Source organism: Macrotis lagotis, chromosome 5 (assembly GCF_037893015.1).
Source record: "Macrotis lagotis isolate mMagLag1 chromosome 5, bilby.v1.9.chrom.fasta, whole genome shotgun sequence".
NCBI lineage: Eukaryota > Metazoa > Chordata > Mammalia > Peramelemorphia > Peramelidae > Macrotis > Macrotis lagotis.
In genome coordinates, this window is record NC_133662.1 from 168,645,282 (window position 1) to 168,933,639 (window position 288,358).

Consider the following 288,358-nt stretch of genomic DNA (forward strand, 5'->3'; position numbering starts at 1 on the left):
AGGAGATTTATTTTAAAATGCCAAACAGAACAAAGCAGATATTTCAAAGGGACAGGAAGAAAGATTTTCCAAGACTTGAAAAAACAAATGTATTGTGCTTTGAAGCCTAGGGGACAAAACGTTGCAAGGTTAGATAGGGAAGAATCTTTCTTTTTCATGACACCAAAGATTAAAGGTATTATTTTCCAAGATCCCTAGACAGAAGCCCTAAAGTGAAGCAGGAAATTATAAATTACTTGAATGTTGGAAGCCTAGAAGAATGAAAACTGAATGAATGAAAAGAGAAGCGAGGGAAGAAAGAAACAAGAGAATGTATTTAATGCCTACCATGTGTCAGACATTGTGCTAAGTGCTTTATAAGTATTGTCTCAATTCTCACAACAAACAAAAAAGTAGTTGTTATTGTTTTCCTCATTTTACAGAGGGGAAATTAATATTGAAGTTAAGTGACTGGCCCATGGTTATATTGCTAGTATGGATCTGAGGTCATATTTTTTTTTTTTATTTTTTAAGTTTTTGCAAGTCAAATGGGGTTAAGTGGCTTGCCCAAGGCCACACAGCTAGGTAATTATTAAGTGTCTGAGATCTGTATTTGAACCCAGGTACTCCTGACTCCAAGGCCCTGTGCTTTATCCACTACACCACCTAGCCACCCCCTGAGGTCATATTTAAATTCAGGTCTTTATAATTCCATGGGCTGCTTGGTGCTGTAGTAGATAGAATATTTGTGTTATTGTCAGGAAATCTAGAATTCAAATCCAACCTCATTTACTAGCTGTGTGACCCTGGGCAATCCCTTAACCTTATTTGCATCAGTTTCCTTATCAAAAAAATGAGCTGCAGAAGAAAATGTTATGAAGAGTCAGACAAGACTGAAATGACTGAATACCAACCACAAATTCCTGACTCCAGGACAGCACTCTATTCAATATGTTGGCTAAATGCCTTATTACTATGGGATTTTTTGTTAATAATAATAAATTTTTTTTTCAAGATTGATATCCAATTTTAAAGACAATTATTTCCCTGGGAAAGGAAACTATAGGACATGTACCCTGCTAACTTGATTAGTTGGTTGTTGTCCTTCATTCTTAAAAAGGACCAAAATGACATCACCATGTTGAAGTCAAAGTTGAAGCCATTCCTACCTGCTAGGAGTTTATCGCCTAACAGGGCAAGACAATACATGTATAAAAGTTCTGGCTATGGAAGAGAATATTTGGGTAGTCACAAGGATGATGACTTACCCAATGGGCTACTGAAATAGCCTTTGCAACAAACAATAGTAATAATGTTTTGATTGCGATTATCAGAGGAAGAGGTAGAAATGGTGTTGGGTATATGAAGGATGTAATGAATCTTTGCAGCAGCAGGACAAGCTAAAATGATCAGGATGGTTGACTGAGTGGGATGTAAAGTTCAAGAAAGGACATATTTTAGTCAGGGAAAGAAGTGATGATAAGGAAGTGATCTGTATACCTAAGTATGACCTTGCAGAAGTAGAACTAGAAATAAAAGCATCATTTTTGCCAAACTGAATCAAGCAAGGAGAACCCTTGAACTGATATCCCACTTGGCTCAGACAAGAGCAGGGAAAAGATTGATGTGAAAGGTCTCAGTCAGGAAGGAAGCTGCAGCTAAGAGACAGGTTTAGTTGTCTGTAGTTATATTGTAAAATAAGTGTTAATGTATAAATTCCTGTAATTTGTTTCTTTTTTGGCTTCCATATAATGTATTGTTTTTAAAACTCTACTGCCTTCAAACAAGCATACTGTGAATCATAAGCTTGACTTATATTGTTTCTGGTGAACAGAGTCAAAGTCAAAAAAAAGTTTAACAATAACCACCACAAAAGTAACAGCAACAAAGAGCAAGCATACATAGTCAATCCATATTTTAAGGAAGGTTATTTCAGGGAGCAGTGAGCCCAAAGCATCATGATATGATAAATCTATGTTCTGGGAGGCAGCTAAAAATCTGGAATCAAATCAGGAACCTCTTTTAGAATATAAGTTCATTTATTAAAACCCTATACCTTCTTAACGCTAGTTTCTTGAACTCCAACACATGCCATTTATTCAGATGTTCCATGATTCTAATAGACTATCATTTTATTCTTCCTAAATTAGAAGGAAGGAACCAATGAAAATGCAACTTCTTGAGACTGGAATTATGACAGCAGTTAGAAATGATCAAGGAACTATAAACAGCAAAATTAAAAAGAGCAGCAAGTCAGTCATTCAGTTAAAAGTCAAATAAATTTTCACACCTTTCTGAACCCTGAGTCCACTGTATTTTATTATTTATACTACATTATAGGACAAGATAATTTATAGTGCTGACTCTGAGTAATAACATTTTTTTTAGGTTTTTGTAAGGCAATGGGGTTAAGTGGCTTGCCCAAGGCTACATGGCTAGGTAATTATTAAGTGTCTGAGACTGGATTTGAACTCAGGTACTCCTGACTCCAGGGCTGGTACTTTTATCCACTGCACCACCTAGCCGCACCAAGTAATAACATTTTTAAAGAGTAAATAATTCATAATTTTTCCTATTTGAGAAGACAGAGAAGCCAAAATACCTTTCTAGAAAAATTCTTATTCCAAATAGTCAAAAAAGAGAGGTTTCTTTGCTTAATAGTTTTAGTTAGCAGGCTAGTTCATTTATAAGGAACTCTTCATTCACTTGTGATTGCTAAAGAAGTTAGGTGCTTACTCTTTTATAGTAAAGGGAGAAAAATTATAAATCCCAACTTGACTTCCAACTGTGTTTATCTTGATAAGGAAACAAAAAGTCTTTGTTACGTCTTTTCCCAAGAATTTGCTGCTAGACTAGCCACCAACTGAATACTTCCTCCTAGCTACACTTGCAAATATAATGGATTTTAAAACAGCAAGTTATTTGTATTTGAATTAATAAGATAAAATAAAACTTCTTTCCCCCCTGTAATTGGAATTAAAATGAAAAAGAGAAAACGATGTTGTTTCTCTCATTGCAATTCCATGACTTTGTCATTTGATTATCTTAAAATATTTATTTTATATCTTCTCTACTGTGGCAAAATATAATCTTTCACAATGAATGTTTATAAATTTATATTCACTGATAATCAAACTTTGAATTGGAACAGCAACACATTTGGAAGGAAATACTTATTTTTATTCATGTCAATTTCTATGGTATAATTTCCGTATTGGGCATGTGCTCTGGGAATATTTTTTCTAAAGAAGAAAGATATGTATCTATGAATGCATATGAGAATATGCAAGTTTGATTATATATTTCTATGAATGTGTACATGTGTTTATGTATGTATATGAATGTCTGTATTTGTATAAATATATATATATAATATAAAAGTATTATGTGTGTTTGCATATATATATATGTATATGAATATATTCATGCTTAATTGTGGTCTTCTGGGAGGGAAGAAGGGGAAAAATAAGGTTAAAAAGTACACCAAAGAAAACAAAGAAAACTGGATAAGAAATCAAGAAATGATGAATAATTGTGAATAAAATGTGTATTATTTTTATATAGCTTTTCTAGAAATGGACCCTTATCACTTTATATTTTGTTTTTTATTATGGTGGGCACATGAAAAATTTTTTTCCCTTTTCTTAATTTGTATTTAAATTTAAAATAAAAAAGAACAATCAAATAAAAAAAGACCCCATAGATCCCCAAATATATATAATATCTTCTTTTATGTGACCAAAACAAAACAAGACAAAAACCTAGAAACAAAGTTAGAACTCATTTTGGGGGGACTGGTGGAGCAAATCGAATGTAATGAAACTGATTAATATGAGGTTCAATGAAACATGACATGATTTATCATGACTCAGCTCCAGCAGTTTCCTTGACTCCTCATTGACTTTGGGAAAAATAATAAAATTTTCTGTTTAACACTTAAACCCCCATTGTGATCTGGGATCAACTTCTCTGATCAGTCTAATTACAAATTTGTTCCCCTTGAGTTCTATGGTCAAAATTGTCTGCTTAATTTTTTTTTCCTGGACAACACATTCTCTCTCTTTTCTCTATACTCTTGTATGCCCCATGCTTAGAATCCTCTCTTCATGTTAACCTCTTATCACTTCTAGTTCTTTTCAAAATTCTGCTCCAATGTAATCACTTTCAATAGACCTTTCCTGATTAGCCAGGTTAACATTTTGTTCATCTAGTTCATCTTATCAAATATCTACATCAAATATAGATATTTGGTATCTATCTTTTTTAAAATTTTATTTTAGGCAATGGAGTTAAGTGACTTGTGCAAGATCACACAGTTAGGTAATTATTAAGTACCTGGGACTGGAGTTGAACTCAGGTCCTCCTGACTCCAGGACAGGTACTATATCCATTGTACCTCCTAGTTGCCCCTGGTATCTATTATATTTACTTGTTTGTATTCATGTGAGGTCACTAGAGAAATAGAAACTGTTTGAGGACAGGGTGTATTTTTTGTCTTGTATTCATAGTGCTTAGGCAAACTGCCTGGTACAAACATTAATTTATGTAATTCATATGAGATGTTGCATAGAGAAGGGAAAAACAGCATAAAATAGACTACAGGATTATACATGGAAAAATCAAAAGATAGATAAATTATTGCTATTATAATAATGATCTGTCTCTGTCCTGAATACCACATGGTAGAACATACTACCCTGTTCTAGGAACAGAAATGGGAGGTCAAGCAACATTTTCTAAACACTGTCAGATCTGAATATTATGTGGCTCATATATCTTTGTCACAAGGGAGGTTTTAAAAGAAGGAGAAATTCACATCAGGAAAGACTTGTAGTACAAAATAAATTAACATAACCTACAAAAATTTCCCTGAAACCATATGTAAAACTCCTTTATTAAACCTAAATACTTACCCATGAAAGATGGGTAACTTAATCAGTTCTGGAAGTGCATTCAAAAGATGTGGGGAGCAGTATAATAATACTTCTATGAAATTTTCAGTTAACCTTGATGCTTTGAGTAAATCTGTCATTTTGTTGTGAGTAGCCTTTACATTTGATGGATACTACAACCCAGAATAATAAAAAGAAGACATGGATTTATTGTCAAAGAAATTTAATCATAGTCTTGCTCTCCCATTTGCAAGATGTAATTGGGTCAATCACTTTATCTTTCTCAGTAACAATGAAAACTGATTGCAATAATACTCATATAATAATATAATAAGATCTAACCAAGTTGTTAAAAATCAAGTACTTTGTAAACTAAAATGAGTCATATTTTTATCCTAGTAAATTCTTGTGCCACAGGTCATCTAGAAAGGAACTGCCAGTAAGTGGAGGGTTTAATGGATAAAACTCTGAACATGAAATCAGAAGCATATGATTTCAAATTCTGCCTCAGAACTTAAACAACTACATTACTCTGAGCAAGTTATTAAATTTTCGGAAGATTTCCTCATACCTAAATAAGATATCCCATTAGAATCTAACTCACAGGATTGTCCTAAGAATCAAGTAAGATAACATGGAGAGTTTTGCAAAATGAAAAACACTCAAATTTCTGCTAAAGATTTCTCATGTTCTTTGAATATCTTGGCAAGTTTTTTTTTTAATATATTATATAGTGCAATCCATCTAATAATTAGTGACAGTCTTCTAAGAGGTTGAAAAACTCATGCCTTATATTTATCTATTTGAATTCAATCTAATGAACTTCTTGAAATTTAACTTGGCTAGTTCAGTTGGACAAAATGCAGGCAATCATTTGCCAAGAGTGAATCTCTCTACTTCGGTAGAATGATTCCAGGGCTAATGTGCCCCTGAAATAACCTTAGAAAACACAGATTTTTGTTCATGTATGATCTCTTTTCCATGATAAAGGATAAGTAGAACTTGAGTGATTACTATAGGATCACAAATATTAATGAGATGGAATTTTGTGATAGTGAGTAATCTGTAGTCATTCAAAGTACTGCACCATGTTTCCATGATAATAAAGTCTGACTTGTTCTATCTAATTCTAGATTCAGTTCATTATCCATTTGTGGTATGTGACTATGCTAATTTGATTAGCTTTATGACAGGCTCTATGTCTGATTCTGGGAATGTGTTCCCTTCCTTCTATCTCTTTCTCTTTCTAATATGATCATTTAGATGTGCACATTTATAAAATAAAGGTTGGAAGATTGAATCTCATGGTAACCTGGTGTGATGTAGTGTATTAGGTAATATTTTTCCATCAATCTTTCTCCAATTATTCTGGATTTCAGAGAAGACTCTTCATTGTCATAGGAATGTGGTATTATAGATTTAGATCTAGAGACATCAGAGGAGTAGAGATGTAGAGCTGATCCACCCTAGTTGTTTTATAGATGAGACAGCTGAGAGCAAGTGTGACAGTGCCTTGCTGAAGTCATGTACCTATTAAATAATGGAAATAGCATATGAACCCAGGTCCTTTGACTCTAACTACAATGTTCCTTTTATTTCTCTATAATCTAGGTAATTAGTGTGATGTAATATACTAATTAGGAATACTTAGTAGGAAATAACTATTTATTTGAATATTACACGAAACAACTTATATGATACATATACAAAAATACATATGTAAACAAATGATAATATTTACATACATACATACATACAACATTCTGTTTGTATATTACACATGTATTTAAAGGTATATGCATTAATGTATGTGTATTTGTATATAAAATGTGCATAATGAGAGAAATTTATATGTAGATATTTAGCAGATAGATTAGAGAAAGAGACAGACAGACAGTAAGGTTAGCATTGCACATACATATTTTTAATAAACATGCTTACAGATGAATTATTTTTGGTATGAGAAATTAGGATGAAGGAAAGTGATATATAAGACATAATTTTTATGAAGTATTCATCATATTTTGAATGGTTCGAATTTGTGTGTGTGTGTGTGTGTATGTTTTGTTTTGTTTTCCTTCCTCTGGAAGGGGATAACATAGTCCATGGCCAATCTCATACAGTTGTCCTAGCTCTCTGAGCTACTAAGATGAGCTGCTTCCATCAAGGTTGTTCATCTTACAATGTTGTTGTTAATGTGTACATAGTTCTTTTTGTGTACATTTTTCTCATGGTTCTACACCCTTCACTCAGCATCAGATCCTGTAAGTCATTCCATGCTTCTCTAGACTCTGACCATTCATGGTTTCTTATAGAATAGTATTCCATACTATTCATGTACTTAACTTGCTTAGCCATTCCCCAATTGTTGGGTATTCCCTCAATTTCCAATTATTTGCCACTACAAAAAAGAACTGCTATGAATATTATGGAATATATAGGAGTTTTCCCTTTCTTATAATTTCTTCTGGATATAGATATAAAATTGGAATTGCTGGGTGAAAGAGTATGAACAGTTTTATTGCTCTTTGGACATAATTCCATATTGCTCTCTAGAAAGATTGGACCTGTTCACAAGTCCACCAAAAATGCATCGATGTCCTAAGCCTTGCACAACTTCTCCAACATCGATCATTTTCCCTTTTTCTCATCTTGACTGATCTGATAGGTATGAGGTGATACTTCATTTTTGTTTAAATTTGCCTTTCTCTAATCAATGATGAATTAGAGAAGGTTTTCACATGATTACATATAGTTTTAATTTCTTTATTTAAAAACTGTCAGTTCATATCCTTTGACTATTTATCAATTGGAGAATGATTTGTGACCTTATAAATTTGATGCAATTCTCTATATATTTTAGAAATGAGCCCTTTATCAGAACTCCTGGTTGTGAAGATTTTTTTCCCAAGCTTTCTTCTTTCCATCTAATTTTGGCAGCATTGATTTTATTAGTACAAAACCTTTTAAATTTAATATAAGAAAAATAATTCATTTTGCAGTTAATAATATATTCTATTTCTTCTTTGGTCATCAATTTATCTCTTTTCCATAGATCTGATAGAATATTTCTTGGTCTATTGATTAGTCTATGGTATGACCATTTATGTCTAAATCCGGGACCCATTTTGACCTTATTTTGGTATAGGGTTTGAGTTGTGTATCTATGCCTAGATTTTGACATACTATTTTCTAGTTTTTCCCAACTGTTTTTGTCAAATAGAGATTTCTTGTTCCAGAAGCTGATGTCTTTGGGTTTGTCAATTAGGAGATTGCTGTAGTCATTTATTGTGTTTTTCTTTGAACCTAGTCTAATCCACTGATCCATTACACTATTTCTTAACCAGAACTAGGCAGTTTTAATGACTACTGCTTTATAGTATAATTTTAGATCTGGTAGAGCTAGGCCACCATACTTTAGATTTTTCTTATCAGTTCCTTTGCTATTCTTGCACTTTTGTTGCTCCAGATGATTTTGTTATTATTGTTTCTATCTAGTTATTTGACAGTTTGTTTGGTATGGCACTGACTAACTAATTGAATTTAGGTAGAATTGCTATTTTATTTTATTAGTTCTACGTAACCATGAAGATTTGATATTTTTCCAATAACTTAGATCTTACTTTATTTGGGTGAGAAGTGCTTTAGAATTGTATTCATACAATTTATGGGTTTGTCTTAGGAGATGGATTCCCAAATATTTAATGTTGTCTATAGTTATTTTAAATGGAATTTCTCTTTCTATCTCTTGTTCTTGGGCTTTGTTGTTCATATATAAAAATGCCAATAATTTATGTGGGCTTATTTTATATCCTGTTACTTTGTCGAATTTGTTAATTGGTTCAAGGAGTTTTTTTAGATTGATTTTCTTGAGTTTTCTAGATATACCATCATATCAACTGCAAAGAATGAAAGTTTTGTTTTCTCATTGCCAATTCTGATTTCTTCAATTTCTTTTGCTTCTCTTATTGCAAGAATTAGCATTTTTAATATCATGTTGAATAGTGATAGTGATAATGGACATCCTTGTTTCAACTTTGATTTTCTTGAAAATTCTCTGAGTTTATTAACATTTTATTATATATATATATATATATATATATATATATATATATATATATATATATATATATATGGTTTTAGATAGATACTCTTTATTTTTTATGGAAAACTCCATTTATTCCTAAACTTTTTAGTGTTTTAATAGGGATGGATGTTGCATTTTATCAATGCGCATCTATTAAGATAATCATGATTTCTGTTGGTTTTTACTACTGATATGTTTAATTATGTTGAGTATTTTTCTCATGTTGAACCATCTCTTAGTACTTGATATAAATTCTACCTGATAATGGTTTATTATCCTAATAATATCTTACTGAAGTTTCATTGCTAAAATTTTACTTAAGATTTTTGCATCAATATTAATTAGAAAGATTGGTCTGTAATTTTCTTTGTCTGTTTTGGTTCTTACTAGTTTAGGTACCAGCACCATGTTTGTGTCACAAATAGAGTTTGGTAGAACTCTTTCTTCTCCTTTTTTTAAAATAGTTTATGTAGAATAGAATTAATTGTTCCATAAAAGTTTGGTTGAATTCACTTGTAAATCCATCTGGACCGGAGACTTTTTCTTAGGGAGTTTATTGGAGTTTCTTCAATTTCTCTTTCTGAAATGGAATTAAGTAATTTATTTCCTCTTTTGATAATCTGGGAAGTATGTATTTTTGTAAATATGCATCCAATTTATCTTATTTATTAGTATTCAGTTTGGCAAAGTAACTCCAAATTATCTCTTTAATTATTTCTTCAGTGGTGGTTAGGTCACTCTTTTCATTTACGATACTGGTAATTTGGTTGTCTTCTTTCTTTTTTTTAATCAGATTAACGAAATATTTGTTTATTTTATTGACTTTTTCATAAAACCAACTCTTTTATTTATAACTTCAATGACTTTCTTGCTTTCAATTTTATTAATCACTCCCTTGATTTTCAGAATTTCTAATTCAGTATTTCATTGGGGATCTTTAAGTTGTTTTTTTCTAGCCTTTTAAGTTGAATATCCAACTCATTGATATCTCTTTCTATTTTATTCATATAGGCATTTAGAGATATAAATTTCCCTCCAACTCTTTTCCCCTCAAGACTGCCTTTCCATACCATTTTGGTATGATGTCTCATTATTATCATTTTCTTGGATATGATTTCTATTATTTGCTGTTTGATCCACACATTATTTTAGATAAAGTTATTTAATTTCCAATTAGTTCTTGGTTTATCTTTCCCTGATCCTTTATCTTATGTAATTTTTATTGCATCATGGTCTGAAAATTGTGTATTATTATTTCTGCCTTACTGCATTTGATTATAAGGTTTTTGTGCCCTGCTCCTATACTTTTTAGCATGATATTTTCAGCCATGTTATCAGATGCCTTCAATGAGGATGAACATGGCCTCAAGGTCACCTATTGTACTGACGGCAAATTCTTTAGCCCGAAAAAGCTACAAGCCAAGACCAAAGTAGAGGGAGTGTTGGTGCGTGATCTTCTATTTGCAGATCATTGTGCACTCAATGCAGCCTCCAAAGCTGAGATGCAACAAAGTATGGATTGATTCTCTGCTGCTTGTGATAATTTTGGTCTGTTAATACCAAGAAAACCCAGGTGCTCCATCAGCCAGCACCCCAACATCAATTGCAGCAAATGGAGACTTTTTGAGTACCATAGACTAGACAAGTTCACTTACCTTGACTGTGTCCTTTCCAAGGTGGTACACATTGACAGTGAGATTGACACATGCATTGCCAGAGCTGGTATTGTATTTGAGAGGCTTTGAATGAAAGTTTGGGAGAGAAGAGGTAGACTGACTCCCAGACTGAGGATCTACAGAGCTTTTGTGCTGACTTTATTGAGGTATACCTGTGAAACCCGGACAGTCTAACAGTGCCTGTGTTAGGAAACTGGATTTCTTCCATTCAAATTTTCTTAGGAAGATTCTGGAGATTACCTGGCAGAAGAAGATACCAGACACTGAGGTCCTTTCTTGATCTAAACTGTCTAGTATTCCAACATTACTAGGATGCCTGATTACATTTGTCAAAAAGACTATTTTATGGAGAACTCACACAGGGCAAGGACTCACAAGAGACTCAGGAGCAATATTGAGACATCCTTAAAGTCTCATTGAAGAATTTTAGAATTGGTTGTACAACACTGGTACAAGACCGCCTAGCATGGCATGCCCTCATCAGTGAGGATGCTGTATTCTATGAGGAAGGCAGAATGGAAGCAACTCAAAGGAAACATGACATACTTAAATTTAGAGTACCCACCCCAGGTGTCCACATGGACTATTTGTCCCTAGCCTGTGGTAGAGGATTCTGAGTTTATATTGGTCTGATCAGCCACAGTTGGACACATTGCAGTTTAAACATAATGATGTCATTTTTGGCCTCTTCAATAATGAAGGACAAGAACCAGCATAATGTTCCTGAGATCCTTATTGGCCCTTTGGTAATGTTTTAAGGCAATTATTGTGAAATTGCCATAGTTCCAAGCACTTGCTTAGGAAAATAACATCAAGACTGTTGTTGAGATCTCTGTCCTAAATTAAAGGGAAAACTAAACAAAACAAAATGAAGATCATTTTACAGTATCAGATGCTTGAGAGATACTAGGAGGAGAAACTAGGGAAGGGCAGGCTTTTTAAGAAAACTTCCCCTAGTCCTCTGAGAGTAGAGTAAAACTGATTGCTTCATTATGATTCTTCTGTTCTAAGATAGTTACGGAGTTCAATGGAACATCTCAGTTTCTCTCTTCTGTGACTTCTTTCAGTTTCTCTTTTTGGTTCCCCTTGCCTTTTTGTTTCCCCTTTCAATTGCTTCCCTTTTGCCTTTGATTCACTCCAGCTGGTCTCATTTTCTCTTGGATGGAGATGGCAAAATCTTTCCACTGATGCTTCTGCTGCCTATCTTTTATAATCCATAGTTCTCAATTTGTCTGAATGTACATCCTTGAAGAACTCTGGGTCATGATTCAAATCTCTTTTGATTTCAAAAGTGCTATTATTACAAAAGACTTTCAGGGCTGAAATTGTAAAGTACAATGCAGGTAATAGATTATTTTTCAGATATTCTTCTGGATGCTTTTCATCAACCTAGTTTTTCTTTTGTGGATTATCAGGCAAGCCACTTTGATTATTTGCTATTCTCTATAAAGAAGCTCTGCAGTATGCTAGGGCTTGAGCTTTTAATGACCCCAAACTTCTTTATTAGTACAGTACTGGACATGAGCCTAATAGTGGCATTGCTAGGGTTAAATTCTATAAGAAATATAAAAGCATAGTTTATTGACTTATTGTGGCATACTTATTTTTTAATGATTTATACATTTATTTTCATATTACTCCAGGAATCTTGTTGTGAAAGTAAAAATACACCCTATCCCCCCAAAATATAGAGAAATCTCAAGAGAAATAAAAAACGTGCTTCAGTCTGTTTTCAGATACCACGCAGTTCTTTCCAACCCTGGTCCTGGTGGTATATTTCAAAATCATCTTCCAGAATTGCTAGAAAAATTCCTAACTCCAAACAATAATAAATTAGTAGGTCTGTACTCCCATACAACCAACAATTATTATTTTCTTTTAATTTTTTTTCTTATATAATGGATGTGAGATAGAACCTTGGCTATTTTAATTTGCATTTCTCTACTATTGGGTATTTTGAACATTATTCATATAGTTGCTGTTAGCTTGTTTATATTGAATTGGGAACTTCTTGTTTATATTTTAGCTATTTATCTAATCAGAAATGCTATTTGCTAATATATATATTTTAATTAGTTTCTAAATATCTTCAATATGAAACCTTTGCCAGAGAAACTTGCTACAGATATTTTTCCCAGTTAGCTCTCCATCTTCTGATTTTAATGTCATTGATTTTCATTTTTCAAATATTATATAATTTTAAAAATCCATTTTATCTTTATCTACTTTTTTAACTCAAAAGTGTTTACCTTAATCAAAATCATCATGACATAGTGGATAAGACAGTGGATTTGGCGTCATGAAGGTCAGAACTGAATATTCCACTATAAAATAAAGATTTTGAATGATTCTAAAAAAGTTATTTTGCAGGTTTAAATCTATGAAAAAAATTCAATACTTTCTCTACATAGGACTAATAAGAAAGATCTCACTCATCCTTTTGTAATTTGGTAGTTTGAATCTTGGAATATGTTTATCATTATTAAATTTCATCTTGATAACTTAATGTTTCTTTTTTTCCACTTCTGTGAAAGTTGACCTCCTTCCCTGTAGTTTATGATATAACTTTGCATATGCAGGGCACTTCCTCTTGGAGCATATTTTGGTACAACATTTGAAGTGTTGTTTTAAAGGTTAGATATAAGCCTAATTATTTGTAGACTCCTTTCCAATTTTCCTAGAAGTTTTTGTAGGTTATAGATGTTAACAAGTAGTTGGTATTTTTGGCTTTGTTGAATGGTAGTACTATGTTTCTTTAATTCTATATACTACCTAAGCTACTCCACTGTCAGTTTCACTTCATAGTCTCTCTGATCATTTCTGTTCTTGGTCCTGAGAATTTCTAGTGCTTTGAAGTAGAAATGCTCTCTATGGTCAATAAAACAGATACTTCTCAAAGCATAGCTTCTTTATTAAGTCATATTATACTCTCCACCCACTTCTCATCATTTATTTATTCTTTTCATAATTGAGATCTTAGGGAGCAACTATTCTCTTTATCATGTATGAATGAAGTTGAATAATTATAATCAACTACCACCAATCAAACAATAAACATGCATTTATATATAAGCTTATTTATCAAGCATTCTGTTTGAGCCTACAAGAAGGATCAGTAACATCAATAATATTGTTTTTTTTGAGAAGTTTATAAGGTTTCTTATAAGGTTTATGGTATCATAGTATTGCTAAGAAAGCCTTCTCTAATGAAATAAAAAGGAAAACCATTTTAAATCTTTTATTTAAAGAAAGATTATATTTAAATTTATTTTTACAATATCCCCCCCATTCTTGCTTCCCTTCCCCATCCCCCACAGAATGCACTCTTTTAGTGTTTACATTCGTTCCATATTATACATTGAGCATAGTTGAATGCAATGATAGAGAAATCATATCCTTAAGGAATAAAAATAAAATATGAGATAATAAAATTACATAATAATATCATGCTTTTTATTCTAATTTGATGGTAATAGTCTTTGGTCTTTACTCAAAGTCCATAATGCTTTCTCTGTAAGCATATGGGATTCTCCATTGCAGATAGCCCCAAATTGTCCATGGTTACACTGAAGGGATAAGCAAGTACATAATGGTTGATCATCACCCCCATGTTGCTGTTAAGGTGTACAATGGTTTTCTGGTTCTGCTCATCTCGCTCAGCATCAGTTCATGCAAATCTTTCCAGACTTACCTGAATTCCCATCCCTCCTGGCTTCTAATAGAATAGTGTTCCATGACATACATATACCACAATTTGTTAAGCCATTCCGCATTTGAAGGACTTTCCAATTCTTTGCCACCACAAACAGGGCTGCTATAAATATTTTTGTACAAGTGATGTTTTTACCCTTTTGTATCATCTCTTCAGGATATAGACTCATTAGTGGTATTGCTGGGTCAAAGGGTATGCACTTTTTGTTGCCCTTTGGGCATAATCCCAAATTGCTCTTCAGAAAGTTTGGATGAATTCACAGCTCCACCAACAATGCATTAGTGTCCCAGATTTCCCAAATCCCAACCAACATTGATCATTGTCCTCTCTTGTCATATCGACCAGTCTGAGAAGTGTGAGGTAGTACCTCAGAGATGCTTTAATTTGCATTTCTCTGATAAGTAATGATTTGGAGCAATTTTTCATATGACTGTGGATTGCTTTGATTTCCTCAGCTGTAAATTGCCTTTGTATAGCCTTTGACCATTTGTCAATTGGGGAATGGCTTATTTTTTTGAAAATTTAACTCAGTGCTCTGTATATTTTAGAAATGAGTCCTTTGTCAGAAATAATAGTTGTAAAAATTGTTTCCTATTTTACTACATTTCTTCTGATGTTGGTTATAGTGGGTTTTATCTCTGCAAAAGCTTTTTAATTTAATGTAGTCAGAATTATATAGTTTATCTGGAATGATGTTCTCTGTCTCTTCCTTGATCATAAACTCTTTCCCTTTCCATAGTTCTGACAGGTAAACTACTCCTTGATCTTCTAGTTTGCTCATAATATTGTTTTTTATGTCTAAATCCTGTATCCATTTGGATCTTATCTTGATTTATGGTGTGAGGTGTAGGTCTAATCTAAGTTTCTTCCATACTAAATTCAAATTTTCCCAACAGTTTTTATTGAAAAGAGAGAGTTTTTATACCAATAGCTGAATGCTTTGGGTTTATCAAACTGCAGATTGCTATAATCATTTCCTGCTATTGCACCTAGCCTATTCCTCTGATCCACGACTCTATTTCTTAGCCAATACCAGAGAGTTTTGAGGACTGATGCTTTATATTGTAATTTTAGATCTTTTAAGGCTAAGCCACCTTCTTTTGCACTTTTCTTAAATTGAATCCCTGCAAATTCTTGACCTTTTATTTCTCCATATAAATTTACTTACAACTTTTTATAATTTATTAAAGTAATTTTTTGGAATTTTGATTGGTAGGGCACTGAACAAGTAGTTTAATTTTGGTAGAATTGTCACTTTTATTGTATTAGCTCGATGTATCCATAAACAGTTGATGTTTGCCCAGGTATTTAAATCTGATTTTATTTGCATGAGAAGAGTTTTGAAATTGTTTTCAAAGAGTTTTTGAGTCTGCCTTGGCAGGTAGACTCCCAGGTATTTTATTTTGTCTGAGGTTACTTTGAATGGGATTTCTCTTTCTAGCACTTTCTGCTGTATCTTGCTAGTTATATGCAGAAATGTTGAGGATTTATGAGAGGTTATTTTATATCCTGCTACTTTGGTAAAGTTGCTAATTATTTCTAGTAGTTTTTTAGATGACTTTTTGGGATTCTCTAGGTATACCATCATGTCTGCAAAGAATGAGAGTTTTGTCTCCTCCTTCCCTATTTTAATTCTTTGAATTGCTTTTTCTTCTCTTATTGCTGAAGCTAACATTTCTAATAACATATTGAATCATAGTGGTGATAATGGGCATCCTTGTTTCACCCCTGATTTTATTGAGAATGCCTCAAGCCTGTCCCCATTGCATTTAATGCTTGTTGATGGTTTCAGATAGATATTGCTTATTATTCTAATGAACAAGCCATTTATTCCTACACTCTCTAGTGTTTCTAATTAGGAATGGGTGCTGTATTTCATCAAAAGCTTTTTCAGCATTTATTGATATGATCATATGATTTCTGAAAGGTATATTATTGATATAAATAATTATACTAACAGTTTTCCTAATATTGAACCAACCCTGCATTCCTGGAATAAATCCTACTTGATCCTAATGTATTATCCTAGTGATAACTTGTAATTGTTTTGCTAAGATTTTATTTAAGATTTTTTGCATCTATATTCATCTAGGAGATAGGTCTATAATTTTCTTTCTCTGTTTTAACTGTTCCTGGTTAGGTATTAGCACCGTATTGGTGTTATAGTAAGAATTGGGCAGAGTTCTGTCTTACCCTATTTTTCCAAAGAGTTTATATAGGATTGGAACCAATTGTTCCTTAAATGTTTGATAGAATTCACTTGTGAATCCCTCTGGCCCTTGAGATTTTTTTCTTAGGGAATTAAATAATCCCTTGTTGAATTTCTTTTTCTGAGATAGAGTTATTTAAGTTTTTAATTTCATCTTCATTTACTCTGGGCAACTTATATTTTTGTTAATATTCATTCATTTGCATTGGATTGTCAAATTTATTGGCATAGATTTGGGCAAAATAATTCCAAATTCTTACTTTAATTTCTTCCTCTTTGGTGGTGAGTTCACCTTTTTCATTTGTGATAGTAGCAATTTGAATTTCTTCTTTCTCTTTTTAATCAAATTGACCAGAGGTCTGTCAATATTATTTTTTTTATAGAGGCAGCTCTTGGTTTATTAATTCAATAGTTTTCTTGCTTTCAATTTTATTAATTTCTCCTTTAATTTTTAGAATTTCTAATTAAGTATTAAATTGGGGGGTTTAATTTGTTTTTCCTATAATTTTTAGTTGCATATTTAGTTCACTGATTTCTTCTTTCTCTAATTTATTCATGTAAGCATTTAAAGATATAACATATCCCCTGACAGCTGCCTCGAGTGTATCCCATAGATTTTGGTATGTTGCATCATTATTGTCATTATCTAGGATGAAACAATTCCTTCTATAATTTGTTTCTTGATCTACTCATTCTTTACAACAAGGTTATTTAGTTTCCAGTTAGTTCTGGGTCTTTATCTCCATGGCCCATTACTGAATATGTTTATTGCATTGTGATCTGAGAAAGATGTATTAATTTTTCTGCCTTTCTGCAATTGATCATTAGGTTTTTATGTCCTAGTACATGGTCAATTTTTGTGTAAGTGCCATGTACTGCAGGAAAAAAAAAAGTATATTCCTTTCTATCCCCATTCAATTTCCTCCATCGGTCTATCATATCTAGGTTTTCTAACAATGTATTTACCTCCTTAACTTCCTTCTTGTTTATTTTATGATTTGATTTATCTAAATCTGAAAGTGGGAGGTTGTGGTCTCCCACTAGTAGAGTTTTCCTGTCTATGTTTCCATAGGTCTTTCAACTTCTCTAAGAATTTGCATGCTCTCCCATTGGGTGCATAGATATTTAGTATTGAAATTACTTCATTGTCTATGGTACCTTTTAGGAGGATATAGTTTCCTTCCTTATCTCTTTTAATACTATCTTTTTATATTTATTTCTTTATTTTAACACTATTCTTGCAGCTGCTTTGTCTGAGATAAGGATTGCTACCCCTGCTTTTTTCACATCAGCTGAAGCAAAATATATTTTGCTCTAACCTTTTAGCTTTTCTCAATATATATCTCTCTGCTTCAAATGGGTTTCTTGTAAGCAGCATATTGTAGGACTTGGTTTTTAATTCACTCTGCTATCCCACTTATATTTTAAGGGAGAGTTCATCTCATTCACATTCAAAGTTACAATTACTAACTCTTTATTGCCCTCCATGCTATCTTCCTTCTGTTTGTATTTTTCCCTTTTTATCTTTGTACATATTCTACAGTGTTTTGTTTCTGAATACCACTACCTTCAGTGTGTTTGCCCTCTTAAATCAAACCCCTCCCCTTTTTTCCCCTTTCCCTTTTTGTCTTCTTCCCTTCCTTCTGTTAGTTCCCCTTTTTCTCCCCCTCCCCTCCCTCTCCCCCCTCCCCTTTTCCCCTTTTAATGCTTTGAAAGGTAAGGTAAGTTTCTTAACTTGATAAAGTGTGTCTAAGTTAACTTTAAAACAAGTCAAATGGGATGAAGATCCAGGTGGTTCTCCCTCCTCTCTTCTTCCCCTCAATTATAGCAGGTCCTTTGTACCTCTTGATGTAATGAAATTTATCCCATTCAGTCTCCCTCCAACCCCTCCAACTTCCCTTGTCCTTACTGCTCCCTTTTTGAAGGAGGTATTGTTTATAAATCATTCTGTGTCACAGAAAAGTTATGAGTGTCCATCACATCTGGCTCTGTATATATTCTCTCTAATAGAGTTACAATTCTCAAGAGTAATGAGACTCTTTATTCCAAGTGGGTATATAGCCAGTTTCATCTTCTTGAATAGCAGTTTTCTTTTTTTATGATTATTATCTTTTCTTATGCTTCTTGAGACTCTTGTTTGATGTCCAAATTTTCTATTTATCTCTGGTCTTTGCTTCATGAAATCTTAGAAGTCTCCCATTTCATTAAACATCCATCTTTTTCCCCTTGAAAAGAAGGCTCAGCTTTGCCAGGTAGTGGATTCTTGGCTGCATTCCAAGCTCCCTTGCTCTTCAGAATATCTCATTCTGGGCCCTTCAGTCGCTTAATGTTGCTATAGTCAGGTCCTGAATAATACTTACTAATGTTCCTTGGTATTTAATTTTTTTTTCCTTTTTCTTTCTGGATGTTTGCAGGATTTTTTTTTTCTTTTATCTGATAGTCCTGGAATTTGGCTTACAATATTCCTTGGTATTTTCATTTTAGGATCTCTTTCCAGAGGAGAGTTGTCTATTCTTTCAATAGCTATTTTGCCCTCTGGTTACATGATATCAGGGCAATTTTATATCACTAAATCCCTGTAATATTAAATCCAGTCTTTTTTCCTCTTCAATGTTCTCAGGAAGGTCAATAATTTTCAGATTCGCCCTTCTCAATCAGTTCTCAACATCAGTGGTTTTCCTGATGAGGTATTTTACATTTTTTTTTCTATTTTTTTCAATCTTTTGGTTTTTGTTTGGCACAACCTTGTTTCATGAAATCATTAGTTTTTTCCAATTCCATTCTTTTTTTTTAAGAGAAGATTTTTCTTCATTTATCTTTTGCAACTCCTTTTTTTCCAGTTGGCCCATTCTATTTTTGAAGGACTTTTCTATTTGCCAAATGTAGTTTTGAGAGAATCATTTTCTTTTTCCTTTTGCACAATTGAAGATCTGAGTTTTTATTTTATATTTGTCAATTGTATTTTCCAAGGATTTGTGTTCTTGTTGCATGATCCTGTTAATTTTCTCTTGAGTTTCTATTCCCAATTTTTCCAATTGATTTTTAAGCTCCTTCCTGATTTCTTCAAGGAAGTCCTTCTGGGCTGGAGACCAATTCGTATTCTCCTCAGCAGTCTGAGATCTCTCTGGGTCAGAATCTGTCTCTTCTATGTATTTCTCCATGGTCCCCCCTTTTCTCTGGTCTTTTTTCATCTTTTGTTGAGGGTGGGGAGCTGGCTCTCTGTGCTTTGCTTTTGAGGATCCTAGAGGCTTTGTTCACCTGGCTAAGTAATTCCAAGGGCCAGCCAGTAGGGGGTGCTGATTGCTTTCTCTGGAGTGAGGTCCTCAGCAGCAGGGTCTGAGTTGACCTTGAAAACTGGGCTGGGCCCTGGGGGAGGGAGTTAATCTCTTTTTGTTGAGTGAGCTCTGCTGCCCCTAGGGGGTGGGGGGTGAGGTTATTTATTGTTAGTTCTGGGCAAAGGCCTCTGCTGAAATTATGGAGTTCAGGTACTTTACCCAGCTGGTTTCTCCAGGCCTGCTCTGAGATTCTGTGCCGGAACTCACATTCCAGTAACTCTTCTTCCTCTGACCAAAGATTCCCACCATTAAAGTCTACATGGCTGAGGCTGACCCTCTGGTCTACCCCAGGTGCTGTCGCCAGGGATGATCCTCTGCTCTCATCTCCTGGTTCACTCATGGGAGATGGAACTTCTTTGTAGGTGTTCTTCTTCTAGCTTTTCTTTCTGGGTTTTGTTGATCAAATTTCTTTTAAATGTTTGCTCTCATGTTATTTCTGAGAGGAAAGAGAGATCCCTATCACAGTGTCTGTCTTCCCTCTGCCATCTTTGCTGGACAAACTATTTTATATCTTCACTGTTGGTTTTTATACCTTTTTTTCTGTAAATTAAAGTTACATTTAGCATTTCTTTCATTTTTTCCATGTGTGGGATGCTGTTGAAAGACATTAACTGTAAATCATTTACAAAATATAAAATACTTACAAATTTAGTCTTGTAAGAAAAGATTGGTTCACTGGTTCATTCTATAATTGGTTCATTGGTTCATCGGTTCATCAGAAAACTTTGACCTGAGGACCTCATTCTTGGCAAGAATCCCCCAGCCAACCCTAATGTATAAATTTAAATGCTTAGATAATGAACGTATTATCCCAAAAGTGCTGTTAATATCCAACAGTGAATCAAACACCTCATGAGCTCCTTAAAATTATGGCATCTTTTAATTAATTTTTAATTTTTAAAATTTATTTATTTATTTTCATCCATATAAACATGCATATTTCCCAGTTACAAAATTTCACTTCACCCTCCCTTTCCACCCTTTCACCTCAATAGGGAACAGTCAGGTTAGCATTTTACATAAATATTTTGTAAACATGCATACAAATTAGTAATTTTGACATGAGGAATTAGGATTAAGGGAAAGAGATACACAAGAGATAATTTTTACTAAGTGTTCAGCTATGGAAGAGGTGTTTTTTTTTTTTTTCCTGTGTGTTTTGTTGTTTTGTTTTTCTTCCTCTGGTTGGGGATAATGTAGTCCATAACCAGTCAAATATGGTTGTCCTAACTCTCTGGACTGTTGAGAGGAGGTGCTTCCATCAGGGTTGTTCATCTTATAATGTTGTTGATATGTACATTGTTCTCTTGGTTCTACTTCCTTCATTCAGCATCAGAACCTGTAAGTCATTCTATGCTTTTCTAGAGTCTGACCCTTTTTGTTTTTTAATAGGAAAAAATAGTATTCCATAGTATTCATGGACCACAACTTGTTTAGCCATTCTCCAAATGATGGGCATGTCCTCAGTTTCCAATTCTTTGCCACTATATGGCATCTTTTTAAAGATGCCAGATCTCTTGAACTATAGGAGTGGTAAGTAATAGTTAGGAAATAGCCCTTCCTGCTTTTTTTCTCTGCTAGTCTGCTTTTTTCCTCTGAGGCTGCCTTCAGGAAGCAGATAAAATATAGAGAAGTCAGATCTCTGAGAAGGCATTAATTAAAATGGCCCTCATTGCTGTTGCATCATCATTTTTCTTTTAAGTGAGAACAATGTGACAGGTAGCATTTGTTTTTTTTTTTTTTAATGCCTGACTTACCTCTGGCAGTGTGTGTGTGTGTGTGTGTGTGTGTGTGTGTGTGTGTGTGTATGGCAGGGGGGGGGCATTCTGTAGTATTGCATAGGCCCCTGTGTAAGAGCTGAAGTAACCACTGGGAAAAAAGGACTGAACTGATAAATGGAATAACCTGGAATGTCACCTGCATCCAGGAGTAAAGGCAAGGAATTGTAGTCTACTTACCTAGAGTTATTGTTTTTCTTGTTCTTCTTTTAGATTTTTCATGGCAATGGGGTTAAGTGGCTTTCCCAAGGCTACATGGCTAGGTAATTATTAAGTGTCGGAGGTCGGATTTGAACCCCTGACTCCAGGGCCGGTGTTTTATCCACTGCACCACCTATCCACCCCCGAGTTATTATTTTTCTTAAGCACAGGTCTGATCATTTCTTTTTCTTAATAAATAAGCTCTAATGGTTTCCACTTGCTTTTATGATAAATTACAAACTGTCCTTTAAAGCGCTTTGCTATCAGATTCCAACCTGCTCTTCCAGTCTTTTGTTCCATTTTATTTTTTCCCATATCTCAGTCTACTGTATAACGTGACCCAAACTCTTCCTGGCTATATTACTTTATTTTTCATCTCTATGCCTTTGTAATGGCTGTTTCCAGTGCTTTAACCTCATCTTAACCAAAAGAACTCCTATATCCTTAAGAATCAGCTTAGGCACTTTCTGTTTCATAAAGCTTTACTAAACTGTTAGTTTTCTCCATCCCTAAAGCTTGATTTCATTTTTACTCTCTCTATATATACTTAGGCATGTATATGATGCCTCCCAAGGTAGAATGTAAAATTTCTTGAGAGCTAGAACTGTTCTATTACAGTATTAGTTTCCCTAAGATGTAGCACAGACTTTAAAGTTACTCACTTAATTGGGAAGGGAATTAGGATGAAAGAGGAAGAGGAATATATAAATTAAAACAAATAGACTACATAAATTCCAATAAAGTGCTGAATGGTAGTCTGAAGGTTAAAAAAGTAAATAGATAATATATTTTGCTAGCATCAAATACATACTATAATAAGTTCCAAATAAATACTAGCCTAATAAATACTAGCCTAAAATATAAAAAATTGTATCATAAATAAGTCATAAAATTAGAGAATAATGCAAATATAACAAATATGGTTCAGGAAAAACCTTAACAAAACAAAGGGTAGAGAAGATCACAAGAAAGTTGAAAGATGATTTTAACTATACAAATCTGAAAATGCATTTGCATGAAAAAAAATCAATGTATCAGCAGAGAGATGGACAGACAGGAGAAAGAGGAAGAAGAGGAGGAAGAAAAGGAGTGGTATGAAGAGGAGGAGGAGGAGAGAGGAGAGTGAGACAAAAGAAGGTTGAGGAGATACAAGATTTGGAATTATGTGAATCAAGTCACAAAATAATCCATATCCTTCAATCTGGAAATACCACTGCTAGAATATCCCCCAAAGACATTGCAAACAGGGAAAATGTCTAAGACATTCATAACAGAATGATTTATGTTAAGAAATAACTGGAAACAGTATTTCATCACTTGGGGGAATGACTGAACTAATTATGCTATTATCAATGTGCTGGAATAATACAGGATTGTAACAAATAATGAACATGAAGAATTCGGTAAAGTTTAGAGTCACAAAAACAGATTCATAATTAACTAAGTAGAAACAAAGGCATCAGATATGTATAATTTTATAACAATATAATCAGAACAAACAAATTAATGTTGCATAATCAAAAAGAAAAAAAATGACATTGGAAAAGAGTTAAGAAAATTCTTTTTTCCTCCTTTTTTTGCAGAAGTGGGAGACTGTAGAGTGTGTAATATTTCACCTGCTGTCTAGATATAGTCGCTCACTGTTAGGAGGTTTTGCTGAGCTATTTTTTTATTTTATTTTTAGTGTCAATCAGTCAACAAGTCTTATAGGGAACAAAGAAAGTGTAAAAAAAAACATAGTACTGGGACTTAGAAAGTCCACATTCACATGATGGAGGCAACATGCACATGATTAAATACTTATATAATTTATATATATATATATATATATTATATATATATATATATATATATATATATATATGCCACATAATTAGACAGTTATCTCAAATGGAAAGCATTAACAGAGATGAAAGAAGAAGGGTGTACTGGAAAAGGTTTCTTGCAGAAAAAAGGATTTGAATTTATTCTTGAAAGAATAGAGGGAAACTCAGAGGCAGAATTAAGGATAAATGGCAAAAGTCAGTGCCAATGAATGGAATCAGAAGAATGTTGGCTGTCAAGAAAATAACTAAGCCAGAGTAAGTGGATTTTAGAGTGTTTACAAGTGAGTAAATCATATCAATACTGGATAAGTGAGAAAGAGACAAGTTTTAAAGCAGTAAAGAGAGGATTTTATGTAATGAGGATTGTCTGAACCTGCCTGGATTCAATAATATTTCGATCCTCTTACCATGTTGGATGAGTATAGTAGCCTCCTTTGTTTGGCTACATAGCAGGAGAGCTTGTGGAAATGATACATCTTTCAATCTGGTCAGATAGAAATAGTAACCTCTTCCTAGGACAAATTTTACAGAATAGAATAAAAACACTCCCAAACTCATTGCTTGGAACTTGAATGAAAAGGAAGGGGAAGGAATTACTTTCACCTGATGCCAGAACTGGGGGTGGGAAGTAAACAGTAATCTTCAGCCGCTGGATATAATAGGGTAGAATTGCAGGGCAGGAAAAGGCAGTTATTTCAACCTGCCCAGTTTTAATTTAACCTGCCTGGTTATGCAATCAAGCAAAGGAGGTTTTATTGGGGTTCAGTAGTTTTGCAGTCATGTCTGACTGTGATCCCATTGGGGGTATCCTGGCCAAGGATGCCGGAGCAGTTTGTCATTTCCTTCTCCACTCATTTTACAACTGAGGAAACTGAAGACAATATGTTTGACTTGTCTAGGGACAAATAACTATTATGTGTACAAGGACAAGTTTGAACTCAGGTCCTCTGATTCCATTTATCCACTGTGTCACTTAGCTGTTACTTAGCAGCTTATTCCCATTCATATGGTAGAGAATTTTGAACATCTCCTTGCTAAGTGATATGAGCTTAGACAAAATTCATTATATTTACATTTAATCCTAGAGGTTATAAAGTGACCTGAAGTATTCTAGGAAAGTTAGGGGAAAAGGTAAGTTTTTAGGGAAAAGATAATTTCTGCATTACACATATTTGTTACAACAAAAGTTCACTGAATAAAGGGAGATATCAAATTAAAACTATGAATAAAATGGGGGAAAATCTGAAAAGGGAAAAATAGGGAGGAAATGATCCATATAAGTCTTTGTAATCCATGTCCATAGAATGGCAGATAAAATATGAAAAAAATACAATAGAAAATATCAATAGTAGGGCAGCTAGGTGGCATAGTGGATAAAGCACTGGCCCTGGAGTCAGGAGTACCTGGGTTCAAATCTGGTCTCAGACTCTTAATAATTACCTAGCTGTGTGGCCTTGGGCAAGCCACTTAACGCTGTTTGCCTTGCAAAAACCTAAAAAAAAAGAATGTACCAATAGTGCCTATGAAACTATGTGAGAAGAGAGAAAAACTGAAAGTATATGGTATTAATTGCACAATGAACAAAATATGGATAGTAAAAAAAGGGAAATTATAAATTCAAATATAAGACAGCAAATATAACCTCATGGGTAGTAATTTGACTTGGTGGGATATATCTTCTGAAAGAAAATGACTCTGCACAGATGTGTCTTGTTTAAATGGAAATAAATAGATAAAAGGAAATTAATAGAAAAGTTGTACCGTTGTAAATTAAGGACATACAGTCAAGTGAGAAAATCCAGACATCTAAATTTACTGGAGAGCAATATGGAGCTATGCTCAAAGTGCAATAAAGCTGTTTATACCATTTGAGCCAGCCATTCCAATTCTAGGTCTATATCCAGAAGAAATTATAAAAAAGGGAAATGTATTACATGTTCCAAAATATTCATAGCAGCTCTTTTTGTAGTGGCAAAGAATTGGAAATTGAGGAGATGCCTATCAATTGGTGTTATGGTACATGAATACTATGGAATATTATTATAAGAATCACCATTAATGGTCAGACTCTAGGGAAGCATGAATTGATTTACATGATCTGATGCTGACTGAAGGGAGTAGAACCAAAAGCACAATATACATATTAATAACAACATTGTGAGATGAACAACTTTGATGAAAGCAGGTCATCTCAGCAGTTCAGAGAGCTAGGACAACTGAATTAGTTTGGCTATGGACAATGTATCCCCACCCAGAGGAAGAAAAACAAAACAAAACAACACACACATAGGGGTGGCTAGGTGGCACAGGGGATAGAGCACTGGCCCTGGAGTGAGGAGTACCTGGGTTCAAATCCGGCCTCAGACACTTAATAATTACCTAGCTGTGTGGCCTTTGGCAAGCCACTTAACCCCATTGCCTTGCAAAAACCTAAACATACACACACACACACACACACACACACACATGTACACAGACAAACAAACATACACACACCCCTTCAGAATCTTATGAACACATTATAAAAATTATCTCTTATGTATTTCCTTCCTTAATCCTAATTTCTCATACCAAAAAATAACTAATACTGATCTGTAAACATTTATCAAACTATATATGTGTAATATTAACATGACTGCCACTGAGGGGAGGGGGTGGGAAAGGGAGGATGGAAGGAAAATTTGTAACTTGGAAATATGCATGTGCAAATGAATAAAAATGAATAATTTTTTTAAAAATTTAAAAAGAATAGAGAACCATGGTGTTAGTGTCAACAAAAAGAATCATCATTAGATAGAAGAGATCAAAGAAAGATTTTTTGAAACAAATACTACATCTAGTTCAGAGGCATGTTATTCCAATAGCAGAGGTTTTAAACTCTCTTTTCATCTATTCTGATGCTTTCAAGAAAAGTAGGATAACTAAAAATTAATGACTTGCCTTAATAAAAATTAATTTATTTTTCCAAAAAATGAAATAAATGACAAGGGAACTTTCTTTTTACTAGGCATGATTCTTACCAACAAAAAATACCTGGTTGCTGCTGAAGAGAAGAAAGGCAATTTGGGGCTAGTTCAATGTTTCCTTCTTAAAGTTCATGAAAGAGCAGTGGGAATGTGGTATAATGACATGTACCCTACATTTGGGGAAGTTATTTCCTAGGACAAATTTTGCAGAACAGAAACATTCCAAAGCCCATTTCTTGGAACTTGGTTGAAAAGGGGGAGGAAGGAAATAAAAGATAAGTAGAATCCAGTGGATTAAAATTATATAGAAAAGATGACTCAAAAAGTAAAATAAACACTCAGTAATCAAATTCAAAAAAAAAAGTGAGAAAAATTCTGATGACAAAAATTGGAAGATTATATGCCTATGTAATTGAATACTTTTAAAAATGATTTGTGAAGAATATAGAAGAATAGTCTGCTGTATTTAGATTCAGAAGAATTATTAACTTCATAGTCTGATTTTTGCTTATTACTGATATGATTTTAGGAGTGTCACAATTGAAATTGTAAAGTCCATTAAATCTCTAAGTCAATGATTCATCATTATATGGCAGATTGCTCTAAGGACAAGTAATTAAAGATGGACTCACAAGTGTAGCATGATCCTGTAAGGTCAGAATTGCTAGCAGCTAAATGGGCAAATAATAATTAATTTAAAATAATGCTAACAATAATGATATAATTGTGTGATACTGAACATATCAATTACAAAACAAAGAAAAATTAAATGATTATTTCAATAGATGTTGAAAAAGCCTTTTACAAAATGCATTTATTTTTATTAAAAACACTAGAAAATATAGGAGTAAATGGAATTTTCTTTAAATAATAAGCATAACTTTAATCAGCAAACATTATATATATATATATATATATATATATATATATATATATATAATAGGCTAAACTAAGTGAAAGTTTCAATAAGATCAGGGCTGAAACAAGGATGCCCATTAGCAACACTACTATTCAACATAGTATTAGAAAGTTAGCTTTAGCAATAAGAGAAGAAAAAGAAATTGAAGGAATTAGAACTGGCAATGGGTAATTAGAACTTTCATTCTTTGAAGAGGATATGCTGTATACTTAAAGAACTCTAGAAAATCAACTAAAAACTATTTAAAACAATTAACAGCTTCAGCAAAGTAGTAAAATTAAAGCAAAATTAATCATTAGCATTTCTATATTTGAACAACAAAGCAGATGGACAGAGAAATTGCATTTTAAGTAACTGTAAACAACATGAAATATTTGAGAACCTCCTAACACAAACCTAGAAACTGTATGAACACAATTACAAAATACTTTTAAACTTCATATCTAAGTAACTGGAAAAACATCAATTGCTCATAGTTAGGTTGAACTAATAAAATAAAAATGAGAGTTCTACCCAAATTGTACTACTTATTCAGTGCCATACCAATCAAACTACCAAAAAGCTATTTTATAGAGGTAGGAAAAATAGTAACAAAATTCATCTGGAGCAACAGAAGGTCAAGAACATCAAGGGAACTGATGAAAAAATGCAAAATAAAATGATCTAATTATACCAGCTCTAAAACTATATTATAAAGCGGCAATCATCAAAAATTTTTGGTACTGGTTCAGTGGATTACAATAGGTAGTCATTTACTACTTGATAAACCCAAAGACTTAGCTTCTGGGATAAGAACTCACTTTTGACAGAAACTGCTGGAAAACCTTGAAAATAATGTAGTAAAAGTTGGCATAGAGCTGTGGCTCTCACCTCTACCAAAGTAACATCAAAATGGATTCAGGAGTTAGGCATAAAGGATGATACCATAGACCAATTAAGAGATCAAGAAAGACTTTATCTGCTGAATCTTTGGAAAGAGAAGAAATATATGATGAAGCAAGAAATAGAGAACAAAATGGATCATTTTGACTATATTAAATTAAAAATCTTTTGCAGTAATCAAACCAATGCAGCCAAGATTAGAAGGAAAAACAGAAATCTGAAAAACAATTTTCACAGCTATATTTCTTATAAAAGTCACATCTCTAAAATATACAGAGAATTGAAACAAATTTATAAGATTACAAGTCATTCACCAATTGATAAATGATAAAAAGTATATAAACAGGCAGTTTTCAGATGAAGAAATTAGAGCTATAATAATCATCATATGAAAAATGCTCCAAATTGCTATTTTTAGAGAAATGCAGCTTAAAACAACTATGAGGTACCACCTCAAAGATTGACTAAGATGGTTAAAAAAGAAAATGATCAATATTGGAGAGGATGTGGAATAATTGGGATATTAAAACATTGGCGAGCAATATGGAACTATGCCCAAAGTGCAATAAAACCGATCATATCCTTTGATCCAGAAATACCAATACTGGGTCTATATTCAAAAGAAATCATAAGAAATGGGAGAAGTCTCATATGTTTATAAGTATTTACAGCTGCTTGTTTTTTAGTAGCAAATAAGTGGAAATTGAGGGGATGGCTGGACAACTATACGATTGTTACAGAATAATACTTTTTTAATAAGAAAACATGGTTATATTAAGTGTCTGACAGACAGTACTGGTTCTTTCCTCACAATCTCCATAAAAGGGCTCCTTTGGAGCCGGACACTACTGCTTTGGGGGGGGGGGTCTGGTTTTTACTTTTTCAATGTAAGTCTAAGTCTTTGTAATTATTGAACTGTTGAGAACATTTTTGAACAATTGTCAATAAAGCAGAAGAGGAGGTTTTAAAAAAAATTAGAAAAAAGAAAAAAAGAAAACATGGTTATTCAGACTCTAGCCAACATAGAAGGAATTATACGAACCGATGCATAGTAAAGGAAGCATATTGTATATATTAACAACAATATTGTGAATTAATCAAATATGATGACTGCAGATCCTCTCAGCAATTCAGTGATCAAGGACAACCCTGGTAGACCTGTTATGAAAAATGCCATCCACATCCAAAGGAAAAAACCCCACAGAATCTGAGTGTATACTATGGGCACTTTGTTTTAATCTTCTCTTATGATTTTCCTTCTTATCTCATGTTTTTATTGCTCCTTAATCTTAATTCCTCTTATACAAAATGAATAATATAGAAATGTTGAACAAAAATATACATGTACAACTTTTACCAAATTGTTTGTCACCAAGTGGAGGGAGGAAAGAAGAGAAAGTGGTAGAAAAATTTGTCTTATGATTTTGCAAATCTATGAATATTGAAAAACTACCATAGCATGTGATTGGAAAGTAAAATTTCAATTAAAATAGTAAAAATAATGATATTATTGTATGGTTTGGGGCCTAACAAATTGGAATTGAAGTTAGGAAAGCAAGTTCAAATCTCACATCATACATATAATGCTGTATCTCCTGGACAACTTGCTTCTCTAATTCTCTGTTTATGTGGGGACAGAGTCATTGTGACTTTTAAGACCAATTCCAATTCTGACTCTATAATTCTGTGACATTTGTATACAGAAAAAAATTATTAACTAAGTTGAAAATGAATATAAGTGAGGTAGTAAGAAAACACCAACTTACCCCAAATCATAAGAATTGAATACACTAAAAGCTAGGTTATAATCATTATTTGGTTTGGGGAAATGGTAGAATAACTGGATATAAAGATTAGTCATGAATGGGTCAATATAAACTTGTAGAAATTTCTCCAGTAGAATTCCTCATCAAGAAGTAGAAGTAGGAAACTACCCTTGAAGCCAGAAAGATCTAAGTTCAAAATCTATCTGTGGCATATACTTTGTGACATTGGACAAATTATTTAACCTTCCTGCCCTCTAAGCATTTCTTTAAAGCTATAATTTGCACTGAAGACTCTGGTCTGCATTGATAATTTCCTCACAAAGGAATTTACTTATGCCAATGAAATCACAGGCCCTGTCCCTGTCTCTATTCATTACTGATATCTCTCTGAACTTTTTCCCTCCTTAGTTTTGATATTAGTCAAATTTGTTTTAAAAAATACACTTGGAGATTACTTATTTTCCATTATTGAAAAATTTTTTGAAAGATAAGTATTAATTGCTCTTCAAGTATGTAAGAGAATGCACCCATAAATTCATGTGTATCAGGTTTTTTTAACTTCTGAAATTCCTTTGAAACTTATTCATTTATGGGGTAGCTACCTGGAGTCGGGAGGACCTGAGTTCAAATCCGGCCACAGACACTTAATAATTGCCTAGTTGTGTGACCTTTGGGCAAGTCACGTAATCCCATTTCCTTAAATAAATTTTTAAAAAATTAATCAAAGTTTATTCATTTTCCAAATATGGGAATTTTGGAAGATTTCCAATTTTTGTTTCATTACTTTAGGTATAAGTTTTGGTTACTATTCATCAATTTCTGTAAAATTATCAAATTGGTTATGAAATTATGCAATTTATACCTTGCTTTTTTCTTTTTTTATTCATTGTGAATCCACCTTGTTATTTTTTTATTTTTGTTTGATTTTCCTTGATTTTATTAGTCAGGTTATTAAAAGTTTATCCACTTTTTGCAGCCTTTTAAAAGGCTTTTCATTTTATAACTTTCCTAGCCTTTTCTGTTTCTCATTTTATCTACCTTTTTTCCAGCTTCTAGAATTTTTTCTTTTGTTATTTTTCCAGGTTCATTAATTTATTCATTTCCTAGGTTTTAACTGCAAGTTTAGTTCATTAATCCTTTTTTTCTTCCATTGTTATGATATTTTTTCCATAGTTAAAATTTACTCTCCAAGGACTGAGTCAGTTGCAAATAAAAAATTCTTATATAATGCCTCATTGTCAATCTCTTAAATAAGTATTTATTTATAATTTATAATTATTTATAATTATTTCTGCAGTTCATTTTTGGACATATTTGTTTTTCACAATGCCATTGTATTTCAGTTTAGATTGAGACCTTCTGTTAAACTTTATAAAGAAGTATTTTTGAAGAAACTTATGAATTTTCATTTCTCTATAATTTTTCTATGCCATAATGCTGGTTCTATTTCAGTAAAAGCAGGATATGACACTAAGTACACTCTCACTCTTTGCTTGTCAGGAGACTAGAGAAAGTACTATTCCTTTACAATCCATGTTGGATAGGTGGGAAGTCCATCTCTGTTCTGTTCTTTGTCTTGCAGTTTCCTTTCTTTATTAGAATATTGTTCTACCTCTGTGGAAATATAGATTTTTACTATATAGCATCTAATTAAATTATCTCTGGGGTTTTTTTTTGGATGCATTCAGTTCACCCTAAATATTTTACCTTTTGGATAATTTTTTCCCAGGATGATACCTCTTTGTCCATATTTTAATCTTCCTTTGCATCTCTTTTTTCTTTTTAGGTTTTTGCAAGGCAATGGTGTTGAGTGCCTTGCCCAAGGCCACAAAGATAAGTAATTACTAAGTGTCTGAGGCCAGATTTGAACTCAGGTACTCCTGACTCCAGGGTCAGTGATCCATCCACTGTACCACCTAGCCACCCCTGTATCTTTTTTGTAAAGAACCTTTTTAGCTTAAAAAACAACTACTCACAAAGAAATCACTCATGCCAATGTAATCACAGGTTCAGTGGGAAAACAATTAAAGGTTAAATTGTTGTCTGAGACCACAAATTTTAAATAATTGCCTATAAGGCAGGAAACAGTCAAAAATCTTACTTAGCAGGTGAAACTTAAATATCCAAAGGATGATCCTGAAAAGCCTCATTTCGCAAGTAATGACAAAGATAAGTTTATTAATAGTAATGGAATATCTTGAAAAGTGACACATCCCAAGAAAAATAAAGATAAAATAATACATTGAGATAGATAGAGAATACTATTATTACATTATCAGAGGATACTAGCAGCCATGAAAGACAGAAGGTTTGAACTCTGGGTTGCTAGCACATATATCCTCATAAGTTCCTGAGTCATATGTGTTCCATAGATTGCTAAATTTGTTTGTGTTTCCTTGTTAGACATGTTCTTTGTATCTGTAATATTATCCTCTTCGAGAAGTTTGGTACTTAATCTGTGCAGGGGTGGGGTATGTTCATGTTACATTTACAATGCTGTTTGATTATCTTTTAATTTTTACTGTTGTGTTCACTGTTAGTTTGATAAAATTAATCACATAAAAGGAGACTCATGAGCTATAGTTTGGAGTGGTTCATCATTCATAAAATTCCTTGAAGTTGGGATAACTTTTCTGGGGACTTGTGTAAGTGGGGTGTACCAGGTGTCACACAAAATAGATTAGTTTCAATTTTTATACAATGTCTATTGTGTACAGTTAAATCAAATCCAATAGTGTATTATAGTCTGCTCCAAAGGACAGGAGAACAAATACAGCTGATTATTTCAAGTATTTGTAATCCTCATCAAATAATCTCTTTAAAGTTTTATTTGGCATATTTTCTCTCTCTACCGTCAAAAGACTGTAGAGATGAAGGATCTTTCAGAAAAATCATTCAGTTCTGAGAATTAATTTTTTTCTCATTTCACGCAAAGATAGTTTTCCACATTTTTTGTAAGACTTTGAGTCCCCAATATTTTGTAAGTAAGTGTTGAAGCATGCTTTTATGTGTAACTGGGGTAAAAAAAATTAAAAATAAAATAAACAATAAAAAAGAAAGAATAATGCATACAATGACCAACTGGGATACCAGAAGGTCAGTGATGAAGGAGCTCTTTGACAAAAGGGGAAGGACCCTAGATGGAGAATGAGATAGATATTTTCAGACATGGATGATGTAGGGATTTGTTTTACTTCATTTCATAGATTTTATGGATTCTTTACTTTTTCATTGGTGGTTGAAAATGGAAGGAAGAGGAAGCCTTGCACCAGAGCTGCCAAGAAAAAAATTAAAGGAAAAGAAAGGAAAGAGTGTCATGGAAGCAATTAAAAAAACAAATATGCATATAATAATGAAAGGAAAGTCAGAGGGAAATATGGATAAGTAGGATTGATTTGAAAAATTACACATTGAATTTATTATATGCTTCATAATGTTATATACTTAGCAAAATCATGATATATATATATATACATATATATATATATAATAAAGCTTTGCAATTTCATGTGAAAAAAAATTTTGAGTTTCACATATTCTTCTCTCCCTTTCTTTCCTCCCACTTTCCCTTGACAGCAAGTAATCTGATATAGGTTTTACATAGTTATGCATAACTGAACAATGATTCAGTGATTGTTTAAATTTCATTTAAATTTACTTATATAAATTTATTTATTTATTATTCCAATTACATACAATGATTATTTTAACATGAACATTTTTGTAAGATTTTGAGGTCCACATTTTTGTCCCTCTGCTCTTCTCCCCTTCCCCTTGATACTGAGTTATATGATATAGGTTTTTACAAGTATAACTATGTTAAACATATTTCCATATTAGTCATGTGAAAGATGAATGGGAACAAAAGGGATAAAACATAAAACATAAAATATTTTTTTTTTTGCTAGGCAATGGGGTTAAGTGGCTACTGACTCCATGACTGGTGCTCTATCCACTGCGCAACCTAGCTGCCCCTAAAACAAATTTTTAAATTAAAAATAATTTGGTTTATTCTGCACACAAACTCCAAAATTCTTTCTCTGAGTGTGCTTGACATTTTCCATAGTGTCTCTCAGGATTGTCCTTGATCACTGAATTGCTAACAGAAACTGCTTCCATCATACTTGATCATCTCACAAGGTTGTTAATGTGTAAAATGTTCTCCCAGTTCTCTTCACTTCAATCAACATCAGTGCATGTAATTCTTTCCAGGATTTTCTGTAGTTCAATCACTCATGATTTCTTATAGAATAATAGTACTCTATAACAATTGTATTCTTCAACTTGTTCAGTCATTCTCCAATTATTGGATATCCCCGCAATTTCCAATTCTTTGCCACTACCAAAAGTGCTTCTATAATTAACTTTTTACATGTGTATCTTTTCCCATTTTTTTATGATCTCTTTGGGATATAGATCTAGTAGTGGTATTACTGAATAGTGGTAATTTGGATTTGATCTTTCTTTTCTTTAATCAAAGTAACCAGATCTTTAACTATTTTATTGACTTTTTTATAAAACCAACTTTCAGTTTTATTTATTAAAGAGTTTTCTTACTACACATTATATTATTCTCTCCTCTGATTATCAGAATGTCTATTTTGCTATTTAATTGAGGAATTGTAATTTGTTCTTTTCCCTAGCTTTTTTAATTGCATGCATTAATCATTGATCTCTTCCTCTATTTTGTTCATGGACATACTTAGAGATATGAAATTTCCCCTAATAGTTGCTTTGGCTACATTTCATAAGTTTGGGTATATTATCTTATTATTGAAGTTATCATGTATGAAATTATTGATTATTTCCATAATGTGATGCTTGATTCATTCATTTTTTAAAATTAGATTATTTAGTTTCTAAGTTATTCTTATTCGATCTTTTGATGGCATTCTATTATGCATAATTTTTGTTGCATCATGATATGAAAGGGATTTATTTAAAATTTCCGCTTTTCTGTACTTGATTTTGAGCTTTTTTATACCTTAATACATGGTCAAAGTTTGTTGTAGGTGCCATGAAAGTCAGAGAAAAAAGTATTACTTTCTATCTCCATTCAATTTTCTATAGAGATCTATCATATCTTTCTTTTCTAAATTGCCAGACATCTCCTTAAATTTCTTCTTATTTATTTTGTGGTTAGATTTATCTAATTCTGAGGGAGTCTGAGGTCTCCCACTAGTAAAGTTTTGCTGTCTATATCTTCCTTTAATTCACTTAACTTCTCCTTTAAGAATTAGGATGCTAAACTATTTGGTATTTAGTACTTCTTTGATTATGGTAACTTTTTTTTAGGTTTTTGGAAGGCAAATGGAGCTAAGTGGCTTTCCCAAGGCCACACAGCTAGGTAATTATTAAGTGTCTGAGACGGGATTTGAACCCAGGTACTCCTGACTCCAGGGCTGGTGCTTTAGCCACTGTGCCACCTAGCCACCCCGATTATGCTAACTGTTAAGAAATTGTAATTTCCTTCCTTATTCCTTTTAAAGAGAAATATTTTTGCAGTTGTTTTGGTTGAGATAGGAATTGCTATCCCTACTTTTTTTTTTTTTTTTTTTTTTTTTACTTCAGCTGAAGCATAATATATCCTGATTCGGACTTCTACCCTTACTTTGTGTATCTCTCTCTCTGCTTTAAATGTCTTTCTTGTAGACTCTATATTGTAGGATTCTTGTTTTTAATCCATTCTGCCATTTTCTTCTATGGGGAAGTTCATCCCATTTACATTCACAATTATGATTCCTAATTCTGTATTACTCTTCATTCTATCTTCCTTCCATTTGTACATTTCTCTTTCCTTTCACCATATCTCTAAACCAATATTTTGCTTCTGAGTTCCACCTCCCTCAATATGCTCTCCCTTCTAATGACTCCTTTTATTTTCTCTTTCCTACTCTTCTACTTCCCCCCCCCCACTTCTGCTCTACATTTTATCAGTTCCTCCTTCCCTCCTTCCCTTTTCTCCTCCTAATTTCCTGTAGGGTAAGATAAATTTCTAAATCCAAATGAATTTATATGTTATTCACTCTTTGAACCAAATGCTTTGAAAGCAAATTGCAAGAATTTCTCTTCCCTTCCCTGTTTTCGCTCTTCTTTAATAGATACTTTGAACCTCTGCATATGAGATAATTTACTCCATTCCACCTCCCCCTTCCTCCCTCCCAAGTACAATTCTTTTTTTTAAAGTCTTATTTTTTATATTAACTTTCAAAATCAACTTATGTCCATACCTTTTCTCTGAGTTTACTCCCTCTATTAGAGATATAGTTCTCAAGAGTTCTAAGTTTAACTGCCCATGTAGGGATGTAAACCATTTAATCTAATTGAATAGCATTTTTCTTAGCCTTCCATTACTTTTTTAATGTATCTATTGAGTCTCATGTTTGAAAATCATATTTTCTGTTCAGTTCTGGTGTTTTTAATTATTAAAATTTGAAAGTCTCATATTTGTTGAATCTTTTCCAGTGAAAGAATAGGATTTATTTTGTTAGTTGATTCTTGGTTTTAATTCAAGTTCCTTTGCCTCTGAACTATGACATGCCAGATTTTTTTGATCCTTTAATGTTGATGCTGCCAAGTCCTTTCTATTCCTTGAGATTTGCATTACTTCTTTCTGGTTGCATGCAGTAATTTGTTCCTGACCTGATAATTCTGGAATTTGGTTATAAGATTCCTTAGTGTTTTATTTTGGGACCCCTTTCAAGAGATGATTGTCAGATTCTTTCAATGACTAGTTTACCCTATGCTTCTAGTATACATTAGTGCAGTATTTCTTGATGATTTCTTGAAGATATTGTCTAGGTTCCTTTTTTGTTCATAACTTTGAAGCAGTCCAATAATTCTTAAATTTCAGGACAGTTGGTTTTCCAAAAAGGTCTTTTTTATTTTCTTCTATTTCTTCATTATTTCTTTCTTGACTTATTCTTGATGTCTCTGAGAGTCATTAATACTTCTACTTGGCCAATTGTAATTTTCAAGGAATTTTTCCCCCAGTTTTGCATCTCCTTTCCCATGTGTCTAATTGTATTTTTAAAAGGGATTATTTTCTTCAGTCAGTTTTTGTGCTTCTTTTTGCAAGATGTTGAATTTCTTTTCTCAGTTTTTCTATTTCATTTTTGAAATCCTTTTTCAGTTCTTCCAAGAGTTGGGTTTTTTTTTTTTTGTTTTGTTTTTGGTACTGAAGACCAATTTGTATTCGTGTCTGACTTCACATGTAATACTTTTTCCTGTAGTCCTCTTCTGAGTTGGTGTTGTGATCGTTCTTATCTCGATAGTAACTTTCTATCAACATTACTTTTCTCTGAGATTTATTTTGAACTGTGCTCCTGAATCACAGGGGCATTATCCCAAGGTTCCTGTGCTGGGGGAGAGTCTTGCTTGCAGACTTTTCATGTTGAGACAATTAATGGCTTGCTCACTGTACTGGGGTTGTCCTGTCTAGTTATGTCTGCTGGGAAGGGGATCTGGGGGTTCTCAATTTGCCCTACACACCTGTGTGGCAGCTGCTACACCATTAGGCTGCTGAACTGGCACCATGGGACCTTGGTTGCTGGTTTCTGCTGGGATTGAGAGTCTCCTACAGGTTTTTCTCTCTTCTTTGCACTGGTCTCTGCTCCCTGGTCTAGAATAATCTCCCATTCTACTTGAATGAAACAGACCTTTTCTGAAGTTTTTCCCTGATGTCTTAAACTGGAAAAAGCTACCTCCTGTTCTTTTTTTGGGTTCTCTCACTCCAGAATCCATTTAGATGCTTGATTAACATTGTTTCTGAGGAAGTCAGGGAGAACTTAGGGAAATTTTTGGCTTCTCTCTACCCACCAAGGTCCACCCCTTTAGTCAACTATTTTGAAGTTAATTTTACTAAAATGCATAGTAGAATATACTCAGCTTATTAAATCACCCCAAACTTTTCTGTAGATATGTACAAATAATTTAGTGGGACTATGGTTCTGGATCTGGGAGATCTTCAGTGAAGGTAGTTTACTCTATAGGAATTCTCCTCCCAGATGCTGATTGGCATCTCACTCATAATTTATAACCTTAGAAAAAATGGTGAGGATGTTGAAAAACTAATTGGCATGGTTACATAATTAGTATGTGCCAGAGGCAGGATGTGAGTTTAGGTCTTCTAGACACAGAGGTCAGTTTTCTATCCATCATGCCACACTGGTTCTCTAGCAAAATATATCCTCTTAAGATCTAGAAACAAACAAATTCATTAAAATCATGGTTAGCCAACTTAGAGTATACTTCCAGCTCTGAAAACTTAGGCATGCTTCCAATTCTAGTGAAGCAATGATTGTTTTTTAAACTTTGCCCCTTAAATTTAGCTTTGATATCATCTGTGTCCTTGTACCTTATGTGACTTGATTGCTCTTAGCACTGTTATTGTATCTATCCTTAATGCAAAACAAACTTGTTGAAAGTCTTTGAAACTTAATCAGAATGAGGGAAATGAAAGTAGGTCAGTAAAAGTATTAGAAGTGAAAGAAAACCATAGCAATGGTCCTTTACCATGGTAAACATTATCATTAAAAATCATTCAATTAACAGCTATAAAAAGGATATCAAGTGAGAAGTTTCCATTAACCTAGATTTATCTTGCTTAGTACTTAAATACCAGGACTGGGATCAACAATTAGACTATATAAATGAAAGATATGATAAGATATTGTAACTACATGTACATTGAAAGAGAATATAAACAATCTAAAATGACTCATTGAATGGCTTAATAGATTTTAATACTGAATGTTTTATATTAAAAAAAAACAGCTATATGTTTTCTTCTTCCAAGGACATAGAGTCAAGAGCCAGTATTAATAAGTAATCTTCATCTTCTGATGTACACAATTACTCATCAGTAAAGCAATGAAAATAATTTTTAAAAAGTGAGCAGTTTTAGACTAAAGGACTTGAAAAGAATTTTACTGTACTTACTAAAAAATTATAGATGTTTTGGAACCTCAATTAAACTCCCTGCTTGATTTTTTTTCTTATCCCATCTATTTTTTTTTCATTTTTTAAGAAACTTAGATTTTTTTAATGGATAATTTTCTCTTTTAGAATTATTTTCTAGGATATGTGTAGTCCTTCCATCCATTTTCTGGCATCTCTGTCACCTTTTTAGAGATATTTCCTTAATTGCAGATTAAATTAGGTAGTGGGGAAAAAGTAAAACATGTGAAATTTGGAGTTGGTTGGGTCCTTAGAAATCTACGTTGGTGATCTAAGAGAAAAGGAAAGAGGTTAAAAATCCAATCAAGATAGAGGAGGAAGAAGGCATAAAATATAGTTCTATATATTTATCTTCCTCATTTGCCACTAACTTCTCTCCTTGGTTTCAACTCCATCACCATCTTCTTAATGTCTTATCCAGGTTAAATTACAACCCCAGGGAAACTTCCCATCACGTTTTGCTTCTGATTTTCTACTCATGTATTAACAGTACCTATGGTTGGCTCTGATTCTCTGTTTGGAGAGTTGGAAAGTAGAGGAAAAAAAACTCCTCCCATATCTGCTCTTTTTAGAGGGTTCACAAAGAGATTCATACCTTTATTTGCCACCAACTTCTCAGCTCAGCTTTGACTCTTATCATCTTTGTCATGCCCCTGTTCTGAATATCTTATGATACTTAACTAAGAATTTTCTAGAAGTGCATAGCAGAATGAATTGAAAATCAAACCACTGCAATATATTGTTTACAAGAAATATATTTGAAACAGAGAGATATACACTGAGTAAATGTAAAAGACTAGAACAAAATGTATTATGCTTCAGATGAAGTAAAAAAAAATCAGTGGTAGTGATCTTGATCTCATGCAAAGTAAAAGCAAAAATAGATCTCATTAAAAGGGATAAGGAAGGAAATTACATTTTCACTATAGGCAGTCAATCTACATCAATAAATATATGCGTATCTACTGGTCTAGTGTCCACATTCTTATAGGGAAAACAATAAATTACAAGGAGACATAGACAGTAAAACTTTAATAATGGGGAACCTCGATCTCAAAACTAGATAAATGTAACCACAAAGTGAGCAAGAAGAAACTTAAGAAGGTGAACAAATCTTAGAAAATTTAGGTATGATTGACCTCTGGAGAAAAGTGAATGAGGATAGAAAAGAATATAACATTTTCTCTTCAGTACATGGCATCTAAACAAAAATTGACCATGTTCCTGGGCAAAAAAAAAACAACAAAACAAAACAAAACAAAAACAAAAACAAAAACAAAAACAAAAACAAAAACAAAAACAAAGCAAAACTTACAATCAAATGTAGAAAGGCAGAAAAAATAAAAGCAAACTTCTCAGATCATTCTGAACAACAATTATATGTAATAAAGGGTTATGGAAAGTTAAACAAAATATTTGCAAATTAAATAACAATTTTAAAGAATGAGTGGTTCTAACAACAAATAATAGACATAACCAAGCATTCATCCAAGAAAATGATAACAATGAGACATCAAACCAAAATTTATGGGATGCAGTCAATGCAGTTTTTACGGAAATTCTTTCTCTAAATGTTTATATGAATCAAATAGAGCAAGAAGAACTCAGTGAATTGGGTATGCAAACACAAAAGCTAGAAAAAGAGGGGGCAGCTAGGTGATGCAGTGGATAGAGCACCAGCCCTGGAGTCAGGAGTACCTGAGTTCAAATCTGGCCTAAGGCACTTAATAATTATTAGCTGTATGATCTTGGGCAAGTCATTTAACCCCATTGCCTTGCAAAAACCTAAAAACAGCTAGAAAAAGAACAAATTAAATGTCACCAAATGTTAAACCAAATTAGAGTTCATGAAATTCAAGGGAGAGATTAGTAAAACTGAAAGCAAGGAAACCATTAACCTAATAAATAAAACTGAGTTGATTTTATGGGAAAAAAATCCAATAACTTAAGGCAAAATTTTGGTTAATCTGATTATAAAAAGAAAGAAGAAAACCAAAAGTGAAAAGGCAAGCCCATCACCAATGAAGTGGAAATTAAAGAGATAATTTGGAGTTATTTTATCCAACTGTATGTCAAAAATTTGATAACCTGAAACAAATTGATGAATATTTGCAAAAATACAAGCATCTTTGATTAACAAAAAAGGAAATAAAATACTTGAATAACCCCATTTCAGAAAAAAAGAAATTAAAGAAACCATCAATAAACATCCTTATGAAAAAAATCTCTAGACCCAGTTGAATTTAAAAATTCTACTAACCATTTAAAGAACAATTAATTCTAATTCTATTCAGACTCTGTTAAATGGTGTTCTGCTACACTCCTTTTATGACATCAATATGGTACTAATGCCTTAAACAGAAAGAACCAAATCAGACAAATCTACCCAATGAATGTTTATGCAAAAATCTTAAGTAAAATTTTAGTAGGGAAATTACAGCAAGTTATTGCTAGAATAAAAAGCAATGATCAAATAGGATTTATACCAAGGTAGTGGAGATGGTTCAATATTAGGAAAACTACCAGAAGAAGTACCTATATCAATAACAAACCTAACAGAAGTCATATAATTATCTAATAGATGCTCAAAAAGCCTTTCACAAAATACAGCATCCATTCCTATTAAAAATGTTAGAGTAGGGGAATAAATGGATTTTTCCTTAAAATAATAAGTTGTAGCTATCCAAAATGATCAAAAAATATTATATGTAATAGGGTTAAACTAGAAGCATCTTCAATAAGATGAGGGGTGAAACAATGATGCCCATTATCACTATTACTATTCAGTAAAGTATTAGAAATACTATATTTAGCAATAAAAGAAGAAAAAGAAATTGAAGGAATTAGAATTGACAGGGAAGCATCACAACTTTCTCTTTTTTTGCCTATGAAACTAAGAATTTTATTACATATAGCTTAGGTTATTTTTAAAAATTGTAATTTACATTTTTATGTATTTATACATTACTAAAATAGTCTAGTTGTAAGAGTAAATATAATCTACCCCCCCCAAATGAAAAACCTCATGAGAAATAAAATGAAAAGAAGAGGAAAAAATGTGCTTCAGTGTATGTTCAGATACCATCAGTTCTGTGTCTGGTATGGATAACTTTCTTTATCATAAGTCCATCAGAGAAAGTTACTTCCATATTTTTCCAGTTGCTGTTGCTGATTGTAATTCCCTCCATCCATTCATCCCCACTACTGTTTGTGATATTTTCTCTCTTCTTTCATTCTGTCCCTATTCAAAAGTGTGCTGTGGGGCAACCAAGTGTTGCAGCAGACAGAGCACTGGCCCTGTGACCAGGAGACCCCAAGTCTACATCTCACACCAGAGACCCATAAACCACCCAGCCCATGGTCTCAGACAGGCCACCCAATCCCACCACTTGACAAAAAAAGTAAAAAAGAAATTGGGCCGTATCTCCTATGCACTACCCTCTCCTCTATCACCTACATCCCTCCTCCCCTCCTCCCCTCCCCTGCCTACCATCCCTTCCTCTCCTTTTTCCTCCAGATTTTGATACCATAGTTAAGTATATATGTTTTTCCCTCTCTGAGCCATTTCCAATGAGAATGAAGGCTCCCTCATTCTTCCTCACCTTTCCCCCATCCACCCCATTGCAAAAGCTTTTTCTTGACACTTTTAGGTGAAATATCTTAGTTTTCTACCTCTCCATTTTTTTTGCAGTACATTTTCTTTTCACCCATTGACCACACTTTTACAATATATTATACCTTCAAATTCAACTCCCTCCTGTGCCTTGTCTATATATGTTCCATCTAACTGCTCTAAAAAATGAGAAGGTTTATATGAGTATTATCAGTATCATCTTCTGATGCAAGAATACATGCAGTTTATCATCATGAAATCCCACATAATTTACCCTTTGCATCCACCCTCTCTATGCTTCACCTAAGTCCTGTACTTGAATGATCAAACTTTCTTTTCAATTCTAGCCATTTCAACATGAACATTTGAAATTCCCCTGTTCCATTTAAAGTCCATCTTTTCCCCTGGAAGAGGATGTTCAGTTTTGCTGGGTAGTTGATTCTAGGTAGTTGATTCCAAACTCTTTTGCCTTCTGGAATATTATGTTCCAAGTCCTACGAGCCCTTAATGTAGAAGCTACTAAGTCCTGTGTAAAGCTGACTGCAGTACCATGATATTTGAATTGTTTCTTTCTGGCTTCTTGTAACATTTTCTCTTTGGTTTGGGAGTTCTGGAATTTGGCCATAATATTCTTGGGAGGTTTTTTTTTTTAGGTTTTTTTTTTGCAAGTCAAATGGGGTTAAGTGGCTTGCCCAAGGTCACACAGGTAGGTAATTATTAAGTATCTGAGACCAGATTTGAACCCAGGTACTCCTGACTCCAGGGCTTGTGCTTTATCCACTGCACCACCTAGCCGCCCCATTGGGAGGTTTTTGTAATGGATCTCTTTCAGGAAGTGATTGGTAGGTTCCTTCAATTTCTCTTTTACCCTCTGTTTCTAGGATATCAGGGCAATTTCCCCTCTAGAAATTCTTTAAAAATGAAGTCAAAACTCTTTTTTGCCTGATCATGACTTTCAAATCACCCAAAACTTTGGGCTACTGTTTGCCAGGTCAGTGGTTTTTCTCAATGAAATATTTCATGTTTTCTTCTAGTTTTTCCTTCTTTTGATATTGTTTTATTGTTTCTTGGTTCCTCACAAAGTCATCAGTTTCCATTAGCTCCATTCTACATTTGAAGTAGTTGTTTTCTTCAGAGAAATTTCTTATTTCCTTTTCCATCTGGCCAGTTCTACTTTTTAAGGCATTCTTCTCCTCATTAACTTTGTGAACTGCTTTTTCCATTTGGCCTAAAATGGTTTTTAATGCTGTTTTTTCGATAATTTTTGGATCTCCTTGTCTACACTGCTCACTTGGTTTTCAAGTTTTTTTCCTGTAGCTCTCCCATTCTTCTTCCCAAATTTTCCTCTACTTCCCTTACTTGATTTTCAAAATCTTTTTTGAACTCTGCTATATTCTGTTACCGACTCCTATTTTTCTTGGAGACTTTAGATGCAGAAACTTGGACTTTGTCATCTTCTGAGAGTGTATTTTGATCCTCCATGGTGCCAAAGTAATTTTTTATGATCAGGTTCCTTTTTTTCTGTTTATTCATTTCCCCAGCCTGTACCCTGGTTTTGGGATGCTTCCCCAGATTTTAAGTATTATTGGGACACTTGCAAAAGGACTTCAGCTCCTTCAAGGTCTTATGAGATGCTCTGGCTGCTCTCCTGGCCTGTGCTTTGGTCTGTGGATGAACACAATCCCACCCTTCTACCCTGGAGCTGTGAGGAGCGTTCATGCTCTGTTATGGTAGTACTGAAGCCCAGACTGTGACCAGAGTATGAATATGGACAAAGTATCAGAATTCTGTTCATAGAAGAGAGACCTTGGCAGTCTCCCCCCCCCTTTACTTTCTGTGAGCTGAGTGTTCTGGGAGCAGCTGCCAGGTGACTGCCTGCTCAAGGGCTCTATGGACTTGCTTCTGCTTTCTGGGATCTGGGGTGTGCTGGGGACCAAGTTGGCCTGGACTCCATGCTTACTCTGGCAGAAGTTTCCCAGCTGATTTTCCAAGTTATCTTTGGTGTTACCTGGGTTGGCAGGTCAGGAAATTGCATTTGCTCCCAGAGTCAGCACTCCCAGGGACCCTGGAGACCTGTGGGTTGCTCTGGGAAAGATGGACCTCTTTTATCCAGCATGGTGACCCTGACAGAGCTGTTGCCCTCCTCCAACCCTGTGGAACAAGGACTTCCCATGATCTTCCAAATTGCCATGAGCTGGAGAATTGCATCACTAGATCTTTCTGATTCAGTCTCTTGAAAATTTAGAGACATAATTTTAAGGTTTTTAAAAATATTATGGAGAGAGCTCCTGAGAAAGTCTGTTTTTATACTGCTATCTTAGCACCACCCTTGCACATCAAAATTTTTCCCCTTTGCAGCTGATCCCAAGAAAATCATCTAAAATATCATTTGAAACAATGAAAAAATTCAGCAAAATAGCAGTATATAAAATAAATACACAAACATACACACACACACACACACACACACACACACACATATATATGTGTGTATGTGTTTGTGTGTGTATACAATGAAGTTCAAGAGCAAGAGTAATAAGAGAAATTCTACTTAAAGTAACTGCAAACAACTTTAAAAACTTGGGAATCTACCTCCCAAGACAAACCAAGAAACTGTATGAACACAATTTCATAGTATTTTTCACACAAATAAAAGACATATAAAAAATTGGAAAAATGTCAATTGATCATGGTTACCTCAAGCTAATATAATAAAAATGACAATATTTAGAAAAAAGTAATAAAATTCATATGTTCAACAAAAGGTCAAGAATATTAAGGGAACTGATGGAAAATGTGAAGGAAAATCTAAAACTATGCTTTAAATTGGCAGTCATCAAAACTGTTTGGTACTGGTTGAGAAATAGAGTGATGGATAATGATCCTTTAAACAGTAGTATATGATTACAGTAATCTACTGTTTGACACACCCAAAGATGTTAGTTTCTTGGATAAGAACTCAGTATTTGACAAAATTTCTTGGGAAAACTGAAAAATAGTATGAAAAGATCTAGGTATTATACATCTCACACCCTATAGCAAAATAAGGTCAAAATAGGTATAGCAATATCATAGACCAATACTCTGTCACATCTAAGGAAGGGGGAAAAATTTTATGATTAAGCAAGAAACAGAATATATTATAAATTGCAAAATGGATTATTTTAACTATTAAATTAAAAAAAGTTTTGCAGTAACAAAATTATTGTTGACAAGATTAGAAGGGAAACAGAAAGATTGGAAACATTTTCAAAGCTAGGGACTCTGACAAAGATGTCATTTCTAAAATACATAATTTTTATCAAATTTTCAGATTGCATGCCATCCTCAATTGATAAATGGTCAAAGATTATGAATAGACAGTTTTCAAATGAAAAAAATTAAAGCTATTTATAATCATATGAAAAAATGCTTTAAATCATTACAAGTTAGAGAAATGCAAATTAAAACAAGTATGAGGTTCCACCACACCCCTATCAGATTACCTATGATGACAAAAAGGAAAAATGATCAATATTGGAGAAATTATGAGAGGAATGGTATATTAATGCACTGCTGGTGGAGTTGTGAACTGATGCAACCATTCTGAAGAGCAATAAGGAACTATGCCCAAAGAGCAATAAAACTGCTCATATCCATTGAACCTGCAATACCTTTATCTGTTTTTCAGAAGAAATTATAAAAAAATGGGAAAAGTCCAACATGTTCCCAAATATTCATATTAGCATTTTTGTAGTGTCAAAGAATTTAACAATACAGGGCATGCCTATCATTTTTGGAATGACTGATCAAGTTATGGTATATGAATGTTATGGAGCACTATTGTTTTATAAGAAACCAAGAATGGTCAGATTCTAGAGAAGCATAGTATGAATTAAAGGAACTGATGTTATATCAAGGGAGCAGAACCAAGAGAACATGCACAATTAATAAACACATTGTGAATTGATCAATCTTGATGGATGCAGCTTCTCTCAACAGTTCAGAGAGCTAGGACAACACCAGGAATCATGCTATAGAAAATGCTATCTACATCCAGAGGAAGAAAAAAAAAAGCTAAAATACCCTTCAGAAGGTGATTGAACACTATATTCACTTTTTAAAAATTTTCCTTACATTTTACTTTCTTATCTCCTCATGGTTTTCTTTCTTTTCCCTTAGTCCTAATTCCTCTTACAGAAAATGACATCTGCAAACATCTTAAAAACAAACATTTATGTACAATATCCACCAGATTATTCATTGCTGAGGGGAGGTGGAGTGGGAAGGGAGGGTGGTAGGAAATTATTTAACTTAAAAATATGTATATGCATGTGGACGAATGTTGAAAAACTTCCACAATATGTAATTAGAAAGGTAAAATTAAATATCATTTGAGGAAAAAAGCATTTCCTAGAGCCAGGAGAGATGAAAGGATTTGTCTATTAATACACATCAAGCTTTTCATAGATGAATTTAAGTCTTTTTCTCTCTAAGGCTACCCCTATATTCCACCATTTCCTCTTTAATATGTAAAAAAATATATTTACTCAAAATTTTGTCAGTAATTAAAGTCAATGTCAGTGATGTAAAATCTCCATAGTTCATTTTCTTCTGTTTTTGAAAATTTAAATTTCCTTTTCCCTTCTTCAGTGCTTCAGTACCTCTCACATTGGCTATAATATTTCAAAAAGCTTTGACAGATGTTCATCAATTACATCTACCAGTTCTTGTAATAACTAAATGTTCTTTTAGACCAGGGTCTTTGAAATGCTCAGAGGTGGATAGGTAAGTATTTTCTTATTAACGCTTTACTTGTCATCATTATCAATTTACTATAGGCCATTTTTAAAATTTATCATTATTAATCCAAAGGCAATTTTTCTTTACTGAGAAAAGTGAAGCCAAACATGGATTGGGAATATTTGATACTCTCTGTGTCACTACTTATCATCTTCCTCTCTAACTCAAATATTAGTATCTCTTTTTTGATTGCCCCACCATAAGTTTATACATACCAAAAAATTTTGCCTCTAATTTCTTTATAGTTTTTAAAATTCTTCAGTCCTTGTAGAGACTCATCTCACTGAGGTTCCATGCCACTTCTCACACCAGGTTTTCCTTTTCTTTTTTTCTGGCCATTCTTCTTTGTTGGGTCATCATCCTTTATCCATTCAATTTTAAATTATTGTACTCAGTCTAGAACCCTGAACTCTCTACATTAATGATCATATTAGGGCCATTGGATTTAACTGTAACGTTTTTTCTCCCTGGCTCACTGAAAAAGACTTTATTTCACAATAAAAATGCAAACAAGAATAAACACAACCTTTTATAACCCAAAGGTTACAAACTACTTTAAAGTATTACTGAGCTTCATCTTGAGAAGGAAAAGGTTATAAAATTTTTAACAAATATGCAGCTTTGAATCTGTTTGCATTGCAAATAAAAATAATTTGGCAAACAGCTTTTTAAATACACATATTAATTTATATTATAAACAAAAGCTTTTACCTCATTTTTTATTCTCAATTATTTTAATTTATAAAAAGTCAATGTTTCAGATGTAATGGAAAATCTCCAGACCACATAGTCTAATATTCCCATTTACTGAAATCTTTAAAAAGAATAGAACATTTGTATTTTCAATTTTAAATGAATTCTACCTATATTTCATATATATATGACTTTCTATGCCATGGTATTTGTGTTACCACATCTTTGTACTGTTTGTGAGTCAGTTAAATACAAAATTAAATCAAATTAGTAAGTTCTTTTTTTAAAATATTCTATAAGTTTTTGTGATTGTTTATAACACTTAACATTGGGCAACTTATCTTAAGTTACATTAAATTTTCCCTTTTTCGGCAGTACTTCATCAAACTCATTAAGAATTTTTAGTCAACAGTTTTGCATATATTCATGTAGTAGATTTGGAATTCTTAAACCTTCAGTCTATACATTTCTCCTGGTTAAAAGAGAAGATTGTAATTACCTAGGTGTGGCCTTGGGGAAGCCACTTAACCCCATTGCCTTGCAAAAACTAAAAAAAGAGAGAGAGAGAAGATCGGTGACATTAAAGCTATGAGTTCTAAATATTTAAAAGGAAAAAGGAAGAACTAATAAAAACAAATTACCTTGAAAGCAAGGCACAAATAAACAATCATTAAAAGGAAAATAAATTTCCAATGTAATTATGTTTTCTTTCAAAAAGGAGTTCAATTTGCATTCACTAAGCAAAGACTCAGTTTTCTTAAGGTGATAAAGCCATAAACTTCAGAACCTCTTGATGGTCCTGATCTATCCTATAGTCAAGTCTTAAAAAGCAGAGCTCTAAGTACTTATGTGTTTACTCAGGGAACATATCTCCCTCATAGACTGTACTTCCTACACATATTTCTTCTATCCTGGCTTCTATTCCTTCTGCTATATTTGAATCTGCTGTAGAACCTTCAGTACCAAGGTCAGGGCTTAAATTTCTTTAAAGAGGATTATAATCTTTGTAAGAGGGTGTTCTAAAAAGTATTTCTTTTCTTTTCTTCATTTTTATCCTCTTTACTTGCATTTATTCCTTGTATGTTTGCTCCTAACCCTTTTATATCAATATTTTGTTATTGAATATTGGCAAGTTTGTGAGAGGGAGCATACTTGAACATTTTAGTACAGCTTTCACTTGTAATATAATCAAGTTTCTCACTTCTTTGCAGTGAGCTTCTTCAATTACATTTTCATTCACACCAGTTTCCAGGGAGATGGCAAGATGGCAGTCTGAACCTAACATACTCCTGGAGCTTTTCCCTACACAATGTTAAGTGAGGCCTCTACACATACATTAAAGATGCAGATTACAACAAAAAAAGACAAGATTGAAACAAGTTTTCAACTGTGTACATCATGGAGTATCTTCAGTCTGTCTCTACTGGGGAAAAGGGGAAATGAAGTCCAGATAGGCAAGAGAGTGGGAAAGCCAGATGGAGGTTTTAAGACACAGTGCTTCCCAAGTCTGGACAGGCAAACAACAGCAAAGGAACCAGTAGCTGGATAGCAAACCTGCAGGGAAGGTCCCACCCAGGAGGGTCCCACTCCAAAGTCTAGGACACTGAGGCAAAAGACAGGACTGGGTTGAGAACAAACCACTGAATAGACACTGGACATGAAAGAGAAAACAAACACCATCTTCATCAATGATAAGTAGGGGATCAGACCTCGGTCCCAATATAAAAATCTTGTTCTATACTCCATATACCCCACAAAGGTCAAACAATCAAAATGAGTAAAAAAGAAAAATAAAAGAGGACTAACCATAAAAAGCCAGTGTATTGATAGAAATGATAAAAAATTCCACCTCAGAACAAGAAAGCAGGCAAAAAATAACTACATGGGATGGCTCAAAGGAGTCTATGAATTGGACTCAAATTTAAAAACTCTTAAAAACCTTAAAAAAGAATTTCAAAACCAAGGGAGAGAGGAAGAAGAAAATGGGGAAAAATGAGAGCCATTCAGGAAAATTATGAAAAATTGACTAAAGAAATCACTTCCTTTAAAAGAAAAAATAAACATCTAGAAAAAGTATGCAACACTTCAAATAATAAAATTGACCAACTGGAAAAATAATAAATCTCATGTAAAACTCATTTCAACCAATTGAAAAGGTCATGCAGTTCAGCAAAAAGTAAAATTAACCAACTGAAAAAGGAAACAATGTTTACTGAGGAAAATAAAATTAGAATTGGACAAATAGGAAACCAATGAATATATGAGACACCAAGATTCGATCAAACAAAGTTAAAAGGCTGAAAATATTGAAGAAAACTTAAAGTCCCTTTCAGGAAAAGCAAATGATCCAGGAAATAGATCCAGAAGAGATAATTTAAAAATTGTTCAAATTTGCTAGATCAAGAAGAGGAAATAGCATTGAAAAGACACACAGATCTTCTCCACAAAAAGGCTCCAGGAAAAAAAAAAAAAAACATCAAGGACTTTTAGAGCCCAATGCTACAATTCTCAACTAAAGCAGAAAGTACTGTAGGCAAACAAAAAGAAGCAATTTATAATTCAGAGGGCAAAGGACCTTGGATTACAGCCAAGAATTTACTTCCTTGCAAAATTCAAATAATCTGTCAGGGGAAAAGGTGAATGTTCAATAAAACAGAAAGCATCCAAAATTCTGTGATAAAAAGACCAGAACTGAACAAGAATTCAATCTTCAAATACAAGACTCAAGAGATACATAACATAGAAATGGAAATGGGAAAATAAACCAAACAAATGTTAGTCAAGAACATTGAATTGTATTCAACTCTACAAGGGAAGATTACACTTGTCACTCCTAAGAATTTTATTTCTCTTAGGATCGTTAAAGAGTTGAATGTAGTTGAAGAGATTGTACTTAGAGATTATGGGAATGGCTATGGTTTTCATCCTTCTATTGAAGAACAAATGACATCACTGTTTTGAGATAAATTACAGGCTTTTCAACTGTGGCTGATCAGTCCAATTTGAGCTCCGAAAACTACTAGAGATCACACAAAAGTAGCCCAGTTGAAATACTGGAGTGTTTACTCTAAACTTATGTGTCTCATGCTTCCTTTGACTTACTTTAAATTAATTTTGCTCATGGAGCTTAACACTTTCTGTGATGAGGGCATCCTATACTGTGCCAGTGTCTCCTATACATTACAATCAATTGTAAAGTTCTTGTAAGAGACCTTCAGATTGTCCCAGTACTTAAAGTACTGAGGAGACTTTATATTTAATTAAATCAGAAGTAACATTAATTTGCTCGAACCTTAGAGTATTACCATAGGGGTAGAAGGTGGGAACCTACTTAGAAGACTTAGATATAAAGAGATTGGGAAGTGATCTTATCTTACCCCTTACTTTAGTTAAGGGGGGTTTAAGTACTATGGTTGAGTAGCTAAAGGGTGGAATGTGGGAGAGTGTATACTTGAGGGGTATCCAAATGGTTCATGAAATCATATGACTTTGCATGATGCTTTGGCTCATGAGGATTGTGTGACCATGAAGGTTATTTGAAAAGGCGTTAAGGTGAAAAGTGATTATAATTTGATGTCTTGAGAAGTGTATTTCTTATGAGACAGAAGAGGGAGAGTACTTAGTGACTATCAGGCAATGCTGTCTATCAATCAGTCAAACAATTAACCTTTGTTTGATTATCCTTTGATTGATAGTAATTTGAAAATAATAAAAACCTAAAAAGGAGAAGGTGAGGTATTAGTTGATAACACCAGTTGAAGAGGCACAAAGCCTTATTATAGTAGAGTCAAAGAAGGGAGAATATCAACACTGAGTAAATAGATTTGACCCAAGGAAGGAATAAAATACATTCTCAATTGGATTTTAAAATCTATCCTACTCTACAGGGCAGTAGGTAGGGGAAGGGGACTTTGTCCTTCCTCTCTCAGAACTAGAAAATAAAATGATAAAATAAACAAGAAGGAAGTTTCAAAAGTATATGAAATCTTAGAAAACTTAGGTATGATAGGCCTCTGGAACAAAATTAATGAGGATGGAAAGAACATACCTTTTTCTCTGAAGTACATGACCCCTGTACCAAAATTGACCATGTACTTAGAATCAAATGCAGAAAGACAGAAATAATAAATGCATACCTTTAGATCATGATGCAATACAATTTACATATACTAAATAGCCATGGAAATATAAATCAAAAATGAATTGGAAGCTAAATAACAATTTTAAAGAATGAGTGGATCATAAAAATAATAGAAATATTTAATCATTTCATCCAAAAATAACTATGAGATATCATATGAAAATTTAAGGGATGTGGCCAAAGCAGTTTTAGAGGAAATTTTATATCTCTAAATAATTATATGAATAAAATAGAGAAAGAGGAACTCAATTAATTGAGGATGCAACTAAAAAAGCTAGGAAAAAAAGAAAGAATTAAAGATCCTCAATTAAATACTAAATTAGAAATTCTGAAAGTCAAGGGAGAGATTAATAAAATTGAAAGCCAGGAAGCCATTGATTTAATAATTAAAATTAAGACTTGGTTTTATGGGAAAAAATAAAATACACTATTGGTTAATTTGATTAAAAAATAAGTAAACCAAATTACCAATATCAAAAATGAAAAGACTGAGATCACCACCAAGGAGGAGGAAATTAAAAGATAATTCAGAGCTATTTTACCCAACCATATTCCAATAAATTTGATAATCTGTGTGAAATAGATTAATATTTGCAAAAATACAAATTGTTGAGATTTAAACAAAATAAAATAAAATGCTTTAATAACCCCATTTTAGGAAAAAGACATTGATGAGACCACCAGTAAACTCTCTATGAAAAAGTCACCAGGTCAAAATTAATTTAAAAGTGAATTCTAACAAATATTTAAGGAACAATTAATTCCAATTCCACATAAACTCTTTTAAAAATAGGAAAAGGAGGTCTGCCAAATACCTTTTATGCCGCCATTCTGGTACTGATACCTAGAACAGGAAGATGTAAAACATACAGAGAGAATTATAGATCAATCTCCCTAAGGTATATTGGTGCAAAAATCTTTAGTAAAAGTTTAGTAAAAAGATTTACAATAAGTTATTACTAGAATAATAGGCCATGATCACATAGAATTTTTACCAGATGGGCAGGGTCAATTCAATATTAAGAATACACTCAACGTAAGTGAACATAATGAAAACAAAACTTACAGAAATCATATGTGATTATCTCAATAGATGCTGACAAAGCATTTGACAAAATACAACATACATTTCTATGAACATACCAGAAAGGACTTTTGGCCAAGATGGCAGAGAGAAGCCAGGCACTGTTTAAAGCTCTCCTGAACAGTTTTGGATCAATAGAACCCAGAGAAGAACCGAGGAGAAAATCTACCAACAAAATCTGTCACAGGGGAACATGGGTGTGTTAGGGGTAGAGAGCAGAGCCCAAGTACAAGGGAAGCAGGCTGAAGCCAAGGGACAGACCTGAGAGCAGCTATGGAAGTGTTTGCTCTGTGTATGGTGAACAGAAAGAGCTCCAGCATGGCTCCCAGACATCTACCTGACTAACTCACCCAGTCTGGAAGATGCAGGTGGTGAGCTCTCCTCCCACCCCCACAACACCATTCCTGTGGGAGGGTCTGACTTTCTCCAGAACAACCAGAATCAGCCCCAAGTAATTGCATGGTGTCCCAAGGTCCAGATTGGGTGAGGACAGGTTTAGGGAGTGACCCACAGACATAACACAGACACTCCAGAGAAAGCTTCTGGCATCCCTTCCTGACCAGGCCACTGAATAACACCTTGACACCCCTAAGCCCAGGGATCAAGGATCAAGCTCTAGGAATCTCAACAATGAATAATTCCTGGGAACCAGCCCCTCTCCCAACATAAAATATTAGGCAAAGGGCCAAAAATGAAGAAAGGCCAGCACAAGACATGTTACCTTGAAGACAAGAATATCATCTCAGAGAGAGAGGTGGAGCCTCAGAGGAGCATATGAATTGGTCTACAGGTGAGAAAGACTTCTTAGAAGAGATCAGAAAGGAGTTTAAACATCAAATCGGAAAATTGGGAAAAGAAATACAAGAGAAAATTAACATCTTACAACAAGAAAAGAAATTTGAAAACACAATTGGACAAGTGGAAAAAGATAAAAAATCCTTCAGAAATAAAGTCGACCAATTGGAAGAAGAGATGCAATAGATAAAAAGAAGAAAATTCTTTTCTAAAAAAAGCCTGAAACATTTGGAAACTAATGACTTCTTAAGATACCAAGAATCTGTTAAACAAAATGAAAGAAACAAACAAAAAAAAAGAAATTGTAAAAGACCTCATTGGAAAAATAATTGACCTGGAAAATAGACCAGGAAAGAAAATTTACAAATCATAGGAATTCCTGAAAACTTTGAAGGGAAAAAAAAACTGGACTTCATACTTAAGGATGTAGTGAAATCGAACTGCCTTGATATCAAGGAACCAAAGAACTAAATAATTATTGGTAAAATACATTGATGTACTCCTGAAAAGGATCCAAAAGTCAAGACACCAAGGAATATTATGACCAAACTCAAGAACTATCAGATCAAAGAGAAAATTCTACAAATGACCAGAAGGAAACAATTCAAATACCAAGAAGCCACTGTCAGGAATGCACAGGGACTGTCTGCATCATCTTTAAGGGACTGAAGGTCCTGACATGGGAGTGCTTGTAATACAGCCAAGAATTCACTTTTCATCATAACTGAGCCTTCCCTTTCTTGGGAAAAGATGGACATTTAATGAAATAGGAGACTTTCAACTTTTCCTAATGAAAAGACCAGAGCTAAACAGAAAATTTGGTCTTCAAACATGATATTCAATAAATACATGAAAAAATAAACAGGGAGAAAGAAAAAAACTGTTATCTAATAAGATTAAACTGACTATATCCTTACCTAGGAAGATTCTTATAACTCTTGGGAATTGTAATTCTATAGAGAGAATATACTTAAGCAGAAGTAATGGACATTCATGACATGTGTATGACTGATAGAATAATTTAAAAATAACCTCATTAAAAAAGGTGGGACAGTAAAGAGATATGAGGAAGGGGGAGATAGAATGGGTTAAATTGCATCACATGAAGAAGTACAAAGGATCTATTGCAATAGAAGGGAATAAGGGAGGAGGTGAGAAATACCTTAATCTTACTCTCATTATATTTGGCACAAAGAGGGATTAATACACACACTCATTGAGTTTGGAAACTTTCAAGTATTAAGAGGGGCAGGGGGAGGAAAATAGGGACTGAGAAGGAAGGGAAGGAAGAAGGGGTAAAGGGAAAGGGGAAGGAAAAGGGAGGGGGTTGGATAGAAGGGAGTAAACAAACTAAAGGAGGTTGTATTCAGAAGCAAACTACTGGGGAATAGGGATAAGCAAAATACTGGGGAATAGGGAAAATATATATACAGAGGGAAAATAGCATAGAGGACAATAAAGAGTTACCAATAATAACTTTGATATGAATGGGATGAATTCTCCCATAAAATGGAAGTGAATAGTAGAGTGGATTATAACCAGAATCCTACAATATGCTGTTTAAAAGAATTACATTTCCAGAAAAGAGATATATACAGGCCAATTTAAAAGACTGGAGCAGAGTTTATTATGCTTCAGGTGAAGTCAAAAAGGCAAGAATAGCGAACCTTATCTCAGACAAAACAGCTGCAAAAAATATTTCTCATTAAAAGAGAGAAGGAAGGAAAACATATCCTCCAAGTTGTACAATAGATAATAAAGTAGTTTCAATACTGCATATGTAAGCACCAAGCGGTATATCATTCAAATTCTTAGAAGGGAAGCTGAATGCAGGAAAACATAGAGAACAAAACTCTACTCCTCAACCTCCCTCTCTCAAACTTAGGTAAATCTAACCACAAAATAAAGAAGAAGGTAGTTAAGGAGGTAAATAGAATGCTAGGAAACTTAGATATGATAGACCCTTGGAAAACATTAAATGGGGATAGAAAGGAATATACTTTTTTTCTGCAATACATGGCACCTACACAAAAATTGACCATATGTCAGGATGTAAAAACTTCATAATCAAATGCAGAAAGACAGAAATATTGAATGCATCCTTTTTCTAACCATGATGCCATAAACATCATATTCAGTAAAGGGCCTTGGCAAGATAGACTTTGAACTAATTAGGAAGTAAATAACTTCATTTTAAAACTCCACTTTAAATGAGTGGATCAAATGACAAATCATTGCAACCAAGACAATGACAATAATGAGACAACATGCCAAAACTTATGGGATACAGCAGTTATTAGGGGATATATTATATCTCCAAATGCTTATATGAATCAAATAAAGAAAGAGGAAATTAGTGAACTGAGATTGAAACTAACAGTTAGCAAAAGAACAAATTAAAAACCCCAATTAAATACCAAATTAGAAATTCTGAAAATTAAAGGAGAAATTGATAAAATTGAAAGGAAGAAAATGATTTAGCTAAGAAATAAAATAGGAACTTCTACACAAGAGGGTGGGGAGAAGCCAGACACTATCCTAAGCTTTCTTGGATTTCCCTCAGAACTAATATAAATCAAGACGCTTAACAAAATTTATATCCACAAAACTCAGAGAAGAATAAAGGAGAATATCTACCAACAAGGTCTGTCTCACGGAAGCATGGGTGATACAGGGGCAGAGAGTCAGCCCAGGGCAGGAGTGGTGAGACCTGGGGGCCTACTGAGAGGAGTTGTGGAAACTTAAGCTGTGTGAGCAGTGGGCAGGAGACCTCTAGAGAGCCTGGAGGGAGATCACCAGTTCAGTGGATAGACATCAGTCTGGTCAGCTCAGTTAGTCTGGAAGACCAGGGACTCCAGCCCTGTATTTTCTGTTGAGACCTTCTGTTCCACATGAGTCCCCTCCCCCTCCCCCATCCCTGTGGGAGAAAGTGACTCTTCCCAGAACACAGTAACAACAGTCCCCACCCTCCAGGATCAGAAGTGGACAGTGGATCTCTTTCTGTACTGATTGAAGAATTAGGAGATTAACTATATAGCCCAAAGTACCTAGCCCACATTGTTGGAGGATAATTCAGAACCTGCTGCCCTACCACCACCCCAGGTTTAGGGAGTAGACCTCAAATCAAGCTCACAGTCACTCCAGAGAATGTAACCAGCACACTCTACTGACTAGCCCACTTGAATTTACTAAGCCCAGTGAACAATGCCTCTAGGGATTTCAATAGCAAACGTCTGTGAACCAGCCCTTCCTCCAACGTAAGATCCTAGGAAAATGAAGAAAAGCCAGAAGAAATGTAGATGCCATGGAAGATACCTTGAAGACACAGATCCTAACACAGGGAGATCAAGAACTTCTGAGGAGAATATGAATTGGTCTCCAGTCCAGAAATATTTCTAAGATAAGATCAAGAAGGAGTTTAAAAATCAATTAGAAAAAATTGGGAAAAGTAATGCCAGAGAAAATTGACAGTTTGCAAGAGAAATTAACATTTTGCAACAAGAAAACAATTTCTTTGAAAATACAATTGCACAAGTGAAAAAAGAAAATAATTCCCTCAAAATCACAATTAGACAAATGGAAAACTCCTTCAAAAATAGAATTGACCAATTGGAAATGGAATTGCAAAAAAAAAGGAAATGAAGAAACTTTTTCTCCAAAAAAGGAATGGAATCTGTGGAAAATAATTATTTCAAGAGGAAACAAGAATCTGTTACACAACACAAAGTACTTGAAAAAATAGAAGAAAACATAAAATACCTCATCAACAAAACTGACGGACATAGATCCAGAACAGATGACTTAAGAATCATTGTGCTTCCTGAAAACACTGAGGTTTTAAAAAAGTATGGATTGATATTTCAGGATTTAATGATAGAAAATTACCCTGATATCATGGAACCAGAAGGCAAAATAGTTATTTAAAGAATTTATCAGGCAGCTAGGTGGTGCAGTGGGTAGAGCACCTGGTGTCAGAAGTACCTGAGTTCAAATATAGTCTCAGACACTTAATAATTATCTAGCTGTGTGGCCTTAGGTAAGCCACTTAACTCCATTGCCTTGCAAAAATCTAAAAAAAAAATACATCAATCCCCTCCTGAAAGGGATCCCAAAACGAAAACACCAAGGAATATTGTGGTCAAATTCCAGAACTATCAGATAAAAGAGAAAATTCTGCAAGCAACCAGAAAGAACCAATTCAAATACCAAAGAGCCATAGTAAGGATTACACAGGAGCTGGATGATTGATAGGCCTGGAATATGATATTCTGAAGAACAAGAGAGTTTGGAATGCAGCCAAGAATTCACTATCTGGCAAAGCTAAGCCTTCCTTTCCAGGGGAAAAGATGGACATTTAAAAAAAATAGGAAACTTCTAACGTTTCCTGATGAAAACACAAGAGCTAAGGAGATAATTTGAGCTTCAAAGAGGAGACAAAAGAGACACATTAAAATGAAATGTAAAAGAACTGCTATCCAATATGATGAAACTGGCTATATCCCCATCTGGGAGAAAGATTCTCATAACTATTGAGAATTGTAACTATTAGAGAGAATATACTTAGGCAGAAGTCTTGCCTGTGACTGATAAAATGATTTAAAAACAACATTGCCTTTAAAAGGTGAGGACAGTAAAGAGATAGAAAGATGGAGGAGATTCACTGGGGTAAATCAAAATTTCATTAATAGATATGAAGTACCTATTGCAATAGAGGGGAAGAAGGGAGGAGGTGAGAAATGTCTGAATCTTACTCTCATTAGAATTGGCTCAAAGAAGGATTAACATTAACACACTTGCCTAAATTAAGAACTTTTCAAGTATTAAGAGGGGAAAATGAGGGAGGGGAGAAAAGAGGAATAAGCAGAAGGAAGTGAAGGAAGAAGGGGAAAAGGGAAAGGGAAAGGAGAGGGTAGGAAGTTTGAGTTTAAGGAGAAACACACTGAAGGAGGTGGTATTCATAAGCAAAATACTGGGTAACATGGATAAGGTTAGAAAGGATGGAAATAAAAACAGAGAAACGATAGTATGGAGTGCAATGAAGAATTAGTAATTATAACTTTGAATGTGAATTGAATGAACTCTCCCATAACACATAAGTGAATAGCAGATTGGATTAAAAATTTTTTTTTGAAGCAGAAAGATACATATAGAATACAGGTAAAAGTTTGGTGCAGAATATATTATACTTCATCTGAAGTGCAAAAGGCACGGAGCAATCCTTATCTCAAACAAATCAGTTGCAAAAATAATCTCATTAAAAGAGACAAGGAAGGAAACTATATCCGCCTAAAGGTATCATAGACACTGAAGCAATTTCAATACTGAATATGTATGCATCAAGTGGTATAGTGTAAGAGACTGTTGCGACATTGTATGGCAGAACTAGCCTGAGGGAGTAAACACCTGCTTGATTATAAGGGACTGTTGATTAGCAAGATTGTATGTGAGTACTAGTCTGAGAGAGTAAACACCTGTTTGATTGGCTACTTAAAGAGATGAGGGAAAAGCAGGGACAAGGAGAGGTATTTAAGCACTTGTTTTCTGTGAAATAAGAGAGAATTTGCAATTTTTGTCTCTTGGCTCTCCAGTGTTCACCTGAATAAAATAATAGGTAAGGAATACAGAATAATTTAGCCAGCAGGCACTTAAAATATGGCACTCAAGCATGGGCACAAAGGCATGAAATAAACATGTTTGGGACCATCTGATCAGAGTCCAGTAGAAGGCCCAAGCAGAACCATGCATCAAAGGACTGAGACTTTGGGCTCTTAAGGAAAAAGCTTCAAAGGATTGAAACTTTGAGCTGTCATACAAGTGAGGAAAAAGCTTCTAGGCAACATCCCAGAGCTGAAGACTTCGGGGAACAAAACAGGGTAATTGTCATCATGGGGCAGATATTAATGATATTTGAAAGGGAGTGGGAGTAAGAAAGTATGGAGGAAACAGAAAGTACCGAGGAAAAATAAATAAATAAATATTATCAAGAAAGGCTTAGGATTATTCTTACAGCACCTTCTAGCAGAGAAACTTCAGCATTACAAAAAAGCCATTGAAAGGGCCAGAAATGAGAGTGAGAGTTTGGGAGACATAGGAGCTGAATTTCAGTCATATCCTGTTATTGAGGAGCAAGATCCTTTTAATCCAGGAGACCTTAGGCAAGCACATAAACCAGTAGCCATAAAGGCAGTCAGAGATTTAAAAAAGGCAGTAGGGGGAATACAGGGCAAGATCACTCTTTGTTCAGTTATAATTAAATACTCTTGCATACTCCATATTAACACCTAATGATTGGAAGCAGATAGTTAGGGCATGTTTATCACCCAGTCAATCTGTTTTTTGAATGGCAGAGTTTGCAGAACAGTATAGACAGATGCCTTTGACGCATGCACAAGGTCCCAAAGCTGCCATATATTATGAACAATTAAGTGGCACAGGTCAACTTCACAACAATGCAGACCAAATAAATTATGGGTTAGAAACATATGAAAGAATTGCTACCTGTGTAAAGAATGCTTGAGGACATATTCCAATACAAAATGAAAAGAAAGAAGCATTTGCACTTATCCAACAAAGAAATGATGAGGCTTTTGTAGATTTCCTGGCCTGATTGCAGAAGGCTTAGGAGGAACCTTAGGAGATGTAGCAGGAATAGATGTATTAATAAAACAATTAATATGAACTAATGCAAATGCTGATTGTCAGAAAGCAATGATTGACTTAAGAAGGATTGCAACCATTGAGGAAATGATTTAAAGATGTGACAGAGTAGGGTCTCAGGTGTATCATGTAGAATTGATGACAAAAGCATTTACTAATATGCGAATGGGAAATGAAGAGAAATGGACTTGCTTTGTTTGTGGAAAACCTGGACATTTAAAGAAAGATTGTTGGAGTGTCCTAAGAGCTAAACCCAGAAAGGTCAGGACACATTGTCCTAAAACTCTAAGCCCAAAGTGTATAAAAAGCAGGACACTGGACATCAGAATGTTGAAGAGAAAATTTAAAATGGGGAAAGGAGGCCCTCTCCCAGGGGACCCTCAAAAACAATCCTGGGACATGAAGTTTCAGGAGGAGCAGGGGGATGGAATGGAAGAACCAGTATGCAGCTTTGGCAACAAACCGACCCATACAAAATCATTGATGATTAAAAGTGCTGGAAAAAAAATTTTAAAAAGTGCTGGGAAATTTAGGGTATCTCCACATGCTTCTACTGAAGTGCCTATTTATCTTTTATGATTAATGAATAAGGAATTTGCAATCATTTTGGTTCCACGAAATCCAGAATATACTCACATCATACCTGTAGTAAGGCATCTGAGTGGGGAAATTTTCTCTATTGTAATAATGAATGCTAATGATGATGATAGTTACATAAATGAGAACCAATGTACATGTCAGTTACTTGTTTTTTTCAGGATCTTGTGTAAATTTTAAGGAAAAGGAGCTGCTAAAGGGGCAAAAACTGAGACACAGTAATGAAACCATGTCCACTACTACAATTTCTTTAGAAAAACCTCTTTGTGTTATCCAAGTAGAGGGAATTGCTTTTCTAGGTTTGATTGAAACTGAGGCAGATTGGACTGTGTTCTCCATACAGAACTAGCTATAGGCTTGGCCTAAACAAGCTGCCTATACTAACCTAGTACACATTGGACAGGAAACAGAAATTTCTTGTCAACCCTTGAAATGAAGAAAAGAAGATTAAGCAGGGAATGTCACTCCTTTCATATTTGAAGGACTCCCTACAATATTATGGGGAAGAGATGTTGTGTCAATTAGGGGAAAAATTAGCATGGATATTTTGATTGGAGCTTCTGTTGAGTTGGAAAGGATTAATGCACCAATTGTTCAATTGGAATGGAAGAATCTGCAACCTATATGAATGGAACAGTGGCCCCTTACAGAAGATATTTTTTTTTAGCCTTAAAATCAAAGACACCAATAACCAGAGTATTAATCAATTATTTCAGGAATTGCAAGTTTTGCTTAGAAGATGCACTTGTCCTCTATTCTGCTTACATATTAGATCTCATACTGATGCTCCAGTTCCTATTAACCTTTCCTATTTTTGAAGCTATGACGGCTCATGATAAATTAAATCTGTTGCCACTATCATTACGAGGTTTGTATGGGATTACCAAAGAACAAGCTAGAAAAATTGTGCTACGATGTACTCACTGTGAGCCTTTTCTCCCCAAATCATCAAGGGATTCCATGAATCCAAAGAGGATGGGTCTGAATTCTCTTTGACAGATGGATGTCCTCATGTATCTGAGTTTGGCAGAATGAAGTATATTCATGTCTGAGTTGATACCTATCCAAGCTTCGTCTGGGTGACTACACAAAATGGGGAGGCTTTTAAAATATGTTAGAACTCATTTATTGAGTTGCTTTTCTCTTAGTGGACTTCCCAAGAATTTGAAGACTGATAATGGTGTGGCCTACCTGGCTCAATTGTTTAAAAAACTTTTGTGCATAATTTGTTATCACACATATTACAGGAATTTCTTACAATCCACAGGGGCAAGGGATGGTTGAAAGAATGAACCAGATGATTAAAATGGTGATTTAGAAACAAAAGGGGAATATCTTATAAACCCACCAAATTATGCAATTTATACTATAAACTTTTTGAAATTTGATTCCAATTGGCTTACTCCAGCTATGAAATTTTGGGAAACTGAACAATGCAAACAAAAAAAGTGGGTACTTCAAGAGGGTCAGTACAAATAACCTATGCAAGAAAAAGTAATGTGGAAAAATAGGGAAGGAAAGTGGAAAGGACCTGACCAGGCAACAATTCTAGGACCAGGATATATTTCTATTTCCACAGGAAATGAAAGAATCTGGGTTCCTGAAAGAAATGTTCACATTATCACTAAAGGAGAAAATCAACATCATGAGGAAGAAAAATATCTCTGTAATAGAATAGCTAACTTTGAATTTTGTGATGTTGCTTAAGAATGCATTCAGTTTTTTTGATTGGCAATTTCAAAAAATCTTAAGAGGTTCCTCAAGAAATCCTGATTGATTACAAAAGTTATTTTTCTTGACTGATTAAAATATAAATATTTGTGTGTATATGTGTGCACATGTGTATTTCATCATCTATGGGACATTTGACATCTCTCTACTGGTCTGGAGAGGTGGGAAAATGTTTCTCTATTCTGAGATCTGCTACTGGCCAGGGTATCCAGTAATCTCACCTTGGTAAATTTGAAAGCTGATACGAAAGAGTTGTATCTGTGACTAAACTCCTGTGTCTTTGTGTGTGTGTAATTCAGATCTGATGTAGTTACAGTTATCTGAGTTAATATTGTTCCTTTTATTTTGGGTTTGGAATTTAATTGCTTAAAAAGGTCATATTTAAAATTAAATAATTAATGAAGTTGGGATATGAATCTATTAGCTTATACCATGTAAAGGTTTGTAAGTGGCAATGTTTGAAATGATTCAGCTGTGAGCTAGGGTTTGTTGGCCTGGTGGTGATTAAGGGCTGTCTTCAACTGAGGTTAATTGAGAGATTTTAGTTTAGCAAAGGTTTAGTAAATATTGTATTAAATATTGTAAGCTGATTTGTTTTAATGTTTAATCAATATTGATAACTGTCAAAATATGACAAGGTCTCTTTTTGGTAAAGGAAGAATGTTTACAATCTTTATCTCATCATGTATCATATGTTTATGGAAGGGAATATATATGTATTTATCAGCTATGTGTTCTGTTGTACCTTTAAAGAAATACTAATAGTGTTTGGGTCTCTTGTCAACATGTAAGCTATTTGAATACTGTAAATGTCAAAACATAGAAATGAACATGTAATTGCTTTGAAGGGGTGGTACAGGAAATCATAAATTGTGGCTCCCTTCTGGGGTGAATCTGTGGATTCATGCATAATATAATGGAAATACTATTGTAAAATTTAGTAACTCATGTTCATTGACTTGAATGCCTAGTTTGTTTTCTACTATTGTTTTATTGCATTGGAATTAGTAACACATATTAGAAATTTAAGGTTACCTAAGATGTTCTAATTGTTTTTTTTAAACTCTGAAAGTAATAACTTGGTTGTATTTTAAAACATGGTTATTAGTTATAAGTTTATGTATAGATATTTATAGCCAATTTTTACGCGAGAAGTATGGTGATAATGGGCAACCTCCTAGCCAGGAGATGTTTAGTTATTTTAAACAGTTAACAACTAAATGGATTCTGTCCTTAGCTATGTGAGCAACAAATTGAATTTTGATTTTTTTCCCTGGATCACTTAATGCCAAATTGCAGCCTGGCACACTCTTGGTTCTCCTTAGTGCTCAAGCCACCTGAAGCTCTGGTTATATCATTGCTATATTATAACACGTTGATCTGCCTGACATCAGGTATAATAAAAGGACAATATGCCAATGAAGCCATTTAGCCCTCTGGGGTTTGATGTTCAGACGCTTGAAAAAATGACCCTAGTCTCAATTTGGGTTGTATTCTTTTAAAATTTCCTTCACCTGGCCCATTGAAGCTCTGTAATAGCATATTGCCATGATCATTCCAAATGCATCATAATTAGTGAGTCAAGATGGATCAAGATAATGCCTATTGGCATATTTGATGACTTTAAAGGGGAGATCCATTCTTCTACTGGAATTTTTGGTCATTATGTTGCAAATTACTTTTTGGCAGTTTTAAGATTTCTTTTTCAGTCAGGATCATAAAGTATACTTCTTGCCCCTTATAGACCTTCCAGTTTTTTTCTAATTATTGGACCTTTGTTAAATAGCCTCTGTTACAATGGCTCTGGGTTTTTGCTTACTCAATTTTCCCCTTGAGTTTTGCTTTTCTTATCTGTATAGTTCCAAGACCAGCTTCTGCAGGATGCCAACCAACTGACAGTCAATCATTCCGTGGACCCAGCCTCAATGACACCCTCTCTGTAACACATTCTTCTTAAACCCCAGAATAATCTGGTCCTGGATAATTTGAAGGGGAAGAATTCTCCTCAAAAAACTGAAAAAAGGGGGATTTGCAACATTGTGTGGCAGTACCAACGTGAGGGAGTAAACACCTGCTTGATTATAAGAGAATTTGATTAGCAACATTGTATGGGAGTACCAGCCTGAGAAAGTAAACACCTGCTTGATTGGCTATTTAAAGAGTTGGAAGAAAACCAGGGACAAGGAGGCATATTTAAGTACTTGTTTTCTGTGAAATAGAGACCTTGCCATTTTTGTCCCTCTGCTCTTCAGTGTTTTCCTGAATAATATAATAGGTAAGGAATAAACTATAATTTAGCCATCAGGCACCTAACAGTAAAATTCATAGAGAAGAAGCTTAATGAATTAGAGGCAGACATAGAGAGAAGATCTCTACTGGTGGGAGACCCTAACCTCCTGCTCTCACCATAAAATAAATTAGAAGGAAGTTAAGGAGATAAATACAATGTTAGAAAAACTTAGATATTATAGACTTTTGGAGGAAGTTAAATGGGGATATAAAGGAATACATTTTTGTTCCTAGAGTACATGACACCTAAACAAAACTTTACCATGTCCTAGGGCATAAAAAAATCATAATCAAATGCAGAAATGCAGAAATAGTGGATTATTCCTTCTCAGACCATAATGCAATAAAAATTATATGCAATAATGAACCATAGAGAGATAGATCTAAAACTAATGAGAAAATAAATAATCTCATTTTAAAGTAGTGTATTAAACAGCAAATTATAGAGAAAATTAATGATTTCATTCTAGACAATGACAATAATGAAACAACATACCAAAACTTATGGGATAGAGCCAAGACAGTTATTTGGGGATATTTTATATCTTTGACTGATTACATGAATAAAATACAGAAAAAGGAATTCAATGGACTAATTATGCAACCAAAAAATAGAGAAAGGATGAATTAAAAACCGTACTTACATACAAAATTAGAAATTCTAAAAATTAAAGAACTTATTAAAATTGAAAGCAAGAAAATTATTGAAATAATAAATAAAACAAAATAGATAAAACTTTGGTCAATTTGATTTAAGAAAAGAAGAAAAAAGTCATTAGTTAGTATTGCAGAAACCTGGATTAGACTAATATCTCACACCCTATACCAAGATAAGATCTAAATGGATAGAGGATTTAGACATAAAAGACAATATTTTAAGCAAACTAGGAGAACAAGGAATAGTTTACTTGTCAGATCTATGGAAAGGGAAGCAAGCACATCATTAAAAACAAACTGTATATTGATTACATTAAATTAAAAAGCTTTTGCACAAACAAAACCACTGTAAACAAGATTGAAAGAAATGTAGCAAATTGGGAAGCAATTTTTACAACTAAATTTTGTGACAAAGTTCTCATTTTTAAATTATATAGAGTACTGAGACAAATTTATTGAAAAAAAAAAGCCATTCCCCAATTGACAAATATTCAAAGCATATGCACAGGCAAATTTGAAGATGAGGAAATCAAAGCCATCCATAGTCATATGAAAAATTGTTCTAAATCATTACTGATTAGAGAAATGAAAATTAAAGCTTCTCTAAGCTACCACCTCATACCTCTCACATTGACCAATATGAACAGAAAGGACAATGATCAGTATTGGAATGGATATGTGAAATCTGGGACACTAATACATCGTTGGGGGAACTGTGAACTGATTCAGCCTTTCTGGAGAGCAATTTCGAACTATGCCAAAAGGGCAATAAAAATATGCACACCCGTTGAACTAGCAATACCTATACTGAGTCTATATCATGAGGAGATCATAAAAAAGGGTAAAAACTCCAGTTGTACAAAAGTATTCATAGCAGCTCTGTTTGTGGTGGCAAAGAATTGAAAATTAAGGAGATTTTCATCAATTTGGAAATGGTTGAATTGTAGTATATGTACATTGTGGAACACTATTGTTCTGTTAGAAGCCAGTAGATATGGGATTTCAGAGAAGCCTTGAAAGACTTGTATGAATTGATGTTGACAGAGATAAACAGAACCAGAAGAACATTGTACATCCTAACAGCAACATGGGGATGATGATTACCTTAATGGACTTGCTCATTTCTTCAGTGCACTAAAAGGGACAATTTTGGGTATCTGCAATGGAGAATACCATCTCTATCCAGTGAAAAACTGGGAATTTAAACAAAGACCAAAGACTATTATCTTCATTTTTTTAAAGGTGTTTCATGTTCTCCATAATTTTGCTATCTCTAATATTTTATTTTTTCCTCAAAGATATTTTTTTCTTTCAACACACTCACTTTAATCAATACATATCATGGAAACCATATAAAGATTATCAGATTGCCTTCTGTGGCGGGGTGGAGGGAAGGGAGAGTATGGGAAAGATGTGTAAAATTCAAAACCTTATCAAAAAATGATAACCAGATCCAGCTATTGTATAAAATTGGAAAACAAATAAAGCTTTTATACAATTTTTTAAAAATAAAAAATAGATAAAAGTGTGGTTAATATAATTTAAAAAAGGAAGAAGAAAACCAAATTGCTGGTATCAAAAATGAAAAAGTTGAATTCACCACCAATAAGGTAGAAAATTAAAGTAATAATTCAAAGCCATTTTGACCAATTATAAGCCAATAAATTTAATATTCTTAGTGAAATGGATGACTATTTCCAAAAATATAAATTGCCCAAGTTAAAAGGATTTTAAATACCTAAGTAAACCTATCTCAGAAAAAGAAATTCAAAGATCCATCAATAAAACCCCTAAAAAAAATCTCTGGAGTCAGATGGATTCACAAATGAATCCTATCAAATCTTCAAGGAACAAGTGGTTTCAAATCTATATAAACTATTAGAAAAATAGGTGAAGATGGAATTCTGTCTAATTACTTCTATGAGATCAATGTCATGCTGCTACCTAAACCAGGAAGAGTAAAAATACAGAAAGAAAATTAGATCCTAGGTAGGGGAGTGGAGAGAGAGAGAGAGACTTTCAAGGTCTGTCCTCTGGAACAGGACCGTGGGGCTCTGACCATATTCAGATCCTGATCACAGTTTAGGCCCCCCATAGAACATCAGGGCCCCCACCACTTCAGCCCCGTGACAGAGTGGTGCACTTGTGGTCATTCACAGTCCAGGAGAGAAGACAGAGCCTCACACACAGAGATTCTTGTGGAGAGGGGTGTCCCAATAATACTCAAAAGCTCAAGGAAGCTCCGCAAAACCACGTGGAGGATGGGGAAATGAGTAAACAGAGAATAAAGTGGAACACAATTGAGAAAAGCATTGTCTATAATACCAAAAAGAATCAAAACACTCAATCTGAACATGAGGAAGTACAAGCTACTGAATCTAAAAACTGCAAGAAAAACAGAAATTGGGTTCAAGCTATCACAGAGCTCAAAAAAGATTTTGAAAATCAAGTAAGGGAGATAGAAGAAAAATTGGGAAAAGAAATGAGAGAGAGAGAGAGAGAGAGAGAGAGAGAGAGAGAGAGAGAGAGAGAGAGAGAGAGATGCAGGAAAAACATGAAAAAAATCAGCAGCTTAGTCAAGATCAAAAAGAATGCTGAAGAAAATAACATGTTAAAACCAGCATTAGGTCAAATGGATAAAACAATTCAAAAGTTGTTGAGGAGAAGAATGTTTTAAAAAGCAGAATTGGTCAGATGGAAATAGAAATAAGAAAGTTTTCTGAGGAAAACAAATACTTCAGAAGTAGAATGGAACTAAAGGAAGCTGTTGACTTTCTGAGAAGTCGAGACACAATACTTCAAAACCAAAATAATGAAAAATTAGAAGAAAATGTAAAACATTTCATTGAAAAAACAACTGATCTGGAAAACAGATTCAGAAAAGATAATTTAAAAATTATTGGGATACCCTAAAGTCATGATCAGGAAAATAGCCTTGACATAATTTTAAAAGAATTCCTACAGGAAAATTGCCCAGATATCCTAGAAACAGAGGGCAAAATAGAAATTGAGAGAATCCACTGATCTCCCCCAGAAAGAGATCCAAGAAAGACAACCCTCAGGAATATTATAGCCAAGTTCTAGAACTCCCAAAATAAAGAGAAAATATTACAAGCAGGCAGAAAGACACAATTCAAATATCGTGGAGCTGCAGTCAGGATCACACAGGACTTAGAAGCAACTACATTAATGCCTTGTAGGACTTGGAATATAAAATTCTGGAAGGCAAAAGAGCTTGGAGTGCTCCAAAGAAGCAACTACCCAGCAAAACTGAATGTCCTCTTCCAGGGAAAAAAGATGGACTTTCAATGAACCAGGGGAATTTCAAATGTTCCTGTTAAAATGGCCAGAGCTGAACAAAAAAGTTTGATCTTCAAATATAGGACTCAGGTGAAGCATAAAGAGTGGAGGAGAAAGGTAAAATATGAGGGACATAATGATGATGAACTACGTGTATTCCTACATAGAAAAATGATACTGATAATACCCATAAGAAACTTATTTAATAGAGCAGGTAGAAAGAGCTTTTATAGATGAAGCACAGGAGAGAGCTGAATTTGAAGATATACTATATTGTAAAAATGGAGTCAATGGTTAAAATGGAAAAGTAATGGGAATAAGAGAAAGGCAAGGTGGAATAGGCTAAGATATTTCATATAATAAGATTTTTTTATTACAATGAGCTATTTCAATGATATGGAAGAGGAAAAGGCGAGGGGGAATGACGGAACCTTTGCTCTCATCAGAAGTGGCTCAGAAAGGAAACGGCATATCTACCCAATGGGGCATAAACATCTAGAGTAAAAAGGAGAGAAGGGGGACAGGGGGATGGGGTGGTTGTGAGTGATGGAGGAGAGGGTGGTCCCTGAGGGAGAGTGGTCAGATATAACATTTTTTTTTTTAGTTTTTGCAAGGGGCTGGGATTAGATGGCCTGTCTGGGACCATAGCGCTGGGTGGTTGTGGCCTTAGGGGTGGTATGTGGGCTCGGGGCTTCTTGTCCTCAGGGTCAGTGATCAGTCTTCTGTGCCACTCAGCTACCCTACAGCACAGGGACAGAGTGAAAGGAGAGAGAAAATATACTGTATGGTAGTGGGGAACTATGAATGGAGGGAGTTACGATCAGCAATGGCAACAGTAGAAAAATATGGAAGTTGCTTTTGTGAAGGACTTATCCTAAAGAATGTGATCCACCCATGACACAGACTCAAGCATTATTATTATTATTATTATTATTATTATTATTATTATTATTATTATTATTAGGGGGGGAGGGGGTTTGTGGGGCAGAAGGGGTTGGGTGACTTGTCCAGGGCTGCACAGCTGAGTGATTGTTGGGTGTCTGAGCCCAGGTTTGAACCCAAGTTCTCCTGACTCCAGGACTAGGGCTCTGTCTACTGTGCCACCTAGATGCCCCCATTGTAATAATAATAATGATAATAATAATACTATTTACAATATTAATAATAATAATTGTTGTTATTATTTTATTTTATTTTGGGTTTTTTTTTTGCAGTGCAATGGGGTTCGGTTGGCTTGCCTAGGGTCTTACAGTGGGGTGATTGTTGGGTGCCTGGGACTGGATTTAGTCTTGGGTACTCCTGACTCCAGGGCCAGTGCTCTGTCTACTATGCCACCTACTTGCCCCTATTATTATTTTTTTCTTTTAATTTTAATTTTGTCCTCTTTATTGCTCATGAGGGTCTATATTTTTTTGGGGCGGGGGTATTATGTTTACTCTTAAACAAGAATATTTTAGTAATTTATAAAACAAAACTTCATTTGTAAAAAAATAAAATAAATATAATTAAAAAAGAAAATTATAGACCAATTTCCCTAATGAATATGGTTGCAAAAATTTTAAATAAATATTAGTAAAGCAAGAACAAGAAGCTATTACTAGGATAATGCACTATGATCAAGTAGGATTTATTTCTGCAACACAAAGTTGTTTGATATAAGGAAAACTGTCAGCATAAGTAACTACATCAAAAGCAAAGCTAAGATAATTCTTGTGATTATTTTAATAGATGTTGAAAAAGTCTTTGACAAAATATAGCACACATTCCTACTAAAATCACTAGAGAATTGGAGAATGAATGGACTGTTTCATAAAATCATAAGCAGTATCTAGCTTAAACCATCAGCGAGCATTGCATGCAATGGGGATAAACTAAAAGCCTTACCAATAAGATCAGGGATGAAACAAGGATGCCTCTTACCACCACTATTATTCAATATTGAATTAGTAATGCTAGCTTTAGCAATAAGAGGAGAAGAAAAAGAAATTGAAGGAATTAGAACTGGAAATGAAACAAAACTTTCATTCTTTGCAGATGATATGATGGTATACCTTCAGAACCCTAAAAAATCAACTAAAAACTACTAGAAACAATTAGCAACTTTAGCAAAGTTGCAGGATATCAAATAAGACCACAGAAGCCATCATCATTTCTATATATTCCTAACAAGAGCCAACTGCAACAGATAGAAAGAGAAATTCCATTTAAAATAACTTTAGACAAAATAAAATACTTGGGAGTCTACCTACCAAGGAAGACTCAGAAACTCTGTTAAAACAACTGTAAAACGCTTTTCACACAAAAAATATAGTCAGATATAGTCAAATATCAACTTCTCCTGTATAAGTCAAACTAATATAATAAAAAATGTAGATTTTTACCTTAAAAAATCTTACCTAAAATAGATTTTTACCTAAAAATATTTATCTAAAAATTACCTAAAAATTGGTTAGAATAAAAATGTCTACCTAAATTTTTCTACTAATTTATTGCCTTAACAATCAAATGTCAAAAAAATTACTATAATGAGCTAGAATAAATTGTAACTAAATTCATATGGAGAAACAAAAAGTCAAGAATATTCAAGGACTTAATGAAAAAAAGTTCAGAAGTAGGTGGCTTAGCCTGAAAGATAATATGGCAGAAACGAGGATTAGATCAACATCTCACACCCTATATCGAAGTAAGATCAAAATAGGTGCATGATTTAGACATAAAAGACAATATTGTAAGCAAATTAAGAGAACCTATTACATCTATGGAAAGAGAAGAAGTTTGGGACAAAAGAGATAAAAACATTATAAAAACTAGATATTTTTGATTAAAGTAATTTAAAAAGTTTTTGTCCAAACAAATCCACTATAACCAAGGTCAAAAGAAATGTAATAATTTGGAAAACAGTTTTATAAGAAATGTTTCTTACAAAGGACTCATTTCTAAAATATATTGAGAATTGAGTCAGAATTATAAAACACATAATTCCCCAAATGACATATAGTCAAAGGATATGCAAAGACAATTCTCAGATGAAGAAATCAAAAGAATCTATAGTCATATGAAAATTGCTCTAAATCATTGTTGTTTAGAGAAATGGAAATTAAAGCATCTCTTAGGTACCATCTCACACCTCTCAGAATGTCCAATATGACCAGAAAGAATAATGATCAATATTGAAGGCGATTTGGGAAACTTGGGACACTAATGCATTGTTGATGGATTTGTGAACTGATTTAACCTTTTTGGAGAGCAGTTTGGAATTATGTCCAAAGGACAATAAAAACGTGCATGACCTTTGATCCAACAACACCACTACTGGGTATCCTGAAAAGTTAATGGAAAAAATGGTAAAAACTCCACATGTACCAAAAATATTTATAGCAAATGTTTGTAGTGACAAGGAACTAGAAATAAAGGAGATGCAAACAGAATAACTGAACAAACTGTGGTATGTTTATGTAATGGAACACTATTGGATGTATGCATAACTTGCAAACATGCTTTCTGTTGTGGAGACTGGGGAGGGAAAGGAGGGAGGAGAAAAAACTTTGCAAAATTCAAAACCTTGCAAAAATTTGATTGTAGAAACTACTGATATATAGGTATTGGAAAATAAATAAAATATTTATGTAGTTAGAAACACTAGAGGACTAGAGAATAAATTGATTTTCCTTAAAATAATAAGCAGAGTCTACTTAAAAAAACAAATAAATATTGTATGTAATGGGGATAAACTAGGAGAATTTTCAGTAATATTGCTTGTAAAATAAGGATACCTGTTATCACTATTTCTTTTCAATATAGTGTAAGAAATGTTAGTTTTAGCAATAAGAAAAAAAAGAAATAGAAGGAATTAGAATTGGCAATGGGGAAGCAAAACTTTCCCTCTTTTCAGTTGATATGATGGTATACTTAGATGACCTGAGAAAATCATCAAAAAAACTATCTGAAGCAATTATCAAATTCAGTAAAGTAGCAGGATATAAAATAAATCCTAATAAAGCATCAGCATTTCTCTACATAAACAACAAAGTCCAAGAGATAGAAATGCTTAGAGAAATTCCATTTAAATTAACTGCAGACTACATTAAATACTTTGGAATCTGCTTCCAAAGACAAACAAATATTATATGAACACAATTGCAAAATACTTTTCTTACTAACAAACAACTGGAAAAATGTAAATTGATCAAGGGTAGGTTGGGATAATATAATAAAAATCACAATTCTACCCAAATTAAATTAAATTAAATTAGTTATTCAGTGCCACCAAGTACTATTTTACTGACCTAGAAAAATAGTAACAAAATTCATATGGGGCAACAAATGATCTAGAATATTAAGGGAATTGGTGGAAAAAATATAAATGAAGATAGCCAAGCTCCATCAGATCTAAACTTATACTATAAAATTGTAATCTTCAAAACTACTGGTTGAGAAATAGACTAATAGATCAGTGCATTAGGATAGGTTCAAAAGAAACAGTAGTAAATGACTAGAGTAATCTACTGTGTGACAAACCCAAAGACAGTGATTTCTAGGATAAGAGCTCAGTATTTGAGAAAAAGTGTTGGGAAAAGTGAAAAATAGTATGGTAAAAACTAGGCATAGACCTGCATCTCACACCCTATACCAAAAGGAGGTCAAAATGGGTACAAGATGTAGACATAAAAGACAATGTCTTAGATCAATTAATAGAACAAGAAATTGTATGGAAAAGAGAGAAATGTATGACCAAACAAGAATTAGAGTACATTATAAATTGCAAAATCATTGATTTCGACCTTTTTAAATTTAAATTTTTTACACTAATAAATTCAATAGCCAAAATTAGAAGGAAAACAAAAAGCTGGTAAATAATTTTCACAGATTGGGTATCTGATATAGGTCTCATTTCTAAACTACATAGAGAATTGCATTAAATTTATAAGATTACAAATCAATTAATAAATGATCAAATGATATGAACAGGCAGTTTTCAAATAAAGACACCAAAACTATATATAATCATATGGGAAAATGCTCCGAATCATTATTGATTAGAGAAATGCAATGTAACACAATTATGAGGTACCACCTCACACATCAGACTGACTTTGGTAACAAAAAGGGAAAACAATCAATGTTGGAGAGCTTGGTACAGTATTTCAGTGTTGTTGGAATTGTGAACTGATCCAACCATTCTGGAGAACAATATGGAACTATGCCCAAAGTGCAACAAAACTGTTCATACCCTTTTACCCAGCAATTTGAATTCCATGATTATATCCAGAAGAATCATAAAAATGGGAAAAGCTTCACATGTTCCTAAATATTCATAGCAGTTCTTTTTTGTACTGGCAAAGAATTGGAAATTGCAGGGATGTACATCAATTGAGGAATGGCTGAACATGCTTTGATACATGAATGTTATGGAATACTATTGTTTTATAAGAAACCAAAAATGGTTGGATTCTAGTGAAGCATGGTATAAATTAAAGGAAATGATGCTGAGTGAAGAGATAAGAAGCAAGAAGACATTGTACATATTAACAAGATTGTGAGCTGATCATCCTTGTTGGATGCAGCTCCTCTCAGCAATTCAGATGCTTGGATAACCCTGGAAGATCTGCTATGAATTTTACTATCCACATTCAGAGGAAACAAAATCAAAACAAAGAAAAATCTACATTATCTGACTGAAAACTAAATTAACATTTTAAAAAAGTTCTCCTTTTTTCTTTTCTATCTCATGTTTTCTTTCTTTCCCCTTAATCCTTATTCCTCATACAGAAAATGACTCATTTGTAAACATATTAAACATAAATCTATATGTAAAGTGTTCACCAGACAATTCATTGTCAAGGGGAAGGGGGTAGGAAGTGTGGAAAGAAGGAATTCATGTAACTTATAAATATACATATACATGTGGATAAATGTTGAAAAACTTTCATAACATGCAACTGGTAAAATAAAATAAAATATCATTTTTATTATAGACTACTGCTTTGATATCCAAAATGTCATTTGAATTAAAATCAATCTCCTAATTTGGTACTATTTCTCTTTAACAGATCTCTGTTAACTGACCTTTGAGGGTTTGCAAAGAGGTAGAAGGAACATGACTTGAACATATTGAATGTAAAATATCTTTACAAGGCAAATTTGGCAAAAGAGATGACACTGCTTTTTCCTTGTTCTGCTATGTCTCATTTAATTATTTAGATCCTTATCATTCCTTGGAAACCCCAGAGCTGGCTCTTTTTCATCTTCTGCTCATTTTTGTGCGACTTCCTGAAGTTGTCCTCTCCTCAAGTTGTTGAAGGCAGATTTTTTTTTTTCTTCTCTCAGGTCATGCTCTAGTGATTTTACTGACTTTGCTCTACTTAGCAGTTCTGCAGTTTATTTTATTGACTGAACATTTCTTTGAGCCAACAATAATTTTCTCTCCTCTAGTTTTATTTACTTTTGTGATATTTTTCTGCCCTTCTGCTAATATCTTCTCTAATTTTTTTTCTGATTGTGAAGGGATTTGCTGTCTTTTTATTTATGTTCTCTCTTATGTAGCTTCTCATCTCATTTTCTTTCTCATTCCAACTCCTCATTGATTTTAACATTACAGTCCTAGATGTGCCTATATAGGTAATGGAAATATAACTTTCCTCTTCTTGCCTTCTTCAACTTCTTTACACATTTTTGATTTTCTCTTTACTATTCAAGTTCTTAAAGTTTCTATCTTTTAAATTATCATTTTTTGAGATGTTGCAAAGGTGTTGAACTGAACAAAAAATCTTTATATTGTATACTATTGCTTTGACATAGTCAACTTTACATGTTAATTTATATGTACATTAGATTCAAACAACAGAAGGCATTCATAACTGATAAAGTCAACATACTCTTTCTGCAGAACATAAGCTTCAAATATCAAAATTAAATTTTTGCCAATCATTTCTTCTTTATATCGTTAAATATTGGGGAGTCTTCATTTTGTATTTCTCATAATTACCTTAATGTGGATGTCATTTAGTTTTTCTGTGTCAGTTTTTTTTCCAATGTAAATCATTTACAAGGTAGTCCTTAATTGTGTCGGTTTCTTCCTGGGCAGTCTTTTCCATATTTGTTTGCATGATGGAAAAAGTATTCCCTTCCATGCTGAGTTGAGAAAACCATTTTAAACTCAGCAGTCCAAACTTTTAAGTTTGAGAGATCACTAAGCTTTATTGGTTAGTGATCAAGACATACAAGACTTAAGCAAACTTTCAAGTTCAATTTCTGCTTCAAATTAGATGAAATCCACAGTATTTTTTAGAAATTTGAAGAGTGGAAACATGATGACTCATACCATTGTTTTAAATCTTTCCATCATTTTCCAATTAGGAATGAATTTTCTGGGTTGCTTCAATTTTGGAAGTGCTACCCTTATAGTCATTTTCATAATTGACTTGTAGATTAATACATATAAACCACAAAATTCAATTGCTTCAGGTATATCATGAACTGTTGTAGTAGCTGCCATAGCCTAAAGTTAGACCTTCTTTAGAAATCTCCAGCAGTCAGAAGCTTGCTCCCAGGCTCCCCTTAGCCCTCCATCCTTTCCCTAGAAACCAGGAATGCCTCCAATCTCCAAAATCAGTATTCTGTCTACTGCACTACCTAGCTGCTACCCCCAAAGCCAACATTCTTATGCTAAAGGTTTTCGTTGTTTTCTTTTTTTGTTTTATTGTTTGTTTGTTGTTAGGGACTGCTGTCCATGGGAATATTGTAAATTATCATCACCTGGTGTCATTGAGTACCAGAACCTTATTTTACTAAGTGCAATAGGAGTGGGAGTGGATTAGGGTTTGTAGAGGATATTTAAGCACTTGTATTCTGGTGAATAAATGGAGCACTTAGATATCTTGATGGAGTACTTGTCTCCCTTGTTATCCTTGTCTCCTGTTCCTTCAACATTCACCTGGGGAAGACTGAGGGAGTCCAGAAAAAGGACTCAACATTTTGTTTTAAGTAATGATTTGAACTGTGAGTCAGCCAAGTTCACAAGTCTCCATGATCAGGATGTCCAAAATTACCAAGAATATTTCAATGCAAAAGTGGAATGCTGAGAGTCAGACATGACTTTTATGAATGGAGGTTTATTGAAATGTCCTTGGAAGTTCTCAACTTTGTACATTTGCACAAAGTGCAAAAAAAAGACCTCCTTACTTCATTATCTTTCATTCAACACCGTGGACAAAAGAAAAGAGTACAACAATATATTGAGTAGCAGAAGGAACTGAGGCAAGTGACACATAGCAGAAGTCTACTTAGGCCTTTGGAATGTCTCAGCAAAGAGTCAATCATTCACTAGATGATTTATAGATTAGGAGTAATTTCAGAATGTCTGCTATATTGCAAATTGTTTTCAAGATATTTCCCTAACATTCCTGGAAGCAAGTTTCTCCCTTGTTCCACATGGAGAAATATTGTCTCAGGTATTCTGTGCATGACTCCAGTTATAAAGTGAAAATATTTTAATTTCACTTAGTATCCATGCCACTCTGAAAATTCAGAGGAAAACAGATATGTACCAATTATGCATATTGATCCAACATTTTGTAATCCACTGGCCCCAAACTCTTTATCCACTTCTTCCAACCATCCAACCAGACACTAATGAGAGCAGAGACATTCTGTCATCTCCCCTTGTTGTTTATGTACCCTTACTTTTCCACTCCTTTCTGTGGAAGTAATAACGAAATAAATACTACCAATGTCATTGAGTACATGTTAACCATCTTCCCTAGGATTTCACCCACATTTCCTATAATTCTCTAAATGACAAAAAAAACATTTTCTTGGATACTACTCCCTTTGAAACAATATGGACTTTGAGAATAATAGTATAGGCATTTTGATACCTATTACCTAATACAGTAGCTACCACATAATAAGCAAAATTTGTATCTGTAATTACTCTTCTACCATCTTCCTTCCCTTTTCTTTTGTTCCCTTTCCTATTCACTTTTTAAAATCCCCTTTCTTTCTTCTCTCCTTCCCTTACCACAGTACCTAGATGGCACAGTGCATTGCATGTTAGCAATGTAGTCAGGAAGATTGGAGTTCTTATCTGGCCTTGCTCATTTAAGAGCTATGTGGGCAAGTTATTTAACTAAGATCAGCTGCCAGGGTTCTGTTAGACTATATTAAACAATATTTGTAAAATACTTCACAAAAGTTAAAACAATATAAAATACTAGTTATTATTTTTGTGTTTTTTCTTCAGGAAATGAATTCTAGTCATAGATCATTTGATTTTTTTTTGGTTTCCTTCCCCATTGATATTTTATTTTTCCAATTACATGCTATGAAAGTTTTTGAACATCCATTCACATGCTTATGAATATTTATAAGGGATATAATTTCCTTCCATCCTCCCTTTCTATGCATCCTCCCCTCAACAGCAAGCAGTTGGTGAATATTTTACATATACATTTGTGTTTAATGTGTCATTTTCTGTAGGAGGCATTAGGACTAAGGACAAAAGAAAGGAAACGATGAGATAAGAAAGAAAAACATAAGATAAAATTTCTAAAAAAGTGAATGTAGCTTCATTTAGATTCTATAGGGATTTTTTGTTTTGTTTTGTTTTGTTTTTCTTCCTCTAGACATGGATAGACTTGCCAATAACAGGTTTTTCAGAATTGTTCTACTTCTTTGAAATGCTGAGAGGAGCTGCTTCAATCAAAGTTCATCAATTCATAATGTTGTTACTGTGTACAGTGTTTTCTTGGTTCTGCTCCCTTCACTCAGCATCAGTTCTTGTTATTCAATCCATGCATGTTTCTCTAGAGTGTGAATACTCATGATTTCTTTTAGAACATTTATATTCCATGACATTCATATATCAAAATTTGTTCAGCCATTACTCAATTGATGGGCATACACTCAATTTCCAATTATTTGCCATTACAAAACAAAGTGCTCTTATTAATATCTTGGAACATCTGGGCCTTTTTCCATTTTTTGGAATATAGGCCTAGAATTGGTATGGCTGGGTCAAAGGATATGATTAGCTTTATTTCTCTTTGTGCATAGTTCTATATTGCTCTCCAGAATGGTTGGATCAGTTCACAATTCCATCAACAATGCATTAGTAACCCAATCCTCCCACAACCTCTCCAACATTGATGGTTTTCCCTTTTTGTCACCTTAATCAATTTGATAGGTGTGAGGTGGTACTTTATAGGTGTTTTCATTTGCATTTATCAAATCATTAATGATTTAGAGCATTTTTCTCATATGAATATATATATATATATATATATATATATATATACATATATATATATATATTTGATTTCTTTAAAACTGCCTGTTCATATCCTTTGACCATTTATCAATTGGGAAATGACTTATAACGTTATAAATTTCATTCAATTCTCTAAATATTTTAGAAAGGAGACATTTACAGTACGCCTAACTGAAAATTTTTTTTTAATCTTGGCAACATTGGATTTATTAGTGCAAAGCCATTTTCAAATTAATACAGTCAAAATCATTCATTTTTCAATTCATATTGTCTTCTATTTCTTGTTTAATCTTAAATTTCTCACCTTTCCATAGATCTGACAGAGTATTTCTTGATCTATTTATTAGTTCATAGTATCACCCTTTATGTGCAAATTCTGTACCCATTTTAACTTTATTTTGGTATAGGGTGTGAAATACGGGTCTATATCTAATTTTTGCCATACTATTTTCATTTCTTCCAACAATTTTTATCAATAATGAGTTCTTACTGCAGAAATTAATGTCTTTGGGTTTGTCAAATAGTAGTTTACTGTAGTCATTTACTACTGTTTCTTTTAAACCTGTCTTAACCCACTGATTCATTACTCTGTTTCTTAACCAGTACCAGGCAGTTTTGATGACTGTCACTTTGTAGACCTGGTAGAGCAAGGCCACCTTCCATTACATTTTTTTCATCAGTTTCCTTGCTATTCTTGACCTTTTGTTTCTCTATATAAATTTTATTATTTTTGTTTCTAGCTCAATCAAAAAGTTATTTGGTGGTTTCATTGATATGGCACTAAGAATTTAATTTGGATAGAATTGCCATTTTTTTAATATTAGCTCAATATATAACATGATTAATTGACATTTTCCTAATTGTTTAGATAGGATTTTATTAGTATGAAAAGTGTTTTGCAATTATGTTCTTAACAGTTTCTGGGTTTGTCTTTGGAGGTAGATTGCTTAGTATTTAATGTACTTTGCAGTTATTTTAAATGGAATTTATTTTTCTATCTCTTGCTCTTGGGCTTTCCTGTTCATATATATATATATATATATATATATATATATATATATATATATATATATGCTAGTGATTTTTGTGGATTTATTTTATATCCTGCTATGTTGCTGAAATACTTCATAATTGTTTCAATTTTTAGTTGATTTTCCCAGGTCCTCTAAGTATACCATAATATCACTGCATAGAATGAAAACTTTGCTTTCTCATTGCCAATTATAATTCCTTCAATTTCTTTTCTTCTTTTACTACTAAAGCTAGTATTTCTAATACTACATTGAAAAGTAAGGAAGATAATGGGAATTCTTATTTTACCTCTGATATTAGTGGAAATGTTCCTAGTTTATCCGCATTTCATATATTTTTTAAAGGTTTTAGGTAGATGCTCCTTATTACTTTAAGGAAAAGTCCATTTATTCACATAATAGGTTAATTTGGTATAATTGAATTTTTATTTTTATTAGCTCGACCTATCGATGAGCAGGTGATATTTGCCCAGTTATTTAAATCTGATTTTATTTATGTGATAAGTGTTTTATAGTTGTTTTCAAAAAGTTTCTGAGTCTACCTTAGCAGGTAGCCTCCCATGGATTTTATATTATCTGAGGTTCCTTTTAATGGGATTTTTCTTTCTAGCTCTTCCTGCTGTACCTACTAGTCATATATAAAAATGTTGAGGATTTATGAGGGTTTATTTTCTATCCTACTACTTTTTTAAAGTTGCTAATTATTTTTGGTAGTTTCTAGATGATTTTTGGTATTATCTATGTATGCCATCATGTCATCTGCAAGGAGTGAGAGTTCTGTCTCTTCCTTCCCAATTCTAATTACTTCAATTTATTTTTCTTCTCTTATCGTTGAAGCTAACATTTCTAATACAATATTGAATAGCAGTGGTGATAATGGGCATCCTTGTTTCATTCGCTTATCTTATTGGGAATACCTTTGATGCTTTCAGATAGATACTGCTTATTATTGTAAGGAAAAAACCATTTATTTCTCTTTAATGTTTTTAGTAGAAATGGGTGCTGTATTTTGTCAAAAGCTTTTTCAGCATCTAATGATATAATCATATGTTTTCTGATAGGTTTGTTAGGAAATCAACAGTTTTTATAATATTGAACCAACCTTGCATTCCTGGGATAAATCCTACTTGATCATAATGTATTATCCTAGTGATAACTTGCTGCAATCATTATGCTAAGATTATCTTTAAGACTTTTGCATCTATATTCATCGGGGGATAGGTCTGTAATTTCCTTTCTCTGAGGTGTCAGCATCATATTGGTTTCATAGAGTTAGGCAGAGTTCTATCTTCACCTATTTTCAAATGAGTTTATATATAATGAGAACCAATTGTTCCTTAAATGTCTGATAGAATTCACTTGTGTATCCATCTGGCCCTAGAGATTTTTTCCTTAGGGAGTCCAATAATGGCTTATTGAATTTATTTTTCTGAGATTGGGTTATTTATATATTTAATTTCTATTTCAATTAACACATGCCACTTATATTTTTGTAAATATTCGTCCATTTTACTTATATTGTCAAATTTATTGACACACATGTGGGCACAATAATTCAGTATTATTACTTTAATTTCCTTCTCATTGGTGGTGAATTCACCTTTTTCATTTATGATATTAACAATATTTTCTGCCTTTTCATCAAATTAACCAGAGATTTTTCAAATTTAGCATTTTTTTTTCATAAAAATCAACTCTTGGTTTAATTTATTAGCCAAATAGTTTTCTTGCTGTTGATTTTTATTATTTTTCCTTCAATTTTTAGGGTTTCAAATTTGGTATTTAACTGGGGGGGTTTAATTTTTCCTTTGTCCAATTTTGTTTTCGTTACATATTTAGTTTATTGATTTCCTCTTTCTTTAATTTATTCATGAAAACATTTGAAGATATAATATATACTTTAACAGGCACTTTGAGTGAATCCCAAAAGTTTTGGCATGTTGTTTCATTATTGTCATTACGTAGGATGAAATAATTAATTCTTTCTCTCATTTGTTGTTTGATACTCATTCTTTAAAAATGAGGTTATTTAGTTTCCAACTAGTTTTGGGTCTATATCTCCTGGGCCCAATGTTGCATATGATTTTTATCCCATTATGATCTGATAAGGAAGTATTCACTGTTTCTTCCTTTCTGCATTTAATTATTAAGTTTTTATGCCCACGTACATGGTCAATTTTTGTGTAAGTTCCATGTACTGCAGAAATTAAGTATATTCCTTTCTATCCCCATTCAATTTCCCCCATAAGTCTATCAGATCTAGGTTTTCTAACAATCTATTTACCTCCTTAACTTCCTGTTTGTTTATTTTTTGATTCTATTTTTCTAAATCTGAGAGCAAGAGGTTGAGGTCTCCCACTTAGAAGAGTTTTGCTATCTATTTCTTCCTGTAACTCCTTCTGCTTCTCCTCTAAGAATCTGGTTGGTATACCATTGAATGCATACATATTTAAGATTAAAATTAGTTTATTGTCTATGGTATATTTTAGGAGGATATAATTTCTTTCCTTATCTCTTTTGATGAGATCTATTTTTGAAGCTTCTTTGTCTGAGATAAGGATTTCTACCCCTGCTTTTTTCACTTCAGCTAAATCAAAATAAATTTTGCTTCAACCTTTTACCTTTACTCTATATGTATCTCTCTGCTTCAAATGAGTTTCTTGTAAGCAGCATATTGTAGACTCCTGTTTGTAACCCATTCTGCTATTTGCTTACTTTTTTCTATATTTTATTTTGAATTATTTTACAATTTTCGCCTAATCTTGCTTTCCTCCCCCCCCCCCCCCCGAGAAGGCAGTCTGTTAGCCTTCACATTGTTTCCATGGAATACATTGATCTAAGTTGAATTTGATGAGAGAGAAATCATATTCCCTAAGGAAGAAAAATTAAGTATTGTGCCTGAATGTTGCACTGATGGAATGAGCAAGTCCATCAAGTTTGGTCAGCACCCCTATGTTGTTGCTGCAGTGCACAATGTTTTTCTGGTTCTGCTCATTTTAGCTCAGCATCATTCCAAGCAAATTTTTCCAGGATTCCCTGAATTCCCATCCTTTCTGGCTTCTAATAGAACAATAGTGTTCCATCACATACATATATCACATTTTGATAAGCCATTCCTTAATTGAAAGACATTTACATTAATTTCCAATTCTTTGCCACCACAAACAGAGCTGCTATGAATATTTTTGTACAAGAGATTTTTTTATACGTTACTAAATTGTTCTTGTTTAAGAGTAAACATAATACATCCCCCCCCAAAATATAGACCCTCATGAGATATAAATAAAAGAAAGAGAAAAAATGTGTTTTAGTCTGTGTTCTGATACCATCAGCTCTGTATCAGGTGGATCATATTCTTTTTTTTCAGGTTTTTACAAGGCAAATGGGGTTAAGTAGCTTACCCAAGGCCACACAGCTAGGTAATTATTAAGTGTCTGAGACTGGATTTGAACCCAGGTACTCCTGACTCCAGGGTGGATCATATTCTTTATGATAAGTCCATCATAAAAATTTACTTCCAGAGTTTTGCACTGTTGCTGTTGCTGATTGTAAGTCTTTCCATCCATTTGTCTCCACTACCATATCTTATATTTTCTCTATCTTTTCCCTCTGTACTTCTAAAATGTGCTGTAGGGTAGCTGAGTAGCACAGAAGACCCTAACTCCTTAAGTTCCTTCTTGTTTATTTTATGATTAGATTTATTTAAATCTGAGAGTGGGAGCTTGAGGTTTAACACTATTAGAGTTTTGCTGTCTGTGTCTTCCTGTAGCTCTTTCAACTTCTCCTCTAAGAATTTGGTTACTATAGTATTGGGTGCATCAATATTTAGTATTGAAATTATTTATTGTCTATGGTACCATTTTGGGCAATATAGTTTTGTTCCTAATATCTTTTAATGCTATCTATTTTTGCAGCTGCTTTGTCTGATACAAGGGTTGCTACCCCTGCTTTTCTCACTTCAGGTGAAGCAAAATATATTTTGCTCCAGCCTTTTACCTTTATCTTTACCTCTCTGTTTCAAATGAATTTTTTGTAAGCAGCATATTGTAGGATTCTGGTCTTTAATCCACTCTGCTATTTGCTTCTGTTTAAGGGAGAGTTCATCCCATTCATATACTAAGTTATAATTGCTAACTCTTTACTGCCCTCCATGCTGTCTTCTCTATGTTTTTATTTTCTCCCCTTTCCCCTTTTACCATATTCCCCAGTATTTGGTTTCTGAATACCACCACCTTCAGTGTGTTTGGCCTCCTAATCAACCCTTTTCCCTTTTCTTTATCCCTTTCTCTTTTTCCCTTCCTCCTTCCTTCCCTTCCTTCTGTTTGTTCCCCTTTTCCTTCCCCTTACAGACCCCCCCTTCCCTTTTCCCCTTTTAATACTTGAAAGCTAAGTTAAGTTTCTTACCTTAACTGAGTGTGTGTGTAAGTTAACTTTAAGCCAAATCTGATGAGAAGAAGATTCAGGTGGATCTAACCTCCTCCTTTCTGCCCCTCTACTGCAATAGGTCTTTTTTACCTCTTAAAGTATTGAGATTTACCTCATTCAGTCTTCTCCATCCTCCCATCTCCTTATTGTCCCCCCTTTTATAGAGGTATTGTTTTTAAATCATTCTATCTGAGTCACAGAAAAGTTGTTAATGTCATTCACTTCTTAGTATTCTCTCTAATGGTGTTACAATTCTCGAGTTATCAGAGTCTTTCTCCCAGGTAGGGATATAGCCAATTTCATTTTTATTGGATGGTAATTTTTTTCCTTTACCTTTTTTTTCAGCTTTTCATGTGTCTCTTCTGCCTCCTGTTTGATGTCCAAATGTTCTAATTAGCCCTGGTCTTTCAATCAGGAAATGTTGCAAGTCTCCCATTTCATTAAATGCCCATCTTTTCCCCAGAAGAGAAGGCTCAGCTTTGTCAGATAGTGGATTCTTGACTGCATTCCAAGCTCTATTCCTTTTCAGAATATCTCATTCCAGGCTCTTCAATCTTTTGTTGTTGACACAGCCAGGTCCTGCATAATCCTTGGCATTTAAATTGTTACTTTTTGGTTCTTTGCAGGATTTTCTCTTTTATCTGATAGTTTTGGAATTTGGCCACAACATTTCTTGGTATTTTCATTTTAGGATCTCTTTCTGGAGGGGATTGATGTATTCCTTCAATAACTATTTTGATATCCATGTAGTTTTCCATCCTAAATTTTCTAATATTAAGTCTATGCTTTTTTTTCTCTTTAATAAGTTTTCAGTAAGACCAATAATCCTTAGGCTGTCTCTCCTTGATCGATTCTCTAGGTCAGTGGTTTTGCTGAAGATGCATTTTATACTTTCTTCTATTTTTTGATCTTTTGGTTTTGTGTAACAAAATCTTGTTGTCTCATGAAATCATTAGTTTCTACAAATTCCATTGTTTTTTTTTTTTTGAATTTTCTTCATTTACCTTCTGCAACTCCTTTTTCATTTGGCCAATTCTATTTTTGAAGGAGTTTTCCATTTGCCCAAATGTAGTTTTGAGAGAATTATTTTCTTTTTTTCATATGTCCAGTTGAAGATCTGAGAGAATTATTGACATTTTTTATTTGTCCAATTACATTTTCCCAAGGATTTTTTTTCTTGTTGTGAGAGCTTAACTTTCTCTTGAAATGTGTTAATTTTTTCTTGAGTACATTTTCCCACTTTTTCCAATTGATTTTTAAAATCCTTCCTGATTTCTTCAAAGAAGTCTTTATGGACTGGAGACCAATTCATATTCTTCTCAGCAGTGCTAAATTTCTCTGGGTTAGGATCTGTTATTTCTAAATATTTCTCCATGTGTCCCCCTTTCTACTGGCCTTTCTTCATTTTGTTAGGACATTGTGTTGGAGGAGGGGCTGGCTCTCAGAGGTTTGCTTTTGAATACGAGGCTTTTTTTCCATTGCTTTGTGAGCTCCAAGTGGCCTGGCCAGTAGAAGGAGCTGCTTGTTTTCTCTGGATTGTATGAGGCGCTCAGTGGTGAGGTCTGAATTGTCCTTGACCAATGGATTATGCCCTGAGGTAGGTAGTTAATCTCCCTTTCAATTGAGGGAGCTCTGCTGCCCACAACTGAGCCTGAGGGGCTGGGGAGTGGGTGAGGTCAGTTACCTTGTGTTCTGGCTCGAGGTCTCCACTAAAAGTATGAAGCTCAGGCCCTCAGTCCTGGGTTGATGTCCAGTCATGCTCTGCAACACTCTGTGTTGGAACTTGCCCTCCAGTCTGCCTGGGATTCATCAGACCACCACTCCCCCCAGCCAAAGGTTCCACACCTGAAGTTGGTCCTTGGACCTGCCACTCAACAAAGCCTTTGTGGCTAAGGCTGACCCTCTTGCTTCACTCTGCTGCCACTGCCTCTTTGCTGGCTGGCTGCTTTCTGCTCCTGGTTCATCCATAGTCCCTTGAGACAGAACTTAATATATATGTTCTTCTCCTAGCTTATTTTTCTGGATTTTCTTGATTGAATTTCTGTTAAGAGGTTTCTTTCATGTTATTTTTAAGGGGAATGATGGAGACCTTAGCATGGTGTCTGTTTTCTGTCTGCCATCTTGGCCAGAAATCATTATTTTTGCTTTTAATTGTGTTGATTCCTTTGGTCTACTTGTCATAATTTTCCTGCATGACTATTACTTCTTTCTTCCATTTCTCTTCTGCCTCACTTCTTTGGCTTTTAAATTATTTTAAACTATTCAATGAACTTTTGTATTTAGTCAAATTTATAGACTATTTTGATACTTCTCCTTTGAGTGATTTTTCACAACTTTCTTCTTCAGATATGGCATTGCTGTCATCTTTATCTGTGAAGTTATTTTTCTATAGTGAGTATTCCTTTATCTTTTGTTGTTCAGTTTTTGTTGTTGTTGTTGTAGTTCTGCTCCTGGGGTATATGGAGTATAGATGCAAGGTTTTATTTTGCTGGGGCTGGAATCTGATCCCTGATGAGTTATTGACTGAGATGTTGCCTATGCAGTCCAGGCATTGTGGAGGTTTGTTTCCTCCTTTATGTTCAGGTTCTGATTTAACAGAGCTTTGTTCCCAACCAGTCCTGTCTTTTCCCTAGTGCTCTTAGGGTTCAACTTGGTTTGGGGTTGGGATCCTCCCTGCTGGCTTACTATCCAGATGCTGGGACCTCTGTTATTTTTAAATTGTCAAGACCTAGATTGCACTGCAGCTAAAAATCTCCTGCTGACTTTCCCCACTCTCCCACCTCCTGGATTTTGTTTCCCTTTCAACCCCCACAAAGAGACAGACCTTCACTGAAGATCCTCTGAGATGTCTACAGTTGAAAACTGCTTTGGATCTTCTCTTTTTTCTTGGTGCGATCTGCAGCATAAATGTCAGAGTAGAGACTTCATTTATCTTTGGCAGGGAAAGGCTCCAGGGAGCAGGTAAGCTTTCAAACACCATCTTGGCTTCATCCCATAAGTCTTGTATATTCTTTCAATTGGTATTTCATTTTGAGCTATAAATTTGGAGAGTTTTCCCTTTTAATTTCCTGAAATATACTTTCAATATCTTTTTTTTTTTTATCTAAGCTTTCTGGTAGACCAATAATTCAAAAATTATCTCTCCGGGCTGTATTTTCCAAGTCTGTTGTTTTTCCTAAGAGTATGCTTGGTTTTCTTCAGTATTTTCAACTTGTTTACTTTGGATGATGCAATCTTGGTGTCTCAGAGATTCTTTGGTTTCTATTGTTCCTATTCTAATCTTTAGGATTTTATTTTCTTCAGTTAGTTTTTGTGTTTCCTTTTCCAACTGGTTACTTTTATTTTTTACTGTAGAGAATTCCTTCACCACTTGATTGTTTTTATTTTCTGAAGTTACATTCCTTTTTCCTTTTTTTACTTTAATGGTGTTGATTTCTTGAGTCAATTTCTCATAATTTTTCTGCAAGGCTCTCATTTCTTTTTCTTTTTCTTCCTCCTCTCTTCTTCGGTTTTTAAATTCTTTTTAAAGCTCTTCTATGAAATTTTGGATTTTAGTCCAATTCATAGTCTTCTTTGAAACTTCCTATTTAGGTAATTTTTCACTGCTTTCTTCTTCTGAGGTGACATTTTAAATCATCTCTATCTTCATAGTAGCTTTCTAGGGTTTGCACTCTTTTTGTTTATTTTTTGTTCAGTTGATTGTTTGAGCTCTGCTCCTGGGCTATAGGGAGTAGACCCAAGGTTTTTGTGTTGGTACTAGGTTCTGATCGTTTCTTATCACTGTCCAAGATGTTGCCTATGTCGCCCAGATATTGCCTATGCAGAGGTTTATTTTGTCCTTTTTGTCCAGCCTCTGCCTAAGCAGTAGTTTGTTCCTAACCCAGTCCTGTCTTTTGCCCCAGTGTTCCCAAGGATCAGACTTTGTTTGGGGTTGCAACCCTCCTGGATGACTTGCTATCTAGCTGCTAGAATCTATGCCATTGTCTCACTATCGGGAATTGGACTACACTGTAGCTAAAAACTCCAGCTGGCTTTTCTGCTGTCTTGTCTAGTGGGACTTTGTTTCCCCTTCCCCCCCCCAAAGAGACAGATCTTCACTGAAGATTCTCCATAATGTCTGAAGCTGAAAATGTGTTTAGATGTCTTTTTGTGGTGGGATCTGGAGTTTTAATGCATGTGTAATGATTTGATTTAGTATTGTTTAGGGAAAAGCTTCAGGAGCATGCTAGCTTAATACCACCATCTTGGCTCCATCCTGGAAACCCTTTCCATCTTTAATCTTCTGTGGTTTCACGATCCCAGTTGTAGTTATATTGAATGGGCAAAGATGCTTTCTACTGGTCATTGTTGTTGCTTGCATGCCCACAACTTCATTCACATGATGTGAGGCTTACATACTTCATAGTGCTACATCTCTTACTATGAACTCTATGCCTCTCAGACATCCCTTTGAAAAATGTTTTAGAAAACATAGAATTAGCTCCTATCAAAATGTTTGTTCCCCATTTACACTAAAAGGAGGTATCAGGAGGGTTCAGAGAGAATAAATGAAAGAGAAAACCATCAGCAAAATAATAGTTTGAACAGGAATAGGAGCTAGAAATATCAAATGTGAAGGGGGAACTAAAGCATTCAGACTTTGTAAAGTGAAGAATGAATCAGAGAGAATTACATGATAGTTCCTTTTCTGAAAAAAGGAGTTCAGGAAGAGTTTTATCAATTTTTAAAAGGCTACAGGGAATTATGTGGGATTTGACTTCTTTCTTTCAAGGATCATCTGTACCAATACTTTTAGAAAAGCTATTTGAAACAAAGCTTTTTAGTTGTCAACAGGCAATATTTAGGTATCTTGCTTTCCAAGCACCATTTCAAGGCTTTAAGGTACTTTTAGGGTACTTCAGAGTGAATTGAGAAGGATGGTTTTTCTTTGCTTGTAATTCACATGTAGTATTAACTTTTTCTATTACCATTCCCATAGTATACTGTTAGCAAGAGTGGCCTGGCAGGCACAAGTGGTGGTTTTTTGTTTAGATCAGTCTCTTTTGCCATCCTTGACTGGCCCTATCTATAGATGAGCTGTTGCCAAATAAATGATGCAATTTAATGATGACTTGTTTAGTAATAATAGCTCATAATTATATATTGTTTGTTGTTTATATTTTGATACCACTAAAATACTCAGAAAATTACAATTTCTAGAAGAGTCATGTTTGGAACATTCCTGGGTTAAATGTCATTTTAATGATAGTGCTTGAAAAAAGTTACTGTGACTTCAAGTATATAGGAAACTTGTAAATGAGGAAGCAACCAATGCCAATTAGCACATTTTCTGAAATCCTGAAATTTGGTCTTTAGTCTCATTGGTAGAAATCTGATATTTAATAGTTGGATCATCATTTCTTTCAGTACTATTAAAGGAGATGGATATTATAGGATCTTTAAAATCTGATGAAGATAATTCGCACTGCCCTGTGATCAGAAAATCTTTTCATAAGACTATCTTTCCTATCTTTCAAGGAATTTGAAGTGATATAAATGTTTGGGTAGAAAACATTTTGCAGAAAAGCAGACTTTAAAGGGGGAATATTTGTCTTTTAGATGAAGTATATAAAACAATCCACTGACAATGAGTACAGTAGGATCTATCTTATAATTGTTAATGAGTCATTCAATGGTCAAGAATAAGCAGTAGAAAATACCATAGATTTGTCCACTCCCCAGAAAAAGTATCTTAAAGCTATGGGATTTAGTGACTTTCCCAGCTAGGCAATTATAAAGTGTGTCTGAGGTAGGATTTGATAGTGATTACTATTGTTTGAAAGTACTTACAAAACATAGTTTTGATTTAAAAATTTATATATTTTTTCAAGAATCAAACTCAAACTTGACTGTAAATTTGGAAGAATATTTCATTTGCTTTTGATATATGGAACTACATTTTCTTATCTTCTTTCTTGTGATGTCAGCCCCCTTTTATTTATATTTTTAAGTTCTCTGACAGTACCTCAATTATATCTGCTAGTTATTTCATAATATGTTCTGATATTTCAGCATCTTTCTCATTTCTATTCCTCAAATGTTGTGAATCACAAATTATTTATTCATTTTTCACCATAATCCTTTTCCATATGTCCTTATTTTATTTCTCATAGACAATGAACCCAATATACTGGAGGTTCCCCTCCAAGCATTTTATTACTTTTTGAGTATCACAGTTGCTTTTGGACTGCTTTTTTCTTCTTCCTTGCTCTGAATGTGAATGATACTATATTTCTGATTACACATTTTCAGACTTTCTACTTTTCTCCTTGTTAATCATTGCCAATCTAATTGGTATAAAGTAGAACTTCATCTTATACTAGAGTATTATTTTTCATTTCTCTGTTAGTTTTGAGAGTATTTTTACGTGACTTTTATTGCTTTAATTTGGGAGGGAGTTGAAAATTGCCTGTTCATATCCTTTGAAAGCATCTATTGGGAAAGGTTCTTTTTTATTTTCTTTTGTATCTTTAGCCTTAGATATTTATCAGGAAATTTGTTATGACCATTTATTGTCTGTTTCCCTTCTAATTCTAACAAAATTTATTTTGCTTGTGCAGAAACTTTTCAATTTCATATAACTGAAATTATACAAATTATATATTTTCATCCTCTCTATCTTTTGTTTAGGTAATAATTCCCCCACTATGGATTATGAAAGTCAACTCTTTTTCTTGATTTTTTAAAAAATTACATAACCTTTAGATTTAAGCTATCTATATAATAGACTATTAACATAAATATTATTCATTTATTAAGATAAATATATTATATTATATAATTATAATCTATGATAAATAAATTACAAATTATAATTTATAAATAAATAAAATTAAGATAAATAAATATTATGAGATGCCAAAAATGGCAATGTGAGGACAAGAATTCCTAGAAACTCATCCTCCACAAAAACTCCAAAATCTATCAAATTGTGACTCTAGCCAATATTTAGAGGGGTAGAACCCACAGAAAGACTGAGTGATATAATTTCCCAGTCCAACTTAGGAGATCAGTAGGAGAGGTCTGTTTCATCAGGACTGGGGATTGGAAAGAGTCACAACCCAATAAGACTGGAGCAAACCAATCCAGCCTTCCAATAACATCCTGTGGGGCTCCAAGATCCCTGGATGGAGCCTGACTCTGTGGAAGAGAGGATGGCAGAGTCTTGGTCCAGGGATCATAGGAGACAACTTGAAGAAGTACTAAGAGAACTTTAATGCACTAGCGTGAGCACAGGACCCTGGCCATTGCTGACCTCAGAGTAGCCCTGCAGTGAGAAATTGCAGCGGGAATTGCCAGAGTCACCCAGCACTTCCAGAGAACATATCCTACAGATGGTAAGGAGGCAGAGAAACTGCAGAGGTCTCTCTGCTTTTCTGCTTTTCCTGGGGCAGGTCTCAGCTTCCAGGTCATGCTCCGGTACTCCTACTTTCAGAAGAAAGGGACCCCACTCCAGCGGAGGGGGGGGGGGAGGGCTGTGGTCATCCATAGACTAGGTCATTGACTAGGAGAGCAGTCAGAGCCTCTCAGAAGACCTTGGAAGGAATAACGTATCTGTGAGGTATCCACCCAAAAGCCCAAACCCTGGAAGTGCAGCAAATTGGTCATAGGCTGAGGAAATGAGCAAAAAACAGAAAAAGAAGAATCTGACCATAGAAAATTACTTTGGACCCATGGAGGATCAAAATATGCACTCAGAAGATGACAAAGTCAAAGCTCCCATATCCAAATTCTCCAAGAGAAATAGGAAGTGGAATATGGATATTGATGAGCTCAGAAAAGAGTTTAAAAAAGAAAAAGGGTTCTAGAAGAATACCTGAGAAGAGAAATGAGAGTGATGCAGGGAAATCATGAAAACCAAGTCAACAGCTTAGTGAAATAAATTCAAAAAAATACTAAATAAAATGACATGTTTAAAATAAGGTTAGGCCAAATGGAAAAAGCAACCCAGAAGGCAAATGAAGAGAAGAATGCCTTAAAAAAAGAAGAATTGGTCAGCTGGAAAAGGAGATAAAAAGCTCTCAAGAAAATAACTCTTTCAAATGTAGAATGGAGCTAAAGGAAGCCGATGACTTTGTGAGCATTCAAGAAACAATAAAACAATACTAAAAGAATGGGGGGGTGGCTAGGTGGTGCAGTGAATAGAGCACCGGTCCTGGAGTCAGGATTACCTGAGTTCAAATCTGGCCTCGGACACTTAATAATTCCCTAGCTTTGTGGCCTTGCCAAGCCAATTAACCCCATTGCCTTGCAAAAACGTAAAAAAATCAAAAACAAAACAAAACAAAAAAATACTAAAGGAATGAAAAATTAGAAGAAAATATTAAATATCTCCTTGGAAAAACAACTGAGCTCAAAAATAGATCCAGAATAGCTCATTTAAAATTTGGGGGGCTACCTGAAATTCATGATCAGGAAAAGAGCCTTGGCTTCATTTTTCAAGAAATATTACAGCAAAAATGCCCTGAGATCCTAGAAGCAGAGGGTAAAATAGAAATTGAGGAAATCCATCAATCACTTTTGGAAAGAGATCCCAAAACAAAACCTTCCAGGAATAGTATATTCCAAATTCCAATACTCTCAAGTCAAAGAAAAAATACTACAAATCTCCAGAAACAAATGATTCAACTACCATGGCACTACAGTTAAGATTATACAGGATTTTTTAGATTTCATATTAAATGTTTTAGACCTTGGAATATGATATTGGGGAAGGCAAAAGAGCTTGTTTTACAACTAAGAATCAATTACCCAGCAAAACTGAACATCCTCTTTAAGGGGAAAAGATGCACATTCACTGAACCAGGGGATGTTCAGACTTTCCTGTTGAAACGACCAGAGATGAACAGAAAGTTTGATCTCCAAGGACTCTGGTGAAGCATAAAGAGGATGGATTAGAAGGACTAATTATAAGGAACTTAATGATGCTGTACTATGTGTATTCCTGTATGGGAAGAAGATACTAAACACTTATATGAACCTTCTCATCTATAAGACCAATTATAAGGAGCATAAATTGACAAGCCATAGGAAGGAATTGAATATGACATAATATGGTATAAAAATAGAAATTACTGGAAGAAAGGGAAAGGAGAGGTAAAATGGACTAAGATATCTCGCATAAAAGAGTCAAGTAAAAAAATTTTGCAATGTAGTGGAAGGAGAGAAAATGAAGGGAAATGAATGAGCTTTCATTCTCATCAGAAATAGCTCAGCGAAGGAATAAAATACACAGAATCAACTACCCAACAAAACTGAACACCTTTTAAGGGGAAAAGATGGGCATTCAATGAAACAGGGGATGTACAGATTTTCCTGTTGAAATGACCAGAGATGAACAGAAAGTTTGATCTTCAGGGACTCAAATGAAGCAAAAAAGAGGGTGGATAAGAAGGATGAATAATAAGGAACTTAACGATGTTGAACTATGTTTATTCCTGTATGGGAAGAAGATACTGAACACTCATATAAATCTTCTCATCTATAAGAGCAATTATAAGGAGCATATATTGACAAGGCATAAGAAGGAATTGAATATAACATAATATAGTATAAAAAACAAATTACTGGAGGAAAGGGAAAAGAGAGGTACAATGGGCTAAGATATCTTACATAAAAGAGTCAAGAAAAAACTTTTTCAATTTAGTGGAAGGAGAGAAGATGAGGGGGGGAATGAGTGAGCCTTCATTCTCATCAGAAATAGCGCAGTGAAGGAATAACATACACAATTAAAAATTCTGTCTTACCCTAGAGAGAAATGTGAGAAAAGGGATGGGATAAGAGGGACAGGGAGGTGCTGGAGGGAGTAGGTGATAGGAGAGAGAAGATTGTGGGAAATGGTATTCAGATACAACACACTTATGAGGAAGAACAGGGTGAAAGAAGGAGAAAATAGAATAAATGGGAGTGGAGAAGTATCTATCCCAAGCATGTGAACTCTTCCTCTGGTGGAATGTGTGAAGGAGAACAATTCTTTCCAATTGCCATGAAGCCAGTTAGAGCAATTTCTGTGGAGCACTTAGAGGTTGTTTAGGCAATAGCAGTTGACTTGAATCTGACTTGCTATTCTGAATCTTGATGACATTGGAAGAGAGAGTGAGGGAGTTGATTATTTGCAGCTCTACCTTACTTAAACCCAATTTATGCATGCAACAAAAGATATCACTCATCACCATTCTTCAAAGTCCTGAGACAACAGGCAAGAGATGAAGTAGTAGGTGAGGATACACTAAGAGTGTAGTCACAACCCTGCACACAGGCAGTCTAGGCCATAGGTTCATTTCTCCACAAAAAGCAGCTGTGAGATTTGGCAGTCTCTGGGTGACTGAGCAGTCCTTTTAAGGATAACACTGCTTACCTCCTGATGCAAGGAAAGGGACAGAAAACATGTCCTAAAAATTATCTGATTATCCAATGCTGGCCTGATTACCGCAACAGGTGGGAGGTCAAGACACAAAAAAATCTACAAAAACTTCTTCAAAGAAGATTCCACTTGTCATTGGTGCATGGAATGTCTGTACATTCGTAGATAACACAAGATCCAATAGACTTGAAAGACAAACAGATCTTGTTGCAAGAGAACTTAGCAGGTATGGTATCCAAATAGCAGCCCTGAGTGAAATAAGACTGGTAAATGAAGGTGAGCTTACTGAAGTCAGAGCTGGATTTACATTTTTCTGGAGTGGTCTCAGTGAAGGAAAACACTGTGAAGATGGGGTAGGTTTTTCAATCAAAACTAATCTAGGCATCATTCTTGAATGCCTACAAAAACAGTGAATGACAGGGGTTTATGACAATGGGATTACTACTTCTAGGAAAATGTCATGCCACCATCATCACTTCCTATGTTTCTACCATCCTGAATACTAATGAAGTTAAAGAAAAAAAAATTGTGAAGACCTGGAGAATCTTATCATCGACGTACCAAAAGAGGACAAGCTTATTATTCTGAGTTACTTTAATGGTAGAGTAGGCTCATATTACCAGACATGACAGGGAATCCTTGGGACAGCAATGGTCACCTTCTACTGAAGACTTGTACATCTCATGAGTTATCACAAATATTGTCTTCTGTTTACCTAATCACAATGAAACTGCCTGGATGCACTCCCATTGCAAATATTGGCATCTATTAGACTATGTGATTATAAGAAGAAGACACAGACAGGATGTGAGAGTGACAAAGGCAATGAATAGTGCAGAGTGCTGGACTGATCACAGATTCATCCTCTCTAAACTAAATATTCATATTCAGGTGTCAAGAGATTAGAGTGTCTCTCTAAATGGGAACAGTTTGCTGCTAACTTGTAGGGAAAACTGAGCCAATAGAGTTTGTAACAGTATAGCAGCAAAGGAATAGGCAGCTTTGAGGGATCTGTTGTACAGCATTACATTTGCTCATTTGGGCCAGAACACTCACAAAAATACCAAGACTGGTTTGATGAAAATGATGGGGAATTTCAGAAGCTTCTAAATGAAAAACAAGAACCCCACAAGGTTTACCAGAAGAATAGTTTATCCATTTCTAAGAAGGCAGCATTTAATTTCATCAAAACTAAATCCAAGCAAAACATAGAGAGATGCAGGACTCTAGACACAGTAAGAAAGTTGATGAAATTCAATTTTATGTAGTCAGTAACAAACCAAAAGGCTTTTATGATGCCCTGTAAGCTATATGGTGCAACTCAGCTACTCAGGGCTGATGGAGTCACAGTGATTAATGATAAGGACTTGATCCTAGAGAGATGGGGCTGAACCCTTCTATAATCTTCTTAACAGACCATCCTCAATAAATGATGACCTATCTTAAATTGAAGTCAATCAGAACTGAAGTTCCAAGTGAAGAAGATATTTTGAATGACATCAGGCTCCTTTCAATTGGCAAAGCTTCTGGTGCTGATTCTATTGAAACTGAGATCTACAAGGTGGAAGGTCCATTGCTCACCCCAAAATTGGTTGAAATTTCCCAGGTTACAAGGCATGAAGAGGTTATCTCCCAAGAATTCAAGGATACCTCCATTATCCATCTCTATAAAGGTAAAGGGAATAGATTGTCCTGTGAAAAATCACAGGGGTATTTCTCTTTTAGTCATTGCTGGTAAGATTCTTGCCAGAGTCATTCTCAATAGACCGATCCTTCACCTGGAAGTTGGTCACCTTCCTGAGAGCCAGTGTGACATAAGGAACAGTCAATATGGTGTTTACTGCTTGACAACACCAGGAAAATGCCAGGAACAGAACAGAGGTCTGCATACAGTCTTTGTAGATCTGACCAAGGCCTTTGATACCATCGGTCACCAGGTTTATGGAAAATAATGTCAAGATTTGGTTGTCTTGCAGAAGTTCATCAGTATTGCACATCTATTTCATGCCAGGGTTCTGTATAGTCAACAATGCTCTTGAGATTTTCCAACCACCAATGGGATAAAATAAGGATATGTCTTTGCTGCCATATTTTTTAGCATGATGTTTTCAGTCAAGTTATCATAAGCCTTCAATGGCCTCTAGGTCCGCTACTGTACTGTTGACAAATTCTTTAACTTATAAAGACCAAAATGGAGGCAGTATTGGTGCATGAGCTTCTGTTTGTAGATGATTATGCACTCAATGCAGCCTCTGAAGTTGAAATGCAACAAAGTATGGATCAATTCACTATTGCTTGAGCTAATTTTGGTTTAATAATTAATACCAAGGTAGTTTAACAATTAACACCACTGGTGGTATTACTTTGAGTATTATAGACAAGTTCACTTACCTCAGCAGTATCCTTTCCAATGAGGAACACAATGACAAGAGCTTGACATTGCCATTGCCAGAGCTAGCTCAGTATTTGGGAGACTCCGAAAGAAAGTGTGGGAGACAAGAGGTATTAGACTGACTACCGAACTGAAGGTCTCTAGAGCCATTGGGTCGACCTCATTGCTATATGCTTGAGAAACTTGGACAGTCTCTCAGTGCCATGTCAAGAAACTGAATCCTTTCCATTTAAATTGTCTTAGGAAGATTCTGAAGATCACCTGGCTGGGAAAGGTGCCAGACACTAAGGTCTTTTCTTAGTTAAACTGCCTAGAATTTCAACATTATTACAGAAAGTTCAACTTCAATGTATTGGACAGGTTGTTAAAGTGCCATTTGTAACACTTAACAAAAAAACTATTTTATGGAGAACTCACATAGGGCAATTGCTCACAAGGGGATCATAAGAAGCGATACTGAGACAACATGAAGGTCTCATTGAAGAACTTTGGAATTGATTGTATAACTTATGAGACATTGGCAGAGGACAACTCAGCATGGCATGCCCTCAATTAGTGAGGGTGCTGCACTCTATGAGGAAGGCAGAATTGAAGCAGCTGAAAAGAAATGTGACATATGTAAGTTTAGAATACCCACCCTTGGATGGTCACATCAACAATTTGTGCCCAGCCTGTAGTAGATCATTATGCGCTCATATTGGTCTGATCAGGCATAGTCAGATACACTGTAATTTGTCTCAAACATGGTGATATCATTTTGGTCTTCTTCAATAACAGAGGACAAGTACCATCCAACCACCCAATCAATATTAAGTGCCTGTTCTGTGTCACTATAATAAATGTGGAGTTTATACAAATGACAAAAGGCAGTCCTTGCAGGGCGGCTAGGTGGCGCAGTGGATAAATCACCAGCCCTGGAATCAGGAGTACCTGGGTTCAAATCCGGTCTCAGACACTTCATAATTACTTGGCTGTGTAGCCTGGGCAAGCCACTTAACCCCATTGCCTTGCAAAAACCTAAAAAAAAGGCAGTCCTTGCTCTCAATAAACTTGCAAGCTTTATCTAAGTGGGAAGTGGTCTGCAAATTTATCCAGATGCCAAATGGAATTCTGAACTGAAAATATTTAATTAAGAGTGCTCTTCAGATGACAAATTCTGTTAGTTGATTGAAAAATAAGAATAACAGCATCAGCAAAATATACTTTAAACAGGTTGTATTTTATTCAATCTTTGACAAATAACTTCAATTCTTAGAATATGGTATGAAAATTGAAATGAGGGTAATCTTGTAATAAAATACTGTTAGGTCATGCTATAAATGAGTTTACCAAAGGGGGAAATAAAGAAATCACTTTGTGCGAGTATAACAAATCTCATTCTCCCAAGTAGTAAAAGCTAAGGAAAATTTAAAGTGCATTATCTTTATTTTCTTTTTAACATTGCAAATATAAAAGCTATAATAGCACATTCTGTAAGTGAGAAGTATTGTGCCTGAGGTAAATGAACCAAAACATTGCAATGATCCTTTAAAGGAATGAATTCAAAATATAAATTCATTTATAGAGGTTGATAAACTGTTAAAGAAAAAGTACTCAATCATCTTTCAGTATTGTTTGGTAATATCTCTTTTGTATTTTTTAAAAGTTTTCTAAATAATTTCATATATTCTACTTTGTAAACAACACTATGAAGTAAATAGGACAGCTTTTTATTCACCTCTTCATAAAAGTAGGTTGTTTTTTCATCTCAAATGACTGACTAGTGGTAGAGACAAGACTAGAAACTTAATATGTCTTCTAGTTCAGTGATATTCCTTTGTTGTTGTTCAGGCATTTCATTTACATCTGACTCTTCCTCATCCCATTTGGTATTTCCATGAAATAGATACTGAAGTGTTTTGTCATTTTCTTCTCCAATTCATTTTACATATGAGAAGCAAGGTTAAGTGAATTGTCCAAGGTCATATAGGCATTGTATATGAGGCTGGGTTTGAACTCAGATCTTAATTCCAGGTCTGGCATTGTAGCCACTGTGCCATTTAGAGGTCCATGTTTTTTCTTAGTACAGGCTGAATTTTTCTTTATATTTAGGTGGTCTTTTTATGCTTGACTGCATATATATCATTAAGATCAACCTAGGTAATTTGAATTGATGTCAATGTATATTTTATCTTTGCATAGAAAGTAAGTTTCTTGAGATGAGGAACCCTATCATTTTTCCATCCCAAGTACATAAGACAATAGTAAGTGCCTAATAAAAGTTTGTAAATTGAATATTTTCACATATGTCTTGGTATGAATTACTCCTTCACTGCCAAAGTTCCTTACTTCTCACTGCAGAAAGGAAGGTCACATAAGTCAATCACCAATATACAGGAAACCTATAAAATCATGTTAGAAACAGAATCCTGTTTGTGAAACAGAAATCATATTATTTGGTAATTGTTGTTCTTGGAAATGTTGTATGTCAGAGAACCTTCAACTGAATTCTTTTGTTTTAAATATAAAAAAAATTAACAAAATGTATCCCCCCATACACTTGAAATTTAGATACTTTAATATTTAAATACTTTGGTATTTTCTATTACAGGGAACCCTTGGAGTAGAGTTCATTGAAAATATCATATATGTGGCAAAATCTGTTTTTGTTTATGTAGTCTTGAGAGATATTTGCAACCAAATCTAGAAGACAAATAAATCAGAATAACATTACTGTCTATCAATCAATATACAATTATTAAACACTTATAGTACTGTGCTAGGAACTATTGACATATGGTAAAATATAGTTCCTACCTTCAAGGAACTTACTAACTAATGGATAACCATTACTAGGACAATAATTTATGTTGCCTCTTTTGCACCAGCAAAAGGGAGAATTAAAATGTTGAACAATGAGAGTATCAATGTTATAGTGTACCCTGGAGTTTTAACAAAGGATAGAATTAGAACTCATATGACATTGAGACTTATTATCTTCTATTATTTCTATTTCAGCAATCTGATATTACCTAATATGTTAAAATTTTTTATTCTTAAGAATTGAAACATAATTACAATTTGACTCTGATAAAAATGATGTGGTAGATGAGTATTCAGTCTTTCTGTCCCTTTATGTTTTCTGGGTAATGCTCAAACTGGTCTCTTTGCTTCTGCTCTAACTCAAATTTTCAGGTTTCGAGACCATACTATGCCTATTGTTGGAAATGTACACATTCCTTATATTAAAACCTCAAGTTTCCTTCAAAATTTAATTCAGATGTTGCCTCTTATGATATTAATCTGTACATTTTATTCAAATAGTGTCAAGCTTAGGCCAAGAGGACTCATCTTCTTGCCTTCAAATTGGACCTCAAATCCTTAATAGCTAACCCTAGTCAATTCCTTCACCATCTATGCCTTAGTTTCCTCATCTGTAAAATGAGCTAGAGAAGAAAATGACAAACCACTCCAGTATCTTTGCCAAGAAAATGCACATTGGGGTCATGAAGAGTTGTACATTGAAATGATTAAATAACAATACAATAACTTATGTAGGACTTTATGGATATATTATCTCATATATGCATATTTTATCTCATTCTTTCTTCATAATAGCTCTGGGAGGTGGGTGATATTTTTATTCCCATTTTATAGATGACAAAAATGAGACAGGAAGAGATCAAGTGAATTGCCCAGGATCACACATCTGGTAAGTATTTGAGACAAAATTCAAACTCTTGACTCCAGTGCTGACTCTATCCATTGCAGCACTTACCTACTCATTTTCTTCCAGTGGATTGTAAATTCTCTAAAGAAAGTTTTATTTTCCCAACAGCTTTCTCATTTCCAACATCTGATACAGTGTTTTGCACTTAGTAGAGCTTTGATAAATTATTTCAGAATTAAATTTAATTACACCCAATTCCCCCTCCAAAAATTGTTTCTCTAAGCAGGGGTCAAATTGTAATTTTATTTTAATACTTACAGGATAAAAGAAAATATTTCTTCCAACATAGTAGGCAATGTTGAAATAGAAGGAACAGAAGATTAAAAGTTACAATGCTTAAATATAAGTTCAAACTCTATCCTTTGTTAAAGCTCCTGGGTTCTCTAAAAATTGAAGCTCTCCTTGTTCAGCAGTACATAGAGTACAGGCTGGGGTTATGAGTAATACTAATCTTTGACACGTTCTATAGTGCCTAACTAAATGTTACACATGAAATAAAAAATGAATTCATGTCTATTAAATAAGTGGATCACCAGAAATGTGACCCCCAAATTTCTTTCAATTCTAACAGGGTCCCTAAGCAGCTCTCTGCTCCATTTATTATAATCTTGAGTTAGCTGTGGGTTGATAACTATGACTGCAGCAGCTTAAGATGATTGATTCTATTTTCTGAACTTGGAATAAACAAACAAAATCCTGGGAAAAATATTAAAGTGTTTCACCTACCTAACTCCAAATACACATACACAGCTCTGACAACCACACTGTTATATATGAAAGTCAGAAGCAGCCAGGTAATACTGACTTGATAATGTCTTGATTTAGAAAATCCTTACTTGATTTGATGATCTACCATCTGAGGAATCTGGAGAGAGTTGATGGAAAGAGGTTAATTTGTTCCTTATGGATAAAAAATTGGAAAGTAGTAGTTATTAGACCCAGGTATATTAAGTTGCTTTACTTAATAGGCAATTAGTTGATGCATGTGTTGTAAATAGTTTATTGGACATTTCCACTCATTCATTCAGTTTGGGACAGATCTCTGAAGGTTACCAAGCAGCAAACATCATTCTACTCCTGAAGGAATAGCTAGAGGGATACAATAGGTAATTTTGCTCTCTGCAAATCTTTAAATTATGTTACAGCTAGAAAATTAGTTTCAAGAAATGAAATGGAGAAGCTCTAAGAAAAGTATACCTTTAAGATGACTGTCAATAATTTAGAGAACAGGAGATCCTTTCTGGAATCATTTTCAGGATCATTATAGAATCATATAGAATTGAAGATTCTGGAAACATTTGATTTGGTTCCAATCTGTGGTTAGGAAAGAAGGTAAGAAAGAAGGAAGGAAATAAGCAAACTATATGTGTGAGTTTGTGTGTGTGTGTATTTGTGTACATATATATGAAGGCAAGAAAGAAGGAAATAAGCAATATATATGTGTGTTTCTGTGTATATATATATATATGTATATACATATACATATATATATATATATATATACACATATACATATATGTAATACTAACACCTGGGCATTATTATCAACCACATTTTACAGTTGAGTAAACAGAAGCTAACAGAGATTAATGACTTGCCCAGGAAGGATCATATATCTAGTGCCTGAGGTTATATTCAAACTCAGGTTTTCTTGCCCTCAGGCTCAGTGATTTAATTCTCTGTGCCACCTAATTGTCTTGAAAATGAAATTGTTTTAAGCTTTGCTAAAGATCATAGCAAATGGACTGGTCATTATATAGGAATCAAGGCAATGACCTCTTTACATCAGCATCAGTGTTGATTGCAGGTCAATTAAAGAATTTTATTTGTCATGCAACCTTAACAGAGAACCAGGCACTTTTCTACACTCAATTTCTGTCAATGATTGTTAAAGATGTTTGGGAAAAGGAATAAAAAAATAAAATTGCCAACAAATATAATATGGTATATGAAAATGTAGGCATGTATATGAATTATTATCCTACTCAGAGACATAGTATAATGCAACTACAAAATTACAAGCCAGGTTTCTTTGAAGGTGCTCTGGTTTCAGACATCTGTTCACAGTGCTTTCAGTTTGATGATAACAGATCATAAAATGCAGCGAGATAAAACATGAAATTGATCTATAGCCTACTATTCCAAAATTTCTTCATAATATTTGTGTCATTCAAGGTATGTTTTCTCTCGAGAAATATGAAATTGAAAACATTAATAATCACCAGACTGAAAATAGAAAAAACCAACACACACACACACAGTATTTAATTTACTAATAAGTTTTGACCCATGATATGTACAATAATTAATGTTATGGATTGTTCTTTGACACCTTGAAAACTTTTACTTTCTTGGATACTGAAACAGGTTAATGGGGAAATAAATAAACCATTGTGGAACCATGTGCTGTGAAAGATGCTTCCTCAGTAGCTCAGTTCATATCTTTCTGTATTCATTGATTTCTTTTAATTCATATTCATGCATTGAAGAGTGTTTATTTTATAGAATAGTGTATGCCTCTGAACCACTTGAGGATTTTGAAATACTTGAAAGACTGTTACCCAAGTTAAAATGACAGACTCTTATCAGCTTCACAATATATTTCTTATAATTTTGAGAATGGAGAATAGATCGCTGAATTCCATGACAGAATCACCTCTTTGTTATTTATTTGTCAAGCTATACTTGAACGTATTCATACTCTCCATAATATTGCAAAAGCTACAACCATGGCAAAAGTTAGACTTACTTTCCTCACATTCTGCTCCCCTCTGGATGGAGTGCAGAGAACCATGCTCCTCCCAATTTGTTCCACAAACTGTATTCTTAGCTCATTCCATTTTGCATCTGCTGTCCTACTGGCTTTCAATTCACTGGAGCAAGCCCCATGCTGTGCACTCTACTGACCCTCTTCTGCTTTCCTTCCTACTTTTGTCTGTTGTCTCCTGTTTTAGACAGTAAACTCAATGAGAACAGGGACCATCTTTCTATTAATTGTATCTTCAGTGCTAACACAGTGCCTAGCATATAAGTGGGTGTTAAATAAATATTTATTAGATTGAATTGATTGGAATATAAAATGGTTTTATATTCAATATCATTAACAAGATGGTCCAAAAGATTCATTATTCTCAGTTGATTCATGGTTCCTGGTTTATAAAAATATTCCTAAAGATTTCTATCTCAGCTCAAGTTAATCAATCCTGAAGCAACTTGGTCACAAAGTGCCTAGAGGAAGGTCTGAGTTCAAATCAAACCATGAATGCTTCTTAGCTCTATGACCCTGAACAATTTACTCAATATAGGTTTAGTTTTCCCATCTACAAAATAGACATAATAGTAGTATCTCTCAGAGCTGTTGTAAGTATAACAAGATAACATTTATGAAGTGCCTTGTAAACATTAAAGTACTACATAAATGCTAGTTATTGTTAACAAATCCGAAAGCTGAATAGAGGAATCTGCCCTAATTGTAAAAAACAGAAATATCCTTTAAATCTCATTCTTTTGATTTTTTGGAAATTCAAAGCAGATTTTTCCCCTCATTAAACACAAAGAATTTGAATATATAATAATCTATATTTTGCAACTATTATACCATTCTTAAACTTAATGAATGTAATAATGGTATTTCTTATCTGAAATGAAGTCTGTGTCTCAGAAAGAAGCAGAATGTTTAATTGGTTTGGTTTCCTTCATTCCCCTTTGACCAGATGTAGCAACTGACTTGAAGAGAACACTTAGAAATGTTGCCCCCCTCTTACCTACGTCCTCTTCTGCCATAACCCAGAGTTACTAATCAGAAATTTCTATTGGCATGCAATTTTGCAGTCTTCAGGGCCAAAACAAAAGCTGACACTGAAAATGGATGTTGAGGGGGTTATTTTGTGTGTGTGATGGTGGGGAATACAAATAAATGGAAGAAAAAAGATAAGAATTTTAAAAAGAGAAATGTGAAGATTGTGGGAGATTGAAGAGTGAGAGTAAAATTCACAGAGGAAAGGACAGAATGGATATTGACTATAAATTCTTTCACTACCAGTACTTTACAGTATAACCCTGTACACCTCACTTTTTTTTTTCAAGGCAGTGGGATTAAGTGACTTGCCCAAAGTCACAAAGTTAATTATTTAGTATCTAAGACTGTATTTGAATTTGGGACCCCCTGACTCCAGGGCCAGTGCTCTATCCACTGCACCACCTATCTGCCCCTTAAAACCTCATTTACTTGTCATAAAATAAGTATGATAATAATTGTACTATTTATGAAGCAAATCAAAATCTTCAAAACAGTATTTATATGTAAATATAAGATATCGTGAATGACCAATCCATTAAATTTTTCTAACAGAACACATATCTTGGATAGGCAGTACAGTTATATAATGAATTGGGTTTAGAACTGGATAAGAGAACTGACTGCATATTTGAAAAATTAGTGTTTTATTAATAATTTCTATTTGTTCCCTGCTTTAAAGTCCCATCATTGTATAAGTTGAATGACTTAATGAAAAAGAAAATGAATAAAAATCATTTTTGGTGGAACTGTGTTTCAATCATTCTGCATGATCCTGTGGCCACTTGGTACTTGAATTCTATCTTTTGGGCTATCTGCAATATTTTTTTTAACCTAGAAGGTTTTTGAGCCTGATTTTCCTGAGAGTTTTTATTTGAGAATTTTTTTCAGAAGCTAACTGATAACTGATTCCCTCCCCACCCCCACCCACACCCCCACCCTGAAATTTTTACTTTCCCTTTTGATTCTTAGTACACTTCGGAGTTTTCTTTTAAGATTTCTGGAAGTAGGATATCGTGTTCTCATCTTAGTCAGGCTTCATATGGTACAATGAATATTAACTTTTTTCTTCTTGGTTTTTTTTTCCAGATCATTTAAATCGATATGATATATTTTATAGTTTTCTCTATTTTTTTGGTCTTCTGAATTTGGTTGAATACTTCTTGTTGTGCTATGGAGTTATTGACTTCTATTTGGTCAATTTTAATTCTCAGAGAATGTTGCTTGTGTCAAGTTATTAATTCTCTTTCCAAATCTCATTTATTTTTCAATTTTCCCTCAAATGATCTCATATTTATATCAAAAACATTTTAAGGTAGAGTCAAAATGGTGTCATACAGACTGGATTCTAGTTGAACTCTGTCAGTATTCCCCTCAATACAACTTAAATTGTTTCTCCAATCAAATTTTGGAGTAGCCAAACCAACAAAAGGTGAAAGGGAGAAATTTTTCCAGTTTAAGATAGTTTAATACATTTGCACATTTCCACAACATGGAGTGGACACTGTCCCAGAACACAGCCAGATCACTAGAGTTGGGTCTTGGAGGTGACAGCATCCAAAGCAGAAGTGCAGCAACAACTTCAGGAACACTCAGTCTAGAGATGGTAAGGGTAGTTGGTCAGAAAGCTGACCAGAAAAAAAAAAATTACTGAGGATGTTTTGCATTTGAACTTGGAAAGTCTAATGTCTATAAAAAGTTCTAAGTTACAGTTTGAGGACAAAGAGAAGACTGCCTGTGCTTGGTTACAAAGGAGCAGGAGACATAAGCAGAATTCAAAGGCTAGGAGGAGCATTAGAATTTGTAGCTGCTAGGAAGAAGGTTCCCTGATAGAGAAATGACCAGAGTACAGATCAGGAAAGCAGTGTTCACACCTGTCCTATAATAATGTTTGTCCTTCATTTTCGAAGAAGACAATGCCATCAGGGAGGTGATGCCATAACAACAAAAGAATTTGATTTGATTGAAGGTATGCTGTGCTAAGTCACCAACTTCACTTTCTTCCCCAGAACCATCTGGATCCAGGGGCCAGATAAGAATCAGAATGACTGGAGACAGACCTGGATGTGAGACAGTCAGGGTTAAATGACTTGCCCAGGGTCACACAGTTAGTAAGACTCAAGGGTTGTAGGCAGGATTCCAACTCTTGCCTGATCCAATGCTCTATCTGCTGCAGCCTATCACTTTGGAAGCACAAAAACCCTGCAGGCTCCTAGAACTAGCTGTGCAAACATTGGCATGAGGCACAGAGCCAAAATAGTAGAGAAAAGATAGGGACTTGCCTAAAATCTCCTTAATTTCCCCTTCAAAAACCTTTAAATAACACCTTAAAATGAAATCTAGAGTGGTAAAGCCCACAAAACGATGAGAAAAAGTTTTCCAGTCCAAGACACATGAGAAAGTCAGCTGGACAGGTTGGTTGCACCTGAGTGAAAGAGGAGCTCAGTCCAGTCCAAGTCAAGCCAGTGGAGATCTGACCCAAACAATTCAGCATCAAGTCTTGCTTCCATACCTTTCCAGGTCCTAAGGAGGTCTGACCAATGTTTAGGAGTAGATTGTGGGAGTCCTTTTGCTGGTACTACATGTAGGACTGTGTTGCCTTGACCGTCTGCAGATATGGATTGCAGTCCTAGATCATAATCCCAGGTAAGAGTGAGGAGGCACACTTACATATCAGAGCTTGAAGCTGTTACAAGAGAATGGGGATACTGATCACAGCTCCAAGGTGAAAAAGAGTGTTTGTGCTCACTCACAGACTAAAACACAACCAAGTAAATTAGTGACTGTCTTTCCATGGATCAAATTACAGTGAAAGAATTTAAAACCTATAGATCCTTAAATTAGCTCTGAGAAACTTGCAAATGCAATCTCCCATATATTTTATTACCCCCTTAAGCTTTATGCTTTTATGTGTTTTACTCTTTTGGTATTCTATAGAAACCTATGGATCTTTTCTTAGAATAATATTTTGCTGCCTGCAACCACAACTGAAAGGAAATGTTCAATTGGAGCTAGAGTTAATAAATTTTTTTCTTATACAAATCTACAGATCCCCTAAAATTAGGAGTCACTGGACCATAGTTTTAAGAACCCATATCCTATTAGAAAACAGGCTTGTTTCAAGAACAATGATTTGTCTTGCTTTTCTCTTTGTAGTGTTTTGCATGCTTATTTAATCATGCAATTTAATCAAAATAATTATTAGAAAAGTTGGCAGTCTGCTCAGTGAGAGTGAAAAATAACAAATGTACACAAAATTATATAATGCAATTACTTATTTTTAAATTTTTAAAAGAAAATCCTAAACTGATCTTGAAGAAAGACTCTTGCATATTGCATAGATCTTTGAATTATAGATTTAATATTGGAAAGAGAGCTTAGAAATTTTTAAGTCCAAAATACTCAGTTTATATAGGTTTTGATTTAAGCCAGTGGTTGGAGTGCTCATGTGGATAAATTCACAATTACAGAGTAATATCATGGTGTCATAGCAAATGATGGTCAAAACTTTTTATGTTGGCATCTTCAGTGACCTTCTTTTAGCAAAGTCATTATTTCTTTGTACCACTAGATGGCAGTCACAAGCACAGCTACTTAAAGTAGAAAAAGATTATTTGTCCATTATGCAATATGCTTAACTTTTTCAAGATGATAATATATTTTGACCAAGTGTGTGTGTGTGTGTGTGTGTGTGTGTGTGTGTGTGTGTGTGTGTGTATTTTTTGCCCTATTTTTACTACCTCACATATGGCTCTTTATGAGTGCAGTTCAGGAATGTACTTGTAAGCAAATGTATAACTAAAGTTGAAGTAGAGGATTTTAAAATCCTGCATTTGAAAATGAAGAAGGAAATTGGTAAATTATACTTAACTTATGGCAACTTGTTACCCTGTCATGTCTTTAATATTCAGTGACCTTCTCTTAATGGACAAGTCATCTCACTCTTATCTCATTTAAATGAAGCGATAAAAATAAATTAAATACAACTCTCTTTTAGCAAGAAAAGAATGAAAGTTTATGACAGGGGAATAGAAAGATTGCTGCTAGGATGTGAAGTCAACTTCTGGTACCATTTTTCCTTTATTTATTTATTTATTGATGCAGCCTTCAGAAAAGGCCAAGAAGATGCTTTGCCATATCAATTCAAAGTTGGCCCATCAGTCAGTTTCCTTACCTGGTGCTTTGAATGTCAATAAAGGAATATGCAGAATCAACAATCTGTGTATTGAATACATCAATTTACAAGGTATGACATTTCTTCTGTTCTTGATATCTTTATTGTCTATCCCTGGGAGTTATTTTAAAAGAAGTACAGTCAAGTTAGGGACAGAAGAGTTTCACTAAGAAAGGACTTATTACATCATGAGTTTGATTAGAAGATGCCATTCCCACCCCACCTATAGACTGATGAGAGAATCATCAGGCAAAATAGAGAATTAAACCAATTGTTCTGAGAGCTAAAAGGACAGGAATTTCATTAGCTATTCAAGAGCACCCCCTCTGGTGTTGCATGCACATCACATTAGCACAAAATAAAGAAGGAATATCAGTGATTATTGAAGTGAGGACAACCTCCATTATCTGAAATAATTTGAGAAAGAAATTCATCTGGTAAAAAGAGAGAAACTTTAAAAATGAGATGCTTTACATTTTAATCTTGATACAAACCAAATTATTTAGACTAATGTTATTTATGGAACTGGAATTATCAGATTTTGGATAGAGATTTTTTTAAATCAATATTGCTTGATTATTTTAAAAGAAGGGCCTAGTTAATATTTTAACTAATTTTACTGATTTTTACATTTTAACTAATCCTGCTTCAAATGGTTTATTTAGAAACAAACTTGCAAAACACTGTTTGAGTCTTTTTTAAGTTTGTAATTCAGAGAAATATGTGTCAAAGGAGCAAAGTTCATTGCTTTGGACATAGTTAATATCTCAGTAAATGTTTCTATAATGGATAAATGAATAGAATAGGAAGAAATTTCACAATACTAAACTATACTGCTCCAGTATATTTTAGACATTAAAATAATTTGTACTTCTTTTATGACTGTGGTTCCAGCTTTTTAGTATTGCTATTATTCTGATGGGAAAAAGGAAAGCTGGATAAAAGAAATAAACAAAAAGTTTATTGGAATGTAGGAATCATTTTTTCTCAAGAAAAGATACAGATAATTTTAAATCTTCTTTCAAATTATTTATAATATTTAAACTATCATTTCCCAGAATGCATATTTTACTGCTTTGGATAGATGATACATAAGCCTTTCATATGCTATACCAACTACTTATTGCACATTTTACAAGTGGAGTGGTAAGAGAGATGCATTTAGAGATGGGAGATCTGGCTCCAATTCTAAACTCTGGCTCCAACTCCAGCTTTGTGACCATTAACTCCCAAAGTTAAGCATGTTGTTTAACCTCATTAAGTCTCTTTGTTCATCTTTAAAATGAGTATAATGACCATTATGGTATTCATTCCCATGTTTTGAGTTAATCTGGTTGTATGCCTTGAAGTAACATATATATGTGGGTTATTAAAGTAACTAACTACAATCATTCAAGGTAAAATTTCATTGGTTTTGCCTCTACTAAAATTGTCTTTCAGTTGATAAGTTTCATGAATTAGTGAGGATGAACAAAAAAAGAAACACATCACTTATAACCTATCTGTCATAATTCTTATAATTGTATGGAAACATATTTACTCTACTACCTCATATTCTGTGGACACCTATTTACTCACTCACTGGGCTGATTCATTCACTCCAAACTGCTTTCTTATCGGCATTTCTAAATTTCCAGGTATGGAGTAGTACCACACAATTTTCACTAAAATTTTACCTGGGTTCTAGAGATAACTCTGATGTGAGAACATACTTTCTAAATAGCCACACTAATATTTCAGCCCCTTGTTGATGCATTTCTATTTACAAAATGAGTAGCTTAAAATAATTTTTTTTAGTTCTTAAATTTAGCCACATACTTAGCAATAAGATGATGATATGCTAGGTATTTGTATTTTAAATTAAATGCAAGGAAAATAGATATATCATAATTCACAGATAAGTCTAGCTTATATTACCACTAAATATCTGTCAGAGAAAGGAGGCATATAATTGCAAAAACCCACTAAAGACATATTTGAATAAGGTAAACTCATATACTTAGGATGAATTCACAGGAATTCACTGAAATTTTAAACTTCGATCCCCTTTTTCAGTGTCAGGAACTCTCCATAAAATTCCTTGATGGATGAAGGTTCTGTGTTGAATAGATGCTTCCATTGTTAAACCAGGTTGTTCTATAATGTGCTTAATTATCTCCTCACTGAACACCATGACTCAGGCAATCTAATTGATCCGGTGACTCTCCTGAGTGATTATTCTGTTTCCAATAAATTTCTAAATTCTGTTGGAATTACTTAACAGCATAGTATTCATCACTTAAAGCTTACAAGTTAGCTGATGAAGTTCTGAAATCTGTCTTTTCATTTCTCTCTTCTTTATCTCATTTCAGACTTTAGAACTTCTATTTGAATATCCTTACCTTATTTTACGTTTATCAATCAAATTCTCAAGTTCTGTCTATAATTAGATGAACTATATTTGTTCCAAAATCACATTACAGTTCTAGTATTTAAAACTTCCCAGTTTATTGTAGTTTGTCATATTCAAAAAAGAAGGTATTGTCCTAGAACTCTGAGTCACAGTAACTTTTTCAATAACTAATTAACTTAGAATTCTGAGCAAAACATAAAGGACACATATGACAAATGCATGGCATATCTACAGATAGAGGAATAGATAGAAAGACAGAATAGATATTATGTGCATATCACCCTTTATTTACCATAAGGAACTATTTTACTTTTGACTTTATATTTCCAATTATTAGTATAGTACACACACACATTCAAAAAACCCTTAATGATTAATTGAATAATTAATATAAATAATAGGAAATTATATTTTAGAGTTAATAAATACCTCCACAAAATAGGTATACTTATAATGAATGGATTAAAATTAATCATAAATCAAAAATGAATCATAATTATAAATTTGCCAGATCAGAAATTAGCAAGATACCAATCTAGATGCATTTATATTAGATGTCCAGGGTTGTCATTTGGCCTATTTATTTTCAGAACTTGCTTGACTGAAAGTTTGAAGAAATTGCTCCAAAGCAGGACTTCTTAACTATGTACCATTTGTCAGAATACTGTTTTTACATATATAGAGTAAAATATCAAGTTAGATTATATTGACACAGGTTATATTTAAATGTAACTATCAAAGCAAATGAATGGATTTTAGGCAATGAATTAACACACTAAGAACATTGTCTTAGTCTTTAGTACTGTAACAGAGAAATGAGAGTTTTGATTAATATAGTTAGCCTTAACCTTGCCTTTATTTGCATATCAGAATGCATACATCAAATAAAAATAAATAAACATATGAATAGCAAGTGGAAGTGCAAAAAAATGTAAATTATGGTTCAAGAACCTTTGGAAGTTTTAGGGTTTTTTTCTCTCCCTTAACAGGTAACAAATAATAATTTCTGATAGATAGTGGTTATTTTAGAAAAGTTAAAGTTAGTTAAATAGTTAAAGAAAAGAAAGATTAAGAAACAGAAAACTCTTGTTCTATCCTTATAACCCAAAGAAAGGAAATAGAGTGTACCTGTCATTCACTTTGAGTATCTAATTAGCAGATATTGCTTTTCTAGTTTATATTTTGATAATGAAGGGGACAGAAAATTGATTTCTCCTATTTGCTATGATCTGCTTTTTCAGCTAGATTAATATGAGAGAATGTCAACTTTGAAATTTCCATATTTTGAAGACATCTTCTTTTTGGATTGATAGATCAGAGGAACATAGCATAATAGATTTTGACATGGAATGGCACTTTAGAAAACATTTAGTTTAATATCTTCATTTTATAGATGAAGAATCTAAAGTCCTGAGAGATTAAACTTTTCCCAAAACTTGTCAGATTATTTTTGAAAATTATTTAAGGGTTTAGATAGTATTGTTATTGAAAACTTGGCAAAATGAGAGATCTCAAATTGTATTGATTTTGTTTTCTTGCAAATATTTTCCTGAAAAAAGTCATATTGTTCCATTCTTCTCTTGAAAATGGTTTATATCTTGTGCTCTGTTCTAATTTCTAAAATACTTTTTTATAAAGGACTTCCTAGGATGTATTTTTTTGCTAGTGGTTTCTTCATTTGGACAATTGGTAGTGTTTAGTAAATCTTAGAAGTTTGCATTTTAAGGTAATTTCAGATAATATTTAAATGTTCTGAGACCTCAGCTAAGCTTCTCCAGACTCCAAAATGAAATTGGAAATAATTTAAAAAAATATGTTTTCTTATGATGTCACTACAATTGGATCAGTGGTCTAAAGAATAAACTAAAGTATGTTATATGAATCCTTCCTTCTGGTTCAATTATCAGTTCATAAGCAAGAAGAAAAAAAAACAATATTTAAGAACATTTCAAATAGACAAAAATAGTGCTCCAGGTAGAACTATGCAATCATATGAATTAAGAAAGTTAGGTAGCACAATGAATGAAGCAACAGCCCTGGAGTCAAGAGGCCATGAGTTCAAATATGCCCTCAGTTATTTAATAATTACCTAGCTGTGTGACTTTGGGCAAGTTGCTTGATCCCATTGCCTTGTAAAAGAGCAAACAAGCAACACAAAAAAAAAGCAATTGGAACAAGATTTTGCATAGCTAGGTGGTATAGTGGACAGAGCACTGACCCTAGAGTCAGGAGGACCTAAATCTGGACCTCACACACTTAATAATTACCTAGTTGTGTGGCCTTGGACAAATCACTTAATCGATTACTTTGCAACCTATCCCCCCCAAAAAATGAAAATTGAAGGGATCTTGTTTTCAAATATTTGAAATTGTCTATCCATTATATAGATACCACATTATTAACTTTCAAATGATGAAAATAAGTTTCATTGAGAACATTGATATGTTTTTTTGAAAAAAAGCGATTTTCCCGTAATCTGCATTTTCATTTTCTTTCTTTTTAAATTATTTTTAATTTTGGTCTATTTGCAGTACTGATAAGAAACTCTGGCAGTGTTACATAAAATGTATTTTGCTAATAGACAAACTCTCTCCTTTCCATGCTAGAGAGAGAGAGAGAGAGAGAGAGAGAGAGAGAGAGAGAGAGAATCAAATTTGAGCAATATTATTTGAGGATTGATTTAACCAGAAGGGATTAGCTCTCTCCAGGCAGAAACACCAATTCATTCAAGCAATGCAGTCTTAGCTCTCATGAAAGAAAAAAATATTATTTTTGTTCCGGGAAATAATGAGATTTCTAAGAAAAGTGATCTGCCAAAATACCTTTTTTTGCCAGTACAAACATCAGAACAAATGTAAAATATGGATTATTTAGTCTGTACCTCAACTTATGGAATAGCTTGTTATCTAACATGTATTTTACACTTTGAGGTTTATAGATCATGTTAAAAAATATTACCTCATTTGATCCTCACAGCAACTTAGTGAGGTAAGAGCATTATTATCCCATTTGAAAAAGTGAGGAATCTGAGACTGAGAGGTTATATTACTAGTACAAGGTCAAGTATCCGAGAGAATTTAAATTCCTGATAACAAGTCCACTGTTCTATTCTTTATATTTGTAAAAACTGCCTATACACATAAAGACACACACACACACACACACACATACACACACATATATATATATATGTGTGTGTATTTATATATGTATATATATATATATATGTATATGTATATATTGAGAGAAAGAGAGTATTTTTTAAAAATTTTATTTATTTAAGGCAATGTGGTTAAGTGACCTGCCTGCCCAAGGTCACACAGCAAAGCAATTATTAGGTATCTGAGGCTGGATTTGAACTCAGGTCCTTGGGACTCCAGGGCCATTGAGTCACCTATCTACCCCATAAATAATTTTTGGAAACTGAACCATGTTTTCCCATTTACTTCTCCGAGCAAAGTACTGATGCTCTCTTCTAGAGGGAAAAATCAACCTCAAGATATAAAATAAACCTTGACTGAGGATACAATTTATATTTTAAAATCTGTCAAATTATTTTTTCTACCAAAATGCACACGTTTATTTAATAAAATATTGTTCTCATTTCTGTTTCTTTGGTACAAAGGATAGAAATGTAATCATTTTGGTAATCAATCTATAAATCAGTAAGATTTTGTTAAACAACTATTTTGTGCCAGTTACTATCTTAGATATAGAAGTTTCACATAAAATAGATGTAGCAAACCTTATTTGAAATGAGTATGCATTCTATCAGGGGAGCCAATAAGGACATATATAAGAGTTCCTGAAAGTAGATTTTGTGAGAATGTAGCTGATTCCCTTCTGTCCTGTTTGTATTACTTTTTTGTCTTTCTGTGATGCTTCTTTGACATATCTTGAATTTTCATTTAACATATCCTTTTCCACTAATAACCTGAAGACTACAACATAAAACTTAGAGATCTCAGTAGTTCAAGGAATACTTCATCTTTAAAAAAAATTTTAAAAAATTAGATTTCAACATTCATCCTTTTGCAAATTTTGAGTTCCACATTTTTCTATCACTTTCCCTTCCTTCTCCCCCCTCATGGCAGAAAGCAACCTTGTAAATGTTGTATATGTACAATCATGTTTAATATATTTCCATATTTGTCATGCTGTGAAAGAAAAATTATCACTAAGGGGGAAACCTCCCAGGCTTCTGCTTTCTTTTTAATCCATTATAATCAAGCAGTCCCTTAACTAATGTATAATGACTTCTTGATAAAAATATATATATACTTTTCCTTGATCTAGGGAAATGGCTTTACTGACAAGGAGACATTGTTTCTTTTTTTTTTGTTTTTAACAATTCAACTTTTGTATTTCAGTTTTAATAAGTGGAAATTAATGTTTTATAACTGATCTTACCAAAACTGATTTGTAAGAATTACATTTTTTCTTTTGTTACTCTCTCTCTCTCTCTCTCTCTCTCTCTCTCTCTCTCTCTCTCTCTCTGTCATATATTAACTATATTGAACTACTTTTGGCTTTTGAACAAACCCTGAACCTCTACACTTCTCTGCCTTGGTTCATCTTATTACCTGTTTGGCAAAGATAAATGAGAATTTTGGATTTGTATACTGATTTGCTGTATGATGATATACAAGTTATTATTGAAGGAAGAGAATCTATATGTTTTACTCTCTCTTAAACTAGGAAGATCCTATGTTTATAATGTCTTCCCTTACCTTCAACACCTACATAAATCTTTTCTCATTCTTTAAGGTTAATTCAAATGCTGCCTTCTCCACAGTCTTCTCTGTATACTCAGTGAGTAATGACTTTTCATCTCAGGACAGAAATAGCACTGTTTTTCAATTCTCTAATGTTCTTAGAATGATAGAATTGGATTGAAAGAGAAGGCCATTGAGTATGCAACTCTGCTATTGCATGTTGAGAAACTGAGACTCAGGGAAATTAAGTGACTTGTTTAAGGCCACATATCTAATAAGTGACAGCAGAGGAATTTGAAAAGATGCCCTCTAATTTTAGAGCCACTAGTATGTAGATACTATCTCATTATCAAACTAAAAGTTTTAGGATGGCAGGCATCAAATCTTATTCAAATATTTGGTGTGCCCTACTAACCACAATAGAACCTTAATGTATATTTCTGAATGAATGAATGAATTATTAATAAATGAATGTAAAGGAGCTTTTGATGTGTCGCTCTATGTCCAATATTATTAAGGAGAGATCAATAATTCAGGAGACATTTCTATTTAAACTTGGACCCAAAGTAACCCAAAACAAAGGTTTCCTACTAATCCTATGATAGGACAAGGCTTAGGAAGAAAGAGGGAAACTATAGGACTTTAATCTCTTAGGTATGCAAGTAGGGAATAAGATGTAACTATAGTAGGAAACTCTTCAAACCTAAAACAGAAGAACAACGGTCTTAACAAACTTCAGAAAAGAGATAAGACAAGATATTACCTCAGCTTCTGGGTCTCATTTAGCCAGTGGCTATATGAACAATCCTGGGCAAGACACAGTTACCTCAAGATCATGGAAGGAAGCCAGAATTTCCCTTAATTCTTCCCTCAAAACAATATTAAATTATATCTGTAAACATGTTCTGGAGCAACAAAACCCAGACAAAAGAAAGAATGGAGAAATTTCTCGACTTAAGATATCTTGGAAGACTTCAGGAAAGTGAAGTATTTGGTGAAGAAGGAGTGAACCCCAGCATAGGTAAAGTGCAGGGAAGTCAGATCACCACAAAGGTCAGGAACTGAGACCCCTCAGTCCTGGCTCAGCAGGCTAATGGTGTAGTCCTGGGACAGAATGCAAAGTGTAGACTCTGGCACCCCTGAACAGCTGGTACTACCAGACCAGCAACCCCACCTCATTAGACAAGCTGTTAGAACCTGAGGTCCAGGAGAGTAAGTCAGTGAGTAGACCAAGAAGTTTGGGACAGTGCCCACTCTGCTCCAGAAGCAGAACTCAATTTCAAAAGTAGCAAACTAGGGTGAAAATGAATAAGAAAGAGTAAAAAATCCCATGGCAACAAGAAAGATCAAGACACAGCTCAGAGATCATTGGAAAAAGAACTACATGTGATGTCCCAAAGTAGAATATGAACTGGTCTCAGGCCCAAAGAGTCCTCTTGTACAAACTCAAAAAGAAATTTAAAAATCAAGTAAGAGAGAGACATAGAAGAAAAGCTGGTTAAAGAAATTAAGGTAGGCAAGAGAGAGTCAATATATTAGAACAATGGACAATGGTAATCCCAGCTGGAGAAAAAAACAATCAAATCAAAACAAAACAAAGCACACACACACACACACACACACACACACACACACACACACATACACAGACAAACATACAGACAAACACATACACACACACACAGAAAAAACATAACCCTTTAGAATCTGATGAATACTTTTTAAAAATCAGCTTTTATGTATCTCTTTCGCATAATCCTAATTCCTCATACTGAAAATAACTAATCTTTAATCATGTTTAACATAAATATATAAGTACAATGCTAACCTGACTTTACACTCAGGGGAGGAGGATGAGAAGGGAGGGTGGAAGGAAATTTTGTAACTTAAAAATATGCATGTGTTTATGGATGAAATTATATTTAAAAAGGGAAAAAAAGTTAACAACCTGGAAAATAAAGCACGGAAATTGACCAAAAAAGATAATTTCTTTTAAAAAATGGACAAAGGCAGGTAGGTGGCATAGTGGGTAGAGCACCCTCAGTAGAGTCAGGAGGACCTGAGTTGAAATGTGACTTCAGAAACTTAATAATTGCCTAGTTGTGTGACCTTGGGCAAGTCACTTAATCCCATTGCCTTAAATGAAAATTTGAAAAAAAATATTAAACAAATGAAAAAGCAGAACAACTCTTTAAAAATAGAAGCAGTCAAATGGACAAAAACAATTTACTAAAGAAAATAACTCCTTTAAAAAATACAGTTGGTTAAATGGAAAAGGAAATATAAAAATCCAAGTGAAGAAAAGAATTTTTAAAAATTAGAATTGTGCAAGTGCAGTCTAATGGCTCCTTGAAACATTAAGAATGAGACAAACAAAGATTTTTAAAAGAAAAAAATAGGAGGAAAATGTAAAATATTTGAACTGGAAAATAGATCCAGGTGAGATAATTTAAGAATTATCATCAAAAAACAAAATTTGAACATCTTTCAAAAAATTATCAAGGAAAACAGACTTAATATTCTATAACTAGAGAGTAAAATAGCTACTGAAAGACTCTATCAATTGCACACTAATAAAATCCTAAAATGAAAATTCAAAGGAAAATTGTAGACAATTTTTTTGACAGAACAAGGAGAAAATACTACCGACAGATAGAAAGAAACAAATACCAACACAAAGAAGCCACGGTCAGGATTAGACCAGACTTAGAAGCTTCAGCATCAAAGGATCAGAGTGTCTGAAATATGATATTCAGGGAGGAAAAGGAGTTTTGATTACAACCAAGAATCAATTATCCAGCAAAACTGAACATACTCTCACTTTTCTTAACCTTTAAATTTATTTATTTATTTTGAATTTTACAATTTTCCTCCTAACTTTGCTTCCCTCCTCCATCCCCCACAGAAGACAGTCTGTTAGTCTTTATATTGTTTCCATGCTGTACACTGGTCTAAGTTGAATGTGATGAGAGAGAAATGATATCCTTCAGGAAAAAATAATAAAATATTAGAGACAACAAAATTACATAATAAGATAACGGTCTTTTTTAAAAATTAAAGGTAATAGTCTTTGGACTTTGTTCAAACTCCACAATTCTTTGTCTGGATCCAGATGTTATTCTCTATCACAGATACCCCCAAAATTGTGCCTAATTGTTGCACTGATGGAATGATCAATTCCATTAAGGTTGATCATCACCCCCATGTCGTTGTTAGGGTGTATAGTGTTCTTTTGATTCTGCTCATCTTGCTAAGCATCATGAACATACTATTTCAAGAACAGATGAGTTTCAAGATTTCTGGATGAAAAGACCAGAGTTGAACAGGAAATTCAATCTTCAAATATGACTCAAAAGATGGAAAAAAAAGGGTGAGCCGGAATTTTTCAAAGAAGTTTTTTAAGATTAAACTATTTAAACTCCTACACAGAAAAATTATACTTGTAACTCATGAGAACTGTATCTCTATTGGAATCTCTATTAGAATATGTTGGTGTATGTTGATATTGATGCTTTGGTAAAATAATAAAATTATCACATAAAAAAGGATTGTAATAAGAAAAGAGGGAAGGAAGAGGCACAATAGCATAATCACATCACATGAAGAGACACAGAGGACCCCTTATAGTAGGGGAAAAAGAATGAAGGGCATGAGAATTACTTGACTCTTACCCTCATTGGATTTGGTTCAAACAGTGAATAACATGTAAACTCAGTTGGACTTAGAAATTCATCTTACCCTACAGGGAAATAGAAGGGGAAAAAGAAAAGAAAAGAGCAACCAATCAATTAATCAATCTGTGATAGATGATCCCTGATTAATAGTACTTGGAGATAAATAACACCAGGTAAACTGCACAAAGATTTAGAAATTTAGAGGGAAAGAAGGGAGGGCATGGACACTGAGTAAATTCTATTCAATAGATTTGACACAAAGAGGGAATAAGATACATTCAAAATTGAGCTTAAGAATCCTATCTAACTCTAAAGGGAAGGAGGAATAAGGAGAAGGGAAAAAATAAGGGGAAAAGGGATTGATAAAAGAGAAGTCAAATATATAAGTGAAAATAAATATCAAAAATGAAAATGGTGAACTAACCACCAGTGAGAGGAAATCAAAGAGGTAATTTGAAGCTACATGGCTGAACTTTATTCCAATAAATTTAATAACCTGAATGAAATGGATGAATATTTATAAAAACACAAACTGCCCAGATTAACAGAAGAGTAAATGATATACTTAAATAATCTCATTTCAGAAAAAAAGTAATTGAAGAAACTATCAATAAATTCCCTAAGAAAAAGTCTCCAGATCCAGATGGATTTACAAGTGAATTCTACCAAACATGTAATGAACAATTAATTCCTAATCTACATAAGCTATTTTTTTAAAATAGAAGAAGGAGAATACACCATAATCAAGCAGGATTTATACCAGGTAGACAGGAATGGTTCAATATTGAGAAAACACTCAAGATAATCGAACATTTCAATAGCAAAACCAAGAGAAACCATTATGATTATCTCAATAGATGCTGAAAAAGGTTTTAAGAAAATATAACATCCATTTCTATGAAAAAAAACTAGAATGTTTAGGAATAAATGAAGTTTTCTTTAAAATAATTTGTATCTATTTTAATTCATCAACAAATAATACATATATATATAATATATATATTATATATATATATATGTAATGGGGATAAACTTATAGCATTTCCAATAAGATCAGGAGTGAAACAAGAATATTCATTATCATTATTGCCATACAAAATAGCATTAGAAATGCTAGCTTTAGCAAGAAGAGAAGAAAAATAATTAAAGCATCAGGATTGGCAGTAATATGCATGTGATATGATGGTATACTTAGAGAAATTGAGAAAATATTCTAACAAATCTGAAGCAATTAACAACTTTATCAGAATAGCAAGATATAAACTAAATCCACACAAATCATCAGTATTTCTATATATGAACAGCAAAGGCCCAAGAGCTAGAGATAGAGAAATTCCATTTAACATAACTGTAAACAACATTATATACCTGAAAATCTACCTGCCAAGATAAAACCAGAAACTGTATGAACATAATTATAAAGCACTTCTCACTCAAATAAAGTCAGACCTAAATAATTGGAAAAATATCAGTTGCTTATGCTTAGATTGAGCTAATATAATAAAAATGACAATTCTACACAAATTAAATTACTTATTCAGTGCCATAACAATCCAACTACAAATTACTTTGACAAGCAAAAAAAAAATACAAACAAAATTCATCTGGAGCAAAAAAGGGGCAAGAATAGCAAGGAAACTGATGAAAAAAATTTAAAGAAGAGTGGCCTAGCTCTTCAAGTTCTAAAATTATACTATAAAGTGTCAGTCATCAAAACTGCCTGTTACTGGTTAAGAAATAAAGTAATGAATCAGTGGATTAGGATAGGTTCAAAGGAAACCACAATAAATGACTACAGCAATCTATTATTTGACAAATCCAAAGGTATTAGTTTCTGGGATAAGTACACACTATTTTACAAAAATTGTTGGGAAAACTAGAAAATAGTATAGCAAAAACTAGGCATAAAAACTAGACATAAAGACTGACATCATATATAAATTAATAGACTAAGAAATATTCTATCAGACCTATGGAAAGGGGATGAATTTATAACCAAACAAGAAATAGAGTACATTATAAACTTCAAAATAAATGATGTCGACTATATTAAAGTAAAAAGTTTTTTTGCACTAATGAGGTCAATGTTGACAAAATTAGATGGAAAGCAGAAAGCTGGACAATAATTACAACAGAGTAAGGAGTTCTGACAAAGGTTTCATTTCATTTATAGAGAACTGCATCACATTTATAAGGTTACAAGGCATTTCCCAATTAATAAATGGTCCAAGGATATGAATAGACAGTTTTAAAATAAAGAAATTAAAGACATATATAATCATATGAAAGAATTCTCCAAATCATTATTGATTAGAGAAATGCACCTCACACCTATCAGATTGACTAAGATGAGAAAAAGGGGAAATGATCAATGTTGGAGAAGTTGTGGGAGGATTGGGACAGTAATGGAGTTGTGAAGTGATCCAACAATTCTGGAGAGTAATCATTACAAATGAGAAAAATGCCATATATTCCAAAATATTCATAGCAGCTCTTTTTATAATAGCAAAGAATTGGAAATTGAGGGGATGCCTATCAATTGGGGAATGGTTAAACAAATTATGGTACATGAATATTATGAAATACTATTATTCTATAAGAAGCCATAAATGGTTAGACTCTAGAGAGGCATGGAAGGAGTTACAGGATCTGATGCTGAGCAAAGAGAGCTGAATCAGGAGAACATTGTATACATTAGCAACATTGTGAGATGATCAACCCTGATGAATGTAGCTGTTCTCAACAGTTCAGTGGGCTAGGTCAACCCCATAAGACCAACTATGGACAATGCTATCCCTATAAGTAGGAAGAAAAACAAAAAGAAACAAACCAGAAAACCCTTTAGAATTGGTGAGCACTACATTTACTTTTTAAAAAAAAATACCTCTCATTTCTTTCCCTTTATCCTAATTCCTCACAGCAAAAATGACTAATCTGTAAACATGTTCAATGCAAATACGTATGTAAAATATTAACCTGACTGTTAGCTGTGGGGGAAATGGGGTGGGAAGGGAGGGTGGAAGGAAATTTTGTAACAAAAATTTTCAAATGCATATGAATAAATTTTGAAAAACTTTCATAACATTCATCTGGAAAAATAAAATATAAATAAAAATAATAAAAAAGAAGGAAAAGAGAAGAAAGGTTTGATAGAAGGATTGATTCAACCTTATAAATGCTAACAACTTTTCGTGATAATCAACTATGGTAGACTTAGCTCTTCTCCACATACAGGGATCAAATACAATTCCACATGATTCATGATAGAAAATGCCATTAATATCTAGAGAAATAATAGAAAAAGTCAATGCAGAACAAAGCATGCTCTTTTCCCTTTAAATTTCTTTTTGCTTTGTTCTTTCTCATTTTTTCCATTTTGTTCTGATTCTTCTTTCACAGCATGACAAATATGGCAGTATGCTTAACATTGTTGTACATATATACTCTCTATCAGATTACTTGCTGCCTTAGGTGGGAGTGTGGGAAGTCAAAGGTGGAGAAAAAGAAAGAATTGAAAATCTTATGAAAAAAATGTTGAAAACTATCTTTACATGTAATTGAAAAAAATAAAATAAATATTTACCTCTTTGATAGATGGTTTGAGGAACATATTGTACTCTAAAAATGATGAAAGTGATGGTTACAGATAAACTTGAGAGGGCTTAAATTAACTAATTCAGGATGAAATGAGCAGAACCAGGATAATTTATATTATGTCAATGGAGTAAAACCACTTTTTAAAGATATAAGAAGTGTTTGTCACAAAGATTAGCCATGATTCCAGAGGACAGATGGAGAATATTACTCACTTCCTGACTGAGACTATAAACTGAGACACGTTTTTGGAATTCTTAAACGTGGCAATATATTTGATTCCCTATATTTGTTACAAATGTCTGTTTTACTTTATTTCTTTTTTCCCAGTTGGTAGACAGAAGTAAGATGGTAGATAGAAAAAGAAAGCTTAATGATTGAAAAAAATTAAGGAAAACAAAATGAATCATGTTGAATTAAAAGATCTCTCAGAAAGGATTTCATTTTTCCTTAGGTTTTTGCAAGGCAGTGGAGTTAAGTGGCTTGCCCAAGACCACACAGCTAGGAAATTATTAAGTGTCTGAGACTGGGTTTGAACTCAGGATCTCCTAACTCCAGGGATGGTGCTCTATCCACTGCGCCACTTAGCTGCCCCAAGAAAGGATTTCTTAAACTGGGATTTAATATTTTTTTGAATTATGACTTTATATATTCTAGTACATACAGTGAATAATACAATTCTGAGGAGCTCATTGGCTTTCCCAGATTGCCAAAGGTATCTGTGTAAGAGTGTTATGAGAATTAAATGAGATAATGAATGAAAACCACTTTGCAAATCTTAAATCTCCATGTAAAAGTCAGTTGCCATTGATGAATAGTCACTCGGCTTGCTATGTAGTTATGACTTTGTTCTCAATCTTCTACTGCACTCCTGCTGAATTGGTGCAATGTTTATATAACAATATATGGATCTACTGCCAACTATTTAACAACCAAGATTCCCAGGGGAAATGTAGATGCACTTTGAAAAAAAAAGAATTTTTATTGATGTCTTTTTCATATCACACTTTTCCTCAGCATCTATCTTCCTCTCCCAGAGAGCCATGATGTATAACATATAATATTTTTAAAGAAAAGGAAAAAATATCAGTATAACTGTTTAGTACATTGAAAAAGTACAATTCATGAACAGTGTGAAATACATATGAACCTATCTCCCTAAAGGTTTGAGCTGGGAACATCATCTTATATCTATTCTTAGAACCATGCTTATTCTTGTTAAATTTCTAATATTCATTTTTTCTTTTTATCTTTATGTGCTTGTTCCTTACATTTACATTTCTGAAGTCATTTTAAATGCTATTTTCTTGACTATTTTACTTCACTATCCATTAGTTCATTTAGATCTAACTTTTTTCTATTATCACATTAATCATCTCTTACATCACATTAATATTGTACTGTATTCCTATGTCATAATGTGATTAAACATTCCTTCATTGATGGACATTTACTTCGTTTCCATTTTTTTAACTAACAAAAAATTACAGCTATGAGTATTTTGGAGAATATGGAAACTCTCCTTTTTTGATGGTTTCCTTGGAGTATCAGCCTAGTATGTGGAATCTTTCAAAGAGTTTAAAAATTTTGGTCATGTTATTTGCATAATTTCAAATAGCTTTTTAAAATAGTTGTACTATTTCACAGATCCACAACAATATATTATTGTGCCTATCATACTACAATTCCTTCAACATTGACTATTACAGTATTTTGTCACAGTTGTCATTGTGCCGAATGTGAGACACAACCTCATAGTTGTCTTGATTTAAATCCCTCTAATTATTAATAATTTTGAATTATTTCATGTGATTAGCTCTTTGTAATTCTTTCAAGAACTATTTGTTTATAAGTTTTGACAATGAATCTGTTGGGGAATAGCAGTAAGAGGGAGAGAGAGAGAGAGAGAGAGAGAGAGAGAGAGAGAGAGAGAGAAAGTTCTATTAACTTTTATGAATCTCGGATATTCAAACTTTATTATATATTTAATACAAAAGATTTTTTTTCCATTTCAACCACTTGCCTTCTTAATCTAGGTGGTAAAACAAAATACTACTGGAATAAAGAGAGGGCCTTGCAAAACAAACGACTTACAAATTAAAGAACAAGAAGTAGCTTACCTGAGAAGGTCTTCTAAAGTCAGAGCCAAATAAGTCCATGGTCAGGGGGAAAATGATAAAGGGAAAATATTGGAGTGAGTTTTGGGAAGGAATTAGATATTTACATATCATTACCCCATTTTGGTGGGACAGACCTTAGGGTGAGTTTGACAAAGGAATTGAGATATATATATATATATCTCAGCTCTCATTTTGGGGTATAGTTCTCCGATGGTCTACAATAGGAACTATTTATCTAGATAACAATGGAATGGAAATCACATATTCATAGGATATGCAAGTCCAGAACAGAAAAAAAATTATATTATCATAACTTTTCTTCTGTCTACTATTTTCTCTACTTCATTTTGACCTGAGGGTTTTTTTAGTGTACATTTATTTTCTGGTTATTGAACATTGAGTTATTGAGTTCTATGTTTTCTTAATCTCCTTTGCTTAGTACTTTCCCTTAATCTACCTAGGGGCAGTTTACCTAAGGAATCTGGCTTCAGATACTCTATGCTTTCTCACTGTGTGACCTTGGACATGTCACTTAATCTTGATTGCCTTGTATCAAAGACCATCTCCAGTTGTCTTGATTCATATCTGGCTACTAGATCCAGATGACTCTGGAGGAAAAAGTGAGGCTGATGATGTAGCACAGCACCCCTTCACTCAAATTCAAGTCACTTGCTTGGCAAGACATCACCTCCCCTGATGTCTTGGTCTTCTTTGAGAACCTAGCTTTAAATATTAGGTGATTTTAATAACTACTACTACTTTATAATTGAGACCTACAAATGATATTCTCCATCAGTCTGACTTCTTTCTATGATTTTCCTCAATATTATAAATGATTTGCTTTTTAAAATGACTTTTAATTTATTTTCTCATGTTCTATAAATCACCCTATTGATAATTTTATTGGTATAACATTTACAGTGTAAATTAACATTGGCAGAATTGCTATTATTATTATATTGCGACTAACTAGCCTTGAGCTTTGAGTTTTCCTCTGGCTATTTAGACTGTTTCTTATTTCTTTAAGAAGCACTTTGTATTGAATCTATATAAATCTTTTGTGCGCACTAGTAAATTAATTCCTGGATGCTTTATTTACTTTGTAGTTGTTTAGAGTGGTATTTCCTTTCTATTATTGCTTCTTGGATTTTGTAATTATTGTTATTATATAGAATTGTAGCTATTTTTGAGGGATGATTGTGAATACTATTACTTTGCTAAAATTATTATTTTTATTACTGTCTTTATTTCCCTAGGGTTTTTCCAATCGTAATATTGCTAAATAAGCATGACAAACTCTTTCTTACATATTTAATGCCTTTTAATTTTTGTATTTTTTATCTCTACCATTTTCTATCTTTTATGCTAAGCTATTAATTTTCCTTCCAAGTCTTTCCTTTGTAACTTTCATTTTCCCCTTTTATCATTGTCATTTGTATAATTTTAGCAATTTTTAAATTCTGGAAAAATTTCTTTCAATCATTCTAATTGATCTTGAGTACAAGATGTTTATTTTTTTTTGAAGCCCTGATTGTAAGAGTTTTGGAATTTTCTTCTTTTTGTATGATTGTTTCTTGGGCATTCTATGATTCTAGGTAACATAATAACTCTGTATCTTTTTTTTTTCTTCATCACCCTCAACTCTGTGTTCTGGACAATGCAGTATTCTTGCCCTTACTGAATTCTAGGAGCTAGAACTGGGACCCTGACCCCTCTCAGTGGTCCCCCTGCTGATATTCTGGACAGGAAGGTAAGTTAGAGATGTTTTAGGTGGCCCCATACTGCTAGTCCTTGTAGGGGCTCTGCATTCTTTACTCCTCTTGGAGACCCGTATCCTACTGGACCAGCTTGTGACTATGCTGAGTTTATGTTCCTGACTGACCAATGAACAGAACTATGATCCACAGTACCTGCCCTCATCATTTATCTGTAGATTGAATTTGTGATTTCCAACTCAAAATAACCCTTTACAATTTCTTCTTCATTTTCTTTCTCAATATTTTCTTATGTCAAGTTTTTCAGGGACTACTATTTTGACTTCCTGTTTCCCCCTGTCTTTAATATTTCTTTATATTTCAAATATTCTAATATAATATTCAAATATAATATAAATAAGAACTGAAGTGCAACTTTAATTTTCTTTTTCTTAGGTAGTGTAACTTCATATGATTTGACTCCATTAAGACATTCAAGAAAATAAAGAGCATATAGAATTTGTTTTCTTCTCATTAAGTTTAATATTCCCATCTTTAAGTTCCATTAGAAACACACATTTTGCTCTGCATATGAAAAGGTATTAACTCCTTACCAAATAATGGCATTTTTTCCTAAGCTAGAAAATTGAAGAGTTGAAGGGTTGTCTCACCCTCAAGGCTTTTTCCCTCTCTATCCTATCTTGTCATAAAATTATATAAATGAATACCATTATTTTCTGCTATAGAAAGAAACCACTCTGTATTTTTAGGGGGAAAATGAAAGGCAATTTTTCTTAGTATCACAGCTGCAAGTGTAGGTCTGAATTCAGATATGAAATTCACATGTAATTGCCTGATACTTCCCTAATCTAGGACATTTTCCAAGAATTTTTAAAGGCAATATTTCAACAGAAAATGTGATTATCAAGTTAAAAAAATCTTCTTGATCACTTTATCTTAGATGATTAAGATGAAGATATTAGAAAAAATTAAAAATTATCTATATCAAACTTTGAAAATTAGATTGGAACTCATCCAATTCCTTTTTAAGTGAAAAAATTAAGACTTGTAGTATTATTTTCTTTTAGATTTAATTTCTCATTTGATGGCTTATGTTTTTGCCAAAGGGTATTTGTGAGACTTATGGTTGATATGAGGTGGCTGTTTCTGGCAGAGGATTAAGTGCTGGATTTGAAGTCCAGAACACTCATTTTTCTGATTTCAGATCTGACCTCAGATATTTGTTACCTTAGTGCAAGTCACTTAATCCTACTTGCCCCAGTTCCTCATCTGTAAAATGAACTGAAGAAGGAAATGGCAAACCCCTCCTGTGTCATTGTCAAGAAAACTCCAAATGGGGTAATATTGAATTAGACACAGCTCAATAACACAACAATAATGTGTTTTAAGGTTTTCAAGGTACTTTGCAAATATTGTTTTATTTTATCTTCATAGCAATTCAGGGAGTTAGGTACTGTTATATCTTTTTTACAAATGTGGAAAGTGAGGCAGATAATGGATAAGTGATTTTCTAAGTCACTAAGCTAATTCTAAGCTAATTATCTTGGGTTAGATTTGAATTTAGGTCTACCTAGCTTAAAGTACAATAAAGATTTCAAAAAAGAAATGCATGAATGAAATAAAAGAGAGCCTGCTATATAAAGATAGTAAGGGATAAACAGTATATAGTAAACATGCTCTTTTTGTATCTCCTCTGTGTCAAAAGAATTCAGAAAATGTCTCCAGAATGTTGAGTCAATTCTCTGTGGCTAACTCTATGAGAGGATGTGCCAGGCATGAAACTGTTAAAATCTGCATCACTGGAAGAAATGTATCACATCAATTAGAAGCTATATTGATGCAGGCATTGGGAAATTTATAACTCATACCTATTATTTTACTCTGATGAACTAAAGCAAGCTTAGAGATCAAAATGATGAGAGAAATTATGTGATCCCACTACCCAAGACCTACATTTTCTTTCCTATGGAAGGAGAGGGACTCATGATCTCTCAAATCTCTTCCAGGTCCCTAATTCTATCACAAAAATATGATTAAGGAATATGGCCCTAATATTATGATGCCTCCTTGCCCTGTCTGCCTTGGGTCTGTTATCTTAGCTCCTGGCTGCTGCTCAAAGGATGTGTCATCTGCCTCTTAATATCCAAGATACAATTTTTCTTCATCAATTCTTTTAAAAATTATTCATTCTTTCATTTATTTATTCATTGATATTATTATTATTTCTTTAATATTTCCATTTTATTCTTTCCTTTTTATTATCTTGTTCCTTCCTCTTTTTTCTCTTTTTCCTTACTGCTTCCAATCACTCCTATCTCCCTATTCCTCCCTCCTTCCTTCTTTCCTTTTTTTCTTTCCAAAAATCTCAAAAAAATGATGAAAAGAAAAGGCAGTGTAACAGTATCAGATCTTAAACTATAAACTACAAAGCAATCATTATTTCAATAATTTGGTACTTGCTTAAAAAGTAGAAAGATCTATCAGTAGAATAGATATGAAATATAGCATAATTGCTGGTGAAGGAGACAAGTAGCTTAGTTCTCAGGTCAGTCTCATTGGTTTTTCTTTCTGATGGTGTAGTCAGGGAAATGTCAAGTGTTAGCTAAGAAGGAAACATTGTAAATCAGAAAAGGCAGAATCAGAAAAAAATCAGAAGAAGCAGAAAGCATTGAAAGGTTTAGAAAATGTCTAAAGAAGAAAGTAATAGACCATAGGGCATGTACTGTATCTAGAGCAGAAATAAGGGAGCATGTGGGACTTTTCCAGATGTTTTTTTTCTCCTTCAGATTACCTTGTATTTACTCTACAAATGTTATCCCCATAATAAATATTTAAGAATATCAGTATCTTGAGGATGATCATACATAACTATCACAATGCCTTAATAATAAAAGTTTGTTTACTTGAATTTAATTACTTCTGAAATTATTTCATCACATGGATTATATACACAATACATACAAACACATATCATACACACATTCACATTAAATATTATACATACATGTAAATACATTCATAGTATATACATATAACAATACATTATTTACACCCATACACATACATAAATCAATGTATACTTTACATACATATATTGTATATCCATCCCTACATGCATACACACATATTATGTATAAATAAGTATATCATATGTACACATGTACACATACACATATTATGCAATGTAATATATTAGGCACATACATACAAATGCATGCATCACACATGCATATGTTTACATATAGTACTATAGGTATATATGTTGATACCATATACACATGTAAACATAACATATGATATACATATACATACTCGCACATAGTCACATACATGTATGTGTATTATATATGTATCTGTATTTTAGATATGCACTCATGTTTATTATATGCATAGTCATAATACATATTTGCATATATATGTAAAATGAGCCAGAGGAGGAAATTCATCCTCTTTATTATCTTGTCAATCAAACCTCAAATGGAGTTACAAAGAGTCAGACCTGACTGAAATAAAGACTATTTTTCTCTAAATGGTACATAATCTATGGTAATTGACAGCAAAATATAGGAAGGACATGACCTTTTTTTAATTATTCTTCTGCATAATGGTAAAAGGATTTTTATGCTATTTCTGACATTAATAGCTTATATTTATGTGGTTTTGGAGTTTATAGTATTTAAAATATATAAAATTATAATTTTATTTTCCTTATGAAAACTCTTTGTGGCAAGTAGAAGAGCTATTATTTAAAATTTACATAGTAGGACAATCAGTTTAAAAGAGTTTACTTTGCCAAAGTCAGAATTCAAATGCAGTTCACTGTCTACAAACCTAGGATTTTTTCTACTCCACAAAATTCTCTTATCTTGAACAAGATGATCATTAGTAATAAGGAAACTACTTATTTTTAAAATCTGAAAAGCAAAAGAAGTCAAAATAAAAACAAGACAATACTTTAAAAAGTATCCATACATATTTCTGCTACATTTTAGGCTATTATGTTATATTCGAACTTAAGCTACATATAGAAAACAAAATGGATGACTGATAATTCAAGAACTAAAACTCTTTCTTCTAATATATAGTAATAGCTTGAATGATGTAACACTTGCAAATTCTGGGAAAACAAGTGCAAAAGAGAAGTAGTCCCTGCCCATAAAATGTTCTAATATTTCATCACATTCTAACAGGCAGGGATAACACATATGGAGGAGTCATGGTCAATAAATGGTGAAGAAACAAGTTTGGTGATTGCAGTCAGAATTTCCCCTTTCTAGAAGTAATAATGGAATTGATGGATTACTCTTTCCAGAAGTTGTATTAAGCAGAGAGAGACAATAGAGGGAGTACATGTACCAAAACAGAGTGGGAAGATGGTCTTGATTAAACTGCTACTTAATCATTGCTGCCTAAGCATGAGAGACATATATTTGGAAATGCTTGGCAGTAGATCCAGGTGGAGTGATAGGTGTAACTAAAACTAGCACTCTCAGCTCAGACTCAATTTGGGGACAAAATAGATACACTAAGGAGTCACTGAAGATTCATCAAAAGAAGAGGACCTACTTCACCTGAAAGAATAAGTAATAAGGATATAATGTCACCTAGCTTCTCTGAGGGCCCTCAAGCCCATCTTGAGTTGGGTCAGTAAGTCATCATAGTTTGGTAATACATTAAATTTAATAGGCACAAAAACCAAATGGACTGGACATTTTACTGACTCTAGTCAACCAAGTTCTCTGAGGGAGATAACTTCACTAGGGTTAGCTACTAGGAAAGATGGCACCATAGAAAGAGTTTTGTGTGTGTGTGTGTGTGTGTGTGTGTGTGTGTGTGTGTCTGTGTGTGTGTGTTTGTGTGTCTGTGTGTGTGTGTGTGGAGGAGGGGGGAAGAGGGACAGAAAAAAGAGAAAGAGAGAGAGAGAGAGAGAGAGAGAGAGAGAGAGAGAGAGAGAGAGAGAGAGAGATGAAGAGGGTTTTGATGGAGAGGAAACTATCAGGTTAAGAAAAGCTATATTAGGAAATAGCTATCCCATTTTTTCATATAATGTTTAGGAAATTAAAGGGCCATTCTTGAAGTCAGAGTACCTAGGTTCAAATCTACATTCTAACAGTTATTACCTTTTTTTTCATGGAGAACTAATTTAGCATCTGATCTTTAGTCTCCTTATCTGCACAATGAATTGATAATTACATGAGGTACACAGAACCTACCCCATAGAATTGAAAAGAAAGCACTTTTCAATATTCAGATGCCAAATAAATAAAATATATATTACAAATTTCTAGGTATAAATACTGTTATTATAATGACAATGAGGTGAGGTGAGGAATGAAGAGTTATTGCCCCTTAGGAAACAAACAAATGAAGAGAGCATAAAATTAGAAGAAAACCTTCAGAGTTGTGTGTGGTTTGCTTCCTTTCCCAACTTTCCAAATTCTTATTTTTTCATCAAGCTAAATTATTGATGATGTTGCTTTTAGCTGCAAACTCCAAAAATTCTAAGTCACAAAGAACTTCCTACTGTTTCATGACAGTAATTTATTTTTCTGTAGAAATAGATAGTTAGGCAATGCACAGTGATCTTGTTCAGGCCCTGAAGTCAGAAAGACTTGAGTACAAATTTAGACTCAGTTTGGTAGTTTTGTGATCCTCAGTCACTAAACTTCTCCTTGCCTTGGTATTGACTTCTTGAGATTATCATGAGGATCAAATGAGATAATATTCGTAAAGGTCTTGGCAGTTCCTAATATTTAATAGTTGCTTAACACATGCTTATTTTCTTCTCCTTTATGAGAATTTGTGAGTTTTAAGGAACTTTTCTGCTAATTTGAACTCTGTTACTTATGATCTGTGTCACTTCAGACAAATTGCTTAGTTTGAATTAAGTCTCTGGGTCTTGGGTTTCTTAAATGATGAGAACTGACAAGACTACCCCAAAGGAACTTCCAGCCCTAGGTCTTTGACTCTCAGACTCTAGCACTTTTTTCTATCCTTTGCTATTTGGGAAGAGATAGGAAGGATGTATCTTTACCCAGCTACAGTAATATCCAATTGGCAGAATATATAATGGCACATTTGGGGGACTGGTAAAACATGTTAGGGTTGGGGGATATGGAGATATATGTTCTTCCTTTTATAAATGGAAGGATAAGTTCTTCTTCTGATATCACTCTTAGGTTTAATAGATACCACTATTTTCTAATATTGAAAGTACATAATATTCAACTATATAATCTTTTTGGTTTTCAAAGTCCTTCATAACCTATTCCCTTCCTTCCTTTCAAGTTTTCTTATATTTTACTCACCTTTACATACTTGGTGATTTAATTACACTGCTCTTTCACATTTTACTCCATTTCCTGACTAAGTCTTTCCCTTGGCAATTCTTGTCTAGATTTTCTCCATACATGTCTCTCTATGCTTCCTAGTTTCCTTATCCTCCAAGCTCGCCTTAATCTTAAAGCCTTCCCTTTGAGATTGCCTAAATTTATCTTGTATATATCTTTTTTGTTCATAGTTGTTTACATATTATCTCCCCCAGTAGACTATTATCAATTTGTGCTGAAAATTGTACAGAGTCCTAAAGAACATAAAACCTTTTTTTCCCCCAAACAATTAATATTAAGGAGAATAGTCAGTAACAATACCACATTTTGAAAATAACTTTATTTTCTCTCTGTGGGAATTGGAGAGTTGGATCATAGTGACAGAATACAAGTAATCAGTTTGACTAAATCTCTAACATTTTAGAAAGTTGTTTGGAATCATCTAGACAAAGACAGTTTCCAGATTGTTGTATTTTTTTCTGCAAGATATCTTTTGTTTTGAAATTACAGATTTGAAATCTGTGTTAGGAAGAAATCAGACAGTCAATAAACCAGTCATTTAACTATTGATAGGTACCTACTATGTGCCAGACACTTTATTAAGCACTGGAGATTAAAGGAAAGACAAAAACAGACTCTGATCTCAAAGAGCTCACAATGTAATGGAGAGACAATATGTAAAGAACTATTATAAAGAAGATAAATACTGTATAAATTTAAGATAGGCAATAAAGGGAAGTCATTAGCAATGAAAAGAAATCAGGAAATTTTATTTTTTTAAATAATAGGAGGATTTTCAGTTGGGATTTGAAGGAAGTCGGGACATAGGGATGAGGAGGAAATAATTTCAGGCAAGGGTGAGGGAACACCCAGTGAAAATGCCAAGTCAGGAGATGGAGCATGATATTAAAGAATAACAAGCATTACATCAATAGGTTTTCAGAGTATGTAGTGAAAAGGTAATGTGTTAGAACGCTGGAAAGGTAGGAGGGGGCCAGATTCTAGAGAATTTTTCAACAAACTCGTCTGGAATGAGACTGCTTATTGAGGAAAAGCATGCTGACATTTTTCCTTTTTTCTTTAGAGATATTTTGATGCTAGACAAGAAAATCAATTTAAATGCATATTTTAGAATTTCTTTAAATTCTTTCAACATTTAATACTAATATTATGCCCAAAGGGAAGTAAAAATGCACATACCCTTTCATCCAGCAATACTTCTACTGGGTCTATACCCTGAAGAGGTCATGAAAATGGGTAAAAATATCACTTGTACAAAAGTATTCATAGCAACTCTGTGGTGACAAAGAATTAAAAATCAAGTGAATGCCCATCAGTTGGGGAATTCTGAACAAGTTGTGGTATATGTACATTATGGAACACTATTGCTCTATTAGAATCTAGGAGGAATGGGATTTCAAAAAAACCTGGAAAGACTTGCATGAACTGATGCTAAGCAAGATGAGCAGGACCAGAAGAAATTTGTATATCCTAGCAGTAATATGGGGGTGATGATCAAACTTAATGGACTTGCTCATTCCATCAGTGCAATAATCAGGGACAATTTTAGGGTATTTGGGTTGGAGAATAATATCTGTATCCAGAGAAAGAATTCTGGGGTTTAAACAAAGACCAAAGACTATTACCTTCAATTAAAAAAACAAGTTGTCTTATGTACTACATAATTTTTCTATTTCTCTAATATTTCATTTTTCTTACTCAAGGATATGATTTCTCTCTCAAAGACATGCAATTTTGATCAATGTATAGCATGGAAACAATATAAAGATTATAAGACTGCCCTCTGTGGGGGAAGGAGAGAAGGGTTAGGGTAAAATTCAAAACCTTACCCCAAATGATAGGTAGAAACTACTATCATATATAATAGGAAAACAAAATATTTATATAAAAACATATAGTAATAATAGTAATAACACTAATAATAGCAACAGCTGAAAATTATTTAACTATTTCAGGCACTGTGCTAAAGGTTTTACAATTATTATTTTATTTGATCCTCCCATTAACCATGAGAAGTAGATATTAACATTTTCTTAATTTTACAGAAGGGGAATGGTTAGGTACACAGATGTTAATAAGAGTTTATAGTAGTTAATTATACTTCATAAGTCTTCAACTGCTCAATAAATTACTTTTGAGCATATACTTGTTTTTCAGTCATTTTTCAGTTCTGTATAATTCTTTCTGACCCAACTTGAAGTTTTTCTTGGCAAATATCCTGTAGTGAATTTCCATTTCCTTCCTCCTCCAACTCATTTTATAAGATGGGGAAGCTTAGATAAATTGGGTTAAATGACTTGCTTAGGGTCCCAGGGCTAGTGCATATCTGAGAATTGAGTTCAAGAAGATAAGTCTTCATGACTCCAAGTCCATCATTCTATCTACTGTACTACCTAACTTCCTGGAGTATGATGCAGATGAAAACTAGTTCAGATTCAGATTAAATTTGATAGCCTGTGAATTCCCTTAAAATAGTGGGATATCTTTATACTCATGATATAAACTTAACCAGATTAGAGTTATTTTTTGCTTTTTTGGTACATAGGTAGCCTGTGCATGTTTTTGCCTCTAATCATCTAAAGGAATTGTGAGTGTGTGTGTGTGTTTCTGTGTTCATGCACATGTGTGGTGTACTTAAAATCTGCTTATCTGAATATCACCATTCATTTGACGAGCTTTATTTACTCAATGTTTCAAATTATGTATATAACGATGGATAATAGACTAGTTCATTCATGACAGAAGTTATTATCTCTCAAATCAAGATCATGGGATTTACAGTTAGAAGTCAACTCTCTCAATTTACAGACAGGGATGCAAAAACTCAGATTTATCAAATCTTCTAAAAATACAAACTGAAATCTTCTGCCTTTAAAACTAACATTTTTTTTTCTTCTTCACAATGAGACCTCTTTTACCATACTTTTTTTTTAGGTTTTTGCAAGGCAAACGGGGTTAAATGGCTTGCCCAAGACCACAGAGCTAGGTAATTGTTAAGTGTCTGAGACCGGATTTGAACCCAGGTACTCCTGACTCCAGGGCCGGTGCTTTATCCACTGCACCACCTAACCACTCTGAGACCTCTTTTGACTCACTGTCCGCCATGGTTTCAATTCTATCATGCTAATGCCTCTCCATCTATGAAATCAATGCAACCAACTACTTATACACTGTTATAGAGTAAGTTAGGTCATCATATGATGAATCAAGTTTGGTTAAAGGCAAGGAAATAAAAATAAATTCAAACAACTGATTATCTTTAAAGATGTTTGTACATAGTTTGATGCTTTAAATGATATGAACTGAGAAAGCTCACAGATATAAGGAAAAGACATAAATAAATATTTTCAAAAAACTATGTTCAAAGAATTATTTTTCAATATTTGTATTTCTGGTAAGAATACAAATAGATTTATAAAGTAAAGAGTTGGGGTGGCTAGGTGGTGCAGTGGAGCATTGGCCTTGGAGTCAGGAGTACCTGAGTTCAAATCCAACCTCAGACACTTAACAATTACCTAGCTGTGTGGCCTTGGGCAAGCCACTTAACCCCGTTTGCCTTGCAAAAACCTAAAAAAAAATAAAGAGTTAATCAATTTAACAAGTATGATTCAAAAAGTATTTATTGAATCTCTTGTGCAATGGATATAGATAATAGGTACAAAATCTTAACTGTAAAATGCCCACTATTATTTAATGAATATTTGGATATCAAAGTCATTTAGAACTGACTTTAGTTGGCTGATTAATCTATATTGGTATCCTTCTTTGACACAAGTTTACAAAAGTGGAATATTTGGGAATATATCATGAAGCAGGTTATGTAGGAGTTGGTAATACTGATGGGTTTAATTACTCAAAATAAAATGAAATAATGCATTATATATATTACTTCAAAATTTTACAATGATAACAATTTATTACAATGGTTTTGTGTTGAATTGGATGAAAGAATGTATATATACACACACTTGGAAAGCCCAGACAATTTTAAATCTTAGTTTTGAGAACTAATCTAATTAATACTCTTTCTCTCAGTCAGATTTCTTTTTTTACAGACAACCACTGTTCTTAAAAGTAAAGGAAGAAGATAAAAACAGTTGGCTTTAATCAAACTGTAGAGGAAAGGTATGTTCATTATCTAAAAGTATTTGAAGGCAAAAATATTAAACTAGGAGAAATTTTATTTTAAATACAGTAACTAAAAATAGTAGGGTAAAATTTAAATACTTGATATGCTGGTACCCAAACACAAAATGTTATCATTTGTTATTCTTCAAAACATTCATCTTGGTAAAGCATTATGTTTATTATATTAGCTAATTACACAAATATAAAAATTAAAATGTAAAAATTAGTTTATATTTACAGTTATGGTATTTAACTGATGAGTGCTAGCAATGCATAAAACTTGTCTCTCATGTTTGTTTAAGTCTAGGAAATTGAGCTTTGATTTTATTGATAAAAAGAAATTATCTCATGACATGCTACTCTATCAATGACTACTACCACCTCTATAAATGCTTAATCTTATAGAATTAACTAGGCTTTTAATCAAGTGATTTGACCTGAGTCATGTTGTCAGTATGTGTTCAATTCCAATTCAGTTCAATTCAATTGAATATGGGTTTTCCTGATTATGAGACTGGTATTCTAATTACTATATCATTTTACATCCCATTCAATTTTTAGTCAATCAAGTGTAATTTCTAGAAAACCAACTAACTTTTATCTGAGGTATTGCTAGAAGAGCACATAGTCTATCATGTATTCTAATTACTTTAAGAGTTTGTTCTTAGACTTGCACCTTCATATAAGCATCATCTATATTTCTAAGACACAGTCTGACACCACACATGTCTCACTCAGCTTATCCTCAGTTTCTCTACTTGTAAAATTTGAATCAATAAATCAATTATTAAATACCTTCTATGTGCCAGTCAGCATATAAATGCTGGAGATACAAAAAGAGGCAAAAAATAATCCCTCAAGGAGTTTACAATACAATGGAAGAAGGATCATATATAATATACCCAAAGTAAACCATATACAAGATAAATACAAAGTACCTAAGAGAGGAAAGACACTAAAATTATGAGAGATTGCCAAAAGCTTCCTGAAGAATGTAGGATTTTATTTGATACTGAAAGAAAGCAAAGGAGGTCAGTAATCAAATGAAGATGGGAGAATGGTCTAGCCATAGTGTATGTCCAGAAAAAAATGCCCAAGAAATATGGGGTCTTTAAAAAAAAAAAAACAGGAAGCCAGTGGTACTAGTTTAAAGCATATATAAGGCAATAGACATTTACAGGAATTTTTTGAACAAGGAGTGGCGCATTAGACCTACACTTAGTAATAACTTTAGCAAATAAATGAAGGAAGTATCCAAGTGGGGAGGAACCTGAGGCTTGTTGATCAACTATAAGGTTGTTACAGTAATCCAAGCTTGAGGTAATGAGGGCCTGAACTGGAGTGGTGACAGTGCCAAAGGAGAGATGGGGACATATTTGAAATAATATAAATAAATTGAATAAATAAAATAAATTGAAAGACCCTACAAATGAATTGAATATGGGGTATGAGTGATAATGAGGAATCCAGGATGACTCATAGGTTGTGACCCTGAAGGACTAAAAGGATAACATTGCCTTCTAAAATACTAGAGAAGGTAAAACAGTAAAAAATTTAGGGAAAAGTAAGTTCTGTTTGGATATATTGAGTTAAAATGTCAGTTGGATATCCAGGTCAAGATGTCTGAAGGGAGTTGGATGTATAAGATGGGAGATCAGCAGAGACGTTAGGATAGAATAGAGAAGATTTGAAAATCATCAGCAAGGAGATGGTAATTAGATTCAGGAGACCTATTGAGATCCACAAGTGAAGCAGCATAAAAAGAGAAGAGAAGAGGATCCAGTACAAAACTCTGAGGGACACATATAGTTAGAAGGTATTATCTAAAGGGGAATGTTGCTAAGGAGACAGAAAATAGAATAATCAGACAAGTAGGAGGAGAACCAGCAAAAATAGTGCCCCCAAAACTTGAAAAGATTATAAGAGAAGACAGGGTATTTAAAAAGGTCAAAAGCTTCAGAGGACAGGGACACTGAAGATTGCAAAAAGAGACCTTTGTATGTGACTGCTAAGAGATCATTAGCAGCTTTATGGAGAGCACTTTTGATGGAATGATTAAAGTTGGAAACTAGGGTTGTTAGAAGGCAAGAAAGCAGAGACATCTATTGTACATGACCTCTTTGAGGAGTTTAACTAAAAAGGACAGAAGACATACAGTAATATCACTTCTCAAGGTGTTATATTAGTCAAATAAGAACATATCCAAAGCATTTTTCCAATATTAGAATAGTATATAAATTTTGCTATTATGATTATATCATTATCACCTGTAGTTTATAAGATTACAGATGTCCTCTAAAATTTTATTAGTTATTTTTTACGTTAAAAAAATGTCTTTATATAACTTTTAAGATCCCTTTCAATCCTACATGCTTTCAGTTTCTTAAGAAGATGAATGTGGAATAAACTACTTTATTTTCAGAACATTTTCAGAATAGTAATAATTTGTGCATTATACCCATCCACTGCTCCCCTCCAAAAAATTCCAAGAATCTTGTATCTCAAACTTGGTTTCATTTATTTCCTCAAAATTAGTTTTTTAAGATTCTCAAAATTCCTGATCTTAGAAAAAAAGATATTAAGTAAGATTGCATGAATAAATGATAAATAAGGAACAAGTTAAATTAAGAGTCACAAAGGAGGAATGACTTCTAAAGTTCCTCCTTACTGTGATTATTTCCCTTCTAAATAAAAGTCAATACCATAGAGACAACTATATGTAGTATAAAGAATTTTGGGGCTGGACTTGAAACTAATTTCTCTAGTTAACTCTGGTAACTACTTTGGCTAAATGCTGTGGAAAGAATTTTTCAATTACAAAACTGAATTTGGAGTTGTTGGATCTGAAATTAAATGTCAATTCTGTTATGTGCTAGTGATGTGATCTTGGACAAGTTACTTTGATTCATTTAACCATTTCAGAAGAAGTGACCTGGAGTATTACCTAAAGCCTCTTCTAGTTCTAGATTCTTTTACAATTGAACATTGGAAGAAAGTGATATTACTATGCAAATACATATTTATCCTTTAAAACAATAAGCATTCCTTAAAGTAGCTCCACAACACTCCTCCACAAGTCTCTCCCATAAAAAAGTGAAAAAGAAAAAATTAGTAAAGAGTTTTATAGGATTTTTTTATGTTAACAAGAGTGGCCCATAATAGGGCAATTTCTATATTCTTGACCATTTCCTGAAATAACTAAAGAGATAAGACAAAATATTAGAAGGAAAGCAGAAATCTGGGTGGGGAGGGATTCACAGCCAGTTTTTTTGAGAAAGACCTCATCTCTCAAATATGTAGAGAATCAAGTCAAATTATAAAAATATGAATCAGTGTCCATTTGACAAATTTTCAAAGGCTAGGAATAGGCGATTTTCAAATGAAGAAACCAAAGATTTCTGTAGTCATAACAATGCCGTAGATTACTAATTATCAGAGAAATACAAATTAAGAGATACTACCACATATTTATCATCTTAAATAATATGACAGAAAAATTAATATGATAAATATTGGCAAGAATGTGGGAAAATTTGGACACTAATATAATGGTGGGACACAATACAATCTTCAATTCAAAATACAAAACAATACAATTTACAATATAAACTTCAATCAGTTATGAAATGATCAAACTGTTTTGGAGAACAATATGGAAGTGTACTCAAAGGCTAATTAAACCATGACTTGGTCAGTATTCCAAAGGAAATTCCAAAGGTAAAAAGGAAAAGAACCCATATATACCCAAATATTTGTAGTAGAAGATGACAGAAACATACCAGGAATTTCCCAAACTCTTACCATCTTCTCTCAAAAACAATTTTAATCAAGACTCTGAATGACTACTGGAATGATAGAATACACAAAAAGCCAGTGGACCATTTCATAAGCTTGAGATATCTTGGAATCTTCAGGAAAAATCTGTCTCACTCTGGATAAGGGGAAGTATCTCCCCGCTAAGCAATTGCAGAAGAAGACAGAGGAAGGTCTCAGCTGCAGTGCTGATGCAAATGAGTTTCCTCAGTGACAACTCAGTAGGCTAGTGGCACCATAGGTCAACTGAAAGTCCTCTAGGTCTAGTGTAGAAGGCAAACTGAGTGCCTCAGAAGACCAGCACAGCTGGGACTAGAAGGTCTGGCAACCGCAGTACAGGCAGAAGCCACCAGGCCTCTGACCGCTAGTCCAAGTAGCTTGGAACAGAGAGCCCCTGAGACCCAGAAGGAGAGTTCAAATTTAAATCAACAAACTAGGCTAAACATGATTTAGAATGGAAAACGTTCTAACCAAAAAAAAAAAGTTACTTGATAATAAGGAAGATCAAAATATCATCTCAGAAGAGGGCATTAGATAAAGGCCTAAATGTGAAGTCCTAGAGGGAAATATGAATTGATCTCAAGTCCAAAAAGTGCTCTTGGAAGAGCTGAAAAAGGATTTTAAAAATCAAGTAGAAAAGTTGAGTAAGGAAATTTAGAGGTAGTCAACATAGTGTTAACAGCTTGGAAAAGTAATCACAACAATTAACTGAAGAAAACAAATAGAATTGGGCAAATGGAAAAAAGAAAACAACTCCTTTAAAATATAATTGGACAAATGGAAAAGGAGATGCCAAACATACCTGATGAAAATAATTGCTTAGAATTAGGCAAATGGAAGCTAATAACTTTATAAGACATGTTTTTTTTAAAAAAAAAAGGAAAAAAAAAATCAGCAACTATGCCCAAAAATCAAAAAAGTGATCATACCCTTTGACCCAGTGATGCTAATAGTAGGCCTATATTCAAAAGAAATCATAAAAATTTGAAAAATCTCAGAAGTTCAAAATTATTTAAAGCAGCTCTTTTTTACGTGGCAAAGAATTGGAAATTTGGGGAATGGTCATCGATTGAGGAACTGAACAAGTTGTGGTATATGAATGTTATGGATTATTATTTTTCTATAAGAAACCATGAGTTGGATTTTAGAGAAGCATGAAAAGAATTACCTGAACTTATCTAAGTAAAGGGAGCAGAGCCAAGGGAACTGTCCACACAATAGCAACATCATGAATTGATCAGCTATGATGGATGCAGTTCCTCTCAGCAGTTCAGAGATCATGGAAAACCCTGGCAAGCCTGTTATGGACATTACCATGCACTTCCAGAGGAAAAGGGAAAAAACCTCACATAATTTGAATATATACTATGTTCACATTTTTGAAATTTCTCTTATGTTTTTCCTTGTTATCTAATGATTTTCTTTCTTTTTTTCCTAGTTCTAATTCATCTTAACAAAAAAGACTGATATGTAAATACCTTAACACAAACATGCATTTAAATTTTTTACCAGATTGTTGCCAAAGGGCATGGGGAGGGAACAGAGGATGGTAGAAAAATGTACATCTTATAAATTAAAAATAGATGAATGTTGAAAAACTACCATGTACCAATTACATAATTGGAAAAAATAAAATATCAATTAAAAAATTCTCAATAAACAAATAAATACATAAATAAATAAAATGATAAAGAAAAAAGGAAAAATAGAAGAAAGTATTAAAATACCTCATTAGAAAAACAATTAACCTGGAAATTAGATCCAAGAGAATATTTAATTATTGATGAACTGCCTGAAATACAGAATCAAAAAGAGCCTGAACAACATCTATCAATAATTTATCAAAGAATATTTCCCTGATACCCTGGAGTCAGAAAGTAAGATTGGCATTGAAATAATCCACTAATCACTTCCTGAAATACATTTCAAAATGAAAATTCCAAGGAATGTTGTAACCAAATTCCAGAATTATCAGCTCAAGGAAAATTTACTATAAGCAGCCAGAAAAAAAAAATCAACTATGGAGAAGACCTAGTCAAGATTATGCAGGACTTGGGAGATTCAACATCAATGGATCATAGGTCTTAGCATATGATATTCCAGAGAGCAAAAGAACTTGAATCAAAATTAGGAAACAGCTACCCTGCAAAACTGAGGGGCGGGGGGAGATGGACATTCAAGAATATAGGTGACTATCAAACGTTACTGATGAAAACCCAGAGTTGGACAGAAAATTTAATCTTAAAGTACTGGACTCAAGAGATACAGAAAAAGTAAAGAGGAAAGTTAAAAATAATATATATAATAAGAGCAAACTGTTTACATCCCTATGTGGAAAATTGATATTTGTACATCTTGAGAAGAATAACTCTATTAGAAGGAATATATTCAGACAAGGGCTGGGGCCATTGATTTTTATGTGATGATAATGAAAAAATAATTAAGGAATGAAAAAAGGATTATACTGGGAAAAGAGGAGAGGGAAAGGCAGAATAGGACAAATTATACCACGCAAAAAGGAACAAATCACCTATTAGAGCAGAGAAAAGAAAGGAGAAGGCAAGAATTCTTTGAATTTTACTCTTTCACATTTGGTTTAGTTAGATTTAGCAATTATTTTCTCCTACAGGTAAATAGTAGGCAAAAGAGGAAAGAAAAGAGAGGGAAGGGCTAATGGAACAGAGGGCAGAAGAAAGGACAAAAGGACTGGAACTTTAGAAAAGTTAGTTATGATAGACCTCTGGGAAAATTGAATGGGAATAGAAAGTAATATACCTTTTTTACAGTGTTTCATTGCACCAACAGAAAAAATGGTTGTATTAGGGCATAAAAACCTCATAACCAAATGCCAAAATGCAGAAATATTAGATGCATCTTTATCGAATCATGTTGCAATATAAATTACATGCAATGAAGGGTCATAAGTATAATAAAATTAATAATAGAATAACATTAATTAAAATGAAATAATAAAAATTGAAAATGAATTAATTTTAAAGAATGAGTGGATTAAACAACAAATCATGGAAATAATCAATTATTTCTTCCACAATGAAACAATATACCAAACTTTGGGTAATGTAGTCAATGTAGTCATTAGGAGAATTTTTTAAATCTCTAAATGCATACATTAATAACATAGATAAATAGATCAAAGAACTGCATATGCAAATAAAAACCTAAAAAGGAGCAAATTAAAAATCCCCAGTTAAAACCAAATTAAAGATTCTAAAAATGAAAGGGAAGAGGAATAAAATTGAAAGAAAACTTTGAACTAATAATTAAATCTAGGAGTATATTTTTATTAAAAAACAGCAAATAGATGATTTTGGTTAACTTGATTAAAAAAGAAGTAATGCAAATTACCAGTATCCAAAATGAAGAGCATGGATTTACCATCAAAAGGAGGAAATTGAAGCAATAATTTGGAGCTATTTTGTCTAATGGACAATCTAAGTGAAAAGAATAACTATCTAAAAAATATAATTTACCCAGATTAACAGAAGAGGAAATAAAATACTCAAGCAACTCTATTTCAGGCAAAGAAATTGAACAAATCACCAATGAACTTTCTAAGGAAAAAAAATCCTAGGATCAGATGCCTTCATAAGCAAATTCTTTCTAACCTTTAAAGAATAATTAATTCCAATTCTATATAAACTATTTGGAAAAAATAGGCAAAATAGGAATTCTACCAAAGTCCTTCTATTACATAATTATGGCGCTGAATGGTACAATTTCTTATGAAGACCTCTCAGGTTTAAAACAATATTTATATCAGGAAAAACCTAACATTCCAAGGGACTCAGGACAAAATGTTATTGCATTAAGACTGTTTTGCTGACTAAAGCACAGGCTAACCATGAGAATCCTACTCTTTCTAGTCAATGTATTATGATTGTTGTTAAGATCTATGAACTAGCAGGGTATGTAACAGGTATGTAACCATCTAGTAAGATTCATATTTTGAAAATAATTTTTTATTTTACTTTGTGCTTGTAACTGGGGTGAATTTCCATGAATAGATTGTACCACCTAAAACCTAGTCTACGGGAAAGAGGGTTAGGGTGGGAGAATTGCAATTAGGATCTAAATAAACCAAACTTGCTATGCATTAAGTGCAGTCTCTGACTTCCCCATCTCTCCTGAGAAAGAGAGTAAATAAAGACTTTCTTTTGCTCAGATTCAGTCTCTCAGAATTTTCTTTAGGGTAAAATTAGCCCATACAGTTTCTGGAGGCTCATGTGAGATTTGAACTCCCTCCTAAAGACTTCTGGACAGGGCCACAAGTAGGTGCTGAGTAATGCCAAGTAATATAGGCAGCACATAATTCAGGGCCTGGGAAGATCCCTTGGGAAGTGGAGAAGGAATTCAGAGGAGGGATTACCTTGATCTTTGGAATATCTCATTCTAGGCCCTTTGATCCCTTAATGTTGATGCATCCAGGTCCTGTGTAATCCTTACTGTGGCTCCTTGATATTTGAATTCTTTCTTTCTGGCTGCTTGCAGTATTTTCTCTTTATCTAATAACTCTGTAATTTGACCTAAACTTTCTTTGTTGTTTTCATTTTAGGATGTCTTTCAGGAGGAGATTCATGTATTCTTTCACTGATTATTTTGCCCTCTGGTTCCATGATATCAGGGCAATTTTCCATCACTAAATTCTGTAATTTTCAATCCAGGCTTTTTTTCTCTGCAATGTTTTCAGAAAGGCCTATAATTCTCAGGTTGTCCCTTCTCAGTCTATTCCCACAGTCATTGGTTTTGCTGATGAAGTATTTTACATTTTCTTCTACTTTTTTATTTTTTTGGTTTTTAACAGAATTTTGTCTCATGAAGTCATTTTCTTAATTTACCTTTTCTACCTCCTTTTCTAGTAGGTCAATTCTATTTTCATTTGCCCAAATGTAGTTTTGAGAGAATTATTTTCTGTTTGCATTTGCCTGATTGAGGTTTTGAGAGAATTATTTTCTTTTTGCATTTGCCCAATTGAGAATCTGAGAGAATTAGTCTCATTTTTATTTGTCTAATTGAATTTCCAACGATTTGTTTTCTTGTTCTGAGATGTTAATTTTCTCTTTCATTGTGTTAATTTTTTCTTGAGTTTCTTTTCCCAAGTTTTCCAATTGATTTTAAAACTCCTTTCTGATTTCTTCCAAGAAGTCTTTCTGGGCTGGAGACCAAGTCATATTCTCCTCAGCAGTGCTAGATCTCTCTGGGTTAGAATCTATTTCTTCTAAGTATTTCTACATGGGTTCCCCTTAACTTTGGTCTTTCATCATCTTCCTAGGATCTTGTTTTGGGTGGAGGGGGCTGGCTTTCAGAGGTTTGCTCTTGAAAATCCTAGAGGTTTTGTTCACTTGGCTTTGTAATTCTAAGAACCAACCAGTAAAGGGTCACTGGATGCTTCTCTTGAGTATTTGAGACCTTCAGCTGCATGATCTGAGTTGGCTTGAACAATGGATATACATGATTTTTGGGGGACCTTGAACAATGGACTGGGCCCTGGGGGAGGGATTTAATCTCCCTTTCAGTTGAGTGAACTCTGTTGCCCACACCTGAGCCTGAAGGGGTGGGAGTGGAGGCCTTACTATTCCTTCTGGGAAGAGTGCACTGCTGAAAGTATGGATCTCAGGTCCCTTGCCCAGCTGGTCATTTTCCAGGCATGCTCTGTAACTCTCTGTGCTGGAACTCACCATTCAGTAGACTGGGGTTCACCAGAGCTCCTCACCCCAGGTCAAAGATTCAGTCTCTAACGTTGGTTCTTGGACTCAACACTCACCAAAGCCTCTGAAGCTGAGGCCAATCCTCTGTATTCCCCCTGCTACTGTCCCTGTGCTGGCCCTCTGGTCTCTACTCCCATTCGCCCTTGGTCCTTGAAATAGACTTTCTTGGTAGATCTTCTTCTCCTAGCTTCTCTTTCTGGGTTTTATTGATCGAATTTCTGTTAAGAGGTTTCTTTCACATTATTTTTGAGAGGAACTAGGAGCACTTTAGACAGTGCCTGTCTTCTCTCCACCATCTTGCCCAGAAGCTAAAAATGCAAAGTGAGGTTAATAGAAGCAGGAGAAGATCAAATAGAATCATAGCAAAAATGTGCAGTAATCAACTGTGAATGAAAAATTCTTTTCAGCTAGGCAAAAAAATGCAAATCTGACAAGCTAAGATAAAAAAAATTCAAGAAAGGATGCTGATTGAATGCCAATTGAAGCACATTTTTTTTTTACTTTTCTTTCTTTTTTTTTGGTATGTTCCCTTTAACAGCATGACTAATATGGAAATATGTTTTGCATGACCATCAGATTGATTGTTTTCTCAATGATGGGAGAGTGATGCAGTGAAAGAAAAGAATTTGCAATTAAAAATTATGAAACATAAAGATTAAAATTTGCTATTACATGTAATTGAACAAATATAATATTTAAAAAATAAAATGATTTGAGGGGTCTAGGTGGTGCACTCCTGGAGTCAGGAGGATTTGAGTTCAATTCTGACCTTAGACAATACTTTCTTAGCTGTGTGACCTTGGGTAAGTCAGTTAACCTCATTGCCTTACAAAAAAAAGAAGAAAAGAAGATACGACAAAGCTCTATATACACTGTATGTGATAAGCATGGAAAGTAAATAGAAAAGTCAGAGCGGAATAAGATTTGAGATGTATATTGGGGAAACTAAGGTGAGAAAAGAAATCAGAAAAATTTCTGTGGAGAGAAGGGTGGGTATGGAGTTTGGTCAAGTCACTTAAGCTCAATTTTTCATCCACGAAATGGTAATGATAACAGCATCTAACTTACAGGGATGTTGTGAGGAATGAATGAGATCATATTTATAATGCATTGAGTAATAACTGACTCTATATAAATTATATAAATTATCACTATTTTCATTATTACCCCTTAGCAAATTTTCCCTCACCCTTTCCCTATCTATTGCATTGAGTTTCTTGACCTTGAATAGAATGGAGAATGAGATAATGGAGGGAACAATAAAAAAGGAAGCAGAGGGAAAGAAGGAGGGGAATGGGAAAAATATATATATATATTCCTTATCACTTGTCATTGTTTACAATTGGGGACATTTTAAAACAGAAAGAACCAAAGTACTCTTCCTTACCACTTTATAATGAAGGCAAAGGAACAATTGACTTTTTTCCTAGACTCTGCTTCTTAATACCTATGTAATTTTGATTGAGACATTTAAATCATCTGAATTCCTGTTTTCTGCATAACCTCTAAAACTCCTAAAAGTCTGCTGGCATATTGCAACAATTACTAAAATGAAAGGAGACATATATTCAAATCCCAGTTCTTCTGAATAGATGAATAACTACTGAAATACTCTGTTTTCTGATTAGGCAAATGAGTGACTCAGACTTCTGAAGTGCAAATGGAATTACACTGAATTACTCTTACAGGAAGAAAAGATTTTCAAAAAGTAATGAAAATAGCAGAGAAATGAAAGTAATGTTGAGATTGAAATTTAAAAAAAAAAATAGATGTCCCCAAGTAAATTCTTTGAACTAAGACTCACTTTCCTCACTTTTTAGAGGGAGGAACACTGAGGAGGGAAAATAAATCAAAGGGTCTGAATTTTTTGCCCCAAGCTCTTGCTCTCTGTGGATAGAATGAATAGAGCATATGGCTCAGAAGATTTCTGAGTGTATGATGATAAGATTTATCCTACCAAGACATCAAAGAATTTAAAGAGGGCGGCTTTCTAGTAATTGTAATATTAGTTAAAATGACTCATATAAATATTTTATTGGCTTGGCTATTAAGTACTTAACTCAAATCCTTTATATTTCTGAAGAACAATTGTCTTTTCTTCAATATGTACAATTTTCTGTTTACTTATAAGTATCACATAATAGATGATTAATGATCCTTTCTTTCTTTGCTCTCAAAAAATATACTTGGAGTTCAACTAATCTATCATTTTCAGTTGTCTCAGATGGAGGCAGGTGTGTCTCACAAGAAAACACTGCTCTGTGTTAGAGCAAATTTATCATCATTATTTAAGAAATCATCCTATATTTATTTCATGGTCAATAAATTATTGTGCATTAATATGACCATTGGTTCAAGACAATATTCCTAGATTTTCACTAATTTGTTTGAATGGTTATTTATTTATTTGTTTGTTTGTTTGTTTGTTTTAGGTTTTTGCAAGGCAAATGGGCTTAAGTGGCTTGCCTAAGGCCATGCAGCAGGGTAATTATTAAGTGGTCTGAGGCTGGATTTGAACTCAGGTACTCCTGACTCCAAGGCCAGTGCTCTATCCACAGGGACACCTAGCCGCCCCTTGAATGGTTATTTAAAAAGTAGTTCAAATGTTTTCTCCTTCTTTTTTCTTTTATTTAAGGATTAATTACCAAATCACTTGTAGATAAATATCCACAAAAGGATTCTGCCTGAATTCATAAATATTTTTGTCTGTCTTTTGTCTACTTTCATGAATAGATCCTAAAGAATTTAAAGTCATGACATATAATGCACATAACAATAGATATGGAGTTTATGGACCTTAATTCAAATCCCTATCTGTAATTTACTATGTTTGTGACCTTCTACGTGTCACTTAGCTTCTCTGAGCCTCAATTTCTTCATTAATTAAATGAATGGGTTGGACTAGATTAGGTAAACTTTTTTGTGTCACTGATACCAGTGGCAGTCTTGAGAAGTCTTAAGGACTTCTTTTCAGAATAATGCTTTTAAATAAATTAAATAGAAAATATAAGATTATAAAGCCAGTCAACCATGTAGGAAATATAGTAATAAAAATATTTTTAAAAATATCTTCCCAGGCTCTAAGTTAAGAATACTTAGACTTAGATGATCTCAAATTTCCTTGATGATGTTTTTACGAGAGTACCAATAATAACATGGGATGATAACTTGACTCCTGCATAAATTGGATTTAGAGAGAGTGTCACAAATTGGGATCAAAGACCAGTGGCAAGACAAAATTCTGTATGACTGGCAAGACCTGGAAATCATTATATGAATTTAGCATCTTCAGTGTCTGATCAAACCCTAAGTGTACCAGAGTACCTGTTTTAGTCACCTTCATGGCCATTGGAATGATTCTCTTTTACCAATGGTCATATAATGCACATTGATATGAATGAAACAAAGACAGGATGATTTCTAAATATGATGACAAATTTGGTCAAATACAAAGCAATGTCTTGACCTTCATCTGAGACACCATAAACCTATTCTGCTGGGTCTGTCTTCACATACTTTGGGAAGACACCCCTCTTACTCCCCTTCTTGGTACTCTTATAGGTTATGATTCCCATGGATTATTCTCAACCTGGTTTAGCCCATCTGCTGAGATGGTTCCCTGGGGTAAATTGTGCATGCTATAGCTTCCTTAATTCAGAAGTGGGAGTTGAATCCCAAGTAGACAGCAAAGTTGAATATTGTTGTTGAGTTATGTTAGGCTTTTCTGATTCTTCATGACCCCATTTGGGGTTTTCCTGAAAATAATTGACTTGCCATTTCCTTCTCTAATTTTACAGATGAGGAAACTGAGGCAAATAGAGTTAAGAGACTTGCCTAGGGAAAGTATTTGAGCCTGTATTTGAATTCAGTTCCTCCCAACTCTAGTACTTGCACTATATTAAGGATGGACAGGTCTGGAAAGGACATGGTAAGGTCCTTGACACCAGAGGGTCTGGTCCTTCCCAAATGAAACCTATTGATTGGGGAGTCCCAATTGATAAGTCCCCTCTACAACATTCAGATCTGCTTTGAGAGTCCTTACCAGTTCCTTTATTAGAACTTCTAATTCTAGCTGTGACTGAATTGCAGACTCCGCTGACCCTGACTGTCCAGTATTGCTCTGCTGCCTCTGCTTCTGCTCAAGGCCTTTTAGTCTTCTGGTTGCCTTTTATCAGTGTCTACTGCTCTAGGTCTGCTTAGGGTTATTTGTCCTTTATTTTGTTAGGCAATGCAAATGAGGATGCCTAGAGAATTGCTTATTATAAACAGCTTGGGATCTTCTTTGACATTCAAAAGTCCTCCCTAACACATTATCACAATTATAAGTTCTAACTGTGCATTAGCAACATCAATTTAAGATATCCAGATTTTACCCTGATAGATTTAGTCACCTACAGAGAATGTTTTTTCTACTTCCCTTTGCTCTCACCTATATAAATGATTATGTGTCAAAATACTCTTTTCTAGAGAATCTCCCAACTCTCAGCCCATTGTGCCCTCATAAATGTTCAATGATCTAGGAGAGAGCCCAAGTGTCATGAAGTCTTTCTCAGGCATCCTACACTGAGCCACAACATTTTTGGAACACTACAATACAATGAAACAAAATTTCTTTTCTTTTGATTTATTTATTTTCACATTACTATAATAATCTTGTGAAAGTAACCATGATCCCTCCTCACACCAAAATGATAAAGAAAAAAGTGTATTTTAGTGTGTGTTGAGATACCATCGACTCTGTCTCTGGGTTGTGTTACAATCTTTATCATAAGTCCATTAGAGAGGTTTCTTCAATATTTTCCTCACAGTTTCTATTGTTAACTATATTCCCCTCCATCCTATTCATCACCACTCCCATTTATTCTATACTTTCTTTCTTTCCTTTCATCCTGTCCCTCCTCAAAATTGTGTTGTATCTGTTGTATCTGCCATGATCTTTCTCCTCTTCTATCACCTGCAACTCCTCCCTGCCCCCTGCCCCCTTTCTTCCATCTCTTTCTATCCTTTTTTCCTCTAGGGTAAGATAGATTTCTATACCCTATTGGGAGGGCATATTATTTCCTCTCTGAGCTACTTCTGATGAGAATGAAGGCTTACTCATACCCCTCACCTCCTCCCTTCCAGTCCATTGCAAAAGTTTTTTCTTGACTCTGTTATGTGGAATATCTTAGCCCATTCTACTTCTCCCTTCAATTTCTCCCTTTACATTCCTTTTTTTATCCACTGATTCCCTCTTCAGCTCCCTCCTCTGCCTTATTAATGTATGCTCCTTCTAACTGCCCTAATAAATAAGAAAGTTCCTATAAGTTATCAGTATCTTCTTCCCATGCAGGAATACACACAGTTCAGCATCATTAAGTTCCTCATAATTAACCCTTGCCATCCACCCTCTCAATGCTTTACCTGAGTCCTGTACTTGGAGAGCAAACTTTCTGTTCATCTCTGGTCATTTCAACAGGAAAGTTTGAGAGTCCCCTTTTTCACTGAAAATCCATCTTTTCACCTGAAAGAGGATGTTCAAGTTTTCTGGGTTTCAGTTTTGCCTTCTGGACTATCATATTCCAGGTCCTACAAGCCCTCAACGTAGAGCTGCTAAATCCTGACTGTAGTGCCATAATAATTGAATTGTAGTTTTTTCTGGCAGTTTGTAGTATTTTCTCTTTGACTTGGGATTTCTGGAATTTGGCTATAGAATTCCTGGAATGTTTTAATTTTGGAATCTGTTTCAGGAGATGATTGGTGGATCCCCTCAATTTCTATTTTACTTTCTAGGGCAGCTAGATGTAATGATGTAAAGAATCCTGGCCTTGGATTCAGGAGAATTCAGCCTTAGATACCTGTCACTAATTGTGTGACCTTGGACAAATCACTTACCCTCAGGGCCATCTCTAGTCATCCTGATTCACATCTGGCCATTGCATCCAGATGGCTCTGAAGGAGAAAATGAAACTGGTGACTTATCACAGACCCCTCATTCAAATCCAATTCACTTGCTTGTCATGGCATCACCTCCCTGATATCATGATCTTTGTTCAAAATGAAAGACAAACATTTTACTCTATGCTTCTAGGATATCAGGACAATTTTGTTGGATTATTTGTTGAAAAATAAAGTCTAGGTTTTTTTCCCTGGTCATTAATTTCCTGCCCCAATAATTTTTAAATTATCTCTCCTGCATCTTTTTTCTAGGTGGGTTGTTTTTCCAATGAGATATTACATATTTTCTTCTAGTTTTTCATTATGTTTATTTTGTTTTATTGTTTCTTGATTTCTCCAAATTCCTCAGCCTCCCTTAGCTCCATGCTGTATTTGAAGGGCTTATTTTCTTCAGATAGCTTTCTTATCTCCTTTTTCATCCTGCCAATTCTGCTTTTTAAGGCATTCTTCTGGATTTTGGATTGCTTTTTTCCATTTGACCTAAACTGCTTTTAGAATGTTATTTTATTCAGTAGTTTGTTTTTGCATCTCCTTCACCAAGCTGTTGACTTGGTTTTCATCATTGTCCTGCATTATTCTCATTTCTCTTTTATTCTACCTCTGTTACTTGCTTTTTAAAGCCTTTTTTTGAACTCTTCCATAGCCTGAGACCAATTCTTATTTTTCTTGGAGGCTTTAGATACAGAAGCTTTGACTATATCATCTTCTGAGTGTATATTTTTATCCTCTATGGAACCAAACTAATTTTCTATGGTCAGATTCCTCTTTTATATGCATTTCCCCAGTGTGTATTCATATTTTAAAATATTTCCAAAATTTGGGTTTTTTTTGATATACCCCACCAGGGACATTAAATTCTCCAAGGTCTTATGAGAGGCTCTGACTCTGTCCTGTGCTCTGGTCTGTGGATGACCACAAGCACTCCCCTCTGCCCTGGAGATGTGAGGAGGTTCCCTTTCTGCTATGGTGGTTTGGAGACTCAGACTGGAACTTCAATTTGAATATGGGCAAAGCAACAATGTAGACAGATATATAGATATGTATGTCTACTAGGAAAGTGTTGTGTAAATATGATAACTAAACTCAAGGTGTAGGAATATAAAACACGAAATTTAAAAATGGTTTTAGGGTGGTCTAGTTTGGGGTTCAAATGTGATGAATTTACCAAGGGACCAACTCTGATCCAGAAATATTTAGGTTCAAAAAGGTTTATTTAAATGTGGTTAGCAGGGGTGGCTAGGTGACACAGTGGACAGAGTACTGGCCCTGGAGTCAGGAGTACCTGAGCTCAAATCCGGCCTCAGGCACTTAATAATTACCTAGCTGTGTGGCCTTGGGCAAACCACTTTTCCCCATTTCCTTGCAAAAAACTCCCCAAACTAAAAAAAAAAAATTATTAAATGTGGTTAGCAGAAACTAGAGAAGATAGGAGATAAAGGAAGTAAGGATAGTTGGGAATGGCTGTTCCCTGGGGGTCGGGAGTGGGTAACCACTATTGCAGCAATACCAGCCTAGGCCATATGTAGCTTGGGGGGCATGCAGTATTATGAAGAGAAGGTAGGAATGGATGCAAGGTTTCAGCTAGTCAAGAGCAGTAATTTTTATCAGTTAGGGTAGGATTTAGCACATGTAGTATGTGCTAGAAAAAATTATGGGAGAAGGGAATAGGGAAAGGTGTATTAAGATCATTGCTATTATCTCAGTGGATTTCCACCTCAGAAATGGCTGAGGTGTTTCCCCACCATTGATCTCAGTATCTAGTTTCTAGGGGGAAAGATCTCAAGTGAATGTGGGTAATAAATTTAGACTTTTACATTTGAGAGTCTTTGTGGCACACAATGCGGCTGTTTATCTAGATGACAATATGATGGAAATCAGATGCTCACAGGATGTAGCAGGTGAGCATAATAATATTTTTCCTTAACATTTCATCTTCAACAAGGGCAATTATGAAATGGCTAAGGTATATAAAGGACTAAGATATTGAAAGGAAAGAGAATACATGCAAGGCAGTCTTGGGGAAGCCCAGAGTTCTATGAAGGATATGAATTTAAAATTCAACAAAAGAAGTTGAGAAAGAAAAATCAGCTTGAGTTGGTAGTAACTTGGGAAGAATTATTTGAGTGGAATAATATATAGTTTAAGTGATTATTCTAATATGAGCGGCTGTGGAATTGGGAATCATATCTTGGTTCTAACATCTACCCTGAGGTCTTGTGAATTGACAGCTAATACGTCTCCCTTTCCTGATCTGCAAAATGATGATAATAATAATAATACTGGTTCTAATTTTCTCAAAGTAGTTATTACGATCAAAGGAGATTATATGTGTGGTATGACAATGGGTTGGAAATCATATACCCACAGGATGTGACAGGTGAGCACAAAAATATTTTTCTAATGTATTCTAGTTAGAGGTTAGACAAGCATTTATTATACACTATTAGGTTTCAGGCTGTGATATTATACTCTGAATATGAGACAAAAAAAGAGAGACCCTCAAGGAGATTCCAGTATAGTTGGAGAAAAACAAGCACATAAAGAACAACTAAAAAGATGAAGGGGTCCCAGTGGCAGGACTGGCAGTCAACAACCATTAATTCTGTTTAAAAATATTACCTAATTGCTTTTAAGCTTCTTGTTCCATCTTTTGACTTTTTCACCTAGTTCTTTTGTTTGTTTATTTATGTGTTCATTTAATACCACATGGTGTGAAGGGATTTCCCTATAACCTTAACCTCATTATTGTAATTATCTTTAGTAATCACTATCCTGACTGATTTCTAGTTCTTCCTAAATGTTATTTTGGAAAGAGATTAGATCCTTTTAGATGCTATGATCTTTTCTAACTATCTAGGGTCTCTTACAAGGGTTTATTCCTCAAGATCCCTCTGTTTTTGATACTTCTTTATTCCTGTCTTTTATTAATGAGGTCCTTTCCTTCCCCCTGAAATATACTCAACTAACATTTTCCCTTTGGCATTTATGGTTTCTGATTTTCACTCTGTTTTGTTCAAATGTAATCACCATTTCTTAGGTGTCTCCTTTATGTAAAATTCTTCCTATGTTTCACACTGGGGAAATAGAGACAATCTGAAAATTGGACCCTTGTATACTTCTAGAAAGGAGGTTAAATTGTGTATGTGTTTGAACATGTGTGTGTGTGTGTGTGTGTGTGTGTGTGCCACAGACTTCTATGTTTGGGTGAAGTTTGTGAAATCTTTCTCTTTTTTTAAAGTTAAGCTAAAATTATTTTTAGTTCCCAATTCTTTCTTTCTTTCTTATTCCTACCTAACCCTTGAGAAGGCAAGGATTACAATAATCATTAAACATATGGAGTCATTCCTCATTAGCCATGTGAAAAAAGGATAAGTGAAGATAATATGCTTTAATCTTTCCTTAGAGTTCATCATTCTTTACCAACACAGAAAGCGTTTCTATATTTTTGTACACAGGAACTATAGACTTATATTATTATATTACACATATAATTATATGTTATATAATATATTATAAATATATTATTATATATAATTCTCAGATTAATATTTTAAACAATAACCTTTAGTTAGAGGTGAGAGAAAATTAAGATATATAAATATATATAATATATATTTATAATTTCATGACTTTTTAAATCCATCACAGACTCCTTAAAGGTACATACAGTGTAGGTTAAGCATTTCAATTCTAGGAGGATACAGAATTTAAAATGATATGTAAATGTAAGACAATTTGAAAAAGAAGGGAACATTAAATGATAGTATTGAACACTAGGGAAATCAGAAAAGGTTTCCAGTAGGTGGCTGCATTTGAGGTGAACTTTGAAGAAATCCAAGAAGTTGACCAGCCATAAATACAGACTTTCCAGGACTAGATCACAGTCTTTGTAAAGACACAGGTGAAGAATGTAATTTGGCTGAAAAATTGAATGGAAAAGAGTGATGTGAACTAATAATATGGGTAAAGGTAGGCAGTAGACAACTCCAAGTGCCAAGTTGCAGGTTTTATTTTTTCCTATCCTATATGGTAGACAGAGAATCTTTCCAACAATAAGTTATTATGACTCTATTTCTCAGTTCCTCCATTGTCCTCCATATGAGTTCTGCATCCTTTCTGAAACTCAGCAGCATTTCAAAATCCTTAATACTGTGCTTCTACATAATTATAAATAATATATAATCATATGTTAATAGCAATTTAGACATGATTATTTGTAGTGTTAGTGATGATGGATTTCGCTGTCTTAGAATGATAAGATCAGTAGGAAACACATGCTATGGATTATTATTAATACTTAATTCTAGTACTCTGTTGGACATGTTAAGTGAAATAAAATACTTTTGGATTTGGAAGAAACCTTACAGATCATCATTATCATTTATAGGTGAGAAAATAGTGGATCTGAAAAGGAAAGGAATCTGTCCAAAGTCACACAGGTATTTTTGTTGGTTTGTTTGTTTTTTGAGTCATGCATATTTATTAAAATAGTCTAAGTTTAAAATACATGCTGAAGAAAATTAAAATTAAAAATGTTTACATATAGATAATAGTACTCAGCCCTTTCCATGGCTTTCAAATGGATGAAAATTCCTAAGTTCTAGCAATATCAGACAAATACATTTCTATTCTTCTGTAGAAACCTAAGCAGTCATTTATCATTAAAAGTAATGTTAAAAACATAGAATTGTATTTGCATTGGATTAAAAATAATGTCCATGATGTACAAGGGAAAGGGAGAGGCAGAAAAAATGCCTTTGTATGTCCTCTTTAGCACAAAGTATATTGTCAACTCTCAGAGTAATGAAATTCAATCCACTAAAAGCCACTTAGCTTTAGAGTGCTGCTATATGAAAGACAAAGATAGATGCTAATGACGCTCAGTGGGAGAAGCTGTTAACAACATGATTCATTTGTCTACCAAAGCTGTTTCCGATTGGGTGAAAAGGCTCTATAAAAATCACTAGTAATTCAGAATATAATTCTTTAGCAGTCAGATATGACATGATTTGATCAACTTTTGATGTGTCAGGAGCTCAGAACTTTCATATATAAAGAGGTTTTGCTGCAGACCCTTTTTATTCTTAAGCAAAGGGTTCTCAAAATGATATTCACTTTTATGTATGTCCATAGCTATAGTCTGGATTTATGTGCTGACCTTGCTTGGCAAGTAAGAATGAATTAAAATCCGAGAACCTGAAACAAGAAGAGATATTATCATCTAATTCCCAAAGGGACTGAAAAAGATTAAATGAATTGACCAAGATCAAGAAGTCTATTTAGTAGAACAGACCACAGATCTCCAAATTTGATATTCATTTCTCATTTTCTTGCACCTACAGTAAGTTAAAAGATGATAAGAGACCATTATAACCTATTTATTGATTTAGAAGTCAATGACTCCTATTTCTACTAGATTTTTTAATAGAATGCAAGTGCCTTGGAAGGATGTCAGTAATGTATTTCAGGCTTGGGAAACTTCAATATGATAAAATTCAATCCCTGTCTTATTTTGTGGATGAAGAAGCTGAGAAGAAACTAAGCACAATACTTGATTTATACAGCTCATACAACTAATGAAGTAACATTAGAATAAAAATCCAGGTCTCTTACTAAGAAACATAATATGATAGCACAGTTGATCAACAAAATAGGTGACGGTTACTACTTGTAATACCTATAAGGGGAAGTCTGTGGTACACAGAAGTCTGTTGCATGCGTGCACACACACACACACACACACACACAAATACACATTACAATTAGACTTCCCTCTGATGATAAGATCAAGGGTGATTGATTGATGTTTGTTTTTCATTCTTGAAGAAGTCCATGACATCATGAGAGGTGATACCATGACAAGGATATGAATTGTATTATAGTGAAGGGGTCCTGTGCTAAGTCGCAAGTCTCACTTTCTCCTTTAAAATCATTTGGGTCCAGGAGCCAGATCTGTATCAGGATGACTGGAGATGGCCCAGTATGAAGATCAAGGGTACATTTCCAAGGAGTATTATTTATCTAAACTAGTCAAAAGTAAATAGTAAAGCTGCCTATTACACTCTCAGAAAACTGAATAAGACGAGAATCTGCTATATGTCCATAAAAAAAGACCATGAGTAAGAACTCTGTGATGATAACTGGAGTCCAGGAAATTTTATAGGAATCATAAAAATGTTAATTAACAGATTGGGAAAGAAGACTCAAGTTTGATCACAACTCTGAAACTATATGTGTTTGTTAAAAAGGAATATTGTAGGCATAACCAGGAGCTAGAGAATGCATATCAGGCTTGGTTTTGGTCAGAAAAGTTGATCCAAATCCTCTAGCTTCAACAATTCCTCAGGAATTGCGTTAGTAATAAATTGATATTTTCTACCTGAAATTGACCTGTTGGTCAATCACATGCAATTTTTACAGAAAATTCACATATTAATGAGTGCTTTACTTATAATTAACTAGGCATGAATGTTTAAATTTTTTTAAAAAAATTAATACTTTATGGAGGCCGATAGGTGGCACAGTGGATAGAGCACTGGCCCTGGAGTCAGGAGTACCTGAGCTCAAATCTGGCTTCAGACACTTAATAATTGCCTAGATCTGTGGCCATGGGCAAGTCACTTAACCCCATTGACTTGCAAAATAAAAACAAAAAAAAAACCCAAAATTAATATTTTTCTTGTTTTCAAATTATATACTATAGTAGTTTCTACCCATCATTTTCTGTAAGGTTTTGAATTTTACAATCTTTCCTGCACCCTCCATTTGCTCCCACATTCCCCCACAAAAGCCAGTCTGGTAATCTTTACCTTGTTTCCATGCTATACATCCATCAAAATTGAATGTGTTGGGAGAGAAATCATTCCTTGTAGAGAAAATAAAATATTAGAGACAGAAAAATTATATAGTACCTAATATACTTTTTTTATTAAAAAATTGAAGATAATAGACTTTAGTCTTTGTTTAAATTCCACAGTTCTTTCTCTGGATACAGGTAGTATTTTCTATTACAGGTACTCTAAAATTGTCCCTGGTTATTGCATTGATGGAATAAGCAAGTCCAATAAGATCAATTGTCACCCCACATTGCCATTAAGGTGTACAATGTACTTCTGGTTCTGCTCATCTCGCTTATCATCAGTTCATGCAAGTCTTTCCAGGTTTCTCTGAAATCCCATCCTTCTTGGTTTCTAATAGAACAATAGTGTTCCATAACATGCATATACCACAGTTTGTTTAGCCATTTCCTAAATAATGAGCATTCACTTGATTTCTAATTTTTGCCCCCATAAATAGGGGTACTATGAATATTTTTGGACAAGTGATGATTTTACACTTTTGCATGATTTCTTCAGGGTATAGAACTAGTAATGGTATTGCTGGATCAAAGAGTATGCATATTTTTATTGCCTTTTGGACATAATTCCAAATTGCTCTCCAGAAAGGTTAGATGAGTTCACAGCTCTGCCAGCAATGTATTAGTGTCCCAGATTTCCCACATCCCTTCCAGCATTGAACATTGTCCTTTCTGGTCATATTGACCAATATGAGAAGTGTGAGTTGGTACCTCAGAACTTCTTTACTTTTCATGGCTCTAATCAGTAATGATTTAGAGCATTTTTATGATGACTATGGATAGTTTTGATTTCCTCATCTGTAAATTGCTTCTGCATATCCTTTGATGATTTATCAGTTGGGGAATGACTTTGTTTCTTTTTTATTATAAATTTGACTCATTTCTCCATATATTTTAGTAATGAGTCCATTGTTGGAAATACTAGTTGAAAAAATTGTTTCCCAATTTGCTATATTTCTTTTGATCTTGCTACAGATGTTTTGCTTGTGAAAAAGCTTTTTAATTTAGTTTAATTTAATTTGTTTTAAATGATGTTCTCCATCTATTGCTTGGTCATAAACTGCTTCCCTTTCCATAGATCTGACAAGTAAATTATGCCTTGATATTTTAGTTTACTAATAACATTGTTTTTTAGGTCTAAATCCTGTACCCATTTTGATCTTATTCCAATTGTCCCAACATATTTTATTGAAGAGAGAGTTCTTATTGCAGAAGCTAGACTCTTTGGGTTTATCACACAACAGATGACTATAATTGTTTCTTGCTGTCTCCTTGCACATAATCTATTCCACTGATCCACCACTCTATTTCTTAGTCAGTACCAGAGAGTTTTCATGACTTATGATTTATAATATAATTTTAGATCTGGTAAGGTTAAGCCACCTTCTTTTGCACTTTTTTCATTAAATCCCTAAAAATTCTCGAATTTTTATTTCTTCATATGTATTTACTTACATTTTTTTCTAACTCATTAAAGTAATTTTTTTCGAAAGTTGGATTGTTAAGACACTAAATAAGCGGATTAGTTTAGGTAGAATTGTCATTTTTATTAAATTAGCTTGGCCTATCCATGAGCAGTTTATGTTTGCCTAGTTATTTAAATCTGATTTTATTTGTGAGAGAAGTGTTTTATAGTTGTTTTCATAGCATTTCTGAGTCTGTCTTGGCAGGTAGACTCCAGAGAATTTTATATTGTCTGAAGTTATTTTAAATGGAAATTTCTGTTTCTAGCTCTTATTGCTGTATCTTGCTATTAATATATATATATATATATATATATATATATATATATGTATATAAGTTGTAGATTTATGAGGGTTTGTTTTATATCCTGTGACTTTGATAATGTTGATAATTGTCTTGAGTAGTTTTTGATGATTTTTAGAATTCTCTAGGTATACCATCATGTCATCTGCAAACAGTGAAAGTTTTGTTTCTTCCTTCCCAATTCTAATTCATTCTATTTGTTTTTCTCCTCTTATTGGTGAAGCTAACATTTCTAACACAAAATTGAATAGTAGTGTAAAGAATGGGCATCCTTTTTTTCATTCCTGATCTCACTGAGAATGCCTCTAGCTGATCCCCATTGCTTATAAAGCTATTTGATGTTTTCACATAGATACTGCTAATCATTTTAAGGAACAATCCATTTACTCCTATGCTCTCTAGTGTTTTTAGTAGGAATGGGTGTTGTATTTTGTTAAAGGCCTTTTCAGCATCTATTGAGATAACCATATGATTTCTGTTAAGTCTGTTATTGATATAGTTAGTTATACTAACATTTTTCCTATTATTGAATAAACTCTGCATTACTGGGATAAATCCTAATTGGTCATAGTGCATTATCCTAGTGATAACTTGCTGTAATTGATTACTAAGATTTTGTTTAAGATTTTTGCATCCATATTCATTAGGAAAATTGGTCTTTAATTTTCTTTCTCTGTTTCAGCTCATACTGGTTTAGGTATCAGCACTATCTTGGTGTCATAGAAAGACTTAGGCAGAGCTCTTCCTTCACCTATTTTTCCAATGTGTTTACAGTTAGAACCAATTGTTCCTAAAATATTTGATAGAATTCACTTGTGAGTCCATCTGGCTCTAAAGATTTTTTCTTAAGGAGTTCAATGATAGCTTGAGGAATTTCTTTTTCTGAGATGGGGTTATTTGGATATTTAATTTCTTCTTCATTTTACCTGGCAACTTATATTTTCATGAATATTCATCCATTTCACTTCGATTATCAAATTTAGTGTCATAGAGTTGGGCAAAATAATTCTTAATTATTGTTTGAATTCTTCCTCATTGGTGTAAGTTCACATTTTTTCATTTGTGATACCTGTAATTTGGTTTATCCCTTTCTTTATTTAATGAAATTAAACAAAGGTTTACCAATTTTATTGTTTTTTTCATAAAAACCAATTCTTGGTTTTATTAATTAGTTCAATAGTTTCTTTGCTTTCAATTTTATTAATTTCTCCTTAATTTTTAGAATTTCTGATTTGATATTTAATTGGGGGGATTGATTTGTTATTTCTCTAATTTTTTACTTGCATGCTTAGTTCATTGATTTCTTCTTTCTATATTTTGTTCATATAAGTAGTTAAAGATATAATATATCTGCTGACAGCTGCCTTGGCTGTGTCCCATAAGTTTCGGGTATGCTATCTCCTTATTGTTATTATCTAGTATCAGTTATCAATCCTCCCTATAATTTGTTGTTTGATCCACTCATTCTTTAAAATGAGGTTATTTAGTTATTTAGTTTCCAATTAGTTTTAGGTTTTCCTCTCCATGGCCATTTATTGCATCTGATTTTTATTGCATTATGATCCAAAAAGGAGTATTCACTATTTTTGCTTTCTGCATTTGATTATAAGTTTTTTATGCCCTAGTTCATGGTCAATTTTTGTGTGCCATGTACAATGGGAAAAAGGAAAGTATATTCCTTTCTATCCCCATTCAATTTCCTCAATAATTCTATCATGTCTAGGGTTTCCAACAACCTATTTGCCTCCTTAACTTCCTTCCTTTTTATTTTATGGTAAGATTTATTTAAATCTAAGAGGAGGATGATTAGGACTCCCACTAGTCGAGTTTTGCTGTCTATGTCTTCCTGTAGCTCTTTCAACTTCTCCTCTAAGAATTTGGATGCTATACCATTGGATGCACAAATATTTAGTATTGAAATAACTTTGTCTATGGTATGTTTTAGGATGATATTGTTTCCTTCCTTATCTATTTTAACATGATTTATTTTTGCAGATGCTTTGTCTAAGATAAGGATTGTTATCCCTGCCTTTTTCACTTTGGCTGAAACAAACCTTTTATCTTTACTCTATATGTATCTCTCTGCTTCAAATGAGCTTTTGGTAAGCAGCATATTGTAGGGTTCCAGTTTCTAATCTACTCTGCTATTCACTTACATTTTATGGGAGAGTTCATCCCATTTACATTCAAAGTTGTAATTACCAACTCTTTATTGTGCTCCATGTTATCTTCTTTCTATTTGTATTTCCCCCTTATTTACTTTATCCACATTCCCCAGTATTTTACTTCTGAATAAAACCTCCTTCAGTGTATCTGCCCCCATATATCCTCCCCTTCCCCATCTTTCCCCCTTTACTTTGCCCTTTCTTCTTTACCTTCCTTCTGTTAGATCCCCTTTTCCTCCCCCTCCCCCTTTCCCCTTTTAATATTTGAGATATTAATAAGTTTCTTGACTTAGCTGAATCTGTATATGTTAATCCCTTCTTTGAGTCTGATCTGATGAGAAAAAGATTCAGGTGCTTTTCACCTCCTCCATTCTTCCCTTCTATTTGTTCTTTGTACCTCTTCATGCAATGTGATTTACCCACATTCAATCTTCTCCATCTTCTGGTCTATTTACTGCCCCCCTCCCCTTTTAAGGTATTATTGTTCTTAAATCATTGTGAGTCACAGACAAGTCATGAGTGCCCATTTCTTCTGACTAAGTATATTCTTTCTAATACAGTGAAATTCTCAAGAGTTATGAGAATCTTTTTCCCAGGTGGGGATATAGCCAATTTCATCTTGTTAGATAGCAATTTTTTTCTTTACCCTTTTTTTAGGTTTTTATTTGTCTCTTGTGTCTCCTGTTTGATGTCCAAATTTTCTATTTAGCTCTCATCTTTTCATCAGGAAAAGTTGGATGTTTCCTATTTCATTAACTAGCCATATTTTCCCCCTGAAAAAGAAGGCTCAGTTTTGCAGGACAGTGAATTCTTGGCTGCATTCCAAGCTCCCTTTTGCTTCAGAATATTTCATTCCAGGCCTTCCATCCCTTAATGTTGATACATACATGTCCTCTGACATCCTTACTGTGGTTCCTTGGTAACTAAATCGTTTCTTTTTGGCTACTTTCAGGATTTTCTCTTTTATCTGATAGTTCTGGAGTTTAGTTACAATATTCCTTGGTGTTTTTATTTTGGGATCCCTTTCATGAGGGGATCATTATTCTCTTCTGATTCCATGATATCAGGGCAATTTTCCAAGCTTTTTTTTTTAATCCACAATGGGTTTAGGAAGCCCAGTGAATCTTATGTAGTCTCTACTGAATCTATGCTCAAGCTCAGTAATTTTTCCAAACAGGTATATTGTTTTCTTCTATTTTTTTGGTTTTGTTTAACAGATTCTTGTTGTCTCATAAAGTCATTAGTTTCCACAGATTCCATTCTTTTTAGAGAACAATTTTTCTTCATTTACCTTTTGTATCTCCTTTAACCAATTGATAAATTCTTATTTGAAGTAGTTTTTCATTTGCCCAATTGTGGTTTTGAGAGAATCATTTTCTTGTTGTGCAATGTTAATTTTCTCTTAGGTTTCGTTTTCCAATTTTTCCAATTGATTTTTAATTCCTTCTTGATCTCTTCTAAGAAGTCTTTCTGAGTTGGAGACCAATTCATATTCTCAAAAGTTCTAGTGCTCTCTGAGTTAAGGTCTTTTTCTTCTAGGTAGTTTTCAATGTACCCCCCCCCCCCCATCAATTTGACTGTCCTTTCTTCATTTTCCTAGGATCTTGTATTGGGGAGGGGCTGATTTACAGACCTTTGGTTTTGAAAAGCCTAAAGGTTTTGCAGTTTAGATATAGTAAATCCAAGTGGGCCAGCCAGTAGGGATGCTAGGGGCTTTCTTTGGAGTGACAGTATCCTTGATTTGTTGACCACTCCCTAGGCCTGGGGTGGGGGAAGCAGCAGGTCTGAATTATCCTTGAACAATGTGGGCTGTGCCCCCAGCCTATGTAGTTAATCTTATTATTCACTCAGTACTGAGAAAAATCTGCTGCCCACACCTAAGCCTGTGTGTGTGTGTGTGTGGGGGGGTGTTACTGTGTTTGTTCTGGGGAAAAGTCCCTTTCTCTCAACTGTTTGGGGGCAGGGGAGCTGAACTGAAAACACATGGATTCAGCTGAAAATATGGGCCCACAGCCCTAGTTTTCCAAGCTAGCAGAGCTGACTGTATTGATGTCCAGCAGATTTGGAGCTCTCCTGCCTGATCTGCTAGAAATCTCCCTCCAATCTCGCTGGAGCTCTTCTTCCGTATTAAAAAGGCAAAACTTCCACAGCTGTTCTGAGCTTATTTTGGATCTCACCCCACCACCCCTATGATGTCTCTCTGCTCCCTGTCCCCTGCTCACCCATGTTCCCCTGAGAAAGTCCTTGTTCGTAGATGTTCTCCTTTGGTCTTCCCTAGATTTTGTGAATTTGAATTCTGTTAAGAGGTTCATTTCATATTAGTTCTGAGGGACAGCAAGACTTTAGCACAGTGTCTGGATTCTCTCCACTATCTTGGCTGGAAGTCTGGGCAGGTAAATTATTGACAATCAAATAAGACTTATGATTGATTCATAAATCAAAATTTAATTTGGAAAAGTTTTCCTATTTACTTTTCACATTCCCAGATCTATTAAATTATGTTACAACATAAGTGAATTTCATTCCACAATTTTCACTCTTCAATCGTACTTGAAATTGTTTTGAATTTCACATCTGAATCAATTGGCTTTTCAAGCTCAGCTGTATCACAAAAAAGAGAGAGCACTACCAGAATAATAAACACTGTTATGGTGGAAATTGCCCTTCTTTCTCTCATGAATGCCCTTCTTTCTCCATCTTCAACATCTCCCTTGCTACTCATTTTTTCCTTGCAGTTTGCAAATGTGCTCAGATTTCTTCTTTTGTTTATAACATATGCTTAAGTACCCATATCTTTCTTCCTTTTCACAATCAAAATATTCAGAAGAATCTTCTCTATATATCGTCTGCCCTTTCTCACTACACAGTTATTTCCAATAGACAATTATTTCTCAATTACTTGCAATCTGACTTCTGAGTTGACTGCTCCTCACACTCTTGTAAAGGCATTAGTCATCATCTAATTACAGTCTTCATATCTTTTCTAGACCACCTACTATTAAGTCTCTTTACATTTTTGGACACCATTGACCTCTCCTTCTCCTAGACACTTTTCCCTTAGCTTTGATGGATCTATTTTCTCTTTATTCTTATTTTTTGCCTAATCACTCCTGAGTTGGCTATCATTCATCTCTGATGCCCATTAAAATGATTCTTACTCAGGGCTCTATCTTGAGCCCTCTTTCCTTCTCTCTATATATTCTCAGTCATATAATTAATTTTCTCCCTCTGAAGTACTGTATTCCTTCATATAATTCTCGAAATCAAATATTCATGTCTCAAAAATTACAATTCTTCATTATGACCTTTTTGGACATTGTCACAATCTCAAAATGCTCAAAATAGAAGTCATTATCCTCCTTCTTAAACTCATTCTTATTCCAAAATTATCTGTTTATGCTGAGTGCACCATTTTCTGAGTCATACAAATTCATAAATTACCTTTCATTCTTCCCTACCATAGCTAATCAGTTGCAGTTTCATGGTTTCTTTCTACATATTTTTTCCATATGAATCCTTCTGTGGACTCATTACTTTTCTCTTAGGTTACTGTAATAACCTCTTATTTGGTTTACCTTCTTCAATTTTATTGCTTTTTAAATTTGTTCTCTACATAAATAACAAAATATTTTTTCCTAAAATTTAACTGTGTCACTCCTCTGCTTTAAAAAATCATATCCCTGATATCATTAAGATAAAATGTAAACTTCTCATTCTGTCACTAAAAGTCTTCAAAAATTTAATTTCTACCTAAATTTTCAGCTGTATTTCAGACCACTAAGGGATGATGGAAGAGACAATGAACTTAAAAAAATGAAAGAATAAAAAAATTCTAGGATTTTAACACTGTCTTTGGCTCTAATTTTGGTGTTAATTTAAGTCTATGATCCTAATTCAGTGTATACCAGACTCCACCATTAACTACCTTTGAGTATGGACATCTCATTTTAATTCAGTCTGAGTGAATATATTTCAACAAACATTGACTAAGTGTTACATATTACATGCATTACATACATGAACTGAGTTCAGGCATAGGAGAAAAAAACAAAAGCATAATGGTCTTTAAGGAGGACTTTACTTTTCCTGGGGGGAATAACAGAAAATGTCAATATATTCATAGAGGGAGTCAAAGAATACAAAAATTGGAGAATAACAGAAAATGTCTAATGGAGGAAGAGTAAAACCTGAAAGATATTTTGAAATTAACTTAAGAGGAGAAGTTGAGGTCAAGAAATATTATTTTCTACACATTGGGGATCACCTGTGCAAAGACACAGAGCTGGTATATGAAATATTATGAATAGAAAGCAGTTGGAAAGTCAGTTTGAGTGGAATGGAAAATATTAAAAAATGGTTATTTTAAAATAAGAGTGGTAGTCAGAAGCTAATTTGTGTAACACCTGAAATGTTACACTAAAATTACTGTATGTTTAACCTAGGGACAACTAGGAAATGGCTTGTTTTGTTTAATTTTGTTACTTTGATCTTTTCTTCCAATTGGTCAGTTCTTTGGAACCTACATTTGAGCAACTTTTGCAATTTGTCTTAACATTGTTACCTGAAAGATTAATAAAACTGAAGATAAGAAAAAATATTGGATTATTAAATAAAATCAAGAGTTAATTTTTATGAACAAAAAACCCAAAAATAGATAAACCTTTTAACTAATTTGATGAAAAAAGGAAGAAAACTACATTATCCATATCAAAAAAGTAAAAGGTGAATTCAACACAAATGGGTAGGAAAATAATGTAGTAATACAAAGCTGTTTAACTCAATTGCTTGAAAATAATTCTGTCAATCTAAGTGAAATGGATGAATATCTAAAAAAATATAAATTGTTGGAGTGGTTAGGTAGCACAGTGGATAGAGCACTGGTCTTGGAATCAAGAGTACCTGAGTTCAAATCTGGTCTCAGACACTTAATAATTACCTAGCTGTATGTCCTTAGCCAAGTCACTTAACCCCATTGCCTTGCAAAAGCTAATATATATATATATATATATATATATATATATATATATATATATATATATATATATTGTTCATATTGACAGGAGAGGATATATAATATGTAAATAACCTCATTTCAGAAAAGAAAAGAAATTGAACAAGTCATCAATGAACTCTCTAATAAAAAGTCTCTGGGGCCAGATAGTTTATAAGTAAATTCAAGTAAACACAAATAAGACGTTCTGCCAAATTCCTTTTGTGATTACAATATTGTACTGATAATTATAGATCTTTTTCAGAAATGAATATTTTTATGCAAAATTTTGAATAAAATGATAACAAAGAGATTACTACATGTTGTTAGTAGGATAATACATATTATGATCAGATAGGATTTATACCAGCTATGCAGAGATAGATCAGTATTAGTAAAACTATAAGCATAATTGACTATTCAATAACAAAACTAATGGAAATCATGTGATTATGAAAATAGATGCCAAAATTTTTTGACAAAATACAGCACTCATTCCTATAAAAATGTTAGAGATCTACGAAGATGTAGCTACAAGACAATATCTATCAAAAATTATATATAGTGGAGATAAGTTAGAAATATTCCCAATAAGATAAGAGGTGAAAAAAGGATGCCAGGTGCCACAACTATTATTCAATGTTTTGAGAAATGTTAGATAAGTGCGCCAAGATGGAGGCATGAAGAAAGCATTTCCCGGAAACTCTGACCCCCCAAACCCTGAAAAAACAAACAAAAGATGGTCTAGAAAAAATTTGTAGGGGCATAGCCCAAAGAAAGACTGAGTGATATATTTTCCCTTTCCAAGATAACTTATAACTTCTGTGGGAAAGGTATGTTTCACTAAGATCAGGGGTTGGAAAAAAAGCTGTGGTGCAGCTAAGCGCAGCCCAGCCTAGTGCAGCCCAGTGCAGCCTAGAGCCCAGAGATCACCCACAACAGCTTGAAGGGGCATGGAGTGAACTCTGCCGAACCTGGGTGAGTGTGGATGAGGAGCATGGCTGCAGAACCTGCATCAAGAATCGGGAGAAAGCAGCCTGCACCCCCAGAGACAGTAAGGGAAGTCTGCAGAGATTTCTCAGTTCTCCCAGTGGTAGGAGAACCCTGCTGTTTGCCTACACTCAGATACTGCAGTTTGGGCTTCCATACTAAGTAGCCAAGTTGGATCCCTCCTTATAGCTCCAGGGCAGAGGGAAATACTGGGCCATCTACATATAAAAGCACAGGCTAGAGAGCATAAGACTTTGGAGGAATAAAGGTCCCTTTGGGGGGTCCCAAAAAATCCAGAACCCCAAAGCCTTGGAAGTGCTGTAAATTAGTCATGGGCTGAGGAAATGAGTAAACAACAGAAAAAGAAGAATCTGACCATAGAGAATGACTTTACTCCCATGGAAGATCAAAACACATACTCAGATGATGACAAAATCGAAACGTCCATATCCAAAACCTCCAAGAGAAACAGAAAATGGGCTCAGACTATGGATGAGCTCAAAACAACGATATTGAAAAGCAATTAAGGGAATTGGAGGAAAAAATTGGGAGGAGAAATGAGAGAGATGCAGAAGAATCATGAAAACCAAATCAAAAGCTTAGTGAAAGTTATGCAAAAAAAACTGAAAAAAAGAATATGTTAAAAAAACAGTTTAGGCCTAATGGAAAAAGCAAAACAAAAAGCAAATGAGGAGAAGAATACCTTAAAAAGCAGAACTGACCAGCTGGAAAAGGAGATAAAAAAACTCTCTGAAGAGAATAACTCCTTCAAATGCAAAATGGAACTAAAGGAAGCTGATGACTTTGCAAGAAAGCAGGAAGAAATAAAACTCTGCCAAAAAAACCAAAAAATAGAAGAAAATATGAACTTACCTCAAAAACAAATTCAGAAGAAATGATTTAAAAATTATTGAGCTACCTGAAAGCCATGACCAGAGGAGCCTAGACTTCATGTTTCAAGAAATATTACAGCAAAATTGTCCTGATAGCCTAGAAGCTGAGGGTAAAATAGAAATCAACAGAATTCACTGGTCACCCCCTGAAAGAGATCCCAAGAGAAAATCTTCCAGGAATATTATAGCCAAATTTCAAAACTCCCAAATCAAAGAGAAAATTCAAAATGCTGCAAGAAAGTAACAATTGAACTACTGAGGCTCCATACACAGGATCTGGCAACATCTACATTAATGGCTTGTAAGGATTGAAATATGATATTCTGGAAGCCAAGTTATCTTGGTTTACAACCGAGAATCAGCTACTCAGCAAAACTGAACATCCTCTTTCAGGGGAAAATATGGGCTTTCAATGAAACAGGGGACTTTCAAACTTTCCTATTGAGATGATCAGAGCTGAACAGAAAGTTTGATCTTCACAAGTACAGGATTCTGGTGAACCATAGAGGGGGTGGAAGAGAGGAACTAACTATGAGGAACTTGATGTTGTTGAACTGTTTATATTCCTGCATGGGAAGAAGATATTGATAACTCATATGTACTTTCTCATTTATAAGAGCTGTTAGAAGGAGCATATATAGACAGGACATAGGAAGGAATAGGATATAATGGTATGATGTGTTAAAAGGATGGAGTCAATGGGAGATGGGAGAAAATACTGGGAGGAAGGAAAAGGAGATGAAGAAGAAGCTGAGAGATTTCACATAAGAGTCAAGAAAAAAACTTTTTCAATGGAGTGGAGGGGTGAAGGCAAGGGGGAATTAATGAGTCTTTATTCTCATAGGAAATGGCTCAGGGAGGAAATGTCATACACACATAATAGGGTTAGGAAATCTATCTTGTCCTGGAGAAGGATGGTAGGAAAGGGATGGGATGAGGGGGAATGGGGGGAGGGCAGGGTGGAATAGATGATAAAAGAGAGGGAAACTAGAGGGAGAGGGTACTCAGATTCAACACACTTTTGGACAGGGCCAGGATGAAAGGAGAGAGAAAAGAATAAATAAGATTGGGGAGAAATAGAGTGGAGGTACAGATAGTAATAGCAACTGAGGGAAAAATATTGAAGTAACCTCTCTGGTGGACTTATGATAAAGAAAGCAACTCACCCCAGAGACAGAGTCATTGAAATCTGAACACAGACTGAAGTGTAATTCTCTCTCTCTCTCTCTCTCTCTCTCTCTCTCTCTCTCTCTCTCTCTTCTTGAGGTTTCTCATCTTCTTGGGGGGAGAGGAGGTTTATGTTTATTCTTATTTTTACTCTAATAAAATTCAAATTACATTAATTGAAACAATGTTGAGAGTGTCAGACTGTGGGGGGGGAAGGGAGGATGGGGGGGAAATCATAGAATTCAGAGCCTTGCAAAAATGATGGTTATATATTACTATTGTATATAATTGGAAAATACATAAAATGTTAAAATGTTTTAAAAAAAGAAATGTTAGCTTAAGCAATAGGAAAGGGGAAAAAATAAAGGAATTAGGATAGGCAAGGAGGAAATAAAACTCTCACTCTTTACAGATCATATGATAGTATAATTAGAAAAACATAGAAAAGCTACTGGAACAATAAGCAACATTAGCAAAGCTGCAGGAAATAAAATGAACCCACAAAAAAGACTTGCAAAAAAGAGCAAAAGTTAGAAAGAGAAAATCCATTTAAAGAAATTGTAGCCAATAAAATATGCTTGGCATTCTTCCTGCCAAGCCAAACTAAGAAACTATACAATTTGCAAAGTATTTTTTCCACACAAATAGGGTAAGATTCAAATAACTGAAAAAAATTGTCAATTGTTCTGTGCTAATATAACAAAAATATAATAAAATGACATAACATAATAAAAATATAATAAAAAATGACAATTTTAACTAAATGACTTTTTCAGTCAAACTACCAATAAATTATTTTATAGAACTAGAGAAAAATGAAACATATTCAGCTGGAGGAACAATCAGTCAAGAATATCAAGGGAATTAATTTTTAAAAAAAGGCAAGTTGGTCTAGCCATACCAGATAATATGTTTGGTACTGGCTAAGAAAAAGAATGCTGGATCAATGAAATAGATAGTACAAAACAAAGAGTAGTAAGTGACTGCTGGTAATCTACTGTTTCATAAACCCAAAGACTCCTACTTTTAGGCTAAGAACTCAGTATTTGACAAAAACTGCTATAAAACTGCAAAATAATATGGCTGAAACTAGGGATAGAATAACATCTTGCACCTTATACCAAGATAAGGTCAAAATGGGTTTATAATTTAGACATTAAGGTGATACCTTAAGTCAATTATGAGAACAAGGAATAGTTTACCTTTCAGATCTATAGAAAGGGGATAATTCAATGACAAAACAAGAGATAGATAATATGATAAAATGCAAAATGGATGGTTTTGATCACATGAAATGAAAAAAGGTTTTGCACAAATAAAACCAATGCAAACAGTATCAAAAGGAATGCAGACAGCTGGAAAATTATTTTTATGATTTATGTTTCTATTAAAAAATAATTTCTAATATATAGAGAGAACTGAGTTGAATATACAAGAATACAAGTCAATCCCCAATTGATAAATAGGCAAATGTTAAGATAGGCAATTGTGTTTTAATTTCAGCTGAAGAAATTAAAGCTACCTATATTCATATGAAAAAAACAGTATACACCATTATTAATTAGAGAAATGAACATTAGAACAGTTCTGAAGTACCACCTCATACCTATCAGAATGGCTGAATAAACTGTGGTATATAATGTGAGGAAGTATTATTTTTCTGTAACAAATTACGAGTGGACAGACTTCAGAATTGCCTTGAAAAACTTGCATGAACTGATTCGGAGGGAAGTAAAAAGAATCAGAAGAACAATGTGTACATTGTATAATGATCAGCTTTGATAAACTTAGCTCTTCTCAGTAGTATGACACAAAGGCAATTCTAAAAGACTTTCGTTGGAAAATATCATCCATATCCAGAGAAAGAACTAGGTAGTTTGAATGTAGACCAATGGGGTTAAGTAGCTTGCCCAAGGTGACACAGCTAGGTAATTATTAAGTGTCTGAGACAGGATTTGAACCTAGGTACTCCTGACTCCAGAGCCGGTGTTTTTTCCATGCACCACCTAGCCCCCCCCCCATATTTTCAATTGTTTTATGTTTTATATTTTTCCCCCTCATGATTTTTTCCCTTTTTATGACTCTTTTTTCACATGGCTAATAAGGAAATATGTTAAACATGATTTTACATGTATAACCTATAACAGATAACTTGCTAACAAGAGGATGGAGGATAGAAAGGCAAGAAGGATAAAACTATGGAGCTCAAAATCTTATAAAAAAAGGCCATTGAAAACTATCTTTACATGTGACTGGAAAAAATATAAAGAAAAATCATTTTAAAAAGAAACAAGACAACCCTTGGTATCACTAAACCATTTATATATTATCTTCCCACAAGAGAGTTTATATTTGTATTCCCAGTACTTATTACAGCAACTGGTTGCAGATACTGTGATTAGTACTAAGACTACAAAGTAGCAAGCAATTGAGAAATGGTTTATTTTCATCTTCCTCCACTTTTCCCATCTTTCTTTCCTTTACTTTTTTCTTTTCTTCTGCTTTCTTCTCTTTCTTTCTCTCTTTTGCATCCACTCCTTTCTTCTTTTTGATATTGTTCTTTTCTCTATCTCTGTCTTTCTGTCTCTATCTTCTGTCTAATTCTCTCACTCTTCCTTTTTCTTCTCTTTTCCTTGTCTCTTTCCTCTCCTCTCTCATTTATCTCTTTAATAAGGGAATGAGTGACATAATCAGAAATGTATTTTATTCATTTCAATGTGCAGCTATATGAAGGTTAAATGAATAAGGGAAAAGAAAGGAAATGAGAAATTAGGAGACTATAGAATTAATCCAGGAAAGAGATGGAAAATGTCTGAATTAAGAAAGTTGATAAAATACAGAAGTCAGGAAAATAGAAAATTTTAGTCATGGGGAAAACCAGTACAGAGATAGAAATTGGGGATTGACCCAATTAGAGGTCAATATTAGAAGAAATTCAAGTAGACTAATAGATGTGGCTCATTCAGAGCATAGTGTGGAGAACTGTAAATGCAAGGATAGGATGGAGATATGAATGAATATACTCAAACATGACTGCACCTGCCTTCAAAGGACTCCTTTTTTTGTTTTTGTTTTTGAAAGGCAATAGGGTTATGTGACTTGCCCAAGGTCACACAGCTAGGTAATTATAAAATGTCTGAGGCCAGATTTGAACTCAGGTCCTGACTCCATGTCTGATGTTCTATCCACTGCACCATCTAGCTGCCCCCTTCAAAGGGTTTATATTCCAGTTGGGAACAGTATTATATTAGAGCAATCAGGAATGTGAAGAGGTATGGGAGACAGAGGCAATGTGGATGATCAGAAAGTTCGGTAGAAATCTAGATCAAGGAAAAAGGAAGTCAAATCTACCTTTTCAAAACTCAGCGTTGTACAGAAGAAATCAATTTTCCATGTCTAGTAAGAGGCAATTACTTTTGTAAAGAAATTGTCCTTCAGAAGGGTGGAAGGAAATTTTGTAATTGAAAAATATACATGTGCATATGGATGAAAATAAATAAATAAATTTTAAAACAGAAATTGTCCCTCCATTTCTCTGAGTCTTAATTCCATAAGTTGTAAAGTAAGAATATGCTACAGAAGATAACTTAAAATGGTCTCTTCTAGATTTAAAACATATCCTAGATAAATTGGTCAGGATCACATGCCAAGTTAATAATCTACTTGATATTATCATCATGATGTACTGGTTCCCAGGTGTATTCTTATTATGTTATCCTATGGGGCATTTCAGAGTTTATTAAACTGCACAATTAAGTATACATTATTTCAAGTCATAGAAAGAAGACTTTATTCTGGAGAGTTCTGCATTTACCTGTTGGCTTTTCATGGGATCCTTTTTGTAGCTCAGCCAATTATGAATGTGAGAAGAGGTGAGTGATTTGGGTTATTATTATTTTTTTAGGTTTTTTTGCAAGGCAAATAGGGTTAAGCGGCCTACCCAAGGTCACACAGCTAGGCAATCACTAAGTGTCTGAGACCAGATTTGAACCCAGGTACTCCTGACTTCAGGGTTGGTGCTTTATTTACTGTGCCACCTAGCCACCCAGATCTGGGTTATTATTTCCTGTACATAATACCAATTAAATGTTCTTTGCCCCCTAGGAATCGGGGTTAAGGATATGGGAGAGGGAGGAGGAATTGTCACCTAAACAAGACAAGCAACAGAAGATAGAAGAGTCTCCTGTTTCTAGAACTTTACATGTTAAAATTTCTTCTCTGGGATCATGGAATGCTAGATCTGAATGAAGCTTCAATATTGACTAATGCAACAATTTCTACATATTATTAAACTAAGAGCTATTATCAGAAAGGAGTGAAGCCTGAAATAGAATTTGAATTCATCCCATTGTTTTGGACTAGTTAGAATTTAGACTAGCCTCAGTGTCAGTTTTCATTGGCTGAAGGAGATGAGAAAATTGATGTGGTAGACCTGTATAATCAGATAGAGGGAATGCTAAACTTTAACATAATTATATTCTCTAATTTTCAAATATATATATATATATATATATATATATATATATATATATATATGAAGTTAATCTAGAAATCTTGAAAGTATCCTAGGAAAATTAATTGTACAACAATACAACAATAAAGAAATAAAAGGGAATAAAATTCCTATACCATAATAGAGAACCCTCTGATTCACTGTGCATGCTAGTAGAAGAAGAAAAGAACAGGAAATTAAATGATGAGAAAAGGAAATATACAGTAATATAGGTAAATTTCATATCCTTACAATTTCCTTCTTTTCTTGCTATCTTACAAACTATTCCCCTTTTTTATGACCACAATGATTTTCCACAAACTTGGAGAATACTAATATCAATCCATAAAAACTTCATTTTACATATATATATATATATATATATATATGCGCTTGTGTGTATGTATGTATATATTCATATATTATGTTTATATATAAATAAGTATGCATGTGCTGATGTATATATGAATTCATATATACATATATGTATACACACATATCTTAAAGAAAAAATGATTGAGGGAGGGAAGAGTAGAAAACAGAGCCATTTCTGGTCTTCATCCAGTTGAGTGGATAAGAGCAATTAAAGGATGAATGGCACCAAGACAATGTGGCAATGCATCTCATGATGGTCTGAGTTTAGCCTTATTGGAAACAATTGTCTGACAAATTTTTGATCTGAAACTTTCTAGTATTGAGTTTTACGGGGATTTTTTAGGGGATTTTTTTGTAAGGCTTGCCCAAGGCCACACAGCTAGGTAATTAAGTGTCTGAGGTCAGATTTGAACTCAGGTACTCCTGACTCCAGGGCCGGTGATCTATCCACCTAGACACCCCCTAGTATTGAGTTTTAATGCTACTAATAGGCCTTTAAACATCCATTCTCATTGCTTCTGTTGCTATTATAAAACAGTGATAATTGGAGACTTCTGAGTACAAGGAATCTTTCACCAATAGCCTTCTCCTAGGAAAAAATGTTATAATGGATCATAACTGCAATGTTGTTTATGACTGTTTACAGACAATTTTAAATACATGTTAACCAATTGTAAAGTGTAAACAAGTTAAGTCAGGTGACGAAATATAGTTGGTACCAATGTGGGAGAGAAAAAATGGAGAGGAAGCAGAATGAAGTTTCTCATTTGTCCTGCAAATTGCTTGTTATGTATGATTCAGGTTGTCTCTCCCATTAGATTTCAAGTTCCTAGTACTAGCAGTTCTTAGCCTACTTCTATCTGATCCATGGTAGGCATTTAAATAAATGCTTATATATTGGCTGATAAACTGATTCGAATTAGTAACTTCTTAGAGCAAAATTGTAAAAAGATCTATGTGTGATCTTCTTAATGACTAAGAAACAACATGGTATAGTTAGAAAATTGGCCTCAGAGAGAGAAAGATCTGCCTGGAGTCTGATCATTGACATGCTATGACTAATCTATGCTGAGTAAGTCAAATAAACTTTTAGTGTCCCTAGATAACTTTAAAAGCCTTTTAAGTTGCAGAAGAAGTTTCACCGAAGTTTCTGAGTCCACAGCAATGGGATTCCAAAATCACTTGTATAAAAATTCTAAATAACAAGTGAACATTATAAAAACCATTTACTCTAAAACTACCTCTCCTCCCACTTCTAACACCTTTCATATTAAGAAAATAATATAAGGCACTTGTGATTTACTATTGTTAAAGTAGTTTAGTGACAAGAAGAGTAGATTAATGTTAAGGTACCTTTATTTTGATTTTATTTCAGGAGACAAAACTGAATGGCATTTTAAAAAGAAAAAAATAAAGACTTGTTGCTATGTTCCAAAGGGGTCCAGAGGGTTCCTTTTCTTATTTACCTGGTAGAGGGCATCCAGTTTTTCCCTACAGGAACCTGAGTGAGATTGGAAATTTTTGTTAACTAGAGGTCCTGGGGGGGGGGGAGGTGGGAGAAGAGAGAAAATAAGGCAAAATTTTCAATTATTAAGAATAAAATAAATTAAATTAGAATTAAAATTTAAAATTGTACTTTAAGAGTAAAAATCCTGGAATAGGAGTATTATCATCTACTGTACAATACAAGAGAGAAGAGATGAACAATATGGCACCAAGGACGATGATTACAAAGGCATATTCAGTTCACCATGTACTAAGCATCAACTCTGGAATGCCATTATTTATTTATTTTTAACTGGCCCATGGTTTTGTTAGCATAGGGAGCCTCAGGTATGGAAATTCCATCTACCAATGGAGATTAACTACTGCTCCAAAATTTATAATCTTAAGGATTAGATTTATAAGATTTATAATCTTAATGTGTAGAGAACTTCTTGATTCTGTGGTTGGTGTGTTCTACTTTTAATGCAGAACATACTCCTCATTCATTCTCATACTGTACTGGAGGATTTTCTTTTGTATTGTTATAGACATCATAAGAAAGTTCAAAACCATATCTGGAGAATATCACCTAACATAGAAAGCCATTTTAATGGCATTTATCATGTATTTATTATTCCATGTCAAGCAATATGCTCTGTGCTTTACAAATATTATCTCAGATGATATTATTATCCCCATTTTAAGGTTGAGGAATTTGAGGGAGGCAGAAGTTAATTGACTTGACCAGAGTTACACGATTAGCAAGTGGTTAAGGTTGCATTTGAACTCAGATCTTCCTGACTCCAGATCTAATTTTCTATCCATTGAAACGCATAGCTCCCTCACATAACATACACAATGCCAGTTCCACTTTCTGTATGAAAACAATCATTTTAATCGCTTAGGTTTTTATTTGGAGTAGCCATTATAAAAATATCATAGTTGGCAGAAAAGGGAAGGAACTAATTCGATTTGATTTTTAAGAAGTTGTTTTCTTCAGTATTTTTGTGTCTCTTTCACCAAGCTATTGATTTGGTATTAATGATTTTCCCACATTGGCCTCATTTCTCTACCTCCTTTACTTGATTTTCAAATTCTTTTCTGAACTCTTCCCATGGCCTGAGACCAATTCTTATTTTTCTTGGATATTTTGAGTACAGAAGCGTTGACTTTGCTATCTTCTGAATGTATATTTTGATCCTTCATAGGGCCAAAATATTTGTCTGTGTCTGATTCTTTTTCTTCTGTTGATACTCATTTCCCCAGTCTATGACTTGAATTTTACTCTTTGTTAAGATGGGACTCTACTTCCAGGATAAAGGATATATACTATCACAATCTTTTGAGGATTTTGTAGCTGTTTTCTGGGACCCCTCGCCCCAGGGACCTCAATTCCTTCAAGGTCTTATGAGAAGCTCTGACTGCTCTCCTGGTCTGTCCTCTTGTCTGTGAATGACCACATGTCCTCCTTTCTGTCCTGGAACTATGAGAAGGGTCCCAGCTCTGCTATGGTAGTAAAGTTCCTTTTCCTGGAACTGGAGTCCCAGACTGCTACTTGGATCTAGGTATAGGCAAAGCAACAGAGACCTGCCTCGAGGATAGCAGAGAGACCTCTGCAAGATCCTCTGATTCCCTTACAATCCTTGGCTGAGTGCTCTGGAAGCAACTGCTGAGTGTCTCTCTTCCCCCCAAGGGCCAAATCTACACTGAGGCCTCCACGAGACTGAACTCCACACTGACTCTGGGATGGAAGAGTTTTCATGCTGCCTTTCTAAATTGTCCTTGGCAATTCCTGGGCTGAGAAATCTAGAAACTGCCCACAACACTGGCAGGGATCTAGATGTCCTATGGGCAATTCCTGGATGACTGGAGCCGGTTCGCTCCAGTAAGGCCGGATCATGCTATGGAGCCTTTCTAACCTTAGTGTAACAGACCTTTTCCATGAATCCTTCAAGTTGCCTTGGGTTGGAAAATGGATTAACTCAGTCTTTATATGAGTTCTGCTACTCTAGAATTTCATTAATATAATTATTTAAAGGTATTTGGAGTGATCTGGGGTAAGAGCTTGTCTGAATTCCTGCCTTTACTCTGACATCTTGGTTCCACACTCATCTTTCAAAAAATTATTGGGGGAAAACTGTCATGATATTCTAGAAGCAGAGAGTAAAATAGAAATTTAAAGAAACCACCATTCACCTCACTAAACTGCTGGGAATATTATAGCCAAATTCAGAGCACCTAGGTCATTGATAAAATATTGCAAGCAGCTCGAAAGAAACAATTCAGTTCTTGTGGGACCACATTCAGGATGATAAAACATTTAGCCACTTCTATATTAAGGGCTTGTAGGGCTTGGAATATATTCTAGAAGGCAAAAGAGCTTGGCTTACAGCCAAGAATCAACTACCCAGCAAAATTAAACATACTCTTCAGGGGGAAAAGATGGACATCCAATGAAATAGGGTATTTTCAAACTTTCCGAATGAAAAAAAAAGCAGAATTGAATATAAAATGTTATCTTCAAATATGAGACTCAAGGGAAACATAAAAATATAAACATGAAAGGCAAGTCATAAGGGATCTAATGATGTTGAACTGCTTATATTCCTGCATGGAAAGATGATACTTCTAATTCATATGAACTTTCTCATGTATTAGAACAGTTAAAAAGAGCATATATAGACAAGGTAGAAGTTGAAAATGAAAGGATAATATTAAAAAGATGGAATTATTGGTGAGAGAGGAATGTATTGAGAGGAAATGAAAAGGGGGATGTAGAATGGAGTAAATTATTTTACATAAATGAGGCAAGAAAAAAACTTTTGCAATTGAGTGGGAGAGAAGAGATTGGGGGTGGGTGAGAGAGTCTTACTGTCTTTGAAATTGGTTCAGAGAGGGAATAGCATACCAATCAACTGGGTACAGAAATCTATCTTACTCTAGTGGGAGAAAGGGAGGAAGAGGTAATAAAAGGGAGGGAGGATTGTGGGTGAGATTAGTAAGATGCAAAACACTTATGAAGAGGGACAGGATGAAAGGAGAGAGAGAATAGAATAAATAGGGATAGAAACAATCAGATGGAGGGAAATCTAGTTAGCACTTGTTAACTGGGTGAAAATATTGATACAAGTTAATAAATACCTCATTTCTAAAACATAGAGAGCTGAGTCAAATTTATAAAAAATAAGAGTCTTCAATTGTTAAATGAACAAAAGATGAGATAATCAATGCTGTGGATGACCACATGAAAAAATGTCCTAACTATTGATTTAGAGCAATGCAAATTAGAGCAATTCTGAGGTACTAACTTATACCTATTGGATTTACTAAAAGGACAGAAAGAAAAAAATAACAAATGTTGAAGGGGACATAGGGAAAATAAGACATTAATACTCTATTGGAGGAGATGAGAAGTGATTAAACAATTTTGTAGAGTAATTTGAAATTATGCCAAAGGGTAGTAAAACCTTGTCTACCCTTTGATCTAGCAATGCTACTACCAAGTGTATATTCCAAAAGAGATAAAACACAGAATTAGAATATTTAAAATAGCTCGTTTCTTGTGGGAAGGAACTGGAAATTAAGGGCATGCTTATCAGTTGGGGAATGACCTAATAAATTGTGGTATTTAATTAAAACAGAATGCCAGTCTTCCATAAGAACTGATGTCCAGGATGCTCTAAATAAAACCTGGTAAGACTTATATAAGCAGATACTTTAGGAAATGCATTATGTACAAAGTAAGAGAATATTGAAGGATGATAAGCTGTGAATGACTTATCTTTACTCAGTAATATTGTAGCCCAGGACAATTCTGAAGAAGGTAAGATCAAGAATACTGTATAATTCAAAAGAGAAAGCTGATGTTGTCTGAATACAGATTGAAACATACTATTTTTTTTACTTTTTTTTTTCTTCTTGAGATTTCCCTATTTTTTTTCGGGAGGGGCTATATTTTCTTTCACAGCATGACCCATTATGGTATTGTTTTGCATGACTACACATTTTTAACTTAGCCAAATAACTAACTTTCTCAGTGAAGAGAAAAGTCAAAACTCAAAGGTTAAAAAAAATAAATGTTAAAACTTGTTTTTACTTTTCACTATGGAAAAATAAAATTAAGATTAGAAAAAGACATTTCATAAAAGTAGAAATTTATAAAATTTATCACCTCAACTAATTTTGTTTGGTGCCAAAATAAGAGACCTACTATGTGGTTAGCCGTCTTGTCTAGTCCTAGAGTCACAGAACTTTTGTCTTGAAGCAACCTCAGAGTTTATCCAGTCCAACCTAAATCTAAAAAAAATCTTATCTACAGCATTTCCCAGAAGCAATTGATCGGGGGCGGGGGGCTTCATACCAAATATCATTGATATGGGTCTAAAATTCCAAAAAAATTAGAGCAGCTTCAATCTTTAACAGTTTAAACTATTTGAATTTTTTTGCAAGGTAATGGGGTTAAGTGATTTGCCTAAGGTCACATAGGTAGGTAATTATTAAGTGTTTGTGACTGAATTTGAACTCAGATTCTCCTGACTCCGGGGCCATTGCCCTTAGTTTAAACTAATTGAAAAACACAATACTAAAAGTCAATCCTCCTTTCTCAGGTATTGAATCAAAGGATATAAAGGCTGTAAAGGTTTTAAAGAAACATTTCTTGAAGGAAGAACTTATAAACTCTGAATAACTAATAAAAAGAGAAATGCAAATAAGATCAATGAGCATCTGACAAATTTCCAAAGATGACAAAGGATGTATAAAGTCAATGTTTTAAAAGTATTTTGGAAAGAAGGGCATATTGATGTGTTATTGATGGACCTCGGAATGGGTCAGTTACAGAAAACAAATTGGAATTCTGTGAAGAAAGTGAATAAAATATCCAAAACTTTTGAACCAGGATTTTCATTACTAGGAATGTCTCCAGAGCAGGCAAATTACAAAAATAATGTTCTCCTATAAACTTGTGGTGGAAAAGAAGAGGGTGGGAAATATATTTAAACATCATTGGGTGTAAACATTAATATAATGCATCACATGGTAATATAATTATCATAGAATATTCTATCACTTGAATTATATGTCTAAAAATATTTCACTGACTGCTTAATTGGGTTATAATATTCGAATAACAGACCTTGATGTTTTCTTTTTTCCAGTTTTTGCAGTTTGTTTCGTTTGGGCTTTATATGAGTACGTATGTGTGAGCCTATATTTCAACTTACACAATGTTTCACACAAAGTAGGTACTTAATAAAGGTTTATTGACTAATTGTGGCTATAGATAAGTATGTGTTATTTAGGGAATCTTTATTTAATTATGTATTTAGTTTTTCTTTTTAATTAAAGGCTTAAATGTGTTAAATTCCAAAGAACATAGTTAGGTAAGCATCTAATCTCAACTTTATATATTTATCTTTAATATTTGTTTCATAATTTAAACAGTGACTTTACACTAATTTTAGGGAACATGACTTAGCTTGAAAAACATTGAACATAGCATATTGTTTTCATGCCATCTGCAATGAGGATAATAATATTATGAATTCTGCTTAATGAAAGCTTCTAGCTGTGTTCAGTAGCAAAAGCACATCTTCCACAGCAATCCTGCACCATGGGGCATTAAATCTAGCTGTTAATTATCTGACTATGGCTAGGGATGTAGCAAGGATATTGTATTAGGGTAGACCTCCAAATTTACTTTATATGCCTGTTTACTCAGTGGGATACAAAGGAAGATGTAGGATACAGGAAATCAAATTTATGTATTAACTATGAATCTTATTCAGTGATTTTTATTCTTATCTCTTTTTAAAAATTCTATCATTTTTCTCTTCTCTAAATCGATAGTTCAATATTATTTTTCAGAGAGAAAAAAGCATTTTACTCTATTTTCCTGTGAAAAATAGTGATATTTGCTAAATACATTGTGAAAGAGTATTATTTCCACTGGTGTACATTATTGAGACTATTCTGTTGTTTTCTTTCTATAAAGTTTCAAAAATGTACTATCAGTCTTAGGTTTTTAATTTACATAGCTTTCACAACTGAAAAGGCAGGCAGAAACAAAACAATTTTCTCTCAAAGTGTATAAAAGAAAACCTCCATTTAAGGTCTTTGAGAATTATATAACCTCAGCCCTTAAAAAGAAACAGCAAACATAGAAAAGCAACTCAGATATGTCAAATTATTTTGTTATTTTAGAACTACATTTTATCCCCAAAACATAAAGCTATAGGAAGGTATGCTTTTTAATTCAAGTTATATAGTCTACTTGTCGATTCCAAAAGGGGAAAAAGAAGTTCTAAAAGTAAAATCTGCTCTCCCATGCTATTGTGTTTGTTGTTGTTGGGTTTTTTATTGTTGGACTTGTTGTTGTTGTTTTGGAACTCATTGAAATGTTTTTTTTTTACATAAAAATAATATGTCTACCTTTTGAGAAATTTTTAATTTCTTATTGAATATTATTTTTGTTTGTAGTTTAGAGTTATTCCTCCTGCAAAAAGAGCCTAAAATCTTCATTTTACTAATTTTAACCTTACTTAATGAAACTCTGACTCATGAAATCATAGCGTTAAAAGGTCAGGGCTGTTTCTCCTAGTTGATCTGTGGTTAAGCTGAATAAAACCTGTCCCATAGGATGTGAAAATGAATTTAAAGCCATAAATAAGCCTTAGATAGGAATCCAGAGGAGGACTCTCAACTTCCTATGAATTTTCGTGACATGCAAATACTCCCCCTCAATCTATTTATTTGTTAACCCTCTAGATGCAGTTTAATCTGTAGCCTGACTTAGTTTACCTTTTGCTTCCTTAAGGAATATATATATATATATATATATATATATATATATATATATACATATAAATTGTGACTATTCAACTGTTTTGACATTAAAAACAATCATTGAGATTGCAAATTTGTCTTTAATTTTATGGATTAAAAGGAATGTACAAAATTGCAATATGCTAACGAAGGCTTTCTTGATCTCTCTAACATAATTTTGCTTAAAAGAGAGTTTGTAAGAATCCTACTGGGGGTTTATCTCTGAGACCTCCACCTATGCTTGCACTTAATAATAAAATTTACATTTTCAACTCTCTGATATCTAGGTTGTGCTAAAAATATTTTGGTAGTAAGTAACCTACCTCATAAACTCAATGAAGAAAAGTTTCTTCCATAACAGTCTAATTTACTAAGTATAGCTTTTTCTTTCCTTATAAATTGCAATCTATCTGCAGTATTCTTTGTTGATGGAAGGCCACAAATAATTAAACCCTTTACTTTCTTGTATAATTCATTCCCTATTTCTCACCCTAGACTTTGTGGAAAAGAACTATGAAACTATGCCTAAGAGACTTTAAAAACATAACACTGTACCATTTATCATTCTTTTTCTGAGAATAAATAGTAAATTTCCAACTGCCATGGTTAAAAATATTGTTAATAATAAATCATATAATATTAGGGCTTGAAGGAAACAGATACTATCTAATCTCTTTCCCAGATTTTACAAATGAGGTAACAGAAGTCCAAAGAGAAATGACTTGTCTAATGATATATAGAATCATTATGTGACAGTCAAGAAAACCCAATCCCTTGTTTTTTTTTTAATAAAGACTGAATGTTTTCATCTTATCCTGTTTTTCTTTTAATTTAAATGATAAAGTTTACAGCAACATATATATATATATATATATACAGAGAGAGAGAGAGAGAGAGAGAGAGAGAGAGAGAGAGAGAGAGAGAGAGAGAGAGAGAGAGTAGATAGACTGCTGGGTTTTGATTTGGGAAAAAAAAATAATTTCCAGTACTCTATGAATTATATCTGAATTTCGGTCTTCCTGACTCCAGATCCCAAATTCTATCCACTTTGATATCTAGCTCCCTTTGAAATTTAAAATTATTTCTAACTAACTCCTGACTGCTTCACATTTGAGGAAAAATTCAAGCAACTGGAAAAGTTTCAGTAGTGAAACCAAAGATACTGGAGATGAAGCTGAGGAAAGAGCAGAAAACTTTGTCTTGGAGTTTTCCTCAGTCCTTGAAGTTCTCTGATTCCATCAGCCTGGTTCTTCTTGGAGATACTTCTAATACAGTTCAGGCAAATCTTTTATTTCTTCTTTAGGGTTGCTAATTATTGACTCAAATAATTCTCCTTCTTCCTTTCTTTTTCCAGACCTTTGAACTATCTAACTGATTCTGAGATAGATTTTTCTTTCTACACAGTTTCCTTAGGGAGTTATCAAACATATGAATAAATTGTTTTTTGAAGGAGATATAATGGTTGTTTTCATACTCAGCACTCCTTGATTAGTTCAATCATTCCTAACAAAAGATTTTTACTTTAAAGGCAGTGGAATAATATTTTTCTTGTGTTTTAATATTTGATCTCTTCCAAGCATCTTCTGGAGTGAATTTTCCAAACTCCACATTGTCAAATGCTAATAAATTTTTTAGTGACTTGGAGAGTTTCTGAATTACTCTTAAGTTTGTATGGAATAAAATTCTACCTTCTTCAGTAGATTTAAACTTTCTCAAATAATGGGAAGTGGTTGAAGGGGAGGGAAAGTCCTACTTTGCAATTGCTCCCCAGGTAGGTTTTTCTCTACTTGAGCTAGAATGAATGATCACTCTCAGGTACACTAGTGATTTAAAAGTTTTGGACAGCCCCCCCCATGCTCCCCCCCCCCCCATCCCATGCTGGGAATAAAGATCAACTTTATTTAATTTTTTTCCAATTACACGTAAAGATAGTTTTCAACATTTTGTTTGTAATATTTTGAGTTCCATATTTTCCTTCTTCCCTACCTTCCTTCCCAGGACATTGAATAAACTTTATTATACTCATATTGAACTTAATATTTAATCTTTTCCAAGGATTTACTGAAGTGAATTTGGCAATTATTAGTCATGTTGTAAAAGAAGAATCAAAACAAAAAGTGGAAAACATGAGAAAAAATAAAACAAGGCACATTTTTAAAAGTGAAAATGGTATGTTTTCGTCAGTTTTCAGACTCTATAGTTGTTTCTCTGGAGATGGATGGATTTTTCTATCAAAAATCTTTTGGAATTGTCTCTGATCATTGTATTGTTGAGAAGAATTAAGTCTATCATAGTTGACCATCGCATGATGTTTCTGTAAATGTTAATGACCTACTTTAAGAGAAAGTACAAAACACATACTGGAAAAATTAACAAAGAACAAAAGGACTATAAATATAACAGTGGCAATGAAAATCAATGTAAAAACTCAGAAGAAAATAATTTCAGAACAGCTAAAACAATGTATCAGATAAAATTATATATTGGTCACAAACTCAACAAAGATTTCTGAAAGATATTTCTTTCAAAAATCAAATAGGCATGCTAAATGGAAAAAAAGTTATAGAATTGGTAGAGGGGAGAAGAAAATATTTTAAAAGACCATTAACAGATTGGTATAAAAGGCACAAAATATAGAAGAAAAAATATTTCACAAAATTGAATTGGTCAAATAGAAAAAGAGGTACAAAACTTCACTGATGAAAGAAACTCCTTTAAAAAGAATTGGTCAAATAAGAAACAAAAATGGTACAAAGGCTCAGTGAAAAAAATTGTTTAAAATTTAGAATTGAGCAAGCAAAATTTGGTGTCCATGAGGCATCAAGAAATAATAAAACAAAATCAAATGAAATACATAGATGAAAATGTGAAATACAGTTGAAAAATGTGATTAAAATATTTTTCAATGGGGCTAATATTGAAATGTGTTTTGTATGACTTCATATCCATGATTAATATGATATTGCTTTCTTAAGGGGTCAAAGTCTGGGATGATTTTAGATTAAAAAATGAATCAATAAATGGAAAAATATAAAATCCTTAACTAAAATGGCAGCTATGTAAGTAGAAAATGGAGATAAAAATGTCATACCAATTTAGGAAGGAAAATGGGAAGAAAATCTGACTCAAAATTTTATTTGAAAAATGGATGTTAAAAATTGTCTTTAGGGGCAGCTAGGTGGCGTGGTGGATAAAGTACTGGCCCTGGAGTCAGGAGTACCTGGGTTCAAATCCGGTTTCAGACACTTAATAATTACCTAGCTGTGTGGCCTTGGGCAAGTCACTTAACCCCATTGCCTTGAAAAATCTAAAAAACCATTACTTTGATATTTTCTACAAAAATCCCACAATTTCTCTTTATTTTTCTGTTTCACCTTGTCTCTATTTCTATTTTTATGTCTGTCTGTCTCTGTCTTTGTCTCTCTCTCTCTGATTCTGTTTTACTCTGTGTTTCTGCTCGCTCTCTCTCTATTTCTTTCTCCCTATGTCTATCTTTCTGTTTTTGTGTCTATTTAGCTATCTGTCTCTGTTTCTCTCTGTGTCTCTGTGTCTCTGTGTATATTGTGAATATGTGTGTATGTATATATATATTGCCTTCCTTTGTCTCTCTGCTTCTCTGTCTCTCAATTTCTCTTACTCATCCCTAAGATTCTCTCCTTTCTCAACTCCTGAAATTTAGTCTCCTTGGTTTTCTTCAGGAATCAACCATAATGACATCTTCTATAGGAAATCTCTTCCAATAATCCTGAATTCTAGTGTTTTCTTTTTTTATTTTCTCCAACTTAACCTGTATACATTTGTTTGTAGGTAGACTGTCTTCCTATTATTTCTCTTGTTACACTTTGAGTTCCTTGAGGTAAGGAATTGAATTTTACCTATATTGTTATTATTGTTATTGATATTATAATTATAATTATTAATATTGTTATTGTTATATCCCCTACTGATTAGCAAAGAGCCTGGCACATAGTAGGTGGAGGTACTTCCACAAATGTTTGTATTTTTGAAGTACTGATTGCTGAACTAGAAATTCATTCCATGATAAAATTTCTGTTTGTATACTTCAGTTCGAGAGTCATTTGGGAATGCTAAGAAAGTAAAATTCATTTAAAAAAATCTTTTATAGATTTTTTAAAAGAAAGAGTTATTGATTAAAAAAGTTATTTTGTGTTTTCTTTGACAGAAAAACTAACTTTCTTTGACTCCATATTTATGAAAAAATATAGTATTCTGACCTTTGTTGAACATTACAGAGGACCTAGAATCATTTTTAATAAAAGATCAAGGGCAACATTTATCAAAAGGCTAATAGGTGGATGGATTTTCAAAATTTAGAGAATAAATGTCATTGCAAGCCGTTAATTATTCATTCATATTCATATTTAAAGCTAATTTTATACAAGATTAATTTGATGGAGAGGCACATGTAATGAATATTACTTTTTTATGCCTGTACCATATATGTTCAGGCAACAACAACAAAATAGATGTATTGGGAAATACCAATGCTATATGTATTTAATGACTTAATTTATATTAATTTTTAAAATACCTTCTATTTTTATAACCAAATCTGTAGCTTTTCTTACTGCACAAAATCCATCACTAATTTTGTCTAATTATGCATAGCTATTACTTAAATAATTAAAAAAATGAAATATCTCTTTGGTCAGATTTTAGTGATATGTTTAAAATTTAACAAAATGGTACACTGAGGCAATTCTCTGAGCAAGCTAACATTTATTAGTATGGGCATGCTGCCTCTAAATAAATAGGTCAGTGACTTGCCCACATTTGTGTTCCCCAAACTCTCAACAGATGGACAATTTTTCGTTGTATGTTTTGGGAATTACAGAAGAGAACGGAATGATAGTTTGGTGGCATAAAGATATTAGGCCTTCCTCCTCTTGTGTTTGCATGCATTCCCCAAGGTCAGTTAACTTGTTTGAGTCAAGACTAGATCAGTGACTAGCAGAACAGACGGATTTCTGATTTTAATTTGTGAATTTCTAAACCTATTATGGACCAGCTAAATATCTGAACTAGATTCAGAGACAAAGAACAATATTTAAGCAGGTAAAGGACAAAAACAGTGACAGAACAAATTAGGATCAATGAAAAAATGTTATAGAATCAATCTTAATCTCAGTAAAATATATACATACATATATACACAAATGTAATGTACATAAATATATGTACACAAATGTTATACATGCATGGAGTTTATACAAATATATAATATAAATTATAAATAAATATTATCCAAAAGTTATGTCTGAAAAGACATATATTTTACTCTTCATATTTCCATATTCAATATATATATATATATATATATTTACCACCTATATAGATATCATCTCTTTATATTTACATGCATTTCATATATTTATCATTTAATTTCTTTCTTTGCCTATACTACCTATAATCTATATCTATTCCTCTTTATATTCATATTTCTATGTTATCCATATCTATATTATTTATTTTTGTTCATCATGTATATTTCTATATTTGTTTTTTTAATTATATGAAATTTTCAGTTTAAAAATCAATCTATTTCAATGAATGGAAAAATATTTTACTAAATGAGCCTAATGAATTGAAACCATTATTTTTAAAATACTATAAATAATTTATTATATTTTCAAAAAATGAACTACTTTCTCAGCTGACCAGTAAATAACTTGATATATATAGAGTATTTAGCACAGTGCCTAACACAGAATAGATTGCTCAATAAATGTTTATTAGTTGACTTTTGGAGACATGGGATTAAGAAGTTTATAAATTACAGATTGGGGAGGGGTCTCCATGCAATTGTATTTTTTTTGTAGAGCAAAGTTTTAATTCTTGCTTCATGGTTTTTCAGCTTTGCAGTTGCTAAATGTCCAAGGTAAAAAAGATTCTGAGTCCTGCCTGGTCACCATCAGATTTGTGATGTCCACGATTCATTCATAACTCTGCTTTCAAGAGTTTCATTGTCCTGTGTAAACTGAGGTGGTTTGACTAAATGATCTCTAAGATACCTTCCAGTTTTAAAGTGTGAAAGTATTTTTTTTTGTCATAGACCCCTTTGGAAGTTGGGGGAAGTTTGTGAACCTTTTCTCAGAATGATATTAAATACTTAAAATACGTAATTTCAAATAAGATAGTTTATATTAAAATGCTGCTATCCAAGATAGTTAGATAACCCATCTTCATGAGTTCTAATCCAGCCTCAGACTCTTCCTAGTTATGTGACCCTGGACAACTCATTTAGCCCTGTTTGCCTCAATATCCATACTTATAAAATTAGATAGAAGAAATAAACCACTGTAATAACTTTGCCAAGAAAATTTCAAATGAGGTCACAAAGAGTCAAGCATCATCAATGCCAAGATATTTTTAAAAATTAACCTGTCTAGGTTGATACTCTAGACCCTATAATTATTTGAACCTGTTTCCCCCCGCCATCTTTTTTGCTTCGATAATGTCATTGGATACTCTTGGCATTACTTAATCCCTTAAGATGACCTATATAAATCCTGTTGTATTTGTTCAATTATTTTCAGTCATAATCAACTTTTTGTGATCCAATTTGAGGTTTTTGGTAAAGATACTACAGGGATTTCCATGTCCTTTTCTAACTTATTTCATAGATAAGGAAACTGAGGTGAAAAAGATTAAGTGTCTTGCCCAGGGTCATATGCCCACTATGTGTTTGATGTCAGATTTGAACTCAGAAAGATGAATCTTTCTATCTCCAGGCCTGAAAGCTATCCACTATACCACCTACCTGTCCTTTGTATTAATTTTCCCATTCTTTTAGATATTACTTAAATTTATTTTCCTCTTTGAAGTCTACTTTTTTACTTCATACGAAGTCATGTAGTTCATACTAAAATATTAAGAATATTCAATAGAAAAAGTGATTTCACTTAATATTTGGCTAATACCATTTTAGTACCCTGTAGTGGGCGATAATTTTTTTTTAATTTTAGTTCTCCTCTACATTTCAAATTCCTCAAACACCAGAAATATGTCATGATAAGGTCTTATGAAATTTAGGATGATGCCATATTCAATAATGATATGTGCATAGTTAATATTCAATGACTAAAAGAATAATTTTAGAATAAAATTTGCCAAAATATACAAAAAAAAACCTCTAAAGAATCCCAAGAATACACATGACCATGAGGACTGAATTTAATAAGATATGATTTTGGACTCTTTTCAACTCTATCATGAATTTCATTTCCTGTTTGCAGTGAATGTTGCTTGTTCAGTCATTTTCCAGTCCGGTCTGACTCTTTGTGATCTCCATTTTGGTTTTGTTTTTTTTTTAGGTTTTTGCAAGGCAAATGGGATTAAGTGGCTTGCCCAAGGCCGCACAGCTGGGTAATTATTAAATGTCTGAAACTGGATTTGAACCCAGGTACTCCTGACTCCAGAGCTGGTGCTTTATCCACTGTGCCACCTAGCTGCCCCAGTGTGCCACCTAGCTGCCCTCCATTTGGTTTTTTATTGGCAAAGTAACTGAAGTGGCTTGCCATTTCCTTCTCCAATTTATTTCTCCCATATGCTATATGTATTTATCGATATGTTTTCTGATCAGTAACTCAGAAACCTGAACCTGGTTGTGATCAATGCTTTTGCCTATCTATCTTCTAATAAGATTGATTAATAATGTGATTAAAACTACTCTTAAATTTGTTCTCTGTAATAATCTTTAGTCACTTTTTCAAGACAGATTGCAACTTAGGTGAAACTCAGATGGTGTGTTCTCCATTTAATTTATTGAATATTGCAAGAAGTATTATAATTTTTAAAAAAACATTTATAAGATCTAGATCTTATAATACATTTATAAAGAAAAAGCATCAAATTATTTGGTACATTTAATTATTCTGAAATATGATGTAAAAAGGATGGTAAATCTCTAGTTCCTTATAATGGGAAAGAATACATTATTCTAGGAATTTAGAATGCAGTGTTAATCATTTGTTCTCTTTCTTTTACATACTATTCTTTGCCTTTACTCCTTTCATTAAGGAAGATGGGTTATATCTTTCTGAATGGTACTTTTGGGTCCTTTTGAAAAAAAGTCAAAACTTAGTTTGCTAATTTTAGGGAAATTATTTTTTTTTTTAAATGAAAGAAACCATGCTGAAATCTGCTAAGAGTTATTATATTTAAGTAGACCTTAAACTGTAAGTTAGGCATTATTTGGAGGAGGAATTAGGTCTTTTCCCATTTCTATGTTCTGTGTTTTTGATGTTACTGAATTCTTTTTTCCTGTCCTTTCTTTTGCCTTCTTTCTTTAACCTAACCCTTCCAGCCAGGTAGCTAGGTATTGCAGTGGATAGAGTACTAACGCTGGAATCAGGAGAACCTGAGTTCAAATCTGGTCTCAGGCACATTATAATTACCTTGCTGTGTGATCTTGTGCAAGTCACTTAAACCCACTGACTAGCCAAAAAAAAAAGCAAAAAACTAAAAGCCTAACCCTTCCAGTCTAATTTAGTGTTTGCTTTTGAGAAACCTCAGATTTTTTTATAATGACCTTGGATGTTAAGCTTTGCATTAGGAACGAGCAGCCTTAGGGTCTGTAGTTCTCAGACACCACCTATACACAGTCTACTGTAGTGCTAAATGATAATTATCTTAAAGCAAGAACCAAAGATAAGTGATGAAAATAAAATCAATAGCAGCTGAAATCCATGGATGAATTCCCATTATCTATCTCTTTCTATAACAATAAGGCTTGATGTCTCTCCCAAGGTGGTGGAGAGAAACCAGGCACTGTGCTAAGGGCTCTTGCCTTTCCCTCAGAACTAATAAGATTCAAGACTCTTAACTGAAGTACAAACCACAAAATTCAGAAAGAGGACAGGAAAAGAACATCTTCCAATAAGGTCTGTCTGAGGGGAACATGGGTGAGCCAAGGCAGAGAGCAGAGAGCTAGTGCAAGCGTGGTGGGGTAAGATCCAGAACTAACCTCAGAACATCTGGGGAAGCTTTTGGCTTTGTAAGCAGGCAGGAGAGTTCCAGTGAGGTTGAATGGAAAGTTCCAGCACAGAAGGCAAGAGAGCTCCAGTGTGGCTAGACATCAATCCAGGCAGATCTGCTGCTCTGGAAGACCAGGGGCTCATGCTGCATATTTTCAGTGGAGCTCATGGACTTCCACTTGAGATCCCCACACAGTTGCTATGAGAGAAAGGGACTCTTTCCAGAGTAAACACAATAACAACCTCTCCTGCCCCTGCCCCTGCCCCTGCCCACCCCCCAGGAGTGGGCAGCAGATCTCTCTCATTACTGAGTGAAGAATAAGGAGATTTACTATATAGACCAAGGGTGCAGACAACATTATTCAAGGATAATTAAGATGCCACTTCTTCCCCCAACCCCCCCACCAGGCCTAGAGAGTAGACCACAAATCAAGGTCACAGACACTCTAGAGAAAACCTCTAGTAGGCCTTACTGGCTGGTCCATGTGGAGGTACTAAGCCCAGTTAAGAAAGCCTCTAGGATTTTTCAAAATCAAAGGACTGTGACCCAGCCTCTCACCCAACACAAGATCCTAGGAAAATGAAGACAGGCCATCAGAAGGGGGAGTCCATTGAAAGCTGCCTTGAAAGCAAATACCCTAACTCAGAGAGAGCTAGAACTTCTGAGGAGAATATCAATTGTTATCCAGCCCAGGAAGGCATCTTAGAAGAGATAAGGAAGAAGTTTAAAAATCAATTAGGGGGCAGCTAGGTGGTACAATGGATAGGGCACCACCCCTGTAGTCAGGAGTACCTGAGTTCAAATCCAGTTTCAGACACTTAATAATTACCTAGCTGTGTGACCTTGGGCAAGCCACTTAACCTCATTGATTTGCAAAAACAAACCCTAAAAAATTAATTGGAAAAATGGGAAAAGAAACACAGCAGATTTTAAAAATCAATAGGAAAAATTGGGAAAAGAAACCTAAGAGAAAATTAATGCCATGAAAGAGCAAAAGTAGTCCTTGCAAAAAAGAAAAAAACAGAAAATACAATAGGACAAGTGCAAACAGAAAATAATTCTCACAGAACCACAATAGGGCAAATGGAACATACCTTCAAATAGAGAAATGGCCAACTGGAAAAAGAATTTCAAAGGGTAAATGAAGAATATTTTTCTCTAAAATAAAGAATGGAATCTGTGGAAACTATTGACTTCAAGAGGCAACAAGAATCTGTTAAACAAAACCAAAAATTCAAAAATATAGAAGAAAACATAAGATACCTCTTCAGGAAAATTAGTGACATAGACAATAGATCCAGGGAAGACAAATTAGGAATCATTGGGCTTCCTGAACACAGTAAACATAAAAGAGCTTGGATCAATATTTCAGGATCTTCCAAAAGAATATTGTCCTGATATCATGGAACCAGAGAGCAAAATAGTTATTGAAAAAATACATTAATACCCTCCTGAAAGGGATGCCATTTTGAAAACTCTAAGGAATATGGCGGCAAATTCCAGAACTATCAGATAAAAGAGAAAAATCATACAGGCATCCAGAAAGAAACAATTTAGATACCAAGGAGCCACAATAAGAATTACACAGGACCCAAAATTAAGGAATTGAAGGGCCTGGACTACAATATTCTGAAGAGCAAGAGAACTTAGAATGCTTCCAAGAATTCACTATCCTGCAACATGGAGCCTTCTCTTCCAGGGGAAAAGATGGACATTTAACGAAATAGGGGATTTTCAACTTTTTCTGATGAAAAGACCAGGGCTAAATAGAACATTTGGGCTTCAAACAGATTACTCAAGAGATACTTGAAAAGGCAAAAAAAAATGCTATGCAATAAGATGAAACTAGCTATATCCCCACCTGGGAGAAAGATTCTCATAGCTGTTGAGAAATGTAACTCTATTAGAAAGAATATACTTAGACTTCTCTATGATTCTGTGACTCCCCCTTAAAAAGGGGGGGACAATAAAAATATGGAAGGATGAAGGAGATTGAATGATGGTACATTACATTACATTACATGAAGAGGTATAAAGGACCTATTGCAATAGAGTGGAAGAAGGGAGGAGGTGAGAAATGCCTGAATCTTACTCTCAACAGATTTTGCTCAAACTAAGATTAACAGACCCAGTTAAACTAAGGGACCTATCTTCCCATTCTAAAATCAAAAGGGGGAAAGGGTAGGGAGGGAGGGAAAAGGGGAACTAAGAGAAGGAAGGGAAGGAAGAAGCAGCAAAGGGAAAGGGGAAATGTAGGGGAAAGGGGAGAATATAAGGGGATAAGGACACTGAAGGAGGTGGTATTTAGGAGTAAAATGCAGGTGAATATGGACAAAGTGAAAAAAGGGGAAAATACAAACAGAGGGAAGATAGCATAGAGGGCAATACAGAGTTAGTAATTATAATTTGGAAAGTAAATGGAATGAACTGTTTTATAAAATGTAAGTGAATAACAGAGTTGATTAAAAACCAGAATCCTACAATATGCTGCTTACAAGAAACTCATTTGAAGCAGAGGGATATATCAAGAGTAAAGGGCAAAGGTTGGAGCAGAATATATTTTGCTTCAGCTGAAGTGAAAAATGGGAGGCATAGCAATACTTATCTCAGACAAAGCAGCTGCTAAAATATATCTCATTAAAAGAGATAAGGAAGAAAACTACGGTTCCTTAAAAGGTACCATGGACAATGAAGCAATTTTAATACTAAATATGTGTGCTCCAGTGACATAGCATCCAAATTCTTAGAGGAGTTGATGAATGAGTTAGAGGAAGACATACAGAGCAAAACCCTACAGGTGGGAGATCTCCCTTTCTCAGATTTAGATACGTCTAACCATAAAATAAACAAGAAGGTAGTTAAGGATGTTAATAGAATGTTATAAAGCCTAGACATGATAGACCTTTGGAGAAAATTGAATGGGGATAGAATAATATAATTTTTTCCTGCAATACATAGCACTTACACAAAAATTGACAATGTACTAGTGTATAAGAAATTTATAATCAAATTCAGAAATAGTAAATACCTCCTTCACAGATCATAATACAATAAAAATCATATGCAATAATAGGTCATGGATAGAGATCTTAAACTAATTGCAAACTAAATGATCTCATTTTAAAGAATAAGTTGATCAAACAACAAATTACAGAGAGAATTAATGATTTATCTTAGATAAGGAAAATAATGAGACAACATACCAAAGCTTAGGAGATAGCAGTTATTAGGGGATATATTATATTTAACTGTATATATGAATAAAATAAAGATGAAATGAATGAACTAACATGCAACTAAAAAATTGAAAAACCAAATCAACCCCCCCAATTAAAATTGGAAATTCCAAAAATTAAAAGGAGAAATTAATAAATTTGAGAGCAGGAAAACTATTGAACTAATAAATAAAACCAAGAGTTAGTTTTATAATGAATCCAATAAAATTGATAAACTTTGGTTAATTTGAATAAAAAAGAAAGAAGAAAACCAAAATAATAGTATCATAAATGAAAAAGGTGAACTCATCACCAATTAGGAGGAAATTGAAATAAGAATTCAGAATTATTTTTCAAAAGTTTATGTCAATAAATTTTATAATGTAAGTGAAATGGATGAATATTTTTAAAAATATAAGTTGTCCAGGTTAAATGAAGAGGAAATAAAATGACTAAATAACCATATCTCAGAAAAATAAATTAAACAAGCTATCATTGAACTCCCTAAGAAAATATCTCAAGGGCCCGATGAATTCACAAGTGAATTCTATCAAGCATATAAGGAACAATTGTTTCCAATTCTATATAAATTCTATTGAAAAATAGGTGAAGGTGTATCTCTGCCTAATTCCTTCTGACACCATTATGCTGTTGATACTTAAATCAAAAAGAGTCAAAAAAGAGAAAGAAAATTATAGACCAATTTCCCTAATGAATATGGATGAAAAAAAAATCTTAAAAAATCTTAGCAAAGTGATTACAAGTTATCATTAAGAAAATACAATGAGAACAATCATGATTTTTCCAGGAATGCGAGGTCCAATATCAGGAAAACTGTTAGCATAATTGACTATATCAATAACAAACCTAACAAAAATCATATGATTATCTCAGTAGATGCTGAAAAAGCCATTGACAGCACCCATTCCTACCAAGAACACTAGAGAGCACTATCATAAATGGATTGTTTCCTAGAATGATAACCAGTATCTATCTGAAATCATCAACAAGCATTATATGCAATGGAGATAAGGTAGAAGCACTCTCAATAAGATCAGGGGTGATACAAGGATGCCCATTATCACCACTACTATTCAATATTGTATTAGAAATGTTAGCCTCAGGGTGGCTAGGTGGCTTAGTGGATAAAGCATGGGTCTTGGAGTCAGGAGTACCTGGGTTCAAATCTGGTCTCAGACACTTAATAATTACGGAGCTGTGTGGCCTTGGGCAAGCCACTTAACCCCATTTGCCTTGCAAAAAAAAAAGAAAACCTAAAAAAAATGTTAGCCTTAGCAATAAGAGGAGAAAAAAATTGAAGGAATTAGAATTGGGAAGGAAGGAAGAACCAAAACTCACACTTTTTGCTGATGACATAATGGTACACCTAGAGAATCCTAAATAATTTTAAAAACCTACTAGAAACAATCATCAACTTTAGCAAAATTGCAGGATAAAAAATAAATCCACATAAATCCTCAGATTTCTCTATATTACTAGCAAGATATAACAGCAAGAAATAGAAATGAATTCCATTTAAAGTAACTTCAGATAATATGAAATACTTGGGAGTCTACTCAGAAACAATATGAAAACTACTATAAAATGCTTTTCACACAAATAAAATTAGATTTAAATAACTGGGCAAACATCAACTGCTTATGAATAGGCTGAGTTAATATAATAAAATGAAAATTCTACCTTAATTAAAATACTTATTTATTGCCCTACAAATCAAACTTCCAAAAAGTTACATTCATGAGTTAGACAAACTTGTAAGTAAATTTAGATGGAGAAATAAAAATTGTAGAATTTCCAGGAATTTAATGAAAGAAGTACAAAATAAGGTGGCTTAACCTTACCAAATCTAAAATTATATTAGAAATCAACAGTCATCAAAACATCTGGAACCAAGATGAAAAGAAGTGTAGTAAATTGGGAAATAATTTTTACAAGTAGTATTTCTGACAAAGGAATAATTTCTAAAATATACAGAGAACTGAGTCAAATTTTAAAAAAACCAAGTAAATCCCCAAAAAACAACCTATTCCCCAATTGACAAATGATCACAGGAAATGTAGAGGCAAATTACAGATAAAGAAATCAAAGCTATCCATAATCATTTGGAAAGTGGGGGTGGAGCCAAGAGTATTGGCTAAGAAATAGAGTGGCAGATCAGTGGAATAGATTAGGTGCAAAAGAGAGAGCTGGAAACAATTATAGTAATCTGCTCTTTGATAAATCCAAAGAGTCTAGCTTCAGGGATAAGAATTCCCTATTTGATAAAAACTGTTGGAGAAAACTGGAATTTAATATGGCAGAAACTTGGATTAGACCAACATCTCACATCCTATACTAAGATAAGATCAAAATGGGTACAGGATTTAGACATAAATGACAATAATATAAGGAAACTAGGAGATCAAGGAATACTTCATTTGTCAGATCTAAGGAAAGCGAAGCAGTTTATGTCTAATGAAGAGATGGAGAACATCATTAAAAACAAATTAGATAATTTTGATTACATTAACCTCTATAACCAAGATCAAAATAAATGTAGTAAATTGGGAAACAATTTTTACAACTAATATTTCTGACAAAGGACTCATTTCTAAAATACACAGAGAACTCTCAGCTTTATAAAAAAAAAAAATAACAACCTCCAAAACAAGCCATTCCCCAATTGACAAATGATCAAAGGATATGCAGAGGTAATTTACAGATAAAGAAATCAAAGCTATCCATAGTCATGTGAAAAAGGGGTGGAGCCAAGATGGCAAAAGGAGAAGAGCCTCCCTTAGGTACTCTCTCCATAGCATTTCAAAAGTCATAAAATTATGACTCTAATGAAATTTGCAGGAGACAGAAACCACAGAGGGATCCAATTAGGCACTTCTCCAGAACAAGGTAACCTAGAAAATGGTGGAAAGCATCTGCTTCACAGGGTTAGAGGGGCAGCCAAGAAGAGTGAAGGAATTTCAGCCTCCTGGAGGCAGCCCCAGTGTATCTGGGAGTCAGGGCTCACAGATGCAGGGGCAGTTTCCTTACCTACAACACAGGGAGCACTGGGAGAAACTTGGACAATCAGTGGGGAAATCTCTGCCAGAGTGAGCCCATGAAGCCCAGCCCTCAGGGCACTCAGAGAGCAGAGGTGGCAGTGGCAGCCCAGATAAGGGAAAAGGTAGCAGGCAGAGTTGGTAAGCAGGAGCCCCCCAGGCAACTGAGCCTTGAGTGCTCAGCCTACCAAAGGTAAGGGAGTGGAGAGAGACTTCTGAGGTCACTCCTCTGTACATGGAACAGAACTCTGGATCTCCAACCACATTCAGATCCTGATAACAGTCTAGGACCCCCATAGAACAGCATGTCCCCCCCCCACCTCAGCCTTGTTGCAGAAGGGTGCATTTGCAGTCATTCACAGACCAGGAGGGCAGATAGAGCTTCACACACTGAGATCTTTGTTGTTGGGGTGTCCCAATAATACTCAAAAGCTCAGGAAGTACCCCAAAACCAGGCATAGACTGCGGAAATGAGAAAACAGAGGAAAAAGAGGAACACCATTGATAAATACATTGTCTATGATCACAAAAAGGATCAAAAAACTCAATTTGAAGATGAGGAAGTACAAGCTTCTGCATCTAAAGACTCCAAGAAAAACAGAAATTGGGCACAGGCTTTGACAAAGTTCAAAAAAGATTTTGAAAATCAAGTAAGGTATATAGAAGAAAAATTGGGAAAAATTAGAGAGATACAGAAAAAAATATGATAAAAGAAGTCAGCAGCTTAGTCAGGGAGATCCAAAAAATGCTGAAGAAAATAACTTTCAAAAACACAGCATAAGTCAAATGGATAAAACTGTTAAAAAAGATATTACACAATACTTCAAAAGCAAAAGACTGAAAAATTCAAAGAAAATGTGAAACATCTCATTGAAAAAAAAACAACCGATCTGGAAAACAGATTCAGGAAAGAAAATTTAAAAATTATTGAGATGCCTGAAAGTCATGATGAGGAAAAGAGCGTTGACCTCATTTTTAAAGAATTCCTACAGGAAAATTGCCCAGATATTCTAGAAGCAGAGGACAAAATAGAAATTAAGTGAATCCACAGATCTCCCCTACAAAGAGATCCAAAAAAAACCCAATCCCCAGGAATATTATAGTTAAGTTCCAGAACTCCCAATTCAAAGAGAAAATATTACAAGCAGCCAGAAGAACATAACTCAAATATTGTGGAGCTGCAGTCAGGATCACACAGGACTTAGCAGCAACTACGTTAAGGGCTCGTATGGCTTGGAATATAATATTCCAGAAGGTAAAAAGCTCAGAATGAAACTGAGAATCAACTAGCCAGCAAAAATGGACATCATCTTCCAGGGAAAAACAATGGACTTTCAATGAACCAGGGGGATTTTAACTGTTCCTGTTCAAACAACAAGATTTGAACAAAAAGTTTGATCTTCAATACAGAACTCAGGTGAAACACAGAGAGTGGAGGAGAAAAGTAAAATATGAGGAACATAGTCATATGAAAAATTGCTCTACATCATTACTGATTAGAGAAGTGCAAATTGGTTTAGCTAGGTGGCACAGTGTATAGAGCATTGTCCTTGGAGTCAGGAGGACATGAGTTCAAATTCAGTCTCAGACATTTAATAAGTACCTAGCTGTGTCACCTTGGACAAGTCACTTAAACCCATTACCCTGCAAAAACAAACAAACAAATAGAGAAATCCAAATTAAAGCTGCTCTGAGGTACCACCTCACTCCTCTCAGATTGTCCAATATGGCCAGAAAGGACAATGTTCAGTGTTGGAAGGGATGTGGAAAATCTGGGACACTAATGCATTTTTGGTGGATCTGTGAACTCATCCAAACTTTTTGGAAAGCAATCTGGAATTATGCCCAAAGGAAATATAAATGTGCATGCCATTTGATCCAGAAATACCATTACTGTATCAATACCCTGAAGAGATCATTACAAAAGGTAAAAGCATCACTTGTACACAAACATTCATAGCTCCCCTGTTTGTTGTAGCAAAGAATTGGAAATCTAGTAAATGTTCATCAATTGGGGAATTGCTGAAGAAATTGTGATAATATGTATGTTATCAAACTCTACTGTTCTATTAGAAACCAAGAGGGATGGGATTTCAGAGAAGCCTGGAAATACTTGAATAAACTGATGCTGATTGAGATGAGCACAACCAGAACTTTGTTTAGCCTAACAACAACATGGGGGTGATGCTCAACCTTACTGGACTTGATCATTCCATCAATGCAATAATAAGGGACAGTTTTAGAATACCTGCAATAGAAAATATCACCTGTATACAGAGAAAGAACTGCATAGTTTAAAAATAGAACAAAGTCTATTACCTTCAATTTTTAAAATGTCTTATATACAACATAATTTTGTTATCTCTAATGTTTTATTTTCTTCTGAAGGATATAATTTCTCTCTCATCACATTCAGTTTTGATCAATGTTTACCATGGAATCCATGTAAAGATTATCAGACTGCCTTCTGTGGGGAGATGGGTGAGAGAAGTGAGGGTGGGGGGAATATAGTAAAATTCAAAACCTTCAAAAATTATAAGTAAAATCTACTCTTGTATATAATTGGAAAACTAATAAAATATTAAAAAAAAACAAGAAGGCTTATCCTAGGTTCCTACAGGAACAATCCATTGGAAATTAAGGTCTCATCAAGTTAGCAAACAAAAAAAAAATTAAATAGAATAAAATGGAAAAAGAAATTACTCTATTCTCCATAATTTGTTTTATCATCAAAAACTGACTATTGGCTTCTGGCTGCATCTGTCATGTAATCCATAGACAATTATCAAAATAGAATTTATATGATTTGTCTCTAGAATTCTCTTCTATTCTTACCAAGTCTTATTTCTCCTAGACTCCCTTTCCCAAATGACCTTTGCTTTCTTGCTCCTATCTAGTTACATTCATTTTATCCCCAGTAATTTTTTTAGCCAACAAATATTTATTAATTACCCACTGCACACTATCAAATGGTAATTCAAATAAAAGACAAAAAGAATCCCCAAGTTCAAGTATACACATTCTAAACATGTAAAACAATTAGGCAAAATATATGTAAGATAAATTGGAAGTAATCTTAGAAAGAAAACAGTATTAAGAAGATATTTACAGAGAGAGTGGAATTTTAGCTGAACCTTGACAGAAGCCAGAAAAATGAGGAGTTGAAGACAAAGATTATCCCAGACATTGAGGGCATCTGATGAAAACATAGAGTCAGAAAATATACTGTCATATCTGACTTAATAGTTAAGCTTAGTGTAATTTAATCATAGAACAGGTGGCAATTGGGTCTTGATGAGAAGTTGTTCAGGGTTTGGACAAAGCCCACCATAGGCTTGCATTTTCAGACAGATGTGTCCTCCCCCTAAACTTTAGAAACTTTCTCTTTAGTTCTTTTGATGGTATTTTAAGGGCTGAAAGATTCCCTTTGCTATACATTGATCCAAATTGAATGTGTTGAGAGAGAAATCATATCATTAAGGAAAAAAATAAAGTATAAGAGAAAGCAAAATTACATAATAAGATAAGGTTTGTTTTTTTAATTAGAGGTAATAGTCTTTGGTCTTTGTTCAAACTCCACAATACTTTCTCTGGATACAGATCGTATCCCCCATCACAGATACCCCTAAATTGTTCCTGATTGTTGCACTGATGTAATGAATAAGTCGGTTAAGATTGGTCATCAAGAAGAGCTAAGATGGCATGAAGGCAGGAATTACCAGAAACCTGCTCCCCCCAGAATTCAAATACCTTCAAATTATGACTCTAGCCAAAATATATAGGGGCAGAACACACAGAAAGACTCAGTAATGCAATTTCCCAGTCCAAGACAACTTTGAAGTTCCACAGGAAAGGTCTGATCCACTGAGACCTAAAGTTACAAAAAGCCACAGGGCAGCTGCAGTCAAAGTTGCAGTGCAGCACAACCTGACCCACACCTGGGCCCATGGCAGAGGGGGAAGTTTCCAGACCTCTTGGATGAGAGATCATCTGGAATAGTTGGAAAGAGTGATGATAGAACTCCACTGCACCAGAGTGAGTTATAAGTGAAGCATGGACCTCAGAGCAGCCCTGCAGTGAAAATTTGCATCAGTAGTCTACAGACATGCAGCACATCCAGAACTCTCAGCCCATAAACAGTAATGGGGTTGGGGGATATTTCAGTGGTCTCTCTGCTCTCCATGGTGCAGAAATCAGCTATTTGCCTACACTTAGATCCAGGTTGCAGTCTGGGGCCCCACAAAACCACCATTGCCGAGCAGGGACTCTCCTCACAGCCCAAGGGCAGAAGGGAGGGCCTGAACACAGGCAAGAGAGCAGTCAGAGACTCTCATAAGACCTTGGAGGCACCTGTGGGTTGTCCCAAAAATAACCCAAAGCCTTGGAAGCATGGTAATTCAGTCATAGGCTGAGGAAATGAGCAAACAACAGAAAAAGAAGAATCTGACCATAGAAAATTACTTTGGTTCCATGGAGGATCAAAATACATTCTCAGTTTTGTATTCAAGACCTTCAAGAGAAATACAAAATGGGCTCAGGTTATGAATGAGCTCAGAAGGACTTTGAAAAGCAACTAAGGGAGGTAGAGGAAAAATTGGTAAGAGAAATGAAACTGATGTAGATAAATCATGGAATTCAAGTCAGTAACTTGGTGAAAGAAATAGAAAAAATACTGAAGAAAATAACATATTAAAAACCAGTTTAGGCCAAATGGATGAAGCAACACAAAAGGCAAATGACAAGATTAAAAGCAGAATTGGCCAGCTGTAAAAGGAGATTTAAAAAGTTCTCTGAAGAAAATAATTCCTTCAAAGGAACAATGGAAATAAACGAAGCTGATGACTTTGCAAGAACTCAGGAAGAAATAAAAATATACCCCCCCAAATCAGAAGAAAATATGAAATATCTCATTAGAAAAACAACTGACCTTGAAAACATATCCAGAAGAGATAATTTTAAAATTATTGGGCTACCTGAAGGTCCTGACCAGGAAAAGAGCCTAGACTCCATTTTTCATGAAATAATACAGCAAAATTGTCCGGAGATCCTAGGAGCAGAGAGTAAAATAGAAAGTGAGGGAATTCACCAATCACCTCCTGAAAAGAGATCCCAAAAGAAAAACTTCCAGGAATATTACAGTCAAATTCCAAAACTCCCAGGTCAAAGAGAAAATACTAAGAGCTGCTAGAAACTATCAATTCAACTGCCATGGATTTATAGTCAGGATAACACAGGCAATCTCAGTGTTCACATTAAGGGCTCGTAGGAATTGGAATATGATATTCTTAAAGGCAAAAGATCTTGGTTTACAACTGACAATCAACTACCCAGAAAAACTGAACATCCTCTTTCAGGGGGAAAGATGGACTTTCAATGAAACAGGGGACTTTTAAACTTTCCTATTGAAACAACCAGTGTTAAACAGAAAGTTTGATCTCCAAGAACAGGACTTGAGGGAACCATAGATGGGGTGTATGAGAAGGTATCTTTTTGTTTTATGAGAAACTTAATGATATGGAACTGCTTGTATTCCTGAATGGGAAGAAGTTATCCTTCCCTGCATGGGAAGGAGATAACTCATATGAACTTTCAAATTTATAAGAGCATTTAGAAGGAGTCTATTAGACAAGGTACAAAAAGGAGTTGAATTTAATTGCATAATATAGAAACAAAGGTGGAGTCAATGGTTGATAAAGTACTGGTAGAGAGAAAGTAGAGGAAGAAGGGGCTAAGGTTTTCCACATAAGAGTCAAAAAAGTTTTTACAGTGAAGTTGAATGGGAGAAGGTCAGGGGGTATTAGTGAGCCTTCATTCCCATCAGAAATGACTCAGAGAGGAAATAACATACACACCATCTTGCCCTAGAGAAAAATGAGAGGAAATGGATGGGATAAGGGGGAATGGGGGAGAGGAAGGAGGGACTAGTTGATAGGAGAGGGAAGATCATGGGAGACTGTATAAAGATACAAGACACTTATGAACAGGGATAGGATGAAAGGAGAGAGAGAATGGAATAGATGAGAGAGGGGAGGAATAGAGTAGGGGGAAAACAGTTAGAGCAACTGTAGGAAAAATATTGAAACAACTTCTCTAGTGCCTTTGATGGGGAAAGCAACTCATCCCAGAGATAGAGCTACTGGAATCTGAACACAGATTGAAGTACACTTTTTTTCCTCTCTCTCACTATTCTTGAGGTTTCTCATCTTTTTCTGGGGAGGAGGAGAGTTTATTATTATTGTCACAACAAGATTATTGTAATAATATAAAAACAAACAAAAAACATACACAAAATACTGATCAAACCAATCTTCTACTCGTCTTGCTCAGCATCAGTTCATGTAAGACATTACAGGCTTCTTTAAATTCCCATACCTCATGGTTTCTAATAGGACAATTCTGTTCCATAAAGTACATGTACCAGAATTTGTTCAGCCATTTCCCAGTTGAAAGACATTTACTTGATTTCCAATTCTCTGCCACCACAAACAGAGCTGCTATGAATATTTTTGTGCAGGTTATGTTTTTACCCTTTATCATCACCTCTTTAGGATAAAGACTCAGTAGTGGTATTGCGACATCAAAGGGATATGCACATTTTTTTTTTTTTGACTTTGGGCATAGTTCCAAATTGCTCTCCAGAAAGGCTTGAAGAGTTCACAGCTCCACTAATAGTGTAATAGTGTCACATATTTCCCACAACACATCCAACAATTATCATTGTCTTTTCTTGTCATATTGACCAATCTGAGAGTTGTGAGGTGGTACTTCAGAAGTGATTTAATTTGTATTACTCTAATCAGTAAAGATTTAGAGCATTATTTCATATGACTATGTATTGCTTTGATTTTCTCATCTGTCAAGAGCCTCTGCATATCCTTTGATCATTTGACAATTGGGGAAAAGCTTGTTTTTTTTATAAAATTGACTCATTTCTCTATGTATTTTAGAAATGAGTGCTTGGTCAGAAATACTACATGTAAAAAAATATTTCCCAATTTATGACATTTCTTTTGATCTTGGTTACAGAGGTTTTGTTTGTGTAAAAGCTTTTAAATTTAATGTAATCAAAAGTATGTAGTTTATTTTTAATATTCTCCTTCTCTTCCATGGTCATAAATTGCTTCCATTGACCTGACAGATAAACTATTTCTTGATCTTCTAGTTTTCTTAAAGTGTTGTCTTTTAAATCTAAACCCTGTACTCATTTTGATCTTATCTTGGTATAGGATGTGAGATGTTGGTCTAATGCAAGTTTCTGTCAAGCTAACTTCTGACTGTCCCACCAGGTTTTATTGGAGTGTGTTTTAATTCCCAAAACTGGACTCTTTGGATTTATCAGATTACTATGATAAAAAATTTCCTGCTCTTTTGTACTTTGTCTCTTCCACAGATCCACCACTCTATTTTTTTTAACCAATACCAGATAGTTTTGATGACTGATGCTTTCTAATATAATTTAAATCTGGTATCTCTAAGCCACCTTATTTGTACTTTTTTTTCAATAAATACCTGAAAATTATTGACATTTTATTTCTCCATATGGAATTATTTACATTTTTTCTTTTTTTTAATCTTTTTTTAGATTTTTTGCAAGGCAATGGGGTTAAGTAAATTGCCAAAGGCCACACATCTAGATAGTTATTAAGTGTCTGAGGCTGAATTTGAACTCAGGTATTCCTGACTCCAGAGCCATTGCTCTATCCACTATGCCACCTAGCCACCCCATTTACAATTTTTTCTAACTCATTAAAGCAATTTTTGGAAGGTTGATTTGTAGGACAATAAATAAGTAGTTTATATATTCTCCTAAAAGGTACCATAGACAATAAAGTAATTTCAATACTGAATATATATGCACCTAATGGGATAGCATCCAAATTCTTAGAGGAGAAGCTAAAAGAACTACAGGAAGACATAGACAGCAAAAGTCTACTAGTGGGAGATCTCAACCTCCTGCTCTCAGATCCAGATAAATTGAACCATAAAATAAACAAGAAAGAAGTTGAGGAGGCAAAAAGATTGTTAGAAAAACTAGATATGGTAGACTTATGGAGGAAATTGAATGGGGATAGAAAGCAATATACCTTTTTCTCTGCAGTACATGGCACTTATACAAAAATTGACCATGTACTAGGACATAAAATCCTAATGATAGACTGCAGAAAGGCAGAAATAGTGAATATGTCTTTCTCTGATCACAATGCAATAAAAGTCATATGTAATATTGAGGGAGGGAGATATAGAGACAGAACCAATTACAAATTGAAAGAGTGGATCAAAAACAAATTAGAGAAAAAAATTAACCATTTTATCCTAGATAATGACAATAATGAAACAACATACCAAAACCTATGGGATTCGCTCAAAGTGGCTGTCAGGGTATATATTATATATCTTTAAATGCTTACATAAATAAATTAGAGAAAGAGGAAATCAATGAAATAAATATGCAACTAAAAATTAGAGAAGGAACAAATAAAAATCCCAAAATAAATATCAAATTCGAATTTCTAAAGATTAAAGGAGAAATTATTAAAATTGAAAGCAAAAAAACTATTGAAATAATAAATAAAACCAAAAGTTGGTTTTATGAAAAAAACCAAAATAATTGATAAACATCTGGCTAATTTGATTTAAAAAAGGAAATAAGAAAATCAATTTGTTTGTATCATAAATAAAAAGGTGAACTTACCAGCAGTGAGGAGGAAATTAATGTAATAATTCAAAATTATTTTGCCCAACTCTATGCCAATAAATTTGACAATGCAAGTGAAATGGATGAATATTTACAAAAATATAAGGTGCCCAGGTTAAGAGGAGATTAAATACCTAAACAACACTATCTCTGAAAAAAAGAAATTCTACAAGCTACCACTGAACTCCCTAAGAAAAAATCTCCAGGGCCTGATGGATTCACAACTGAATTCTACCAAACATTTAAGGAAAATTGGTTCTATATAAACTCTTAGAAAAATAGGGGAAGATGGAATTCTCCTTAACTCTATGACACAAATATGGTGCTGATACCTAAACCCAGAAGAGTTCCAACAGAGAAAGAAGATTATAGACCTATCTCCCTGATGAATATAGATGCAAAAATCTTAAATAAAATCTTAGCAAAATGATTACAACAAGTTATCACTTGGATAATCAAGTGGGATTTATCCAAGGAATGCAGGGTTGGTTCAATATTAGGAAAACTGTTAGCATAATCAATTATATCAACAAGCCCATCAGAAATTATATGTTCATATCAATAGATGCTGAAAAAGCTTTTGACAAAACACAGCACCCATTCCTACTAAAAACACAACAGAGTGTAGTAATAAATGGACTGTTCCTTAGAATAATTAGCATCATATATATCAAACCATCAACAAGCATTATATTCAATGGGGAGAGGCTAGAGGCATTCCCAATTAGATCAGGGGTGAAACAAGGATGTCCATTATCACCACTACTATTCAATATTGTATTAGAAATATTAGCTTCAGCAATTAGAGAAGAAGAAGAAATTGAAAGAAGTAGAATTGGGAAGTAAGAGACAAAACTCTTATTCTTTGCAGATGGCATTATGGTATACCTAGAGATTCCCATGAAATCATCCAAAAAAAATACTACAATTAGCAATTTTAGCAAATTTGCAGGACACAAAATAAACCCTCATAATTCCTCAACATTTCTATATATGACTAGGAAGATACAGCAGGAAGAGCTAAAAAGAGAAATCCCATTCAAAGTAACTTCAGACAATATAAAATATCTGGGAGTCTGTTTGCCAGCACATACTCAGAACCTTTTTGAAACCAATTATGAAAACACTTTTCACACAAATTAAATCAGATTTAAATAACTGGGCAAACATCAACTGCTCATGGATAGATAGAGCTAATATAATAAAAATAATAATTCTACCAAAACTAAACTACCTGTTTAGTGCCCTAACAATCAAAATTCCAAAAAATTACTTTAATGAAGTATAAAAAGTTATAAGTAAATTCATATGTAGAAATAAAAAGGTCAAAAATTTCCAGGGATATAATTTAAAAAGTGCAAAAGAAGAGGCTTAGCCCTACCAGATCTAAAATTATATTACAAAGCATCAGTCATCAAACTGTCAGGTATTGGCTAAGGAATAGAGTGGTAGACCAGTAGAATAAGACTACTTGCAATAGAAGGAAATTATTATAGTAATCTGCTATTTGATAAACCCAAAGATTCCAGCTATTGGGATAAAAATTCTCTCTTTGATAAAAACTTCTGGGAAAATTTGAAGTTAGTTTGGAAGAAACTTAGAACAACACCTCACACCCTATACCAAGATAAGATGAAGATAGATACAGGATTTAGATATAAAAACAATATTATAAGCAAACTAAAAGTTCAAGGAGTATTTTGGAAATGGAAGCAGTTTATGACTAAGGAAGAGATGGAGATCATCACTAAAACAAACTAGATGATTTTGATTACCTTAAATTAAAGAGGTTTTGCACATATAAAACCACTGCAACCAAGATCAAAAGAAATGTAGTAAACTGGGAAACAATCTGTACAACTAATGTTTACAGAGAACTAATTCATATTTTTTTAAAAAATAATTCCCCATTTGACAAATGGTCAAAGTATATGCAAAGGCAATTTACAGATGAAGAGATTAAAACAATCCATGGTCATATGAAAAATTGCTTTAAATCACTACTTATTAGAGAAATGCAAATTAAAGCTTCTCTGAGGTATCACCTCACACCTCTAAGACTGGCCAATATGACCAGAAATGAAAAAGATCATTGTTGGAAGGGTTGTGGGAAATCTGAGACACTATTTCATTGTTGGTGGAGCTGTGAACTCATCCAACATTTCTAGAGAGCAATTTGGAACTACACTCAAAGGGCAACAAAAATGTGCATACCCTTTGATCCAGCAATACCACTTCTAGGTCTATAACCTGAAGAGATGATGAAAAAGGCAAAATAACACTTGTACAAAAATATTCATAGCAGCCTTTTTTTTGTGGTGGCAAAGAATTGGAAATCAAGTAAATGTCCTTCAATTGGGGAATGGCTTAGCAAACTATGGTATATGTATGTCGTGGAACACTATTGTTCTATTAGAAACTAGGAGGGACTAGAATTCAGTGTAGCCTGGAGAGTTTTGCATGAACTGATGCTGAATGAGATGATCAGAACCAAAAAACACTGTACACCTTAACAGCAACATGGGTGTGATTATTAACCTTGATGGACATGCTTATTTCATCAATGGAACAATTAGGGACAATTTGGGGCTGTCTGTAATAGAGAATACCATCTGTATCCAGATAAAGAATTGTAGAGTTTGGAAAAAAGTTCAAGGACTGTTCCCTTTAATTTAAAGAAAACTGATATCTTATTGTCTGATCTTTTTTATCTCTTATACTTTATGTTTCTTCTTTAAAGTTTTGATTTCTCTCTCATCATACTCAATTTAGATCAATGTACCACATGGAAACAAGGTAAAGACTGACAAATTGCTTTCTGTGGGGAGGAGGGGAACTAAGTTTGGGGGAAAAACTGTAAAACTCAAAATAAATAAAATCTTTAATAAAAATAAATAAATATTTAGTTTAATTTCGGTAGTACTGATATTTTTATCATATCAGTTTTATCTATTGTGAGCTGTTGATATGTGACCAGTTTTTAAAATCTTATTTTTATTTGTGTGAGAATTGTTTTGTAGTTGTTTTCATAAAATTTCTGAGTCTGCCTTGGCAGGTAGACTCCCAAATATTTTATATTGTATGAAATTAATTTGAATGAGATTTCTCTTTCTAGCTCTTTCTGGTGTACCTTACTAGTAATAGATAGAAATGTTGAGAATTTATGAGGGTTTATTTTATATCCTGAGAATTTGCTAAAGTTGCTATTAGTAAAGTTGCTAAAATTTCTAGTAGTTTTTAGGTGATTTTTTAAAGATTCTCAAGGTATCCCATCATGTCATCAGCAAAGAGTGAGATTGTTGTCTCTTCGTTCTCAGTTTAATTCCTTCAATTTTTTCTTCTTTTATTGCTGAAGCTAATATTTCTAAGACAATATTGAATAGTAGTGGTGATAGCGGGCATCCTTGTTTCACCCCTGATCTTATTAGGAATGCCTCTAGCTTATCCCCATTCCATATAATACTTGTTGATGTTTCAGATAGATACTGCTTATTATTCTAAAGAGAAATCCATTTATTCCTATGCTCTATAGTGTTTTTTAGTAAGAATGGATGATGCATTTTTTCAAAGGCTTTTTCAGCATCTATTTATATCATCATATGATTTCTGATAAGTATGTTATTGATATAATTAATTATCTTAACAATTTTCCTAATATTGAACCAACCCTGCATTATCCTGCTTGGCCATAATGTGTTACCTTAGTGATAACTTGCTGTAATCGATTTGGTAAGATTTTTTTTAAGATTTTTGCAACTAAGTCTGTAATTTTATTTCTGTTTTGTCTCTTCCTGGTTTAGATATCAGCACCATATTGCTGTCACAGAAAGAGTTAGGCAGAGTTCTGATTTCATCTATTTTTTTGTCAGAGTTTAAATGGAATTGGAACAAATTTTTCCTTAGATGTTTGGCAGAATTCATTTGTGAATCCATCTGATCCTTGTGGATCTTTTCTTAGGAATTTCAATAATGGCTTGCTGAATTTCTGTTTCTGAGATAGGGTTATTTATATATGTAATTTCCTCTTCATTTAACCTGGGTAACTTTATTTTTATAAATATACATCCATTTCACTTAGATTATCAAATGTATTGGTCTATGGTTGGACAAAATGATTGCAAATTATTACTTTAATTTCCTCCTCATTGGTGGTGTGTTCATCTTTTTTATTCATGATACTAGTAATTTGGTTTTCTTATTTCTTTTTTTAATCAAATTAACCTGATGTTTATCAATTTTATTGTTATTTTATAAATCAAATCTTGGCTTTATTTATTGGTTCAATACTTTTCTTGCTTTCAATTTTATTAATTTCTCCTTTAATTTTTTTAGAATTTAATTTTAGGGCTTCCTGCCAAGATGATGGAGAGAAGAAAGGTACAGTTCTAAAATCTCCTGATCTTCCCCCATATATGATATGAAGCAAACCTCTTAACACAAATCTGATCAACAAAACCCGGAAAGAAAAGCCAGGAGAAAGAACATCTACCTCAAGATTTGACTTCTGCAATTGTGGGTGAGTCCGAGTAAAGAGGGCAGACTCTGCTGGGAGCACAGGACCAGGGAGAGCCTGGGAGCCTGGATTAGCTGCCAAATAGCCTGATGTATGTATCTATATTTACAGGAATTTATGGCTTTTATATAGGTGAGATTAATACATGGAGCCAATGACATAATCAAAAGTAAAGAGATAGGAAAGAGTACCTTCATAGTATCAGAGGGGCTAACCTGTTGAGAGCTATTCTTTAAAAATATTTTGATATCCTTTTTTGCTCTAATTGACTTCCTTTGCCATCCTATATATCTTATTTTGTGCATTTAAAAAAAATTATCTGAGAAGTTATCATAAGATATATATTTAAATATATATATACTTATATATATACATATATGTATATATACATGCACCCATGTGAGTGTGTATACACCAACACGCACATGCACACACACATACACACACACACACACACACATATATATATATATATATATATATATATATATATATATATAATTTCTAAAGATTTTCCATCTCATTGCAAATCAGACCAGATGATTAACTAACTTTTTCTATTTCACATTTCCTAGGTGATTAATTAGGATAAACTTTTTCGAGGGTTAAGAGTGTTATATAAGAGATTCTATGGAATTCCTGGGCATATTGACATCAGAACAAATCATCTGAAAGCAAGAGCAATTGGGAGATCTTTCCATAATTTGGAAATCTGTACTGAATCCTGTACTGGATCTCATCCATAACAGTGATAAATACTTTTAGTAAGCACATGTGTCCCTGTTTTGTTAATTCCTTGAAGATAATTCTTAGATTGCCATCAAATAACATCAGCTATGTCTTTAGTTTTCATTGAATCTTGATTAACTCTTGTACATTCATTAGATACATCTTTTTGAAGGGAAACATGTGAGATGAAATTTTGCCTTATGAAATAAAACTTTTATGGTTAACAAATAATAGAAAATATAGAATATTGCATACTTTCTATTTTTCAATCAGTTTTGTAATACTAATTATTTAGTTTCCTGAAGACCATTGTTTTTGAAAATCTGTCTGTTCCCCTCAAATACTCTTATCAAGTGTGCCTTTGTTCCATCTATAGATAATTTTAATAACAATTTTGTATAGATTTGAAAACAAATCTATGGATCAGGAGTTATTAATATTTTCATGCTTTACTTTTTATTACTTGATAACAATAAAATTTAAGAATTACTACCCCCCTACATACTCTCTGCTTCCGCCAACTACTGTCAGACTGAGCGATTCAGGGTCCTCTGTAGCCATAAATTCTGGACATGTTAGGGGCATCTTTCTTCTTTTCTGACAAGTGAGGTTTCTATAAAAGTGTGAAGAATGATTCATTTGAACACATTATATTCCAAAAAGAATTAATCAGTATGACATGATTCCATAGACATAATGATTATAAGTTCTATTATATTACATTGCAGAGCTGTGAAATGGAGGTTTTAAATTAACCTGTTTAAATGATAGAAAAACTAAGTAGAGGTACTTGACCATTGTTTTTTTCTTGTTATGGTGGCCAAGCTCAGATTGTCAGAGTTGAATCAATGATAGAAAGTCCTCCAATTTATTTGTGTACCACTGGAACACTGTAATCCAACATGAGCAGGTAATCATTTTTTGATCACTTTAGTCAGTAAAGATGCCCCATGCTTCTCCCAACCTGAAACCACTCCTGCTGACACAGCATTTCTTACTGATGCATCATCATTTCTTGACCCTGGAGGCAAGATATATCAACCAATGGAATTCTGTATTTTTAATGAACCCCCACCAGCCTTCAAAGCTTTCAAATTTCAAGTTTGTAAACACATATAGCTTGCAAATAGCAAACTTTGCATGTGGATATAAATTTTCCTAATGATATGATTTCCTGATAATTGCTTCTATTGTGTCCCTTCTTTATAATAAGACTTTATTGCCTCAATATTTTGATATTTAATAGATTAAAGATTCAAATCAGATATCAAGTTTTATAAAAATAAGGCCCTAGAATAAGGCGTCATCTCAATTTGTGAGGAAGATATGGGGTCCATTTCATTAGAGAGGACCATTGTCTCTTTAAAAAAAAAGCACCATTGACTCAGAACTTTGCCTCAGTAGATTTTCTTGCAGATTGATCAATTATAATCTCCACAAAAGTCAAATGATATTATATGGGATCATTCCATCTAATCTTAGACTTCTTGCAAGAAGCTTATTATAATGGGATAGATAACATTACATTGCACATATGTGCAAATATGTTTTCAACATAAATGAAAGGCAATCTTAGCAAGAGTGGTGGAGAGGGAGATAAGAAGGTTGAGGATGGACCAGGTAAGGTCATTGGCAGAGGAAGTAATAGTACTAGATTTTGAAAGAATCTAAGGTAGACATGAGTGGAAAGAACTTTCCAGAATTGAGGAATAGTCAGTGAATAGGCTTGGAATCAGAAAGTATAGTGTCATGTGCAAGAATGACAGTGGAGTATACTGCTAAAGTAAGTCACCAAGTGAACACAAAGAAAACTAGGTGCCAGGAAACATTGAGTTCATGAAGTTCACTAAAAATGAATTTTTGCTCCATATTGGCCATAAGTCATGCAAAATGTCTGCAAAATATTCAACAAAAAAGAGAAAAGTATATGTAAGGTAATATCCTAAGCACTTTAGAAATATTATTTCATTCAGCCCTCACAACAACCCCATATCCATTTTACAGATAAAGATACTGAGGCAATCAGAAGTTAAATGATTTGCCCAAGGCCACAAAACTTGTGTCTTAAACTTGATTTGAACTAACATCATCCTGACACTAGGCCCAGTGCTCTATCCAAAAAAACCATCTTGCTGCCTGATAATTTATTTAAATAGTATAAACATAGATTTGAATTATAATATATAAAGTACTTTAATATTCTGAAGTGTGTTTTAGCAATGAAAAATGTAGTTAGAATTTTAATTATAATTATAATGTAAATAAAATATAAAATAATTATATAGTATGAAATAAATATATTTGTATAATTATATACATTATTAATAAATTTATAAAGATTAGTCCAAATATGACCATCTTATTCCCCATATGTGAAAATTTTTCAATGGTCATTTTCCTAAGGATCAGATTTCCAAACTCATCTATCATTCAAAGATTTTACAATCTAATTTTAGCTACCTTTTAAGTCTTCTTATGCATTGTTCACCTTCACATACTCTAAGGATCAAAGTGGGCAACTTTGTATCTTTTACATGCAACTTTCTATTTAATATCTCTATACTTTAGAATAAATTGTGAGGCCTGAAATTTCTGTTCAGAAAACACTTTAAAAAGGGAGAATCCAGGAGAAGTTGGTTAACTGTTCCAAATAACCAGAGAGGTCAGGAAGAATAACTGAGAAGATTTGATCAAAAGAGAATTGGTAGCCTTACATTTAAGTTAAAAACAATTTTGAAAAGTCTTATAAGCACTATATGATAGCTAATTCCAGAGGGGAAGGGAAAAAAAAGCTTAGTTTAATATTATCTAACAATGTTATTGAATTATTGTGTGTGTGTGTGTGTGTGTGTGTGTGTGTGTGTGTGTTTGTGTGTATGTGTTAAGGAGTGCCTTCTACCATAGTAGATAAATGCTGTTTTTGAAATATAGTTTTAGAGAATTAGCTGGAAGCATTAACAAGTTACAATGATTTGTCCAAGTTGACAGTGCCATAATGAGACAGAACCCAGGTTTGGACTTTCATTTTCCTGGGTCTGAAAACATCTGTCTATCTCCTTTGCCTTGCTGCTTTGAAATACATTCTGTAGTTAGAATTGGGTGAGATCTTAAGCAAAAGAGTTGTTGACAGAGAAAAAAAATGGTATATGTGAATTAAATTTTTTCAACATTGCTTCTTCTAAGCTATTTAATTTTCAACATTTCTTCTTCTAAGCTATTTAATTTCAATTCAGAACAAGTAGCAAAGTTGAATTATAATCACTGACATTCAGACATTTTAATATTCCTCATTCTCTGATATTGGATTTGATGACAGATCCCAGGTGCTGATAAAAACCCCTCTTCCTCATGGTGTACAACTAAGCTTATTTTTTTCTCTACATAGAAGTTGTTTATGACACTAGAATTTGATTTTACAGCAAAAGCTCTACTTTAAAAATTCAGAATAAATCCCTTATAGCCTCCAGTTCTTGATAATACTGCATTGCATCACTTATCTCAGCACTGAAAAATTTAGATGAGGGAAAAATACCTCTTTATTTCAAAGAAAATGGTCCTTTTTCATTTGGGTTTGCTTTTCTTTCTGGAAAGTGGATGAAAGCCCACTTCATTCAGGGACATTTTCTTACCTTCATTTTTACAAATTATATCAGAGTCTGGCCAAGAAAATTTTATCTATCAGATTGAAGATGCTTCATTGAAAAAAAAATTGGATGAAGAATGAGGGAATAAATTGTGATAATACTTAGCCAACTTTAAAGCAATAAAAAATGTAAGTTACTCTCTAACACTATCAGAAAGAGAATGTGTATTCAAAAAATTTTGCCGAATTAAATCTGTTCAGTTCTCTCCCCTTGAGGGTTTTGGTTAGAAACTATCCTGTTTGAGAATTATTTTAATTTTTATATATCGTACTGATGCTCCCCCCCACCCCACCTTTACATATTAGCCATTTCATTTCTGATGGGAAAAAGCATCCATATTGAAACCTCCTTGTGATAAATAAAAACAATTAAGCAAAAGGATCCTATTCAGTTATGATATGTGATAACAAATGGAATATTCCTCCTTAGTTATGTACTCTCTACCCTGTACCTCTCTTCTCCCAGGAGAGAGTTCTATTCTATTATCTCTCCTCTTGAATGCTTTAGAGTTTTCCAAATATTAGGATTCAGCTTTCTTTTATTGATGTTTTCATTAATGGTGTATATGGTGGTATTAGTATGGCTTATTTCTGTCAGTCAGATAACAAATATTAAACATATATTCTGTCCTAGGGACCGAGGACACAAAGAAAACCACTGTATGAATTCAAACAAATCTTCCTGTTTATTTTTGATTATTCATATATGTCATTTCTTATACTATAATAATAGTACATTAGATTTATTTGCAATACTGTTATGTATCCTTTCCCTAATCAATGACCACTCTCTTTTTCATTTTCTACTACCATAAAATTATAATATGTTAGGATATTTTAATATCTAATTACTCCATATATTGGTTCATATATGCTAATAAATTCTTATAAACATATAAATATGTATAGCTACCTGTTTCTCACAGTTTCCAGTCTTTTCTTAATTGTCAAATCCTTTTCTCAGTCTTCAGTTTCCTCAATCTCTCTGCGGGCTTTGACACTGTTGTCCTCCCTCTCTTCCATGTGACTTTTTTTTTTCTCTAGGTTTTCAGGGCATCTCTGCCTCTCCATTCTCCTCCCATCCATCTGACTACTCAGTCTCTTTTACTGGATCTTTATCCAGATGATGTCCTCTACACACAAATATCCAATTTTCTGGGTCCCCTTCTCTTCTATCTTAGTACTACTTCCTCGGGATCACACAGACTTTAGTCTGATCATTCTCAGATCTGATCTATCTTATCTTTAGCTCTTTGCTGACCTCCAATCTCATATTTCCAACTGTCCTTTAGATATTACAACTTATTTCCAGTAGAAATTTTGAACTCTACATGTCAAAAAAGGAAAACATTATCTTTTCCTGAAAACATTCCCCTCCTTATTTTCTCACTGCTGTCTAGGACTACAGGATCTTCCTGTCTCTCAGGCTCTCATCCTGGGTGTCATTCTTGACCTTTCATCTCTTACTCCTCTATGATAATGCCATCATTCTTGTAGAGATTCTCATTACTTCATACCTGAATCATTGCAATATCAGGCTGGTGGGTCTCCTGCCTCATCTATCTTCCCACTTCAATCCTTCCTTCATTCAATCTTTCAAAGTGATTTTTCTAAAGGGCAAGTATTACTCCTAGACTGTTACTCTAGCCAACCATTCAGTAAACTCCAGTGGCTCCCAGAGGTGAGAGCAAGCATAAAATACTCCTTCTGGCATTCTAACCCCTTCTATCTTTCCAGTCTTCTTACATCTTCTTCTTACCATGTCCAGTAGACATCTTAAATTCAATGTCCAAAATGGAACTCATTATCTTTCCCAATAAACACTCCCTACTCCCATCTTCCTTATTGCTTCAGAGACCAAGTCTAACCATGTCACATCCCTAACCCCTACTCAATAACTCTATTGACTCCCTATCATTTCAAGGGTCAAATACAAAATGCTCTGTTTGAAATTCAAATCCCTTACTAACCTAATCCCCTCCTAACTTTGCAATTTTCTTATTCCTTATTCTAGGTATGGAGGAAAAAGAAATGATTCATCATAAATATATGAATGATATATTTGATTAAACTGGAAAGAGAACTTCTACCTAATGTCCAAGGGATAGTATTGGTGTTATTTACAAATTCTAAAAAAATGGGATTATTAACTCTTTGTCTCCTTTATTTTTCACTTATGATTGCTTGAAATATAACCCTGAAAGAGGATCTTCCCTCCCAAAACTGATTCTTTTATGATGGCAAAATAGGCTAACTGTTGTCTCAATTCCAACCCAGTCTTTTATCACTGAATGGACTTCACCATAAAGCAAACATCTGACAAAGGTGCTAGCTAAAGACCAAGTTATCCCACTGCATCCTGAGTCATTGCCAGTTATTTTGACATCACTTGTTAGAGGACTTAGATGCAGGGAAAGGCTATGATTTTGTGCATCTCTGCCTCACTTATATCCAATTCATTACAGGTCAAGATACAACCATATCATAGTTGATCCTTTTCAAGAAGGAAGAATGGATAATAACAGCATTTCCTCATTCCCCAACAAATACACTTCAGTCCAGAAATATTGATCTTCTGGTTGTTTCACCAACAAAGTATTCCATCTCTTATTGGTGGGCATTTTCTCTGACTGCCACCCATGCCTGGAAACTCCTTCATGAAACATCCACTGAATTCTCTGGCTTCCTTTAAGTCCCAAGTAAAATCCTACCTCTTACAATAATTCTTTCTTAACTTTTCTTAATTCTTATCTTTCCTTTGCTAATTATATTATACTTATTCTGTATTTAGTTTGATATATATATATATATATATATATGTATGTATGTATGTATGTATGTATTTGTTTTCATGCTGTCTTCTTCATTAGATTTCAAATTCCTTGAAGGTAGGAACTGTTTGCTCTATTCCTGGGACTCATAGTAGGCACTCAATAAATGTTTATTGATTGGTTGTTTGATAATCTTGGATCTAGTGACTCTGACTACCTGATAGTTCCATTAACAAAACACATCATCTCTTGAATCTGAGCATTTTCTTTAATTCTTTCCTATATCAGAAATGTTCTCCTTCCTCATCTTTGCCTCCGGTTTCTCTGCCTTCCTTTAAGATGCATTCAAAATACAAACTTCTATAGACAGTTCTTTTTCCTCAGCCACTCTTAATTTCAGTACCTTCATTCTCTAAATTATTATCTATGTATCTATTATGTATCATATTGGTACATATTTATTTACTTGCCTTCCCTCTTAGATTGTAAACTTTTTAAGTCTTTTCCCAGTTTTTTATATCCCCAGCACTTAGCATAATTCCTAGCATATTGTGAGTGATGCATAAGTCTATCTTTTTTCTTTCTTCTATCCTTCCTATGTCCTTTTTTCTTTTTCCTTTCTTTCTCTTTTTTCCTTGCTTCCTCTCCTGTTTTTTTCTATCTCTTTACTTCCTTTCTTCCTTAATCTTCTCATCCTCTCTCCCTCTTCCTCCTTTTTTTTTATTCCTCTTTTCTTTCTTCTCCTTCTCTCTTTGTAAGATTCCTCTTGGAAGTATATGCATAGCTTTTCTCATCCCAGCAATTCTAGTTCCCCTTGTCTCAAGAATTGCAATGAGTCATCATTAAACTTGAGCAATTATATGGTAGTTTGGCAATGATGAATAACTAAGAAGCACCTAACCACCTACTTCCTCTCATTTATGTTCTCTGATGGATATATCTCAGTCTATTGGAACACATTTATTTGATAAATTGAGAAATCACGAAGTAACTGGGAAACTACAATTTATAAAATGTTGAGATGCTAAGGTTTCATTGTTTCTAAAAAGTAATAATATTGAAGTCTTAACATATACTTTTGATGATTGAAGAAAAGAACTGCATAATTGCTTTTGACCAACTGGGAAATAAATGAGTCTCATTCTAGTTGTTTTGCGTTCATTGTTTTGTTCACATGAAATTAATTCAAATTCATTCTTATTCAATAATTATTCCTTTCTTAGCTCTTGACAATTCATGTAGTCAATTTAAGATCTTTTAAAAAAAAGATATCACTATTAAGGTTATTTAAAAGTAAAATGTTTTTAATATTTTATCTAACATGAAATGTTTTGCTTTTTTATAACATTTTCTTTGAAAGATTTTTTTTAATCATAAAAATGTATTAACAACTCCAACCACAGTCTATTTTTCTTTTTTCAAGAAAAAATATCTAAGAATTGGTGGCCAAATGGTTTTAAAAAAATCTTTTCAAAATTATCCATTTTGGACAACATTTTTCTTCTCTCAGGAAAATAGAAAAAAAAAATAAAAGGTGTCAGTTACCTGGAAAAAATAGAGTAGATCTTTTTTTATCTGTTTGGGAAAATCTGAAAGACAAACCAAAGACTTCAGTAACTTATCTTTAAAATGAGGACATGAACTAAATTATTTCTTTTGAGTTTGTGTCTCTAAGATGTTCTCTGAAAGAAAACACCTAAGTACCATTTGAGGATAACAGTATAAAACTGATCAGACTAATAATGCTGGTGGCTTTGGGACAGGACAGTAAAGTGGAGGCAATTGATTGCAAGTGATTAGCATTAAAATGGCTGTCAGTCATCTTGAAGAGAAAAGCCAGTAATGGAGATGTAGATGAGAAAAGAGAGAGTAGGAATAGGAAATTATGGCAATGTTCAAAACAGACTTTAATGCACTATCAAATTGCGCCTTCATCTTTTGAATCTTTAATGCTGAGTTCTTCACAAAGTAATTTATCTGGCATAGACAGTGCTTCATGCTCACAGTAAAAACAAATATATTTTAAAATAGGTATTAAACTTTTGCAATTGTACTCATTGTGAGAAAAGTCTAAGAAATATAAGAGTGTAAAATAAAGATTTGGAGTCTAATCACTAAGTATTACCTCACTCAAAAGTTTTGTTTGGACATTATGTGAGGCCACACACCTAACTAATTCTTAAGTGCCTGAGGCTGGATTTGAACTCAGGCATTCCTGTCTCCAGGGCTGGTGCTCTATCCACTGTGCCATGTAGCTGCTCCCATAATATTATTTTAAAAAATAAAGCTGAGACACATTAAAACCTAAAATAGGGCCCCTCTCTCTCACCATGAGAGAGGTTTGCCATTTTGTTAAGATACCTTAATAAAAACCATTTTAATCACTCTGGACTAAGTATTCTTGCAGCATTTGTAACAATTTGGGGGGGTTCAACTCGAGATACTGATGTAAATCTCTTTTCTTGGTATTCTTCAGGAAGAACAAAAGAAAATAATAAATACAAATGTTCTTTTGCTGGGGAAATATCTTTGAGATTCCTGGGGAGATTGACCCAGATTTGGAGCCAAGAATGATTAAAATGTCTGGTAGCATAACCTCGATAATGAGGTGATATCCAGGGTGGTATCAATGGCCAGAACAACCCTGGAATGGCTGAGAAGTCCATCATGTGGGACAGCTATCTCAAAAGAGAGGCCAGAGGATGATATGGTGCCCCAAAGGAGAGAGAGGAATTTGGGTTCCCTCTCCAGGAATTTCCCCAAAATATTAAAGGGGGAAAGTTGCCTCCAGACTGATGTGGGAGCAAGGGAGCCATGTGGCGGTTAGCTAGAAGCCAAGGAAGCCAGAAGGAAGGAAGTGGATTGAATCCAGTTCTTTCTGAGTGAGTTTGAATGTTCCTGAGGTAGTATTTGTGTTTGTTCTATGTCCTGTCTGGTGTGTGTCTATTTTAGATGTTTCTGGGTCTGAGGACCCAGTTTAAGTTTTAAATGGTGGAGCTGGGAGTTGGGCCAAGGAGTTTCAGAAGGTAGGGGAGAAGAAAGTAATTGTGCAGAGGCCTCTATGTGGAAATCAGTCCCTCCCTCACTGAGCATTGTTAGCTATGCTGGTATGTGGAGTTAAAAATAAAGGAGCGGGGCATTCTTAAAGAGAAAAGCTGTGGTTTGGGGAGAGTTTTTCAGAAGTTGTAGGAGGAAAGGTTTCTTATCCTAATGAATGTCTGGGAAAGATCCTATGCTTTCTCCCTGGGTTGGGGGCCAGTGATGGGTTAGGCAAGTGATGTTCTTGATCCTATGCACCATCTTGCTAAGACTTGATTTGTAGACTGAGTCCACCTAAGAGCCCCACCCACCCATGGAGAGAAGGGGGGTGGGAGACAAGAGACTTCAAGTACTTAAGCCTTAAAGGGAAACAGACCCTTCCATGGGTGGGATATGTGATTGGGAAAGGAAGAAAATATAAAATCCAGGCTTTAGGAGAAGCCTTTATTGAAAGGAAATCACATTTAATCAATATCTGCTGGCCAAGTGGCCTGAGTGAGTGATGATTCTTATTGTTTTTAACTAGAGTTTTATGAAGCACACTGAGGATTTTAGTAGAGGGATAATAAATAGTATTATAACATTCTGACAAAATTTGTACAGAATGGGAGGAATTAAATAACCTGGATTGCTAAATTAATTTGGGGTTATAATCTATTTTAACACCATTGTAACTATTGGAAGGAGTTAATTTGTTTGAGATTTTGAACTTTATTGCAACACTTTTGGGTTAAAGAGAAGTGGTATTGTGTAACTAAGAGAAATACCTATGTTATCAGGGATGTTTACTGATTTCTTTTAGGAAAAGTTCTAATTAATTTTAATGTTAAGCCTAATAATGCTAAGAATTTTATTTTTACTGTGGGTAGAGATTTTAGAATGTGAGTGCTAGATTCTCTATATAAGGTACTCTAAAGTTTTTATCAAACCAAACTGTTGGGAAATTTAGTTGTTATTGATTGGGGTCTTAAATGTATTGTATGAGATTGAATTCAGAGATTCTGGGTAAAGACATCTGGAAGACAAAACTGTAAAGATTGTGGGATATTCATTTTGCTCTTGTTCTAAGGGAAATGAGATGTTTAAATAAGAATCTTATGATTAATGTATATTAACAATGTATGTTTAATTTTAAAGAAGTCAAGATTGTGGATCTCTCTCATGGTAACAGCAAACAGTTGATATGGGGGGGTGGGCTCTGACTGATGTTATAAAGTTATATTGATGAGTAAAGATGTATTTATCAATTATGTGATATTCTTTTGTAACTGCAAAGATATTATATTTGCAATATTTAGTTATCCCTTGTGAGTGTTATTTAAATACTGTACTATTAAAGCCTGGGATTAACTTGTGATTGATTTGAAGGGCAATAAGGGAAATATCAAAAACTATGACCCTTTCTGGGATAGATATATGGGTTCATGAATAATGTAATAATGGAAGTATTGCTTTGTACAATCTAATAATTTGTGTGTTACTCCTATTGCTGTTCTGTTATAATGAAATTAATAACACATATTGGATATTTAAATCCACCTATGATATTCTAATGGTTTTAAAGAATTCTGAAAAGTAAGTTGTATGTTAAGAGGCAGCTAGGTGGTACAGAGGATAGAGCACTAGGCCCTGGAGTCAGGAGACCTGAGTTCAGATAGGGCCTCAGACACTTAGTGATTATCTAACTGTGTGACCTTGGACAAGTCACTTAACCCCAATTGCCTTGCCAAAGCAAAAAGAACCATTTGTATCTTGAGGATGGCTGGTAGCTAAACAAGTTTATCTATAGAAGCTTCTAGCCATATATGTGAGTTGGGAATATTTTGGATACATACATATATATATATATATATATATATATATTCCAAAGGTGTGGTTTTTTGCTTCAAAGTAAAAGCACTACATAATATGAGAAAGATATAAACACAAGATAATTTGAGATTTTTCTGTGCAATCTCCTGTTCAAAGGAAGTGTTTATTATGTATTTATTCTGTAAAATACAGCAGGCTAGAAGGTGATTTTTCTATCCAAAGGGAAACTGATACACCATCTGTATATAGAGATTGAGCAGACATGATTGCAGCCAAAGGGATGTCTATAGTCAGAGGAAGGAGATGAGGCCTGTAGAGCCAGTCATAGTTAGAATACCTGATTTTATGCAAAGACCTATGAAGGATACTCAGAAATTTAGGTAGGGGTTTCATTAATTAGGACTCCATTAAGGCTATAATTGGAATTTATTGAATTATACTCACTGGAAGTTCAAATTAGATAAACAACCATTTTAGATCATGGGATTTTTTTAGTCAACTTTTTCTTTATGTCAGATACCAAGATGGTCAACAAAAGAAAATGCTACTGGGTAAATGTCATGTTCTTGGAGCCAATGAAGCCAGTGGGCTAAATATGTCAGGTGACATGGATATGCAGCCAATGGGGTGGCTTCTTGGTATGGTTGAGGTTGGACCCCTTTGACTTGATTTCCCCAAAATGACCTTTGGATAATATCTCCTGGAAGAATAAATCTGGCCTAAGACATTTGACTACCCTCATGACCTCTGCATTGACCCTGATATTCAATACTTATTTCTATAAAGGAATTTTCCTTTAATGTCCTGGATCTTTATAGTTACTAAGCAAACCAGAAAAATAAGTTTTACATGAATTGAATCTAATAGCCAGAGATAGGTTAGGTGTCTGTCTCTGACACCTGCTATCAGCTACATGTTAAGATGGGATTTAAGTTTCCTTAATTTTTTTAGAGGGGATTTTTAGGTAAGAATAAAAATGGGAAATTATAAGGATAAATAGTTTCAAGTTCAAGGTTAAGGAAAGCAATGTGAGTTAGATAAGTATACCAGGAAAAGGAAAATACAGGAATTTTTTGAAAAGAAAATCATTTTAGGTAAGGATGTTTAGTCATTATTGTCATGAGAGCAAAGGTTAAGATTGTTTTATTTTAGAATGCTGGGTGCTCTTTGAACAAATATTACTGTTACATATATATGTTACACTTGAGCAATGTGATAATTGTCATTGGGAGTTTGTTCATGTAGTAAAATACCAATGTAAGTTTATTGTGTTAAAAGTGGAGTATGTGTTTCAGTATGACAATAAGGCAAAATGTAAATTATAATAAGCTGCATAATCTCATTGTTTTATGATAGAAACATGTGTTTTGATCTGAATAAGATGTTAAGCAGTTTCTTTACCATAAGAAAAGGTCTCAACTAGTCACCAGAGCTAGAGAGGACTTTTTGGAACGGTTTCAGAAGATGCAGAAGGACATTGGATGTCTCCAAGGGAGAACAGAAGAGAAGAGAAGAGAAGAGGAGAGGAGAGAAGAGAAGAGAAGAGAAGAGAAGAGAAGAGAAGAGAAGAGAAGAGAAGAGAAGAGAAGAGAGGAGAGACATTGGACCAGTTTATCTCCACCATCTCTCACCTATGCATACTTTGTGACTTCCCCTTGACTCTGTAAGTATGACACCCCTACTTATTTATGTTCTTCTCCTTATGAAAAAGAGGAGGGGAGGCAGGGTGAAAATGTTCTCTATTGAGAGAGAAAGAGGGAGATTATTGGATGGCATGATCATATCCTACATCCTATCTAGGGAGAGTCCTATCTCTGATTTAGACAATGGGTATTAGTAAAGGTGGGAGGAGAATCTAGCTGACAGAAGTCAATGCCCAGTCTTTTGGTGTGACTAACTGTTGGACTTGTGCTAGTTCACAGCAGTTTGAGAATTGACCTTGGGTGGCAGTACCCCCGGGTCCAGCCTAGATTCTCATTTCCCAGTCAGAGGTGCACTGTGGCACCTCTCTCCAGAGGAGAGAAATACCAGTAACATATGTGAGTCAGTTCAGGGTGACTATTGTTTATAACTGACTGCCCAGGATATTTGCCTGAGGAGTAGCAAATAACTGGTCATGTCCAGAAGCAGGGTACATATATTCTGGACTGTACAACTTAGAGATAGGTGGCCTCAGAGTCATGTGAGATTAATGATAGTACCTGGATCCCTTGTAATGATGTGCAAACTGGAACATTTGTTAAGGGAAACTGTGATTATGAGTTAGTATGGACTTGCAAGGAAAGTGCTGAAATGGCCATTTGCAAGAAAAAATAATTTAAGGAACATCATTAGGTATATTAGCTATTCTTGGGGTTGAACTAATGGCACAAAATCAGGAATTTAGTTTGATCAATTTTGTAGCCAGAAGACATTGGTATAAAAACATGCCAGTGGAAGGAGGTACAGCAACTTTGCAAAAGTACCTATTATCATGATGATTATATGACCTATTTAAGAGGGCCCCTTGGAAGGAAAGAGGAACAGTATTATCCATTTGTTGGAAACTATTCCGGTAAGACCAACTGGAACTAGAAGGACATTATTGGATTTGTAGGAGTACTGCCTACTCCCAGTGGCCCAAAGAGATGGTCAGGGAGTTGTTATCTAGATTTAAGTGTCTACTACTTGGGCACAGGATGGGAGTTGGGGCTATAGAACCCCAGTTTATATCCTGAATAGACTAATAAGACTCCAAGCTGTAGTGGAAAAAAATACCAATCACACAGCTAAAGCCTTGTACTTACTGGCTGACCAAGCCATGCTAACAAGAGAAGCTATTATTCAACATAGAGTGGTATTAGACTACCTGTTGACTGAAGCAGGAAGAGTCTGTTGTAAACTGAATTTATCAAATTGTTGTGTAAAGATAGATGACAATGGGCAGGTGGTAAAGGAGATAACCAGGGATCTCAGAAAGTTGACATATGTTCCAATCCAAACCTGGACAAGACCCTTTAGTACCTCTTGGATGAATGGGTTTACTGATTCATAGTGGAAACAGTTGCTGGGCATCTTACTATTGACCTTAAGTGGGATAATCCTATTACCTGTGTGTGTCTCCTCTGTACAATCCTGTTAATAGCTTGAATAGTACAAAATTCTATCAGCAAATTAGGATGGGTGAATTGTTCTAATAATGAAATGGTAAAACTATTGATAGGAAAATTCAGTAGTCCTATCAAGGATGATGATAGTAAATTAATTTGAGGAAGATACTGCTGGTGAAGTGTGAAGACAAAGTTGATATTAAAAAGAAATGGAGGGAGTTGTGAGGGCATTCTTGGTCTTCACAAGTTGTGGAGGGAGGCCCCTTTGAAATCCATTACAAAGGAGGAATGGCCCCAACAAGTCACAAAACTGGGATAGTTCTTATCCCATTCCAAAGATGAAAAACCCAAGATTAGAAGAAACTAGTCCTTAACTGTCAAGAGTAACCTAGAGTCTTGACCTTCTCTTTTGCACATGCTCAAAAAGGTCTATCTGTTCTTGCTCATTAGTGCAATGAACAGAGTGGGGAAATATATAGGAAGCAATGTATCAATTAGTTTTGTGAGCTCAGCCTATGATTGTCATGAAGGTGCAGGAACAAAGTCTTTCAAAGTGCATAAAAGAGCTTGTATGTTGGGATTTCCGCACCCCTCTCTCCCACCATGAGAGAGGTGTGCCATTTTGCTAAGATATCTTAATAAAAATCATTTTAATCACTCACAAAAACTTAAAATAGTTCAACAAGTTGAACACATTTAATATCAAAAACATAATTTTTATTTAAAAATTTTATTAATTTAAGCATCAAAAATAACATTTCCATATATGTAGTAGAACATCACTAATTTCTTTGTGAATCTTCACTTCATATTGCTTTTTTGTTTAAACATAATAAATTCTATAACTCAAAACTGTCCTGCTTCTCTTTACTTCCTTCTGAACTTTTTTCTGCTCTCTTCTGTACATTAAAAATCCTTTTTAAGTTACTATTATTAGGACTTCTGGCCAAGATGACAGAGAGAAGACAGGCACAGTTCTAAAGTCTCCTGATCTCTTCCCCATCTATCACATGAAACAAACCTCTTAAAAGAAATCCAAACCAGGAAACACAGAAAGAAAAGCCAGGAGGGGAAAATCTACCTCAGGATTTGTCTGCCACAGCAGCCTTGGCAGAGTGGATTAAAAACCAGAATCCTACAATATGCTGCTTACAAGAAACTCATTTGAAGCAGAGAGATACATATAGAGTAAAGGTAAAAGGTTGGGGCAAAATATATTTTGCTTCAGCTGAAGTAAAAAAAGCAGGGGTAGCAATCCTTATCTCAGACAAAGCAGCATCAAAAATAGATAGCATTAAAAGAGATAAGGAAGGAAACTTTATCCTCCTAAAAGGTACCATAGACAATAAAGTCATTTCAATATTGAATATATATGCACCCAGTGGGACAGCACCCAAATTCTTAGCGGAGACGCTGAAAGAATTACAGGAAGACATAGACAGCAAAACTCTACTAGTAGGAGACCTCAACCTCCTGCTATCAGATCTAGATAAATCAAATCATAAAACAAACAAGAAAGAAATTAGGGAGGTAAATAGATTGTTAGAAAAATTAGATATGGTAGACTTATGGAGGAAACTGAATGGGGATAGGAAGGAATATACCTTTTTCTCTGCAGTACATGGAACTTATACAAAAATTGACCATGTACTAGGACATAAAAACCTAATGATCAACTGCAGAAAGGCAGAAATAGTGAATACATCTTTCTCAGATCACAATGCAATAAAAGTCATATGCAATACGGGGCCAAGGAGATATAGACCCAGAGCAAATTGGAAACTGAATAACCTCATCTTAAAAAATGAGTGGACCAAAAAACAAATTATAGAAAGAATTAACCATTTTATCCTAGATAATGATAATAATGAAACAACATACCAAAACCTATAGAATTCATTCAAAGCAAGTCTCAGGGGATATATTATAGCTCTAAATGCTTATATGAATAAATTGGAGAAGGAGGAAATCAATGAACTAAACATGAAACTAAAATAATTAGAGAAAGAACAAATCAAAAATCCCCAATCAAATACCAAATTAGAAATTTTAAAAATCAAAGGAGAAATTAATAAAATTGAAAGCAAAAAACTATTGAATTAATAAATAAAACCAAAAGTTGGTATTATGAAAAAAACCAATAAAATTGATAAACCACTGGTCAATTTGATTAAAAAAAAAGAAAGAAGAAAACCAAATTGCCAGTATTATAAATGAAAAAGGTGAACTCACCACCAATGAGGAGGAAATTAAAGTAATAATTTGAAATTATTTTGCCCAACTTTATGCCAATAAGTTTGATAATCTAAGTGAAATGGATGAATATTTACAAAAATATAAGTTGCCCAAGTTAAATGAAAAAGAGATTAAATACCTGAACAACCCTATCTCAGAAAAAAGAAATTCAACAAACCATTATTGAACTCCCTAAAAAAAAATCTCCAGGGCCTGATGGATTCACAAGTGAATACTACCAAACATTTAAGGAACAATTGGTTCCAATCCTACATAAACTCTTTGGAAAAATAGGGAAAGGTGGAACTCTGTCTAACTCTTTCTATGAAACCAATATGGTACTTCTACCTAAACCAGGAAGAGTTAAAACAGAGAAAGAAAATTATACACTTATTGCCCTGATGAATATAGATGCAAAAATCCTAAATAAAATCTTAGCAAAACGACTACAAGTCATCACTAGGATAATACATTATGATCAAGTAGGATTTATTCCAGGAATGCAGGGTTGGTTCAATATTAGAAAAACTGTTAGTATACTCAATTACATCAATAACAAACCTGGCAGAAACCATATGATCATATCAATAGATGCTGAAAAAGCTTTTGACAAAATACAGCATCCATTCCTATTAAAAACATTAGAGAGTGTAGGAATAAATGGACTGTTCCTTAAAATAATTAGCAGCATCTATATGAAGCCATCAACAAGCATTATACTCAATGGGGAGAGGCTACAGTCATTCCCAATAAGATCAGGGGTTAAACAAGGGTGCCCATTATCACCACTACTATTCAATATTGTATTAGAAATGTTAGCATCAGCAATTAGAGAAGAAAAAGAAATTGAAGGAATTAGAATTGGGAAGGAAGAGACAAAATTCTCACTCTTGGCAGATGACATGATGGTCTACCTAGAGAATCCCAAGAAATCATCTAAAAAACTACTGGAAACAATTAGCAATTTTAGCAAAGTTGCAGGTTATAAAATAAACCCCCCATAAATCCTCAACTTTCCTATATATGACTAGCAAGAAACAGCAGGAAGAGCTAGAAAGAGAAATTCCACTCAAAGTAACTTCAGACAGTGTAAAATACTTGGGAGTCTATTTGCCAAGACAGACTCAGAATCTTTTTGAAAACAATTATAAAACACTTCTCACACAAATTAAATCAGATTTAAATAACTGGGCAAATATCAACTGCTCATGGATAGGTAGAGCTAATATAATAAAAATGACAATTCTACCAAAACTAAACTATCTGCTTAGTGCCCTACCAATCAAAATTCCAAAAAATTACTTTAATGAGCTAGAAAAAATTGTAAGTAAATTCATATGAAGAAATAAAAAGTCAAGAATTGCTAGGAGCTTAATGAAAAAAAAAATGCAAACGAAGGTGGCTTAGCCTTACCTGATCTAAAATTATATTATAAAGCATCAGTCATCAAAACTGTTTGGTATTGGCTAAGAAATAGAGTGGTGGACCAGTGGAATAGATTAGGTGTAAAAGCAGGAGAGGATTATAGTAATCTGCTGTTTGATAAACCCAAAGAGTCAGGCCACCGGGATAAAAAATCCCTCTTTGATAAAAATTGCTGGGATAATTGGAAGTTAGTATGGAAGAAACTTAGATTAGACCAACACCTCACACCTTTTACCAAGATAAGATCCAAATGGTTACAGGACATAGACATAAAAAACAATACTATAAGCAAATTAGAAGATCAAGGACTAGTCTACCTGTCAGATCTATGGAAAGGGGAACAGTTTATGACTAAGGAAGGGTTGGAGAACATCACTAAAAACCAATTAGATGATTTCGATTACATTAAATTAAAAAGGTTTTGCACAGATAAAACCAATGCAATCAAGATCAAAAGAAAAGTAGTAAATTGGGAAACAATCTTTACAACTAATGATTCTGACAAAGGACTCATTTCTAAAATATACAGAGAACTGAGTCATATTTTTAAAACAAAAAGCCATTCCCCAATTGACAAATGGTCAAAGGATATGCAAAGGCAATTTACAGATGAGGAGATCAAAGCAATCAATAGCCATATGAAAAAATGCTCTAAATCATTAATTATTAGAGAAATGCAAATTAAAGCTTCGCTGAGCTACCACCTCACACCTCTCAGATTGGCCAGTATGACCAGGAAGGATAATGATGATTGTTGGAAGGGATGTGAGAAATCTGGGACACTATTACACTGTTGGTGGAGCTGTGAACTCATCCAACCCTTCTGGAGAGCTATTTGGAACTACGCCCAAAGGGCAACAAAAATGAGCATACCATTTGATCCAGCAATACCACTACTGGGTCTATACCCCGAAGAGATGAGGAAAAAGGGTAAAAACAATACTTGTACAAAAATATTTATAGCAGCCCTGTTTGTGGTGGCAAAGAATTGGAAATCCAGTAAATGTCCTTCAATTGGGGAATGGTTTAGCAAACTGTGGTATATGTATGTCATGGAAAACTATTGTTCTATTAGAAACCAGGAGGGACAGGATTTCAGGGAAACCTGGAGGGATTTGCATGAACTGATGCTTAGTGAGATGAGCAGAACCAGAAAAAACGCTGTACACCCTAACAGCAACATGGGAGTGAGGTTCAACCTTGAAGGACTTGCTCATTCCATCAGCGCAACAATTGGGAACAATTTTAGGCTGTCTGCAAAGGAGAGTACCATCTGTATCCAGATAAGGAGCTGTGGAGTTTGAACAAAGTACAAGGACTATTCCCTTTAATTCGGAAAAAAAAAACCCAGATGTCTTATGGTTTGATGTGGTTACCTCTGAGAATTCTGTTCTCTTTAAGGATATGATTTCTCTCTCATCACACCCAATTTGGATCAAGGTACAACATGGAAACAAAGTAAAGTCTGACAGAGTGCTATCTGTGGGGTGGGGGGTGGGGGGAGGGAAGCAAGATTGGGGGGGAAAACTGTAAAACTCAAATAATATCTTTAATAAAAATTAACAAAAAGAAAAAAGGAAGCTAGGAAAAAAAGTTACTATTATTAACCTCTCATTCTCTGAGCCCCACAACATTAACTGGGAAAAAGAAAAAAATCTTCTAAAATATAAGTATAGTCTAACAAAAAGTATCCACGTGGTGTCCGTTTTCAAAAATGTATGTCCCAATATATTTTTTCACTTTTTGTCCAGAAGAATGTAATATAAGTTCTCTGGAAATATGAATGGGTAAAGATCTTTAGTATTTCAAAGGGTTTAAAAAAAACCAACAATAAATCTTAGAAATTTTATTGTCTTTATTGTTTTACTGTTTTTTATTTCATTTTCATTCCACTCTGTATCATGTTATTGTGCCTATGATTCCTTGAAATCATCTCTTTTGTCATTTCTAACAATGCAATTATATTGTGTAACATTGATGTGCTACAATTTGTTTAACCATGATCTAATTGTTCATAAGCAATGGTCTAAGATGTCTAAGAAATGTAATGGATCATGTTAAGTTTTTATTTATTTATTTTCCCCTTTCTGTTGTCTCTCCCTTCCATCCACCTTTTGATCATACCTTCAGGAACACTAAGTATGTTTTGCATGTGACCATTCCCTACCAAGCATTAGTATCACTTTTAAAATTCTCCCACACAAGCCCCTTCAAAGGCTACTTGTTTTTCAGTTGAATTTGTTGTATTACATCAGAATTCAATGCTCCTTTGTCCATTTCTTAGAAAAGTGAGGTTAACATGATACCAACATCATTTACTCTATTCTTGATATAGATAAATTTTTTCTCATGTGCTCTAGTTATGAAAAATAGCCATTTCTATTTCTTCATCATCTTTTCTATACTATTTGTTATTTTGATCCCTCCTTTTTCTTCCTTTCTTCAGTCTCTCACATCAGAACCAATCCACTCCCAGGTTCTGCTGTTTGCTTGTTTTGTTTTGCTTTCCTTATTTAATTTCCTCAAAACCCTTGGAAAACATTAATATTCTGAAGGGATTAACTTCCTTGCTCCCAATTAAAATGTTATGAATACATCATTATATAGCACTCTTAAATTTTCAAATAAACTTATCATTCCACATTAATTTTGGTCTTTGTGTTTACATTTAAAAATTTATAATCAATTCATATTTTTAACAGAAAGATTTAAAAGTCTTCTGCTGCATTAAAGATTCACTTTTCCCAAGGAAGAAAATATTGAATTTTGAATGGTAAATTGGTTGTAAGCCTATATAGTTTGTACCCTCTATAAATGCAATTATTATTATTGTTATTATTATCAATATCATTATCATTATTATGCATTATATTTCCCCCAATGTATGTTTATTTATTCATTTATTTGTTTATTTGTTTATTTGTTTCTTTCTTTCTTCATTTATTTATTTATTTATTTATTTATTCATTTTTGAAATGTCTGTTATAGTGGTTTTTTTTTCCCAAACAAATATGAGAAGTTCTTGTAATTGGCTGTATCTTATGACAATTGAATATATATATATATATAGTCTTCAAAATATTATTTGGATTATGTCAATAAAAATGTGCTGTTTGAAGGGAACCCTTTTTTTCTCTCTCCTAAATTTAGTCAAATAAGTTTAAATATATACATATAGCCAAAGAATTTGAATATTTGAATAATTTGATTAATAAAGTTTTTCTTCTTTTCTAACATTCAGTAAGTATTTATTGAACATGCTTTGAGAGTAGAACATTTTATTAGTTTGTCTGATAGGAAAATATCTTAAACAAAATCTAAGCAAAGAGATCACAACAAATTATCACTAGGATTATACATGATGACCAAGTAGGATTTATCCCAGTAATGTAGGATTGGTTCAATATTAGGAAGCCTGTTACTATAATTAATTATATCAACAACAAACCTATCATAAATTATATGATTATATTAATAGATGCTGAAAAATCCTTTGACAAAATACAGTACACATTCCTACTAAAAACATTAGAGAATATAGGAATAAATGAAGTGTTCCTTAGAATAACAAGCAGTATCTCTCTGAAACCATCAACAAGCATTATATTCAATGGGGAGAGGCTAGAGGCATTCCCAATAAGATCAAGGGTGAAACAAGGATTCCCATTATCTCCAATGCTATTCAATATCGTATTGGAAATGTTAGCTTCAGCATTTAGAGAAGAAAAAGAAATTGAAGGAATTAGAGTTGGGAAGGAAGAGACAAAACTACTACTCTTTGCAGATGACATGATGGTATACCTAGAGAATCCCAAGCAATCATCCAAAAAACTACTGGAAACAATTAGCAATTTTAGCAGAGTTTCAGAACATAAAATAAATCCTCAAAGATCCCCAACTTTTCTATATATGACTAGCAAGATACAGCAGGAAGAGCTAGAAAGCAAAATCCCATTCAAAGTAACCTCAGAAAATATAAAATACCCAAGAGTCTATTTGCCAAGGCAGACTCAGAAACTTTTTTAAAACAATTATAAAAAACTTCTCATACAAATTACATCAGATTTAAATTACTGGACAAACATCAATTGCTCATGGATAGTTCGAGCTAATATAATAAAAATGGCAATGTACCCTACCAACTAAAATTCCAAAAAAATTACTTTAATGAGTTATAAAGAGTCATATGGAGAAATAAAAAAGTCAAGAATTTCCAGGGATTCAATAAAAAAAAATTGCAAAAGTAGGTGGGTAAGCCGTACCTGATCTAAAATGTTATTATAAAGCATCAGATATCAAAACTGTCTGGTAGTGGCTAAGGAATAGAGTAGTGGACCAGTTGAATAGATTAGGTGAAATAGCAGAAAATGATTATAGTAATCTCCTGTTTGATAAAAACCAAAGAGTCCAGCTATTGGGACAAAAACTCTCTTTGTTAAAAAACTGCTAGGAAAATTGGAAGTTAGTATGGAAGAAACTTAGATTACACCAACACCTCACACCCTATACCAAGATAAGATCCAAATGGATACAGGATTTAGACATAAAAAACAATATTTTAAACAAACTAGATGATCAAGGGGCAGTTTACCTGACAGATCTATGGAAAGGGAAGCAGTTTATGACTAAGGCAGAGAAGAACATCACTAAAAACAAACTAGATGATTTTGATAATGTTAAATTGAAAGACTTTTGCACAGACAAAACCACTGTAACCAGAATCAAAAGAAATGTAGTAAACTGGGAAACAATCTTTACAATTAATGTTTCTGACAAAGGACTCATTTCTAAAAATATACAGAGGACTAAGTCAAATATAAAAAAAAAATAAAAGCCATCTCCAATTGACAAATGTTCAAAGGATATACAAAGGCAATTTAGAGGTGAGGAGACCAAAGCAATCCATAGTCATATGAAAATTGCTCTAAATCATTACTTATTAGAGAAATGCAAATTAAAGTTTCTCTGAGCTACCACCTCACACCTCTCAGATTGACCAAAATGACCAGAAAGGACAATGTTCATTGTTGGAACCCTTGAGGGAAATCTGGGACACTATCACATTGTTGGTGGATCTGTGAACTCATCCAACCTTTCTGGAGAGCAATTTGGAGCTACATCCAAAGGGCATCAAAAATGTTCCTACCCTTTTATCCAGCAATACCACTACTTGGTCTATACCCTGAAGAGATGATGAAAAAGGGTAAAAAACATCACTTGTACAAAAATATTCATAGCAGCCCCATTTGAGGTGGCAAAGAATCGGAAATCAAATAAATGTCTTTCAAATAGAGAATGTCTTAGAAAACTGTGAGATATATATATATATATATATATATATATATATATATATATATATATATATATATATATATAATGGAACACTATTGTTCTATTAGAAACCAGGATGGATGAGAATTCAAGGATGCCTGGAGGGATTTGCATGAACTGATGCTGAGTGAGATGTTCAGAACCAGAAAAACACTGTATACCCTAACAGCAACATGAGCGTGATGATCAACCTTGATGGACGCACTCATTCCATCAGTGTAACATTTGGGAACAATTTTGGGCTGTCTTCAAAGGAGAATACCTTCTGTATCTAGAGAAAGAACTATGGAGTTTGAATCAAGACCAAGGACTATTACCTTTAATTTAGGAACAAAACCTAACATCTTATTTTCTGATCTTGCTATCTCTTATATTTTATGTTACTTCCTTAAGGATATGATTTATCTCTCATCACATTAAATTTGGATCAGTGTATACCATGGAAATAATGTGAAGATTGGCAAAATGCTTTCTGGCGGGGGTGGGGAGGAGGCAAGTAAGATTAGGGGAAAAATTGTAAAACTCGGAATAAATAAAATGTTTTTAATTCAGATAAAAACAAAGGCTAAAGTTTACATGCTAATTAATATTTGGATTGAAATTTAAATGCCTGCTGTACTTCCATATCTTCATACCTAGTCCATATATATCTTCTGATTACCAAGCCCATATCTCTAGCTTCCTGCTGATTACCTCTAATTGTTCCATAGCTATCTCATATAGAGTTCCACATGCTGTACTCAATGATATAGGGAGACCTATCCTCACCTTCTTCCCCTCCCTTTAAAAACAAAATCACAACAAAACAATTGTTTAAGCGCCCTTTTCTCTACCATGTTACTTTGTATACATACATATATATATATATATAGTATCTATCTATCTATCTATTTATTTGTTTTTTATTGATTTATATGATTCAAAATTCCCTCCAATAAAATTTAAAACTTGTTGAGGATAAGGAATGATTTTTATTTTATTTTGATTTTTTAATCCTAGGATTTTGCACAGTGCCTATTACACAGTAAATATTAAATGGGAATAACAGTGTCCAAAAACCATAGTTATTTTAAGGATATAATGAAATAACATATTTAAAGTGCATTGCAAACCTTAAATCACCATATAAATGTTAGCTAATACTATTATTCCTATTCTTATCTCTTTAAATGGGAGGTGAGGGATGGCTCAGTTGTTTTAAATCTGAATGACTTGGACCAAAGAACAGCAGTGCCAATAATATAAAAAGAGGAAGGAAAAACTTGAAAGGAGAAGATGCATTTCCTTTATGACATTTTTTGAGGCAGGGTTAGTGCTTCCTTTTGCTTAGCATCAAGACTTTTTTTTTTACTAGGTTTAGTTTCACCCTTGGTAGCCTAGCAATGTATATTTGCATTTAATAAGTTATTGTGCTTCTCCAGAGCTATCTGAAATAACCCTTAGCAGAAGTAAATCAATTAAATCAGAGGAGAAAATAAAAAGGAATAAAAACCTATGATACTTTGGATAGCTTCTAATTGCATTCATAAGTATTACTGGTACTGTCATATAACTCATTAACCTTTCAGGAACCTTATCATAGTTAACATTTAGTCTGGAAGAAGCATGAGAGTAAAGACTCTCATTGTGCCTAAGTTCCTTTGTATGGAAAGGAACAGGAACAAAGAGGAAATACGAAAGTCATGTAACTTTCTTTCCAATTTTTTTAATGCTTAAATGAGCATTTTTACTGACATCATCCCAGTTACATTTCAAAAAGCAAAACAAAACCAAACAGTCTAAGTACTTAGCAGGTCTATCTGAGTTGTGACTTTCTTAAAATTATCAAATCTTCAGGAAATAATTTCAACAAAGTTTAAAAAATACATGCAGTGTCTAAATTTTTTTGTTTAATTGTTTACTATGCTCTGTTATTCTTCAAATTCTTAAATATCTCCAAGTGCATTGAAGCAGAGAGAAAAGATTGAAGATTTCACAGTTGGAGGCAACAGTAAAAGAAAACATAATTTCTTGGAGAATACTTTTTCTTCCCAGATAATAGCCATTTTTAATTGCAAGAATATTCTCATCAAGTACTGCAATTTTTATGAATTTCATTTTGATTAGACGAGTAAGTAAAACTTCCTCAAATTTAACATTTCTCTCCTTAGGGCCTCCAATACTGAAAAATGTTTTTAATTCTTTAAAGAAAAGTTGATTTAGAAAGAGAAGTATCTTGGAAACTTCATATCAAACTGGAAGATGCATTTAATTTTGAGCTTTAGAGTGCTATTTAAATAGGTCTATTAAATGTAGACTGGGCAAAGTTGGCAATCTTCATGAGGAATCAAAAGGCCTAGCTAGAAAATTCCTACTCTGCTATGACTTAATTCTGTGATGCCAGACAAGTCACTTCCCTTTCTTAGGCCTCAGGTTTCTTACCAGCGTAGGGCAGTTACTTTCCTTATAACTACCTTGTCCTAGCAGTATTCTGCTCTACATTTTTTGTTACAGAAGACAGAAGTGAGTGTAGTTATTTAGTCTCAGTAAAGGTATTTTAGAGAAAGCCCAATTATGAACTGGGTTTTCAAAGCTTTACAGTATTTAGATATTCAGAGAGGGGGAAGGAAGACTGTTCCAAAAACTGGAAATATTTTGAGCAAAAGTGCAGAGATAATAGAAAGGACCATGTTTTAGAGGCTTTGGAATTGGAACTAGAATTAATCTAGTCCAAGCTCTTCATTTTACAGCTGAAAATGCTAAAGCCCATACATTTTAAATGATTTGCCCAAGATCACAAGAAGTGTTAAATTGCAGAGCTACTATTTGAACCCAGATTGCTCAAGGTCCTTTGAAAATTAGAAACCTTAGAGCTTGAAATTCTAATTCACAGCTCTTTCCCATATCATGTAACCTATGAAAGGAAGAGAAAGATGAACCTAATTGGGATAAACCCCTCTTGGAATCTTCAGGTTACATACAACACAGTGATGAAGCAATATATATAAATTACCTTGTTTCAGAGAATTTGACATGGAAAGAACAGAAAAAAAAAGAAATGCATGGAGTATGATTTCCTGTTCTTAGTTCAAAAATATGAGGATAGCTGCTTAGTTGAGAAATTGGTGCAAGAGAAATAAGAAGAGAAGTAAGTTAAGGTTGGTAAGAAAATAGTTTCTCTAGTGAATGGAATGGGAACTCAAGGAGGGATAATGGATATCCTTACTTCAGTGAGGTTCAGTACAACTTAGATAATACACAGGAGTAGTGAACTAAATCAGTTTGATTGGGGGAACTTTCTCCAATTGTGTTGAAAGGAATATGAATAGGATGAAAGGAGAAAGGCATTATGAGTAATACATAGTTCAGGTTTGTCAAGTCAAGTCAAAAAGCATTTTTAAAATTTATTTTATTTTTCCCAACTACATGTAAAGATAGTTATCAACATTAATTCTTTCTATGATTTTGAGTTCTACATTTCTCTACTTTCTTTCCAAAAAAGAACTCTTTCCATGAAAATGAATAATCTGATATAGATTATACATATACAATCAAGCTTAAAATATTTCAATATTAGTCATAGTGTGAAAAGAATCAGAACAAAGGGGGTGAAAACCATGAGAAAGAAAAATAACATAAAAGAAATTTTAAAAAATGAATATAGCATGCTTTGCAACTATTTTTCTACTTGTGGATACTTTCCTCTTTTTATGATCTCTTTGGGATACAGACTTAATAGTGATATTGCCTGATCAAAGTGTAGGCCCTAGTTTTATAGTCTGTTGGGCATAGTTCCAAATCACTCTTTAGCATGGGTGGATCAGTTCACAATTCCTCCAACAATGCATTAGTGTCCCATATCCTCTCCAACACTGATCACTTTAGTTTCTTGTCATATTGACCAATCTGATAGGTGTGAAGTGTTACCTTAGAATTGTTTTGATTTGTATTTCTCTAATCAATATTGATTTAGAGCAATTTTGAAAAGATTATACATACTTTTAGTTGCTTTGTGTGAAAACTGCCTGTTCATAATTTTGACCATCTACAATTAGGAAATTATAAATTTGACTCAGTTCTCAATATATTTCAGTCTTTTATCAGAAACATAAGCTTCAAAAATTGTTTCCTTTCTGTGATCATTCCAAAGTTAGTAGTATTTTTATTTGTGAAATCCATTTTTAATTTAATTTAATGAATTTTATAACGTTCTCTATCTCTTTTTTGCTCATAGACTCCTGCTGTCTTTATAAATTTGACAGATAAACTATTCTGTATTCTAATAATTGGCTTATGGTATCATCTTTTATGTCTAAATAATTTACCTACCTCAACCTTATCTTGGTGTAGAGTGTGAGATGTTGGTTGATGTATAGTTTCTGTCATACTATTTTCTAGTTTTCCAAATAATTTTTGTCAAATAAGGAATTCTTATCCCAAAAGATGGAGTGTCTGAGTTTATCAAACAGTAGATTACTATAGTCAGTTTTTGATGATTCTTTTGTACTGAATTTATTCCAATGATACACCACTCTACATCTAAGTTAGTACCAAATAGTTGTGATGATTGCTGTTTTATAAAATACTTTTAATTCTGGTGTGGCTAGGCCACCTTATTTTGTATTTTTCCACTAATCCCCTTTATATCTTGATGTTTTGTTCTTCCAGATGAATTTTACTACAATTTTTCTTCCTATATTAAATAATTTTTTGAAAGTTGGATTGATATGGCACTGAAGAAGAAATTAATTTATTTAGAATGATCATTTTTATTATGTTAGCTTGACCTTCCTAGAAGCAACTGACATTTTTCAGTTGTTTAGATCTGACTTCATTCATGTGAAAAGTGTTTTCTAATTGTGTTCATATGGTTTCACTATAGGTAGCTTCCCATTTAATTTTTAATAGTCTACAGTAACTTTAAATACAATTTCTCTTTCTATCTCATTGCTGAGCTTTGTTAGTCAAATACAGAAATGTTAATGATTTGTGTGGGTTTATTTTGTATAATGCAAATTTGATAAAATTGTTGTTAAAAGTAGTGTTTTTAGTTGATTTTCTGGGCTTTTATAAGTATACAATCACATCTGCAAAGAGTGAGTTTTCTTTCTTTACTGCCTATTCTAATTCCTTCATTTTTGCTTTTATTGTTTTTCTGTTGCTAAACTTAATATTTCTAATACAATTTTGAATAAATAGTGGTGATAATGGGCATCCTTATTTCATTTCATTTCTTATTGGAAATGTTTCTAGATTATCCTCATTATAAGTAAAACTTACTTATCATTTAGATAGATACTGCTTACCATTTTAAGTAAAACTCCATTGATTCCTATGTACTCTAATATTTTTAATAGAAATGTGGATTGTATTATGCCAAAATCTTTTTCATCATCTGTTGAGATAATCATATGATTTTTGTTCTTTTGTTAATTTGGGGAAAGGAGAGAAAAAATCCCAAAAGAGAAAATAGTAGAGAGGGTAATACAAATTTCGTAATCATAACTGTGAATGTAAATGGGATGAACTCTTCCCCAAAATGGAAGTAGATAGCAGAATGAGATTAAAAAAAAACAACAACAGAATCCTACAAAATGTAGCTTACAAAAAACACAATTGAAGCACAGAGATACACAGAGCAAAGGTGAAAGGTTGGAGTAGAATATATTATTTGTAGAATACGTTATTTGTTAATCAGTTATAGCTTTCCTAATATTGAACCATCTCTGCAGTTGTGATATAAATCCTTCCTGTTAATAATGTATTATCTATACTAGGAACAACTTTCCATAATCTCTTAGCTAATATTTCATTTATTATTTTGGCATCAATATTCATTAGGAAAATTGGTCTGTAATTTTCTTCCTCTATTTTGCCTCTTCCTGGATTAAGTAGCAATCACATATTGGTGTCATAAAAGAAATTTTACAAACTATTTTTGCAAGAAGTTTATGTAGATATGAAATTAATTGTAGAGTTCACCTTTAAATCCATCTACCATGGACCTTTTATCATAAAGAGTTCATAAATGTTTTATGCAATTTTTTCTGAAAAGGATTATTTAATTTTTTTAAATTTTTAAATTTTTAATTTTTCTTCTGTCAATCTGGGAAATTTATATACATCAATTGCATTTAGATTGTCATATTTATTGACATATAGTCAAGTAAATTTATTCTGAATCATTAATTTAATTTCCTCTTCCATGGTGGTGATTTTATCATTTTATTTTAATATTGATACTTGATAATTTTCTTCTTTCTTTTTTATAATCAAATTAACCAAAGGTTTAGATAATTTATTTTTAATAAAAACTGACTCAGTTATATATATTAGTTCAATAGTTTTTTATTTTCAATTTTCTTAATCTCTCCTTTTATTTTCAGAATTTCTAAATTGATATTTCATTGCAGATTTTTAATTTGTTCTTTTTCTAAATTTTTTAGTTGCATGAGCAATTTATCAATTTCTTCTTTTTTCTATTTTATTCAAGTAGATATGCATAGATCCAAAATTTCCCTTGAAAATTACTTTGGTTGCATCCCACAAGATTTGGTATGTTGTCTCATTATTGTTATTATCTTTGATCAAATTATTGAATATTTCTGTGATGTGTTACTTGAATCACTTATTCTTTAAAATTATATTATGTTGCTTTCAATTTCTCTAACCCTGTATTACATGTGATTTTTATTGAATCATGATATGAATGGATGCATTTAAAATTTCTACCTTTCTGAATTTGACTAGGAAATTTTATGTTCTAAATACATAGTATATTTTTTCTGTAGATGCCAAGTATTACTGATGAAAAGATATCTTACTTTCTATTTCCATTCAATTTTTTTCAGAAGTCTATCATATTCTTTATTTCATGGTTAGATTGATCTAATTATGGCAAAGATCATTCCCTAATATGGTTTTTCTCTCTCCACGTCTTCATATATATCACTTAACTTCTCCCCTAAGAATTTGGATGTTATACTACCTTGGGCATAAATGTTTTGTTTTGATATTACTTCATTGTCAATGAGACTTTTTAGAATGATGTCATTTTTTCCTTATTCCTTTTAATTAGATCTATTTATGCCTTTTTTTTCTCATGTCGATTGCTACCCCTGCTTTTATTTTTACTTCCACAGAAAAAATAATATATTCTACTCCAACCATTCACTTCTGCCTTGTGTATCTCTGTGCTTGAATTGTGTTTTTTGTAAGCCACATTTTGTAGGATTCTGTTGATTTTTTAAAATCTCATTCTGTTATCTACTCCCATTTTGAGGGAGAGTTCATCCCATTTACATTCACAATTATGATGACTAAGTTTGTATTACCCTCTCTAATACTTTCTCCTATGTTGTATTCTTCTCCCTCCTTTCCCACAATCCTCCTTCAGTGTTTTTCTTCTGACCACCATCTCCCTTAATATGCTCTTCTTTCTCTTAGACCCTACTTAGATTTTCTTTCCTCTTTCACCTCCTAATTCTAATATCTTTTAGATTAGTTTTTTTAAAAAGGCAATGGAGTTAAGTGACTTTCCCAAAGTCACACTGATAAGCAATTATTATGTGTGTGACTGCATTTGAACTCAGGTCCTCCTTACTCCAAGAACTGTGCTTTATCCACTGTGCCACCTAACTGCCCTGGAAGGTATATGCCACTCCATCTTTGAGACAAATACAATGAGATTAAGATGAAAGCAACTCACTTTTCATCACTTCTTACCCTCTCTGAATCTTGAAGGGATGTAATTTATTCTATTGCCTCCCTCATTCCTCTTTTCCCAGTACAATCCTTCTTCATGGCTTCATTAATTTTTTGTCTTTTTTTTTTTGCTAGGTGGTGTTGTTAAGTGACTTGCCCAAGGTCACATAGTGAGGTAATTATTAAGTGATTGAGGCTAGATTTGAACTCAGGTCCTCCTGACTCTAGAGCATATGCTTTGTCCACTTATCTTAATTAATTTTTAAAATATCCCATCAAAATGAATTAATGTCCCCTCCCTCTGCGTAAGTATGCTGCTTCTGATAGAGACACATTTCTCAGAATTAACAAGTATCATGTCCAGCATGATGTTAACAGTTTAATCTTAATGAATAACTATTTTTATCTTTTCTTCTTACTTTTTATGAAATTCTTGAGTCTTTTTTTATATTTTCTATTTAGCTCTGGTCTTTTCATCAGGAAAGTTTGAATGTCTCTTATTTCATTGAAAGATCAGCTATTCCCCTGAAAGAAGATTCACAGAGTTGGAGGCAGAGCCAAGATGGTGACAGGAGAAGAGCCTCTCTTAGGTGCTCTCTCTCAAAACTTATAAAATAAGGACTCTAAATTAATTTTTGAGAGACAGAACCCACAGAGGGATCCAGTGAGGCAATTCTCTGGCCCAAGATAACCTGGAAATTAGCAGAAAGGTTCAGCTCCATGGGATTAGAGGCGTGGTCCACCAGAGTGAAGGAACTTCACCCTCCCGGAGGCAACCCCAGCGAGCCTTAGAGCCATGACTCCTGGCAGCAGGGGCACTTACCTGACATACACCCCAGGGAGCATCAGCCAGGGGGCCTCTGCCAGGGAAAGCCCATGAAGCCCAGCCCTCAGGGCACTCAGTGAGCAGCATGGCTGGTGCAACCCAGATCCTGGAACCAGAAGCAGGTGTAGCCAGTAAGCAGGAGACCCCAGGCAAAGGAGCCTTGAATACTAAGCCTAGGGAGGGGAGAGGAGAGAGACTTCCAAGTTCTGTCCTCTGTACTTGGAACAGGACTCTGGGGCTCTGACCACATTCAGATACTGATCATAGTCTAGGTTCCCCAGAGAACAGCAGGACCCCCCCACCTCAGTCCCATGGCAGAGGGGTGTGCTTGTGGTCATTCACAGACCAGGAAGGAAGACAGAGTCTTACACACTGAGATCCTTGTGGGGTGGCATACCAATAAAACTCAAAAATTCAGGAAGCACCCTAAGGTCAGGTACAGGCTAGTGAAATGAGTAAACAAAGAAAAAAAAAAAGGAACACCATTGAGAAAGACATTGTCTATGATCCCAAGAAGGATCAAAATACTCAATCTGAAGATGAAGAAAGCCAAGCTCCTGCATCTAAAAACTGCAAGAAAAACAGAAATTGGTTTCAGGCTATAACAGAGCTAAAAAAGGATTTTTTCAAATCAAATGAGGGAGATAGAAGAAAAAATGGGAAAAGAAATGAGAGAGATGCAGGAAAAACATGAAAAAGAAGTAAGCAGCTTAGTCAGGGAGATCCAAAAGAATGTTGAAGAAAATGACATGTTAAAAAGCAGCATAGGTCAAATGGATCAAATGGTTCAAAAAGTTGAGGAAAAGGATGCTTTAAAAAGCAGAATTAGCCAGATGGAAAAAGAAATAAGAAAGCTCTCTGAGGAAAACAAATCCTTCAGATGTATAATGGAACTGAAGTAAGCTGTTGCCTTTATGAGAATCAAGACACAATACTTCAAAACCAAAAGAATGAAAAATTAGAAGAAAATATGAAACATCTCATTGAAAAAACAACTGGTCTGGAAAACAGAATCATGAAAGATAATTTAAAAATTATTGTGATACCTGAAAGTCATGATCAGGAAAAGAGTCTTGACTTCAATTTTAAATGAACTCCTACAGCAAAATTGCCCAGATATTCTAGAAGCAAAGGGCAAAATAGAAATTGAGAGAATACACTGATCTCCCACAGAAAGAGATCCAAAAAAAAAAAAAAAACAACCCAGGAATATTATAGCCAAGTTACAGAATTCCCAAGTCAAAGAGAAAATATTACAAGCAGCCAGAAGGACACAATTAGAATATTGTGGAGCTGCGATCAGGATCACACAGGACTTAGCAGCAACAACATTAAAGGCTTGTAAGGCTTGGAGCATCATATTCCGGAAGGCAAAAGAGCTCAGAATGCTACCAAAATCAACTAACCAGCAAAACTGAATGTTTTCTTCCAGGGAAAAAGATGGATTTTCAATCAAGCAGGGGAATTTAAAATGTTACTGCTAAAATGGCCAGAGCTGAACAGAAAGTTTGATCTTCAAATACAGGATTCAGGAGAAACATAGAGAGTGGAAGAGAAGAGTAAAATATGAGGGACTTAATGATGATGAACTATGTGTATTACTGCATAGAAAAATGACACTGATAATATTCATATGAACCTTCTCAGTTAATAGAGTGGTAGAAGGAGCTTTTATAGATGTACAACAGGAGAAAGCTGAATTTGAAGATTAAATGTGGTGTAAAAATGTAGTCAATAGAGAAAAGGGAAATGTAATGGGGAAATTATATTTCATATAATAAGATTTTTCATTATAACAATGAGCTATTGCAATGATATGGAAGGGGGGACAGCAAGGGGGAATGAGGTAATCTTTGCTGTCATCAGAGGTGGCTAGGAGAGGAAAGAGCATATATACATAATGGGGGGTATAGACATCTAGAGTTAGAAGAAGGGAAGGGGGAAGGGGGGATGTGAGTGATGGAGGAAAGGGTGGACCATGGGGGAGAGTGGTCAGATATAACACATTTTCTTTTTTACTTCTTGCAAGGGTCTGGAATTGGATGGCCTGTCTGGGACCACAGGGCTGAGTGGTTGCTTGCTGGGCCTAAGGGCTGGTATGTGGGCTTGGGAACTCTTGGTGATCCCAAGGGCCAGTGTTCAGTCTGCTGTGCCACTCAGCTACCCTACAGCATATTTAAGAAGGGGAACAGAATGAAAGGAGAGAGAAAATATAGTGTATGTTAGTGGAGAAGTACAAATGGAGGGAGTTACAAGCAGCTATGGCAGTGGTGGAAAAAATATGGTAGTAGCTTTTGTGATGGACTTATCATAAAAAATGTGATCCACCTGTGACAGAGCTGGAGGTATTGGAACACAGACTGCAACACATTATTTTTTCTGTGGGGGGGGGGTGTTGCTGGGCAATTGCGGTTGGGTAGCTTGCCCAGGGCTGCACAGCTGGGTGATTGCTGGGTATCTGGGGCCAGATTTGGGCTCAGGTGCTCCTGGCTCCAAGGCTGGTGCTCCATCCACTGTGCCACCTGGCTGCCATTATTATTATTATTATTATTTTAATTTTTTATTTCCTTTACTTTATTGCTCATGAGGGTCTATATTTTTTGGGGGAGGAGGAATTATGTTTACTGTTAAACAAGAATATTTTAGTTATACATAAAAAATCATTTGTATAAATATATATAAATATGAAAAAATATTCACAATTTTACACTATTTTAGGTTATTGATTTTTATATAAACTCCTTTGCTTTCTTGAATTTCATATTATTAGACCTCTATTCCTTCAATATTGACATTTTGAAGTTCTGTTCCTGACTGTGGGTATTTGGTATTTAAAATATTTTAATCTGATTGCCACCTTGTTTTGATAATTCGTAAAACTGGCTATTATACTCCTTGGAATTTTCATTTGGTGGATTTTTTCAATGAATATTTACCCTCTGGTTCTAGGATATGGGAGCTGTTTACCTTCATGATTTCTTAAAAGATGTAGTCCAGGCTCTTTTTTTTATGGAGTGGGGGGAAGGTATCATGACTTTCAGATAGTTCAAGACTTCTTAAATTTCTCTCCTGAATCTATTTTGTAGGTCATTATTTTTAATGAGGTATTTTCATATATGTTTTAATTTTTTCACTTTAATTTTGCTTGACTAATTTTTGATGTGTCATAGAGTAATTAACCTCTACCTGTTACTGCAGGCAGACATAGAATGCCTAATTGCTGCATGCTTTTAAAAGACTGACTCTACCAGAATGAAAATACCTGATTAGTCTCAGGCCAACTGGTGAGTTGAGGGGGAGAAGTGGCCATGTCCACCTGAATCATGTGAAGAGTTCCTAATCTGTTAAAACCAGTTTGAGAGTAACTGAGTAGTCTCAAACCTATTGGTGAATTGAGCGTTATCTATCCCAGTCACATAAAGACTTTCCCAGCAGAATAAACAGAAGTCAACAACTTGTTTAAATGAGCCAAGAGGGAAATACTCTCTCTTCTGGCCGAGATGGCAGAAAGAAGACAAGCATTGTGCTAGTCTCCTCATCTTTCCTCATATATAATATGAAACAAACTTCTCAACAGAAATCCAATTGACAAAACCCAGAAAGAGAAGCTAGGAGAAGAACATATACATCAAGGTTTATCTTCCAGGATTGTGGGTGAGTGAGGATGCAGAGGGTGGACTCTGTCGAGGGCACAGGACAGGGTGGGAGGGTGAGAGCCTGAGAGTGGGTCTGGTCTGCTCAGGCATAGGAACATGGGACAACTGGGGAGCAGAGGCATTGGTTGTGCCACAAATGGTCTGGAGCTTGCCAGCAGGGCTGGAAGTTGATTTCCAGTGCAGGAGAGTTGGAAACATCAATTCCTGGGCTCCTCTGGTCTGAAGGAATTCAGAGTCCATACCTTCATTTCAGCTGAAGTCTCATCCCAGAACAAACACAATTACAGCCTACCTCCACTCCAGGCTCATGTTGGAGCAGCAGAGGTCTCTCAGGTATGAATAGGGAGAACAATTACCTTACTATAGGGCAAAGCTCACCATTGTTCAAAGATAAAAGTATTCAGTAGCTTCAACCACCCACACAAGGCCAAAAGAGAGCCTCAAATAAAGGTCACAGACTCTCCAGAAAAAGCAACCAACACAGTCCACTGGCCAGTCTACTTGCCATTATTAAACCCAATGAATAAAGCCTCTAAAGATCTCAACAACAAAACTCTGTGAACAAAAACTTCTCCAATTCAAGGTCTTATGGTCCATAGAGAAATTACTAGAAGGAAACAAACTTCACTCAGAGAGAACTAGCAGCTCTGAGGAGAATATTATATGGTCTGCAGCACAGAAAGGCTTCCTTGAAAAAATCAGAAAGGAGTTTAAAAGTCAGCTGAAAGGGGCAGCTAGGTAGAACAGTGTATAGAGCACCAGCCCTGAAGTCAGGAAAACCTGTGTTCAAATCCAGACTCAGACACTTAATAATTACCTAACTGTGTGGTCTTCAGCAAGCCACTTAACCCCATTTGCCTTGCAAAAACCTAAAAAACAAACAAACAAACAAATAAATAAATAAAAATGAACTGAAGAATTTGGGAGAGAAAATTAACACCTTGCAGCAAGAAAACAAATCTTTGGAAAATGCAATTGGACGATGCAAAAAGAAAATAATTCTCTCAAAACCTCAATTGGTCAAATGGAAAATATTTTCAAAAATAGAATTGAACAATTGGAAAAGGGATTGCAAAAGGTAAATGAAGAAAATTCATCTCTAACAAAGAATTGACTTCATGAGACAGCAAGAGTCTGTGAAACAAAACCAAAAGATCCAAAAATAGAAGAAAATGTAAAAAATATATAATCAGCAAAACCACTGACCTCGAGAATAGATCAAGGAGGGACAAAATAAAAAGCCTGCACTTAATATTATGGGATATACTGAAGGAAAACTGCCCTAATATCATGGAACTAGATGGCAAAATAGTTATTGAAAGAATACATTGATTCCCTCTGGAAAGAGATCCTAAAATAAAAACACCAAGGAATGTTGTGTCCAAATTCCAGACCTATCTGATAAAAGAGAAAATCCTGCAAGCAGCCAGAAAGAAACAATTCAGATACCAAGGAGCCACAGTAAATATTACACTGGATTTGGCTACATCAACATTAAGGGATGAAAGGGTCTGGAAGGAGATATTCTGAAAACCAAGGGAGCTTGGAATGCAGCCAAGAATCTATTACCCAGCAAAGCTGAGCTTTCTCTTCCAGCAGAAAAATATATACATTTAACAAAATGAGAGACTTCCCACATTTCCTGATGAAAAGACCAGAGCTAAATAGAAATTTGGACAAAGGCCAAAGACTATTGTCATTAATTTAGGGGGGAAGTTATCTTATTATGTAATTTTGCTATCTGTTATACTTTATTTTTCTTTCTTAAGGTTATGACTAACAGACTGCCTATTGTGAAGGGTGGGGGGAGGGAAGCAAGATTAGGGGAAAATTGTAAAACTCAAAATAAATAAAATCTTTCTAAAAGGTAAAAAAAATAAATGAACCAAGAAGACTATGGAAACTGGCACTACAGAATATTAGTTTGGTTAGATATCAAATATGTCAAGGTCTTTAATTGTACTCTAAACCATAATCATTCAACTTGACTTTGGTTTTGCCAATTGACTCTGATAACAAAGAGAATGAGGATATTAACTTCATGCACCTGTGCCTCAATTAAATCTAATTTATGTGCAAGTCAAAAGATATCAGCCTTTTTTACCCTGAAAGTTTCATGACAACCAGCAAGGATAGATAAATACAATTGGAGATGTAGTCATAATACAGCATACCAGATCTTATAGGATTTGGCAGCCCCTTTTTGTGTCTGAGTAGTCTTTTATAAGGACTGATCTGTTTTCCTTATGGCATGAGAAATGATTTAGAAATGGTACCCTAAAATTGTATGCTTCACCTAACCTAAGCCTGATATATTTATCATGGCAGTTAGGAATCCTACTCTGTGAATGAAACACACAAAATTGAACAAAAATATTTTTGAAGATTCTTTTCACCATTGATTTCACCTGGAATGTTGCTTTCTTATGGATAGTATGAAATTCAGCAGACTTGAAAAATGAACAGCTCTTATGAGAGAACGTAGCATGAATCACATCCAAATAGCAGCCCTGTATGAAACAAGGATGGCAAATGAGAGTCAAATTACTGAAGTAAGAACTGATATATATTTTTTTCTGCAGTGGAAAGGGTGCACTATAAAACAAATGAAGCGTTCATAATCAAATCTACTCAACTACAGTGTATCACTCCCAACAGAAGTGGACAAAAGGTTCATGAATACATGATTGCTACTTGTAGGAAAGTCATTTTCCATCATTATTAATATTTTTGTTTCTACCATGACCAATCCTGCTGCAATCAAAGAAAAAAATTATAAAGACCTGGAGCCTGTCATTATCAATGTACCAAAAGAGGACAAGTTTGTAATTCTGGTTGACTGTCATGCCAATGTAAGCACAGAGTTTTAGATGAGGCAGGTGTTCTTGAGAAGAATGCTATCAAAAAAGAGCAATAACAAAAGTTACTTACTTTTGAAGACTTATGCATCTCATGTCTTTCTCAACACCAACACTTTCTACAATTTCTTAAAAACAATGAAACCATGGAGGGTCACTCACAGAATACACTTGCATTTAATAGTCTTTGTTTTTGCAAGGAGAAGAAACAGAGGGATGAGAGCTCTCCCTTAATAAAATGAAAGATGATCATTTACCTGAGAGCCAGCATAACTTCAGAAAGGGCCAAGGAATGGTTATTGGGGTGTTTTCTGCCTAACAATTCCTAAAGAAATGCATGGAACAAAAGAGAGAACTATATACAACATTTAATGATTTGACCAAGGCCTTTGATAATGTCATTTATGGGAGCTAGTGGAAGATCATGGTAATATTTGGTTATCTGAAAAAATTCATCAGTATTATAGGCCCATTCCATGATAGCATGAACAGGTTCTAGATACTTGATGCTCTTGTGCCCTTCCAATTGCCAGTGGAATAAAGCAAGACTGTGTACTTGTTCCTATGATTTTAGTTTGATGTTTTCAGTGATTTTGTTGGAAGTCTTCAATGAGGATGAAAATAGTATCAAAGTCTGCTACCATACTATTAAGAAATTATATAGTTTAAAAATTCTATAAATCAAAACTAAAGCGGAGGGAAAATTGGAATATAAATTTTTTGTTTTCACTACAGTCTGTGAGGCTGAAGTGCAATACTATATATCAATTCTCTTCTGCTTGTGATAATTTTGGCATGACAGCAAAAGAAAATATATGTTCTCCCCCAGACAGTTCCATATTATCTACATATGAACCCATTGGTTACAGAAAATAGAGTAAATGTGAATGTTGTGGATAAGTCCACTTATCTTGACAATATGCTTTCCAGGGAAGTACATGAAGATGATAAAACTGTTGCATGTATTTTCAGAGCTAAGTATTTGGGAGGCTTCAAATAAAAGTATGCTAAAGAAGACATGTAAAATTGCCTACCAATATGTACAGAGCCATATTACTGACCTCTTTGTTATATGCCTTTGAAACCCAGACAGTGTGCTAGTGCCATGACAGAAAACTGAATTTGTTCCATCTATATTATCTCAGGAATAATCTGAAGATTACCTGGCAAAATTGGCTCCTGGAATTTGAGGTTCTTTCTTGAGCTAAACTGCCAAGCATTCAAACTCTACTACAGAGAGTGCAATTCTGATGGGCTGGCCATGTTGTTTGAGTGCCAAATGCATAATTTACCTAAAAGTCAATTTTATGAAGAATTTACAGAAGGAAAGCATTCATGCAGTGTTCAAAATAAGTGATACAAGTACAAAAGTATATCTGAAGAAGTTTGGAATCATTTGCGTAACATGAGAGAAATAGGGATTAGATCATCCAAGGTTATGTGCCCGCATCAAATAAGTCACTATGCTCAAAAAGTAAATCAGAATTTCAGTAGCTCAAAAGAAACATGAGAAGCACAAATTTAGGGACATCTCCACTCCAAATGTTCATTGGGATTATTCGCATTTGACCGGTGGTAAAGTCTTCTGAGTTCATATTGGTCTGATCAGTCATCTTTGGACTCATTTTACATTTAAAGGCAGTCAGGGGAAATGAGAGGAACAGAAGAGAAGGGGGAGCATTCCACAAATAGAGAACTGATAGAGAAAATGCCCAGAGTTTGAAGCCATGTTCTATGTATGAGGAAGAGCAATAATTTAAGTTTCATTAGATTACAGAATGCATAGAGGAGAATAACGTGTCAGATTCAAAAAACAGAATGGGAGCAGTTTATGAAGAGTTTCAAGAACCAAACTAAGGATCAAATAATGGATCCTAAAAGTAATAGAAAGTTACTAGAGTTTATTGATTGGGGCCAGTAAAATGTTGAGATCCGTGCTTTAGGATACTTGATTATGAAAATTATAGTACAAAAGGGCAAGGAATTTGAGATAAAAGAAAATTGTAGATTTTATCTGGTTAAATTCAGAGTAGAAATAGGGAAGGGAGAAAAATGAAATCAGAGCATGGCTGATGATCTAAGTATTAAGGAGTAGAGTTCTTTTTTATTTTATCGATATTTTATTTTTCCCAATATATATTATATAAGTTTTTCAACATCCATCTATATACATATGTATATTTTCAAATTACAATATTTCCTTCCACCTTCTTTCCTACTCCCCTCCTCTCAGAAGCAAGCAATCAGGTTAATATTTTCCATATAAATTTGTGTTAAAAATATTTACAGAAAGTAGTACCCAAGAGAAATTTTTTTAAAAAGTGACTGTAACTCATACCCTATACCAAAATAAGGTCAAAATGGGTACAGGATTTAGACAAAAAGAATGATACTGTAGATAAATTAATAGACCAAAAATATTCTATCTATCTGATTATGGAAAAGGAATAAATTTATGACCCAACAAGAATTAGAGCCCATTAAAATTGCAAAAGGAATGATTTTGACTAAATTAAATTGAAAAGGTTTTGTACTAATAAAATAACTTCTTCCAAAATGAGAAGGAAAGTAGAAAGCTGGGAAGCAATCTTCACTACTAGGAGTTCTTATAAAGGACACATTCCTAAAATAGATAGAGAATTGGATCAAATTTATAAGATCACAAGTCATTTGCCAGTTGAGAAATGGTCAAAAGATATGAACAGTTTTCAAATGAAGAAATTTAAACTATATATAATCATATGAAAAAATGTTCAATGTCAATATTGATTAGAGCAATGCAAATTAAAACTGCAATGATGCATCATCTTACACCTATTAGATTGGCCAAGATGAGAAAAAGGGGACGATGATCAATATTGGAGAGGTTGTGGGAGGAATGGAACAATGATAAATTGCTGGTGGAGTTGTGAACAGATCCAACCTTTCTGGAGAGCAATATGGAACTATACCTAAAGAGAATGAAACTATTCATAACCTTTGACCCAGCAGTTCCATTTTCTAAGTCTATATCAATAAGAAATTAGTAAAAAGTGAGAAAAGTCCTACATAGTCCAAAGTATTCATAGCAGCTCTTTTTGTAGTGGCAAAGAATTGGAAATTTAGGGGTGACCATCAATTGGGGAATGGCTAAACAAGTTATGGCACATGGATACTATGGAATACTATTGTCCTATAAGAAACTATAAATAGTCAGACTCTAGAGAAGCAGTGAATGACATACAGGATCTGAAACTGAGTGAAGTGACTAGAACCAAGAGAACAATGTACACATCAGCATTATGGAATGAACAACCTTGTTGGAAACAGCTCTTCTTGGAATTCCACAGAGCTAGGACAACTGTATTAAAGTGCCCATGGACAATGTTATCCCCATCCAGAAGTAGAAAAACAAAACAAAATAAAAAAACACAAAAAAATACCCTTCTGAATCTAATGAATGTTATAAAAATTCTAAAAATTCTCTTATGTATCTCTTTCCCTTAATCCTAATTCCTCAAGACAAAATAAATTTGTAAACATGTATATCAAAACATGTATGTACAATGTTTACATGACTGTTCACCACTGAGTGGAGGGAATGGGAAGGGTGGGTGGAAGGATATTTTGTAACTTAGAAATATGTATGTGGATGAAAATAAATAAATAAATGTATAAAAAAGTAAATGCAGTGTTCATCAGATTCTGAAGGGTTTTTTTTGTTTTGTTTTGCTTTTCATTTCTTTTTCTTCCTTTGAATAGGGATAGCATGGTCCATAGCAAGATTAACAGGATAGTCCTGGCTCTCTGAACTGCTAAGAGGACCTGTATCCCTCAAGGTTGATCATCTTACAATGTCAAATTTTTAATGTGTTAAATGTTCCCTTGGTTCTGTTCCCTTCCCTCAGCATCAGATGCTTTATGTCATTACATGCTTTTCTAAAGTTTCACCATTTATGGTTTCTTATAGAATGGACTTTTCCCACTTCTTATTTCTCCTGGATATAGACCTAGAATTGGAATTGCTGGGTAATAAGGTATGAACAGTTTTACTCCTCTTTAGTTAAAATTCCATATTGCTCTCCAAAATGGTTGGATCACAACTCCATCAGCAATGCATTAATGTCCCAATTCTCCCACAAGGTCTCCAACATTGATCATTTTCCCTTTTTTCATCTTAGCCAATCCGGGGTAATATGATACCTCATAGTTGTTTTAATTTGAAGTTCTCTAGTCAAAAATGATTTGGAGCATTTTTCATATGATTATATATAGCTTTAATTTATTTATTTGAAAATTGCTTATTCAAATCTTTTTACACATATATCACTTTCATTCTTTCCTTCTTACCTCATTCACTGAATTGAGTTCATTTTTTAACTCAGTAAACATTTGCTGTATGTCTGATATATGTCCAAAGCCAAGAGTATAAAGAGATAAAAATTTTAAAGCTCTATCACATAAATCCTCTTCATCAAGGAAGATAAAATATAGAGGAAACAAATGCAAATAATTTGTAAGTCAGGGTTTAATAAACTTTATGCTATGTATACAGAAATTTTTCAAATGGAGTAAGAAATTTAAAAAATGTGAAAAATCATCCTTGAATAGAGCATTAATAGGTTGATAAAGGTTTTAGATTTAGAAAGAGACATGAATTTATTTTTAAATACCTTCTTTCTGACCATCTTTGCAAATGAAAGAGCACTTTCTTTTGTCTTCTAATAAATTCTTGGAGTAATTGACTTTTTTCTTTAACTAGTATGTTCTTAACAATGAAATACAGTGGAATAAAATCAATAATGCCTTAGACAATGAGTAGTTATTTGTTAAAATAAATTTTCATATATTAAAAATGTTCTTTTTTCAAATAGACTAACACAATCTTTGCTTACTTATTGAATTTCATTAATTGCATCTAAATAATTTAAATGGAAAAGAAAAAGAGCAATGCTAGGACAGGCAATATTAACATTAGAGAATTTCAGAAGAGGATCCCAATAATTATTTATTGATATCTTTTGCCTTCATATCACCTTCAATTGCAAATAAATCATTCTTTCTGAAGAGTCATCCCTCATAACAAAACTGAGAGAGACAAAGACAGAGAGAAGAAATTCTCCAAAACTACATAATACAAAGATCAAGTCTAACATATGTGTATGTTCCAGGATCATACTCCATCACCTTGTAAAGAAAGAAGGTAAATCTTTTCTTTTTTTGTACATATGCTTAATCATTAGCAAGTCACTGCTTTCAGTTTCATCCTTTCTCTTTGTTCTTTCCATTTATATTGTTGTGGTCATTGTGTGTATATTGTTCTCCTGCTTGGATTACTTCAGTTTGCCTATTTTCTATGTCTTCCCATTCTTCTATATATTCTTTGTTTTTTGCAAGGCAGTGGGGTTAAGTGACTTGCCCAACATTACACCGCTAGGTAATTAGTATGTATCTTTATATTCATCATCTTCTGTTGCACAGTAATATCCTATTCCATTTTACTCATGTACCCTAAATTGTTTAGTTCCTTAATCAATGGGTGTCTAAATAGTTACTAGTTCTTTACTTTTGATGTTTTTTACAGCCTTAGTCTATGCCTACCATTGAATGTGCTTTGTTTTGCTTTTAAATTTCTATAGACATGTTCATAATAACTAATGATAATGCTGTTATATTTGTCATCTATATACATATATATGATTTATATAGCATTTTGTTTATTTACTTTATATTATTACAATAATGTTGTTGTGAGAGTAATCATAAATGCCCTCCCACCAAAAAAAGATGAGAAACCTCAAGAATAGTGAGAGAGGGAAAAAAATGTATACTATAGTCTGTGTTGAGATTCTAAAGGCTCTGTCTCTGGATGAGTTGCCTTCCCCATCACAGCCACCACAGAAGTTGCTTCAATATTTTTCTCACAGTCACTATCACTAGCTGCATTTCCCTCCACTGTATTTCTCCTTACTCTCATTTATTCTATTCTCTCTCTCCTTTCATTCCAACCCTGTCCAAAAGTGTGTTGTATCTGAGTACCCTCTCCCACAATCTTCCCTTCTCTTCTGTCACCTATTCCCCCCATTCCCCTTTATCCCATCCCTTTCCTTCTCATTTGTCTCTAGGGTAAGATAGATTTCTATACCCTATTAAATGTGTGTGTTATTTCCTCTCTGAGCCATTTCTGATGAGAATGAAGGCTCACTCATTCCCCTTCTCCTTCCCCCATTCCACCCCATTGTCAAAGCTTTTTCTTGACTCTTATATGAAATATCTTAGCCCTTTCTTCCTCTCCTTTCTCTTACTCTCAGTACTGTCCTTTATTACTCATTGACTCCATCTTTTTATTATATTATACCATCATATTCAGCTCTTTCCTGTGCCTTGTCTATATATGCTCCTTCTAACTGTTCTTATGAAAGTTCATATGAGTTATCAGTATCTTTTTCTCATGATGGAAAACAAGCAGTTCAACATCATTAAGTTCCTCATGATTAGTCCTTCTTGTCTACTCCATCTACGGTTCACCTGTGCCCTGTACTTGGAAATCAAACTTTCTGTTCACCTCTGGTTGTTTCAATAGGAAAGTCTGCTTCATTGAAAGTCTATTTTTTTCTCCTGAAAGAGGATGTTCAGTTTTGCTGCGTAGTTGATTCTTGGTTGTAAACCAAGATCTTTTTTCTTCCAGAATATCATATTACAAGCCCTAAGAGGCCTTAATGTAGTTGCTGCCGGATTCTGCATAATCCTGACTATAGAGTCACAGTAGTTGAATTACTTGGTTCTGGAAGCTTTCGGTATTTTCTCTTTGACTTGGGGGTTTTGGAGTTTGACTATAATATTCCTAGGGCTTTTTCCTTTGGGTTTTCTTTCAGCAGGTGACTGGTAAATTCCCTCAATTTCTATTTTACCCTCTGCTTCTAGAATCTCAAAGTAATTTTTCTGCATTATTTCTTTTTTAATTTCTTTTTTAAAATTTTTTAGCATTTTTTAAAATATTTATTCTCATTTTGTAAAAATAATTTTTTTACATTAATGAAATATTCTTGTTTAAGAGTAAACAAAATACACCTCCCCCCATAAATATAGACTTGCTTGAGTGATAAAGTAAAGGGGAGAGAAAGAAATTAAAATAAAAAATAATAGTAATAATTGTAGGTATGGCCAGTTGGCACAATGGATGGAGCACCAGCCCTGGAGCCATGAGCACGCTAGCCTACATCTGGTCCCGTAGACCCAACAATCACCCAGTCGTGTGACATGCAAGCCACCCGAACCCCACTGCCCTGCAAAAACCAAAAGAAAAAAAAAGAAAAAAAGAACCAAATAAAATAAAATAGTAATAATAGTAGGGGTGCCTGGGTTGTGGACAGAGCACTGGTCCTTGAGCCAGGAGCAGCCAGGTCCAAATCCAGCCTCAGACAACCAAAGATCACCCTGCTATGCATCACCAGTCAGGCCACCAAGCCCCATTTGCCCTGCATCCCCCCCAAATAATAATAATAAAAAATGTGCTTCAGTCTTTGTTCCAACACCAACAACTCTTTTGTGGGTGGATCCCATTCATTATGGTAAGTCCATCGCAAAAGTTACTTCCATATTTTTCCACTGTTGCCATTGCTGATCGCAAGTCCCTCCTTTTGTATTTCACCACTACCATGTACTATATTTTCTCTATCCTTTCACTCTGACTCTGCTGTAGGGTAGCTGAGTGGCGCAGCAGACAGATCCCTGGTCCTGGGGCCAAGAGGCCCTGAGCCCCCATACCACAGCTTAGGCCCAGCATCCACCTGGCCCTACAGTCCCGGACAGGCCATCCAATCCCAGCCCCTTGCAAGAAGTAAAAAAGAAATTGTGTTATATCTGACCACTCCCCCCTCCCATGGTCCATCCTTTCCTCCTTCATTCACATCCCCACCCCTTCCCCTCCCCATCATTCTTACTCCAGATGCCTATACCCCATTGAGTATATATGTTGTTTCTTCTCCTAATTAGCTCTGATGAAAGCAGATTCCCTCATTCCCCCTTGCCTCCCCCCTTCCATATCATTGCAATAGCTCATTGGAATAAAGAAAAATCTTATTACATGAAATATCATGGCCTATTCCCCCTCTCCTTTTTCTTTCTCCCATTACATTTCCCTTTTTTTTCTATTGACTCCATTTTTACACCATATTTTATCTTTGAATTCAGCTTTCTCCTGAGCTTCAACTATAAAAGCTCCCTCTACCTGCTCTATTAACTGAGAAGGTTCATATGAGTATTATAAGTGTCATTTTTCTATGCAAGAATACATGCAGTTCATCATCATTAAGTCCCTCATATTTTCCCCTTCTCCTCCAATCTCTATGCTTCACCTGAGTCCTTTATCTGAAGATCAAACCTTCTGTTCAGCTCTGGCCATTCCAACAGGAACATTTGAAATTCCCCTGCTTCATTGAAAGTCCATCTTTTTCCCTGGAAGAGGACATTCAGCCTTGCTGGGTAGTTGATTCTCGGTTGCATTCTAAGCTCTTTTGCCTTCTGGTATACTATATTCCAAGCCCTACAAGCTTTTAATGTAGTTGCTGCTAAGTCCTGTGTGATCCTGAATGCAGCTCCACAATATTTGAACTGTGTCTTTCTGGCTGCTTGTAATATTTTCTCTTTGACTTGGGAGTTGTGGAACTTGCCTATATTATTCCTAGGGGTTGTTTTTTTGAGATCTCTTTCTCAGGGGGATCGGTGGATTCTCTCCATTTCTATTTTGCCCTCTGCTCCTAGAATATCAGGGCAATTTTCCTGTAGTAATTCTTTGAAAATGATGTCAAGGTTCTTTTCCTGATCATGACTTTCAAGGTATTCCAATAATTTTTAAATTATCTTTTCTAAGTCTGTTTTCCATATCAGTTGTTTTTCAATGAATTATTTCACATTTTCTTCTAATTTTCATTTTTTTGTTTTTGAAGTATTGATTCCTGATTTCTAGTAAATTTATCAATCTCCCTGAACTCTATTCTTTGTTGAAGGATGTGTTCTCCTCAGAGAGTTTTCTTATGTCTTTTTTTCCATCTGGCCAATTTTTCTTTTTAAAGCATTCTTCTCCTCCATAACTTTTTGAACTGTTTTATCCATTTGACCTAAGCTGGTTTTTAGCATGCTATTTTCTTCAGCATTTTTTTGGATTTCCTTGACTAAGTTGCTGACTTCATTTTCATGTTTTTCCTGCATCTCTCTCATTTCTTTTTCCAGTTTTTCTACTAACTCCTTCATTTGATTTTCAAAGTCTTTTTTGAGCTCTGTCATTGCCTGAGCCCAATTTCTGTTTTTCTTGCAGTCTTTAGATGCAGGAGCTTGTGCTTCATCATCTTCAGACTGAGTATTTTGATCCTTCTTGGGCTCATTTGCAAAATATTTCTCAATGGTCTTCCTCTTGTTTCTTTGTTTGTTCATTTTCCCAGCCTAAGCCTGTTTTTTGGGGGTGCTTCCTGAGCTTTTGGGACACTCCCACAAGGGTCTCAGTGTGTGAGGCTCTGTCCTCCCTCCTGGTCTGTGAATGACCATATGTGCCCCACTCTGCCATGGAGTTGAGGTGGAGGGGGCCCCTGCTGTTCTACTGGGGGGCCTAGACTGCGATCAGGACCTGAATATGGTCAGAGACCCAGAGTCCTGTTCCAGGGGAAGAGGACAGAGCTCAGCAGTCTCTCTCTCTCTCTCTCTCTCTTCACTCCCCTCCCTCAGCTCAATGGGCTCATGCCCTGGATCTGGGCTGCCTAAAGACCAAGCTGCTGGCTGTGTGCCCTAAGGGCTGGGATCCGCGTGCTCGCTCTGGCAGAGGTGCCCCCTCTGCTGTTCCCCTACTTTGTGCCCAGTGCTCACAGGGGTATAGCTCAGGAGATTCCCCCACTTCTGTGAGCCACGGCTCCCAGCGCCATAGGGCTGCCTCCAGGAGGCTGAAGTTCTTTTGCTCTGGCGGGCCACCCCTCTGGTGGGCCGCCCCTCCGACCCCAGGGAGCAGAGCCTTTCTGCAATTTTGCAGGTTACCTTGAGTAGGAGAACTGTCTCCCTGGGTCCCTCTGTGGGTTCTGTCTCTTGAAAGTTTTCCATCATTTCTTGAAAAATGAATTCTAGGCTCTTTGCTTGGTCATGACTTTGAGAAACTCAGTAATTTTGAAATTACCTCTCCTGGACCTGTTTTCAAGGTTAGTTGTTTTTCCAATGAGGTATTTCACAGTTTCTTCTAATTTTGAGGGGTATTGTTTTACTTCTTCCTTTGTTCTTGCAAAGTCATCAACTTCTTTTAGTTACACTCTGCATTTGAAGGAGTTATTTTTTTTTTTCAGGTAGCTCTTTTATTTCCTTTTCCAGTTGGACCGTTCTGCTTTTTAAGGCATTCTCATTTGCCTTTTGGGATGCTTTTTCCATTTGATCTAAACTGGTTTTTAATATGTTATTTTTTTTTCATTATTTTTTTGGTTTTCTTTCACCAAAGTGCTAACTTGGTCTTCATGATTTATCTGTATCACACTCTTTTCTCTTCCCAATTTTTCCTCCACCTCCCTTAATTGCTTTTTTGGGCTCATCCATAGACTGAGCCCATTTTCTATTTCTCTAGAAGGTTTTGGATTCAGAAGCTTCAATTTTGTCTGAGTATGTATTTTGATCCTCCATGGGATCAAAGTAATTTTCTATGATTAGCGTCTTCTTTTTCTGTTATTTTCTCATTTCTTCAGCCTATAACAGATTTATCACTCTTCCAAGGCTTTGGGGGGTGCTTTGGGACACCCCACTGGTGCCTGAATTCCTCCAAGGTCTTATGAAAGGGTTCAGGCCCTCCGCTCTGCCATGGAGCTGTGAGCATGGTTCCTTCTCGGCTATGGTGGTATTGTGGGGATCCAAACTGCAACTTGGATCTGAGTGTGGGAAAGCAGCTGAGTCTTGCCCCAGTGAGAGAAGAGAGACCTCTCCAGTTTCCTCTGACCTTCTTACCACCTATGGGCTGAGAGCTCTGGACATGCTAGGTAGCTCTGCCAACTCCTGCTGCAGTTTCTCACCAAAGGGCTGCTCTGAGGCTGGAACTCTGCTCTACACTCACTTTGGTGCAGCAGAGTTCTCTCATCACCCCTTCTGGCTGTCCCTGATAATCCCTGGGTCAATACGTCTGGAAACTTCACCCTCTGCCACAGACCCAGGTGCCCAGCCTTGCAGTGCTATGATGCACTGCAGCTGAGACTGTGCTACAGCTTTTTTCAACCCCCAATACCAATACAGGAGACCTTTCCTGTGAAACTTCTAAGTTGTCTTGGATTGGGAAATTGCATCACTCAGTCTTTCTGTGGGTTCTGCCCCTCTAAATTTTGGTTAGTCATAATTTGATGGTTTTTGGAAGTTTTTAGTGAACAAGTTTCTGGGAATTCCTGCTTTCACGCTGCCATCTTGGCTCCACCTCCCCATATGTATATATGTTTAAGTTATTCTTAAAAGAAATAGAAAAAGAAAATTAGTGGGCCTAGAAAAAATCTGATCTAGAAATATAGGGGTTTTTTTGAAGTTATCGACATAACACCAGGATTTTAATGAATATATAAAGAGAAGAACAGAAGAAACTGAGAGTAAAATTGGGAGCAAAAACATGAAGAAGTACCAATCAGAGAGATGGTAGAGTAAGCACAGAACCTAGAAAAATCAATAAAATCAATTATACATGTAGGCCAAGGGAAAAATAATAACATATTTATAGTTTTTAATTTAATTTAATTTTATGTTAACAGCATATATTTCCCAGTGCATCCTTCTTCCCCCTGCTAGAAAGCATAAATAGAATTTAAAAAATTAGAGAGTAGGAGCAGGGAGAGACAATTTGCAAAACAAACCAACATATTAAAAAAATTCTGATATATGTCATATTTTGCACTCATATTTCCCCACCCATGCAAAAAAGAAAGGATACACTTTTAATATCTCTTCTTTAGAGATTCCAAATGACCATTGGAGGTCACTGCCATTTCAGAGAATTCAGCCTTAATCATTTTTATTGTTATTTTCATCTATATTGTTCTAAACATTTTGAATATTGTTTCTGATTATTTTACTTTGTATGACTTCATATAAACTTCCCCATATTCCTCACTTCTTACCACACAGAAATTTCACATTGCAGTAATGCAATGTAAACTGTTTATTCACTTCCCAGTCAATGAGCACCAACTTGATTGTCATTTTTTTTGTTGTTATAATAAGGGCTGATGAAAAAAATTTTCTTTACAAGGGGATTTTATTTTAATTGTTGACTTCAAGTATTTTCCTAGCAATGACATTTCTGGGTCAAAAGTTATAAGTATTTTAGTAACTTTTTCCCATAATGTCAAATGTTGAAAAGTCTTCAGGAAAAAGTACATTGAAAGAGCTCTTGATAGAGTGTTGACTTAGTTCAGTCTTTCTGCAAATCAATTCAGAATTATATTTAGTAAGTAAATTATCCAACTGAGCATATAATTTGACCTCACCATATATTTATTTATTGTTTTTTAAATTAATTTCCATGTATTTATTTATTCATGCATTCATTCATTTATTCATCTATTCATTCATTTATTCATTTATTTCATTCATTCATTCATTTGTTTATGGCAATGGGATTAAAGGACTTCCCAAGGTCACACAGCTAGGCAATTATTAAGTGTGTGAGGCAGGATTGACCTCAGGACCTCCTGACACCAGGGCTGGTGATCCATTGTGTCACCTAGCTGTCGTTGCCATATATTTATTAGGCTTATCCCCCAAAAAGATCAAAGTAAAAATAAAAGAACCTATATTTATGACAATATTTATAAAAACATTTTTGTGTCTACATATGATTGAGAAATAGTAAAAAAACTGGAAAAAGTGAGGGATTCATCAATAAGTGAATTACTTAAAAAATTGTGCTATGTGAATATAAAATAATATTACTATGCTATGAGAGATGTTAAAAAAGATAGTTTCAAAGAACCTTGGATTTTTCAGATACAGAGTAAAGTGAGAAAAAATCAGGAAAACAATTTATAAGATAACAATATTGGAAAAAAAGCAACTTTGAACTATTTAAGTGCTCTGAATAATACAACTCCAGATGATAAACTATAAAGAATTTCTTACTATAAAATATTGAATGGGACTAGGAAAGAGAATACATAAATACAATATATACTAGGTGACAAAGTGAATAAAGTGCCGGGCCTCTCTTCAGAAACATTCACTTTTCTGAGTTCAAATCTGATATGAAACACTTAGCTGTGTGCCCCTAGGCAAGTCATTTAACCTTGTTTTTTCTCAGTCTCCTCATTTATCAAATGTGCTAGCTAAAGAAATGGCAAAGCTCTCCAGTATCTTGGCCAAAACAAATAAACAAAGAAACAGAAACCCCAAATGGAATCAGAAAGAACTGCACATAACTAAAAATGAATATTTTTGAACAGCATCCATACATATTTCTCAGTTATACATTCCATTTTTACAAAAACTTATCATGTATTAGGGCATAAAAACCTTATGTAAAACTGAAAAGAATCAGAAATATATAATACTTCTTTCATTGCTCATAACACAATAGAATTATTTTTAATAAAGCATCTTTCCAGTAAAGATTAAACATTAATTGGAAAACAATGAACATAATCCATAATAAAAGTACATGTCAAAGAATATATTTTAGAAAAATCAATAATTTAGTTAAATAATGATAAAAACCAAAATTTATTGTGTGCAATAAGCAATAAGTAAAGAAAATTTAGGTCTTTCACCACTTTCATCAGTTAAAAAAAAGAGCAGATTAGTAAATCGATCAGGCAACTAAAAATTTAGGAAGATGAAAGTTAAAAAAAATCGATCACCAAAATAATAATTCTTAAAATCTAGAGGGAAATTTAAAAAATTAATAAATTGATGACAAACATTTAAGTTTAGAAGCTGTTAAAAAATAGGCAAGCTGTAGCTAATTAAATTAAAAAAAAAACAAAGGAGAAAAAATTTCCAGCACCCAAAGTTACAAAGTTATATTCACTTTTTTTAGGTTTTGGGTTTTTTTTTTGCAAGGCAAGGGGCTTAATTGGCTTGCCCAAGCCCACATAGTCACCCTTGAATTCACTTTCAATGAAAAAGAGACAAAAATAATTCTAAGAACCTGTTTTGTATAACTATGTCATAAAAAAGATGCAAATGAAATGGATTGACATTTATATATATATATATATATAATATATATATATATATATATATATATATTGCTCACATTAACAAAACAGAAAATATAACTAAACTATCTTAGAAAAATCAAAGAAATCATAATATAATTCCCCAAAGTGGGGGGCGAAACAGGATCAGATGGATTTACAAGTGAATTTTAAGGGGTGGCTAGGTGGTGCAGTGGATAAAGCACTGGCCCTGGAGTCAGGAGTACCTGGGTTCAAATCACATCTAAGACACTTAATAATTGTCTAGCTTTGTGGCCTTTGGCAAGCCAGTTAACCAGATTTGCCTTTCAAAAAAAAGTGAATTTTACCACACATTTTAATTCTAATACAAAATAAAATATTTTAAAGAAATAACTAAAATTTCCTTTTGAATTTCTTCTGTGACACAAATATCTAATCTTGATTTCTAAAAAAAGAATCAAAATGGAAACAAATCTATAAACCAATTTCCTTAATGAATATTGATGAAAAATTTTAAATAACACTTTAGGAATCAGTGCTATATCACAAAAAATCAAACACCAGGGCTAGATTGAATTTATAGCAAGAAAGGGCAATGTTTCAATAATAAAAAATTATGAAAATAATTAACTATATTAGTAACATTCACATATTTTAATAGATACAGCAAACCAAAGTAATAAAGAGAAGCATTTATATAATGCCTATTAAATACCATACACTTGGTTATACATCTTTTTTTTTAACAAATGATTTCTCATTTTATCCTCAATGCCCCTCTGAATAAGTAGAGACTATTATTTATACATATTTATTGTTGAGGAAACTGAGGCAACAGAAGACAATTCAGTTGTTAATCACACATCTAGTAAGGATGGATTTGAATCTGATTTATGTCTCACTATTCCCTGTTCTACTACTGTGCACCAGTGGCCTTGCTTTAGACTGTGTAAAAAATGTTTTAGTCTTCAATAGGGCTTTCTTAGTTCTGTTAATATATTGCACTAAATACCAGTCTGTTCTCTTTTGTATATTAATGGTAAAATAATGATATGTACATTGTGATAGGTCATATAGCATCATGTGGACATAGTAAGGGTAATCTGATAAAATGGGAAGTTACCAGATGGTCTCTGCCAGCAGATGCTCCCCAGCTGAGCTCCACCACAACTGAACTCATCTCCAGTAATATGACCTAATCTACCCCCAGTCCCTTCATAGCCTCCTCAGTAACATTTGAGAAATAATTTTGTCAATTTGCCCCAGGCATAAAAATTACTAGTTACAGTAATTTTGAACCATGCTGATTCTCAATTAAGTAGAAATACATTTAGATTGATGTATATCTAAGTCACAAGTCTTCAGTCTTTTTCTAACATAGAAATATTTATTTCTAGGAGATTAATAAAGCAAGAAAGACAGGAAGAGGGAAAAACAATTCTAAAGACAAGAAAGTCACTCAGTCAGATTCATAGTAAACATAAAACTTCTTCCTTTGTGGGGGGAGGAAAAAAACTGGAATTTAGAAGAACTAGAAAAATTTCTCCATGATAAAGTATTCCTGACTTAAAGCAAACAGATTAAGGTTATATATGCCATTAAGAATGTAATAATATTAAGGGCAAAGGCAAATTTAGGAAAAGAAATTTGGAATTAGAAGGTCTACCTAAAAATAACATGGTCAAAACCAATCTAAAGAAATACATTAGAATAGGGGGTTCTAAATTTTCTGTTGTTATGGATACAAGGTCAAGTAAAACTGAAAGATCTTTTTCAGAGAAATGTTTTTAAATTTAAAAGAAGGGTAATAGAACCAAAAGTTAGGGAAAATATAAAATTGTTAATTCTTATCATCCATCCAAGTTCACAGATTCTTTAAAATCTACCCATGGACTTCTTGGATGCTAGATTAATAACCCCTCCATTAGACCAATAGGGATAAGTTAAATAAACTTTCAATGATATGATTATCACTTTTCATTTCAGAACCTTGCTTTCTCTGCATTTTCCTCTTAAAGATATTCTATGGCATATTCAGCTCCATCCTGAAGATGAAAGTAAATAAGTCATCTAAATACCAGGCAGAAAAAATACACCAAAGGATAGCAAACAGGATACTAAAATTGGTTTAGAAAATGAAAAATATAGACAGTCACTTGCTTCATAACAAGTTAATCAAATAGGGTAACATATTTACTGAGTTTGATAATTTTTGAATGAATTGCCCATTATTGGAAGAAGGGCCTGGGTCAGATATCAAACTAAACCCACTGTCTCCCAAACCAAAAATACAAAACAAACAAGCAAATAAAAAATCCTAAATATTACCTTTCAGGTCAGAAAGCTGTCCTATATGTTTCCAATTAAAAAAAAACAGAGAAAGTTATTGATCGATATTAGAGTAGAAGCAAAATTGAAAAGGGGAGATGACCATGATGTGGGAAATTATGAAAACCAAGTCAGCAGCTTAGTGTAGGAGATACAAAAATGTTGAAGAAAATAACATCTTAAAAACCATTTTAGTTCAAATGGAAAAAGTAATCTTAAAGTCATTGAGGAAAAAGAATCAGAATTGACCAGATAGAAAAGGAGATACAAAAGTTCTTGGAAGAAAATATTTCCTTCAAATATAGAATGGAGTTAAAGGAAGCTGATTAGTTTGTTTGTGAGAAATCAAGAAATAATAAAACAAAACCAAATGAATGAAAAACTAGAAGAAAATATGAAATATCTTATTGGAAAAACAACTAACCCAGAAAACAGATCCAGAAGTGACAATTTAAAATTTATGGGATTCCTGAAAGTCATGACTAGGAAAAAGATTCTAGAATTGATTTAAAAAAAAAGAAATAATCCAGGAAAATTGCCCTGATATCCTAAAAGTAGAAGGTAAAATAAGAATTGAGGGAATCCACTGATCACCTCCTGAAAGAGATCACAAAATGAAAACTCACAATGTGTAGTCAAATTCCAGAAATACCAAGTCAAGGAGAACATATTACATATAAGCAGTCTCCATATTTAGATATTGTAGAGAATTCAAAAGATCAGTCAAGAATGGAGCATTATTATACTTTTATTATCAGGTAATTAGGATTCTATGGCACATTCAGACAACCATCTATGCACCTTTCCAATGTGCCCTATGGGTAGTTATTTTTTTCATAATCTTACCTAATGAAGTGCTATGGTCCCTTACTCAATTAATTCACCCAGTAGATGGTTCAAAAAAAATGCTCCCACCTTTTAAAGAAATGCAAACCTTATCTGATTGTTCTATATAATTAATATTATTTAATACAGGATTATATCTATGATCTCATAGTCATCATTACCACAAACACCTTCTTTAATTGATTATCAATTATAAATCTTTCTGCTTATATAATAAAGTATTATGTAGGGAATCCTGAATTGATTACAGAGAGAGATGCCATGATGTCATTGAATTAGGATTGTGGCTCACATTTCAATAGCTCTTTAAGTTTGATAGCCAAAGAACCCTTCCTATTATAATCACAGTTAATTAATACATGTATTATCATTATCACATCATAAAATGAAGAAATAGGTATTAGAGTATTATTGTGGGTATCATAATGTCTATTTTACAAATAAGGAAACATAGATTTTGCAAGGATAAATGGCTTGCCCAAGCTCATATGGCAGTTCTTGAATGCTTTTTATATGATTCTAACCCAGCACACTAGTCCACCTTACCATTGGTCTGAAAATCATACTCCAGATCCTCCAGATCCTAGTCCTCTCTTTTTACCACTAAACTTTTTATTTGCCAGAAACCTTTCAGACACAGTTCCTGTCTCCAATGATAGTTTTGAGAATCAAATTACATAAAAATTGTAAATCACTTAGCAGAGAACTTTGAATATAGTATGCATTTTAAATGTTGACTATTGTCTATTGTATGTATGTATATATGCATATATATATATATATATATATATATATATATAATGGATGGTAACAGTAATAATTTTGAATGAAATAGTGATCAACTGTCCACCAATTCATCGATCATAAGAACATGTTTACCTTTATGTAAGATCAAGAATAGATTTGTCAGTTGTATATGTATAATCTATATGAGGCTGTTCACTGTCATGGGAGAAGGCAGGGAATGTGGGGGAAGAAAACTGTAGAACTCAAAAGCATACAAAAAGATGAATGTTGAAAACTCTCTTTGTATGTAATTGAAAAAATACAATAACATTGCAAAATAATAAAAAACAATTGACTATACAGTGACCCATTTCATTGTCACAAAAGATCCATCTTTAACCAACAAATTGTTCCCTCTATCATCCTTCCTTTCACCTATGTTCAATCTTGCCCTGATAACAGGTTTCTTCATGCCTGCAAATATTTCTGTTTCTGTTTCTCAAAAAATCTTCACCTGATCCTCTCATCTCGACAAATTATCTTTTAATATTTCTTCTCCCTTTTGTATCTAATTTACTTAAGAATGTCCTCTATAATAGGCATCTCCATTTTCTTTTCTCTCATGCTCTTCTTGGGACTCTTCTGACCTCATCATTCAATCTAAATTGTCTTCTCTTCAAAGTTATTAGTGAGTCACTTAATTTTCAAATGTAATGGTCATTTCTGGAGAAGAAAATGAGAAACAACTATGGTAATTTTTTCAAGAAAACCCCAAAGGCAGAGCCAAGATGGTGGCAGGAGAAGAGACACTCCTAGGTACTCTCTCCAAAATATTTCAAAAATCTTAAAATTATGACTCTAGCTAAATTTAAAAGCTCTGTTCCATGGGGTTAGAGGGGTGGCCCACCAGAGTGAAGAAACTTCAGCCTCCTGGGAGCAGCCCCATAGTGACTGGGAGCCATGGCTCTTGGCAGCAAAAGCAATTTCCTGACTTCCCTCCATGGAGCACCAGATACAACTTGGAGGATGGGGGGGGGGGGGCCTCTACCAGAGCCAGCTCAAAGCCCAGGCCCTTAGGGAAGCTGTGGCAGTCAGACTGGTCAGCCCAGTAAGAGTTGTGGTAGACAGCATGCCCAGATCCAGGAAATAGAAGCAGGAGCCCCAAGCAGGAGCCTCCAGGCAACTATGACCTGAATGCTCAGCCCACTGAAGGTAGAGGAGTAGAGAGAGATTTATGAGGTCTGTCCGCTATCCCTGGAACAGGACGTTGGGGCCCTGACCACATTCAGATCCTGGTTGCAGTCTAGGCCCCTCCATAGAACAGGGTCACTCCCTGCCTCAGCTCAATGGCAGAGGGCTGCACTTGTGGTCATTCCCAGACAAAGAGAGTAGTTAAAGACTCATACACTGAGGTCCTTGTGGGGGGGGTGTCCCAATAATACTCAAAAACTCAGGAAGTACCCCAAAACCAGGCACAGGCTGGGGAAATGTATAAACAGAGAAAAAAGAGGAACACCACTGAGAAATATATTGTCTATGATCCCAAGAAGGAGCAAAATACTAAATCTAAAGAGGAGGAAGTACAAGCTTCTGCATCTAAAGACTCCATGAAAAATGGAATTTGGGCACAGGCTATGACAGAACTCAAAAAAAAAGATTTTTGAATATCAAGTAGGTGAGATAGAAGAAAACTTGGATAAGAAATGAAAGAGATGCAGGAAAATATATGAAAATGAAGTCAGCGGCTTAGTCAAGCAGATCCAAAAAAATGGTGAAAAAAAATAACATGTTAAAAAACCAACTTAGGTCAAATGGATAAAACAGTTCACAAGGTTATTGAAGAGAAGAATGCTTTATAAAGCAGAATAGGCTATATGTAAAGGGAAGGGAGATAAGAAAGCTCTCTGAGAAAAACAATTCCTTCAGATGTAGAATGGAGCTGATGATTTTACAACAAATCAAAACACAATACTTCAAAACCAAAAGAACGAAAAATTAGAAGAAAATGTAAAACATCTCATTGAAAAAACAACTCATCTGGAAAACAGATTCAGGAAGGATAATTTAAAAATTATTAGGATACCTGAAAGTTATGATCAGGAAAAGAGCCTTGACCTCATATTAGAAGAATTCCTACAAATAGAAATTGAGAGAATTCACTGATCTCTCCCAGAAAGAGATCCAGGAATATTATAGTCAAGTTCCAGAATGTCCAAGTCAAAGAGAAAATATTACAAACATCCAGAAAGACACAATTCAAATATTATGAAGCTGCAGTCAGGATCACATAGGATTATACAGCAATTAAATTAAGGGTTCTTGGAATTGGAATATAATATTCTGGAAGGCAAAAGAGCTTGGAATACAACTGAGAATCAACTACCCAATGAAACTGAACATCCTCTTCCAGGGGAAAAGATGGACTTTCAGTGAAACAAGGGAATTTTAAATGTTCCTGTTGAAATGACCAGAGCTGAACAGAAAGTTTGACCTTCAAATACAGTACTCAGATGGAGGCTAGAGAGCGAAGGAGAAGGGTAAATTATGACATACTTAATGATGCTGAACTGTATGTATTCCTGCATAGAAAAATGATGCTGATAATGCTCATATAAGCCTCCTCATTTGATAGAGCAAGTAGAAGGAGCTTTGATAGATGAAGCACAGGAGAGAGCTGAATTTGAAGTTATAAGATACTGTAAAAATGGAGTCAATGACTAAAAAAGAAATTTACTGGGAGTAAGAGAAAGCAGTGGTGGAATAGGCTAAGAACCTTCATATGAAAGACTTTTTTTTCAATGAACTTTTGCAATGATATGGAAGGGGGAAGGTGAGAAAACCTTCCCTCTTATCAGAAATGACTCAAAGAGCAAACAGCATATACACTCAATAGGGTATAGACATCTGGAGTAAGAAGGAGGAAAGGTGGACAGGGGAAGTGGGGTGATGTGGGTGATGGAGGGGAGGGTAGATCATGGGAGAGAATAATCAGATATAATTCACTATCTTTTTTACTTTTTGCAAGGTGCTGGGATTGGGGGTCCTTTCTGGGACCCTGGGGCTGGGTGCTTGCTGGTTCTCTGTGGTGGTGTGTGGGTTTGGGTGCCTCTTGGCCCCAGGACTGGTGCTTTAACCTCTGTGCTACTTGGCTGCCCTACAGCACATTTTGGAAGAGGGACAGGGTGAAGGGAGGGAGAGAACACAGTAAATGGTAATGGGGAGGAATGGTTGGAGGTAGTTATAGTCAGAGGTGGCAACTGTGGAAAAAATGTGGAGGTGGCTTCTGTGATAGACTTATTATGAAGAATGTGATCCACCTGAAACAGAGCTGGTGGTATCTGAAAATAGACTGAAATGCATTTTCCCCCTTTCTTTTACTTTATTTCTCATGAAAAAAATGTCTTTTGTTGGGCAGGGGTTATTATATTTTCTGTTAAACAAGAATATTTTAGCAAGGTATAAAGAATGTGGAGTTTGAACAGTGACCAAAGACTTATTACCTTTAGGATATGATTTCTCTCTCATCACATTCAACTTGGATTAATGTATACCATGGAAACAATGTAAAGACTAGGACTGTCTTCTGTGGGTGGGGGGGAAGCAAGATTGGGGGCAAGGTTGTGGAATTCAAAATAAATAAATATTTTTTTTAAAAAAAGAAAACCCCACATGAGATCACAAAGACCCTGACCTGAATGAAATGGCCTTTTTCCAATCCTCATCTTTTTGACCTCTTGATCTCCTTCTTGATAATCTGTTTTATCTTGATTTGCATGAGACTCCTCTCTCCTCTTACTTGTCTGATCACTTATTATTCTCCTTTGTTGTCTCGTCATCTAGATTATGTCTAAAAAGACCCTGGAAATTCTACAAGGGATCTGTCTTGGGCTCTCTCCTCTTTCTTCTCTAAATAATTTCACCTTGTAATATCTTCAGTTACCATGAATTTAATTTTCATCTCTATGCTTTTCTATTTAACCCTTAAAGTCTCTAGTGTTACTAGCACAAGTGTATTAGACTGTCTATGGATCATATTACCCCTTCCAGAGGAAGAAAACAACACAAAACAAAACACACACACACACACACACACACACACACACACACCCCCTTCAGAATCTGATGAATAATAAAAATTATCTCTTATGTATCTCTTTGCCTTAATTCTAATTCCTCATACCAAAAATTATTGATCTGTAAACATTCTTATCAAAATATGTATGTACAATGCTAACATGACTCTTCAGTAACTTAAAAATATACATGTCCATATGGATGAAAATAAATAAATAAATACATTAAAAAAAATTTAAGTCTCTTGTGTCATCTATTCTTGCATCTCCAGGTAGCCATTGGAAATCTTCAACTGTTGCCTGGTAGACAGATTAAACTCAATATGTATGAAACTGAACCAAGTTCACTGCATGAAGTTCATCTTGAGACCTCATTTTCCTAATGATTTCCTTATGATTTCTACATTTCTACATTTCATCCAGCTCTAAAATTCTCTGCCTCTGTGAGTTTGGTACTCCCATTTCAGTATTCCCTTCTATTTCTTAGCTATTCCCAAGAAAGTTCTATACACTTTGATTCTTTCTTGTTTTTAGCAAGTTTAAATGTATAATTCCCAATTATTATACCACTTTTCCTTCACTACATTGTCAGTAAGTTATAATTATTCTATCTTATGTCCCTAATGATAGCAACTTATTGAATTATTGTATAGTTTTTCTATTTAACTTTCAACCCATTCAAGCAACCCACCAGGGAGCATGATAATCTTGAAAAAATAGATTGTCTGTTAAATAATAGAATGGCTGCCTGTGTCCCTAGAGGATACTTAGAAGTCTTCCCACCGTGTAGTGATCAATTCAAATGATACTTACCCCAGAAGATCTCAGTCTACTAGAAAAGATGATATATTGTGATACTTTTAATAAGCGAACCTAAAGGTAGAGTCAAGTGCTAGCAGGTTTTTGTAAATGCCCTCAGGATGGCTTATTTCTAGACTGAAGCAATTAACTTTAGCTTCTTTCCCTTTACTCTTTGTGCTATAGTTATTTTTACGGGATGTATATGAAATGTATAACTCAAGTGCAACAGGGCTACATTCTTTTCCTCAACCATTAAATATAAATGAAATTAGAAATGTTTACATTTTTACAGGGAATGCTGTTTGCTTCCATTTTCCTCTGTTTCAACCACATTGTAAAAAGATCTGACTACTTACATACCAATAAATAATCATTGGAAAAGCAATGGTCATATTATAAAAATGTACATAATATTATCATCTATTATAAATAGTACTGAACTGTGAGGGGGGATCTGAATTATATTTCTTATTTGGCTATAGAAATTTTTAGTATACCTAATACTGTTTGAATTCACCTCTGACAATGAGACAATGTTTATTACATTCTTTTCAGATCTTCTGCAGTGATGAATATGATGAGAGTATGGTCATCATCCTAATTTCTTTATACCTCTAAGCATCCCATGTTAAACACTCCATAGAAATTAAATCAGCATATTGTAGATCCTTCTCTCAGAGTTTGTGTCCCCAAAGCATTCCACACATATAAAAATATAGTAAAAACAATTTCTCCAAATGGTTAGGGCAATGAAGTCAGCTATAGCTAGATAGATAACTAGATAGAACTTTGAAATCAAAGGAATATACTTCAAATTCTGTAGCAAAGAACCTGATAAATTTTTTGAATTGCCTCAGAGGTACTGTGGTGGATTGTTAATGAGCATGGTCACTAGCACAGCATTAGAATCGTCTTGAAAAATATATAAAAAAGCATGTGTTGATACATGTTTAACATTAATCTTACAAGGTAACTGTATGTATGTATGTATATATGACATACTTCTGTGATTAATCTTCATTAATAGTATTTCTCCATTACTTTCTTAAGTTTAGACTATTGAAACAATAAAGAAAGCTCCATTTCTAATTTTTGCCTGTTTCTAGGATGCTAATGCTTTTACTCAAAAAAAAAAATTACACTTAGCTCTTATGACTCATTAAAAGCTACCTCCGGTATATCCCTGAATTTGGGAACATCATGAATTATTATCATAATTATTTTTAGTATATTGAATCTTTAATCTGACACCTCATCATGACATAGAGATAAACCATAGTTATCTCAGAAACTTTTCCTTCAGAGACATTGATCTATGGTGCTATAAACTTGGAAAGACACGAAATAAAATTAACAATAAAACAAAATCATCACTTGTCTGAGAACTAAACTAGTTTAATTCAGAGTGACTCAACATCAAATGTTTGGATGGCAAGGGAAACTTTTCTGCCCACTTCAACACAGAAAACTATTTATAATAAAGGAATTATAATTTCCAGAGGAAATACCTGCACTTATGAATGCAATTTAAACACATGGAATGATTTTAAGATTTTAAAATTTCTATTCAAACTAAAATTAAACCATTTTGATTACCTTCAGAAATATTCTAACCATAATGATTAGTTGAACTGATCCTTTTCAATCTAAGAGTATTAAATCTATTATGATAATCATCGATATCATCTTAGATATATTTTAGAATTCTGAAAATCATTTAATCTAATCCCTAATCTAATCTAATACATAACTAATTTAAATATGTGATTTCATAATTAAGAATTAAAGATTATGTCATATTCTGTTGAACTCAAGGCCAATCATGTAAGACTAAAGACTGATAATAAAGGAAGACATATTGCATAATATGTTTTAAATGTATATAATGTTGTAATATTTATTTAATGTTAATACATTTTAACATTTTACTTTGTCCTAATTAATTTGCACAGCACTATAGCCAGTCATTCAGTTAACTAGCTTCCATTAGGTGTCCAGTACTATGCTAAATGTTGGAGATATAAGGATATAAGAAAAGGTGATAAAACATTCTTGTTCTTAAGGAGCTAATAGTCTACTGGGTCCCACAATGTGTGTGAGAAACTATGTATAAAAATAGAAAGAGGATTCATTGCTCATAATTTCAGAGAGAAGATATGAAATTAAAGAAGTCTGGGAAAGGAGGCTTACAGAAGGGGGATCTTTAGATAAGACTTAAATGTAACCAGAAGCAAATCATTTAACCTCAGAGACATCAACTCTGTAAGAGAGTAACTCAGAGAACAATTTGATTCCTTAAATTAAATAAACTTAAGTACAAACTGAATAAAGACATCCCAACGACTCAATAGCTATATGCTGTAAGGGACAAGAATAACAGTTCAATTGCCACATAATTGAAAAGTGATGTGACATTTCTATGGGCAATATTAGTAGTAAAGTAGAAGCTAGAGCTCTAAATCACTAAGTTATTTAAATCCCCAAATGAATTCAATGCATATTTATAAGATGCATACCTTGTGCAAACTACTATCCTTGGTGTTAGTAATAAAAACCATAAAAAAAAAATAGTTTCTGTTCTTAAGGAGCTTGCATTCTCATTAAATCCTCCCCCCGCCCCCAATACACACACACAACTAGGAAAGGTACACTTGAAGGATATTTACAATGAAGGAGCCTGGATAAAGAGTATGAAGTCCATTTATCCGAGAGTTAAACAGATTGATGAGAGATGAACAGATGTACTAGAGCTTTTCCATTTTAATAATCAAAAACCCAAAAGATAAAGTACTACTACAAATCTTTTTTTCTGATTTTTCTGACCCAAATCATACTTGAGAGCTTTCCTCTGATCACCTTTTGATCTCAATTGTATTATATTAAATATAGGACTCCTCCCCCTCCCCCCAATATTCAAGGCTAGCTAACTGGTAGAGTGGAGGGAGTGTTGGTCCTGGAGTTACGAAGACTTTCTTCCTGAGTTCATATCTGACTTCAGGCTGTTACTAGCTATTGTGACTCTGGGCAAATCACTTAACCCTATTTGCCTCAGTTTCCTCATCTATGAAATGAACTGGAGAAGGCAATGGTAAACTCCACCATATCTTTGCCAAGAAAACCCCAAAGAGGATCATGTAGAGTTGGACACACTGATAAATGATTAAACAACAACCACCACCAAAAATACTCACTTTTCCAGGTAACATGGCAGTCCCAACTGATTCCTATGTTGTTACTGCAATTGCCTTTTGATAGAGGTGCTGAAATATATATATATATATTTATATTTATATTTATATTTATATATATATGTATATACACATATTTGATAGTGTTCAAATACACCCAGAGATAAAATACATCAGATGTTTCTACTCCTTCAATGATTGGCACAGTGCTGGGATATTCATTAAACTTGAATGGTTCCTTTTCTCCTCCAGAATCAAAATCAAAATTCCTTCTTTTGTATCCAAAACCTTTTCTAATCTAGACTCTCCTTATTTTTTACTCTTCTTGCTCTTTATTCCCTGCAAATTGTCTTTGTTCTAGTGACACTGGTTTTCTTGTTTCATAAACAAGATACTACACCTTTCTGGTCTAGGCATTTTTTCTGTGTAATCTTGACTATGGAGCCTTGGTAGTTGAATTGTTTGTTTCTGGTAGCCTTTAGAATTTTCTCTTTGATTTTGGAGTTTGGGAATTTGGCCATAATGGGATCTCTTTGAGGGGGGTGACTCGGTGAATTCTCTCAATTTCTATTTTACCCTCAGCTTCTAGGAACTCAGGGTAAGTTTGCTGTATTATTTCTTGAATAATGATGTCTATGCTCTTCTCCTGGTTGTGGCTTTCAAATAGCCCAATAATTTTTAAATTATTACTTCTGGATATGTTTTCTAGGTCGGTTGTTTTTTTTTCCAATGAGCTATTTCACATTTTCTTCTGATTTTTGGCTTTTTTTTGGCAGAGTTTTATTTCTTCCTGCTTTCTTGCAAAGTCATCAGCTTCCTTTAGTTCCATTTTGCATTTGGAGCAGTTATTTTTTATCTCCTCTTCCAGCTGGCCAATTCAGCTTTTTAAGGCATTCTTCTCCTCATTTGCCTTTTGTTTTGCTTTTTTCCATTAGGCCAAAACTGGTTTTTAACATATTATTTTCTTCAGTTATTTTTTTTGTATATCTTTCAACCTGCTTTTGATTTGGTTTTCATGATTTTTCTCCATTGCTCTCATTTCTCCTTCCATTTTTCCCTCCACCTCCTTTAATTGCTTTTCACAGTCTTTTTTGAGCTCGTCCATAGTCTGAGCCCATTTTTCTATTTCTCTTGGAGGTTTTGGATATGGAAGCTTCGATTTTGTCACCATCTGAGTATGTGTTTTGATCTTCCATGGGACTAAAGTAATTCTCTATGGTCAGATTCTTCTCTTTCTGTTGCTTATTCATTTCCTTAATCCAAGACTAATTTACAGCACTTCCAAGGTTTTGGGGTTGTTTTTCTGGGGGGGGACATCCCATTGGGAACTTTATTCCTAAAAAGTCTTATGCTCTGTATTCTGTGCTTTGATATGTAGATGGCCCAGTGCTTCCCTTTGCTCTGGGGCTACAGGGAGAGATCCAGCTTAGTTATTCAGTATGGAAGTTCAAACTGCAATATGTGAGTGTAGGCTAACAGCAGAGTCCTACCCAAGGGAGAGTAGAGAAATCTCTGCAAACTTCCATTTTGGTCTCTGGGTGTGAAGGCTACTTTCTCTTGATTCTTACTGAAGGTTCTGCAGCCATGCTCCTCACTCCATACTCACCCAGGTGCACCAGAGCCCCCTTCAAGCTGTTGTGCGTGATGTCTGGGCTGGGCTGGCCTGGGCTGTGCTACGGGTTTTTTTTCCAAACCTTGGTTCTAGTGAAACACATCTTTCCTGCAGAACTTCTAAGTTATCTTGGACTGGGAAAATGTATCACTCAGTCTTTCTGTGGTTTCTGCCCCTCTCAATTTTGACTAGAGCCATCCTTTGTTTCCTTGGGATTTTGGAAGTCAGAGTTCTCAGGATATGTTGCTTTTATGCTGCCATCTTGGCTCTGTACCCCCATTGTACACTTTTATTAGAATACAAACTCCTTAGAAGGAGCTTGTATTTGCTAGTATTCTAAGGGTGAGAAATCATTGAGTGTTTGGTGTCCACAGGATATGAGAAAATGCTGTTGGTTTTCACAGGTATCTGTCAGGATAGAACATTATAAAGGAAGGGGTCTCTGGGTTATTGAGTGGACCATAAAGATAAATGCTTATATTATGCAGAAATGTGGAAGTAAGACAAAAAGAAAGATAAAAGAAAGACCCCCCCCCACCAATTGCAGAACTCAAAGCCAGTTCAAAATGGTCAAGGGTTGACATAGGTTCTCTCTGTCCTTTCATAAGTATGTATGCTTTCTTTTAGCTTCTCTTAACCTTTTATTTGGTTTCCAATTACATACAATAGTAGTATCTACTTATCACTATTGTAAGGTTTTGAATTTTACCGATAATCCCCCTTCTCTTCTCCCCCATAGAAGGCTGTATGATAGTCTTTACATTGTATCCTTGCTATACATTGATGGAAATTAAATGTGTTATAAGAGAAAACATGAGTAAACCTAACCTCTTCCCCTCCCCCAAGAAATGAGAAACCTCAAGAATAGAGAGAGAGAGAGATTAAAAAAAAACAAAAATGTACTTCAGTCTGTGTTCAGATTCCAATGGCTCTGTCTCTGGGGTGAGTTGCTTTCTTTATCATAAGATCACCAGAGAAGTTGGTTCAATATTTGTCCCACAGTTACTATTACTAGCTGTACCTCCAGTCTATTCCTCCCCACTGTCATTTATTCTATTCTCTCTCTCCTTTCATCCTGGCCCTGTCCAAAAGTGTGTTGTATCTGAGTACCTTCTCCCTCAATCTGCCTTCTCTTCTTTCAACTATTCCCCCCTTCCCTACCCCCATTCCCCCTTATCCCATCCATTTCTTCTCATTTTTCTCTAGGGTAAGATAGATTTCCTCACCCTATTATGTGTAAGTGTGTATGTCATTTCCTCTCTGAGCCATTTCTGATGACAATGAAGGCTCACTCATTCCCTCTTGCCCTCCCTCTTTCCACTCCATGGAAAAAAGCTTTTTCTTGACTCTTATGTGGAATTACTTAGTTTTTTTTATCTCCTTTCCCTTCCTCCCAGTACTTTCTGTTATCATCCACTGACTCTATCGTTTTACTATAATATATCATTATATTCTGCTCATCCTGTCTATATATATGCTCCGTCTGACAGTTCTTATAAATGAAAAAGTTCATATGAGTTATCAATATCTTCTTCCCATGCAGGAATACAAACAGTTCAATATCATTAAGTTCCTCATAGTTGTCTTTCTCTTCCACATCTCTATGGTTCACCAGATACCTGTAACAAGTATGTATGCTTAATAAACTTCATGCATATTAATTTACTCAGCTCCTGTGATGATTGAGGTAGCAGCATAACAAACATCAAATGGCTAGCAGGGGGGAGGGGGACAAATTGAGTAATGGGCATATTGATTAGATTGCATCCCTAATGCCTAGGATCAATATCTGCACTGAGGGAGGAGAAAGGCATTCCAAACCAAATTTAAGACAGGACTTTGTCATTATTTGGGGCTCTCTTCAATAGGGGGAGTTCCCATTTCCTGTAGGGAATGTTAAATAAATGATCTTTCTATCACTTCAAATTGTATCATTATTCGGAACTAGGTTACTCCATTTTGGACAAAAAGTGGGTTATGAGATTGATTTCTAACACAAGGGAAAGGCACCTTGGAATACATGTAATTAATAAATATTTTTGTAATTAAACTGAATCACCTATTTCTCTAGATATGTCAAGCTCCAGTCAAACAGAACCTTTCATCATCTATCAAATATATTTTACTCCAAGACTTTGCTCAGTTAAATTGGTCTACTTAGATGTAAATGATGTGATCCTTCTACCACCTTTATGGATATCAAAATCCTATCCATCCTCCAAAATACAAATGAAATGCCAAATTCTCTTTTAAACCTTCTGTGAACTCTAACTAGAAATGATTTCTGATCTCTTACCAGTATAATCCATTATTTTTATCTATCATTTTTATTATAGTTATCTGCACATTATAACATTATTTTCACTCAATCCTGGAATCATGTGTAATGTAATTGTGTATCCCTTGCAGGGCTCAGAATAGTAATTTGAACATATAAACAACAAATATTTGTTGAAAAAAATAAGAAAGAGGAAAGGAAGGAAGATAGAAAGAGACAAAAAAGGAGAGGGCGAAAGAGGGAAGGGGGGATGGAGAGTAAAGGAGAGAAAATAAAGCTTAGTTACATTTCATATAGTGAAATTAAATTATGTTGAAATTTTTACTAATTGCATATAAAACATTTCTAATTGATATTCCCAATAATTACAATATTTGGATATAAAGTGGAAATAGTACATAAAAATCTGAAATAGAGACATGCGTTAATGTATTGACTATCTTTTATTCTCATTCCCAAAGTGACATTCTTTAGATTTAAGTTCTTCCTGATGTTTTAACTTTCATAGAAAGCCCATCCTTCTCTTTGTTTGTACTTTTCTAAAGAGTTTACAAAGATCACAGAATGTCTACTTTGCAGTGATAGATACTTTTAATATTCTGATACTAGAAGCTTTAACCAAATGAGTGGCAAATGGTGCCTGGAGAATTTTTAATCTTTTCAGTTTTAATGAATGGGAATAGCAAAGGCCCATAGCAAAAGGCCTTGAGAACAAGAAATTTGAAAACAAGAAGCATACTCATCCTACATTTATTGAATTTTGTCTCCCTAGTGACTTTTTTGCCCTGTTGTTTTTCCCACATGAAATATGACTAGGACTAGATAGAAACTACTTTTGATCATATTTTAATGTAGTTATTATGATTATTACTATGTTTGAATATTTAACCATTGCAATAAAATAGTAAATAAACTACTAAAAAATGAATTGTTTATGAACAATAATCAGACTGTTATTGCTCAAGTCCAATTGCTTTCCCCCCACTCAGTCCCCCCCAAACACATTTAGCATGATCATGAGAGTACTATAATTATATTCATGAAAGTGTTTAGAAATGAGATGGTTTCCCATTTCTCTTTTGGTCATGGAATAGCATACCATAGTAATGTACTTGTAAAATTTAATTGATTTGTATTGGAGTTGAGTTGTATTGGTGGTCTTATCTGATTTCAACTACACTCAGGAAGGAGTTACTATAGAATACATTGTATGCAATATAATAGTTTATGCCTATTAAATTTGGAAGATCTAGATGAACTACTAATTTATTTTATAAACTGTATAGCTGCTCTTAGATAATGGCTTTAGGTAGAATTTTAACATGACAGAAATGATCTTTACTATAAAGGTAGGAACAACATAAAGATTTCTACATTTTATTATTTAAATTGTGGGGGGGTATTTCCATGAGGCATGCTTTTCTACCCAAATAAGTTAACAAAGATTTAAACTTTCAGAACAAAGCAATTTTAAATAAACAAAGTTTCTCTATCACTTCCTCAAACCCAACATTTGAATATGCTGTATACTATAGCTTTCAAAATTCCATTTTCAAAAGTCAATAAAGAATAGTGGAAAACTGGAAAATAATGAAAAATGGTCAAATACATCCTTTCAAAGATAATTCATGAACATAACAGTCACTGAAATTCTCTTTTATTGAATCCATCTTCTGACTTTAATGAAATGCTTCTTTCTATAGGACCACTTCATCTTCCCAATCCAAGGCATCAAGCTTACGATATACTGTAGAATTGTTCCTTTTAATTCTTTGAACTTTGATCACAGTATTTCTATCTCTCTGGTTCATTCTCTCCTGGTCTTGCCAAATTTTCAGGGAAGAGAAATTTAATGGATGTAAAAAAGCTACTGGCACTTGGCTGATAAGGTTTGGTATAGGACAATTGCCTGGAAGACTCCATGCTGATACCAGTCCTAGAGTTTCTGAGCATACAATAGCAAACTGTAGAGCAAATAAAAAACTATGGCTAGGTTAAAATAACAACAAATGAAAAATTTTTTTATTATCTCAACTGAATGTTCTCTCCACATTTTTATGAGATATTGGACCTCATAAAAACTGGCTGATTTTTGGAATTTTTATATGAGTATTTGTCCCCCTTCATGACCCCTACTGGCAAAACATATTGCACTTAATATAGGAATAAACGGAAGATGTTCTTGACATGTTTTAATGTTAAGGGGAATTGATAAGAACTTGAAATCTGGGGGGGAGGGGGAATGTGGAACAACTAAATGTCTATGGTTCTCGTTCTTAATATAAATGGCATATTTTGGAAATAAAGAATAAAATAAATTGAAAGATGATTGACATAACAATTGTAACATTCCACTAGTCTCTTTCTCTTCCATATAAATATCTATTCTACATCTTATGGTCATTGCATCCAATTCCATTCTCTGCTTTCTCTTTTTTAGTTCTTGCAGTGTCTCTCTCTTTGCACCTCTTGCCCCAATTTCTAAATTATCATATATCTCAATTCTCACCACTACTGGTTCTTGCTCAGAATACTGTTCATCTCTGAGAATTACCCTAACAATAACTAGCATTTATATAACCTTTTAAGCCATGTGAAGCACTTGATGTATATTATCTCATCTTATTCTCCCAACGACCCTGGGAAGTAGGAGCTATGATTCTATGTACTTTACAGACATAATTACAGAAATAATTGATGCTGAAAAAAGAATAAATGTCACAAAAGTCAAGGTCATAATAGTAAATAAATGAAGTTGACTTCATAGCCAATTATTTTAGATCACAAGTCCAGTACTTTTATGCACTGTACTGCCATGTCCTGCCTCCCCTTATTGTTGGAAGTTCAAGTTTCATGGGCTTCAGTCTTTATTCCAAGTGATTTCTAAAGGAAGGAGATCTAGGTGGCAGAGCTGGTTCTGTCTGGCTATTATGCTCTTCCCCTCAGGCTTAGTGGATAAAGCCACACAGTCTGGTATAGTTCTCCAGTTCTTTCTATTCTTCTTCCTTGTCTGAGATCTGCTGTGACCCAGTGTATTGCCTCACCACTCTTCCAGCTAGATCAAACGTTTGATTGGTTTTCTATGGCTGATAGGGAGAAAGGGGCAGCAGAACTGAATTCTGATTAAATCCCACTCATTAACCTGTAGAACCCTGACAGATCATGGTGGTTCATAGGATAGTTATGCTGAGTAAGAGTGCTAGTGTGTTTTCTCTACTTCTAATTTCTTAAGTTTTTACTTCATTATTATCTTGATGACAAACGATGTAGACAAATAAAATCATTTTAACCTCAACTTCAATACTACTTTAGAGAGGTTTGAGCAATTGTGAAGATTAGAGATAGGATCTAGCCTTCATTTTATTAGTCATATCAGATGAGGATTTTACAATTAATATAATCTGCAAAGATTTGATATTTAAAGAAATCACTCATTCTACTTCAGGAAAAGGAGAAAATGGAGAGCATGAAACCAGAAAACAGATTTGGGAAGGTTTGTGAGGAAAGTAAATGTTGATAATAATCAGCATAATGAGTGACATAGGAAAACTCCTACCCTAAGACAATGATTTTATGATACTGAACATAGAAATTAACTGGCAGGTGTAAGAGTGAGCAAGGCAGAGCAATAAAAAAGGGGAAGGTGAAACCAAAGCAAGGGTCAAGATCTATGAGGCACTACCATAGGAACTATTTAGAAAAGGGAACTAAAAATTTAAATTTTAAAAGTTTTAATTCATGAAGAATAAGGAGACTATAAAAGAAATAAATGAAAGCCTTGAATAAAATAATATAATCTTAGAGTTGACATACTTAATAAATAAATAGTGAAGACAATAAAAGGAGTACATTCTTTTTAGAAAAAAAAGTGCAGAAGATGAAATTATAAAACTCAACAAACCAGTTAATGGAATGTTTCACTTAAGAGTAAACATATTTAACTGATTATGAAATAAAAAGAGGAGAAGAATTGAATAGCATATAATAAAAAGCAAGAAAAAAGAAACAGTTTAATTAAGCAAAACTCCAGAATTATGAAAAGCAATAAAAAAATGAATTGGGAGGGAGAGTGGAGACTTGAAGGAAAGAGGGAAATAGTTAATGGAAATATGGATGCTATAAGTAGATTTGTCTAAAATAATTGCTGGAAATTTTTTGAAAAATAAGGGAAAAGTTCCAATTTAGTGAAGAACAATAAAAAATATAAACCCAACTCCAAAACTTTAAAGGTGGATGGATTAAACAATTCAATAAAATCCTGTAAATTCAATAATCTAATAAAAAAGAATGAAGGAATCAATAAGAAAGAGAAAAGGAGAGATGTAGAGCTGTAGAGATATAGACAAGCTTAAGAAAACTCTCTCCCCTTGTCTTTATATCTCTTTCCTTGTTGTCCCCCTTCCTCCATCTCTCTCCATCTCTCTCTTTCTTTCAAATTATATTATAAAATAAGAGTTAACAAAACCAGCTACTATTGGATAAAAAATAGAGTGGTAGGTAAATGGAGCAGGCTACAAAAAGGTAAAATTTGAAATAATATTGTTCAATAGTCTAGTGTCTGATAAACTGAAAAAGATAAAATACTTTGGAAAAATTCTGTATTTGATAAAAATTGCTGAAAAGAACTGGAAAGTAGACTGGAAGAAATTAATCAAGGTAATACCTCAAACTTTATTCTAATACATACATACATATATATATATATATATATATATATATATGTATATATGTATATATGTATATATATATATTGGCATTAAATATCATTTAATTAAAATATAAAAGAAACATCACAAGAATTGAATGACGATTTTTAAGAAGTAGAGAAGCAATTGCAAAAGATAGGACAGAAAATTGCTATTACCTAAAACTGAAAAGCTTATGACCAAAATTAAA